Below are 288,358 nucleotides of genomic sequence, written 5' to 3'. Positions count from 1 at the left end.
GTCTTACGTAGGACTGCTATTTAAGCTCCCTTAGTCTGCCTGGAGCTGCTGCTCAAGTGCAAGCTGTTTTAGTACTCATCTACACCACAGCACTTCTTTTTTCATGCTGTTTCTTGACTCGATTGGTGTCACGTCTGTTCTAAACAAAAAACACAATTCTGCTTTACCTGCCACAAAATCTCCAAAGCCGATGGTGCTGAGGCTGATGAAGCAGTAGTAGATGGCCTCTGCATATGTCCAGCCCTCTTGCTGCTTGAACACAATCATGGGCATGATGAAGAAAAGAGCCACTCCGCAGACGTAACATACAAAGTGGATGAAAAAGCGGGTACATGTCTGCAGCAAGACATGGGAAAGAGAAGCAGTGTTAGTCATCCTCTAAAGAATCATCGCTCCTTTTGAAAAGGTTTATCTAAAATCAGGACATCCTTACTTTTCGACTACTCTTTTTCTCGAAGAAGTCTGAGATGTTCCTCACTATGACTAGGATGTACTTGCCCACTCTGTTGAGAACCACAATGTTGAGTGGTATACCGAAGAGCGCAAAGAACACGCAGAAGATCTGGCCACCTGTAGTGCTGGGAAACATGTTCCCATAACCTGAAAAACTTTAAACTGTTACTGTGGTGGAAGGAGAATGGTACTATGGAGGAGTGTACTGCATTGTTTAAAGCAAACCTTTAAAGTTATAGTGTTCAAAATATCACAATTAGATGTCAGTCAAATTCCTTTTTCTCCCTCTACCTGCAAGTGCATATCCGTAGCTACGGGGGCTGTTGTACCTCATAAAGGCATGTTTCTATGGCTATAAAAAACAACGACATTTTTGTGCACACTATATTTTAACATATTTAAATAATATCAACACTTACACAATAAATCAGGATAAAAAAAAACTAATACAGTCAAATATTTTAAATATTTTTTTTTGGTATTTTAAGTTTCATTGGTAGTGAGTGCATTTAGATAACAAAGTGACTCTAGACCAGATCTGCCTGGGAGTTTTCTCTAAGTTGTCGGGCTACTTTTTACCTCAGCTATCAATGCCGGGTGAGATGCTCAACTATTTACATGATAAGAGGCTATAAAACTTTGCGAAAGGACTCCAAAAATGAGTCAGTAAAGTTAACGTCTGCCCAATGAAAGCGATACTAAAATTGTAAATAAATGGCCTGTATTTGTATAGCGCTTTACTAGTCCCTAAGGACCCCAAAGCGCTTTACACATCCAGTCATCCACCCATTCACACACTGGTGATGGCAAGCTACATTGTAGCCACAGCCACCCTGGGGCGCACTGATGGAGGCGAGGCTGCTGGACACTGGCGCCACCAGGCCCTCTGACCACCACCAGTAGGCAACGGGTGAGGTGTCTTGCCCAAGGACACAATGACCGAGCCGGGGCTCGAACCAGCAACCTTCCGATTACAAGACGAGCTGCCAACTCTTGAGCCACGATCGCCCCGATCGTAATAGGTGAGTCATTACAGATATCCTGAACTTTTCTGTTGTTAAGCTGTTAGCTGCAGTGAAGCCGTCTTTGACATCGATCTTACATTGTTGTACTCTGACACTTACAGATTAAACTCTCATACAATGTGACAATGTAATCGATCTGTTTCTCAGAGAGAAAGTGCCTATAATATTAGCAGGAATAACATTAGCTTGCAACCAGTTGTTGTTATTGTTTAGTGGGCTTCTTGTCAGCTGTCTGGAAATCGGACAGTCACATGCTAAATCTGCTGTAACAGCGAGAATTTCAAGAATGAATGCGCACATGTAAGCAGGCTGTCATGTATTAGAGCCCTGGCTCTAATACATGATTATTGAACCTCCTGAACCTGATCTCCGGTTCAGGAGATCAGGCTTGAGGTGAGGAGGAAGAGGATGACATTTCATTGGTAGCACTGTCTCTTTCCTTCACATTTTTGCTTCTTTGGTGAAGATCACCCCTTCACTTTTCTTTATTTTTACTACTTTCTACACTGTAGATACATACTGAAGACATCGACTATATGAACCAAGATGGAATTATGTATTATGGCAACAGTGATAAAAACTGATAGATAGATTATATTAAAAACTCATGGCAGGAACCAATAAGCTAAGTAAAGAGGAACCACCGTCCATTATTACTTTAAGAACTGCAGTTGCAAAAACCATAAGCGCTACGATGAAACTGGCTCACATGAGGATGGCCCCAGGAAAGGAAGACCAAGAGTCACCTCTGAGGATAAATTCATCTGAGTCACCAGCCTCAGAAATCCCAAGTTAACAGCACCTCAGATCAGAGCCCAGATAAATGCCACATAGAGTTCCAGTAGCAGACACATCTCTACATCAACTGTTCAGAGAAGACTGTGCACAACAGGCCTCTATGGTCAAATAGCTGCAAACAAACCACTACTAAGGAAAAGTAAAGAGCAGAAGAGATTTGTCTGGGCCAAGAAACACAAGGAACGGACATGAGACCAGTGGACATCTGTGCTTTGGTGTGATGAGTCCAAATTTGAGATATTTGGTTCCACTCGCCGTGTCTTTGTGCGACACAGAAAAGGTGAAGCATGGAGGAGGGGTGATGGTGTTGGGGTGCTTTGCTGGTAACACTGTTGGGGATTTATTCAAAATGAAGGGCACACTGAACCAGCATGGCTACCACAGCATCCTGGAGCAACATGCCATCCGATATGGTTTGTGTTTAGTTGGACCATCACTCATTTTTAAACAGGACAATGACCCCAAAACATCTCTGGGCTGTTTAAGGGCTATTTGACTAAGGAGAGAGATGGAGTGCTGCACCAGATGGCCTGGCTTCCACAGTCACCTGACCTAAACCCAATTGAGATGGTTTGGGATGAGATTAACTGCAGAGTGAAGGCAAAAGGGCCAAGAAGTTCTCAGCATCTCTGGAAACTCTTTCAAGGCTGTTGGAAAAGCATTTCAGGCGACTACCTCACGAAACTCATTGAGAGAATGCCAAGAGTGAGCAAAGCAGTAACCAAAGTAAAGGGCAACCATTTTGAAGAATCTAAAATATCAAACATGTTTTGAATCTTTTCATACTTTTTTTGTTTACTACATAATTCCATATGTGTTCATTCATAGTTTTTAGCCTTCAGTGAGAATCTACAATGGAGATAGTCATGAAAATAAAGGAAAAACATTTAACATTTAAATGAGAATGGGAAGAAAATATATATATATATATATATATATATATATATGGTTGTTCACGTCCCTCATAGCTGACCTATAGTTGTGACCACAGTGGCAGCAAACACAGCTGAGCTGGTGAATTTCCAGAAGCCGTCTGCCGTGTCGTTGCTTTTCAAACTCAGGCCCACCTTTGATGCGTCTTTAACAACCTGGAAAACAAATTAACAATAATAGAAGTAATAACTATAATAAAAATAATAATGCCCACATTTTTATCTTGGTTTTCACTAGTTCTTGACCTGACAGGAACATTTCCCATAAGACCTTATGAGTCACAATTACATAACTGCTTTGCATAGTGATCCACCTTGTTAAAGAGGTATTAAAAACACAATGACCTTGATATCAGACAGAAAGCAGCAGAAGGTAAATCAATAAGAAAAAAAGTTAAAATTAAGATAAAGTAAAAAAAAGAAAAGAAAAAAGATATGAAATGCAATATATATATGTATGTATGGCAAGAAAGGAATAAAAACATTAGCAACTAAAAACAATCAACAAACCAACTTTACAAGCTGTCTGCATTTGCTTTGACACAATGCAAATCAAAGCAGCTTACATCACCAGGCGGAAAGTTTCAGCCATTTATTACAGTGTGATTACCATTTCTACTCCTACATGCAGTATAATATTCATTTTTGAGGACGACTTTCTACCTTTAAATGAAGTTTATGAGTTTCATGGAAAATTGAGTATAAAATGTAAAGCTTCATAAGTGAAGTCTGGTCACAAGTCACAGGCAAAGCAAGCGCAGCTGGGAATGTCTGAAGGAGCTGCTATTTGCATGTAAGCTTGTTTTCCTTGTCGCATGAAAACAAGTTTATAACTCAAGCTCATTTTCACCTGTTTTGACCCATTACTGTTGCCAGTCACTTAAATAATTTACTGAAGGTATAAAAGACTGAGCACATAAACACCCTGCACATCTATTTTGAATGTTCTTTTTCTAATTACCCTCTTCAAAATGTAGGTAATCAAACTTTCACCACCAGGGGGCAGCGTTTTACCAATGTGTGCTCAGTTTGATGGTACAAACGTTTTAGCGCTAATATTTTATCATACCTACACAATTTTCCTTACCCATGACAGCAATTGTAAAACATTGCAATTAACTATAGATAACAATGACTTTTATCCATACAGGAGTAAAATAAAAATCAAACAAACAAGCAAACATGAACAAAATATAATTATTACATATAGTTACAGTGTTTTGATTAGTGTAAAATTACCACAAATTACTGTCAAATTATTATAACAAAAAACATAAAAATTTGTTGAAGTAAATTAACAAATTTATGGTAGGAAACATTTTCAAAGTTCACAAACAACATATATCAATATATACTAAGCCACCTTAAGCATATATTTATATCTAATCACTGGATAGTTCCAAAAAGCAAACTGTAATAAATTAGTTCCTTCTGTCAATGTATAAATATATAAATGCATCTAGTAACACTTATTTCTCAACCCAATAAGCTCAACAGTGCCAGACTCCAGAATGCCCTACCTGTAAATTCATAGTGATCCAGACAGTTTAAAAACCCTTCATAACTTAAACATATGCTTTCAATGTTCCACAATGGTGGACTGTCTCCATAAAGGAATATAAAAATGCAAAATCATTATGGTTGTGGTTAAGATGTAAATACAGTGGTAGAGAAAGCTGCAGAAAAGGTCTATCAAAACACGCAATCATAAATTGCAGATATGTATAGAAACAGTTTGTTTCATTTCCACATTTTTGTTTCTCACCTGAGCTACGGCCTCCAGGCCAGCTTGGTTGAGACATGGGTATGTGCTAAGGAGCCTTTCTTTTTTTTCAAGCAAGTAGCTGACGTCCTTCATTCCGAGTTCTCCCTCCAACTTCCAGAAAACCACCCCACCGATCAGCACATATGCCACATAAACAAAGCCGAGCAGAAGAATGGAGGGGATCTGCATCAGACTTAACTTTTCCTTTACTCCCATCTTGGCAAATGTCTCAACCTATGCAGCTGGGGACAGACACTGCTCAGGCTTTACCTGCTTTTGGCTTCTCGTGCTGCATTGCAGGCAAATGAACCTCCATCTGTGCTACTGTTTAAATCACACCAGGCCTGCCATGCAAATCCAGAAGGACAAAATAAGAAAAGGCACATGACAAAATCTTAATCTTAGCATTTCAGACCAAGTATGTAGAATTTGCAGATTCATTCTTTTTACCTTAATATTACAGAGAATGGCACAAATATGATAGTTAAAGGTTGTGTGCTTGTATGGCTGTATTTCAACATGTATTTAATAAAACTATGGTAATTTTACGATTGGGGGGGGGGGGGATTTCCACACCATGCTTTTATTAGAATACATCAAATTTAGCAAAGATACAATAATGGATTTATTTAAATCTACTCAAGCTCTCACAGTGCATTAAAAATAGTTTAGAAATTGGACACTGAATTCTTTCCCCTTGAAAAGTGAAGACGTCATAAAACTGACAAAAACTGCAGTTCCTTTAATGGCCTCTTGAGGCTGTCTTCAATCCCCATAGACTCACATGCTAAATTCTCAGTTCAGTTCAATTCAGTTTTATTTATACAGTGCCACATAACAACAAAACAAACACCTCAAGGCACTTCAGATTGTAAGGTAGACCCTACAATACAGAGAAAACTCCAACAATCATTTGGCCCCCTATGAGCAAGCACATTGGCAAATGTGGGGAGGAAAATCTCCCTTTTTAACAGGAAGAAACCTCAGTCAGAACCAGACTCAGGGAGGGGCGGCCATCAGCCGCGACTGGTTGGCGTGAGAGTAGGAAGACTGGATAAAAGACATGCTGTGGAAGAGAGCCAGAGATTAATAACAAGTATAATTCAAGGCAGGCAGGTATGTTAACACATAGTGAGAAAGGTGGCTAAAGAAGAAATACTCAATGCATCATGGAAACCCCCCAGCAGCCTATGCCTATTGCAGCATAACCAAGGGAGGATTCAGGGTCAGCACCTAACTATATGCTTTAGCAAAAAGGAAAGTTTAAACTTAATCTTAAAAGTAGAGATAGTGTCTGGAGGCTGGCTCCATAGAAGAGGGGCCTGAAAACTTAAGGCTCTGCCTCCCATTCTACTTTTTATTACTCTAGGAACAACAGGTAAGCCTGCAGAACAAGAGCTAAGTGCTCTAATGGGGTGATATACTATAAGGTAATTAAGTTAAGATGGGGCCTCTATGTTTAAGACCTTTATGTGAGGAGCAGGACTTTGGATTCAGTCCTTCTTATGTCTTTAATATGTGCATTGAAGGACACATCCTGGTCAAATATGACTCAAAGGTTGCTCACAGTGATACTGGAGGCCACGGTAATGCCATCCAGTACACAATGCCATCTTTCTTAATTTAGAAGTAGAAAATTAGAGGTCATCCAGGTCTTTATGTCTTTAAGACATTCCTGCAGTTTAACTAATTGGTGTGTGTTCTCTGGCTTCATGGATAGATAAAGTTGGGTGTCATCTGCAAAGCAGTGAAAATATATGCTATGCCTTCTTCCCACTTTGGAAGAAAATTTACCACGGTTGCTGGTATCTCTAGCTTCACGTCTCAGAACACCAATTACGAAAGTTTGATCCCCGGCACATGTGGTGCTGAGTGAAAAACGCGGTTAGACACATAGACACCAAAAGGTTGGTGGTGTACCAGGGGTTTCTGTTTAGGACTAGGCTTCCTCCTTGCCGTCAGTCAGCCATCCTGCTTCCCCGGCTGCTCGGGACAGTCGGTCGGGGGTCAGCTAGCGGGGCCTACGCTACCTTCTGCCTTAACGGCTACAGGGGCCTGGCTAGCTACGAGTTTTTCAACGGTGCGAAGCCGAGTCTCCAATTCAGTAAACCTGGCCTCCAGAGCTGCAGATAGGCTACATTTATTACAAGTATCGAGGCCGAGGATTAACTAAACATCTGACACAATGAGCAGAAGAAGAGACGGGTGAAGAGGCCATGCTGCTAACGAGTCGGCTACGAGCTAAGGTAAGCTAGCGAAACGTTAAAGACCAGTGTGTGAATATTGTCAACATTATTTTGCGAGTGAATACACAGAGTGTGCTGCTAATTAAGCACGTGAAAATTACACCATGAAATAAGAAGTTATCTGTAAGTTTTTTAATTAAATTGCCAGGGTTTTAATAGTTTTGCAATTTTCATTAGTTTTTATTTTTATTTAGTTTTGACTTCAGATTTTCAATTTTATATCAGTTTTAATTAGTTTTTACCAATTGTTTGCTAGTTTAGTTATTTTTTTGAAAATCCTTAGTTTCAGTTTAGTTTTGATTAGCTTCAGTTATAGTTTTAGTTGTGTTTGCAATAATTAAGTGTAACAAAATCCCAGTTTCATCATATCAGTAATTCTTTTCTGCTTATCCTTGGGTATGTTGCTATTCCAGCTACCATACCCTGCACAGGTCGCCTGTCTGTCGCAGGGCTAACACGCAGAGATAGACAACTCACATTCCCACCTATGGGTTCTTTAAATAAATAAATAAAGGCAGATGAACAACCATTGATACCAGGCAACTATAAAATGTATATCTTGGCCCCAATGACACTATTAACTCTCGCAGCACCGGGTGTTCGTAATTGTGGTTCAAGTGAATTGATAAACTTTTTGAAGGCAATTGACTCACACAGTTGTGTAGATATCCCCGTCCTGTTGTCTCGGGATGCATCACGCTGCCTTGCCTGGGGTTAGCTTCTGTTTTCTGGGGATGAGGGTTGAGTGTGCTCCCTTACCTTCTCAAGGTAAGCTAGGTTAGCCTTCTTGTGTGAGCTTTTCAAGTGCACTTTAAGGTTTGTGGGATTTTTTTCCCTTTAGAAATGTCCCTCATAATTTGTCTCTTTCCACTACAAGACACTTGCTTTATCCAAAACACAATCATATTCAAAGTAATCCCAAATTGGACTCTGGCGCTTTCTTCCGACTTTTCCTGACACGATTCTGCGCGTGGACGGAGCAGCAACACAGACGACTCGACTAACGTACTTGCCACCTGCTGGCATAATTAGACACAGCATGAAAAAAACCTGGAAACTAAACTTCATTTTCACCCTTGACTATTGTATGACACGCACACATCAACGAAAACTAAAGACATTTTTGCTATAAATTCAGTTAATTTTAGTTAGTTTTGTGAACACTCATTCCAGTTTTAGTTAGTTTTCCTTTTTTTGTTTTTATTTTTATTTCCGTTAACGAAAATGTTTTTTCACTTCTAGTTTTCGTTATTTCGTTAGTTTTCGTTAACGATAATAACCTTGTAAATTGCTACACAAAAATACAACTATGTGCTGAAACAGGAAGTGATACTCTACCGCAGAGAGTGACCATGTCACAGTGCCACCGTGCGTGTGTGTGTGTGTGTGTGGGGGGGGGGTGATCATAGCTTATTTCTACGATCGATTCGATTCAGATTCACAAGGTCCCGGTTCAATTCCATTTGAATCGGGGAAATTTTGCCCCAGACAGTCAGAAATATTATAATTCTGATCATTTATCAGGACATATCCATATTTTTATATCTATAAAAAGAAAGCTGACGCTTGTAAGACTTTATCAAGGGTGTATGCATCACATCAGATGTCTTTGTGTCAAAGTAACTGAGCATAAAACACAGAAAAACATGGAGATTTTCCTGGCCTGGCTTTTTATAGCAGATAACCACCTTAACATTTTCTGCAGTCACATTACCTGATGCTGCTGAAGTAAAGCACAGCAACGTTACAGAGGTTTAATTAGAGACAAAACTATTCATTTTGCAATTTCATATAATTTTAAAAAGTTTGCATTTCTTCAGTATTAAACAGCAGAAATGAGACTTTTTTGTCAGAAGTAATTTTTAAAAAAGCGTCTGACAGCGCTGTACATAATGGTAGACTGGTGGATAATAAGCAAGCGAATAATGCAGAAAACAGAGATTTGACATGGGAAACGGTTCTTGAAGTACACTGAGAGGGAGAGAGAGAGCTGTGCATGAAGTGTGATTTTTTTTTTTTTTTTTTTTTTTTATCGTGGTGGAAGCAAAACATCAAAAGTAAGAGGGAATTCACGACGATGTGGGATGCAAAAGTTTGGGCAACCTTGTTAATAGTCATTATTTTCCTGTATAAATCGTTGGTTGTTACAATAAAAAATGTCAGTTAAATATGTCATATAGGAGACACACACAGTGATATTTGAGAAGTGAAATGAAGTTGATTGGATTTACGGAAAGTGTGCAATAATTGTTTAAACAAAATCTTGCAGGTGCATAAATTTGGAAAATAATGACTATTAACAAGGTTGCCCAAACTTATGTATCCCACTGTATGTGAAGCGAAATGTGAAGAGTAGTTTGGATCTTCTTTTGCTGCTGGTTCAATCACTTTTGGTTGGAGAGAGACAAAACCTACAGCTTCAGAATCTAGCGCAAAAAAAAGACGTAAACACAAACGGGACCCGCCGCCGCATCAGAATCAGTGAGCTGTTGGCTTTCAGCCCGTCGGCGTGTCCGCGTACGTGCCGTCGGGTGAGAAAGACGACATCTTACTGATTCTGATGCATCGTCGGTCCGCTTTGTGTTTACTCTTTGTGCAGAATCCAGGTACCTGCTCTCATTTACTGTCTTAGCTGTTTGGTGGTTGTCAAAATTTTGTGAGGTTTAACCTGAGATTCTGTTTCAGGCAAAATAAATTTGATTCAGGATTTTAATGAATCGATATTGTGTCATTCAAGCTAGAATCGATTTTAATCGGAAAATCGATAATTAAAACCCACCCCCAATGAGGATGGGTCTCCAAACTTAAATTTAAATTAAACATTATCTTTGGGTGGACTGGGTGACTATAGCCGCTATCTGTCTACAAGGCTTCAGCTCAGCTAATTGGAGTCTCTGAACTGGATCTCCAATCACTGTTTGTGCTGTTGGAGCCTTTTTTAAAACTAATTATCTCACAACCACTTACCACTTAACCATAAGCGCATACCCAAGAAGTCTATGCTCCAGTTGTGTTGAACAAAATTCCAGGATTTTATCAGTCCATTACCTGATACTTACTAATACTAATACTAAGCAGGTTTGTACAGCATGGATAAAAACACCTTATCTTTGTACTTTCAGATCCATGGCCGCAGGTACATAAAATCAAGCACCTAGCCGTCTGCCTTTAATTTCTTTGCTCTTTTCTTTTATAATCAACTGTAAATGGCATTATTGCAAACTGGAAATTTAGAGAAAATCAACAAAACAAAAAACAAAATAGAAACTCAGTCACATAGTTACAGACCAGACGTTAATTTACAGAGCAGATCAATACATAAATTGGGCACTGGGAGCATCATCTCATAGTCTTCATTGCCAAGCAGCTCCTGTAGCTGTAATGTGTAGGTGGCCAGGTAATTTTATTCATACATGTGATTGTTGGGGTTTTCTCTGTATTATTGTAGGGGTTTACCGTACAATATAAAGCGCCTTGAGGCTACAGTTGTTGTGATTTGGCGCTATATGAATTGAATTGAATTCAGTTGGGTTGAATAGTGTGTATGTGTTTGTACCCAGTCTATGGATGCAGCTTGCCAGCCAAATATTGGCAGATAAGTTAGCACCACCCTCTCATTTAGATAATCACACACCAGGGGTGTTGTGTGCTTCCGCTATTTATATGGAGTCTATGGTAGGGACATGTCTTTGCTAATATCTCATTTTCAGTAAAGGCTCAGCAGACTCTGTGCTGATAAGCTGTCATTTATTTCCATGTACCAAACCTAAAACTTACAGCTCTGAAAACATGCTTGTTTATGTAAACATTTAACATTGAAGTAGTTAAATAGTCATCCATTTTCTTATTTATTGCCCCCCCCCCCCAAAAAAAACCCCCAAACATGCTAAAATATTAGTTTTAATTCCTCAAATTCATGACAAATCTCACACAGCATCATGTTAAGACTGTGCTCATGACATTTAGAACTTCCTGGATGTGTTCAACCAGGATAAGAACTTATACAGAAGTTGCTCATCAGTATGAATCATTAATACTAATTAAACATAAAAAAAGTGAGCTTGAAAACACTGAAAAACTGTTAAATAAAACACAGGTAGTGTAGTCATACGCTTCACATACTCAGCTATATATATATATATTCAGTGTTGAATGGATTTAAAACAAACTAAAAAGTGAGACTGGTAAAAGCCATCCTCCTTTTTTTACAGCTCACTTCACCATTTTGATTAATGTGTTTGTCTAAGATAGCCCTCTGCATTCAATTCACCTGAATTTTCCATCACTACACAAATGCAGACGTGCTCTCAGAGAAACACACACACACACACACACACACACACACACACACACACACACACACACAAAAGAGTTAATAAAATACACAAACGTATAGCAGAAAACATGATTTCCGCCTGAGTAAACACATTCTCTACTAGATCATCTAAGAAAATGTTGAAATAATGTTTACAAAACAAGAAAGGCTCTAATGCTGAGAGGCAGCTCATTATGGCAGCGCCTTTAATTGTTTTATAACTAACACTAAAAAAGTTGATCTTCTTAACTTGTGTTTCTGAAGAATGGCTACTTTTTATTTTGCAAGTCACATACTTACATTTGTTTTATTTTTTTAATGGCAGTCAGTTCTTGGAGAACCATTACCAACCAATCACACTGGTGGTACTCCTGGAGATTTCAGAGCTGAAGCTAATAGGAGGGATGTTAACCTATACTGATACCAACACGGGGAATAACATGGGCAAAAATTTGAGCTGACCCAGTAGGGACTTGGGAGCTACCATGAGTGCAGTATGAAATATCATGGCATTGTTACCACATTCACACTGCCTCTAGTGTTTTACAGCATGAATGTTCCCCTCAGGTTGAACCCATCAGTGCAGAGTTCTGGAAGAACATCCCAAGTATTGTGAGGGAGGAAATGTGACAAAAACAACCTGAACTGTGTGCAAGAACACCTGCACAATCTTAAGATGCCAACTGACTCACTTGCCAGATTTTCCATTAAGTTAAATGATTTTGACAAACTGGAGGAGATCACAGAATAAAGGGGAAAAGGGAAATGAGAAGACTTCTGCAATGAGATCTAAAATCTGTCCAGAGGTGCATGAGAAAATAGTGCTGAATGGGAGATTGGCCACATTTAAATGAAGTCAGGCTTTTGATTTTTTCCCCCCTTCTGTCAACCTGTTCTCATAACTTTCTGAGCACACTTTGTATATAATATGTAAAACATTTTGCTCTCAGTGAGAATAATTAGAGTTAATTAGAACAGTGTTATTTGTGTGAACTGTTTGCATTTTATGACAGTTCAACGCAAATATTTAAAGCACCGATTGTGCGGCCTGAATGAGGTAGAAGTCATCCTGCTTCGTTTTAGCACAGTCTCGCTAAATATATTTTACGCACTGTATATGGTGCTATCTGCAGTCCATTTTCAGATCTTTGATGTGGCTTCTATTTCACTGGATGGCATGTTCTCTGCCTCCCTTTGTTTCCTGAGGCTCGGGTAAGTCTGGTCCAGCACATGCTCCATTATACTAGCTGCCATGTTGAAGATGAGAGCGAGCCAAGCGAGGCCAAAGATGACCCAAATGCCTGCAACACTGCGGTACAGAAAGATGTAGGTCTTTCCAGGGTTGGTACCTGCAAAGACAAACCCGAAAAGCTGTGCCCATGTTTTAGATTACATCCATATTCAGCCTCTGCACATACATTAAATCATATTGCAGATTACGTCCAAATGCCTTTTACAGTCCACTGGATAGAATCACAAAGGTTAGGTTGACTTCTGTGGTGTTTGTTTGCTCTCTCTACTCACCCACCACATAATCTCCAAAGCCAATGGTGCTGAGGGTAATGAAGGCGAAGTAGAAGCCCTCGCCATATGTCCAGCCTTCCACGTAACTGAACAGCAGAGGGGGGATGACCAGAAACAGGAAAGTGCCAGCGATAAAGAACAAACTCGCTGCAACAGCCTCAAATGCTTGCTGCAAAGGACAAAAGGTTTGATATTATACACAGAGATAAAGGCTATCAGCATGCTGTGGCCTACAGATCCAATCAATGCAACAAACGTTGATGTCTTTTTGGCAGCACTTTAGTATTTAATAAACAAATGAACAAGTAGTTGGGGTATGTCAATGGAAAATTGTACTTAGTAGTCAGTATAATCTTTTAATGATATAAGTTTGAATATGGTAGAATACTGCATGTAATCATTTGTGTTTAGAAGTATGTAGTTGGTCTCATCCTAGGAAATCTGTAACATTCCAGGGTGTTCTGGCTTTCACCCCCACATCCTAGGAGCATGGGAAAAGGTCGTACCTTGTTTTATTGTTTTACGGTAGGATTAACGTAGTCATATCTGTTTCCAGTCTAAGTGGTTTTGGTTTGATGAACTGCTGGACTTCCAGTCCAGCAGGTTTAGGGAAGTCATTTATGGGGTCACACTCTGACCACACACACACACACCACACACACACCACACAAGCACCCACTGAAGTGTATAAATAAAGGACCAGGGCAAGTCCTCAGGGCCACTCTCTGAGACTCGCTCTTGGGGTGGGAGTTCTGAGAGATGCCCTTGCTAGCAAGAAATTCTGTGTGTTTCTCCTCTCTTATTCTCTACTGAAGAAGTGTTTTAGAACATATCTCTTAACAGGGTATTTCTGTAATCTTTTGTTTAAGCCAGTATTTGCTTTCAGTATCTGAAGCAGGTCCAGAAATGTGATGATTGGCTTGTAATATCTGCCAATTCACAGGGGAGCTGTGTAAGATTAGGTTTTGTCAAAGCTGTTAAAAAAGGTATAGTTTCAGAAACTAAAAGAAACATTTTGGTGTTAGAGGTTTTAGCCAGGGTTTTTTTTTTTTTTTTAAAGCTTTTCCACTTTGATGTTCCAAAAGGCGCAAAATCTATAAAAAGATGTGATTGTTTACCAAACGTTAACCCTGTCCCTAGATTGGCCAGCAGTTACCTGGTGCAGGTTAGGAAAATAAGTGGTATGTGAAAGTGTGAGGGCACTTATCACCTGTATTGCTTGTTTACTTGGGCTCCCAGCTAGTTTACCAAAGAAACAAAAATTCTGGAAAGTTGGTGAAGTTTCTTTCTATACATGTCATTTTTATGTCGTGGTGACGACTGATGGTGCTGATAAGGTCATTCACATCAGAATCTCATCAACACTGGACATTTTAACACGTTATTTTTATTCTTTGGCTTTTTCACTAGACTGTACTAGATAATAGGCCAACCTATGTTAGCTTTAAATGTGCTTATAAATAATTTTGATTTGATGTGATCCCTAAAAAATATCACTCCATGCTGTAGCTAATGGACATGAAGCGGTACCTTGTGAGGAACAACTGAGACCAGTCCCTTCTCCAGCCTCCCCCGGTGGATAGTGAAACACTTCCCCAGCTGTTTGAAGAAGGCCAGGTTCAGGGGAATCCCACAGAAAGCATAAAACACACAAAACACCTGGCCAGACACAGTGCTTGGGGAGAGGTTTCCATAGCCTGTGAACCAGATAAGGAGCCGTTATTAAGCTGGGCAGGCATTTCCCACAAATGGGAAAACTGAAATGTGAAAGTGCTCACCGATAGTTGTGATGACTGTGCTTGCAAAGAAGAAGGAACTGCTGAAGTCCCAGTTACTGGGGTTTGTGGAGTTTCCTGAAGGATTTACTCCATTTTTCTTGGCATATAAAATGACCTGTGTGCACGCACACACACACACACAAATGCAAGCACAGAGATAGTAAAATCAGGATTAAATGTTCCTGAACATTTAATGACTCATGACACTAAAGGGAGCCAGTAATCATACTGACAGATATTTAGATCAGAACACACTAAATAACTGATTAGGTCAGGTTACAGTCAGCTATTACCATGTACAGTGGGGCAAAAAAGTATTTAGTCAGCCACCGATTGTGCAAGTTCCCCCACTTAAAATGATGACAGAGGTCAGTAATTTGCACCAGAGGTACACTTCAACTGTGAGAGACAGAATGTGAAAAAAAAAAATCCATGAATTCACATGGTAGGATTTGTAAAGAATTTATTCGTAAATCAGGGTGGAAAATAAGTATTTGGTCAATAACAAAAATACAACTCAATACTTTGTAACATAACCTTTGTTGGCAATAACAGAGGTCAAACGTTTACTATAGGTCTTTACCAGGTTTGCACACACAGTAGCTGGTATTTTGGCCCATTCCTCCATGCAGATCTTCTCAAGAGCAGAGATGTTTTGGGGCTGTCGCCGAGCAACACGGACTTTCAACTCCCGCCACAGATTTTCTATGGGGTTGAGGTCTGGAGACTGGCTAGGCCACTCCAGGACTTTCAAATGCTTCTTACGGAGCCACTCCTTTGTTGCCCGGGCGGTGTGTTTTGGATCATTGTCATGTTGGAAGACCCAGCCTCGTTTCATCTTCAAAGTTCTCACTGATGGAAGGAGGTTTTGGCTTAAAATCTCACGATACTTGGCCCCATTCATTCTGTCCTTAACACGGATCAGTCGTCCTGTCCCCTTGGCAGAAAAACAGCCCCATAGCATGATGTTTCCACCCCCATGCTTCACAGTAGGTATGGTGTTCTTGGAATGCAACTCAGTATTCTTCTTCCTCCAAACACGACGAGTTGAGTTTATACCAAAAAGTTCTACTTTGGTTTCATCTGACCACATGACATTCTCCCAATCCTCTGCTGTATCATCCATGTGCTCTCTGGCAAACTTCAGACGGGCCTGGACATGCACTGGCTTCAGCAGCGGAACACGTCTGGCACTGCGGGATTTGATTCCCTGTCGTTGTAGTGTGTTACTGATGGTGACCTTTGTTACTTTGGTCCCAGCTCTCTGCAGGTCATTCACCAGGTCCCCCCGTGTGGTTCTGGGATCTTTGCTCACCGTTCTCATGATCATTTTGACCCCACGGGATGAGATCTTGCGTGGAGCCCCAGATCGAGGGAGATTATCAGTGGTCTTGTATGTCTTCCATTTTCTGATGATTGCTCCCACAGTTGATTTTTTCACACCAAGCTGCTTGCCTATTGTAGATTCACTCTTCCCAGTCTGGTGCAGGTCTACAATTCTTTTCCTGGTGTCCTTCGAAAGCTCTTTGGTCTTGGCCATGGCGGAGTTTGGAGTCTGACTGGTTGAGGCTGTGGACAGGTGTCTTTTATACAGATGATGAGGTCAAACAGGTGCCATTCATACAGGTAACGAGTGGGGGACAGAAAAGCTTCTTACAGAAGACGTTACAGGTCTGTGAGAGCCAGGGATTTTCCTTGTTTGAGGTGACCAAATACTTATTTTCCACCCTGATTTACGAATAAATTCTTTACAAATCCTACCATGTGAATTCATGGATTTTTTTTTTCACATTCTGTCTCTCACAGTTGAAGTGTACCTCTGGTGCAAATTACTGACCTCTGTCATCATTTTAAGTGGGGGAACTTGCACAATCGGTGGCTGACTAAATACTTTTTTGCCCCACTGTATGTAGCGTTATTGTCATGATGTAAAAAAAGCTTGTAGTGTAATAATTGATTCTCGTGTAACATCACTAGACATGTAGTTCATTGCATTATTAACATTTATGGTGTTGATAGACATTTATCATGGCACTAGATCTGATGCTGAACACATTTTGGTAGAGTCTGATAATGTAAAGATGCAGCACAAACTTAAAATTGGTAGAAAAACTACTCACATATATTAATTAGCCAGGCAAGGAGGCCTGAATTTTTTAGAAACTGCTGACCTGCTGGGATTTCCCTCCCACTCTCCAATTCAGGATCACTGATTGGAGAGTGGTGAGAAACCATTCGTTATAACCAAGGTTCACTCTCCTCAAATGACCTCACCAGATCTCAATCCAATAAAACGTCTTTGGGATATAGTGGGCTGGAATCTGCATCAACTGTGTGATGCTATCATGTCAACATGTGCCAAAATCTCTCGTGACTGTTTCCAGCAACTTGTTGAGTCTATATCACAAACCAGGTGTATGTAATCTAATCTAAAGTCTCCTGCATGTATGTGTACGGCTCAAGAGCTTGGTCTTATTAGCTACACTGTGGATGTGAGGGGTATGGGTGAAGCAAGAAACTGCGTCCATAATCATACAATTGTTCATTCACTTTCTGTTTTTGGAAGCCCTACTGACCGCCCAGTACATTCTTAACCATCCAGACCCATCAGGTTGTCTGTGACAGTCTCCTAGGATAAGTAGCCAGGTAAGTAAATTACAGTTTTCTAATCTAAATGAGCACTCAAAGCTACTTACTGTCAAGCCTTCAACACACATACACACACTTTATTCTATACTTAAGTGCCTTATCTAATGATTTATTATTGCAATGGAAGGAACTCAGGGTTAAGTATCTTAATGACTTCCTGAGCCACAGCCACATATTTAAAACTATGGAGAAGAAGCATTCATTCATTTTTGGCTTTTTCTCTTTGCTTTTCATTTCAGATTATTTTATGTTAAATTACATATATTTCAGTCTATTTTCTATCTAGAAGCTGTTACATTTTTTTTAATATTGCTCATTTTACATGAATACCTTTTATCTTTTAATGTAAAGCACTTTGAATTGCCATGCTGTTGCCTTGCCATCACTGTGTTGGTAAAGTTGGGACTATCAAACACATGCTGACAGTGTAATAAATGCCAGACCTTAACAAAGTACTCCAAGGCGTCTCCATCCAAGCAGGTGTAATTTGCTAAGAAATTCAACTTCTCCATCAGAAAATGGTTTCGATTGTAGTTTTCGGCCTCTCGCTCCAGTATTCGGAAGATGGTGGCTCCAGCCAGCAGGTAGATGAAATGGGCCAGAGCCAAAAGAGCCGTCCAGCTCACTCTGACCCGCACCACGTGAAAGCTCGCCATTGACCTTCCGCCACCAACAGAAAGGATACGATACCAATCAACAAACTTGTTGGAGGAGTTGTTTTTTTTCTTAGTTCAGAAAGAATTGAAAGACAAACCCTCGTTCAGCGTGAGATATTCTTTTTGAAAACAGGCAACGAAATTGGTTTGCTTAAGGAGAAAGCATTTCTACATCACAGCAGGATGAGGGAAGGCTAATGTTTGGTGAAGCTCTGAGTCGATAGGTTATCAGGTCTCCTTCTGGTTGGTCAGAGTCCTGTAAATTTATGGGTTATCTGGGTAATGGCCAAACTTACTTCACCTCCATTAGTGACATCTGGGCACACGGATACACTTCCAACTGTTTCCACTAATAAGGGCATCTTGTCAGCATAACAGAAGTTAATGTTTGACCAGCAGCAGCACAGGCCATCTGATCCCAGCCTGTACACAAGCCCAGACCCCCCTGCATCTATAACTTTGGGTTTCCCCACATGCCTATTCCAAGTTTCGGCTCTGACTGTGCTCATTATGATTATTAACCCTTGTGATGTCCACGGGTCATTTTTGTCCTCTAAAGAAATCTTTTGCTATCAAAAATGTGTTTTTTATTCATTAAATGGTCTGAAAATAACAGAAGTTATTCATTACTATACTATGCGTGATTGGAATAAGTTTTAAGTAATTTGATTTATTTATGGGGTTTTTATTGGATTTTATAACAGCTGCTGTCCTCAGGGGTCAAAAATGACCCCAAAGTACAAAGTGTTGCAAAGAGCCGTATTTTCACAACATACTGCTTTCAAACATCTTTGATCTTGGATCACTGATGTGTGGGGTCAAGCACTGGTCATAACAACCAAAACAACAACAACAACAGGCAGCACAATGAGGAGGCAGGTGCTCTATATTCAATGAAAGTTTATTTACACAGCACCGAATCACAACAACAGTCGCATCAAAGTGCTTCGTATTGTAAGGTCGACCCTACAATAATACATACACAGAAAGTAGCTCACAAGCCTCCATTGCACTAGAGATTTGCATACTTTGATGAGCATACATTTTTTTACCATGTTGTGCAAAGCAATGACCAGCAGGACAAAGCACATATTGTCCTCTAGTATAATGAGGAGGGAGAATCAATGTTCAGGAAGATCCAGGGTTAGAAGATAATGAAAATATAGCCAATATTTAGAGCACATGTTAACCTTTCTCTGAAAAAGCACATCACCCACCTGCAGAAGTGGAAGAAGGCTATGAAGTGAAGGAAAGTGATGAAGAATCTGAACTATGTTCAAGTAGGTTCTCAGGCCTCCAGGGCTTGGTAGTCTGAGGAGCTTGGAAAGAAAGTGACTGGGCTTCTTGAAGTTTCTTGAATTTTCAGGATGTGAAACTGAAATAGAAGATGTGTCAGAGGACTGCACATCTTCTATTTTAATTATGATGAAGACAAAGAATCAAGCAGGAAAGAGGAGTCAGCTGAGACAGAGGAATATTTGCAGTAATGTGAGGAAACATTGATCTGGTCTTCTATCCTTCCCAGTGTCAGACGATGCATGACTCTCTCATGTGCCTCAGAGAAAGACGATCTACCACAGTCCAAGCACATGTGCCAGGTCCCATACTCCTTCAGTTACTTTTCTACTCGAGTACTGAAAGCATTACACACAGTGTATTCTGCTTGTATTCTGCCTTTGAACGTTTACATGCCAATGGATGCATCAGAGACCAAGTTGGGGTTCAGTAACTTGCCCAAGGACACCTTGGTAAGAACTCCAGACTAGAGCACACAGAGATTGAACCAACAACCATCCAATCAGCAGATGAGCTGCTCTACAGCCAACTCAATGACGAACAAGGAGGGACAACGAGAGAGGAAGAAAAATGGACCGAATGCAGCTGTAGGCGTATGTGGGTGTGTTGATTCTTACTGCCGAGCATCCAGTAGAGTCGCTACGGCCAGTTTATGACATCCTGAGTCTGGTAGAGTAGTTTTAAAGGTGACACAAGATTAATCATAGAAGCACAAAAAGGATATCATTTCTTGATAAAGACACAATAGATGATCATCGTTCATGACACAAACGTGCTCCCATTTGAGGTGTATGGAGCAAGTGGGCGTGTCTCCTGCTGTGATGTCAGACCCTGGTACTGATCTGACTGTATGAGCACCAAGTCCCCTTCAGAGGACTCTGTCCAACAGAACATCCAAGTAAACCAGGGATGAGATAAAAACATGGGCAGCATGTGATGCAGGTCCAGCTGTACATGGAACATGCTAGTGTACGATGGCAAACCGTCTCCTGCAGTCAGGACACGCCAGTTGTCCCTAACATTGCAGAAGGTTTCCAAAAGAAAACAATCACCTGTAACAACTTGTTTACTGTATATGACCCTTGGCCTGCAAGTGCAGAAAGAAAGCTGTCCATGATGGGACCAGTGCAGAGGAATAAACCTGAGCTTCCTCCTGATGGGACCAGTACAGAGGAATGAACCTGAGCTTCCTCCTGCACTTGGGTAAAACATGGACACGCCTTTGTTCTTGCTTCAGGCTCTCATGTGTTCACTCAGACTCATGCCCTGGTGTCCTATCATGCCAAAATATAGAAAACTGTCAGGTAATGAGTTGGAATAAAGTTGAATAAAACCTTGAAACACAGAGATGGATGATATTTTATACTTCTTGCTTTATAAACAGTCAAAGCAAACGGGGTCATTTTTGAGCCCAGAGGACAACAGATGTGATTATTTGCTGCCAGTAAAAAACTTTAAGTAGTTTAAAAACAGCTTTCTAAATTAACTTTGACATAAACCCGTCTGTGATCATCTGTTAAAGCAACCGACTCTGGTTGTGAAACGATAATCACGATAACTGATGATTTAATTTATTTTTTACCCAAAAACAAAGAAAAAAAAATCATTTTTATGAGGTTTTTATCAGACTTAAATTTGAAATGGAATAAAAAAAAATGTTTAAAAATGTTTGAATTAAGTTTTAATTAAAAGTGGGGGAAAAAATCGACTTCATATTAATTAAGTATCAATCAAACCAGATGGGGACATTTTTGACCCCTGAGGACCACAGGTGTGATTATGTGCTGCCATATAAAATTTATAAATGGTTCAAAAAAAACTTTCTCACTAAAGTTCAACATACAGCACTCTGTAGTTATTCAGATAGTCAAAATTATCTGAACATTTAAATATTTTATTTTCTCAATTTGTTTTTGCTCAAAAACACAGTGTACTTTATGTAAACAAGGTGTGGTGGCCCTAAAATGTAAAATGTTGGGTAAATTTTGTGTTAATGTGTTGGTCTTAAATAAAACTAAGGTGTAACACTGAATTGATTGACAATTTATAATTTATACTTGAAAAAACAGTCAAATGAAGTGGGGACATTTTTGACCCCTGAGGACCACAGGTGTTATTATGTGCTGCCATTTAAAATTTATAAACGCTTGAAAAAAAACTTTCTCACTAAAGTTCAACATACAGCACTCTTTAGTTAGACAAATAGTCAAAATTATCTAAACAATTAAATATTTTATTTTCTTGTTTTATTTACACTCGAAAACACAGTGTACTTTATGTAAACAAGGTGTGGTGGCCCTAAAATGTAAAATGTTGGGTAAATTTTGTGTTAATGTGTTGGTCTTAAGTAAAACTAAGATGTAACACTGAATTGATTGACAATTTATACTTTATACTTTAAAAAACAGTCAAATGAAGTGGGGACATTTTTGACCCCTGAGGACCACAGGTGTGATTATGTGCTGCCATTTAAAAAATTTAAATGGTTCAAAAAAAAAATTCTCACTAAAGTTCAACATACAGCACTCTGTAGTTAGTCAGATAGTCAAAATTATCTAAACAATTAAATATTTAATTTTCTTGTTTTATTTTCGCTTAAAAAACAGGGTGTATTTTTTGTAAACAAGGTGTGGTGGCCCTAAAATGTAAAATGTTGGGTAAATTTTGTGTTAATGTGTTGGTCTTAAGTAAAACTAAGATGTAACACTGAATTGATTGACAATTTATACTTTATACTTTAAAAAACACTCAAATGAAGCGGGGACAGTTTTGACCCCTGATCACCCCAGTTGTATGGAAATCGGGGGGACATTATGAGGGTTAAGGAGAAACTTAAACAGGATTTAGTTTTTCAGTCACGTAGGTTACAATAATTAAAAAAAATGTCAACACATCAAGAAAACAGCATCAACCATTAGGCATATATGGCTTACACAGCCAAAAGTTATCAATTATTTAGAGGCATCTGGAAAAAAATTAATCAAACAGATGTCAAATATTTACTCTGTTTTGGTTTCTGTCATATAAAAAACGGACTGGATGTTACCCAGTGTTTTGTGATTTCCTGTTTTAAAGCCAAGAGTTCAACATTTTTGTCGTCTTGAATTTTGAACTGATATTACATGGTTATGAAGGAGCACCACCCTTTTATCCTCTTTATACTTTACATAACAGTACCATCATTTACAAACTGAACATCATGTTGTATTTTATTGGAATAACACTAGTGACTAAGACCATAATCTCACTAGGAAAGTATACTGATCTCTTTCTCCAAAAATCAAAGCAGGAAAAAATGATGCTTCAGACCATTTTTCTGAGATTTCACTCCAGCAAGTTAAAGGGACTCAGTGGTTTGTATGGTCCTCATGTTCTTATATGCATGCTTGACAACATCAGGCCATGCTCATAATTAGATAGTATTCTGGGGGATCTCCTCCAAGATCTGGACCAGGGCATCTTTGAGCTCCTGGACAGTCTGTGGAGCAACTGGGCTCCACAGTGCAGGGAGCACAGGGCCCTTTAAAGGATATTGTGTCATCAGGCCACCTCATGAAGCCTTTTTTTGATTGTCTGGCCTGCTGGAGTTTATTTTGTAGGGTTCTGGCCTGTTTTTCCTTGCACAAAGGAGCAGATACCAGTCCTGCTGATAGGTTCAGGATCTTCTATACCCCCATCCAGCTCTCCAAGACTAACCTCCTGTCTACTGGAATCTCCTCCTTGTTTTGTGGGTTGTCTCATATAGTGCACCTGTGTTCTTAATTTAATTAAAACCAGATACTGAACAGATCAGTATCCCAAAGTTTTAACTGACTTGATGCTATACTAAAATTTAAAAGTGGTCCTTTTTTATGAGCAGTGTACGCAAAGTAAAACAGCTTCTAAGGAACTAGTGCATTCTGGGAAGTGCAGTAATCCTAGCACATCCCTTAAAGTGTTCGGTGGGGGGGTGTAAAAGAAGTAGAAAAAATGCATGGCATTGTTGGTCAGAAGATTTTTTTCCATGACCAACTTTAGATCAATCTTTAGATTATTGTATTTACACAGATTCACTGCAGATTTACAGTTTTCACAAAAAAACATGCTTCAGCTCTAATTAGACAGTTTTTCTTCCTGGGAACACCCTCTCTATTACAATTACTAGTGAACCCAGTGATGGGAAGTGATGTTCCCAAGGGAAATAACAGATGTAATGACGTGACCGAAAAAGGACCTTTCTCCAAAGTCACTCAGCCTCGATGCAAAGCGTGCATGTGTCAAACAAATTGATGCAAAGCCATGTAAACCTGTTGACAGATCGTCTCTGTTTGGACACATGGCTTTGAGGTAGCTAGGTAGGCAGACACAGCTTATTAGCTGATGCTGATGGAGATATTGATTTTTTTTTTCAAACCTGACAATCTCCCTGAGATAGCTGTAAACAAGCTTCAAGTTAAAACTTATATTATCGTTGCTTACTGTGGAAATAGGTGCAGTGATTTACTACCATGTAGAAACATGCATGTAATGACAGTATATAAGACAAAAACTGTCTAATGAGTCAGTATTTAGTAAGAAAACCTTAATTATTGAACACAGCCTGAACTCTCTATTTCAAACTTCCTTGTCATTTTTTTATGGAGTCTTCAGAAATAGTTCTACGGGTTACTTGAAAGACATCCAACGCTCTTTTTTGGATGGTGGTTGCTTTTTTTGTTCTGTCAGATGTAGATGATCCCACACTGCTTCAATAATGATGAGGTCTGGGTCACAGCAGGCTAATACATGACTGACTGTGTTTCACTGTATATTTTTACATGCATACTTTCACATTAGCGTTTGAAATTTGGGATCAGTGTCATGTTGAAAGAGGAAGCTGCTACCAATCAGCTCTGGATTTTTTTTCAAAGGACACGACTTTCAGATAGTGTTCACCTGCTATAGGTTTTAGGCCTGGCACTACTTCTTTTGTCCTTCGCTTGTCTAGTTTCCTCAAAATCTTTAAGGACACACTGCACACCATGCAAAGACATGGCAAACTTATACCTAACTAGGAATTACTTGAGTGAAAAAGTAGCCAATGGCCACAGGGGAACTTCAGAAAGAACTTCAGGAAGACTGGACAACAATTTCTCAATTCCTCCTTGAAAGTATAATATAAAGAAATGAAGGGTGTGTCAAGAGCTTTCACTGTTCTGTGTTCTGTGTCTAATAATAACTATTTAGTTCAGAATCCAACAAGAAGAGTTTGTAACACAATCTGAATAGAGCTTTTTACTAACTGGACACTTCTTCATGGGTGTTTCTTTACCTTTGGCACAGTGCATGCTGGGATCATTTCCCTGAACAGCAGCTCAGATCAGCTGCAGTTCCTGTAGCGTCCACTTGGTGCCGGCTCCAAAAGTAACTCCTATGTTAATGTCAAACTTCATAGCAGAAATAGATATGTTTACAGCCTGTTAACATGTTAAGGCTTAAAGTTTACATTAACTAGAGGTGTGGCTTCTTTAGTGACAGGTGAATACAGACACAGGTGGCTTTAGGTGCAAAGGGAAGGAGGGGCTCAGGAGTCAACCCATGTAGACAGCAGCCCAGTCCTGTTGCCAGTCTTCCAGCGCTGGACAGATCTGCCTGCCTAATTTGGATGGGAGTAATGGTTCAGAGGCATTGGGAGGGGGGTGAGTGTGTGTCTGTGTACATGAGAGATTTGAGTGTGTGTGTGTGTGTGTGTGTAACCTATGTTCAACTTGAAAGAGTGTCCTTTCACCCGGTTAAGCAAAAGTCAACAGTCCTCCAGGTGATGCAGGTGACCTTGAAGTATATGAGCAGATAGTCAAAACACAGTCCTGTTATCAGGGAAATTTGTTGTTTTGGGCAGTCTTGGCCTTGAGTAGCTGCATGAAGGAGATGGTTATTTGGGTTCAAATTAACAACTGCATTCCAATTTCGCATTTGGTCTAAATGTCCATCACTGGTCATCAGGTCTCTCAATTCCCGATGCAGAGCCGTGAGCTTCTCCAAGATCTTATCAATATTGCGTTCAGTAAACACAGTCTGAGTACTCACGGCTTGCCCATGGTCAATCGTGTTGGCCAACCTTGTGGGGTTTTGAACAGCTGTAACCGCTTTCTTTGTTCTTCGATAAGCCAGGTCCGCTCCAGCTCCAATCAGCCAGAATTCTGTTATCATGGTCCAGAATAGGTAGATCTCGTTCAATGCTGTCCAACGAGAGTGTCGCCAGGAAACGACGCAACTGGCCATCGCATATCCAGCAGCAAACATCTGTGCAGGAGAATCGGGCTCTCCTAAGCCCAGGCTTCTCATCAAGAATAGGGTGTCAATTTCGTTAAGGGATAAGTTGATCAAATCCATAAGTTTTTAAGTTTTAGAGAACAAGACTGAGAGATCTGAGGGTCAGAGTGAATGCCTGATGTAATTTTAAATCTGCTGCACAAAAACTGTTTTTGCTTATATGATCTCATACAGATCATCTTCAAATTTCAGGGAGACCTAAGAGATACTCTAATTTTTTCAGTATAGCTGTTAGAACTGTAGTTGACAGTGGTTTTCCACTTTTTAGGATGGAATTTTCCAGTTAAATTCCAAAGGGAAAAAACCCCACTGTTACACCTATTACATATTATCAAAGAGAAATAAGGAAGCACTCATGAAAAAAGATTTATTAAAAAGAAAAAGAAAAAGAGCTTTGTGCATCAACAGCTATGATCTGTGGATTTTAAATCACAAGGCAGGCAGAGTGGAGAGTTTAAACCTAATACACAAAACAAGAAACTCAGAAGTAAGAACAGCAGTAGTGTGTGTCGTAGTATCGCACAATTCTGCTTTTTGTACATTTTAAATAGGAAAATGTCCTGATATTATACATTTTTACACCCCTTTTGAATAAAGTAAAATTAGATGGAAATATGAAAATCATTTGTTTCTGCATCATTTACATAGTTATGATTCATTACTTCCACAAACTGGAGCAGCCGGCTTCTGACTGGCCGCTCCTTCTGATATCTTGAGACAACATTTGTCAAACAGTCGGAGCAGGCTGTGATTTCCACTCATGACCATTATATCACATCATTACCAGGAAGAAGCCAGTAACTGAGTGTGCGCACTTGACAGCAGGCATAATGTGTGTGTGTGTGTGTGTGTGTGTGTGTGTTGTATTTCTTGGAGAAGCCTAGTGCCCATGTACCGGGTCATGAGTAATTATTTCAACTGGTAGACGTGGAGGTCAAACTTGAAACACATCACTGCTGATGTTTGCCTGAAATTCAGAAAACAAAGAAAGAGTTACAATAAGCTATTGAGTGGTGATGTTCATTTGCCTTTGCTAGTGTTACTACACTTCCCAGAATGCACTAGTGTCTTTGAAGGTGTTTTGGGAAGATGTATACATAAATATAGAAAGAGTAAAAATTGACACTGGTAGTTCCCAAATAAAGTCGAGGAAAGAAAGAAAGAAAACAGGTAATGAACAAAGAAAGCAAAAAATAAAAGAGTAAAATGAAAAAGGAAACAAGTTAGTAAACATTTAGTGGCAAAAGCTATAATGATGGAAGAAAAGATGAAGAAAGTCAGCAGTTATTTTCTTGATAACTCTTGAGATTAAAAATCTTTTTTGCAACAGTGTCGTGACCAAGAGAGAGAGCAATACATTCAAGTAACACACATGAATCCATACAGCAAAAATACTGTATTCAATATTAATGTTCAATCAATTATTGAATTAATTCAACCTTAAATTCGCTCAGTAAGACTAACTTCCTAAGTTGTAGTGAATGTAAGCTGGTAAGTAAGGTTTGTAATAAACCTCAGGGCTTTGTGAAAGGGAGTGCCCACCATATATGTATGCTGTCTGTGACCATAATGCAACACTGTAACAGAGAAGTGGAAGCAACAAGTCTCTTTATTCCCTCAGTGGACAGAAAACGAGGATAAAGAAAGCTACGAAAAGTCCTGAAAGAAGCTAAACTTTATTGTCAGGCCAGCAGAGGGCGGTGTTGAATGCATAATGCATACTGTGCTTAAGGTGTGTTTTTTTGCATGTGTGTATCTGTGTGTGTGTTACCTGCCCTGCTGACGAGATTCTGCCTAGCCCTGATAAAAGCCAGGATGTCAGCATCAGTTTGCTGGTCTCCAGTCAGCGGAATAGAGGATGAGACGGTGGCAGAGGTGAGGGTCCTGAAATGTATGAATAGTTACTGTGACATGCAGCATTCATCATTCATTGCTTTAACAACCCAGCAGTCCTGTTATTCTTGACTATTCGTAATCCAGAGGTTTATAAGAAACAGGTAACAATGCAGTCTCTGTGCTGGTGGAACAAAAGCACGAGTGTTTAACTGTGATCGTAAAAAGGGAGCTCAGGCAGCAGTGAGGCCTGTTTGATTTGTTAGCACAGTTTGTAGACATTACTTCACAAAGATATAAAAAAAATCATAGCCGTGCTCATGACTGAAAAAAAAGCCCACTGCAAAGCTATAAAATCTACACGTCTATGTACAGATTTAAGTGCTGTCCGCACTTTAAAATGTCGACAATAAATCCAAAGAACTTTCAGTTTGTTTTAAAAATGTAAAAAATAAACAATAGACAAGGACTGTGATGTCTCTTATTTCTAAAGAGATGTGAGTGAAGTCAAGAGTTCCTCTGAACATGTTAAATGGCAGAACTCTGAGAATATACTGGAAATCAAGCTCTGTCACTTTATTCTTTACAAGAGAAACAATAGAATACATGCACCCCCATAATTATGTTCATTAATCTGTATTAAATCTCACAGGAAGTCCAGTGAGATTTAAGAAATGTAAGCATTTTATTTGTAAGTATTAGTTCAACGATGTCATCAAAACTAAAAACATAATAAAGATTAAAGTTAATAATAAAGATTCAAAGTTAAAGGGCACACGATAATAAGCATAAAAACCCCAATGTAGCTACATGTGACAAAAGAAAAGAAAATATTTTTAGTAACATGTAAAAATAAATAAATTTACACCAACTGGTAATGTTATTGTTAAGTTATACTTAACAAGGCTGTGTCACTGACACTGTAGGGCCTAAATATGTTGTTCCAAACGATTATTTTGGCCAGAAATAGTTTAAAATTCCTCTTTTGATTGTAATATTTGTCAACCTTTGTTCCAGGCCACTGATTCACATACTTCCACTCAGAAGAAGGGGTGAAGTCTGTCACCTTCCTGCTCACAGGCTTATTCTGCCACGCTGGCACATCTGGTACTGGAGGTTTGCTTTCAAGAGTAAAACTTCTGAAATTCAAAGAATCAGTGTATGTAAATATATAGTGTTACATATCGTATGGCTACATGCAGTATAACCCATCAGTTCCCAGAGCAAATAAATGAGAGGATCAGTGAAGCGTAGCTGACCTGAGCTCCTGAGCAGAGATAGAAGGATCTGGATTCAGGTGTCGGCCTGCTGGCGAGTCTCTCACAGTACTGCTGAGAGCAGGAGCCCTAATTAAAATTAGAAGAGTATTTCATGAAGACTGACAGCAAAATACCACAGAACATTATATCATCTGTAGGAAAGTTATAGTTTGCATGCATGTACATGAGCCAACCACCAGAGGGCGCTACAACACAAAAATAGTTTGTAGCAACATTTTGTTAATGGAGTTTCACTGAGCTAAAACTAAAGCTGCCATATTCTCAGCTCCATTTTTCTAGTTCTTGTACTATATTCCTTATAAAAAAAATGGTGGTTAATAATTTCTTTAATCATTTTCAACATTTGTGATGAAGTTTATGTCTTTTAGTATTGTTTGGATCTCTCACATAAAAACATTGTTTTATTGATTTAACATTGTTCCAGCAATTGTTTGCTATTTATTAAAGTAAAAAAAAAAGGGGTTTATAGAAACAAGCTGCAGGTTGCTGGCTAAAAATCAAGTGTTCAAGCAGGGAAATGAAAAGGAAACTATAATATTATTAATAAATCAGTAAAACGAGAGTGGTTCTCATTATAACTTCGCTAGTTTTTATACGTGTATGAGCTGAATGGAAGCTAAAAATGTCTATTTAATACACACTTATTAAGAGTGCATACCAGCCAACTGGCCAGACCTTTATTACATCTTTTGCAAGGCTGGGCAAAAAGCAATCTCACCCAAATCCCGGAGCTCGAGGTGTAGATGGCTGTATGGTCCTGTTCAGTGTCCCGGTGTGACTTTGGGCTGCAGCCTCTGACTCAGACTCCTGGTTACAAATAATGAAAAGTTAATTTACTGAAATATTTCTGTACCATTTCTCTACAAAAAACATCACGCCAGCCTGGTAACAGTTAAATGCAATGTGGCCATAGTTCTCTTTAAAAGGACCAGACAACCTTAGGTATTTTGTGTCTTCTGGCTTTGTCATAACACAAAGTTTAAGTGATCACATGTGTGCAGAACAAAAACAGAACAATAAACGTGTGAACAAAGCTGATGAATATATACAGGCACGAAAAAGGACGTCCTGCTTTGTGGACTCAAACTGCTTGTGTAAGGCCCGTCTGTCGGATTTCCTCTGCTTCCCATTCGTCACTCAGTGACACATTTCCAAACTTTTCTCAGATGTGAATGAGATATTCTTCTCCATTCATAAGATCAAAACCAAAGAGCGGCAGCCAGCGACGTCTGCTCATCACATGTTGGTGCCTAACATCTTCTATGCAGTTGGTTTCCGAAACCAACCACATGACAGCCATCAAGGCTGAGGAAAGCGTGCGAGTGGAGAGACAAGTCTAACTTGGTTTTAGACATGAAATTTTATCAGCTTTTCTCTCTTTAAACTTTTGCAAACATATTCTGTCATCATATGGTGAAGACTTATCTCTTATTACCCACAGAGATCACAAACAGATATAGCCATGTAGATACTGGTAAAGTACTTACACATCATACAGTAAAAGCTCAAAAGTTGGTTAAAGGTACATCATGAATGAATTATATTTGATTTTTTTCTAGTATCTATACTTTGGGAAATAATATTAATTCCTCGATCTTTTGCTTTCTTACACTATACTTTAAACTGTGAACTTTTTCACTGTGACTTTGGACCATCGCAACACCGCGATGCTTTTCTTTTTCAGCCGTTCTGTTGCAGATTTGCTGCTGTGCTTGGGATCGTTGTCCTGTTCTGTGACCCAGTTTGAACCAAGCAATAGCTGTGAGACAGATGGTCTCACATTTGACTGAGATGTAGCTCTTGGGTGTTTTTACAGTTTTGCTGAGCGCTGAGTGCTCCGGACCTGGGGTGAATTTCCTGGGATGTCCACTTCTGCGAACACTGCGAACATTGTCCTGACACACATCTGAATGCTCCACACCAGCAAAATGCCAAAGCTCCTGCTTTTATAAACATGCTCACACATCCTGATAATTAATTAGTGAATTGGATTATCAGCTATTTAGCCTCTGAATTCCTATGGAAGCAGTACATAGCTGTATGGAAACTTTATTCTTCACATGTCTGTTAAAGACTGTTCGCCAACAATTTCAATAGCTAAATCTTTAGCTACTAAAATTTATGCAATATTTATAGCGTTATGGCAACTGTTCTCCACTATGTTTAGCTGGCTGCCTCCACTGTGTGACATTTTGTTCCTGTTAATGCTATCTGCTGGGACTGTCCATCATCTGTTGCTGTTCCTCTAAGCTGCTTTCCAGGCTCTTGTTTGGGTCACAAAGAGTTCTATGAAAATGTCTTTGTGTGTATTTGCCTCCTACATATCTTCCCCCCAGGACCCACTGAGCATGATGTTGAACAGAGGCTGCAAGGGTCACACTGGTGCCATAAAGGTCCCACAAGTCAAAGACAGATGCATATCAACTTACACGACCACAGAGCCCTGCATTCAGAAAACAAACGAAAGAAGACCTCCATAAACAGAAAGACAAAAACCCAGAGACAAGGCTAATGTCAGACACGTCTTTAACACTCTTCCCTGGACTTTACATCAGGCTCCCAGATGCTTTATGTGGTGTTGTCACATGGATAGGTAGAGGAAGGTAAGTTCAGCCACCTGCAGACTGGAAGCTTCCTGGCTCCACCACTTATGGAAGTCCTTCTGGAGCTTGACCTTTGACCTCTCCAACAACAGCTGCAGATGCTCAATCTCGGTCCTCAGTGCTTTTAGACGGCCAACGATGCTCTTGTAACTGACAGGAGAAATTAACGGTACTGAATTCATCTTTTGTCCACGTTACGAAGGATCTGCTGTATCCAATCAATACAAGCAGGGTCTTGCCATAGTAATTCATTAAAAAGCACTACAAACTCACCCTTTTTTTCCTTCCTCAATGTGCTTGCAGAGGTTTTCTTCAGCTGGGTCAAACTCCTCCTCAGACCCTGTGTGACTTTCCATGACACCTGTGGTGTAAAATTGACAGGTTGCAGAGATGACAAAAGAGTTAAAAACAAAAAAGAAACACGGTCATGTTTTATATAAAATGACAAGTGCAAGATTAGAAGCTGAGAATTTGTGCGTGTCATGAGTCCATCGGCTTCAAAGAAAGCATTTAAACTTTTGGTCTCGGATAATGGAAACCAGGCTGCTGTGAAGGGCTCTCTGATGCGGAACTCCAAATAACAAGAAAAGCCTTTGGGTGGGAGGTGTTTGCATGCTTTGCAACCAGGTTTCCCCATCAAAGGTTTTATGTCACTGATCAAAACAGTCAGAATGGAGCAAATGAAGGCGTCTTAGAGCCTGAGCCGCCCAGTCTTTGGCCAGTAAGCTTTCATTCACTGAGGCTTGCTGCAAAAGCTTTGAAGTGGCCACCAGTAACAGTTGAAAAGGGGCCACAATGTGCTCAGCGTTTATCATCCTGTTTTGAGAAGAGTTCAATATCAAAAAGATGATAATAAAAAGACCTGATACTTCCTCAGGCTGCAATCCCAATGCAAAGGCAAGAAATGTGCAGAAATGTGGTGAATTATAATTGCTTCGCATGTTTGTTGTTTAGATGTTGGTGTGGGCAGAAGTTATAAATAATTTTTACCATAAGCGGCCCTCTGTCTCCTCCGCACATCCAGCTGCTTCTTCAGTTCAGCTGAGAGAAGGAGAACGACAACAACATTTTTAAATTTCCATCAAGAGACTCAAAGCACATCAATCTCCAAGGCCACTGGGCTTCATAACTTAAAAAAAGGTCGCCTGGCTCCACATGATTTCATAAAAGTCAAACGAGTAAATGCATGACACTGTTTATGAAGAAACATTTTGGATTGTCATTCACCTACTTAAAACCCCTGCAATGCAAAACAGTTAAAACCCATGTGCTGCCTAATACAGGGAGTCCTCATTATAACCCAGAAGAAAAAACATTATTTCAAACATTATTCTTGATGATCGGCATGTTAGATTTTGGTAAGATAAGCTCTCTCCCAATTTATCTAGGATTGAGAGTGGCACCAGCTAAACTTCTAACCATAACAGTTCTTTCAAATCTCACACTTCGTTTTTGTAATTCAACTGTAATCAACAATCTCACGCAAATCCTAAAGCTCCCTCTGGAGTTGGCCTGTCAAACTCTATTCTTCTTAGACATTTGAACCTATGATTTATTTCCAGATGATTAACCTTTTCTGCACATTTCTAACTTCTTATTTTTACTCTTGAACTCTACTAGACTGGCTTTGCATGACTTACAGTTCAGAATAATTCATATTTACCTTATTTATCTTATAAAGTGCGTGAGTACAGCCTCTCAGTTCATCCTCTGCCTAAGATCTATATGATGATGATCATCATCATATCGAGCCAAGAATAGAAAAAAACTGTGAAACAGTGTTTGGAGGAGTATGAGGCCTCACAGGGATTACTTCTATATACAATGACCTCATAAGTTGAATTTTTTCTCAAGTTTATTATGATTATCTACTATACAGTACTGCAGGAAATAAATCAAAACAGAACAATAGTCAAGATGGTGCTGATTTATAAACTTCCATAGTCAGTAAGCAAAGAAGCAACAAGAAGGAGGCATTCGGGTGAATGTTGATTCTCGTGGCTATAGTGCAGTCTTCACATATGGACAAGTCATTTACTGTTGCTGAACTGAAGTGTTTAATTACATTGTTGGAGAAATTGGTAATAAACCGCTTCGGTAGTAGAAGACAGTTGTAAGTAAAGGGACAAAAATGTCCAGGGATGCTTTTGCCATAAGACAAACACAAGATGCAATTTCATGTTTATTTCATGTTTAGATCAGAGCCAGACTACGAGATAAAAGCAGTGTTGAATGGCAGTATCTTCTGTGGTGTTTCCATTAAAGGCCCACAGGTGTCATTCACTTATAGACGCTGCTGTGCTGCAGCTCTTTGTATAATACAACCCTATCTCAAGTGGAAATCAGAAAATGGGAAATCCAGATGAAGTATGTGGGGAGAAAAAGGGGTGTGGGTTTCTGTAACACCTCACATGACGCCACAAAATGGTTGGATTAGAGCTCTTGCTCGGCTTTCTCCTGTGGAATACTTTAAATCTGTTTGCAAAGTGCCCGTGTAACCAGCTCGTCTTCCAGGACCACTTTTCTGAGGGTTTCAGTAGACAGCACATGAATGGATGATGTGAAACATTACAAATGAGCAGCCCTGACACAGTGTGCCCATGATGACAGTGTTTTTCCAAATGCCTATGGAGTATGAAGCTGGGTTGTGTGTGGGTAGCTGAAAATGTAGATGTACTGAGACGCCCTGTGGCTTCGCGTTGTGGTGAGGTGGGCAGCCTGAAACTTCACTAACAGACACAGCTCTCTCAAACATGACCCACAACCCCTTTCATAATAACATAAAAGGATTAAAAAATATTTATGCCATGACCACGCTATGATGACAGGGTACAAAATTGGGGCAGGGAGCACGTGAAGGCAACATAAAAAGCACATTTTTTTTTGGTTGGCTTTTGTCTTCACTCTGATCCGTACATGGTCATGGCCAAAGTATTCTTTAACAGATCTGTTATATTCGCTCGAAGCCCCTGCATGGCCCCACCCTTTTATTTAGCCATATATTTTCCAAATATCTTCTGTGTAAACTCGTCACACATCTCTCTTAAAGGCTCATAGACTGCACCCAAGCAACAATCTCTTTAAAATAGGTTTGAAAAATGAACTACAAAAACTGCAGTTCTTCTAATGTCCACTTGAGGTGGGCTACAAAAGTGAGTACTGTATAGACTCCTATGTTACAAATCAAACTTTAAAGCTGAACTAACCATCTTTGCAGCCTAGAACAAACTTTTTTTTTTAAAACTTACTTGTTTAAATTCTTTTAAGGAATAAAGTTTGTATTATTAGGGGCGTGGATTCTAACGCAGCCAGTGTTTTTGACACCTTTCTGAATACTTTTAATGCAGCTGTCCGACAAAAATATGGCTCATTTACAGACAATCCAAGAAATATGTTGAGTATGCTCCAGTTTTAGTTGGTGAAGTTACTGTCTATAGATCCATGTCTTTGTCTCCTGCCTTCCTCCGCTCACCCGGTCACGGCAGATGGCCGTCCCTCCCTGAGCCTGGTTCTGCTGGAGGCGTCTTCCTGTTAAAAGGGAGTTTTTCCTTCCCTTTGTCGCCAAAGCTCTTGCTCATTGGGTGTCATATGATTATTTGGGTTTTGTCTGTTTTCTCTGTATTATTATAGGGTCTTACCTTACTACATAAAACACCTTGAGGTGACTGTTGTTGTGATCTGGCGCTATATAAATAGAATTGAATGGAAATGAATTAAACTGAACTGCATGTAGCCATCCAAGCTAACCAGTGTCGCATTCAAACATGGTCACTTCTGGCTCAAACAAAAACCAAAAACAATCAAAAAACAAGAAAGCAACAGGTAAAAAGCTCCAAAACAACACAATAGGTGATAGCACCACTGCTACATCTAACTTTTATGTACAGTCTGTGTCTGACTCAGACAATCTGATTCAATGATTTGGACCAGGATTAGACTAATAACCTAAACAACTAAATACCATACCACACCTACCATTAATGCAGCCAAAGTTTGAGATAGAAAATGTTCAATAGTGACTGTGTGAACTGTGTTTACAGTAAAAGACTGAATACTGGCCAAGGGACAAATATCTCTTATTTCTTCAGGATCTGCAGGGTATCAGTGGGAGGGAGGAGACACCATATACCCAATATGACTCTGGTTTCAAAAGGGTTAATGTACAACAGATTAATTTTTTTACCTGTCCCACCAATGATCAGAGAAATAAAAAAGAATCAAAACTTTTTGGTCACAAAAGCCAGTTCAAGTCCCAAAACAGACCAAAACAACAACAACAAAAATCCAGGATATTTGTCAAGTATAGGTGGGGTGCAGACTTCAGTGCTTCTATTCTCCATCCAGGACAAGATTGTGAGCTCAACACCAAAAACTCTTCCAAACCACACAGGGTTTCCCCCCCACACCACCGTCAGTAGACGTGCTGTCGACTTTAAAGGCTGGTTTCAAGCTACAAGCCTCAATAAATATTTGGTGATTTTTGTGGCCGGGAGGTTGAATGTGATATGCCACATAAATACCAAAGTGAGGTGAGATTTGAGCACCATACTTGCAGCCCAGCTTTCCAGCATCTGACCTATGTGTAGATGAAGAATAATATCCACAAAGTAATCTGGTAAATGTTTAAAATTCACAAGACAAATAAAGAACCGCAAGAACACAGGAAGCAAGATTTGTTTCTATTAAACAGAGAGCTGCACTAAACATTCTCCATTTTTGTAGGGCAGCTGGGTTCATGCTGCTGTTGACTGAGGCTTTGACCTAAACTATGGACTTTTTATAAACCACTTTAATATACGGCTGATAGCACAGGAATTAATCACAGAAACAGTCAGCACAGTAAAATGCAGTTCATGTTAACAAAGACTACAATATTTCTCTTCTGGTATTTGTTCTAAAAAGTGTGGCACATCTCCAGCTGCATACTCACTTATCCTGCATCTGTGGGTCACTTCAGCGAAGGTGAAATCAAAGTGATACCAAAGACGGTGTCACATGCTTGGCCCAAATTCCTCAATAAAGTAAGAAACAACAGAACCGCCCCACCAAAGGATGTTAAAACTGGTGTAAAAACAGGAGGCGTGTGTTTCTAGGAACATTATATAAGAAATCTGGAATTTAGAAATTTTTCTCAGGAATAAATATATAACAGAACCACTTGAATATTCAGAAAGCGCTAATGATTTTGTTTTAGGACAACCTCCTGCCTCCACAAACGTGCATTTGGAACTGTAGCTGCCTTGTAAAAATACAGCAAAGTATTACTGTGCTGCAGAAAACAGAAACAGAAAACTGAGACATAAAATAAAACACAGGAAAACTGAAAGGCATCACCAGAATAACTATGAAGTAAAATAAAGAATGAAAAGACTCAAAGATGTCACAGAAAAGCTTGCAATCTGGTAGAATAAAAGAAATCAATACAGTAATCCAAGAAAAATCCAACAAAAACCAAAACCAACACTCCCAGACTATGACAGCTGGGGTTCTTCTACAGTAAATTAAAATAAATAAGAATGTTCAGAATCTATGTTCTTATACAGTGGTTTTACTGATCTAGGTCAAATCTGCACATACAGTATCTATAGCAGCGTAGCATTGGCAACAGACTAAACAGGATATTCCAGACGTCCATCTCCCTAACAAAATGTTCTGGTTCATCCAAGAATTTCCCAATCCAGATAACATATATAATTTCTCCCTTTCCAAATTGGGAATGCTCAAAAAACCTCCAAAGAAACAGAAGAGCAATGGCTTTATTCTGAGCTCCATCCTGATGTCCAAACTGTTCACCGTATGTGTAACCCTGCATTCATGAGCTCACTTTCCTGACTACTGCTCAGATCTCAAGTACCGATGATGACTGAAACATAGATTAACAGGTGGATCAAAAGCTTAGCCTTCTGGAACCATGAAACCACGGTCTCAGACTTTGAGGTACTGATTCTCATTCTCGCCACTTCACACAAATTGCTTTAGTGGGAGCTCAGAATCACATCAGTCTCATACTCCTGCTACAGAAGATGTGGATCTGTGACTTTCTAAATAGATATATCTTCTTTCGACCTATGGTTTCAGAATGCGTCTCTGCAGTAGGACTGATCTCTAGAGTCATAGTGAGGCCAAGAAATACAGCATAAACTAGAGACTGATGCTTCCTCTAACCCTCAAGTTGGGTGCTTTAGAAAAAAGCACCTCATATTATCCTAAAAGTTTCCATGTTCTCCTTTAACCATGAGACACAGGTGGTGTAAAGTTTCCGAGCAAACCCTCCAAGATGGCATTAAAACACAGCGAGCCACTTTCCAGCCGCTAAAAGCACCATCTCTCATCCAGGAAGAATGCAGCTCTGTGCACCTAAAAATGTAATAAGCTTTGACAGCATTGAGATGTTTGACTAAGATGAGGAATGTGGATAAATTAGTAAAAATCCAGTTTTTCCTCACTTCAGCCTCACTGTGTGGTCTGCAGAACACATTTAAAGAGCTAATAATCTGCATGCTGCCAGGGTTGATTTCTGCATAACATGTGACAGATTCGTCTATGTCAGCACCTCATGCAGTGAAGGCTAAAGACAAAAAAATTAATTCAGAGGGTGATAAGTGTGCACTGGCATGTGTGGTGCTAACGGGCAAATGCTACTAAACCACTGAGCGTGCTCAGAGGCAGCGCTGATGCCAGGCGTTGGTGTAAACCTATCCATTTCAACGGCATGTGAAATGAGCCACAGACAGAGAAGGGAAATTTATAAATGTAGCTTGCAGTAGTAAACGCAAACCAGATAAAAACACATTTTAACTGCTCTGAGTTTACTGGAAAGTTCAACCAAACATTAATATCATTTAAACCCACTGCCAGCGGCGACAGGACTCGGCTTTTAGTGTTTCTGTAAACAGCAGCAGGTTATGACACAATACTGAGCTTCTAACAAGGCATCTTTTATGATTTCTATATTAACCCTCTCGAGGCAGGCGTTACCGATTTGCAACAGTTAAAAACTAACAACCTGATTACCCCACATACATATTTTATGAGTTTTTTTTACTCAGAAGTACCACTGCAGGACTTGGTTGTGCATTAGCAACAAAAAGTTTAATTTGAGCCTGAGAGGGTTAAAGTGCACCTTCTCTGCTTTTCCTTTTTTTTCTGTATGGAACAGCTGTAGGAGTTTTTAAAATGAAGGTTTTTTTTTACCTGCACAAAACTGAAATGAAAAAAATAAAGAAACGCAAAAGTAACAAAAGAAAAAAACAAGAGAGATCAGTAATAACTAATAGTTAAATGCAGAGAGGTGTATAAACACATAGTGAGAGGAGAAGAAGAAGAAGAAGAAGACTCAGTGCATCTAGCCTACATCAAGAAAGTCATCACTGGAATGTTTTCAGATGTCTGTTGCTATTTAACGTAATTCTTTTAGCTCGGTTCCTCAAAAGGTTCTGCATTCTCAGAGCGTTGCTCTTAATGGAAGCCCCATCTTGTGTCAGAATGTCGTGTTACATGAAAGTATGACAGACTCCTAGTTCAGCTTGTTTCAGGCAGAGAATGAACTCATAAACCAAGTTTACAATACATAAGAATTATTTTGAATTATGACTCAATTAAAGTCCAGAAATAAAAATATTTACTTGGAAATAAGAAACAAAGTGCAAATGAGACAGTCTCTGTCTAATCTGCACTTTGGGTCACTTGTGGGCATTTAGAAGACACACATTGTGTAGTGAATATAGTCTCAGACTAACAACATAAGGCTTAGAACCACTCAGCTTTGGCCTAAGCCAATGCCAAGTTTACCCGTTATGGATATTACACAGAAGAGCACAAGAGTGACAGCCAAGTAAAAAGCACAGGTTGGAATCTTCAGTAACCGGAAATCCAAATGTGGAAATCTTCAGGCTGTTTCAAATGTATTAATATGAAACTTGTTAAAATAACTGACCAAAATAACTAAATTGGGAAATATTCAAAAGTAAAGACACAAGACAACAAATCCAAGAAAAATAAAACTGCATTATTGTCGCCTATTGTCAGACAGAAAAAGGTGAAGTAAAATATGAAACTAGTTAAATATTAAATATTAATCGAGCTGAGGACGTTATGTTGCCATAGTAACATCAGAAGCTTCCCAACATCAAATCGACGCCCTTTCAGCTTCTTCCTATACAGTGGTATAAAAAGTCTTTGTCCCGTTCCTTAATTCGTATTTTTTTATTTGTCACACTTAAATGTTTCAGATCATGAAACTAATTTCACTATTAGACAAAGATAACTTGAGTAAACACAAAATGCAGTTTCTAAATAAAGGTGTTTCTTATTAAGGGGGAAAAATCCAAACCTACATGTGAGGAGCAGGGGCAAACACTGTTTTTACACCACTGTATCTCCGAACACACAGAAAAAGAAAAAACCTTTTGAAACATATAGCGAAAGGCTGTTGTTATCGCAGCATGAACCTCCAAACTGCTCGCTCTTTGGTCTTAGCTTGCTTCATGCTATGTTAGCTCTTCTGCTGCTGATTTGTGGCGAATTAAACACAGAAGAACACACCACTGAACTAAATGGAGCGTCTTATCAACTGTATCTCAGTTTCCATTAGGATGATCAAGTCCTTTTGCACTGCTTCCCAGCAATTTGCTCTCCAATGTGTGCCTTTCTCTTGTTTTGTATATATCCCTCTCTTCTGTTTGCTATTAATTCCTGATGATGTCTTTACTATTTATGTCTTTCTTTTGAATAGAGGGCTCTATTCTATTCTATGACAGAAGACTGCACACCTGAACAATACGCAGCTCTTGAGTGTAATGTGTTTTTCAAAAAGAATGAGAAAACTTACTGATTTTGTTTCTGGCTTCATTCAGTTCCTCTCCAAGTTTCCGGGCCTCTGCTGATCTGTTCAAAAGAATCAAAGAATTAAAAGCAAAGTTCACCCCCAAAATCACATTTACATATGCTTCCTCTGGCCTGTTGTGCTGTTTATACATCTGGATTGTGGAAATGTCTGGCATCTCTTGAGGATAGAAAATCCACTGAAAAACAATAAAGCAATAATGTGTCTTTACTAGAGATGGACCGATCCGATATTACGTATCGGTATCGGTCTGATACTGAGGTAAATTACTGGATCGGATATCGGAGAGAAATAAAAAATGTAATCCGACCCGTTAAATATCAAAAAGCACCTCACAAAACTTGCAACACGGCGTAACTCGGCCCATAACCCTAGCACGTCGGAGCAGTATGCTCACGTGATAGAGCGGCTGTGTGTATTTGTAGCCTCGCTACCAAACTGGCATTTCATCTCCGAGGAAGTTATCCCAGAGAGAAGTAAAGCAAGTGTGTAAGTTCATCTCTGAATGTTTGTAAAGCATTCCCACGTTAAGCTTAACAACCAATATATGGAGCGACTGCCTCTTCTCTCTCCCTCCCTCTCCTATTGCTACTTCAATCATGAAAGAGTCCATCTCTTTTCTTTGGTTTTGGCCCACTTTGCACCAGAAAGAGGAAACCAGCGGCTGAACAACAGCAGCACGTTTAAGCTTGATAAGCTGTTGTTAGAATTTATTTAATATTACTCTAGACCAGGATCCTTTTCTACGTAGCTGACGGCTGGTAACTGTGCAGGGGCGAATCTAGCAAAGTTTAGCCAGGGGGGCCGATAGGGCATGAACAGGGAAAAGGGGGGCACAAAGACATACTTTTCTTTCTTATTCTCATTTAAAATGTCTAGCTTTTAATAAATAATTATCTGAATCTTACACCCAAAGTTTTGATCTCATGTAAAATGTATAGAAGTCCATTACTGTATATAGTAACTGTTAAGTCTAATATACCCTAGTAAGCTATACTACTTTTTCCTTTGGGAAGGTACCATCTGTGCAGTCTGCAATTCTGTTGAAGAAAGATGTTGAATCTATTTAATTATTCTTGAAAAATAATTTATTTCTGTGCAATTTTTTCCAACCTGCATCAAATTAATTACAAGTTAATTACGTCGATTAAGCATCATGACGTGGAGGGTGGTTATATCAATAGTGAATATATATCAAAGTGAAGTAGAGTCACATGCTCCTCCATTTCTGATTCTGAGAATTCTGGAAATGGAAAAAAAAAGTCGTGCCCACCTTGACTGATCCACCCAAAAATCTTTATGTCCACAATGCTAACTTTAAGTTTCTTTAAGTTCCACACATAAGTACAAAGTAAAATGTAAAATTTAATGGAACTCAAACAAAAGAAACTACCTTATTTGGATTACATATTTCCTTACTGATTAATTATCTGACTAAATAAACTTTTGATTTTATATATGTAAATTGAATTTTACTCAAAACTATTGCTCTGTGTTTATGAGGGCAAAGAATCATTTTCCTGAGTGAATGTGACTTTGCTAACCACATTCATGTGACCACTCAGACTGATTCCTGGTGTTAGAGAAAGAGGTGCCCGAGAAGAAAACGATATTCTTGAAATGCTGAACTTTGTGGTACTGCTTATACGTTGAAGTAGTCTGCCTTAATTTGGGCATTATCAGGATAATATTTTGTTCTACTAGTCATAAACCTCTGTTTCAGCAGACTCTTGTTGTCTTCAATGGTTAGGTGGTCTTCATGGTCTCTTATGAAGATCTCAAAGGCCTCTTGTTTTCCCATTGACAGCTTGGGGCCTGAAAGAGAGAGAATAAAAATCAGCACTGAGATGCACAGTGTGCTTTATTTTATGAATCATAGACACTGTGTATATCAGCAGCTCCACGGTAAAAAACATCATCTAACTTGAGCACACATGCCAGGTCCTGCTGTGCAAATAATAATGGATAATAATGGATTGGATTTATATAGCGCTTTTCAAGGCACCCAAAGCGCTTTACAATACCACTATTCATGAACATGTTCCCACATTCACCGGTACTCGACTCCAGTCTGGGAGTCAGATGTGCGCTACAGAGCTCTACTGATATGGCTGATTATCGTGGCATTTGATGATTAGCGAGAACATAAACACAAATATAAACAGCAGTTCTGAACATGTCAAGATTACATAGCGGATATACCCCACCCCTCGCTGCTCAACCTCAGCAGTGCATCGCACATCAGGAAACATGATGTTGAACTTCCTGCTCACTGCTCAAGTTTTTATTAAAGCTGTACACATCTGCTTTAAATACTGCACTTCCACCAAGGGGATAAAACGCAACACAGCAGAGAGCGTTGATTTGGTCTCCCTCTGAACATGCGATTAAATTAGAAAGGCTGGATTGTCAATTTTTTTCTCAGAAAGGTTCCTAAAGGAGTGAAATGACCCAGAAGCATCGGTGTGGTAACCATTATGCACCATCTCTGCGTCCAAATGCTCAATCACCTGGAGTCTAACTACAAAGCTATGATTAGATTAATATAAACACATTAGCAAAGGAAGGATGTTTATTTGTAGGTTAAATAGTTCTGAATAAAAGTTCTTGTTGAGATGGGCTGAGACAATTGTCATCATATGGCAGAAAGAAGACACCAAAATCTGACCAAACTCAACCTAAGAAAATCCTTGAGAAGAGCCCATCCACAAGATAACGTTAATGTCACTGCATGGTTTGGATTACTTGCTTGAAAAGTTCACATCCTGACCTTAAATACTGACACTGCAATCTGACCTTAAATACTGACACTGCAATCTTAGTCAGTCAACTGTGATTTTTTTCTGTTGCCTCCTCAAATAACACAATGAGATCAATACAGATTATATTGGTATTAGGGAAAAATCTTACAATTAGTGCACTATTACTAATGTAATAGCATTTTTCATGCTATTACATGATAATAAACCTGTTGTAAAACCTTTATTTCTCTTAGTTTAACACAAAAAGCTAAACTTGCATGTATGTAGAAATTATATGACTGGAAGCTATTTATTATTTATAAGTGCTGCATGTATCATGGTGACTGGAATTCACTCTATTTTTTTTTTCTGTTTTATTAAGAAGGCAGAAAAACAAGTTGTTGTTTTCCTCTCTGTTACCAACTGTTTTCCAACTGTTCCTTGGAAAATCCAAAATGCCACCATGATTTCCAATAAATCCCCGCATCCCCCGTTAAATCTGCGGACTTATCCGTTCTAACCAAAGACATTCGTACACAGGACACTAACTCATGAGATTAATCGTAGGACAGTTAGGAATGCTGTTTCTTTATTTTTGGAAAGTCCTGATTAAAACCAACTTAGACTTGCGCTACAAGAGCCAAACTCTACAAATCAGCATGAGGGGTTCTTGAGGGGAAATGCACTCCGGTCGACTCTTGTAAAAAAGCAGCATTCCAGGAATATCTAAGGGTGATATAACATCATATTATGTTGTGCTCACAGAATTTGTGGGGTAATGAGATCACACGGTCCTCAGGCCAACTTTCCTCATTTTTCTTTTCCGTGCTCCAAGTGCAGACAAACCACAGAGGTTTGAATGTGTTGTGACTGTTGTTGCTGCTTCAACAAATTTTAGAGGTGAAATGCCAGCAAAGAGAAGAAGCTAGGAGCTTTCACAATTATTTTTGGGTGAATTTTATGTTCCTACTGCACTTTCTCACTCACTGAGGTGTCTCCATTTGGTCCAGATCACAGAAACATGTGGATGGCCTGCTCGGCCTGCTAGAATCATCAGCGTCTCATTACAAGCTAGCCGGATTTACGTTAAGATCTAACTCTCGCTTAAGACTCGTCTCATTTCTGGTTAATTTAATTCTTTAACAGTCTGAGCCACAACAGGAACACCTTGTCTTTCTATCAGCACTCTGAAAAGAACAGGAAGGAGACACTGTACATCTGTACCTCCATAAGACTCTAAACACTCCTATTAGTCCTGTTTTCATTGTACAGCAAACGCAGCAGAAATCCAGTTCTATGACGTAATGTGCGCAGAGTGCTTCTACAGAGACAGTGGTAATCAGAAAACCCTTCCTAATGTCCAGGTTCTATTATGTGTTGGCTGAGCTAGGAGGCCAAGAACAGAAGGAAAGAACAGAGTCTGACAGTATGGCTTTCAATCATCACAAATAGTTTCCATGGAAAGTTCATCATCATTATATTTACAGTGCATCTTCAGGGGACAGTGGTTTTCATCCAGCGACTGCAGCAGCAGGACCCAAAGATTAGACCTAATTGAAATGTACATAAACAGTCAGCGACCCTCTGAGCATGCGGACATGATAAGTGCAGCGCATTTGTTTTAAATTAAGACAGAATAAAGAACAATGATCTAATGTGCATATAGTTTGAGTCTCCAAGTGGGTCATGGAAACCAGCCGCTGCAGATGAGAAACATATGATATCTGCTCTATTGTTAAAGAACTGCGTCAACTGTGTGTCCCTCTGGTATTCTGCTCATTCTGTGTATTTCATAAAAAATGTATTTAGAGCACACATAAGAAGACGCACAAGGACAGCTGTATTTTTCTTATCCTTTTTTCTCAATGCGTTACTTTATGGGTCTAAAAATTCAATAGTTAGGTACTGATTTACTACTGTGGCATATTAAATAAAGGTAACAACAGAAATAGTAAGGTTTTTGGAAAGAGTGCTAAAGTGCTTTGCAAAGAATAAGAACATATAATAAATAAATACAAAGGAAAAAAACAGATACTATAAATAAATAAAGCTATACAAAAAGTTAACTGTCAGCTAATAATAAAATTCAAAAATCCTAAAATATTCTAAAAATGGAAAATAAATAAATAAATAAACAAACTGGGGAAAGGAGGTTTCTACAAGATATATATTTAAAGGCACAGGCAAAAGTAGGAATAAATCCGACATTTTCTGATGTGAAAGTTGTAACTATTAGGAAGAAAACCTGTGAAATGAATAATAATAATGATAATAAAAAATACATTGATGAAGGGAGGCAATATGTAAGATTAGACTTCAATTTACGTGAAAAAAATGGACATTTAGAAAAATGAAAGCCAAAATAAATAAAGATAAAAAGCTGAAATTCTAATCCACCAGCCTCTGTAAAACTGCAGTTTTACTGCATGAAACTGCAGAAACAACAGATGTTGCGCACAAAGCCCGTCTAATTCAGCGTGTTATTATGTTCTGAATCCACCCATTTTATGACAGTGTCTCTTTAAAGCTTGAAATTAGAGTTAGAGCTACAGTTATTATTATTATTCCCTTAGTGAATTTGACTGCAACAAAATATTGTGCATTTTCCCTCAAAAATCTAATCTCAGAGTTTGAGAGTTTTTCTCAGAAATGGTCTCTTTTTAAACAGAGAATAAAGAATGGACCTCATAAATCTTTGTAGAAATGCAGCATGAACACCAAAGTCTAAAAAAACCAAATAAATAAATATTGACCCCACCTGTGCTCCACATAAAAAGCATTACAACTGTAGGAAATGTCTTCTCTGATTCTCCTATAAGTACTCAGTGTGGTCTTAAAACCTGCTTCCCAAAGTTACAGAGTCTCCCTGGACAGCATCAGGCTGAAAGAGTCAGGAATTTCTCATGAAGTGTGAGAAAATTGGTTGAACATTCCTGAGTGGACGTGTAACTACTGCAGGAGCTGGAGATTTCCGAAAGGGGATGTGCAACTTTCCCCACAACAGAGTGGACAGTACTAATACTGTTGGCAAAACTAAAAAATGTAGTCATTATATAGTCTGGTTTAAGAATGAAGTCATCTACAAACACCATCTCAGTCTGTGACTCCACAGCAATGCTAAATCAGTCTTGGTCAGCATGCCATCCACCATTGTTATAATCCTCCAGCCTGGAAAAGGGCACACATTTTATTTTCTTGAGGCAAGAATGCTGCAGTCTCCTTATTTCTGATGTAAACCAGAAGTGCCTCTTCCTTCTACAAAGAGTACAAAATGCTACAAAGTTGCTTAGGTCGTCACCAATGATGACTCAGACGTATGTAGCACCATACCTCTGAGTCTTTATGTAGCACCAAATCACAACAACAGTTGCCTCAAGGCACTTTATATAGTAACGTAAAGACCCTACAATAATACAAAGAAAACAGAGAAAACCCCAACAATCACATGCCCCCCTATGAGCAGGCTCTTTGGCGACAGTGGGAAGGAAAATCCTTCCTTTAAACAGAAAAAAAACCTCCAGCAAAACCAAGCTCAGGCAGGGACGGCCATGGGCTGCGACCGATTGGGGATGAGTGGATGAAGACAAAGACATGCTGTGGAAAAGAGCCAGAGATTATTAATAACTGCAACAACATAACCGCAAAAGGAACAAAAGAAAAAACAAGAGAGATTAATAATAACTAATAATTAAATGAAGAGTGGTGTATAAACACATAGTGACTGAAAAAGGTGACTGTAGAAAAAATACTCCATGCCACAGATTTTTACACCAGATGCCCTTACTGGCACAAGCATCCCTCCAACGTTGCTCTGTGGTGAAAAGAAGATACTTTGAGAAGGAAAGCCATTTCTGCAGCACTCCACCAATCAGGCTTGGATGGTAGAGTGACCAGATGGAAGCCACCCCCCACTAAAACTTTGTCACTGTGACAACTGTGACAACCCACATGGAGTTTGCCAAAAGGCACCTGAAAGACTCTCTACCTGGCCAATACTATCCCTACATTGAACATGGTGGTGGCACCATCAAGCTGTGGGGATGTTTTGTTTTGTTTTTTCGAGGGAAAGATGAATACAGAGTACAGAGACATCCCTAGCACACAGTCAAGATAACAAAGGAGTGGCTTTGGGACCCGTCTGTGAATGTTCTTGAGTGGCTCAGCCAGAGACCAGACTGAACAGCTCTGGAGAGATTTGAAAATATCTGTGCACCGATGGAGCCTGAGAGTCCCCAAAAAAAGGTGTGCCAAGCTTGTAGCATCATACTCAAAAAGACTTGAGGTCGTAATTGTTGCCAAAACTGCTTGAACAAAGTGTTGAGCAAAGGCTGTGAATACTTATGCACAATTAGTATGCGAACCTCAAGAAAACACTTTGTCACTGTGGGTATTGTTTGCAGAATTTTAATGTGAAAATTTGAATAGAACTGATTTTGGAGGCTTTAACATGACAGCTGTGGATCAGCTGTAGTTGCAATGATCTATGATCATCAAATATATTTTCACAGCTGTTAATATACCTGGATGGACTGCCCAAGTAAAACTAAGAGGAACCAGAATCCATGGAAGTTCGTGTCTCACAAGAGAGAAAGAAAGAAATAAAATGGCCTTTTGAGGCCGAATGAAAACAAATCTTCTGCTGTGACAGCCCATATAATAATGTTAACTGCATATCAGATGATCTAATACATATGGAACATCATTTATCAGTGATTTTAAAACCCCCTGTTCATGGTCTTTGTTCCTTCTATAGTCCTTTATGGAAAGACTTGAAGTGTGTATTTTGTTTTCAAACAGGCTCTTCTGGTCTTATTACTGCACCGGGCACCATGACACAAAAATGTCAGAGAGGATGAGAGAGCTGTGGTTAGCAGAGACAAGAGCGCAGGCTTGGTTGGATGAGTTTCTGGCTCATACCGAGCCTGATGGCTATGACCAAGCTTGTTACAAGGGCTCAAGTTCATCATCACACTCGAGGCTCCACTTAACCAAAATTAAGCAGGAAAAGCCAAATGAATGCCGCCTTTGGCTGGAGAGCTCATCCAAAAGCTTAACTTGCTTAACCTCAGCATTCCCCTTACATTTAAACCAAGTTTATGTCTAAAGAAGTTATAAGTGAACAGACTATCAAAGAGAAGCTGCAGCTGACGTTTCTACTTCTAAAGCTGCCACCTTTGGGTCATTGTTATCATGTATCTTTAAAGTTTTAGTTCATAAAGGCTGTCAACCACACTTAGGCTGCCAGTTAAGTAAAACAGTATGGTTCTTTATTATGTACACATTTGCCAAAACGAAAGAGTAAATATCCTCTGGCATATTTACTTATGTATTTATGCATACATTTTTGGATTTGAATTGAGAGCTACAAACAAATTACGTATTTGGCATTCATAGACAGGATCTCAGGGCACACTCAGAGTAAGGAGGGTGTTGGTTTTAAGAATCTAACGCAGTCCTTTTGCCTTTCTGAATATGACTGTTAGAACGCACAGTTGACAATGAGGTGACAGAACATAGTTAGCACCATCAATGGGAGACCATGATTCTCATCCAAAAACAGGAATGGACAGCTGCCTCTGCACTAGAGGAGAGTTGTTGCCAAAGAACTTGAGTATCGTGAGATAGTTACTGGTACATACAGGTTCATCTTATCAGGATATCTAGTCGTCTAACTTTGGATGGTCAGTTGGGAGGAGACCCAGACTAAAGAGATTATACAAGATGTGATCAAAAAATTCTGGGATAGATCTATTTACAAAAGAATCTAGTTTTCAAGATCATCTCTTTGTGCAATTCTGGACAGTATGGCTGCTCACTCTGCAAATGTTCACTCATACTTGTGCCTGTGCAGTGTGTGCTGGATCTCTTCTGGATCTACACAGAAGTATAGAAAGTTGTAGGGAGGCAAATTTGGCAAGTGGTTCAGTGGCGCCTGTGAAGATTGTGTTAGTGTAGTTAAAAAAAAGCCTTTCTCAATGTGTTTTGTACAAGCATTTGATGACAAGCAACACTCTTCGATGTCGGTTGACAACCTCACCCTGAAAGACAGTTTTATAGTGCACAATACGCATGCTTCTTTTCTCGCTGCTCAGCTGAGTCACTGGTTTCAGGATTGGAAACTGGTCTTGTCTACTGAAAACTGGTTGTTTGTAGCAAGAGCTCCTATCACAGTCATCCGTGGGTGATGTTTGTTAATGTGCGTACCATGCTTGACTTTGAGAACCGTGGGCGCAGAATACAAATATTCATATTGGGACTTCCTGGATGAGATCTGGGCAAGCAAGAGACAGCGATCTTGAAAAGGAGATTAAACATATTCAGGTAATCATGAAGCTCATCTGGCTTGGCAGCTTCTCGTGATACTGAGGATGAACTGGATGTAGAAAACTGCGAGCAGGACTTCTGGAATAACCTTTTTGGCCTGCTTCACAATGGACAGTATTTAGCAGTTCGTTTGCTAATAGCACAGACATTCTGTCTCTAAATTAAGTGGATGCTTACTCAAAAGTTGTCAGTCTAGGTTTAGTGTCCTGGTCACATCTGCGTAGCGTCTCTTATATTTACATTGCAGAAGTCTTGGCTCACAGCCTCGGCTTCACGTTCCAGTCAGTATTACAGGTTTTAAACCCATCAGCAACAAATTACAGGTTTAAAATACAGTACTGTCCTTTTAATACATACAGTGGGGCAAAAAAGTATTTAGTCAGCCACCGATTGTGCAAGTTCCCCCACTTAAAATGACGACAGAGGTCAGTAATTTGCACCAGAGGTACACTTCAACTGTGAGAGACAGAATGTGAAAAAAAAAATCCATGAATTCACATGGTAGGATTTGTAAAGAATTTATTCGTAAATCAGGGTGGAAAATAAGTATTTGGTCAATAACAAAAATACAACTCAATACTTTGTAACATAACCTTTGTTGGCAATAACAGAGGTCAAACGTTTACTATAGGTCTTTACCAGGTTTGCACACACAGTAGCTGGTATTTTGGCCCATTCCTCCATGCAGATCTTCTCAAGAGCAGTGATGTTTTGGGGCTGTCGCCGAGCAACACGGACTTTCAACTCCCGCCACAGATTTTCTATGGGGTTGAGGTCTGGAGACTGGCTAGGCCACTCCAGGACTTTCAAATGCTTCTTACGGAGCCACTCCTTTGTTGCCCGGGCGGTGTGTTTTGGATCATTGTCATGTTGGAAGACCCAGCCTCGTTTCATCTTCAAAGTTCTCACTGATGGAAGGAGGTTTTGGCTCAAAATCTCACGATACTTGGCCCCATTCATTCTGTCCTTAACACGGATCAGTTGTCCTGTCCCCTTGGCAGAAAAACAGCCCCATAGCATGATGTTTCCACCCCCATGCTTCACAGTAGGTATGGTGTTCTTGGGATGCAACTCAGTATTCTTCTTCCTCCAAACACGACGAGTTGAGTTTATACCAAAAAGTTCTACTTTGGTTTCATCTGACCACATGACATTCTCCCAATCCTCTGCTGTATCATCCATGTGCTCTCTGGCAAACTTCAGACGGGCCTGGACATGCACTGGCTTCAGCAGCGGAACACGTCTGGCACTGCGGGATTTGATTCCCTGCTGTTGTAGTGTGTTACTGATGGTGACCTTTGTTACTTTGGTCCCAGCTCTCTGCAGGTCATTCACCAGGTCCTCCCGTGTGGTTCTGGGATCTTTGCTCACCGTTCTCATGATCATTTTGACCCCACGGGATGAGATCTTGCGTGGAGCCCCAGATCGAGGGAGATTATCAGTGGTCTTGTATGTCTTCCATTTTCTGATGATTGCTCCCACAGTTGATTTTTTCACACCAAGCTGCTTGCCTATTGTAGATTCACTCTTCCCAGTCTGGTGCAGGTCTACAATTCTTTTCCTGGTGTCCTTCGAAAGCTCTTTGGTCTTGGAGTTTGGAGTCTGACTGGTTGAGGCTGTGGACAGGTGTCTTTTATACAGATGATGAGGTCAAACAGGTGCCATTCATACAGGTAACGAGTGGGGGACAGAAAAGCTTCTTACAGAAGACGTTACAGGTCTGTGAGAGCCAGGGATTTTCCTTGTTTGAGGTGACCAAATACTTATTTTCCACCCTGATTTACGAATAAATTCTTTACAAATCCTACCATGTGAATTCATGGATTTTTTTTTCACATTCTGTCTCTCACAGTTGAAGTGTACCTCTGGTGCAAATTACTGACCTCTGTCATCATTTTAAGTGGGGGAACTTGCACAATCGGTGGCTGACTAAATACTTTTTTGCCCCACTGTATAATCCTACTCATGGCATTGTGTAGAAATAAAGAAAAGGGTTCTGGTATGTCAGACCCTTACCATGCAGTAAAATCCACAAATCAGGAATTTGTTATGGCCCAGAGACACACACAAAAGGCACAGTGAAAATCTAAAAGACCACAAAAAACAGCCTACATTCCAATCGAGAGAGATCACCTGTCTGTAGACTCAGCACCTAATTTTTCAAAGCTTAAAAAGAGCGAGTGTGACGCTTAATGGAGTCAACATCTGTGAAAATTTGATTTAATTCATACAGTGCTTTATTAGTCCATGTGGGACAGGACCTGTTCTGAATATTTTGGTAAGCGTGAACAGCGTTAGTACTAGGTCAGCTCTATTTCTGAGGAATATTACCCAGCCAGTTTTCATTTCTTACTTTTAGTCTTGAGCACTGATAGCTCACATATACAGTATCAAATACCACACCAAATGCAAAAATGACATTGGTTTTACTCTCAACATGTGGACAAGTGGACACTTGTCTTTAGAAACACTGAAATGCTTTGGAAATGCATAATACTTTAACATACAGGATTAAACTCTTTTCATGTATTAAATGCTTTTTGAAGAGATTGTAACATAATTTAAAACAATGAAACCTTCTCTAACAGCCTGGACTAAAAATATTCCATTCTACAAACAGTTACATTACTAGTTAGTTGATGGATGTTTTTCCTTTTAATTTTGGTTTTTTTTTTTTTATAGTAGAAATACTATGCTAATTTTTAAAAAAGACATTTTCTATTGAAAGTAGAAAAATCTAGAGAACATTAGACAAGAAAGGAATTACATCAGAGAATGTTTGCCTATGTTATTTTTTTCCTTGAAAGTACAGACAGCTTTTATTGAAATAAGTCCCTCTTATAAGTCCCTCTTAAATACCACTAGTTGTACTACCTGGGTTTTTTTTGGGTTTTTTTTTTTGATAATTTGGCTCAATGAACTCCTTTTGAGTTGGTTGAACCAAGTTATATGGCCTTATTTTAAGGCCAGAAATTGCTATGTTTAGGAAAAAAACATCTGAAAGAAGCTGGACCTGATTCACACTTTGACTCTATATCACAACATATCAGCAGTCTTTCAAACACTATTTTTGCATATGCAACAAGTAACATGCCAAATCTTTCAATATTGCCTTTTAAGACAAGGAGAAAACCTTAAGGTTGACGTACCTCTTTTCATGTACTGTATAGCTCGTCCTCTGTGGTCTGATGAGATGGTCTCCATACTTCCTTCTTGTGACAGCTCCACCGTGGACACACTCGATGTACTCTGACTCTGGCTGTTGGTGATGTTTGCAAGCTGAGCAGCAGCATCCTGGGCTCTTTTTTTCTCCTTCTTCAACATCTTAACTAAGATGCCTGTCGCAAGGAATTAAAGAATGCTCTTGTCTTTGTTTTGGAGGTGAGATACTGCAAGAAAATCTCCCTCAATTCAATTAGACAGATCACAAATCAAAGAACTTATGTCAAGCATCTATGAGGACAGTTAGGTAGCTGCTCTAGAGTAAATTTTTTGACAAAATTGTTATAAAAGTATTCCCAAATGTTTCAATATTTGATAAAGGCTGTGCATCTGTAGAGATTTCCTAAATGACATCCGACCTGAGAGATACAGGAAGGTGCAATGTCTGGGATGAGCCAGTGGAGAGGAGCCAAAAGCCTGCAGAGATGACACTGCCAAGAATTTCTTGGGAGTCTTTTTCCACTGATGTGGTTGTCTGCTTAAGAGTGTAACTGAGAATAACTGAGTGACTGTACTGACTCTTCTTAGATCTTGTCCCAGGGCTGGTTCGAGCTGACTACTGTTGTTGTGACTACTAAAGGTCCAAAGGTATTTGGACAAGGCCTCTGGCCTATAATTTAGGAATTATAGCAGTTTTTACAATGCATCCCCTTTAATGGGCTCAAAACTAACTGGACACATACATTTCATGGCCTGTTAAACTAGGAATTAACTCTGAGGGGGAAAACAGCACAACACAGAGCTAAGAAACACACTACCATGTGAGATGAGGACATGACAAGGGACAAGGGAAGGCTGAGACAATAAATACACGGCAAGTAATTAGGAAGACTGAAAACACCAGGGACGACAGCTGCGGCATATCAGGGGAAGTAAAATTCAATATGAAGCACACAAGATATAAGACTATCATATTAAAACAGTAACTAGACGCACACACACACACACACACACACATACAGACTGAGACCCAGACTAAAATGTGAATCTGACAAAAGATAAATACAGAGATAAGATGGGAACACAATGAGAATACACAAGGGGAAATGGGAATGGAAAGACCTAAGAAGAGGAAGGCCAGTTTAGAGTTTAGCAGAAAACAAAGAAAAGAGTCTGCACAGTTTTACAAAAAAGCACTAATGAAACCAAGATTTACTTGTATGATAGGAAGAAAATAAGACAGAAAGAGCTCGCGATCTTAGGCATACCACATTATCAATCAAACATGGTGGAAGCAACATTACAGTATGGGCATGTATGACTGCCAGTGGAAATGGGCCACTAGTGTTTATTGATGATGTGACTGCTGATTTAAGCAGCAACACAGACTCTTAAGCGCACAGGCCTACAGCCTTTGCTCAGATTCAGCCAAATGCTGCAAAACTAATTAGACAACGCTTTACAGTGCAAATATGATTTGCACTGTAATGACCCAAAGCATACTGCAAAAGCAACCAAAGAGTTTTCAATCCAAAGAAATTAGATATTATACACTGGCCAAGTCAGTCATCTGATTTCAACCATAAGGAGCATTTTTTTTAAGTTATTAAATGCAAACTTGAATACTCAAAGACTCACAAGAAAGAAACAATCAAAGGTTGCTGCAGTGAAGGCCTGGCAGAACATTTCAAGGGGGAAAACAGCATTAGTGATGTGCATGGGTTCTTCCTGCAGTCACTGACCACAAAAGAAAAGTGTAGAAAGTTATCCTTATAGTTAAAATCGTTTTAAAGGGATTTTATTTTATATTAGTAATATTTTCATTTCAACGTGTAACCATATTTTGATTTATTTATCCTGTGAATGGCCCTTCCCCTAATTTATTAGTCAGCATGAAATAAGAGTTGCCTACCCCTAATTTGGAGTCACACAACTAACAATGAGATCTGCAGACATCTCACTACAGTCAGACTATAACCGCGGGGGGATTTTTAAAGACAAAAACGGCATAACTTAACTTTTATTCCCTTCAGCCATGACAAAAGGGGATGTCAGTGGAAACAATAATATGAAGAAGTAGTCTCTAATTACAATTTCCATTGAAATAAAACATACAGTGTTTTCAAAACTGCCAAAATCTAAACCTAACACACTTCCAAATGACCTACTGTAGCCAACATTTACAGAAAAAGAGCCTGTTTCTGTGGGTCCTGTGTCATTGATTCAAACAAGTCATTACTTCAAACCGCTGTTCATCAGGTTTTTCCATTATTGGCATCTGATATCTTCATTTATGCACAAAGCTACCACAGAAGTCTAGTGGAGATAAAAACTTCTATAGGAGTAAGAACGTGAGATCTGTGGGCTGTTTCGCATGCCATGTGGTGAAAATGCTGCGGTTAGATTCAGCTCGTGATGTTCTTCTCCTCCTCGGCTTTTTAGTCATTCTCTAATATACTTTCCAACAAGCCAGACATTACAGGAAATACACAAAATGCCTTTAAAATTGCCACACATGGCAGATGTTTGATTTCATTCTCAATGGTGCCACAAACTACTCCAGTTTCAATGTACCACACAATGTATGCAATAAAAATTATAAGGAACAATTTGTTTCCCTACTCTTTACATTAACAAATACAATGACAGTATTCAAGGAAAGGAAATTAGTGCAAGCAAGTTGAACTCGTATCTTTTGGCCAGCTTTGCCCCCAAACGGGTCAAATATTTCTGTTTCTTGCCAAAATGAAGTGTTAGTTTCTTCAAAGCACGGTCATGACCATTCTTTAAAATATTTGGAGCCATGATATTTTCCTGACCAAGCAACCGAGTCCTCTCTGGGCTCAAAACCAACCAAGCTTTAATGGCCCTAGCCCAAAGATATTTTTCACATTTTCACCTAAGTAAAAGGAGACCCAAACAGCTCCAATGACAACATCTTGGATGAATTGAACAGTGTAAAACGAATCCAAGTACAATAAATGATCAAAAGCTGATGTTCTCCACTGAATGTGTAATAAGTGACAACCTATGGTACTGCTTTAACAAAGACAGGGCATCAGCACAGGCCTGTCAATTTAAGTTGTTATCACAGATATACAGTGAGAGACTATAGTTACTATCAGGAATGAAATGAATGTACAATACTAACATGAGAGGTTTTTTTTTGGTTGTTTCCACGTAGTAATACATGATGCTTTGAGGGCTTAGTATTTACACCAGTGAAGCCTTGAGTGATAGCCATGTTGCTTCTGGATAGATAAGTCATGAGATCTCAACACGATACACCACCCAGGTCTAATGTTCAGTGGTGGCTGAGTATAGTGTTACACAAGTTTTGAGCACCTTTGATCTATATCACCACCCACCACAGTATTTGAGTCACAAATGAGACTGTCAGTGATGTTGTCGCTCATACAGCTCACAATTCATCACAGTTCACAGGTTATTTTTTACACTGCAGCCATGTAGTGCACAAAATTACAGGTGGGTCTAAGTATTTTTGAGCTGGATGCTGCAATTTGGGAGGTCAAGGACACAAAATTTCTTATTACCAAAGAAAAGGTGAGAGTTAATTGGCTAAAGCCACCCAGTTGTCACTTATTATTGTAGAACATGTATTGGATAGGTCATGTGACTTAAATCCAGACTTTCTGATGTCAGTTTAGATGACCGACCACCGAGAAGCTGCTGTAGAGATGGAAAAACTGGCACAATGCATGACAGAGACGTGTGTCAGCATGCATTGATATAAACTACAATATATACACTTTGAGTTTAATTAGCATAAACTTTGCTTAAAAAAAGTGTATAAATAAATAAATAAATAAATAAATAAAAATAACCTGAAAACATGAGTTGCTCTGGAGTGACAGTCACAAACAAAAACACTTTCCTGTTAGGAAAACTCGGGATATTCAAGCTCCACAGAAATCAGGTCAATATTTTCTCTATAGGATCATTAGCATGAAATTTGGATTCTATTGTTTTATATCCAGTGTTGGGACTAACGCGTTATTAAGTAACGCGTTACAGTAACTACGTTATTATTGTGGTAACGAGCACGGTAACTAGTTATTATGCCAAAATCAGGAACGCGTTAGTCGTTACTGGGATTTAGATACGGTCGTTACTCGTTACTTTGTGTGGTGGCTATCGCGGAGCTTCCACAGATTCTGTAACATTAGCAAGTGGTGGAGGCAGCAGGTGGATGAGGGAAAGGGGACGCAGAAGGAAAAGAGACCCGAGGCGGCCGCCGGTCCAAGTGTGAACTGAACTTCAGGTAAGAAGTTATGACCTGCAGTCTATCTGGGTCAGATATAAACTAAGTTTAGGTGGAGTTTATTTTCGTTATTCTGACTTTTTCCGTACTGTGTACTAGCTAGCATGACGGAGTTTCTATACAGCTGGGTGGGTGCTATGAAGTTAATGATGTTGAACTTTATTTTGTTCATAAGTTATTAGAGTTGCCAACCGTCCCGTCTGGTATTCAGAGAAAATATTACGCGTTTCTTATTGAGGTGAAAAGGAACAATTTGTCCCGTAATTCAGCTACAATGAAAAAGACACAAAGCTGGAGTTATTCTGTGTCTTTGCTGCACAGCTGCCTCTTCTTCTTTCATTCCCCTCCCTCTCCTGTTTCTACTTCAATCATGAAAACTGATCAATGATCAGCTGATCGGCTCTCTTGTTTGTTTATCGCCCACTTTGCGCCAGAAAGAGGAAACCAGCCGATGTCGCGCTAAACAACAGCAGCACGTTTAAGCTTGAGCAGCCGTTGTTAGAATTTATTTAATATTAATTTCTAGTATCAGCTGATGTTTGCTGGAGCCACAGCTGCAAAAAAGCTGCTGGTCATAATATCGGTTTGGTTATCTGGTGAGAGGGAAACATGAAGATGAAACCAGGAGATGTCCTTACTGAATCAGAGCTGAACAGGTGATGGAGAAACAGGTTTACCTTTTAGGTGACATGAATGAGTTGAAGGGAAGTTATGAACTGATTCTGAGAAACAGATAACACCAGGATCCCTTTTCTAAGTAGCTGACAGCTGGTAACTGTGCAGGGGCGGGTCTAGCAAAGTTTTGCCAGGGGGGCCAGGTAGGGCATTAACAGGGAGAGGGGGGCACAAGGAAATACTTTTCTTTCTTATTCTCATTTAAAATGTCTGGCTTTTAAAAAATAATTATCTGAATCTTACAACAAACGATTGATAGATTGGTGCATATATACCATCAAAACAGTGAACATCACTGTCACAACAGCATTTGTTTTCATTCAAAGGCTTTATGATTTTTCCTATAATGGCGGGCCAGTCTCAAGTCAAAATGCCCGGGCCAATTTTCTGTCCCAGTCCAGCTCTGTATGCAGCTCATCTGCAGTCTGGTGTTACCTACATCTTCCTATTCAGAAGGCAGAATTTCCGATTTCTGAGTACAATCAAAGCACCACGACTGCAGTTTTTGTGTTGGATGTAAAAGGCGCACATGACGCTGTGACGTAGGCTAGAATCATGGCAGCAGTCAATGACGGTCCAGGCGTGGGATTTCTCTCGTGGAAATATGCACATTATCTTTTCCTTTCTATTGGTAGGTGGCACAGTGCACTTGTGGCAAGTAAGCAAGCTAGAAGACTGGCAAAGTTATGGAAGCAACACATTAACAAGAGAATTCTGAGTAAAACCAAAGTTACTTTCCCTAGTAACTAGTTACTTTGAAAGTAACGAGTAACTTGAAGTAACTGAGTTACTTTTGATAGAAGTAACTAGTAATGTAACTAAGTTACTATTTTAAAGTAACTTACCCAACACTGTTTATATCTCATAAATTCAGATTTCTCTGAAATTTGCCAATCCTTTGTAGTCATCGTTTTTAAGGTGCAATGTGACCACATGAGCTGTCCTCAGAAAACCTTGTCATTTTGACATCGGCTTGTTTTATTTGTCACCCTAACCACTGTGCTTTCTTCGTTTGTTTAAAATCCGCTATGTTTGTTGCTTCTCTGTCATCATGTTACTGGTGGATGTCTATTCACTCTTGCAGAGTCAACTAAGCAAAACCAGGTGCCCTAACTCCCATGCAGATAGGATGCCCCCCCCCCCCCCCTTTGTTTTACTGGGAACTTTCCCATAATGAACCCTGTGAGGAGGACTCAGTGTCGCTGTAGAGCCAAGGGCGTAGGACATTCATACAGACATGGGCAGCACAGTAATTAGCTAGCGGATACAGGTTTGAAATCTAGATAGTTATTAGCGATCTGTTTGGAAATAATGTCACTCTTACAGACTATAGTGTTACAAAGTGCAGACAGACCACCCTGACTGAAGGATTGACAGTTTAGGCTACTGCAACCTTATATACAAACTTCACAATGAAAGAAGGCAACATGGTCAGGAGAGCATGTACATTAGTACCTGTAATATGCGCCTTTAGACACGTACAGGGGCACTTTTGGCAATTACACGTGCATCATGTGAAAACCAGTATGTGACAATTTGAGGGGGAAAAAATCAAAGAAGAAAGGAATTTACATTCCAAAAAACAGGCCCAAGAAATACTACGGTAAAATATCTATATGATAATATTCGATTTGTTTAGGAGACCTGCAGATTTTCTGGCTAAATAATCAAGCAGACGTCTCAATTTTCCAGCTAATGTGCAGTGATCTAACGGCAAGCCACAGCAAAAGGGGCTGAGGGTGGAATAATCCCATAAAGCCATTAGAAATATCGTATTCACACACCAATACCATTATTATGATTAATAGTAATTATGATTAACAGCAGTCATTAGAATCTGTGTTTTTGTGGTGTGCTAGTGATGAATGTTAACCTACTTATATTTCACAGAAGTGCAGTAACCCAACCGTGCAATAACACAGACACATTTCCTATAAAGACCTTTCTCCTAATGAAGGCTTTACTATCAGCAGTAAGTGTGATTAAATGCTGAGGTGGGATGCAGAAAGACTCATTTAAATTGAAATCCACTCTGCTCAATTTATTTTCCACTCATTATCACCCAATTTAAAAAAGCCATTTCCTTAAACACTGTAACTCTTGTTTCAGCTAAGCGTGAACAGCGGAAGCCGTATATTAGAGGAATGAGATGCTGTACATCTGGATCTGAAACTCTGTGGTTTGAAATTGCACCAAATGTGCACGCAGTCCTATTAGGTCAATACAGCTCACCAGTCAAGGTGATTTTTGCCTCATTTCCCTACTGATGCATTAAATAAATATCATTACATGTAGCATCTTGACATATAACTGTCACTTCCAAAAAAAGATGAGTCTGGGCATGTGTGGGTGTGCTAACATGAGTTATCTCCTGAATGAGTTAGTAAAACTGTAAGGTAAAGACGTAAGAAGCCAGCAAATGTTATGACTTAATATTGTTTTAGATGTTCAGCATCTTCTACCAGTTAGAAGGTTGACAGTTTGCTCCCTGGCTCCTCAAGTTTGCATGCCAAAGTATCCTTGGGCAAAATACTGAACCCACAGTTAATGCCAATGCATCCATCGGAGTGAGTGTGTGCCGGACTGTTAGACAAAGTATAGCAAAAAAGAGCTTGTATGAATCTGTGTTTGACTGGATGAATGAGGCTTATGGTAAAAAGTGCTTTCAGTGTTTGAGTATAAAAGTGCTATATAGGTACCGGTGCATTTACTGTATTTAATGAAGCCATGCAAAATTTTACCTTTCGAAGTTACAGGTCCTCAAAGTAATTAAAAATGGGTCAAAATTTCAGTTTTTAAGTTGTTTTAATGGTACTTTTTCCTGCATTTTTGATTCTCATAATAGATGAAAGAGCTCAATTAAAAACTGAAACCAAATCAATTTTAGACACGCTCCAAGTGTCACAACCTAAAGCCAAAATCTTGATTTTATTCAGCTTGATTTCTCCTATAACAACTTGGAGCTTCAGTATCATGGGATACATCATAGCTTCAACATCAAAACTGCATCAATTTAATGTCTAAGAGGTAGAGTAGCAGAAACAAGCAATGGTACCCTGGATGATGGTTCTCTTTCCTGATAATTCACAGGAGAGATCTTTGAAAAGTACATTTTGGGTAAAAATTCAACAGTCATTTCACCATATGGGATAGGTAGTTAGTCAAAATAAGTTAAAACACATAAGAGGTTTGATGTTTACATACCAAGGTCCCTAATTATTTTTCCCTTTGTTTGTAAAACAATTTTTTAGTTTCATTTTTATTGCTTCTTATTGACGCTCAGTCCAGGAACCTGGCAACTATTCTAATGACTAAGCTTGTGGATGCAAAAGCCAATTTTGCCAAGTTTTCTTGTGCAGCCAGAATATCAAAATAACAGAGAACAGAAATGTAGGCCAAGACGTTGTGTTCTGTGTGCCTCGCTGATTGTTAAAAGAAAAATAAGTCAGACGGTAGCTGATGGTTTAGAAATTGTACTTCAGAACATTCAATCCCTTATTGCCTCTCCACACAGGCTTTGATCTATGTGCAACTAATGCTCAAACATGATGGATCAATAAAACACAGACTAGAAACAGAAAGAAAAAAGTCTTCCAGTATGAAATATCAGATATTTCTTTATAGAAATTAACTGGAGCTGAAGTAAGCTAGCTGCAGCAAGCCAAAGGATACTAATCTCGTTATCACGTTGCCCGAGCATCTCTTTTAATTTGGCCACCTCTCCTGCACTTTGGTGGCTGTGTTGAATTTCTTCTTCCCTCCCTGTTGCTGCTGGTGTTGCTTTGTCATCACTGGATCTGTTTTTTCCTCCCTTTTTGTCCCAAATAATTACCTGTACACACACACACACAGACACACACACAAAGAAAGATTTCGTGATTTTTTTTTTTTTAACACAGGTGCTCAGACAGGGTCTTTAAATCTGAAACATATTAGGGGAAATGTAATTTTCCCAAATGCAGAAGGCACAGATGAGGAGTGAAGCTTGACCCTGAACATTTTGCGTTAGGATGATGCTCCCCAGGCTTGTAAAATAACTTTTCAGTTTCATGTCATCGCTGTGGCACAGAAACACAAAAGATAAACTGTTGAACAAAAGCCTGAAATGGTGACAATCAGCGCTGGGAACAAAGAGAAATGAAATGAAATTCAAACCGGACGAACTCTTACACTGGAGTGCGACTCGGGTGATGCTCGGAGGAATGTAAACTGAACGGGAGATAGAGTTTGCGGATCATAACAAACTGAAGGAGAGATAAACAGACATTGAAGTGGGGTCTGGAACAGCTTCTGGTGGCTGCTCAAACTTCAACCAAACCAAAGCCCAGGGACGGCGTGAGTACTGCAGCATTTTCCCATTGCTCAGCAGCAGCAGCAGCACGTCATTGCCTAAGACTTTCTCCATAAATTAGAACTTTTCTACAAACATTTTATGCACAACATGCAAACTGAGTAGATAGCCAAAACAAAAAGAACTGTAAAAACACAAATTTTCTAACAACAACTTACCCAAGTGTTTAGTTCAGTCTGAGCACCAGCTGCCAGATATTAAATACAACAATACTTCTCTGCACAAGTCCAAACCATCTCCGCCTTGCCTCTCTAACTTTGTCTCCAAGTAACTCAACCTGTGCTGTCCCTTTGATATAATTATTTCAACAAATGTCTCAGGAACCCCTCCCTTAAATGGGATTGAAGGCTCAATCGAAAATCTTCACCACCTGGCAGCACCAACCACCTTCACTATTGTGTATGTTTTTGGTATTTCTTTTTAGCTACCGGCATTTCAGCAAAAGGCTTTTTTTTGCCTGTTTTCACTGAAAATCAATGTTTCTTGAATAAAGGTTGTATTAATACAATGTAGCATCTTGTGATACAAATTGGTATTGCACTTAAGTACAACCCAACCCTATTTAAACTTCAGTTAATATCACTTCAACACCATATATAGATAATTTGGACATAAGGTCATGACAGGTGTTCCTTCAAAAGTTTTAAATCATTTTTAAACACATGAATTTATACTTTTTAGAACATTTAAGTCAACTTTTTTAAAAGGTTTAAAAGGAACTGGAGTTCACAGCTAGAGATATGTGACTCTGTAGGGTACAACATAACCAGTGCCAGGCTGATAGCCACCTTACTGACACAGCAGGAAGCCAACACTGAGTGTAGATGAATGCCGACTATCAAGTATATTTAGCACATGTATGATTAAAAAGGCTTAAAGGATGCAGCCCAGTAAGCATCTACAGGGAAAACCACCAGCAGTTAAAATTACATTGTCATAGTTGGAGCTCTATGAAATACCACAAGCATCAAACAGGTGGCGCTGCTACAGCAACGGCGAAAGAGGATATTTTTTTCTAGAGTTGACAGCAACAGTGTCATTACTATAATCGCAATCAAAACCTCCACAGGTAAAGAGCCCTTTATCAGATCAATTCAACTAACACGGCACTCTTCAAGCTTCATGTTCAACAAGCTCGAACATGAATAGATGAAATCTTTTCAGCTACTCCCACTATTTTAAAATAATGACAGACAATCTGAATTAAGAACAAGTTAAAACCAGAAGCTTTCTCTATGGAAACTACTTGTTTATTTGACACAATCTCTGACCAACAAGATTGCCTCTCTCTCTTTCTATCTGACATACCTGTAGCATGCAGGATGTCCAGTATTTACTACATTTATTTTAAAGCTTACGTTAACGATTATTTTGCAGATTTAGACTGTAAATATAAAGGGCTACCGAAAACTCATTTTTACAGGTTAGTTCTTCCTTAATCATTAACCCCTTGTTTCACACCAAATGTTTGTAGGTAAGCGTAAATGCATGTAGGAACACATCCTCGACTGTATGCTTAAATGTACTGTATAGTTGTTATGTACGCTTCTCAAATGTATGGTTTTAATCCAAACTGTAAAGCACTCTGTAACTGTGTGTTTTAAACAGTTTTGTTTAAAGTTATAATTATTATCCTTATCCTCGTAAATTTCTATTGCAAATCTACTGCTAATATAAATTGAATACATTTTGCAGTATTATTATTGATGAACTTCCATAGAAAACAATGAAGATGACCTTTTTTACAGGACAGTAAATATACAAAAGTAGCCAGGATGTACTCTGCTCTTAATGTTATGTTGGTCACTGCTGTACGGTGGCCCTGAGAGGCCAAACGGACTGCAACTTAAGAAAATACCAGCAATAAGAAAAATGCTGTAAAAGCATACAAAACATAACGGAAATAGGAAAAACAAAAACAAAAAAACAAAAACGGAAATAGGAAAAAGCAGATTTTTCAAAAGCACAAGGGAAGTGTTTCTGGAGAGAAAAACAGCGTTTTTCTTATTGCTGGTGTTTTCTTACGTTGCAGTCCGTTTGGCCTCTCAGGGCCACCGTACTGCTGTGATATTTCCACTCTGTGACACAATACGTAGCCAAGAATTTAAAAAAACAAAACAAAACAAAAAAAATAACTGTGTAAAACTGAGCATTTAGAGCAGTTATTATGTGAAACTTTGACAATGTTGGAAAAGAGCATCTACTATTGGAACAGGATTATCAAGGGAAATAAAGAAAAAGCCGAAGAGATCAACTTTAATATTTCATGTAAATATGTTTGATCTCAGTTAAATGTTTCCTTAACTGCTTATCTAATTCACTGTTGAAAGTAATCAAGACCTCCTGAAAAGTTTCCCAGGTTGTCACAGGGCCATCACTTTCATGTAGCTAGAAAATTTCATTAAACTGTGAAAAATACACAACACATCTTCAAATGGCAGTGCCGCTGCCTTCTAGTGACTCGGGTTAGGTGAGTGGGAAAGAAAATGGCATGGATGAGTTTTCAGATGGGTTGTTTGCTACGATTAGGTGGAAATTCTTGGAAAGTTTTAACTTAAAGACGTGCATTAAGGGCGGCGGGTCAACATTACACCTAGGATCTAATTAAATGGCAAATAACTGCAAAACTCTGTCTTCAGACTTTAGCCAGGCTGTGGGAAAATCAGCCTTCAGCCATCAAAATCAACAACTCTGAGTAAAATCTGACATCACTAAGAAGTAAAACATTTTCAGAGTGAGATTTAGCAGCCACACACAATACCAAAAAGATTTTTCCCGTGACTGCGTACGCATACAATACATTTCTAGTTAATGATTTTAATATTGGCTATTTCAGTGAAATTACAGTGATAAAATTCTGATTAGTCAGTAACCTTCCACAGAGCCTTTAATTGCTTGAAAGCAGGAAATTCATTTAAATAAGTTTCAACCATAACTCAGGGGGTGAGAGCTGGGTGAGCAGTTCAGAAGATGTGGGTCACCTGGTCCAAGCTGAGGTGATGAATGGTGGGAAGTAAACATTTTGGTGGTTTCATTAATTCAGTAACTGAACTGTAAAAATAGACATTAAAAAGATTTAGAGTTCATTAATAAATGTGTGATCAAATTAGTAAAATAATTGCCTATTTTAACAGACATGACAAAAAATAAATGATTAAATTTATGATGAATTCACTGAAAATATGTTGCTCAAATCAAAAGAACCTAATTTAAAAAAGACAATAACACCAGATTATAGGGCTGTTCGATATAACAATATATATCGGATGATGATATAAAAACGTCTATTGTTTAATTTTACGCTATCGTTTGTTTCGCGGAATGTCGCAAAATAAACTGTTTACGGAAATATTTTTTCATCGTTTTGATGGTCACTGTAGTGGCTATATTAATTTCTTAAAGCTCTCTCTTTCTCTTATATTTAATATAACCACACGACAGACGGACAAGCACCCGTTTTTATGCGTTGTCGTTAGCAACAACAACGGTAAAACCATTGCATGTCCGCTTGTTTATATTCCACATAAACCTTTCACAATAAAGTTTAAGATCCTGTTGAAACTTTTCAAAATAAACTGAATCACGTGACAGAGTATGCAGAGTATTTATGGAAGAGAAGCAAAATAAACCTTAGACTCAGATGTTAGAACAGGCTTTTCCCCACAGCACGCCGTGTAATAAATCCTCACAAAGAAAACGGCGACCGTTACAACTTATGTCTAAAAATGTATAGTTTCATGCATCAGTTAAAACACTCGACTCCAGGTACACGACGCCCAGCTGGAAACACACAAATCGAGCTGCCCGAGATTCACAGAATTTACAGAAAATGTAAAATTTTTGTGATTTATATCGTTATTGGGACAATAGATGTCTTAAATCGAGATATGAGATTTCGGTCATATCGCACAGCCCTACCCGATTAATGAAAATTGAAAAAAACAGTGTCTAACTGTCCCGTCCACCAGCTGAGGCGACTTAGCAGGTCTGTGTAGGTTCTCAGTCATCCAAGTAATGGTAGTCTCACAGTGATTTTACCGAATAATACGGGTAATGACCAATGCCTTGTTTCACACCTTGGGTCATGTGACGAGGCACATGATCAATAATGGGTCAACAACACTCTTAAGGGACAATTCCCACTAGAGTTTAAAACTCTCCACCATTTGGTTTTAGCCTCTTGGATGAGAGGTGAGTGTCTTCACAAAACTTAAGTCCAGTCACTTTCTTTCCAAGCTCCTTAGACTGTACACAGAGGTTACTGTGAATACATTACCTTTAGCAGGGAGAAGCAGTACTGGATCTTTCTCATGTCTGGTCCCAGTGACAGTGTCACATCTGGATCGGGATCATCCAGATAAGCCTTGACGAGCTCCTCCAATCTAAACACGTGCACATAAACACACAGAGACCATCTAAGCAGTGCCACACTCCCTCTTATATTCTTCCTCACTCAGCACTGAAACAGTTAAGATGTACATTTGAGTAGTTTAAAATGTGGGTCTGGTCAAAGAAAACTATTTACTTAAACTTGTGTTTCAGCTCCACTGGGTCGGACTGTTGATAAACTATCATTAAACGATAGTCCAAACATTAGTTCTTCAAGATCTGGAAGCGGCCACAGGAAAAGAGCAGGAGGCAAGTGTCCAAACCCATCCAATGTAGACACGACAGTGTGCGGTTTTTATTTTTTGTTCAACATAAGAACATGCAAGGTTTACATGATGAAGGACTTAAAACAAACGCAGCGGTCCTGTTTCAGGGTCCTGCAAGACATCAGTGGTTTCATGAACCTTAAGAATGCCCTTGGATGCAATGTTCAATACTTTGCAAGAGGAAAGAAAAAACACTGGAATTGGAAACTTTCCAAGAAGTGGCTCAACTGTGTGTGATGTGAGCCGTTATTAAGCAAGTGTAGCAAACTAACACTGCTTGTTAAAACATTTACTTTGACTTTAGCTTGTATAGAAGTGGACTGACACAGAAGTGTCTTTTGGAAACATAAAAGGCCAGCAGTCCCGAGGATGTGTGTGCGTTTGGAACTGTGACAGTAAATAACCCAGGATATGCGCAATCGATCACCGCAGGAGATGAGTGGGGACCTCAAATAGAGAGGAAACGACAACAAAAAAACTCCAGCAAATGTGGTCATAATATATACTATTAAAGATTCCCAGTGTGAGTTTGGCACAAACAGAGGCAAATCAAGGATAATCACCTGGGTAGAGAGGAAATAATAAAACGAGTGAACTGTGGGGGCGAAGGCATGGGAAATGCATCAGCATTTGAGGAGCAATCTGCCAAATCCTCCATGAAACCTCTGGTCTGAACCCTGGCCCTGCCCGACTGCCTGGGTCAGTCTGCCACTTGAGTACAGCAGCAGAAATAAAGCAGCGCTGGGAAACGCCATGAGATCTGGTTAAGCCGCACTGAGCAAGACTTCAACTCAGCACCAATGTGAAGCCAGCACCATAAGTTATATAGGCACATTAGGCAGTCCCCAAATACTTATAAATCACCAGACATTTTTCCTTAAGAATCTGTGGGTTTGAGCTTTGCAAATACAAATTACAGTCCATAAAGTATACTCTGCACTTTTCTGTGGGTCTGAGGAGCACCAAAGGATCAACACAGCACTCTCTAGGGCTGAAAATGAAGGAAAGGCTTCAGTGAAATGCAAAACGACTATCCCAACAGACTTCAATGTTAAAGATTCAGCTTTACATTAGAAATAGACATGTTCACAGTTAGCTACAGAAAATAGTTTGGTCTCCATTCCAATTATCAAATTAATAATTATAATAATAATTTGATTATAATATTAGGGGCTGATGCTAGCTGTCCATTAGGCTTCATCTGAAACAGGCCGTGTTTGTGGTGTTGGTGCCTTTTGGAGATTTTCTAAAGCAATTACATGAAAATTAATGTCTTTCTGTGTGGTTCACTGTCCTAAGATTTAAGAAGTCTGTGAAGTCTGCAATTCTAGGAAATTGTTTGTTACTTAGCATTAATTAGCAGGTACCTGTACATCTGTGTAGCACCTATACATACATGCCAACCCTCCCGATTTTTCCGTGAGAATCCCGAATTTCAGTGCCCCTCCCGAAAATCTCCCAGCACCACAATTCTCCCAAATTTCTCCCAAATTTCTCCCGATTTTCTCCCGATTTTCCACCCGGACAACAAAATTGAAAAACTATATCCCAGATTGGCCCAGCCAATTCCAGTTTCCAACAATGGCTACTACTACTGCAGCTACTTAGTTCAATATTACTCTTTACTCTTTCTGGTTGGCAAAATAAACTTTTAGCGTATTTTCAGGCGAGAATGTAGCTGTGTAAACTTCAAATATCTGAGCCAACGAGAACAGCAAACTCCCAGCACATTGTTTTCAAATCCGGTCTTTCGCTACTCTGGTTAAACATGATATATAAGTCACTTAAATAACTTAAACATGTTATTGTTTGGCCCTTTTCAGTGTTTTTTCAGTAAATCGGTTTGGCTAAGATTAAAGTTATTAGATTAGATAAAATAAAACTTTATTAATCCCTCGGGTGGGTTCCTCCAGGGTTTTCACACAGCTGAATAAACGTCAAACAGAAAACTGATTAAACAGAAGTGTGAGATGGTCGAAAATTTACGCCAGTGTCTGGTTATATTTTAGACAGCAGGGAGCAGACCGCAGAGTTTCACTCCATCGAGAGAGCTTGTGATGTAATTCTGAAGGCTAGACCATCCAATTTCACATTACTCATTTCCAGTCTACCCAGCTTTCGGAGGACCTGGCCCACTTAGACTGGAAGGCCGGGTCCTCAGGTGGATGCAGCCTCTGAATTTGGCTGCATCCACCTGTAAATTTGGATTTCCACCATTGTAAATTTGGATACCCCTGCTGTTTCCGGCTGGACAATAATAACGGTGACATTTAACTTATTTTATCCGATAAATAAACATTGTAAAATTCAAGTTTTTTGTATATATATGTATATGTATACCACCCCACCAACCGCCCTTTTGAATGTCTCCCTAATTCTGAGGTCTCAAGGTTGGCAAGAATGCAGCTATAAGTTTGTTGATGTGGCTTGCAAACAAAACCCCTTGGTGTTTGCACTTAACCTTCCACCCTCTAATCCAAATATGGTCATGTCTGACTCAGTGAAACTAAATGGCACGAAAATTTTAACTAAGCACTAATTAGCAATATCTGTGTCTGTGTGATCTTCATCTGATCATCTTCTGGCACAAAAAACAACATGATGATGGTGATAACACTAATGCAGAACCCACATATCATTATGTGACGTCACATCTTTTACATACAGTCTGTGGAGCTTGGATACACGTTTGAGCTGCTCTACATTCTTAGTTAACTCGAGAACAACATCTGACGATGCAACGATTAAAAAGATGAGGACTTTAAAAAGTAGAGGTGACGTACTTCTGGATCTCCTCTGGAGTTAGTCGGTCGTCTCTCTGCTCTCCAGTCACCATGGCCAGCTCCTCCTTAAGTGACAGGATCTCTCTTTTCAAACTTGCTATCAGCTGAAATACACACCATATACACAGAAAGTGGGGATTAATGCACACATTTGCAAGTACAGTACTCCACACAGACAGACGCTCATACACAAGCACGTGCAGACAGAAACTATCCAGCTGCTGCCAACTGATGAGACAATCCTGCTGAAAATAATCTTGCGGCTTATGTTGCTGATGCTTTCTGAGGTCAAACTTAAGTGATTCCAGACAAGTGGATACTCGAAGAAGAAAAATGCAGAAAGCAAAACACAAAATAGCATTAAACCTCAACGGTGGCTGTCTCTCCACACGTGTTTGGTAAGGACTCAGCAAGCCAACAGGCTGCTGGCTGTCCGGGTCTGGTTACTCTATATATACGTATAAAAAGCAAAGTATGACACCAAGCCCAGACACGGATTCTTAAATAAGTACTTAGACAGCCAGGTTTTGGAAAAAAAAGTTACAAGAAGAATTTATATTAATGTTTAAAAAATCATAAGCCTGAGAAACACTACTGATCAAGAAAGGTGTTTTTATTTAGAGCAAGAAGCCTCGTTCGAGTGATTTACACTGACAGCAGTATGCTTGTTTATCACTGAGAACCAAGGCTCCTAGAGAGATTTTTTGATTAAAGAGGCTCAATAACAAAAGATAAAAGAGAATTCACCACCACAACCTTTACTCTCTGGAGATAAGTCTCCCTCTTTTGAAAGGCTCTATGCCTAAAGAGGTCAGTCTAAGCAGCCTCATGTCAGTCTAGCAGAGGATTAACTGCCATCTGGCTGCCTAACACGTAAAGGATTAGTCAGTCAGTGATCACAGATTTGGACACTGCTCATCTCATGGGACAGTGTCAGTTCAGCTTGGTTTCATGAATGTGTTAATGCTCTATTACATCTGCTTAATTCACTAAAACGCGAGATACCAGTGACTCTGGTGATACTGGGGATAATGGTATGATGAGACATGATTTGGTTAATCGTTTAAGGTCCTCTGAACTAACACTGCCAATCACCCACAAAAACATTTTAAACAGGAAATGTGCTTCTTATCCTTAAAGTGTCAGACTGATCAGGGAATTGGCTCCACATGAGGAAAGGATTTGTGTGCAGAAAGTGAACAAATTGTTACAACTTACAAAAGATTTTACTGCATGCTTGCATCATCGTAACACCAAAAGATAGATAAACATTTGACTCTGTGATACTTTGATCAGCAGCAAATTCATTTTTTATCCATGACCATGTTTCTCTATAAAAGTAAAAAGAAGAACCTCTACTTTGCAGATGTGTAATATTGCAATGATGTGGGGCCAATTCACCACAACAGTTACATTGTGCATAGGCAGTACAATATTAAACAGAGAGAAGAACACTAATCAGGTGATTTCCTATGAGCAGCACTTGGGGACAGTGGGAAGGAAAAACTCATTTTAACAGGAAGAGCTCTCCAAAATAACCAGGTTGAAGGATGATGAGCAAGAGGTCAGAGGTGAGTCCAATTCTCATGTGTCACGACCTAACGTAAAGTGCTATGGTAAAATGAAAATGTAGATCCAGACAGCAAAAACATTGTGAATGACTGGCTCAATAACTTGGTATTTACACACTAGAAATCTGTTCAAAAAGAGGAAACAGTCCCAAAAGAGAAAAACAGAGACATGCAATTACATGTTAATGGTGGGGAAAATAGTCAAAGTCAATGGATCATGAAATTACTGAAATGAAGCCAAACCCACTGTAATAAAATTTTTACATAAATCCCCAAATGAAACAACACACTAAACCCTCTAAAAACACAAGTGGCCATTGTTCTTTTTGCTAAAACCCCCTTACTTAAGGGTAAATCCTACTTAAATATCTCAACAGCAAACAGCAAAGGCAATAGAAATTAGCGACTGTGTGCAAGTGTTAGTCAGAGCCACTCCTGACACAGAACTGCTAAAGAGTTAAAGGTCAGTGAGAATTAAATCAAGGACAAAGGTCAGACTGAGTGTCAACCTCAAACTGAAAAGCCAAAGCAGCCAGACACTCGAACACAACTTGAGACGCTTCTGAAAAGAATCAGATCTGTTGTGTGTTTTTGGAAAGGCGTGACTTTGCTGTTTCAACCTCGATCACCCCACATCATCCCGTCCCTGTATTTATTGTATGCTTTAACACCAAACACCACATCTGACCACTCTTCACCAGAGCCGCTCCCTGTATCTCCTTTTTGGAGCTCGTGGTCTGATGTAATTCTTCCAGCTGCATCCCCAAAAGCTGCCCACCAGTTGTTGGTCAGCAGAATTGTGCAGTCTATTTCAGAGCGCCAAGCCCACACTGGCACCACAGTTTCAGGGCAGGCTCTGAATAAAAACGGACTCAAACCATGTGACTGATGATGTCAGCAAACCCTATGGAAACCCAACAACACAAATCTGATGATAGAAGAAACATCCAGATGTTCATTTTCCCTCTCTCTCTCTATACATTTATGTCTGTCACAGTCTATGTACTGACAAACACAATTAACTTTGAAACATTGAACAGGCCTAACTTTAAATTATACCTCCTCTTCTTGAAAACATACCCTCCATCCTGTGCACATAACCACCCACACTAAAGTGTAAGCACTGCAGTATAACCCGCAATATAACCACAGGTTACACCTTAAAGATGTATATGTGCAGCGTTACGCAGTATGCCACTCACAAACATGCTGCTATTATGGGGCCTCTTTTATAAAGGAAGATTAGGCAAAATTTCCCATTACAACTAACTGTGTGCTAGGCCTTTATCCTCCACAACAAAATGCCAACACATGGGCTGAATTTCTTGTGTCATATGGCACTACTTTGGTATTACAGACTAAAACAAGAAGCACTACACTGAACCAGTGATTCCCAAGCAGGAGTACAAGTAACCCAAGGGGTATACTACTAAAGCACCAACTTGGGGTACAAAGACATAGCTTTAGTGACATTTAATTAAAGAATGAAATGTAATGGGGCCGTTTTAAGAGACATTAATTCTAGTTTTAATCATCTTATTTTTTTATCCAAAATAACAGCATGAAAACTAGTGAAACAGCTTGAAAAAACTATGAATGAGCAGTTTCAATTGATAATGTCTCATTACACTACATTCTAAAGATGCTCTATTGGATCTTAAGATGTTAGAGACCCTTTCAGTACAGTGAACTTAATGCAAAATTCCCAAAAATGGTCAGCTGACCATATCCGGGGATGTGCATGGTCTCCAACCAATAGTCTTTAAATGCCGTGACATTTAAACAACGTATTAAGAGGCCCAAGGTGTCCCAGTAAAATATCCCATACACCATTGCATCACCACCTGTCTCAACGGTTGATAAAAGGACAGATTAATGACCCAGGATTAAAAACCCCATGCAAGGATTTTCACACTAGGTTCCTGAACATGTCTCTCCGGATGGTGATAAGCAGGCGTCTGTTGGATTCACAGGTATGCGCTAATCAGAGCTGTCTTTTAAAGCTGGATGTTGTTTGTGTTTTTGTGAATACTGGCTTTAAGTTTAAGAGGGTCCCTAAGTTAACCTCTGCACAAATGCATAACCTCAAGCCAACATTTTTAACCCTTTTAAGAATTAAAGAAATATAAATAATGGGAGTATTAACACATAAATGCATCAGTGAGATGCGACTGTTACAATAGCTGCTGACAATCTCCACTGATGAATGCAGATTGGGATCAGCCGGGTCTAAATGAAGGATTAACGCCAACATCAGTGCTCTTAGAGGAACTAACCGATGCAGCCTTATATGGTGCGGCCACTGTGGCTGACTTAATCATCACAGGTCACTTTCAACACCTCATTCTTTGCCTGTCAGTGAGAGACGTGTTCAGTGTTTTGTCTGGTCTGGCTGGTTTCCTGCTCCTCAGGATTTGAAGCCTGCAGGCTACAGTATAGGACCAGGACCAGACAAATCATTGTGAAAAGCAAACTTCAGGTTTTAAATCACCAAAGCCAGCGACTCCAAGACACAGTGCGCCTTCAGACGGGGCAGGCCAAAAATTGGAGTCAGTGTGTCCCCCCCAAACCACAATAAATGACATCACTCTATTCTGCGTGCTGCGCTGCTGCTTGCTTTGCATTTTCCTCAGTAAACTGGGCCGAGAGATAGATGAGACAGAAGCAATGAACATAAAATGAGAAATACACTAAAAATCCATAAACAGAGACAAGAGGTTTGCCCACGGAGGTTGGGTTTGCCTGGAGCTGTAACTGTGCCGGACCCGACTGGGAGCAGCCAGACACTGTCACAATTACTGAGCCGGCCGCAGACTCTCTTAAAAATACCTCTGTGGGGTTTGCAAGTGGCCAGCCAAGTCTTAGCAGCAGCAGTAATACAGTAGCGGTTGATAGGTTGGGAGCAGAGGAAGTATATACAGCAGTGATGACTCGCTACCATATATCTGCCCATTAGGCCTTTTTAACAACTACCAGGTCTGCAAACTGCAACAGTGGAAGGTGTGACAGGTATTCCAAAGTATCTAGTTTAACTAGAATTACTATTTTGTTACTGTTTTTGAGAATTTAAATTAATTATTTATGTGAGGCAAATAGTAGCTTTGTTAAGAACAGTGTTCCTATTATTAGTGAATGAAATAATATGTAACAAAAAAGCCCCCAAGAGCTCAAAGCAGTCTCTAGGCTGCATTACCTTTTAAGCTAATAGTTGTTATGATCCTGGGTCGGTGATCCAGCGTTTTGGTTTTTTGTGTTATCATTGAGCTTTGTTTTCTTCTAGGTTTTAACTGATAGGTTGATAGTTTGTTTTGTATTTCTAGTTCTCAGGTCCCTGTTTTCTGTCCCCTCTGTGTAGTTTCAAGTCTGTGCCCTTGAGCCAGGTGTATTTCCTGTTTTATTTTGAAGGTCTGTGTCTTATGTCAGTGTGTTGAGTTTGCGTTTCCTCGTGTCTCGTTAGGTCTAATTTCTTCCGTCTGTGTTCCCACCTGTTCCTCGTACCCTCATGTTCTTGCCTGTGTATTTATAGCAGGGGTCCCCAATCCCAGTCCACGAGGGCAGGTGTCCCTGCAGGTTTTACATTTCACCCTGGGTCAACACACCTGAATCATATGATTAGTTCATTACCAGGCCTCTGGAGAATTACAAGACATGTTGAGAAGGTAATTTATCCATTTAAATCAGCTGTGATGCATCAAGGACACATCTAAAATCTGCAGGGACACCGGCCCTCGTGGACTGGGATTGGGGACCCCTGATTTATAGTGTGTCTCCTTGTGTGCTCGTTGCTGATTTGTCTGTGTTTTTTCCTGCATCATTCTGTGTCATCTCCCCGCGTCTCCCTGCATTTCTGTTCAGGTTTCAGTTCTGCGTTTTGTTAGTTTTTTCCAGTTTAGGCTTTTGCTTAGTTTCCGTCCACACCTTCGCTGTTTCTGTTTGTATCACCACCTTATGATTAAACTCAAATGCATCTCAGCTGCCTTGGGTCCTTTAAGACGTTTGTACTGATAATGACATGACTATTAACCGCACTGTTAACTGCAAGCTTTTTATACAATATTATGCGACAATGTATTTCTAACTAAGTAGGCAGCTCAATCGTTTTCACTTGACTTCTTTCTTCAAAGATATTTTGGGATCAATTTAAAAGACATTTTAAGAAAGTTTGACCTTATTTGACCTTGAAGAGGTCAGTGATCCAAAGTAATGTGATATTTTGAATTGTCATATGTCTTTACCTTTCCATATGTTGTCAATACAAAAAATGACAGTAAGAAAATAGCTCTATACAGCATACTCATCATTTTGACCTTGGGATCATCTAGTGACCTTGAAAGAGAGGTCAGGGGTCAAATATGAAATGTGTCTAACTTATTATGCTTTTTGTCAGTTTTAAACCAATAAATCATTAAGTTGACCTTGAAGACCTCAGTGGATGAAAGGCAAATTTCAATGGATTGTTAACATGACCCCACTCTCAACACGTTCTCACTCCCAAAGCGTAACATTTTACAAGGGTGACAAATCGTCAATATATTACGCTTCCGAGCACCCAACACGTCCCTACATTACGAGATCGGAAAAATGAGAACCGTTTGGAATGAATCTACGCATGTACGTTCATTTTACTTAAATTGCTTTGGAAAACACTATCTAACGTCATTAAAGCGCTGGTTAAGAAGTGAACTCTGAGCCTGTCTCCAGCCAGAGACAGGAAGGGCACTGTCCATCTCCCCGGAAAAAGCTGGGAATTGCTCTTCCCTCGGCGGAGCATGTATTTTAGGAATAAGGTTAGGGTTAGGGCTGAAATACATGGCTGGATTGTGTATTACCGCGGGACTGTCATTCTACTGGATTTCATCCATAAACCGGCGCGTAGCATAAGACCGCAGACGGTCACCTTTTGCGTTCCTCAGGAACGCCGCGGGACTTGACAAATCGTCAGTATATAATGCCTCGGGAGTGAGAACGGGCTGCCACTCTACACCCCTACAAGTTTTAACCAGAATTTATTCAAAACTTCCCGAGGTATTGGTTATTCCTTGCTAAAATAATAATTAGTATTATTAGTAAATCCCAAATATATAGATACCAAATAAAAATAATGATGTTCAGCCGACTACCCACTCTTGGTTTTAAGAAAAATGTCTCCTCATAACTACATCTGGGGAAACACTACTCAGTCAGCAGTGCAATGTGTAATTTCTGCTTCCTTGTATGACTGTGTGCAAGGACATATGTATACACCAGCTGAATATTTTCTCAAGAGGCTGGGAATTATTGGGAGAGAATATGCCATAACAGAATTGGAGGCATGTAAACAAGACAGAGAGAGATTGCAAACAGGACGTGTGAGCAGTCTAAATATCACAAGATGGACGGGCGTCCACGTGTTGAGGGTGGAAAACGGCTTCTTTCAGACCGACTGTGTCACAATGGAAAAACTAACTTGGTGCTGGAAACCCAAAAAGGACACTTAAGCACATGGTGGGTTACACTTAGTTTAGAAACTGGATTCTCACTGCCGTTCATTTGCCGATCAATTTAAGGTCTGGAAGCTTAAGGGAGGGTCTGGCCAAAATAAAACGGCACATTAAATCATGGATCTGTGGTGTGATTGTGCAGCTCAGCGTCAGAATTCCGAGGGCCTGGCGAAGCAGCGCGAGCGTCTGATTGTCTCACCAGCGCAGGATCCAGTTCTTCGTTCAGTATCGCCTCGTTCTTGATGACAGCCACACGCTGTGCGAAGCGACACGTCGAGATGGACTCCTGAGGAAAATAGTTTGAAAAATCTGTCAGTGATCTGATCTGTCAGTAGGAGTGAAAGAAAATTAATACCCCTGATTACACCATAATTTAGTAATCATGTGATACTGTACATTTCCTCAAAGTAATGCATGCACAGACTCAAAAAAGGTAACAACACTTTCTCTACAAAGCCCACCGACAAAAGTAGTGTCCTAAAACTACAACAAAGTATTGTTTTTTGAGGGAATCTAAGAGACTTGTGTCTGAACATGTCCTCATGCTAACCATGCTTACCTCGAGGTTCCTTCTCTCAACTGCCATAGTGGCAATCATGGTGGTCATGCAGTTGCCCCCAAGACTGTCCCTCAGAACAGACGTTAACATGGAGTTTCTGTAGGGAATATGGGAACGATTCTTCTCTGACAGTGCTATGATGACCTGAGGAAGAGAAAAGTGTTGACATGACTGAGAAATACCACGAAAAGTCGGCACACGGCTCATGATTCTAAAGGCTGCCATTATTTTTGCATTATTTCTACAGTGTTAATCACATCTTCACTACATAAGACCTTTCTATCTGTACGCTGCTAACAGAATTCTACTGGCCAATCAGATATGCCTCTGTATGAAGAGCCGACGAGGGACTGAACTGCAAAACAAAAATCTTGAAAACAAAAATCGGGCATTCTCAGCCAACAGTTTAGCTTTTTAATATGTAGACTGGAAATGTCCACGCCCAAATCCTACAAATTTGGGCCATTACCACCCCCCCGACAGAGACTAAAAGACTACATACACAGAAAAAGGGTAAAAGTTATGTGTTGAGCAGCATTGTTGGGTTTATTACCAATGGGCTTAAAAAGCTTAAAAATTAAGCCACTGATGAAGTGGCAAAAATTGCAATTTTTCTAATGGCCACTTGAAGCTGACTCCAAAAGACTTTCATGTTAAGATTTCCAACTTTACAGCATTAAAGAGCCTATTTAAAGCCTGGCCTCTTTTTTGACCTCTATGGATAGGTTTTAACACTTGCAAGTGAATATTATTTATAACTGCTTAACATCAATAACTGAGATAGGTGTGCTGACACAGTCTGCCAGCCTTCATCCATTAGTTTGGCCATTAAACTACATCTTTTCACAGTGTGTGCGCGTGCGTGTGCGTGCGTGCATGTGCGTGTGCGTGCGTGCAGTTGATGCCATTTGGAGCATTTTCAATGGCTTATCTGTGGTATAGAGCATCCAAGCAGTCTATGCTTCAGTTTAGTGATTTTATTAGTCCTTTATTTGTTACCTGTAACTCAATATGTGTGTCTGTGCATTGCATCTGTTCAGTTTATGAATGCAGTTTGCTAACCAAACTGCTACTAGTTTTGCAGTACTCTGCAAAATCCCCAGGGATAAACTGTCAACCTGGCGGAGTGTGCACGATATCATAGGAAACAAACTGCAGCCACTCTCAGTATATGAGTGCACAGTGTCTTTGAGTCAGCCCAGGGCTTCAAAACGGGCCTTCACAAATCAGTGGGAGATTTCACAGTGGCTATTTCCATCTTTTTTTAATCCAGTCAATGTTATTAACACACAGGGAGTAGTACAAATGAAGCAACTGAAGTCCTTGGGGGAAAGAGCTAAATTTCTGTTTGGTATCAGTAACAAGAAAGCAAACATTAAACCAACTGGTAGATTATATCTTTACACTAAACATGTTTTGTTTTGTTTTTTAAATTCTAATCTGTATTACTATATAACAAAGAAAAAAAAGCCTACCTGTTCCAGGTAATGGAGAGAGAGGTTGATATACTTTGCATCGGTGAGCAGCTGCCCATTTAAACCAGTCTTGCTAACTCGGTCCGATCCTGCCAGATCCACCAGGTGGAGCTTGGATCGCCGCAGGGTGGCTGAACCAGGTTCACGCCTGCATAGGTGCACAGTGAATATACAGTGGGAACGAGTGGACGCCTGGTTCATGGGAGTCTGAGGATGACAAAAGTGGTCAAGTGATAAGAACAGATTTTAAAATAATGTTGCAGTTGCAGGTTTGTGTGAGAGTAATAATCCTGAATCCTGATAAACTGGCACACATGGTGAAACCAAAAAAACAAAGGGGGGAATTCATTCTTCATTTCTGGTATTTTCCAATTCAAACAACAACAAAAAAACACGTTCCCTTTGATTCTTATTTTTTTCTTTTTCCCACTCATTTATAGATCAAAGTCACAGCATGTGTAACCAATGCGCGGTGAACACATGGTAGCGGCTTGACAAAAGCTGAGGCTGATTTTCAGAAGGCCACTGGAACAGCAGAAAGCAGGTTGAGACCAGAAGGAGACAGAAATAGAGCATGAGTCACTCTGCACAAACACGTTTTATTAACTAGAGGAGGATGAGGACATTGCTGACAGAATAAACAGAGGAAATGGACATTCACTGACATAGCGCTGAGCATGCACTTCTTGCAGTTTGAACATGTGATGCAGGTTCTATTAAGCAGCTTTTAATTAGAAAGGAGGTGTAATCTCATCTTGTAACTCTCAGTCATCTAAGATATTGACATGAGCCACTTTTTCTCTCTGCTAAAAAAGATCACCATTGACAGTCTAAAAAAGCTGCTCTGACTCTGACTTACTCTCGGCATAAAAGTGCCAACACCTGACTGTTAGGGTCATGACAGGTAGTGACAGATCTTTCACTATCTTAACCCTCTGCTGTCATCCCTTTCCTCAGTGCAAATTCCCTTCACTCTACACGTCTATCTTTTCTCCATATTGTATCCCTAAAGTAATGTGAGGCAGCTCTTATATGTTGAGCTGGGATCACATTTCTAATAGTTTTGCATAACGGGTCAAGGTTGGAGATAGTGTGTCCATGCTAAATTAGAGAATTTACTTCAGGAACCCTTTTCCATTATTTCCCTCTGTAGTCTTGTGGATATGGATATATGTTGTGGGACCTACCATGTAGACAGATGGAAAACTTGAGGTGGAAAACAGAGCAGTGATGTAAATAAGTAAGGATGATTATTAAATCAATGTTTAAATATAGAAAGCATAAATGCTCAGGTTATATCCTGTCGTTTGCCCTGTGGCATCTGGAATGGGCTTCAGCCCCCCTTCCCGACAGGAGGAAAATGGATTGATGATAGGATGGATGGATGAACAGATGGATCATAGTTCCTGAAGTCATAGAGTAACTTAGCATATAAGCATGCAGGCACACTGGGGACACAATGGATATTAATAGTTCTAAACAATGTGTCCACAGGGGAAATTATCCCAATTCAAAACATATAAACTATGGAGTAACATCAGTAAAGTACAAGTTGTCCTCAATGGAGTCATGTCCTTTATTCTCCTGTGTTCTACATTGACCACATGCAGACCTTATGATAACCTCACACTAACCACACACAGTGTCGCAGGGAATCAACAGAAAGTGGTGCTACAACCTGCTAAATATATAGAGATTGCTGATCCAAAATACTGAGAGGGAAGCTGAAATTTGAAAGTGTACAAACGTGTAATTTTGATTCTGATTGGATTCTATTCTGGTTCTATGCACCCAGCTTACCCCCATAAGTTGGAGGGGAAATCTGAGAGAAGAGGAGAGGTCTAAGTCCGACATCGATGTGAAGCCGAAACAGAAAAGAGCAAATGAGAGGAAACCTTTCCTTGTGAAGCTAAGGTGCGTTTTTTTTTTTAAGTCCTGTTCAATAAAGTTGTGGAGGGGATTGTAAAGTCTCAAACCGAGTGAGCTCACTGCCTGCGGAGTACGATGTGATCCGATGTGTCATCTATTAGCCACATGGCTGGGAGTAACAGAAGAAAGAAAGCATTGCTTTTAACTTTATTGGAGGGTCTGCATGGAGCAAGTACTTGAGTGCTGATTCTGGCAGAGACCATTTGACCATGTGGAGGGTTCTTTGTTTGCTTCAGGCTCAAGAGTAACCTTCCTGTGATGAAGTCCCAAAGAGGACGAGTCAACAAAAGTCTGAATGTGGGTGGACAGCAGTGGGGTCTCCCCTGCTGCACATCGCAACCCTTTAAAAGTTTTATAATGAAACTTCTGAGAATGTGTTTGCACTGAAATATCCCTGAAGGTTTCACAGCAATCGACATAGGAAGCGTGTCAACCAAACACATGCAAAACAAATGTAATATTGTTCAGGGTCCGGGATCTGACACTGAGGGGGTCATGGAAAGATATCATCACATACAGAGTTATTTTCCACTCTTTGTGATTGTCCCACCGCCATTAATATAACCTCTGCTGAATTAGTCTCACCTGTGACCAAGTATTCTGTCCATCTCATTACTAGACTCTTATGTTTAACCTCGTCTGTTGCCAAACGGACTTGTTCTTGTCATAATCGAGCAGGTGCTGTATTGAATTGCATTTTTATTGTTTCTAGTTTTTTTTCTTCCCTCATATTTTTAATTCCGCTGAATCCTTAATGTCCCTATTGCAGAACCTTTTGCTTGTTTCGTGGTTTTTAAATGCCTTTGGTGCTGCTCTCTCTGTCTCACATGTTTGTGTTACAATTCCTGTCTAGCCCATGTGACCTAGACCATATGTTCTTTCTGTGCCCAAGACTCCATGGCTTCTGGAGTCAGTATTCAGTTATTCTTTCCAAGGCTCTTGGGACCTAAATCTGCATGGACCCTTTTCTAGCTGTTTTTGGGCTTCCAGTCAACACTGGTCTAACCAACCCTACACACTTCAAAATATTAGCCTTTACATCACTTTTGGCTAGACGTTGCATCTTACTCCTTTGGAAATCTTCAAAGCCACCTTCAGTTTCTTTTTGGTTTAGAGATGGGATGTCATTTCTTAAATTGCAAAAGATAGGCCTTGTGGCGAAGGGCAAATACAGAGAATTTTATTGTATCTGGGGCCCCGTAAACTATTGCAAGTCATTAAACGCTCTACCAGCTGATTAATATCATATCCACCCCCCCCCCCCTTTTTTTGTGTGTGTGTGTTTTGGGGTTTGTTTGTTTGTTTTTTCAATTTTATTTAAGTGTGTGTGTGGGTGTGCCTGTGCCTGTGTGTGTGTGTGTGTGTGTATTATCATATCTGTTCATGTAAGAAAAACTAAAAAATAAGTGAGGGGAACAGATTGTATTGTCATTGTAAACTAAAGTACACTTGTCTCTCAATAAAAATATATATTAAAAAAAAGATATAAGTCAACTAGCAACAGTGTGTTTGTGTCCAGACAAGCTCTCCTTTTATTTTTTATCTCAGCAAAAGAATTGAGAATAAGCAAACTGGAAACAACAGAAAAACATATTGTGTATTGATTCTGTTCAATTAATAAAGACATTATATATTAATAGATTTTCTTGTGTTGTACATCATGTAAAATGGTGCTGTATCATTTAAACTTCAGTTTTATATTGATTAAAATAAAACATGTCCAATATTTCATATTTTCCCACATTTTGTGATACTCATATGAAACACTACCTACTAAACATATTAAAAAGTTCCAGAAACTCAATCTTAGATCCTGAAACATCCACTATTTTTTTTTTACTTGTTTCATGATAGCATCACAGCCGCACACAAAAAAAAAGACTTCAACATTCTCATTAAGACTAAAGAGCCTGCCTGTTTGAAACCTGATTATCCTGTTCACTTTTACTGTCTGCTATTTACTTACAAACTACCGACACGAGCAAACGAGGTGAGATCAGCCTTTTGCTCCGAAGCTCAGGTTGCAAAGCAAAAGCTGACCCACCGCATGTCTCATCAGCGTGGGGAGTCTGGGCGTCTGAGTGTGGAAAAAAACAACACCACAACATAAACATAAATTACAGAGAGAATGCTTGGTTTTACTGGGAAAAAACACGGTAAAAAGGACCACGTGGGACCAAAATAATATTTTAGATGGGTCTTAAGGTACCTTTTAGAAGGCATATTGCATTTGTGGACAAAAAATGCCTTTTATGCTGCTTACCCCGGTAGTGGTTAGCGATATTTTTGTATGCTGCCTACAATCCTAATTCTTAACACTGCTTTCATAGCATGTAAATTAAAAAGCAGAAGCCTTTATTTCCCTTTTTGCTCTTACTTCAGCGATCATACGATTGGTGTCACCAAGGAAGAGTAGATTTAGAGCCTCCTCCTCATTCACTGACTGCTGCAGGGACAGGTTCCTCAGATGGATGTTTTGGTCTTGATCCTCCATAATCATTACTTTTCTGAAAAAACAGAAAAAGAATCTTTATTGGGGGGAATTATCAAAGACAAATGACCAGAAATCAGACAAAACCCCAATCATTCCAAGCAAAGCAATTACAAAAAAAGAATTATCCGAGTTATGTCATCCATTTCCCTCTCTTTACCAGGCGTCGCTCAGCTCCGAATCCAAACAAACCACACATGCATGTCAGTGTGGGCTGCGACCCACTTTGTGCTTTATCTATCTGGGAGTTCATGATTTGATAACAGACAGGGCTTGCTTTTAAAAACAAACAGGTGATTCGTTCTTGCCCACATCAGGCACCCTTTGAAATACGGTGCACTTAAGGAACCCCTGTGATCTCACCACATTATTTCCATCCCACCACAGGGGCTGTGACAGTATGGCTACTAGAGTGACATGTCAAAGAGGGTGGAATGATACGCGAACACATGCAGACAATTATACTAACATGTGTAGGCAATTGAGATGGTTTGATAAAACAGAATTAATCTTAATGTGATTAAAAGCTGTGGCCTGGCAGGGTTGTTTTCCTAAACAGCCACGCCAACCCGAAATATAAATGTTTATTGTATTTTTACAAAAACCGAGAATGGATTAAGGTAATTTGCAGACTTCTGGCATCGAGAGGGCGGAAAACTGAGTATGTGATGAAAATAATAAATAAAGAAGAGAATGGGGTACTGTAGGCAGTGAAAGAGAGACATCAGTCAGTGCCACAGCTTCTCCTTGAATCAGCAAGTGTGGCCAGAGCACAGTTAACGACGGGCACTGTCTATTTCCAGAAGACTGTGATTTGTGGGTATCTAAACCTTGAGCTGGATTCTATGTGAATGGAGAGGAGAAACCTAAATCGAGCAAGTACATGAAAATACTGGATAACACTCTCAGAAACAGAGGTGACAGTAAAAGTCTATTTTTGCCTCTACATGGGTATAACCTAATTACTTTTCTGAGAAAAAGGGAACATGTAGGAACACATTTGCCTTGATTCTTCTAGATTTTAAGTTGCAAAAGCACAAGACCGACTGTTTTAAGTCTAAGGTAGCAAAAAATAACAGTTTTGCCGTAAGTTGCATTAAATGTAATTTAAAGTAAAATGTAAGTTACATACATAAACCCTGTAAAATCAGCTGCTCTGCTGAACCTTTACTGCAGCCATCCTCAGTAACCTGTTGTATGTGCATCTTTCTGCATTCGGGTTTTAAACGAATAACTGAAAAGCATGCTCTACTGGGTTAACACCTGTAGCTCAGGTGGCAGAGCAGGTCAGCCACTAATCAGAAGGTCGGTTGCCTCCTGGCTGCATGCCAAATATCCTTGGGCAAGATACTAACCCCATGTTTGCCTACTGGTGGTGGTCAGAGGGCCCGGTGGCGCCTGTGTCCTGCAGCCTCGCCTCTGTCAGTGCGCCCCAGGGCAGCTGTGGCTACAATGTAGCTTGCCATCGCCAGTGTGTGAATGTGAGTGTGAATGGGTGAATGACTGAATGTAGTGTAAAGCGCTTTGGGGTCCTTAAGGACTAGAAAAGTGCTATACAAATGCAGGCCATTTACCATTTTTGTCTTGGCCTTTGAATAGCATCACATTTCTTTGCCTTGAGAAATTCTTGGGTAGCTTCTCTACTTTGCTTTGGACCATTATCCATTTTCACTATCCAATCAGATTGCAACATTTGGCTAAATCTGAGAAGAGCATAGACCTGTACACTTCAGAATCCATCCTGCTACTTCTATCAGCAATCACATCATCAATAAACACTCCGCTGCATTGGCATGCCAGTGCCATAATATTGCCTCCACCATGTGTGGTAGATGATATGGAATGCTTTGGATCACGAGTTGTTTCTTTCCGTCTCCGTACTTTGATTGTACCGTCATTCCCATTTAAATTCCCATTTTAGTTTCTTCAGTAAAAACATAGAAAGCACCCAAGGTACCAATGCCCACTTTTGTAACTGTCATGGACACTTAATTGGTACAATTTTCTACTGAATCTAGGATATATCCCATCATACCAAATGTCATAGAAAGACTGTTATAAACAGCTATGACAACGAGAACATGAAACTGAACAGGAACATGTGAAATGTGGACGTGAAGTAAACTAAACCTGACATGAACATGAACATGAACAGTAGAAAGTAAGACTCTGTAAACTGACAAGAATTGACATGAAGTAAACAGACGACCCAACAATGAACAGAGGAAGACAGAGGACTTAGATACACAGAAGGATAATGAGGGAAGTGGACACACCTGGGGAGACAACTCTGACACAAATGAACAAGATGCCAGAGGGGAAGCAAAACTAAACACACTGAACATGGAAACAGAAGACTTTCAAAATAAAAGAGGAAACATGGAGAGACATGAACTGGGACATGCAAGCTTGACACAAGAGACAGAGAGAGGGAGCGAGAGGGGGACACAGAGGAGAGAAGATACAAACTAAAGCGAGAATACTGGGTCGCAGACCTAGTCCCCTGACTATGTGCTTCAATTTACATGGAATGAGCCAGGTACAATATTGTCACAACTACTGATAAGTCCTATCATGGGTTCAATGGCAATACCTCAGAAGGTCCCACTAAAGGTAAAATAAAGTGAATGAATATAAATATTGTGTGTGACACAAACACAATAGGCAAAAAATTAAATGCACAGACCAGCGTCTAGACAGATGGAAATTATGATTGCAAAGAAAGATGGAGGAAAAGTAAAAAAGAGGATCACGATGGAAAGGAACGAGCAAACAAGAAAAAGGTTCTGAGTAAAGCAACAAAAGAGCCCATAAAATACTGCAAACAAGTGGCAGATGGACAAAAAAAGACCGGCTGCAATGACCAGCTTTGAAAAACTATTTATCCACATGACTCTTTTGCTCTCCTGCAGTCTGCCACCAGGTTGACCACATCCATTGCGGTCCCACAGCCTCATTATGTCAGCTGGCAGTTCATAGTGGGCTGCTAAACACTAGAGTCTCCATATTTCACCACACAATAACTGTGAGCCAGGCTGAGGTGGCTAAATTAAAGTTAAAATATACACCATATGACCCTAGTTGTTGACATGTGCAACCGCTTAAAAATAAGAAAATGGGCACTGACGGTAGGTCTTCCAGTCGAGATGCTTCATGTCGGGAATCCAGAAGGTCGTATCCCAACTCATTGTAGATCTCCAGATAAGAGATATGTGTGGTATAAACCATGCTGCTGTCCTGTGGAGCACCAATAAATCACATAAAAGATTTACATATTTTTGACATTTTTCTGAAGCTAATAATAATAATAATGGGTAAAAAGATGATTGTTATGTTCTGTACATAATCAACTGAAAAACAGGCAAATGAACAACAGTTTGCTGACCTGGCTGAACCGTTCATATAGGTAGGAAAGGGTGCGAGGAATAATCCCACGATCACTGTAACGCTCAGCCCCTCCTGTGATGGTAAAGGTCTTCCCGCTTCCCGTCTGGCCGTATGCAAAGATGGTGCCATTATAGCCAGCCAACACACTGCAAAGACACCCACATTATTAGCACAGTTTTCGCAAATAATTCAAGCTAAAGTCACAAAATAAAAGTACGACCATGTAAATGAGCCATTAAATATCTATTACTAATGCCATGTTTATACTTTTCAAGTTGTGCTTGACTCCTTTCTCTAAAAGTTGAAGGCACACAAATACATAAACACAGGTGACAAATTAAAGTAAAAGAAAGCTCCTTGGCATTGAATATATTCTTTCAAAACACATGATAGTGGTGGACAGTGCGCAATAATATCTCCAAATAGTTTCTTCATCTGATCAATATGAAGGCCATCATTCACATAAAGCTAAAACAGCTTTATCGAGTGAACTGAAGGGCCAAGTATAAGATAAATTACAGCTGTATCTTGAACTGTAAATCATGCAAAGTTGCTCTAGTAGAGTCTAGCCATAAAAATATATTTCTGAATGACCAAAATAGGTCCACTTTGAAGTCTAGAAACAAGTGGCACAAACCTGTGAACAATACTTTTTCATTTTTAAAGAAAACTGTAACTTAGCCCAGCCTGTCCTGTCCCACTGACGTGCTCTCACTTTTCCTTTATAAGGAGCTCTGGAAGGAACAAGATCACACTTCTATCTGCACTTGGGGCTTGGTACCCAGTGCAGAACAGCAAAGTGAACTGGAACTTTTTAAATTTTAGTAAACTGAGGTTATTGTGTTCACTTCCAGATGTGGTTGTGTTGCGCCTCTCTTGGACCTGGGCCCTTTGCAGCTGCATATAATATCAGCAGTAACGAACCTCAGTAATGCTCACAGTTATGCTCATCTTTTAACAGGTACACACAAACATGAGCACATTTACTCCATCGTGGCTTCCTGCCACTGGTTTCCCATTAATTTTAGGGCCCATTTTAAGTTTTATTATTTGTTTTTAAAACTTTTAATAGATCAGCACCAACTTACATATGTAAGCTGCTGCAAAAGTCCCCATTGAGGTCGGTGAGGTCAGTGGACCAGCTGCTCCTTGCAGTCCCTGAAGCTTCACTCAAAACAAAAGGTAATGGAGTTTTTTCAGCCACAGATGATCCCCTCATTTTTTGCTCCTTGCCTTTTAACTCAGAATGAGAGTGGTGTCTTCTTGGCTTTTGTTTCTTGTCATTTTCATTGCTTTGCTGTGCTGTTTTGGTCCTATAAATAAAACTGGATTTGGTTGGACTTCCCTAAATGTCACCAGTTCTTGCTCATACGCCTCCAATGACATCAGCATTTTAAATCTGAAAAAGACCATTGACTGTACTCTTCAGCAGACACCAGAGGCCTTTGTTAATTGAATGTGACACTTCAAATCCACAGGAACGGATGGCGACGGCGAGCAGAGAACTGCGATGGCGACAGATATCTGCCGGTGAAGGAGGAATGTGTTGGAGTGACAGAAAGAGCCCAAAACCACTCAGCTGTAGCAGGTCCGGTAAATTTTGGTTTGGCACAGAAATGTCCTTCTGCACGTGCTCAGGGCCATGGAAACCAATGGTATTTAGATCTGTCTGAATGTAATGAACATCTAAAAATGATAGAGCTCACATGAATCAAAATTTATAGGCAAAACAAATTTTGTGTCTTCTTGGAAAGAAACCAGCTAGTAATGGTAAAATGACAGAGGGGCCTCTGACACGCGAGCTTGGATCAAAGGTGTGGGTATCCTGTGTGCTCCTGACTCTGCCAATAGCAAGGAAAAAGGATATCTTTACACTATATTTTTCGAGATGAATTATAAACGAACTTAAGCCTCGCACTTATTCTAATGGTGTAGGCGAGCCAAGGTTTGAGCAACGTGTGGGTTTCCTTCCCTGTGTTCCACACCCTGTACGAAAAGGGCGAGGGAAAAAACTGCATCTCAGTTAAAATAAAACACTGGGTCCACTTATGAGAACGGCGGTTGGTTGGTCAGCCAACGGGCGTCCATTTAATCTACTGTGAGTCATGGAAGTGATTGGCAGGCGTGGGGAAAAGACACAGGCTCAGTGTTTAGCTTAATGTCAGTACTAATGATGCGGCCTGGGCCCTGCCACTGAGGCTTGGGTGTTTCCCAATGCTTGTTCCTGTTTACACCTCAACTTTCCTAGAGATTGGAGAGTGATCGCTCAAAAGATCCTTGTTCTTTCTGTTGTTTAAATGCGAAGCTGTGTGTCCAACCTCTTCAGGTGCAAAGATAAAACTGGACAGACCCTAACTGAACTTCAGCAGCAGGTTTCACAGCCTTGTGAAATAGATTACTGTCCTGATAGAGGGTTTGACGTGCCAGCCCGACATCATTTCACTGGCTCGTCCCCTTGTGGAGCTATTAATGCTGGTTTGTTTTTAAACTACTGTGCTGGAGATGAAATAACTGGTTCCAGTTACACCACAGCACAGACACAGACTTTAGTGCAGGTAAACGAGTTAGAGCTTTTGGCTAAACTTAAAGTGTGCCAAGTATGACAGAGCACCAACCAAAACAGCAACCTGACAGTTACTGCTAGCCGAGACGATAGGCAGCCGAGTTTTAGTGCAACAACAGTGAAACTGCTGCAAATTCCTGAATGAAACAGAATAAGTTCAGTAGATATGTAGTGCTTTTGCAGATCTAACTTATGTTCGTCACCACAACAGGTCACAAAGAGGGTCAGATCCCAACTCAATTCAGCCCAACTCCTTTTAAACAAACGATCACCGTTTCTTAAATACCATTCATCGTTATAACCATGACTGTCAGCTTAATACCTTCATGTACGTTAACTTCCTTTTCACTAGCATTTCACCTGTTTATCTCTTATATTTAGCTAAATATTTTGTTTGTGTCAATGTCTGTGCTCTGTCAAGACCATGTGAAGTTTGAAGTGTGGACCCAAAAGCAGACACGCAAGAACAAAACTTGATTTCCACAAAGAGTGAGCTGTTTATTAGAAACTGGGAAGCAAAAAACAAAAATAAAAACGAAAGGCAGGAGAAAACAAACACAAAACTAACATGGGGGGACCTGAGCTTGACACATGACAAACAGACGACCAAACAAAGGGAAACTAACACAATATATACACAGAAGGTAATGAGGGAATGTGCAACAGGAGGGAAACACAGCTGGAACTAATCTGATTAACGAGACAGGGAGGAAGCAAAACTAAATACCCTAAACACAGAACATGGGACTATCAAAATAAAACATCAACCACAACAAATATGGAGACGAGGACTCGACACTTAGGCCGGGGGAGAAACAGCCATGGGGACACGGCTGACTGGGGACACAGAGAGGAAACAGTTTCTACTACTACAGTCACTAAAGCAGGGCGATATGACCAAAAATATTTATCACGATATACATTTGAAAATTTGCGATAACGATATAACTGACGATATAATTGACACTAGACAAAATACTTTACAATTCCACAACTTTATTAGTGCAAAAAAAAAATCAATGCATTTTCACTTAAACAAGCAGCTGTTTTTTATGTGCATTTAAGTTATATAAAAAATGAACAGTGCAAATGCAAATTCCTTGCTGACAGTTAAACCAAAAGTAATTTCCAGTGGAAATTGGCTGACATATCCTCAGCATAACCATGTATAATATCCACAAAACTTAAAAAGAGGTTATACACTCACAATACTGTAATATTATGTTGAAGCACAGTACATATCACTCCGCGAGGCTACTTCTTACGATAGCCGTAATGCTCCGACAATCCATCAAGCGGTGCGGGTTCGTAGCTTAGCAAAGTCGTACTAAAACATTTGACAGCTTTTCGAGCGCCGTGTACCACAGAAAATTGTTTCGAGGTCAGTAAACACAACCAGAATTCATACATAAGGCACACAGGATTATAAGGGGCACTCTTGATTTTCAGAAAAATCAAAGGATTGATTTTAAGTGTATTTTCCAAAAAACACGGTAATAACGACGGCCCGCTAGCACGCTCTACCAAAAATAGTGCTTTGTTGTGTATCTGACGGACGAAAGCTAAACCAGTTCCACACCACTGAAGTTGCAGCATTTTTACAAACCAATTCTGGTTCATCCGTTTCATTCAATGATCCGCTTTCACCCTTCTCATTCTCCGCCATGCTTTTTCCGCCATGTGCGTATGAAAACAAAGGCACTGCGCATGCACTTTTTACCCACACTCTATCACGATATTTCATTTTCTTATTGTTGCCCAACATTATACCGGTATTACCGTGAACGGCATAATATGGCCCAGTCCTAACAGTCACAGTAAAAAAAAAAGTACCTTTTTCAATTCTAAGATATTTTCAGGTCTGTTCAGATGGAACTTTGCGAACCTAAACCTGCCATGTTCTTTTTAGAGAAAAGACGCTTTCTCCCTTCCAAACAACACATGCTTGTTCAGTGTTGTTCAGTGTGCTTCCATGAACTTTAACATTCAACTAACTGATACCTGTACAGTCTGAGTCAGCTTTATGCAGTTTCTCTAAGCAAAACAAGAAGCTGAGCCTGGGGTTGTCCAGTGTCTTGAATGTTTTCCACTTGTGAATAATCTTTCTCACTGTAGAATGATAGACTTTAGAAATGGCATTATAACCTTTCCGAGACTGATGTGCAGCAGCATTTTTCTGAAGGGTGCATTAGTCATTATGTTTACTGGACACCTGTTTTTACTCACATGCAATGTGTTTGTAATGTGCTTGTGCACTAGATGCTCACATGCTGCTCAGACATACTTTTATGTACGTCTCAGTTGATGTTAGATGATTTATATTAGCAACCACTGCTCGGCCTTCATGCATTCATCATGCTGCTGTTTATGTTATGTTTTCAAGAAGTTGAAGTTAGTTGTGTTCCTTTGGAAATCAGACAGAACTTTACAGCACTCGGCCTATGTTGTGTTCTTGATTTCCAATTAACAGACCTTGATGTGTTTTCAGGGACAACCTCATCGCCTGCTGGCTTGCTAGACATTTGACTTTTCTTTTGATGGTCTGTTATCTGTTGTATTAAGCATAGTGTTACTCTTCCAGATCCAGAAAATGTCAAGCTTCACAGGGAAGAGCTGTGACTGAGATAGACAGGCACGTTGTCAGGCGGTAATTGGGGGAGCACTTAATTCGTTTTTGGTTTGAATTTTATTGGCGAGACACACATTTTGAGTATTTTTTAATCATTTAATTGTGGTAGATTAAAATTGTAATTGAATTTTAATAATTGTGCAAACTTATTTTGCACTGTTGTCTGAACTGATTAATGACATTGACTTTACTTTCTGTCGTCGTTGGTTATCACATCATTGCTAGCTTCCTGGGTAGATGGCCTTTTTCTATTAACATTACCATTTAGCTCAGTGGGTGAGCAGACGACCACGTGCTGAATGGCTAAAAAGCAGCCACCTAGGTTCAAGTCCGACAGCTAAGCAATAACTAGTTGGAATAAAGCCATGTCTTCACATTAAGTTACTAATGTAAAGATACTGCATTTCCCTGATAGTTTTTAAACAAAGCCCTTACTGTCTTGCTTTTTTAATATACATCTGTATGTTTACATATATGGAAAGAATACTGACTGATAGATTGAGATGAGTCTTTGTGTTTTTTTGCATACTTGTAAAAGCCAGCAAGTCACATTAGCTGGGAAAAAAGTTTTTAAATCTCTTTTTGATGTTATTGATACAATTGTATGTCTCAGCAATCACTTAAATTACCAACTGGTTCTCCACCTGGAGGGCAGTCAACTTAACCCAAAATAACTGCCGAGGGGTGTTGCCAACATGAAGACACTTACAAATGGACTTCCTTGATATCAGATTAAAGACTAAACAACTAAAAGATGCTAACTTGAAACTGATAAAGCAACACAATGCCAGGCTGTGACTGCAACTTTTTAACTAGATTTTTACCATATGCAAGAACACAGAGGAAACTGTCGAAAGGTTGCGTGGGGAGAGCAACCTAATAACCTGCGTGAGTCAGGTCAAATGCATCCACATCCTTAGTCAACCAATCCAGACATCTGACTGTGCTGTTTATATGTCTGCTAATGGCAAAGATAATTCAAAGCACTTGTGGGAGTCCATAAATAGCTTCTATTGTGATTAAGACCAGTGATGGTAGGAACGAAACTGAGACAGGACAGGGTTTGACAAGGAGAGGAAGAATCTTGTTCACATAACAATAACAACAGCATAACTTGCATTTGATGACAGGAAATTCCAAGTAAATTCCATCTTGTGTGCTGTTTTTCTGTGTTGAATGTCAGAGCGGGCAGGGGGTAAAGCTCCGTAAGACACAGTGTGTATTTAGAGGAGTCTTAGAGGAGCAAGAAACTGCAGTTTATCACTGAAGTACCATTCTGCACTGTGGGAGATGACAAAATGGTCTATAAAGTCAGCAAATAGGGTTATTTCATGAATGCATGATGATTTTTTAAATTAAAGCCCGATATGAGATAATCCTATTTTTTCCAGTTATATCATTTTCACTGACTTCTATTCTATTTAGCTGTTTTTCTTCTTTCTTTATCGTAGTTACTTTATCTAAGCCTTAATACTTACTACTACTATCCATTAACAAATGGTATCAAAGTACATTTTTAAATACATGTTTTATTTTTTTTTACAAAAACACTTAATAACATTCATATAGTCAGTGTCTCTTATTGTACACGTACATTGTCTGTAACAACACAATAACAACACATAAAAAATATTCTGTCAAAATCAGACATGGGTTTATGTGTGTGTCTGAAAAAAAAAATCAGCTGATAGTCTTAAAAAGCCTACACTGGTTGGGCTCTACTCTGTTCTGCTACTTCAGCTTTATTTTTAAGAGGTTATTGGAATGTATATTAGCTTACTGGATTAGCATTTGACCTCCACTTAAGGTAACCTTACTCTAGGTTGTTACAGGCTACACGATTTCAGTTTCCTTGGCTTCTAAAATACCTGAGCCGGAAAAGGTAATTGCTAATTAATCCAAGGGAATTGAATAGTGCAGGTAAAATAATTAGCTCTGCTGATAAATGCCTTGTTCTATAAATGCTGTCTTCAACACTGGAGTCAAAATAAAAATGAATCAGCTACAGTTTACAGTAAAGCTCTGTACTGTGGCTTGAAAATGCTCTCACATTCATGATGGCACAGTGTGCCATCTTGCCTGCCAGTTCCATCCACTTAGTGGTTTAAGTATGCAAAGCATGCCAAAAATCACAGACACCCTTCATTTACATCTTAAGCCCTATTCACTTCCTGTCAACAAGGCCCTCTGAAGCATGTGTGGTCTCAGTGTGCAGAGAGGAACACTGCACAGGACAGGTGGACAGCGATGGCTGCGGTTTCGAAGTTAGCTGTATGCTATATACTGCATACTTGTACATCAGCGCAATGGTAAAACGACAACAAAGTTTACTTGGACACGATGAAGTTATGAATACCAGATAGATGCCAAGTTACAACTATCTAACTGCCCCCTTGTTGACCGCCATTGCAATATAAATGCTATGTAGCTTTGCTTTGTACCATTAAGTGATTAACACCTAGTTCATACTCACTACTGTCATTTTCACAAACAGCAGCATGCACCAAATGTGACATCAAACGAAGAATAAGAAGACGGGCATAATGAAGAAGGGTATGATCGTGTCAGGTTTTTACCAGCGTTACAATGATTTCTCAGCACAGAGACACAGAAATTCTTGAGTAGAGCGACAGTGGCGCTACAACAGCTTGAAAAGATGACAATTAAAAAACTGATTCTTGCTGGCAATCAGCATTTTCATATGATTTTATAGCAATAGATAAGCAAGTTGTTGTAACGTAGCTACACTACATTAACCTGATGGTTTAGTTATTTCACAATATTAGCAGATAAAATCATTTGAAAATGGTCAATTCAGCCAACTTTATCCATTCAAGGAAGTGTTTTGCTTTGTGAGATAACTTGAAATTTGTGTGTGTTAGCAGGCGAGCTACTGTTGGTTAAGATTTGGTAAAAGAAAAACAGTGTGGGATTGGATTTGTTCAAAAACAAACAAACAATCCCTCCATGAAGTGAATATCCTGCTGATGTCTTCTCACTTAGAGTGCCATTTTTTATTTTACGATCTGTAAATAACATAGCAAAATTATACATTAAAATAATTACCTAATGGACCCTTAACAGCTTTCTTTAGAGTGCCACGTCCACTTAAAGTTTACCTGTCTGCAACTGGTTTGGCGATGTTTTCAAATATCTCTTCTTGTTTGGCGACCTGATCGAACACTTTCTGGAACCTGGAAAAAAGTGAGAGGTAAAAAAGGTGTTACGGCCATGATAAACTTGGCATAACAGATATTTAATCCACTGTTTAACCCCGAGTCTAATATAGGCAGAGTTGTGAAAAAACTATTTGTCTTCCTGAGTTCTAAGTAAGGGGTAGACAATTATCCAAACCTTTGTTAGATCATGAATAAACTCTGATTAATCACAGTTTTTGGGAAAGTTGAATTCAATTTCATTAACCACTCACAGGCCTGATTACTGCCCGACTTGTTGAATTAAGAAATCACTTAAATAGAAGTTGTCTGACAAAGTGAAGTAGACTATCTATAAGCCGGAAGAAAACTTAAAACAGAGATGGTCAAAGGAGCTTGCAAAGAAAAGCATCTGGACTTCTTTAAGTTGCTTGAAGACGTTTCACCTCTCATCCGAGAGGCTTCTTCAGTTCTAAGGTCAAATGGTGGAGAGTCCCAGATATAAACCTGGTGGAAGTATCCCCCCACAGAGGGACAAAGGACCCCCTGATGATCCTCTAATCGCCTGAGCCAAGGTGTGAAACTGGGTGTGGGTCCCAATCAGCCAGAGTTTCGGGTGAGTTCATTGTGAAACCTGGCCCCACCTTATCATGCGAATTCCTGAGGTCAGATGGCCCAGGATGTGAGTGGGCGTTAAGGCGGCTGGGGAGGGAACTCAAGACGCCTTAACGCCCACTCACATCCTGGGCCATCCTGGGCCAGGTTTCACAATGAACTCACCCGAACCTCTGGCTGATTGGGACCCACACCCAGTTTCACACCTTGGCTCAGGCGATTAGAGGATCATCAGGGGGTCCTTTTGTCCCTCTGTGGGGGGACACTCCCACTAGGTTTATATCTGGGACTCTCCACCATTTGACCTTAGAACTGAAGAAGCTTCTCGGATGAGAGGTGAAACGTCTTCAAGCAACTTAAAGAAGTCCAGACGCTTTTCTTTGCAAGCTCCTTTGACTACAATGACCTGGATGACTGAGAACCTTCACAGACTTAAAACAGAGATGAACCTTCCCAGGATTGGCCATCCTACCAAAATTACTCAAAATCGATGACTCACCCAGGTGGTCACAAAAGAACCCAGATCATTATTATAAGAACTGCAGGCCTTACTTGCCTGAGTTAAGGTCATGATTCAACAATACGAAAGAGACTGTGCAAAAATGGCCTCCATGGAAAAGGCGAAAACTACTGCTGACCACAAAGGACACAAAGACTCGTCTCACATTTGCCAAAGCACATCCTGATGATCCCCGAGACTTTTGGAAAAACATTTTGTGGACTGACGAGACAAATGCCAAACCTTTTGTGCTGTTACTTCTGATGTAAAACGAACACACAATTTTATAAAAAGAACTGCTGCTTTGTTGCTTCTCAACAACTTGCCATAATTGGTGAAACCTTGAATTCCGTGCCCTGAAGCAAACAGGCACAGGTACATTCGGATAGCTTTTTCTCTCTTAATAAATGAAACCAGCATTTTGTATATATACTGTTGACTAATATATAAAAAAATAATCTAAAATATGTAAATGTGACAACAGAAAAACAAACACAAGAAAGCAGGAACTTGTGCTGTATATGTTGCTGGTATATCTGGGGTCATGTACCCACAGCAGAACTGAATAAGCACAAAAAGCAGCAAGAATTTAGTTTCCTGAGTGGAAGAGGAGGAGTTTGGTCATTCTGTTTTCTAAAGTAGTCACAGCCCGTCATGTTTTATCCCACAGTAAGATGAGAGAGATGAAGCGAGGAATCCGCCCAGGAAGGTTGTTAAATGTGGAAATTTTATTTCTATAAGGGCACAAGGGAACCTCCACAGGCTATTATAAGACTGTGTGGTTTTCAAGGCTTCTGAGTGTCCAGTGCTGTCTGACTCCCTAACTGTGAATTTAGGGCTTGAAAGCGTGGCATGAGCCCTGCCCAGAGGGTATATAAGGCTGCAGCTTTCACTACCAGCATTAAACAGATGTTCTGGCTCTTCACTGACAGGACTGGGGGATGAATTATTCACGGGAAAGTTCTTGTGCAACATTAAGAGCTTGAATTCAGTGTGTTGTCTTTATTCACACGATCTATTTCAATTTTTTTTTATTCTTGGACATTTTTAATGTCATGCCCTTATTTCAGACTGTAGCTAATTTGACTTTTATTACTGACACAACCAAGCAGTAACGTCCACGTTTAAAAATGAAGCCACTGTGGAAATGACAAACTCTCCAGGTCTTCTAATATCCCCTTGAGGCTGAACCCCATAGACTCCAATGTTAATTGCCAGCGTTATAGCAGCAATAAACTCTCTATGTCAAAGCTTTAATGTTTTTTTTTTAGAAGTAGATATGTACTTTTGCCTCTACTGTTATTTTCCATTGGGCTGCCTCTACCAATGGATCTGCATATTTGATTTGGTACAGATTTTATGGTATTGAAAACGGGGGTCTTTACGGTAATGGGTTAACAACTGTAACATGCAGCCACTAGTTCTTTTTAAAAAAATTATATAACTCTTAAAGCCCAAATTTGCAGTATTAGGAGCTAAAAAGTCAATATGACCATAGACTGCATATGAAAGAGTCATGTATGACTGACAAGTCGCTATTCTATGAGCACAAAGTGCCTATTTTTGCAAAGGGTGAGCAGATTCGCCCCTCCTTTGTCACATCCAGTTTCAAAGCACAAAGATAGGTGATGCCAGGGTGGCTACATTCATTTATTTTTTAGCTCGCTAAGCTTCAGTGAACTGACCTCTCAATTTGTGCTATTTGTGCTGGTTGTACCTTTTAATGCAATTTCATGACAAATAACATCGGTTGCATTTGTTAGTTGTACTTAGAGTCACCCAGGGCACACTTGGATTTTACTTATCACTAAGTAGCAGGATTCTGTGCAGCTAAACAAGCTATCTAGCTTTTGTTTGATAACTTAGCACTTCACTGATTCTTGTTCAAAGAAAGACCCTACAACAATACCATTTGATCTCTAGCTGTCACATACCTGAAGTTGTAGCACTCTCTCTTGTTGTTAACAAAGCCATCAGCCAGGTCCTTGGGCACAAAAAACTCCAGAGAGGAACCTGTCTGGTTCTCATTGTCCACAGAGTACACCTGAGGGAGCCAAAGACAACAGCAGAGTCAGTTTTATATAGCAGAGGAAGGCCTAAAGACCTCTATATCATACCACAGGACAATGCAGATGGATTATAAGCACAGGCAGCTATGTTCCAGCTCAGTAGCCACACAGGAATTCGTAGTCTTCTATATGTTTCAGTGTGCATGCTGTTACGGTATGTGGAGCCACACATGCGGCCCAAGTTAAACACAAAGACAATATATCATGTTAGGTCTAAAATATACGTTTAGACGTTTTGTGGCTTGGGTACTGCGAGCCCTGAAAATAAAAGGGTGGAGTTTATGGCGCTCATATCCTGTGGAAACAAATAGAACTGAACAAGCAATCACGATCAGCGTATAGTGTTGGCAAGCCCTGCAAAATCACCTCTACTAACCGAAGCTGAAGCCAAAGCCGTGCCTCCGGGGAGACGAGGAAAAACGGCACAACATTAAACCAATATAGAGTATTGAAAGTGAGGTCAGTCAGGTCAGCCTAAACACTCCTACCATTCGCTTTTCAGCTTCAAGCTTCAACATATGTTCTGGCATATGTTTCCAATGGACACTGATGCAATTACAAGTCCCTGAGGTTGCAGGAATAAAAGATAAGACCTAAATAACTGGATTGTTTTTCACTGTCACTCCGCCTGCAGTACTGCCTCTTCCATGTGCCAAACCTCAAAAAGCCCCCAGGAGGTAGCTGTTCTCATTTCACTGTGGGTGCCACAGAAAACCTTAAAGAAATAGGCTTATTTGTTTCCACCAGCTGCTGTGTTCACACAATAAAACAAGGAGAAGAAAATGATTTTCCCAGGAGTGCAATGACTATCATTTCCTATTTTTTTTAATTAGTTAAACATTTCCTGTTTAGTTTTCTCCATCTATTTATCTATCTATCCATCTATCTATCTATCTATCTATCTATCTATCTATCTATCTATCTATCTATCTATCTATCTATCTATCTATCTATCTATCTATCTATCTATCTATCTATCTGTGTGTGTGTCTGTGGCATTCATCTCACAGCAGGTGTGTACTTCATTGCAAAATAACTCCAAGTGAGTTGGCTGATTATACCTTTTGGCTCATAATTTCATGTTTCATCATGCTGAGTCTGAAGCTCTCTGCAAAAAGATTATAAAGATATTACATCATTACTTAGAATGATTGTAATAATGAGTTTTTACACCCATAGGTTTGAAAAAGCCACCCTCGTTGGAAATTGCTTCTAAAAACTAGTGAGTTTTGTGGACTTGGAGAGGGCTTTCGAGGGTATCGTGCAGAGGGTATCGGTCTCTGTAATCTCAGGATCAACGACCTCCAGTTTGCACTGGGGCAGTTTGTTGTTTCAGTTATTTCTGTGCATTATGTTCACATCCATATTGTTATATAGAGCTGAACTAATCTAAACCACAAACTTTAGACATACTGTTTCATTAGTTCCAAATATTAAACATACAATATTTGGATATTCTGTTTCACAGCTAGAACTCCGATCACTGAATTATCTTCTATTTGTTGTTTTTATTTAGTTGTTTATGCTGCAAGTCTAGTGTACGTGTTGTAGACTTTTATTGTGAAAGGCAAGACCAGGAAGAAGCCCTCTTGCACATGTATAGAACAAATAGGATTTCCGGTAGGAATAGGGCTGCAACAGGCCCACAAGCTTCAGGTGTTTCTGCAACCTTTGCTATGAGGCCTCATATGCTCAGGGACTTCCATCAGGGCACCACCTGGTACTGTTCACCACCTGGTACAGGGATGCTGAGGCCCTAGAGAGGCTGGTGTGGATGGCACAGCACAGCAGTGAGCGCACGCTGCCTGGCCTGCACCCAGCTGAGCCTCAGGAAGTCACTGAGAGGCACAAAGGACTCAACTCATCCAAACAGCAGCCTGTTGTCCTCCCAGTGCCCTCCGGCAGGGGATTCAAGATCCATAAGTCACATGGGAACAGAGTGATGATCGGTTTTATCCCCACCCCACAAGACTAGTCAATAAAACACAAACACAAACATACACACAGACAAGTACAACCTAACTTCTGGGTACTAATTCCTTTTATAAAGCATAATCATTATTATATATTCATCTATTTTGTGAGAAAATCAAAAAAACTTGTGTTTTCTTTATTAGATTTGACTAGTGGGTCCATGCAATTCAAGGTTATTATGGTGAACTAAAACAAAAAATACTTTCTGGTTCACTGCACCAGGAATACAAAAGTATTATCTTGAATAATTCATGATTTCACTGCTACTTTTACACTTCCAGAGCCATCCAGAGAGCCGAACTGGATCCTTTGGGCCTGTTGCGGTGCCAGCTAGAAAGTTAAAACCAGTTCTAGTATTAAACAAGTTGTTTGAAACATAAAGATGTAAAAATCATATTACTGTTGAAGTTTAGCGTCTTTCCTGCTGCGTTATCTAAATTGTAATGTGCATCTAATGTCAGCAGACTTAATGAATTCAAGAAACTGAAATATACTCTTGAAATTTAATTCACTGTTTTAAAAAGGGGTTTTGTGTGACTACACGTGGAAGCTTGATCAGTCTCCATACAGTAACAAAATCTTGTTTATGTTTTTTTAAACATTTTTTAAAAATAATAAATAAGGCCTTTTCCAGATTTCATTATGTATGTGGTTGATTTGTCCGCGGTGCACAGTCTCATGTCTGTAACAGTTTTTCTACTATCTTGCATCCAAAATTTTGAATTTCTTAACACTCAGCAGCTTCATAGATCTATATGTATGTAATTACACACACACAGTCCCTTTTGCTTTACATAGAGAAGATTAGACCTAAAGATAAAATACTATCTATTTTTACACCTGACAGAGGTGAACTGTTACACAGAGAGTTTGAGTCATATCACTGGATTAAGGATTAAACTACTTCCCAAATATGTTACTAAACTTACCCAGCGAGTTTTTTCTTCTTTCTTTGTATCTATCCACCTTAGTGGAGTCTCTGATTTCCTTTAGTTTGCCTGCTGTGTGCAGTAACAACACTGTCGCTCAGTTGTTCTCCAGGTCTCTCAGACTGTTTTGTTTCTTTTCTGGTTCATTTATTGGACTCTACTCCACTAATATAAAAAATAATATATAGATTTAGGTTAGTGCAAAACAAGTGTAGTAGATAAGACTTGATAATCTAATGTAAGGCCTTGTTTAAGCAAAAGAATCTGGCACAGATATATTTATTGTTTATATCCAGAGTAGTGTTGGACTAAATGTTACTGTGAGGCACTTACCGCCACATTTTTCTTGGTGGGTTTAATGCGAGCGAATATCTGAATCGTCTGTTTCACCATTTTCCCCCCCGGTAAAATGAAACTAAACCGGTTTGTTTTTCTTACAAGCAGGTAGCTATCTGGCTAACGTTAGCATCACGGTCCTGCTGGCAGGAGTTTGTTGTATCTGGTTGCTAGGCAACTGTGTTCCGCCAACAAAGATCGTTTGTAGATGTCAAGATGCCCCCTTGAAGTAAATTTTGCAGACTGGCAGTTTTAATTAATTTCACTTTGAAATAGTTTACATTTTTGAATCAGTAACACAATATATAATTCTTGGTCTTTTCAGATAGTTATATAGGAATTGTAACCACAAAACAAAGAGTCAGGCGGCTAAGAATAGGTGTTATTGTAGCGCACAGTGTGGTGGATGAATATATTAGGTGGCACAGTCACAGGTAAAAACAAACAGGGATTCACAGCTGTGCCATTTTGCTCTGATGCTTCTTATTCTCCTCTAAGAATGCATTTTGTATATACAAGACAAAAGGTCAGCGCAGGTTCAATGACTCATTCAGTGGGCATACTGACAGAAGTGTATTCAGCACTGTTGGCACTCCCCACACATAAGGCCGGCGGCTCTTAGTCACAATGCAAATAGGTGTGACCACAGTTGCCCAGTCTGGCAGTTATAGATTTATAAAGAGGAAATAGGAAGTAATCAAAAAGCTGCATTGCATTTTTTTTTACTTTACACATAAACAAAACATGACCAGAAGTAGCAGCAAATCATAGCATTTCACTAACTTTTCTTTGATCCACCACAGACCAGATTCTTTCGGAAATGAGAGATCAGAGAAACCAGAGTGTGTTAAAATGAGAAATGTGAACAACCACACTGCTGCAGTTTTCCCACTGTGTGTTTTCTGCTACAAAGAAGTCAAATACAGTTGCTATACCTGGTGTGTATAGCAGTCTATTCAGGCACAGATATTATACTGCATCTCTTTATGTAAGCTTTGCAGGTTAACTTTTATTGCTGTGGTTGGAATTTTTTGCTTGATGTATTGTTAGTGACTGTGAATAAGTACGAGATCTTCTCTCTAATGGAAACACAGATTTGCTTATCAGCTGGTTTTCACTGTGCTGCGGGTCTCTCTGTTTGAGAAAATGGGTATGAGATGGGTTGATGGTAGCTGAGCAGCTGTCTCAGGTACCAGTCTATATGTGTCCTTCTGTGTGTGGTATTTCACCCAAAAGCTGCACACCAGGCGGGCTATCAGAGACTTGTGGTAAAGCAGGATTAAATGAAATCATTTCAGATTTTTTAGTGTTAAAAAAGTGGTATTCATTTATCAGGTTAGAGATCAACAAAATCACCGCCTACAGATCAGTCAGATCTCTGGAAATAGTGAAACTCCTGTACATGAATCATATGAGGGTCTAAAGTATTTGTCTTTTATCCCTGCCGACTGCAAACTAAAAAACTGTGTTGCTCTATAAGCATTAATATATAATCCTAATCAATGGTACCGATTTATACTTGCACACCTTATATCCAGTTTGCACAGAGTATTTATTTAGACTTGAATTTTTATTATTCTTTTTACTGTCTTTTAGAAAAAAAAAGAAAAGAAATAAAACAACAACAACAAAGCTGGAGCTGAAAGAATAAAAACATGCCTATTTATCTCTAAATATTGATTTAAGCAATTTGTCAAATTCTCTGATGATAGGGCTGTTCACTTGTAAAGTACAGCTGGTATTTCCTACCTCACTTCAAATAGGCTAAACTTTATTAATATGGTAGGGCTTACTGATATAGTAGAACCTTTCCAGCTTTACTGGAAATGCACACACATACTGTATTCATGAAGGGCTTTTAATGCCTTTCCCTTCACACACTCACACTCTGCTGCTTTGTCTCCAGCGTTTGAATTCCTTTCAGACTGTATTGTGTGTTTAACCTGTTCCTACTTTTCTGAGATCTTCCTTTGTAAAAACTGCTGCTCTGCTGCCAGTAGACCTGTCCGTGCTTATGATTGGTTACATACTTCTGACTCTGCCTCTTTCACGTGGGAAACTATGGATTGACTTGTTGAGTTGATAGACACCTTCACATGACCTCTTAACCTGATTTCTTATTTGTAAAGCCAAATATGGAAAAAAGAAAAAAAAAGTTTGCTGAACTTGTTTCATAGTACAAAGTCCGGGTAATTCAGTGAGATCTGATGGATATCCTAGTGAGGGTATACACTATACTCCCAAAAGTATTCACTCACCCATCCAAATCATTGAATTCAGGTGTTCCAATCACTTGGTTGCAGGTGTGTAAAATCACGCACAGACTGCTTCTACAAATATTTGCGAAAGAATTCTAGTGTGGTAATGACCACGTCTCAGCTGTGAAGTGATTGAGCATGTAAAATCACAGAGTGGGGTCAGCGGATGCGCATGTTGTGCAGAGGTTGACAACTTTCTGCAGAGTCAATCGCTATAGACCTCCAAACTTCACATGGCCTTCAAATAAGCTCAAGAACAGTGTGCAGAGAGCTTCATGGATTGGTTTCCATGGCCAAACATTTGCATCCAAGCTTTACAGCACCAAGCACAACAGAAAGTGTCAGATGCAGTGGGGTAAAGCATGCCAGGACTGCACTCCAGAGCAGTGGAGATGTGTCCTCTGCACTGATGAATCACGCTTCTTTCTCTGGAAATCTGATGGACGAGTCTGGGTTTGGTGGTTTCCAGGTAGACGGTACTTATTAGTCCGAATTCTGGCATGTTGTGGGGTTGTTTTTCAGGAGTTGGACTTGGCCCCTTTGTTTCAGTGAAAGAAACTCTCAATGCTTTAGCATACCAAAACAATTTGAACAACTTCATGCCCCCAACTTTGTGGGAAATGTTTGTGGATGTCCCCTTCCTTTTCCAACATGACTGCGCATCAGTACACAAAGCAAAGTTCATAAAGACACGAATGAGCAAGTTTGATGTGGAAGAATTTGACTGGCCGGCACAGAGTCCTGACCTCGACCTGACAGAACACTTTTAGGATAAATTAGAGTAGAGAATGCGAGCCAAGACTTCTTGTCCAACATCAGTATCTGACCTCACAAATGCACTTCTGGAAAAATGGTCAAAAATTCAAACACACTCCTGAAGCTGGTGGAAAGCTCTACCATAATATTAAACTCTATCAGTTAAGCATAGGATGTAATTTAAGTTCATATGTGTGTGAAGGCAGACAAGCAAATACTTTTGGAAGTATACCTTTAAATGAGCTTTGCTCAGAGAATGTAGTGGCATTTCTGGGTCTCATTTCCTGCTCATCTTATTTTTGTGGTAGATTTTGAACTTATGGATGCAGCAACGAACTGTGTTCACTAATGATGGTTTTTAGACCTGTTCCTAAGCCAGGTACTTTCATCTGCTCCATTATTTCCTGAGGGGTTGCCTCAACAGATGGATCCACATGTTTAATTTGGCACAGATTTTATGCCAGATGCCTTTTTTGATGTTACCCTACCATTTACACTTAATTTAGGACCGGCACCAGGGATACACAAGCTTGTGACCTCCTGAGGGTGGATTTAGCATGTAAGGCAAATCTTTCAACCAGTGATTTCCACAACAATCACATCTTCTTCTTTTTTTTTAATTCAGCAGCTTGTCCCAATTGTGTGCAGAGATTTCTCCTGATTCTCTGAAACCTTTCACAAGATTATGAACCCTAAATGTTGGAATCCACAAATTTTTGGAAATATTACATAACCTGATAATATCATTCCTGAATGTTCAACTAACTTGATAGTTACTTCTGAAAGACTCAGCCTACATGAGGTGCTGCATTATTCAAAGCCTAATCCACAACTCTTTTAGTACTACGTAGCATTTCCAGTCTTTTATTTACACCTCTCCTTTTTCCTTTTCAAAAGCAATAATATTTTTTCATTTCAGCGTGTTTTTAAATGTAAATCATTGCATTTAGCTCTTATTAGAATCTCACCCAGCAATTTATTTGGAAGCTGGGTCATAAGTATACATATACTCCAGGCTATTTTACTTCTAAGATCGTACTGAAATTAAGTATTCAGGTAGGATAAAGTGATATTCAAAAGGTCAAAGGTGAACTTCATGGTGTCATAAATTTTAGCAAAAACATTTTTTTTTTTTACCATTTTAGTCGCAGTAATTCAGGAACAGAAAGAGAGACTCTGGACTCTGGAGAGAGCTGGATTTCAGCTTTGGTATGTTCCTGAAGTCAGATCTTTAATGCCCCCCTATTAAATTCCTTTAAAGTCTTCACTGCACATAGTATGAGTCAGCAAGATGGGAAGGAGACAGGCAATTCTAGTTTCTCAGACAGCTCCTGAAATCTGATTGTGGCCCTTGTTTCACCACTGAGGTGTTTTTATCATGGTGTGTGACACATTGCAAACGACAACTCATTACTGAAATCCTGTTGTCCCACTTGCTAATCTCTTGTGTTTTCAATGCAGTAAAAAAAAAGATAAGGAAGTTGGATTCTTTCATGTGAAAGCAGTGACAATTCACACCAGCTGAACTCTTTCACAAATATGTCAACAGTATCTTATGATTCCAGGTCTGATTCTTTGCATGCAAAATGCAACCTTTTTTCATTTCCAAGAAAGAAGCAGCCACGTCCACTTTCTGCACAGCAGTCATACAGTGTAGTTAAATGTTCTTCCTGGACAGAAAAGTACATGCCGTAAACACCAACCAAAGGCTGGACTGGGCTTGTTTGGGAGCTGTGAACTCTTTTTTTTTTTAATATCCTGTTTTGGTCCCTGTGTTGTCTTTAGCTTCAGCTGACATAGCTGTGGTTTCTCCCCAATGGAGCAGCCACTGCACGAGACTGACGCACGGAAGCGGACTTCAGGTCCGGATCAAGCACATTTTTGCTCTCAAGAAATGATGGACACTCTTTAAACAGTTTGCAGTTTTACATACATGCAAAATGAATTTTTTCTAATGAATGATTTCCAGTAACTCAGCTTCAGTGTTTTTCACTTTCATATTTTTAATTTCCTGTATGGAGTTCACAGGCAGATCAAGTGACAATAAAAATGTACACAGGTTTCACAGTGGATTCAGTGATGATTACACAAGTTGACATGTGCAAGCATGCGTGCGCACGCATACACGCACACAGACTTGCATGCGTCATCGCCTCTGAAAAGACTAAGGTACAGACTGTTGTTTTGCTACAGACACAGGCTCAGGCTACATGCTTCAATCAAGCACATTTCAAAGCTCATAGGTCCTTAAAGGCAAAGAAGGAAACCAGTTTTTTCAGTCATCTTTGCCAGCATTGAACACCTTTGTCTCTCTAGTGCTTTTCTCTGGCTCTTGATCAAAAAGGTGTGCTCCAAGTCAGAGAATTTTAGCTGACAAATTCTGTGGTTTGTGGCTTTGACCTGCCATCACATCACCCAGTCTCCCTTGAGTTACATCCAGCTCACATTTTTTGCTTCTCCTTTTAAAAACTGTAGCTGGGTGGCTGTAGCTCAGGTGGTAGAGCAGGTCATCTACTGATCGGAAGGTTGGTGGTTCGATTCCTGGCTTCCCCTAGTCTGCATGCCAAATATCCTTGGGCAAGATACTAACCCCAAATTGCTCTCCGATGCATCCATCGGAGTATGAATGTGTGTGAATGTTATCTAGAAAGCACCTAGAGAAATGTGCTTGGGTGAATGCACAAGTTGTGTAAAGCGCTTTGAGTGCTCAGAAGAGTAGAAAAGCGCTATATAAGAACCAGTCCATTTACCATTTAAAAACCCATCCTCCTAACTACATGAAAAACAGTGAATACGACTTTTTTTTCTCTTTTGCCTCACAGCTTCGGTACCTGATCCAAATCCAACCCCTTTAGTAGACTGCACAGAAGTAGATGATACATTAACTCTACTTGCCACTGCATGCTTACAGGACTTACAGTAGCCTGAGAACCAAACACAGACATGTTTGAATATTTCTGTTTCTATGCATCTTTGTCTACATTTATGTTTATACTTAAAGATAGTGAACATGACCTAATTCACTGTTATTTTACTATACTGATGTTAACTGGTATATATATATACATTGGTAGATTTATACCAGTACACAGTGATGATATGTTGTATAAGACTACTAAAATAATAATAACAAACATTATATATTATCCTTCCATCCATCCGTTTCCTGCCTCTTATCTGAATCCATGTCACAGGGATAGTAGTCTAAGCAGAGATACCCACATTTCCCTCTCCCTGACCATCTCACAGCAAAAGCAGTTAAACTGCATTCGATCCACGCCGACAGCCTCTGAGCTTTCATCACAGGCCTGATTTTAGCAAAGTGTCTCTTCTGCAGTGTTGACTTTTGATTATAAATGTTAGACGAGATAGACAAGATTAAAAATGAGTATATCAGCTCAGGTCAGGCTGAGTTGGTTTGGACATGTGCAGATGACATTTGATATACTTTACAAATGATGTTGAAGATGGAGCTGTAGGGTAGGAAGAAAAGAGAAAGACCTCAGGGGAGATTCATGAATGTACTGTAGGTGTCAGAGTTCTGGGTTGTTCTGGCCCAGCATTTTGTGATATTTCTGTATTTTGGGTAGTTATGTTCCCTCGTTAGGCCCATGATTATTTTGCATTTCCCCCTGTGTCTTTGCACTCTGTGTCTCCCTCTGTGTGTCTGTGGTTTTTGTGGTGTGAGTTCTTGTACAGTGTTTCCCTTAGTCTGTTATGTTTTCTGTCTTATTTTCCCAGCCCGTCATGTCTGCCTCTCTCCCTCGTGCTCATCTGTGTTCTCTCTCCAGTCTACGTCTTTGTACTTCCTGTTTTACTTTGATAGTCTCCGTCAGTGTCCGTCATGTTGTGTTTGCTCTTCCCCTGTCTCGTTATAGTTATCCGTGTCAGCAATACTCCTGTGTGCTCCTGTGTTCCTCTTTAGCTCTCTGTGTATTTATGTCAGAGTCTCCCTCAGTTCTGTGTCGCGTCGTCCCTCGTGGCTGTGTCTCCCTGTGTGTCTCGTGTTTTAGTTTAGCATTTCCCAGTGTAGTTTATTCTTTGGATATCTTCCACACATGCAATAAAGAAGTGTTTTGAGTTCATGTTTTGGTTTCCACGTATGAGTCTGCATCTGGGTCCTCTCCTGCCTGCACACAGCCGCTTCATGACTGTAGGAGAACCTGCACAGGGTTGGTGTGACACGATGCTAGGAAAGGGAGAAATGCAGGCAGACCATAGTTGCACAATGGAGCCATTGCATAGTTGCACATAAAATGGGACACTTGGTCACTTTGCTAAGGAAGCATCTCACTTCAACTGGCTCTTTTTCATTTGGAGGTGTAGAACAGTAGAACTGAATGACTGAGCTCCAATTTCTAATTTCTAATCTGATTCTCTGCTGTCAACGGACACCTTGTGCATAATTTGGAAATGCCTGCAGCAGAACAGGGTGAACGCTCTAGTGCAAAATCAAGTGATTCTGAATCTCTATTGCATCTTTACTCCACTGTCAGTATAAAAGTGTGTATTGATTTGGCTTTAATAACATAAGATGAATGTCTGTGCTGTTTTGAATTTCCCCATCTTGACATCTTTTTACCAGCTGCTTTTGAAGGATGTACATTTGGATGGATCCTTGTTACTAAAAAAAAAAAAATTATATATAGTTCAAATGCTTTCAATATCACTTTCAGTGCATCATAAAAATATATTTAAAAGTACTTTATGGCCAGATGGAGCATAAACCAAAGTGTTGAGTGTCGTTTGCAGCAGTGGAGTTTTTGCTATTTCAGTCTGGGGTTTCAGCAGCTCTCCTGCCTTCCTTTCCAGTGCACCGTTTTCTGGTCAGTCGCTGCATCCAAGGGAATTCTTTAGGGCTTTTCGCTATGTGTTATTCTCTGAGGCTTCTGCCCTCTGTTATGCTTGCTCGGTCCCGGCATATCAGACTTCAGTCTGCATTCCTGAAATACTGTATATGAACCTCCAAGACAAAAAGACCTGCAATATTGTGGGTCGGATTTGGGGATGAGCCAGGAGTCATGCAGTGACATTTAGCATTTTCTGGATCCATCAGCATGTTTTTTTTTCTGTCAGTTTGAGGAGGAAATAAATTACTCTTCAGTGATTTCTTTGGGAATGCCTTGCTCTAAATGAGATGTGTTTCACAGCAGTGAAATGCAACTAGCTGACATGTAGTCTGTCCACAAGGCAAAATGAATGTAGAATTCCTTCACTAAGCAACTATTTTCCATCTCTTACTTATTTATACAATAAAAGGCAATCAAAGTTACCTGCCACAACAATTCCCAGATGATTATCTTAAAAAGCATTTAGTTCTGTTAGTAGATATGACACTGTCGCACAACTCTTTCTGATCACAGCTTTTTAAAAACTGGTCAAAATGGTAAAACAATTACTGACGTGTAGAACGGACACATTTGACTGGAAAATCTGAGGCAGACTTTTTCCTTTTAAAGCAACTCTCGTGCTTGGGATTTTTAGCATGGGGGAATTTTTAGATTGTTGTTGCATAATGAACATTATGTCAAGCATTTTCATTGACTGCAGCCCAGCAAACCTTGCTTTCCTCTCACTTCAGGCCACTGTAATTCATTTTTAACCATCTGTGTAAATAACAGCTTAGTCACCTCAACTTCCTCGTTGTTTGGAAAAGATGTTTCTGCTCATGGAAAAGGCTGCACTTCACTCGCAAGTGACCAAACACTAGAGCAGATTCTTGTCAAGCAACTCCTTTTTGGCCATTCCTTCCTCCTGCTCCAACTCTCCACCCCAAATTCATGCGGTCAGGAGTTTGGACAGTGGAACTGGGCGGTCCTGCTGGTCCGGCAATGCTTGGCAGCGGGTAAAGAGGGTGGATTTAATCCCTCCCTCCAAGGCCTGGAGCTCTGAATTCAGAGCTAACCGCTCTAACTGCACCGTATAAATAGAACAAACTTGGTTTTGAGCGAGCCCACATCTTCACTTCACTGTCAAGCAAAAAGGAGAGGCAAGAGGTCAGAGAGCAGTGAGGAGAATGTGTGTACAATAAAACATACTGATTTTATTGAGAAGTGGAATTTCCTTCTAACCTTTGGTCAGCAGTGAAAGAAGAAGGATAGGGAGTGCAGGAATGGAGGGAAAATAAATGGATTTGAAACGAGAGACAGGGTGAAAAGAGCAGCAGAAGAACATCTGCAGCTGGAATGAGAAACTCTGAAAGAACTGCAAGAGTTGGAAACACTGGGCAGGATTTCTACAGTAAATCCACATTCTCCACCTTTTTTTATGTGATGATGGGCAAGAGCCAGCAGCTCTCTGTCCAAGTCCACTTCCCAGCACAAACCAAGTCCAGGTGATGGTCCAGCACATGTGCAGTGTTATGTAAGAACTGTGGAAATGCTTGCTGGCTGATTCTAATGAGTTGAGTGGGAATTTGTCATGAGAGTTCCCGCAGGTCCAAAGAATTCCTGCTGGCAAGGATATTCCAGGATCCAAATTAATCTCCTTATGCGGGAGACTTACAATTCACTAACCTGCACTGCTGAACTCAACGACCTTTAAAGTCATGTTTAAAGAAAAACTAAAAATGAAACAGCTGCCATAAACTGCAGTTCCTCCAATGGCCACTTGAGACTGCCTCCAAAATCCTCATAGACCCCATGTTAAACTGTTAAACTGTGGGGTCAAACAAAAATGTTAGCTGTATAAACACAAAGTATGTAAAAGGTGGTGGGTAATCAGTAAATCACGCTCCATCCACCACAGCACAGCAATGTATATGTAGCCTGTGTGTAGTGTGTGCGTGGTGGTAGCACTTACAAATTGGAGTTGTGAGTTTGTTTCTTCATTGCTTTAGTGCTGCTTTGCCAAAGTGTTACCTCTCCCTTAAAGACTCACAAAGAGAGGGATTGGGTTGTGCTTATGGAGGATGCTCATTAGCCAGATGTCAGGGTAATGTTGATTACCTCTCCTTCACAGATGCTTTTTTTTCTCATTCTATGCGACCTGGCATTGGGTAGCCTGGAGTCGTGGCATGTAAATAATGTAACAATAATGTAATGTGGGTTCGAATCCTGACCAAGGCATACATTCATATTTTAATAAATATGTCTGCTGAATAGCTAAATCTTCTCCAAAGGTAAGGCAGCCTCCACAAACTCCCATGTTACAATGTCTAACTTTATAACAGAAATATACAGTGGCCCCAGAGACAAAGCAGGTACAAACTCCGAAGCACACATAAACTGTAAAGCACGTACAAACTGCAAAGCATGTACAAACTCCAAAACACGTACAAACGCTAAAAAGCACGTACAAACTCCAAAACACATGCAAACTTCAAAACACAACAGAAGTGCTCCAGGACGCTAGGGGCAGTGTTGAACTTGATTTGCAAAATAAACAGCAAGTTTGTTGCAAACACATAGAGTTGGGTAAACACCTGCAAGGATAGAACAACCACACTAATATCTATTCAAATAATTAAAAAAAAAGATGTAAAAAAAAAAACCCAACAACAACAACAAAAAACTACCACACACCAAATCCGGTCGTTGGTACTTCCTGGCTTGTGTAGCCACTAGGTAACAAAAGCTCAACACTGCCCCTAGCATCTTGGAGCACTTCCGGTGTGTTTTGGAGTTTGCATGTGTTTTGGAGTTTGTACAAATAAATTCTGTAGCTGTGTCCAAATTCATGGGCTGCATCCTACTGAGGACCCGGACTTCGCGGTCTACGTGGGCCGGGTCCTCAGGAGGTCGGGTAGGCCGGAAGTAAACGGCTGTGAAATTGGACGGTCTAGCATTCAGATTAGCGTCACCGCTGTCTCGGTGGAGTTTAATAAACTTGGCCGTCTGCTCCTTGCTATCTAAAATATGACAGGACACTGGCGTAAATTCTCAACCATCTCACACTTCTGTTTAATCAGTTTTCTGTTTGACGTTCATTCAGCTGTGTGAAAACCAAGGAGGAACCCACCTGGGGGATTAATAAAGTTTTATTTTATCTAATCTAATGTAATTACTTTAATCTCAGCCAAACCGATTTACTCACGAACAAATAAAACAGTGAAAAAAGCCCAACAATAACATTTTTAGGTTGTCTAAGTGACTTATATATTACGTTTAACCTGAGTAGCGAAAGTCCGCGGTGATCTGAAAATGATGTGCCGGGAGTTGTGCCATTCTCTAAGGCTCTAGTGACCCTCGAGCTCTTGGCTAGCTATCGAGCTGGTGGGTAAGCGTCTCTTGCTAAACAAGCTAGCTAGCTTTAGCTAAAAACATAGCACTTCACCATCTCATCCAAATATGGTCACTTCTGATTTCAGAGCAAAAACAACAACAATAACAATAAACCAAACAAACAAAAAACAAAACAGCGCTAACATTTACAGTAAACACAGTGCTTAATAAACCACTTATTCAGTTCTTACAGACTACTTTTATCTTTTATTTATAGTCAGAGCTTTGGGGCTGCTGTTGTTGCGTGCCACTCCTCACACAATAACCTGTGGGCTGTCACTGTTACCCCTGGCAAACCATGTCATGTCATGTCAGAGAGTCCATGGTGATATTGTAGCTGCCAAACAAATTCTGCTTTTTTTTCTTTCTTTTTTTTTAAACCCCAAAACAAAACAAGACAACAGAATAAATAGTTGGACCACACTGAAAACCATAAAGGGTTTTAAAACGTTTTACCATGCAAATAAAATTATATTTGCTTTGTGTCATTTGACCATTTGGTTACATAATGCTTTAAAATCCACAAGCAGGACTGGGGACAGTTGGTTGCAGCAATGGATTTGTGCATTGATTGGCAGCAATGTGTCACCATTAATCAGACCAAAGTAAAGAGATTAGAGAGTGTGGAGTGGGATGCTGCTTTACAGCAAGACAAACTCAGTTTCTTCTCTAGTTGTCATCAGGAATCATTATTTTGCCCAAATCAGTGTTCATGTAATGGCACTGCAGTGATATTTTTTTCTTGAAACCCACACATTAAAGCATGCACACAATGTTCCACCATAAACAGGAGAAAATAATAGCTCTACGGCTCTGCAGCCAAGACAGAGAAACGCAAAGAGGCTTTGATGACAGTCAGGAAATGAAAGGGAATGTATCACACGAGGCAAAAATAGAACAGAGTGCTATCTTATTGATTCTCAGACTCTGTAGTCATCACAATAAATGAAGCAAGAGAAAGAAGAGAGGATCATCTAAAAGAGAGAGTGATGGAAAGCACATCCAGATGACTTTGCATCCTTCCACGTTGAAAGCTAATACGAGAGGTTGGTTGGAGAGCTAATTGAGCTGCACTTTTTGCTTCTGTCTTTCACCCTTCATCAGAGATGGAAAAACAGATACTCTGCATGTCTGTGCCTACAGTCTACGTCATATCAGCAGTCAGAATCTATCAGAGCATGCAGTTCAGTCAAAGAGAGCCGGGCCTCTGTTTTAATGAGTGACTCATCTGAGTCATGTCAGGTGAGGAGTAACAGGAAGGCGTGAGAAGGTGTCCTTCAGGTGTAAGCCGCATGCTTTCTCTTTTTTCTCCTTTTTGACCTTTTATTTAACATACACTTAATCACCAGTGACCCATTTAGGATTAGAGTTTGCTTAGTAGACAATATAATAACAGTAGATAATATAATAACAACAACAATAATAATAATAATAATTTAAGAATATTAAGGAGCATTTACTTTAAACTCAGAGTACTGTGTTATGATGCATAGATCTTATAGTTTTTTTTTTCTTTTTCATCTCATTATTGTGCTATCAGCACTGGTGATAGATAACTTTTATGTGGCATTGATGTTTTTAAATCTGACATAACTGTTTTTATTCTGAAAAGTAGAAAACAGATGTATTTCTGTTAAAATGTGGGGAGTAAAAGCAAAATGTTTGCAAAAAGCAAACTCTCAAAGTTCTCAAAAATTCTACTCAAGTACAGTAATGAAGTATTTGTACATGGCGGTGGATAAATGTTATTGTTGAGGCTTTAAAGTGTCCAAAACCAGGCAGCCAGCAAGCAAGGAAAGAAAATGCAGACAGTGTCTTTTTATGAACTCATCAGCATCACAGTCTGTCTTTAAGTTCTGTTGGTTTTTTTATTTCATTTGTTTAATTTGTTGTGTTCTTATGGTGTGTAAGGCAGTTATGATGATCCCTGGTTTTTGTCCTTGGTTTACATGTTTTTTTTTTAGGTTTGAATTCTTTGTTAATATTTTTATATCTTGGTTTATGTTTGATGTTTGGCAAATTTTCTAATTCTTCTTTTGATGTCTTTAATCTTTTAGTTTAATGTGACCCTTAGTTCTTATAATCTTGAGTCATTTGATTCCTACTTCCTACTTTATGGTTTGTTTGTTTTTTACTTTATGGTAATGAGTTTCATTTTTGCAATCCTGTGTTTTGTTTGAAGTCTTGATTTAATTTAGAGGTAATCACAGTTTTCTCAGCGTTTCCCGGACGTTTCGTTTCTCTGGAACTGATCGGGAAGCGCTGGTCTCATCTGTTCCAGACTCTTTGTTTTTATTGGGTCTGATGTGAGTCTTTTTGTATTTTACTTTGACATTTAGATTTTGTTTGTATTCTTTGTTAGTTTTAATTGCTGGGTGTGTTTTCCCATCACATGCTGATTTTTCTGATTCCTCACTAAACCTGCAGGGTATAAATTGTCCCCGATTTTCCTCTTTGGATTTAAACATAAAAATCCCTCACACTTCTGTGTAAGTTAAGTTTTTCTGAAGTTTTTAAGAGCATCTAAAGTGTTTGTGTTTCCCAGATGAGCATCAGTAATAAAAAAAGATTCTCTCACAGAACATCCTTCTTTCATTTTTCCCTCCTGTTATCTGCAAACAAATTTTTACAGAAATGTAATTGTTCTTTAAGCGTTAATATATGATTGTAAAACATGTCACTTATTTGTGCTTTTTACTGTTCTATATATAGACTTTATTGCACATTTGCTATGATAAAAAAGATATTCTCTTCTGTTCCATGTTGAGCTTGCTTATAGTAGAGGCACCTGCTCTGAAAGCCAGGTGTGCTTCATTGACTGTAAGAAGGGAACCACATTCAAAACACTGTAACAAGTTATCCCTGATTAAGTCTGAAGTGAGCCTGTAATCCTGCTTTGTAGTACAGACCTCAGGAAAAAAACACACACACAGATGTTGTTAAATTTCAACATGTCAGCAAGTAAAATGAAACAGCCAGTTTGGTCTGGACTGACTTTTTCAGAACAGAACAAGCTGCTGGTTTTGATAAAAAGTCAGAACTGACTCATACCTTTAAAATTAGCTCTTTGCTAAGATCTCATACCTAAATACTTACTCTGGCAAACAAAAGGTCGCAACTTGGTTGTATATTTGTTGGCCAGTGAATCATAACATGTGGCATTTTAACATATTTCATCCCTGAGTCTGGCAATGTGCGCCACAAGTTTATCTTTGAACGCTTTGAATCTTTTGAATCCTGGAGGCAGGTCTCCTTGGAAAACTGACGTTAGCAGAAATACTGAGATTTAGATGCTAATGTGTCATTTGGGATGCATGAAGTCATTCTCCTCGTAGCGGCTCCCTTTTATTTTCCATCATCACTCACTCAGCTGAGTAGTGGAGTCATTTTACCACTTAAACTGAACGTTTCCATCATTTATTCAGCTGGTTTGTTATTGAGGCAGTTTGAGGTAAGTGCCCCTGTTCATTTTTATACCAGGAGGTATAAGTGAAAAGAATGTATCCGTCTTTATGCAAATAGTATTTGACTGGTATTTGGTTTTTGATTTTGTAAGTTTGTGACATCAGCTGCAGGTGGGACAGCTCACACACCAAAGGAACCAAACACAGTTTTCCAGGAACAAGCAAAAGCCTAGAATCTGAATCTTTTTTTGCCAGGCTTGAGGACACAACACAAGTAACAAACAAGATGTGGAACAGACAAAGACAAGCAAACACTGGAAAGACTAACAAAAAGGATTTTAGCAAAGGTTGTGGGAAAATTCAAGTTAATTGCCTATTAGTCTTAGGCTAATGTTATGTGTGATAACAAACAACTCTTTAATATTAAGTGTTGCTCATATTTTGTTTACATAAATTATTGGTGCATTCTGAACAGGTATCGCAACAGTTATAGTTTAGCATTTTCTTTATGAAGTTGACTGACATTAAGACAACAGTAACAGAAGCAAAAAAAAAGAAAAGAAAAATACAGCAACAAAAAAGATCCATATTCTGGTAATTCTGCAACATATGTTAAAATTAAATAAAAACTTGCAAAACTCAGCCTGCGAAGAGTCCACAGTTTTTAAGCACTGATGACAGTCAGTTTCTAAAACAATAGTCTAGAAACATAAAGATGAAGGATCCCTTTTTATTTATATCCATTTCTGAAGAATTGATGAGATGTTCTCGTTCAATGGGGAACAATCTTTAAAAAAATTGCTGGTCTCAGGTTCGAATCAACAGGTCAATCACTTCCAACAGGCTCAGTTTTGCATTAGTCCTAGGCAGTCCTATGCCTGGTGTCACTGACATCAGGCTACATGCAGTTTTGGATTTTTATTTATTTATTTATTTTTTAACCTCTGCTAACATTTAATAGAAGTCTGGCCCTGTCTTTTAGATTCCTGCTAAGAAACACACAATTTAAAGCAACGTATCAACCTCCTTTGGGGAGGTGATCTCAATCAGCAAAACTGATTTTAATGAATAAAATCTATGGTTCTTAAAGGTTTTTAAATTAATAATCTGTGTGTGTTTACTTACTAAATCGACATGTGTTTATTCAGTTAGCGCTATTCCTTCCCAGACACCCTTGAGACCTCGACGTGTTGACTGGACCTGTTGACATCTGCAGCCCTGTCAAACTACAAGCAGCCTGGCTCCCGTCTGACGGACAATCAGAATATCGTCCTGTAACTAAATCTGTTTCTCTTGGCTTTCTGCATCAGACTTCAGAGTTTCTTCTTATTTAAATGGTTTGACTTGTGCTTGGGTTGTCTGCCTGGACACTCGGGATTATGAAGTCCAGCGGTCGTCATGCCTTCCAAATTTATACTTAGGAGTATTTCAGCTCCACTTCAGCAGCGACTGAGTCTGGATCAGTTCTCCACTCTGTTCTCCAGCTCTGAGCCTTGGACAGGTTTACTGGAAAAATACTTAATTTGTGGTGGCGTCACTTAAGATACTGTTTACTATGACATGGCGGGTTTATTATATTATATTAAATGTTGTACATTTATATTCCAAACAATAGGATTGTTAAGATAAGTATGACCCACCACTAAACTTAGAAGCCAAACTCTACATGTCGCCAAATCCAGTTCACTAACTTTGGGGAGGTGGGGGATTGGGTTAAAAAGCTATGGTTAAAGTTACTGACTGAGTATCATTATCTGCCATTAATCTCACTCTTCTATGATACTCTATCCTCAGTGGATTATAGATTTGACCACCTCCTCCCGTTTTGCCAAATTGAGGAGATTAATCAAAGCATTTTGCTTGCTTTTCTCCCACGGCCTGAATCACTCGCTCTCACTGGATAATGTCAACCCAGCTTTGACAGGCCAAGCCACTGAGCTACTGGGCAGCTCCACTCTGGCTTCCTCCTCCTGAAACACATACAGTATACCCTTGTTTCAGCAATAGCTGACACATTTTGCTCTAGACAGAAAGTGATGATACATAGAGACAAGTGCAAGCTATTTTAAAAATTTTAAGTCACACAGTAAGAGAAAGAATCTGTCTCTTAATGTGTAACAAATGTTTAAGGGGATTTGGTTTTTCAATTAAGGCACAATACCTCCATAGCAACAACTCAAAGCACTCAGTTGTTCCGTAACTCAATGTAAAATAGCATTGAGAGCTTAGGAAACTGGTTATAGTCTAATAGCATGACAGTATTTAAAGAATGCTAAATAATGCAGGTACCAGCTAAGTGTCTGCTTTCAGTTTGACACCTTATTTCCACAATGGTTCTGGCTACAGGCTGATATATTTAGAAAATAAGTTCCTGGGAACTGTTTTTATTCTTTCAGTTATTTAAATTTTATTATCACATAAAGCATGAGAAGAACCATTCCCCACCTGCCCCCGTGTTAATTTTGCGATTAGACTGGCATCAGTGTAGTACATCAGCATGAAATAGCATGTCTATCCTGATGATTGCTAGGGTATCTCTTACTCCTGTGCCACTGTGAAAACCTGAAAAAAAAAAAATGCAGTACCTCAACTGACCACTTGAGGGTGGCTCCAGAAGTGAGTCAATCCCCATAGACATGTCAAAATGTCCAAATTCATCCTCTTATGTGAGATAGTTACAATTCAGTGATCCGCAGTGCCGGACTAACTAACAAACTAGTAACTTGGGGCTGAAAAATGAAGCCATTAGCGTATACTTTTTCTCTGAACTGTTTACAGCTTGGTACTAAAAAAAAGTTGTTTTTTTCCCAAAAGAGCCCCACCTCTTTAAGTTTTGATTAGGAATTTAACTTTCACATTATTAGGTGCATTGCTTCTTCTTCGACGTGTGGATGCTGACCAAGAAGTAACCTACATAATCCTTCATAACAACTGGGCTCTGGAGTTTGGTTTGAGTTATGGGTGAGGTTACTTTGACTGATGGACTTTCTAAAATAGACAGCTCTAGCTGTTTGCACTTACATGGTGGTTGCCAAGGGGCAGAGTCAGTAAGGAAAACAAGAACAGGTAAACTTTAAAGCTTCCATCTATTATACAACCATGAATTCTAACACTCCATATTGCATGTGGAGGAATTATCTCACATGCTGACACCACAGCAGGACTCGTTCTCACCCTCAAACATATAAATTAGTGCTGATGTCCACGTTTGAGCCCAGGTCAAAGTGTATGCCCAGAATTTGCAATTAATGAAGGATTACAGGCTGTGAGGAGATCAAAACACAGCCAGTCATACTGTTTCTTCATATTTCAGAGGATTAAGTGCTTAGCAGCTGCTCCGGCAAGACCTTTGCTTTGTATTTGTGGAATTTTATTAGGCTTTAATTCACAGGAAAACAAGAAATTTGCAGTAAGTTTGAAGAACTTATCTTCTACAATAAATTTTAGGATTTGTGGAACATGAATGTTCTCTTCCTGCAGAGAGATATATTGGCTGTTTAGATGTTTATTGAGATCAATGACAGTGTGCAAATAATTATTCACTATTAACGAGTTAATGTGTTGGCTTTACTTTAAAAAAAAAAAAAGCAAACTTGCTGTCTAAATTTTGTGACAACAAAGTTACAGTTTTAGTGCTCCAGGAATACTACTTTTAATAATGTATGAATGACAACCGTGAACACAAACACTGACTGCGAGTCATTAATCGCTACAGAAGTCTTAGTCATGGTGGACTGTTAAAAGGTAAACCATTGCGCTATTCTTGGCCACACAAACATATTACACAGCCCCAAGAAGCAAAGTCTAAACACAACATAACTGATCGAAACGCTGCGAGAATAAGGATTTCACGTTAAACATTAGCAGGTCCACGACTCCTTGCGCTTGCATACAGAAGTGTTCTGTACTACCTGTTCTTCATTATTCTGCTTCATATACTTTATACAGCCTTAATTTTGTTGTGTTCCATGACAAGAACGCTGGTTTTAATAATGTAAGGACAACAACCCTGAACATGAACACCAACACTGAGTGATTCATTGATAGTCGTATCAATTATTAAATAAGGATTTGGAGACAAACAATAAGAGTCCAGTGTCAGCATTGTGGACAGGGGTCCCAGACATCTGAGCATGCTGAAAAATGTCACTGTACCCTCTCAACTGAACTCTGCTGACATAGTTTTATAAATATGAATAAAATTAATTTGTATGATAGGATTATAAACAGTTAAATGCCAACATCAATAAAAATCAAGCCCATGCTAATTAGAGCATCTGATCCAATCGTAGCAGCATGACTGAGGACAATCCTGGATTTTGGAGCGCATGGCCTAGACATGTCAGACCTTGGAAAGCTGGCTACCTCTTACGTCTCTGTTCGGAACTAATGAGAGGCAATTATCGGCTCTGTCAGTTGAAACTCACAAAACAAATTGGCAATGAGTGCACTGTGCATTTATGGTTATTATGTGTACTAGTTCATGATGTTGTTTCAGCTATGTTGCTTGAATTTGTTGTGCAGGCAGCATTTTTTAAAAACCGAAGTATCAAAGTCAGTTGAGCCTAATGCCCTCTCTCTGCCTGCCCTGTTCATCTGCTCTGTCACTGAGCCTGTAACAGTCCCATGAGTCTTTTCCCTTCTACCATGGCAGAAGTGTTCTTTGTGATTACTCGATACAGTGTTATTTAGTGTAACAAGTATGCATCACTATACTTCTCAGTATGACAGTATAAAGGACAGAGTGGTACTCCATGGAGTAACCAATGGTGGATTGCAACTAAATACTGTATATTTACTCAAGTACTATTATAATTTACTGGTACTTCAAGTATTTCTTGTGTTAAATTCTACTTTTACTCCACTGGATATCACACTTGATATTCCTTGCTATTTATTGCAATGCGTTAGTTACTTCTTACTTTGCAGATTTGAAATGCAAAACCATGGCACAGTGGTACACTATTTGGCTCTGCTGCAACACAGCAAGAAGGTTGTGGTTTTGACTCCAGCTGCAGATCCTTTTTTGTAGTCTTTGCGAGTTCTCTCTGAGAACTCTGGCTTCTCTAAAAAGATGCGTGTTTTCGGTAAATTGGTGATTCTAATGGGTGTTTTTCTCTCTGTGTTAGCCCTTCAGTTGGCTGGGTCTTGCCCTATGACAACCCCCGACCCTGAATTAGGCTAGCAGTTAAAATGAATGATAATCTAATCTATATTCTATTGTAAATCTACTCGGCAGTCTCCAGCTGAAACATTAAAATGAGATGCATAACGTCTACTTTTACGTTAAGGGCCTAAAGTATATCATCAGAGGCTTTTGTAGAGGAAAAGACTCCAATACACAACCTTTTCCAGGCTCTTGCACAGCCTGTGTTAGTGTGCTTTATGAAGAGCTTCACAGGAGCATAGAAATGTTGTCCAGTTAGTATATATGGAGTAAAAAAAAAGAATTATACGATGCTGTTGCATTTGTATTATTTTCCTGTAATGAGCAAGCTATGATTTCATGCGGTCGTGTTCACCTCTCACACACGCACACACCCACACGGATAGGCAGGCAGACAGGCAGGCAGAGTGCGGTGACTTTAAGACAGGAGGCGTGGTGCTGCTGTTTTGACCGACTTGTCAGTGCCTTCACTCTCCACTATCATTCAGCTGAATGAACCTCCTCGTACAGTCAGCACAGCTCAGCGGCTCTCTGTTTACCCAGCCCGCTGCGATTTCTCTCCCATATTCCCGCTGACAGCCACACGGGATTATTATTTCCGAGCAGCGACTGATTCTCCGCAACGCGTCTGCAAGGTAAGTTTACGTTTCCTCTGCCAGGCAGCCTGGGCTGAGCTGGAGGCTGGGATGGTTCTGCCTTCAGCTGCCGTAGAGGCAATCGGGGCCATCGGTTTGGATATATATTTGAACACCTGGATGTGGGAAAGTGTCATTTTGATGCTACAGTCTCTGCTAATTAGGACAGATTAGAGTTTAATTTTAAATGTGATCAAATAACCTTTGCTGTGGCTTTACCTGACTGCCCTTTTTTTCCTGCTCAACATGCCAATTAGGATCCAGCACCTGATCTGAAGCCTGCTAGTTCGCCTGCATTAATATTAAAGGGAGAAAATGATTAATGGCTTCAGTTATAACACATCATTGGTGCCATTGGGTGTATATCAGTGCATTTATATGCAGTTTTGCGCATGACAGCCAGCCCCCACCGATTATCTTTGATCTGTTTGACGGTTTTCTCACAGTGATGTGATAATTTTGAGATAATAATGTCGCTCTGTGTTATAATGATGGACTGCAGTGAGTTTTGCACGATGCTCAATGCATTTGACCTCGATATTATCCACCTATGCGTTCACTGGGCCACACGAGCGCTGATGTTAGTTCCTGTCTCCGCCTATAGAGGGCGCTGCGCCACCTCCACTGCTGTGTCATCACCCACACTGCAAAGAAATAGCTTCTCATAAGAAGATCGGTTCAAATCGAGTAATTTAAAAAAAAAAAAAAAAGGAAAGGCATTTAGACTTGGGGCACAATTAAGGCCTCTAATTTTTCTTCCACTTTATTATTATAATTAAATGAAATGGAAAATATTTTCTGCTTGTTGCACCAGATTCAGACTCTCAAACATATTGGGGGACTCTTGTTGATCCATACTTCTTTGAGTGGATAGGAGTTCCCTTTCTGGCTACACCAGCTGTTCAAGTTCATTAATTTATTCTCTGTTAAATGTATTTATTTTTAATTTTGTAACATTTCGCCCTGTTTATCACCCTAAACCTATTTATTTCTATATTTCTTTTAACATTTCTTTTCTCATTCAGAGTTAAATACCATTCAAAATATCATGTGATGGCCTCTTCACTTACTTCTTCATTGATATGATAGTGCAGAGATCGATATGCCTTTTATTTTTGGTCCATTTAATGGGATTTGTGAAGTAATGTGTTTAGTCTTGATTGCAGTTTTTTTTTATATATATATATCTTCCATACTGTTTTACATCCAGATGTGAAAAAACTTGACAACCTCTCCGTCTCTAACCGAAATCAGGCCATTCAAATGACAGAAATTAATGTTAAGGATCATGTATAAAAGGGAAGCTTTTGTGAATCTTGCATTGCTATTGGAAAAAGAAAACTGCACTTTAATAATCAGAAGATACAGGCATCCCTACTTAATGGCCACACTGCTTGTCAGAGGCATCAGGAGCTGTTTAATCCGTCTGAACATCTGGCAGTGATGCAGCGTCGGCTGCTCTTGGCCAGCGGTTGAGGCTTTACAAGCACAGCACCATGCTAAGCACAAAATGATCCCCTCCTTCTCGTCCTCCTCTGCCTCCTCTTTCTCCTCCTTACCCACATGGCTTAGCGTCATTCCTTCTTCCGGATCAAGATTGTGCTGCATCAAATAAAGCCACAGTGATCCCCAACTTTTTGGCCATGGTTCTCTCTCTCTCTCTCTCTCTCTCTCTCTGTGTGTATAAAAAGGCCATTATTGGTGAAAGGATTGGAGTGGATTATGGCATAGAAATTACATTTTAATCATTGGTTAAGTAAGTGGCTTGGAGGATTTGTGCATGTAAAGCTGCTGAAGGATTTTTTTTAAAACAATGTGTAATGCACATACGTCACAGGAAGCAATAGGTTGCCCGCTGAACCAACAGACTTGTGTTAAAGGATGTCAGCGATGGATGGATTTATTCAAATGTCCTGTTGCATATCTCTGAGCAGAGCTGAGCTTTTAATACATTATAAGCTCTTTCACAGGCATGCAAAAATCCACATATAAAGCAGGAATATTTGTCCCGTTTAACCTTAAATCAGACTAAGGAAGCAATTTTCCTGGAGTATTTTTGAGTCCACTGTTTTGACTGTAGTGCACAATCCTTGTCCAGCTACCTGTGTGTTTTTAGAGGAGGTAGGGAAGAAAAACACATGTGCAATCCAAGAGAAACAGGCCCGGTGGGCTGAGGTGCTCGGCTTCTGGCTGTGCCCCTGCTGACTGAGCAGAAGCTGGACTACTTTTGGATGTGTATGTTTGTTTCTGTGGCCAGAAGCATGAGTTGCAGCCTTGCTTAGCTTTGGGTGGTTGTGTGTGTTTTTACCTGGTATCTGAGCGGCCACAAAGCTGTGGACTGTGCCTGGTCTAAACTAGGACTGTTTGCCAGCTGGGGAAAGACAGGACCATTGTTTCCGATGAGCAGTTGAGGGAGAAGTGTAGCCTCTTCTAACAGAGCCAGATGTTTTGGCTGGCTGCTGCTGCTCGTCCAGACTGTGAGGTGAGACTGTGGCAGTGAGGAGGGGGCAGGAGTGAGCCTGTACTTGGTCATGGGAGAGCATGTCGCTTCTCCTTTCTGCAGCCTGCTGACTGATGATGTGCTTTATCAGATGTTCAGAGTCGATCCAAACTTTAAATAAATCACTGTGCAACAAGTGCTGATCATCTCATCATCTAGAAAGCAGCGACACCCCCTTGTGCACCCTTACAGTTCATCAACAAGTGTTCCAAGTCGATATATTTGTCCCTGTCTCCCCTCATAAAACTTTTCATTTTCCTTCTTTACTCGTCCCTCATCAATTACACACTGAGTGGCTGCAGTAGACCTTCTGCCAGTCTCTCTCTTTGTTTGGTGGAGAGGCAGCGTGCTGACTTACTGTATCTGTGCAGAGTTTCTGGCGCAGAGCTAAGGAGTCTGGGAGTAATTAGCTGTGAGGTTATAATCCAATACCAGACACAGTTTTGGGTCTGCTGGATGCCCACCCGCCCCCTTCCTCTCCTTCCAATCCTCAGGCACAAGTGGTTATGAGACCCCTCTTCACTCCTCATCCTCCCATTTCCTACTTTACTAGACCTTCATTTATGAGTACATGTGAAAAAAGTGGAAGTGGTTTGATTCTATGATTTGTTTTTACAGCAGGAGGTAACCAAATTTAATGCCATGAATACAGTACAGCCAAGGGTTTCTTCTTCTTTTCTTTTTTAAAGGTTAGAGCTGTACATATGTTCAGAAACACTTTGAAATCCATGCAAGGACACATAAAATGTCCTCTTAGTAGAAAGTTGCACAGTATCTATCCTTTCTGGAGTCAAAGGAGCTTGCAAAGAAAAGCGTCTGGACTTCTTTAAGTTACTTGAAGACGTTTCACCTCTCATCCGAGAAGCTTCTTCAGTTCTAAGGTCAAATGGTGGAGAGTCCCAGATATAAACCTAGTGGGAGTGTCCCCCCACAGAGGGACAAAAGGACCCCCTGATGATCCTCTAATCGCCTGAGCCAAGGTGTGGAACTGGGTGTGGGTCCCAATCAGCCAGAGTTTCGGGTGAGTTCATTGTGAAACCTGGCCCCACCTTATCATGCGAATTCCTGAGGTCAGATGGCCCAGGGTGTGAGTGGGCGTTAAGGCGTCTGGGAAGGGATCTCAAAACTGGATTATAGATGGCAGAGAGTTGGTGTCGTAAACCACCGCCTCTGTTCAAAGATGGTCGCTCACAGTGGACATAGATGGCTTCTTTCACTCCTCTTTCAAACCATCTGTCCTCTCTGTCCAAAATGTGAACATTGGCATCCTCGAAAGAGTGTCCTTTATCCTTAAGATGCAGATGGACAGCTGAATCTTGTCCTGTGGAGGTGGCTCTTCTGTGTTGTGCCATGCGCTTGTGAAGTGGCTGTTTGGTCTCTCCAATGTAGAGGTCTGGGCATTCCTCGCTGCACTGTACAGCATACACCACATTGTTAAGTCTGTGTTTTGCCGTTTTGTCTTTCGGGTGAACCAGTTTTTGTCTGAGTGTGTTGCTGGGTCTGAAGTACACCGGGATGTCATGCTTGGAGAAAACCCTCCTGAGTTTCTCTGATACACCGGCTACATAGGGGATGACAATGTTGTTGCGTCTGTCCTTCTTATCCTCCCTCGCTGGTGTCTGATCTTCTTTTCTGTGCCTCTTTGCTGACTTTAAGAACGCCCATTTAGGATAGCCGCACGTTTTGAGTGCTTCATTTACATGTGTGTGTTCCTTCTTTTTCCCTTCAGGCTTAGAGGGAACATGTTCTGCCCGGTGGTGTAGGGTCCTAATTACTCCAAGTTTGTGTTCCAGAGGGTGATGGGAGTCAAACAGGAGGTACTGGTCCGTGTGTGTGGGCTTCCGGTAAACTTCGATGTTGAGGTTGCCATTCTCTTCAATGTGCACAGCGCAGTCCAGGAAAGGCAAACAGTCGTCCTTTGTGTCTTCCCTGGTGAACTTGATGTTTTTATCCACAGCGTTGATGTGCGCAGTGAAGGATTCCACTTCTTGTGTCTTGATTTTGACCCAGGTGTCGTCTACATATCTGTACCAGTGGCTGGGTACTCTTCCTTTGAAAGAGCCAAGAGCCTTCCTTTCCACTTCCTCCATGTAAAGGTTGGCTACAATAGGTGACACGGGGGAGCCCATGGCACAGCCATGTTTTTGTCTGTAATAGCCTTCGTTGTATTTGAAATATGTAGTGGTGAGGCAGAGGTCTAACAGTGTGCAAATCTGATCGGGTGTGAAGTTGGTCCTGTCCTCCAAGGAGTTGTCTTCTTGTAGTCGTTTTCTGACAGTCTCCACTGCCTCCGTGGTGGGTATGCAAGTGAAGAGAGAGACTACATCAAAGGACACCATGGTTTCATCTGGATCCAGGGTAAGTTTCTGGACCTTGTCAGTGAAGTCGGTGGAGTTCTTGATGGAAGTTCCACTTGGAGTGGAGTGGAGTTCCACTTCACTATTGGGTTATGAAGCCATCACTACCTGAGGCTCTGCCTATGGTTCCTCTTGGGTTGTCCATATTGTAATCTAGATTAATGTTAGGGGTGCAATCTAACCACATTCACTGCAGATGTGTAGATGTCAGAAAAAGACGCCACACTCTGATGTCTTCTTATTTTCAGACTAGTTGATTAGCCTAAATTGAATTTACTGGGACATGCATGCCTTTTTCCATAGTTTTTTTTTTTTCCGCGAGGGACTTGATGACGGTGACACATGAGTGTGCTGATGATGTGCTAATATTGATGGCAAACTTGCACTTTGGAGTGTTTTCCTTCTTAGCCAAACCCTTTTAGGTGCAAACAGTGCACACAGGTTTATACATGTTGTGTGGTCACCTTCACCAACAAAACGAAACCCATGTTACACCCCAAAACTGTAGTCCTTCACTTGTGCCACAGTTTGAAATAAATCAGTGTGCTGATTAAGTTACTCAAATAGTTTAGAGCTCATCCAAATGACTGTGGTAAATGGTTATGGATAGTTAATGGATCCTGACCACCCTGTGAATCTTTCACTGGACAAGCAACATCTACATCATCACCACAGAGATGTAGAGATGCAGAGTCTTTTCCATATCATACCACAGTAACTGCATTCATTTTACATTTAAATTATTACCTATATTATTTTACAGATGCTTTTTGGGGGATTTTTGCCTTGTTGATAGTAGTGTAGTGAAGACAGACAGGAAAGTGGGGAGAACGAGTGAAAGGGAAGATGCCCAGCAAAGGGCCACTGGTCAGACTCAAACCGATGCTGCTGCATTCTAGTGGCATATGGTCTTCTGCTCACCCACTGAGCTAAACCTGCTCCACTATTTTGCATTATCTGTTTAAGTAAGCACATTCTTCAGTGCAATTCTTTACTTTTCTGTCCTAAGTTGTTTTTATATATTTTGCTCATGTAACACAGTTTTTATTTTAATCCCAGTCATTTTTATTTAACAGCTCACTGAGCTCAGCAGAAAACAAATGAGTGCATGAAAGGTGTCAGAATAAACTCAACTGGTGCATCATAACAAGATTCAGTACTTGACCAAGCATGCACATTATTACTCTGAAAGAACTTAAATAAGCATTGAAGAGAATAAGTAGATAAATGCATACGGATCTCTTGCACCATTTGAGATTCATTCTGTTTGAGAGACTCTTTAAGAGTACATGCCTCGTTGACTTCAGTCAAAAACCTGATTTCAGCTTTTCTAGTGTAGCTCCTGGCCACAGAGGCCCAGTGTGCAGGACTTGTTGATGAGCGGTTGCAACAGGCTCTGGTCTGCTTCACCTATACAGTAGTGAGGTTGTTCTCTGCTGTTAAAAACCTAAGTTTAAAAGGAACTCCAGCATAGCAGGAATGCTCCCACTGTGCCAGAAACCATTGACGTTCGACCAACATTGGTATAACCCAACTGTAAAGGAGTGCTATGATATGATCTTAATACACGTCAGTAATTTACTTTCTCTTTCTCTTCTGTGGATCCTTCTTTTGTTCTCATTTAATTATTGTGGTTTGTATGTAAACCACTTGTATTTATAAGAGTTTACACACATACAAAAAACCTCAGCTTTGGAGGAGTCTTCACTGTCCAGTGGAATCAAACAGTGCAGGACACGTTACTGCCTTCTGCTGTTCTTCTTCCTACTTTTATGTCCTCCCCCTCAAGCTGCCACTAAAGTCTTAATTTCCTGTCATTCTCACTAGCAACAGTCACAAGGTAGAAATGTGGAGTTACACAATCATGTATTTATTAAATATGGAGGAGACGCTTCGCTTTCTTGACTGTTTTTTGTTTTCTTTTTGCACATTGTGCCATTGCAAACTTGTTTTTGTGCACTAGTGCTGCTATAGTGTTTGTAGTGGAAACAGTAGCCTGCTGCCTTGACTACCTGATCAGACTTGCATGTTTCCACTACTGGTGTAAATTGAAGGCAATTTAAGTTTTGGTTTCACCATGTGTTGTTGAACCTCTACAGAGGGGAGTTTGTCACCACAATAAAGATGGTATTTTGGGTGATTACCTATTCCATCATATCAGGACAAAATTCAAAAGGAGCAGGTGCGCAGCGAAGATTGCCTCTTTAATGCTCTGAGGAATTATTTTGCCATGGGTGGGAGTGATTTAGCACTAGGGGTAATAGAGGTTGAGAATATCCCAATATTTCTTAACTTACTGACAGTTCCCTCCCCCAAATACCTCTCTCTCCTTGGTCCCAATCTCTGTCCACTTTACCCTGCCCCCCCCACACACACACACCCTTCTGCCATCTAACTCAATGCTGTGGTTGTTTTTGGTCCACTGTCTCCATGTAGTCACAGGCAATTAGATCCCGTCAAAATAGGCTGCAAGAAGGCGGACTGAGACTCGGGCACCCAGACCTTTTGCTCCTGCCACTTACACTTGGCTAATATTACCCTGACCTGCCGGGAAAAGGCCAAATAGGTTTTGTCAGTAGATGGAACAGAAATAAGGGGAGGGGTATGCACTTGGGACCTGTGCACGTGCTACCTCAGTGAACACAAAGCAGCTCTTTCACTAGGGATCTGGAGCACATATGGAATCATTTATCAAACCTCCAGTGCGTCAGCCCCACCATATTCTCTTGGCTGCAGGTCTCCCCTCACCTCTGCATCTCAGGTTCACTTTGCCTCTGAAATTATGTTGAAAAGTGGCGCCTGGAGATGTTCCTCCTTCGCTCTCCTTGGTAGTCCTTGGTAAACCATAAATACACTTTGATTTGCAGTGGCTTGCCATGTAAAGTCCTAAAAAGGTTGGCAAGCTAGTCTTGGCTTTCAAAGGCCAGAAAGAAAGCAAAATGCTTAAAAAAATGACACATGTGGAGTTTAATGTGGCGTTTGTGTTGAAATATTGCTGGACATTTTTCAAGATTGACTGGTGAACTCCAGTTTTAAGTTAACACTGGAAAGTTGCTGTTGGTGCTGTAGGAGAGTTGAATGAGACATTGTGACAAGGATCTCAGGAGCGAGCACACCGTATTTGTGGAAAATTCACACAGAAATAATTCCAGAAAGAACAGAACTTTAGTTTCAGTCTCATGATGACTGTAGACTTGGATCTGTCATCTGCACATCCATGACCCGAATCGCCACATCCCAAAATTGCTCTATTGGATTGCAATCTGAGGATTTTCAAGGCCACTTGAGTACAGTGAGCTCATTGTCATGTCAAAGAAACTGGTTTAAGATGATTTGAGATTTGTGACATGGCATGTAACAGTGCTGGATGCAGAAGATGAGTATATTGTAGTCATAAAGGGATGGATGTAGTTGGCAACAATACTCGCATGGTATGTGGTGTTTAAACAATGCTCAACTTGAACTAAAGGGCCCAAGGTGTGCTGAAAATAGATCTCCCACACCATAAAATCACCACCAACAGCCTGAAGTGTTAATTCCATGCACGATAGATGGGGTCAACTTAACGATATCTGCATGCCTGAATGCATGTGATTAGCTGATTAGATATTTGCAGTTGAGCCAATGTATCTAATAAAGTGGCTGCCGAGTGTATATAGATCTCTTTTAAAGTGATGCATTTGTTCATGCCAATCTTAACTGATAGTGATAATTTTATCTTTGGGTGTTTTTCATTCGGGTTAAGGTTGTATGAACTCAGTTCAAGGTCTGTGCTAACCTTGAGTTAGGTTCACACACAGGGTTTGTTGGCTACTACTTGAATGAATTAGTATCCACTCTAAATTATAAGGACAGTATTTTATCAGTAACCCAATGCCAAAGTGACATCATCTCCAAGGATTGGGCTCTAAACTGCACAGCTGGGTGTAGATAACGGAGCAGCTTGGATGTTTATTTTTTTCCCTTTCTGCATTCCAGCTTCTTATTTATAATGGCTTTGATATCCAGCTCTGGGGGCTACTTCTATAAAAGGAAGTTTGAAGACTTTTACCGACCCACTCGAAAGGAGGCTTGCATGCCACATTTTCGCAAGATGTAACCTTTAGATTTTCATTAGAAAGTAGACATGAATCACACAGGAAAAGAATGTCGTGTTTGGCTTTGGACAAAGCCAGAAACCTAAAGTTATCAGCTCCCTGAGACGGTTTCTGCGTTTGTGTCATCCAAGAGTGTCTTCTAAGTATTTAAAGTTGTGAATGTTTGAAATTCGTGATTGTGATTGCGTCACCTCTTCATATCACAGGTCAAACTTATGGCTTTGTTGAAAATATGCTCCGCAGAGTTTGATGATAGGTGACCTTTGACCTGTGACCTCATCCCAGTGCTTTGCTTGCCCTTCAGGAAATTGATTTTGTTTACAAAGGCCTAGCCGTTATGTGCTTTAGATTGAATTTTCCTGTTGCATTGGGTAGCTGAAGTTATCAATATCCAAGTCTTTAGCTTTGTTTTGACTGAGCTGTAATGACAAAGTTCAACCCGTTCCTGTTTAAAATGGGAATATCCTCTGTTTGCAAGCTGAGCACATTTGATCTCAGTGGCCAAAATCATGCTAAATCTCTTGGTCTAGATTGTCAGTCTTGAGTTTTTATCTTCATGTTGTCTCAAGTTCAGATGGTGCCTAAATTAGCCTAAACTTTTCAACGATAGCAATCCAGATGTCCTCTGTGGCTTGACACCCTGTTTAATGCGTAGCAGATGGTATTTGTAGTGGTGGATTGTGCTGAAAACAGATTACCTTAATGAGGTCATTTACCAGTGAACTGTGCAGAGGGGTATCCAAGCCCTCTGGGTTTCTGAAATTTACTGAAGGTTACCTACAGGTTACACATCCTTGGAATACTGTTGAGACCTCACTTGGATCACTGAATATTCTTTACAAAGCAGTGCATTCTCTTTGAGGGGCCTCTTTACAAGAGATATGGCCTAGCATGTACTTCTATGGGTTGTGTTATTGTAACCGTCAGCTCATTCCCTCCCTCCCTCTGTCTCCTTGGTGGACAGGGGTCCCTCACGCTGCCCTGTGCGGCTCTGTTTGTGTTTGATTGTGGGAAAATTTCTCAACTGTCCGTGAGAGTCCCCCGCTCTCTGGACCGGCTTTTCCCTTGGGGAGGTGAGGGGGGTGTCCTCTGTGCTCGGAGATGCTGAGCCCCACTACTCCTCCAGGACCGTTCTTGCCTCAGCAGATCCTAGTGGTAGAAGTGGTGGCAGAATTCCTTTGCCCAGTTTTTAGATTCCCAAACTTGAGTTATTTGCATTATCGTCAGGCTCAGCAGTAGGATTCATCTTATCAGGTTGGTGGATCCTTCAAGCTCTTCAGCACAGTGATGAAGAAGCCTGGTAAAAGAACTCACAGGCAATAAATCACTTCAGATGGAGGCCTGAGATTGCGATGTGGGTCTTGATGTGACACAGAGTTTTGAGAATGGGCCAGACTGTGGCGGGTTTACTTTGGCTACCCATGCAAAATATGTTCTAGCTCCAAGGTTGGATATTGAACCTGAAATATGTAAGGTTTATAGCTTGGAGGTTGCTGGGTTTTATTTTATTTTATTTTTTTTAAAAGAGACTTTTCCTGGTTTGTGTACTGAATGTGTTATTTGGCTGGAGGAATTACGTCATTACACAGAGTTTGTGGCTTTTTATATTTAGATTTTGAATTTCAGTTTTCATTTAATGCATTCAATTGTCATTGGCAGTGATTTGTTTCCACTTTTGCATATGGATCGTGATGCAGTTTTATTTTCACATTTGCTTTACGGGAAATCCCTGAAACACAGGTTTTGTGTATTTAGTGTCATGGTGACATACTTGTTATGTGTTTCGCTTGTGTGTGTGGCACTTTATATTGACCAACAACAACAAGATATGACAGGCTGTCAGATAGCCAAGCCTCCTACCCTAATCCTCAATTCAATTTAGTCTACTGTAATTCACTTTGCTAGTGTGACAAATGAGCTTTATTGAAGTAATCTAAGGCTGGAGCATCTTAACAAGATTTAAGAAGTAGCTGAATCACATTTACCCCTCTTGTTTTCCCCCTCTGATCCATCTGAATAATTCTTATCCTATCCTCACCTGCAGCGTTTGGAAGCCATAAGCCTATAAATAGTCTGACCTGAGGAAAAAATATGGTTCAGAGATACAGTATCAGACCAAACCTCCCCTGTGATGTCACTTTGTTTAAAACTAAAGGCCATTACTAAACAGTAAAACGTTTTATAAGCTCAACGCCATCATAAATCTCGGGGAGAGTCTTGGATTACTAAATTTGGCTTCTGTATTTTCCCATGCATTTCTTTCTAATCATGTAACGACTTTATGGTGCACTTCAAAGCTCCTAAGCAGAATAGAAAGCTGTGACAGGCACTTTTACTGTGCTCAACAGCCTCTCTCCCAGGCCCTAATGCATCATCCAAGCTAACTGCCATCTTATTGTGTTTGAGCTCTGAGATAGATGAGCAGATGCAGTCGAGGATCCAAGAACGGTTCTGTCCCTTTGCTACTGAGTAACTAAACAGACAAACAGAATCCGAACAGTGGACCTGAGCCATAGATCCTTCATCCCTGGCGAGTTCTTTTCAAAAACTCTTTTTCGCCAAGTGACAAACCGCGTGGTTGGCAACAACTAAAGCATTCAGAGGAGGAATGAATGGGGTTCTGTCTCTGGAGAGGCCTGTTGAAATGGGGTCTTTTGGTTTTATCCCTCCGGAGAGCAGATTGATCTCGCGCAGGTTTGCGCTGGCACTGCACTTCAAATGGACTGTTGAAAGGCAGGAAGGCAAGACGTTTATTTGTGCTGCGTTATAAACTGTGTCCTTTTTCCAGATTTTAAGATTTTGTGGGTGTTCTCCATCGTCTGAAAACACTACCAGGCCATCGCTCGCTCCCCGCACTTGTGTTATTCTTAACTTCACCTGTAACTCTAACCCAGACTTTCCCTCTCAACCTGCTCTGTGGTGTTTTCCATGTGTGCTTGCCATAAGTGACAACAGCATCCTCTTCTCATCTACTCTGCTTCGTCCACACTGATGAAAAACACAGGTACTCGTGTAGACTCTGGGTCCTGTTTTATAGTTGTGCAGATGGAGAGGAAGCTTCTTAAAACAGATGTCATCCTCCTCTGATATACGCTCCATCACTCCCCCTGTGGTAAAGATCACATGTGGACATCAGGTGACCCTCTTTGTGCGGTGAGTAAGATACTCCCTTCCTCTTCATGCACCTCCTCGTCTTCCTCCTTTGCAGAGGGTGTGCTGGTTTTCTTCTCCTTCTACTTATGTAAACTAGGAGATTGTCTGCCATCAGCATTCAGGAAGTGTGGGGCTAAACAAACGACAGAAGCCAGAAGGAAAATCTCAGATGACCCAAGAATGTCTTAGCAACTCTGAAGAGGAGGTTATTTTTGGTTAGTGACTGATTCAGCAACAACATTAAAACCACTGTTAGGGGAAGTGAATAATATCAGTCATCCCATTATGATGAAACGTTCTGCTGGGAAACCTACAGTCCCAGCACTCATGTGGTTACTACTTTGCCATGTACTAACCACCTGAATGTTGTGACAGACCAAGCCAACTTGTTTGTGCACTTGTGAGATTGCATGGGTTGGAAAAATGACACTGTGATGTCCTGACATTAAACAATTAGTCATTATAACTATGTTCACTCCCATGTTTGAAGTTCTTTAGTCGTGTGGTTTTGTAGCTCTGTGTGGTGTTTTTGCTTTGCACACATCTGCTCCTACTGGTGGCCATTAGGGTTGAGAGACTTTTAGTATTATTTTCCTGTTCTTTCCCCCCCACAGGTTATTTTGAATGTTTCTTTTGGCTTTTTTAGTGGTTTGCCTCTTTGACAATTAAACTCTTCAGATGAATCCATTATAAAGGACAGTCACTGAAAAAAATATTCTGCTGAGCTACAGTAAAGCTAAACAGATATTAATGAAAATTTTCATCATGTATGTCTAGTGAATGTAGTGCTGTGGAGACCTGCCATTGTATATTAAGTACATTAAAGAGTGGCAATGTGGAAGTCCCCATTTCCTTGTCTTACAAACTAAGTATCAACACTAAGTAACGTTAAGCATATGTTTGCTAGGTAAGCTAGCTGTATTTTTAGGTTTTTGACCAATGTAAGCACACATTACAGGCATATTTCTTTTTCTGAATTTTGGTCCATCAGCTTGCTAATGTAGGTTTGCCCGATTTTATGGTGTTTTCTCACAGCTGTGTTCATTTAAATTAAAAGTTAACTTTGCTACTTGGTGAAATTTGTTTGTGCACGTGTGAACATGATAATCGCATTCAGGTGTGGAACCAACCAGACAGAGACTCGCTAGTTTGTTTATGGTGAGATCTGACCTCATACTGACCAGGTGATGCTGCAAGTTTGAGCTGAGTGCCTTCCTGTAGCCAGGTATGCTTTGCATTCTGGGATGCAGCAGAGTACCATAGACTAGCCCATGCAGTTTTGGCTGATGTATTGCCCAGATAAATGCAAATGTTAGGGATATATCAATTAGGTCCTATATTTGCTTTTGTCGCTCCAATCACAGACTACACAAAACAGTTTTTTCTTGGACACTTTAACATGGGAGTCATGGAGCGCCACTCGGTTTTGGAGCCAGCTTCAAGTGGCCATTAGAGGAACTGCACTGTATCATGACATTTTAATTCAGCCCTGGATATTTCAACAGCCTTCTGCCTTTATATTAGCAAGTGCTGATTATTAAATGTTTGTAAAATTTGAATTTTGTCCAACCATTGTGTCCGTAATGGTGCTTTTTAAAAGCAGTTTTGAAAACAAAAGAATTTATGTGAGAGAGACGCAGACCCAGGATGCTAAAAGCTCTTGCAAATGTACGCGTGTGTGTGTGCACACATGTGTTGAAGGGTCCAGGCTGTCAGCAGTGGAGTGATGGAGAGATAACCCATAAGCCAGTGCTCTGTGTGCCAAGCCATCTGACTCAGTGCAGGAGTTGGCCTGCATTAAAGCTACTGGAGGCTGATATATTTTCTCTCTGTCGCTCTCTCTTCCTGCAGAAGCTTAGATGGGCTGCCCATTTTCAAAGTCTTACAGCCTGTATTATTTCTTCAGGCAGTGATCCATCTAGCAAACGGCTTCTTAAAGTCCAGTCAGCTTCATCCTCTTCTTTACCTCCTCACTGGTCACATGGTCCAGGAGCCACAGGGATTAACTGTGCCCTGTAAAGAGGAGACTCATATTGTCATTATCAGAAGGAGAGAGGGAGCTGAAAAAGGGGAATAGAGATGCTACTGGACTGTAACCATGCCCTTGACTCTATCTTTTGGGGCTGATACTAGTAGCAGGGGGTGGATTAAAGGTATTACTCTGACAACCTGGACCACTGGAACAGACATAAATGCTGCCATATCAACCCATGCACACATCACTGCCTTCATAACCCCCAGCACCCACCCTCCTGTGCTGACAGACAAAATCCCCAAAGTGCACAACTAACTGCGAGTGACCGTGACTATTTCAGCAGTACGGAGATTAGCTTTAAAGAATAAAGATGCAACATTTGTAAGGTGATTTTTAGTGGCCAACTTGCACTGCGTTTGTTGAAGTATTTCCAGAATAATGATTCACATTCAATTAGTGAGAATTAAATGGGATTTTCCAGTTGACCTGAGGGAGGTGGGTTTTGAACCTCCTAATTGGAAAAAAAAATAGGTGATATTCCTGTAATTGTGAATAATCTGTAGTGCAGGAAAAGTGCGCTGTCTCAACTTCATGCTCAAAGATGAAACCATCGGAATAATAAATATATTTTATGTTGATACTTTTGTTATTTTTCACCTAATTTTCTCCCTCGCTCACTTTTTCCAGTCTTTGGATGCCTGCCTCTCTTGTGCTCTGCCCTCATTTGCTGCCAGGTTTCCTTGACAACAAGCTGCAATACATAAACTGGGCTGCGTTCAGGGAACGTAGCACTGCAAAACAGAAAGCCGTTCTCGTTATCTCTCATCCCTTGCATGGTGCTCCCATGGTCCTCGGCTAGGAGCAGGAATCTCACAAGCAAATGGATTGTTTTTCAGTGTTCATCATTTTAAATCAGAGATGAACAAAATCTTCATTCACTGATTTTTTTCTTTCAGTAGGATGATGCACTTGAACATAGTTTCAGCACAGAGCATTAAACTGATGGGCTGCATACAGAGTTTAATTCTATTGCTAATTTTCAATCCTTATCCCCAGTTGGGCATTATATCCACATTTTATGGTCTTCAAACTCATAAAAAGAACACACTCTGGATAGAAAACTTCTATAAATGCAAAACAACAAAATTACAATGAATAATGTCTGAACAACAATTTCTGCAAATGCTGAGGAGAGGATGTAAGGTAAAAAATAAGGGAGGGAAAAAACAGTAGTGTATTACATATTAATTTTTAATTTAAACAAAAGAACTAATACATCACTAACGTTACTTAATTACTCACTAGAGTAACTTGCTACATTATATTTGCATTACTCCACAACATAATATAACACTATAAAACTTAGGATACAGTCTAACACATGAAGACATGCTCAAGATTTTTTTCTTCACACTTCACACCTGATGGCTCATCACTTCCTTTGTTACCTGTTGAAGGCCCTGGCTCTTAGCTGGGGTGAGCATACGCTCAGCTTCAACATCAATCTGGGTTCTTCAGTAGCCCTATGTTTGCATGATGTCTTTGCACATGAGTTCTGGCTGGGCACGGTTTGCACTTTGTCATCACTTTCTTTCCTGCAATAAAAATGACAGCAATATTTATATCTCCACTCTGCAAGAGTTGTGCAGCAGACTGCTCGAATACTCTCCTCCTTCCTGCACACGAACTGAATCAGGTGATTGTAGTGCAAGCTTGCAGGAAAAAAAGGTGTGTTTGAATTTTTCCTTCTATTTACCCATATTGATGCAAGTAACAGCATAACTGCTTACTGTAATATGATTACTAAACTTTATACAGCAATGTGTTAAACTGCAAACTCTTTTGCAACTTGCAAAAGAAAGCTTTAGTGTAAAGTAGAGCTTGAAAGTTTTGGACACTTAGAAATGCCCCTGTCAGATTTCTGGTAATTCATAAGAGAAAGAGTTCTTTTATGTTTCAGTAGAATTTTGTTTGTAGCCCTCTGACTTCTTAATCAGCACAACAGTTTTTAATTGTTCCAATATAATTTTCCTGCTGATAAATTCACATTAGTAAACACAACATGCTACTGAAAAATATGATTTATACTTGTTGAAAATGCTAATGGAACTGCATTAAAAGCATAAAGTGACCCAAACGGCTGAGCGGTGGTGTTCATGAATGAACACACACACACATACACCCACCCTACCTGACGTGACCTTGCTTTCCTGACATTCCTTCCAAGATCTGCGGAAGAGGAAAGGTATCTGCTGATTGGAGGTTTGGCCCATGAAACAGAATGGATGGAAGAAGCCCTGCTGTGATTCATTTGCACACACAAACTGTCTTAGAGCGCCACTGACAAAGTATTAAAACAGGCGGTGAACATAAATCTGTCTGAATTCGTTTGGCTACTGGTCAGTGCTGTGCAGTACATTTCCCAGACTTGCCTTCTCTTCCTTTTAATCTTCATTAGAAGCAAACCTTCAGACACGATGGTGCATCGGTTATTTTTTACTGTAGTGCATTTCTAGCTGTGGTACTCGACATTGCAAACACCTCTCTGGCTTGGGTTCCCTTTTTCACAATTGTCAAAACTTTTTAAGATCCCCTGCAGAAAAGGCCTTCAAACAGGAAGCTGTTGACAGGTGAGGTCCTTTAAATCACCCCCCCCCCCTTTTTTTTTTTTTCATTGATCTACTGCATCCTTCCTTTCATTACATTCACAACAATCAATGCTCATAATTATTGAAATGGCTCCTTTGGACTGTGTTTTAAAAGGTTACTGAGTTCTCTTATATCACACCCTGCATCGCAACTTGAGGTCTCAGTGCTCCACAGTGACCACCGTAATAATGCCAGTTCTCACTGCACGTCCTGCTGCCGTGGAAAGAAAAAGAAAACTCAGACTCATTGTTCTGTGAAGGAAACTCAGATGCAAGAAGAGGAAAGGCTGCAGGGGAAGAAGTACTGACCCACATTTTTGCTACAGCGTGCAATGGGATTCGAGGCCCAACCTGACCATTTAACTTTAATAGCATGTAATCGGAACAATGTGTGTTGATTGTATGCCGCCGGAGCAGATTAACCCAGATTTGTAGTGCAGGGGTCAAGGGTTTAGTGTTTTTTTTTTTTTTTTTTTCCCAGTAGGTTTTCATCCCATGGGTGCCTGTGAGTCAGACACCTGTATATTGTGTGAGAGCTTCTCTTTACTTATAACTTGAACCCATATATCTACAGTGATATACACTAAGGCATGATTAAAGAAACATCTGCTTTGAATTTAAATAAATACAGCGACTTGGTGATGACTATAGTTTTTCAGTGTTGGTGGATGCTACATATGACTAAAGTGAGGATGGGCCTGACGCTCAGGGAGCTTACATCTGCTGAACACTTCTGATTGTGTTAAACATTTCTGTAACTGAATTGGAACTGTATTTTACGTAACAGTGAAGGAAAAATACCCAAAAGAACGTATCAAAACTGGAATAGTGCTTGCAGCATTGGTGGTGTATTGGAGAATCTGCCATCAATATCTGGGAGTGCATGTGTGTCCACTGCAAGGTCAGAGGTGCAGAGAGACCTTGGACTGCATGATTTCCTTTTGGTGTCTCAGCATTAAGACCTGTCGTAGGTGACACCCCGGCACCAGTTGCTAGGGATTGTTGGGAAAAACTGTATTTCCACACTGGTTGGTAAGTAGCTGTTGGGTGATGTTGGCAGTTGCTAGGAGAAACTGGACACAAAGAAGTATCTGGTACTGCTCAGCAAACCTTGTAATTGGGTGACCTCAGAAATCTAAAAACCATTGTTTGCATGGAAGATGATGACTTGTGTGCAAGCACTCATTAAGTACTAAAGTAAAAGTTGTGCCCTTTGAAACATGTTGGTTGCACCAGTGAGGCCACTTGGAAAGTTTTTGAAGTTATTAACATTTTGAAACGAATTATAAATTGTGAAAAGCTTGAATCAATTTTAACACTTGCCAAATGCAGTGCAGAGAATTTGGAGATTCAAGTTGTCCTTGATGCAGCATATGGCTTCAAAGAGCTGGTAAGATAGTGTAACTTTGAGTTAGAGCGTTCATGTTTCAATGTTTACACTATCTCAACCAACTTTAACATGAAAATAGCTGGTTGTAGGCTTGTAATTCCAACACGGATTAAAAGGGTTTGCGAGGTGATCCATCAAGCATGTATTTAGAATCATCCTGATCCCTTTATCTGGGATTTACACCAAATAAAAGTCCCTGGTGACGATTTGCTGTTGAACATACAGGTGAAACAATATAGTTTTTAAAAACAATTAAACGCTAAAGCCATCATATATTTGTTCTGTCGAACATGGAGCCTGTTAGAATAGAAGAACTGCCTCTATTGAAATGTATGAAAGGACTGCATATTCTTCAGAGTGAACGTGGCCTCATTTTTTTTCAAGCAAAAGGAATGAATTTAATCACTGGAAAGTCCTAATCAGCGTCTATGTGTAGAGTGGGCAGATTACAGCTGATGAGCATTGTAGAGAAAGACTTGTTTGTTAGCTTGATTTCATAAGCATGGCGGGTGTTTGGGTGTGTGTTTGTGTACACTTTTAGCTGCAGAGCATAAAGCACGCAGCGCTCGATGGTAAGCATGTGTTACTGAGTGACCAGATGGATTTCATGGGCACGTGGGGCTGTGCGTGTGTCTTCTGCTACAGGAGCTACCCCGGGCTCAGCTGGCTTTAATCAACACAATCATTTAGCCCTCGTGCGGGCAGTCGGTGCATACTGGAGCCCCTCAGCAACACTCCCTTTCACCACTGCTCTCTCAACATCCCTCTGCACCACATGGTGTGATAGCATATATATTTACGTTGTCTCTCTTGTGCACACAGCAGTAACAAGATACACATGCGCGATTCTACACTCATTCTCACTCTGTTCATTCACTCAATCCAAACACCTACACGGCTTGTAGACTATACTCAGCTCCAGGGATAATCAGAGGTTATTATAACTTTAAGAAATCACTTATAATTTCTTCATGTTATAACCATTTAGGAAAAAATGCTGAAATATTATGAAATTATTATGAAGTTAGAGTAAAAGTGAGTGCATCCTTAAGACAAGTAAAGCCATAATATTATTGCTATTATACTCCTAAAGCTTGCACACATACCACATTATGTGACCGCACAGTATTAAGATGTATCCATAATTTAGTTATTATGCTGCTACGCCTTATTAACTCCTGACCATAAGTTATTGATCCTGTAATTTTTTTCCACCCACCAGATGATAGCCATGACGCACCAAGATCAAATGTCGGTGTCTCAGGATAACTAATAATAATTAATATTGATGTGTAGTAAACAATTTGGGATTGCTGTTTCCTATTTAATGGGCTATTTGGGATTTTTGTGGTTGATCACTGATTTGGATGTTGAATACTGGCTGGAGTTTTGAAGCTTCAGTATGTTGCTCAATCAGGCTTAATAGTAGACTCAGTGATTCATTACTACAGAAACAAATGACTAATTCAACTGTTTATAGGTTTCAGCTTGTACCAGATTTAATTTGAATGTTTTAGGCTGCTTTAGGCTGTTTTAGGCTGCATTTGAATGTTTTAGGCTGTAGTGAGAGGGTATGTAGGGTGAGAAGTTTATTCTGCAGCCACAATATGTCTTTGTCCGCTGTGACATAGATGGGAAATAGAATGTAGTGAGAAATTAAGATTGGGTTGCTATCATTTTAGCCTGGGTGTAATCTCCTCTCACTTGTTTGTATATGTCTCATAGCTTCCTGCGGACAGGGCTGAGTGTTGCTTATCAGCCGAAGCACCAGGACAGTCCCGACCCAGCCCTGATTGTATGCATCTTAAGGACCCTTTGCCTCAGTATCTAAACCGCTAAAGGCTGTAACCCACTGGACAACAGTGTAATCCATGTGACCGTACGCTGCAGGATAACTTTTACGGCACCCCCTCTCAGCTGGGGGACAGGATGTTGCAAAGGAAGAGCTGCTTGATTTAGCGGGGGAAGTAAATCAGTGTTACAACATGTCCGACCCTTCCCACCATATAAGAGGCAGCTGGACAGGGAGAGTCACTGTGTGGTTGGATGGAGCATGAGGCACGTGTGGTTCACTGACGCTATATAGTTCTCCACATAGACCTGTTGGATGCTTGTGAAGAAAAATCCTTAAAATCTGGCCCGTGCTTGCTACCTTTTATCCTCACCTGCCCATGAATGTGTTGACAGGTGTTCTGCTGCCTCTTAAATTTGCTGTTGCTTCTTGTTTTCTAAAACATTAAGACGTGATAACCACTGTTATTTGTGTTGGAATGAACAGTGGCTCAGAACAGACTGTTCTAACTTACTGTAGTGATAAACAGGAAGTGTTTGTTATTACTCTCTTATCCCGGGAGAGCTCGGAAGATGGTTTCACTGTGGTATAGTGCAACACCCAGCTGGGGCGTCGTTCCAAGCATTACATTAAGCAAGACTGAGAGAAAAAGTTATAAAAATGTCATTTATTCTCAGCTGCGGATCTCGGCGTAAACTGTAGCTTTGTTGGAGCCGTCGTGGCGAGCCCAGACCAAAGGCTTTGAGAGTAAAATTGGTGGGCTATTTTTAGGCAACCCACTTCCTCTGGTTTGTGATTAAAATCTTTAGAGAGAGGATGCTTGCTTGGTCACTTTGGCTTCAAAGTTTTGGTCAGTTGTTGCTTTTGCTGTCACAGCATGATGCAAGTACATAATTACAGCGGTATTTGATTTATGTGTGCACCAATCATTGCAGCTCCTTGTGCACAACCTATCATTGGCTAATTAAAACATGGGAGCATGCTTTCTGTTTGTTTGAAGCGCTAACGTGATCACTACACTGTCCAATGCAACGTGACCTTGGCTGATCAGACAGCACTGTCTGTGACCAGTGCTGCCAGTGGGTTCAAAGAGTTTCCCAGCCTTAACTAGAGGTGAAGGGTCAAGGAAAAAGGGTATGAGGCCTTGGATGCAGACGCGCACCTGTTCACAGGGGGCCTCTGTTAGCGGAACAGATGACTCCCAGATGTTTTTATCTAGACACTATGACAGTCGTGACCATGTATGTCTGTGGGGTCAACCCCTTAAACTGCACTGTTTAGAATTGGACTTATGGTTTCATTCACATAACTCTGACATTCACCGCCATACATGGGCCTGTGTTTGAAGGGTGTAAAAGCCTTGATTTATGTTGCTTTAAATGGATACTAAAAAGTGACATTAAGGCACCTGGAACAGCTCAGGTGAAGGTATTAGTTTTGGGTTCAGTGAGTGGTCAGATTTGTGCTTTTTTTTGTTTTTATTTTTTATGAATGGCAGGATAAGGAATTTTGATAAATTGTAATGTCATACAGCCACAGGAGGAGAGCCCCATGTTGCCAATATAACAGCAAGAGGAATATATAAAATTCGATTTTAAATGGAAGCATCTGGAAAAAGAGCAAAGGCCTTTCTTGTCTTCTTTTGTCATTATTTTTTACTGACAGCCTCTATTCTCACTTTTACAGTTCACACACCTGGACTCATTTTGGCAAAAAAGAGCTGTGAGAAGTGAAGCCGCCTTAAAAGCATGACCTTTTATACATCTTTGTATTTTCCATCTCATATTTCTAAAATTGAAGAGATTTGCTTGTACTGCTATAGACTCTTATAAGCTGATGTTTGGCACCAAATACTTTAAAAAAGATTTTAAAAGAAGCAGAAGAAGATAGCAAAAAAATCCGTAATACTATAACCAAGTTGCTTAGATGGACTGTACATCTTTCCAGGTAAGAGAGGGAGTAGAAGTCTTTTCTGATTTCTGCTAACACATACTTGAAATATAGTCACATAAAAGCACATTAGGGTTAGCAGATGTGTTTTTAAACTAAATCTTTCCGTAGTGAAAGATTTAGTTTATCTCAGGGACTTCCAATGTTAACCTGGAAACTTTGCAAGCTTGTTATATAAAGATGTCATAAGATGTGCGACTTATTGCAATATCTGATACATGCCTTCAGCAGTCTTCAGGCTATTGATTGCAGCGTGAAACCAATCATTTGCTTTTGGGGGGACAAAGTGTTGCTTGCACACTGACGTCAGTGTGAGAGTGGCTATTGCCAGAAATTCACAAATGGTTTGCAAATAGATGTCTCCCATGTTGTCTACCCAAACTTCAATATCTAAAGTCTTGGTCACACCTAGAAACTAGTTTTCAACACCAGATGGTAAGGGGGGGAAAGTGCATTTGCAGAGAGGTTGGTAAGTGATTGCTGGAAGTTGCAAAAATTATAGACTGCCAGGGGGTAACTGGTTGGTCTCAATCTGTGAGACTGGGGCTTAACATCCTGCCCATCTTAGGAATTGGATAAAGTAGAAATACCAAGGCTAATGATCTCACTACTCAAAAAGTACATCCATCTGGTAATCAGCATGAATTCTACTTCTCCTCTGGTCCAGTTAGCAGTGTCTATCCTTGGTTAGTTTGATTTAAATTTGAGACAACACAAATAGAATTATACAAAACAAACTAAATAATAATTAAAAAGGAAAAAAGGAAAAGGAAAAAAACATTAAATGCAAAAAGTGAATTAACCTACCGGCTTAAATTCTCATATTTCCAGAGTAAACAGCTGAAATTGGTAACCAGTCAAGAAGAAGAAACGCGCCATTGGCGCATTTCATTATGGTTACACTATGACATAATTTATAAGTTATTCAAAGTCCAATAGTGACGGCCTTCATGCCCAGAGATCAAGGTATTACATCATTGGTTAACATGATGAAGCTGTCATGAGTCAGTCAGTGGAAAGCTAGACCATTGTCTAAACATGACAGCATGTAGCTGGCACATATCCAAGCAGACACTAGAGCCACTGTGGAAGCAGGCAGTTGGTTGACCTTTGACCCTGCCCAGTCTGCCTTTTAAACAAAAGAGCCATTCAGATACAGACTGCTTTTGCAGAACACAGAGGGGGGAAAAAAGCACTTGGTACAAATGAGAGGTAATTGTGTTGAAAAGCGTGTTTACTCTCATTTGAAGTTGGTAAAAGCAGGTGGATTGTCAAACATTTGTGATGGAAAGCCACAAAGAGTCGAGCTAGAAGAAGAAAGCATGAATTCATGCAACAGGGATATAAATAATGAGAGCAGGAAAAAATGTCACCATAAAAACAAAGTGACTTAAATTAGATTTATGGTTGACTGCTTTGCTGTGATTAGGTTGCTTTTGTGCAGAGGCTTTTGAAAGATGGATAGTATACCGTTCCCCTGCATCATGATTTATAGCTAACATACAATTACACCATGTATAAAAATGTGCACTCATATTTATGCTGTCAAGAGTTCAGGGTTTTGAACAGCAGAAGTATTTTCTCAGGGGCAATTTACTTCTGCGTGGGTGTGAAAGAAAGTGCAAAGTGCTGTCACAAGGAATTCCTCGCCTAAACAAAATACAGTTAAATGAGAGCTGCCTGGTCAAAAGAAGCCCTAAATAATACATTAAGGAACAACACATCGTAAAGCATGACCGTTTGCCATGTTAGCTCTGGCAGCTGCTGGCTTGGAGCGCTGCACCAGCCACTTCTCTTCAGTGACAACCCTGGAAAGAGTCCTCCTGATGCCAATATCTGTAATTTCAAATGCCTCTTTACAGGCTTTTCTCTGGCTGTTATCAGGTTTGACTGCTGCTGCGCGTTAGAGGGGTCTGCAGGAGAAAGTGTGGTTTATGAGCCTGGAGGAGACCACCTTGGGTGACCCACTTCTTCTCGTCCAATATTCCATTCACCTTTCGTCCAGCGTAACACCAAGTGCCAAGTTCCCTTTTTTCTCTCTGACTAAATTTAGCACTTGTTAGCCAGGCTGTGACTGTTTCTGTGATATGATGGTGAATTCTTTCTTAAAATATTACTTCATGAATGCTCCATATAGCGGGCACAGAAGGGTTTAGACCACCGTCTTATGATTTTAATTGTTTGACAGACTTTTGACAAATGATTTCAACTACTCTGTTCCTTTTTTGAATCAACATTCACTCATTTCAATCTCTATAAATTCCTGAGTATGCAAATTTCTTCATTTCCTTTAGTTATAATTATCTTGAATGAGCTAAACTCTCATTTTTAATTCAGTTGATTTCCTTCAATACTTGAGATAATTTGTCCATTAGCTCCCGGTCATGCATTACCACTCCCTGGGGTACTCCTAGCTGGGAATCACTGATTTGGAAAGCAGCTCAGTAAGTTTCGCCCAACTGACTGTCAAGTGACAGGCAGATTTTGGGGGTAGCTGTGTGTCTTTTGGCAGCACGCAACGCAGCGGAGGAGAAAGCTCCCCGCCTCTCTCTTTGCAGCTGGTTTATCAGTCATGACATTTGCCATTCACTGTGGGTAAAGCCTAACCCTGCTTGAGTTGATATGAATATCCCAGGGTGAGGTTTACTGAAGCCAAGTCAGTAGAAGCTATGATCTGCAGTCATTTGTAAACGTGGAGGTACACATGAGTGTCTAAGCTCCTCTTTTCTTTCTTCCTGTAACATGCGTGCTATTCAGAGGTAGTGAAAATCAGCAAACCCTCAAAAAGAAAAGGAGAACAGATGGAATAGAGAGCTTGTTGGATCTTTCACCCTCTCTCTTTTTTTTAGAGACCATGATTTTTATCACATGCATGCCAGGCCCATTCCATTTGCGTCAATTATCAGGCTGTGATGGATGATACAGGCGTTACCGGTACACTCAGCAATACTGGAGCCTGTGCTTAGCCTATTCCTCCGGGGTTATTTGGGGTATCTTCCCTCATTTTGGTGATGGAGAAGTTACCCTCTAGAGAGAGAGAGAGTGAAACAGAGAGACGGAATGGAGAAGTGATGCAAACTAATGTCACTTTGACACTAGTGAACATCATGGAAACAAGCTGGTTCTGGCGCTCAGCTGGGTTAATGGATGTGTCCCCAGGGCTTCCTCAGGAATGCACCCAAGCATTACCGCCAGCAATTTGGTGTCATCTGTCTTCTGTCCCTAGAGAAAGATGATAAATGTTATTGTGACTGCCCCTTTCTCCACTCTTTAGCATATCAGTGGCTCCAGTTTGAGTGTGTGAATGTCTAAACAATAGTTTCAGTGGGTGGTGGTTCTGTCACAGAGAGCATAATAAACATAATAAATGAATATAAATAAATATAAAAGTATAATACCAAAAGTATAAAAAGCAAATGTGCTGCATTTTAAATGTGCTGATTGCCAAAAATGTATCTAAGGGTTCAGTCCTGTAGGCCTAGAGACAGGATGGCGAACCCTTTGCAACCACAGGTCGCAAGGGAATAGACAAATGGTTGCTGACTATACAAAAGAATTCCTTTTGATTGCTTTGGTCCCTAGATACAACCGACATATTTCAAACTATGTTTGACTACAGCAATCTGCTAGTGACCAAAGCAATGACAAGGAGGTTTTAGTGCAGCACTATATACCTCTTTTCAACCATTTTCACACAGTAATTGCCAGCAACCACTAGGCAACTGGTTGGAGACCATACATTACACCTCTCCTGATTGACCTGTGGTTGCCGGGGGTTGCTGACTGGTCTCTAGGCCAGCCCTTTATCACTAAATCTAAATATGTGATTTTTTTTCTAAATCAAACAATGAAAAAATAGATTGGGGGGAAAAAGTATTTGGTATACTCTAATGGCCCCCAAGTAACAGTCCTTGTTTAGAATGTGGTCAGTTGCTCTCATTTACAGTATATGCATGCATTTATACTGAAGTCAATATTAGAGACAAGCCAATACTCTTTCCAACTTGGTCAGCAGACAGGCAGTCCCATGAAAGATAAGATGACGTCATATGACCTCAGTCTGCATGACCCATGCCTTTAAAGTTACATCAATAGTACTGATCAGTCAGTTGTGGTCAGGAAGCTGTCGATGTCTAAAGATCACGATTGACATGTCAATGTTTTTTCAGACGTATTGATCACTTTAGAATGCTCATAGACTATTTAGTATACAAGAAAAAGTCTTTAGTAAGACTTGTCAGTGATGATGAAGCATACCATACTTTATCATATAATTATCTCTACAAGCGATGATAGTTTACTAAATGGATATCATGCTGCATACAATACAGATGTTTTGTTGAGGTAAATTTTCCAGTTAGCTTCCGTTCTTCTAAATGTAATGTTAGATGTAATATTATTTTATTTATTGATTTATTTTTTGCAATTAGAAGAGTGGCCCCCTGCTGATAAATTAATGAAACTTGGTCATCGACTTTATTTTCTGGTGTTAACCTGTTGCTAGAAGCATTGGAAGCACAGTTGGTGATGGGAAAGGGCGGGGCGGGGGGGCCATAAACTCTGATAAACTGCTGCATAGGTGTTTTATTTTGTCTGGCTGAAGGTTTGGGTGTAAGGAGGGGTGGAGATGAAGAGATGATGGTTTCTGTCTTTCACAGGAAGTCTCCGGTGTCTTGAAGTTTTTGTTCGCACTCTCTTGGCACTCATGTTATCACAAGTAACATACTTGAACTCCAATTCTGTGGCCCTCCAGCTGATTTCCTCCCCACCCCTCAGCTCCTCTCCACCCTTCCACACATTACATTTGGCTGAGCTTATACTGCGAACTTGACCAAGCCAAGAGATCTTTGTGTATCAAGGTTTCTGACTCACCTTTTTCTCAATGAACACTGACGACTAAATCACAGGGAAATCCTTTTCCTGTCTGTGTCAAAGGGGTAAGTCCTAATGGACAACGCCATATTTGGCACATCAGTGTATGGGCGTGTGTGCTTTTATGCATGTGTTAAAGATGAGAGGACGGGGCAGGAAAGAGGTTTCCTTTGGGTACTGTGTGTGATATCCCTACATCGACTGCTCATTTAGACCTGAATGTGTTGGGTGGAGTTGGAATTGCAGGCAGGCATAGGAAGCACAGGCCGTTGAGGGTCATTTCCTTTTAGCTTGCCCTCTCCCATGGCCTCTCATAACAGGCACGCACAGATACTATACTATAAGGTAAATGCATTTATGGTATATTCACTGAAAATCCATAACATTTTAGCTGACATCCACATGGATGCTGTCATATGCTGGAGCTGCAATCCAGAAGGGGAGGGAAGGTAGATTAGTAATCCAAGGACAGAGACAGTGAGAGAGAGACAGAGCAGGAGAGGGAGGGGAAAGAGAGAGAGAGAGAGAGAGAGAGAGAGCAGGGACAATGTCAACAGCTCAGCTCCCAGCACAGTCAGCTGAAATCTAGAGCTCAGCTCAGAAGCTCGGAGAGGTGAAGCAGACGAAACTAAACGGCGTCTGTCAAACTCTGCAAACCCATGGAATTTGGTCATGAAGCTCCAAAAAGCAAAAACGGTTGCGTAGAAGCAGAAGATGCGGGATTGCTTTAAATTTTTCTTCTAACTTTTTTTTTTTCTTTTGTGGAGTGCTTTTTTTTCATTTGCTAGTGAGGCAACACAGAGACGGTTCATCTCTTAGTGCAACCGGTCTGAAGTGGGTAAGTAGGCGATACTTGATCTGGATACTGATACTCTTAACCCTTCCCGGTCATTGTGAGTATTAGCTATTCGGTAGTCTTGTTCACCCATGACAGGCTACAGATGCTCATGCTGCTTAGTCCAGGCAGGAAAATTGAAGATTTCTGCAGGCAATAAAATAAACATCAGGTAGGAGTGCTCATAGAGAGGAAGGGGGGAAAAAAAAGACCTGGTGGGCAACAAGGGCTGCTGTTCCCCTGTGATAAAATTTCCACATTTTGTGCTGTTGTGATTGGAGGGAAGGGCAGTATTTTACAATCGTTTTTCACTACAGTGGCTTTATAGCTCATAAACGGGAGCAAAAGTTGGGTTGTGAAATGAATGTGGTCTTGATGTTTGGGCTCGTTCTCCAACGGTGCTGACAGGACATCTTGCTGTACCCACATGTGTGCTGTTGCACTGTGTAAGGAACAGTTTTGGCTTAATGGTGATGCTTTTGGGTTCAGTTTGACATGAGATTCTAGAAGTTTTGGGAGTTTCATGATTTCATGGATGATCGGAGGCTCAGTGTTATTGCTGCTGCTGCAGATGTGAGTTGGATCAACATTTAGTTTCAACCAAATCACATTACAAGATGTCTAATGCACATTTCAGGGGAATTGTTCACATTTAAAAGACTGAAGGGTGATGGGATAGTATCATATGTAAAATGGATGCTATTTTGGGACCTAGATGATGAGTGATCACACATCTTCATCAATCACACAGTCATCTTCCATTCCATATTCCTCCCATGCAACCCATAATAGACACTGGGGGCTGAGTATATATGGAAGACGGTTCTTTTTAACTGACAGTCCTTTCAAAGCTTCCTTAAGGGATTACATGGCCCCTCAGAGCGGTGAAAACACACAACTTTACTCTTTTGGCTTCCAGAAGCTTCTATTTCTCAGTGGAAGTGCTGCCTGTGTTAGTTTAAAGTCTGTCAGCTGTAAATCCTTTGCATGCTTTGAAAGCATGGTGATGTGAGTTCATTCACCAGCCGTCCAAATTTCCAACTAAGAAATTGATTAGGGATCCCTTCTTAGTCTCTTAACATCCCTCAAGGTTAAGGTTAGGACTAGGCATAGGTGTGGGATTTGGTGAAGGTTTACCCCTTTTTTAAAAAGAAATTTCATAGAAAACTCAAAATGAAAACCTTGCAAAAAAAAACCTTGTCCCAGAACGTGTAAGATGTCATTTCAAACCGGCTGTTTGGCATGTGGCTAAAACAAACTTGACCCTAACCTTAGATGGATTCTTGGTGACATGATGGATGTAAAGAGGGTTATGGTTTACTGAGGCATATGTTTTATTTATGGAAAATCTTCCAACTAGATGATATAACATTTTAGAGTGATGTTTTCTTTTCTGGAGACTTGGCTTTTATACAGCTAATGCAGCAGTAAAAGCGATATGAAAAAACACGAGACACATGTTATTCCTGTAACACTCATGTAATTCATCCCTTTCGGTGTTTTGCATTTTAAGGTCACTGAACCAGAGGCAAAACTCATTTATATAGTCAAAGGGCCGTGTGTGTTTTTCTTTGATGTCTTTTTGCAATGTGAACAAGATAGTATTTATTTCCACCACATTAAAAGCTTACTCTGCAGTCTGCTGGAAGACCTACATCCACGTGCGCTGGGGGGCAAACAGAGCGACAGTACTAAAAGATTCAGCGTGCCGGGAGAGCATTAACGAAAGTGTACATACACACCCTCTGCTGCCGTCAGCGCTCTCGGGGCTTTTCATATTTTATCGACTATTACGGATGCATGAACTGCTCTCTCAGGCTTAGAGGGAGTGTGAGGGGGAATTATTAAGCAGGGGTTGGCCTTTTATCGCTTCAGCCCTGCTGCTGACTGGCAGCTCAATGGCCTGCTCATTAGGATAGGGACAGAGAGAAAAAAGAGATGAGCTCTGTAAAGTTGCTTGGACGTCAACTATCTGATCTTTTGGCCAGGATCATCTTCATGTTGCGTTCACATTAGAGTAGTTACAGTGTCTGGGGGGCAGAACCCTGGAAGATTTTAGGAAAAATGCTGCTGGTCCTCTCTCCCCTTCACTGGAAGTCCCCACACAGTGTGTGTCAAATGCTGCTATTGTATTTGTGCCAGTGACACACTTTCTGGGGCTTATGATGTGTAAGCATATCTCCTCTTTACAGTGCTTCAGTTCAGTACAGTATTACCGCAGGCTATTTTAAAAAGTGCTCGTCACTTTGGAGAGCTGTTCCTGTCTTCTTTGCTATAACTGTCCCGGCGGAGCATTCCAGACATTACCCAGAAGCCCTATGTCCTCTATGCTGCAGCTGTTGACCTTTCACCCGGGCAAGATTAGTAGCCATTCACATTGTAGTGCAAAGCATGAGAAGTCAGATAATGGCAAGGTGACAAAGGCACATCTACTTAATCAGAGAGCGCAATTGTGAACTGTAACATGTATGAAAACAAACTGGTTCAAGAGAACAATCTCTCTCAGTTTTACTGATGGAGATCGCTCATCCTCTCAAGAAGACAAGACTGCAGGGTGTTTGAGGAGCACAGTCTGTGAGAATTTCTGCATCTTTTCCCTCTTGAGAGTCATGGTAACTAGCTCTAAGATTTTAGTGCCAACTTTGTTCCCACTTATAATAACACGTCTTTAGCTAGACTGGGAGCTCGTGACTCTGGAACGTTCCTCCCAGATGAAATAAGAAAGCGATTTGACACGGCAGGATGGCATTTTGGAGTTTGAAGGGAAGGGATGCCAAGTATTGGATTTCATTTTGAGCCCTGTTAATATGTGGGAATGTCGAGGCCTTTGGAATGTGGCGTGGCTGACTTTCTTCTCATTCCCAGTATTAATAGCATAGATATCCCAGTGATCCGGTCTATTTGACGAGCAGAGATGTGCCCATTGGCTTTTTGTAGAAATGGGTCAACAGCATGGCTGTATTTTCTATTGCTGGCCTCTGTGCTTGATAGAACCTTCACCCGGAGCCAACATTAACATCTGCATTGTTTGAGTCCCACAAAACAACTGGCAGACTGATTTTTCCTTGTGCAACGTGGATGTCTTGCAGAATACAGTTACTAATCAGGGTTGAGCGACTGGATAAATGTATCTATGAATGTGTCAGTGCATTGCTGTTTTTATTTTTTTTCCTTGATATTTTTCCATAAATTTTTTATCATTTTTTGGTTTGTCTTCCTGAGGGTGGGAAAAAGCAAACTGGAAAAATGTCTTTGAAAAGGATGCACTCTTCCAGTGTATACATTTGTGGTGCTAAACTGAAGTGTTGCAATTCTAGTACAGAACACCCAACAGTAAAAAAAGACAGGACTTTTGGGTTACCTGATGTACTTGATGTAGTTTAGCATCTTTGCTGAAAATGGTTGATCATTTTGTAAGTGCACTGAGGGGAAAAAGTCTTTTACTCTACCAAATCTCCAAAACGTGCAGACAGGCTTTCAAAGTCGTGTTAATCCCTTGTTAACGTGGCCCAAGATGTCTGTTGCTGGATGGCTTCTTATTTCAGCTTTTTTTCCCCTTCTTTCTTTTTCATGTAACCCGTGTCTGTGGTTCGTGGCTTCTGTGAAGGGGTTTACCATGTTTCTAATAATTTGCTTCAAACTGTAACTGTACATGGTTGGGTGCTTAAAGGGCGCCCTGCACTGCTCTACAGAGCTGCTAGATTTGTTTTGGTTAAAGCAACAATTTAAAAGCACACTTGTAACAACCCCCTGGCAATTTATGTGGCCTGCACTGTTATAAATGTCCCTTGCATCAGGAAATTGCCTTTTTTTTAATGAATCAGACTAAATGAAATGGCTATTAATGACATCCCTGGAGGATTGGAAAAATCTCCTACCCCCTCCCCTTTTTCCAGTGGTTGAGTCGAGGCATTTCCGCTTAATGGGTGAGATGGGTTACTGTGCCTCATGGCCTTGTTAAAACCAACTATGCTTATATGTTTGTTTTCAATGAGGCTAGAAGCTAATAGGACCTCTGAGAGAAAGAGATTAAAATTTACAATGTGATGGACTGATTGATCGGTAAAATGGCACAATGAGGACACCATGGGAAAGTCTGACGATTCTATTGTCTAGAATAACCAATTAACAGCATCCGAGTCCTCAGTTGACATATAGATGTAAAACGTAGGCTGCTCTAAGATGGTCTGTCGGGTTTATATACATAACCAGTAAAGACTCTATAACCATGGGCCAAATCCATATAATTACCCCATCCTTGCATTGGCTGTCTGACAGAGCTGTTTGTAAACAAAATAAAATGAAAAATGCCTCTGTCTAAATTTGATTGCATTTGCCTTGGAGACAGTCTGGAAATATTTAAGCAACACTATTAACCACAAACTATTAAAGTAATTAATAATAATTGTGGTTGTGGGCAGTTTAAGTGGAGGTACTTTGTTTTCTTGGGGGGGGGGGTTACTGTATGGAAGCTACTTAAAAATGCCTGCTTTGTGTTATTCTGTGTTGTTCCGTCTTTGTTAGTTTGTTGCGTCCATTGTGAGAAATGTGAGGGCGGCCATGAAATTCTTTGTACTTGTGGGTCATGTGTTTCAGAAGTGTTAATTCACTACAAATTTTCCCAGTGAGTCAGTCTTGAGCCACACTACAGTCATGTGAAAAACGTCTTTTGAGGCAGTGGGCCAAAAATGACCAAAGTGGAGATGTTTGGTCATAATACAAACATCACAACACAGCACATCATACTAGCTGTCAAGCACATTGGTGGAAGGTTGACAGCTTGGGCTTGTTGTGCAGACACAGGACATGTTCATCTTGCATTCATTGACTTGATCGTGCATTCTACTGAATACCAAAGTATTCTAGAGTCAAAGTTGAGGCAATCTGTTTGACAGCTAAAGCTTTGTTGAAATTGGGTCATGCAAAAAGACAGTGATCCCAAACACAAATACAGCAGAAAAGAAATAATAAAGCAGAGTAATTTATAAATAAATGAATCAAGGTCTTGCAGTAGATTCCAGAAATTCCAGATCTGTCCAGTTCAAATGCTGTGGCAGGACGTTAAGAGAGCTATGCATAAACAAATGTGTGCAAACATCAGTGATTGCTGCTTAAGGTGGGTCTACGTTGAATCATGGGGTGTTGTTCACTTTTTACATAACTGCTTAGAGTCCTTTCTTTTTCACACGACTGTATGTCCTGGCTGAAGACATAACATCTTTGAATCGGTCATCAGCTGTCTTGCAGCTTCTCTTATCTGATCGCAGGACAGAAAGGAAGTGACTAAAGGGAGGACTTAGCAAAGAAATCAAGAAGGTTGTGAAGGAATTAGTTAAATTAGTAGGGGGTGAAGGGGAGGGTGGGTTTCCCATCTTCCGATTCTGAAGTCCTTTCCTGAAAGATGCACGTAGGGATACCAGCACAGACAACCCTAATCTGTAATGACCTTAAACTCTTGATGGCCATGTGTAGATCAAGGCTTGACTGTAACATTGTAGAGTCCATGAATCTAGCTTCAGTATTGTGTGAGTGAAAATATAGGAAGACTGTGTTGTCATCAAAAGTCACTCTTTATTTCCCTGTGCCCTGTGATAGTCAGATTGGACTTCACTTTTATACAAAGCCAGAATTTTTTTCAAAGAAAGGGAAAACGTGGCCAAAAGGTGACCAAAATCATGGACTTCCTGCTAAGTTCTGAAAACATCCAACTGTGAATTAAATCAGCTAGTGCAGGGGTGTCAAACTCAAATACACAGTGGGCCAAAATTCAAAACTGGAACAAACGTTAATATTTATTGAAAAAAAAAATCTTCCTCTAGATATAAGAATGAATCTTTTCTTATGGACTCATATAAGTTTTGCTGGAAAACTGAATATGGAACAAGCAAAGCTTAATACTAAACAATATATATATTAGCTGTATAATACCAGTAGGCCAGCTCTGATAGTAATTTGGTATGGCTTCGTGGGCCAAATGTAATTAGGCTGCGGGCCAAATTTGGCCCGCGGGCCAGAGTTTGACACCTATGAGCTAGTGGGTGTACTCTGTTGTTGGATGCAGAATAAACTAGTCATTCTGTTGCTTCTAGCTTTCTCTCTGAGTGAATATTTTCTGTAGCCAAAAATACAGCACAGTCTCCATCTTTAAATTCCATGGTGGTATGTCTTTGGTTATCTCTGTCAGGTGACTTCTTCAGAGCCCAAAACATGCTAATTAAGGACAACTGTCCTAATAGAAAAGGCCATTAATACTGGACAGGGAGAGCATGGTGTCATAGCTAAAAATAACTGTCCCCTTAAAGATCAGATGCACGTTCACTTGCAGTGTTCTGACGGAGACTGCGCTAACCTACCCCATTGGGCCCCAGCAGAATTGTTCCAACCAAATCTGACCCATTGTCCAGGTCCACATGAGAAAGCCACTCGGTGTACAGACTCTCATGAAAGCGCTGTTGGCCTTCCAACATGAAATCCCTCGCAGAATGTGTGCTTTCAGAACAAGCACAGGAATGCAGCGCATGCAAATGTGCCGTGAAATAATGGCAGCTCCTCCGCTGTCAGCTCTGGTCATTTGTCAACTGAGGCTCTGCTAACCATGGAGCTCTAAACTGGATTTAGATGGGTGATGTCATGCTTCGGGAATGCATGTCACAGTGTGTGTGGTGTACTGTGTATTTCTAATTTACAGTTTACGTTATTTAGATCACCAGTGGATCCTGTCTGTTATTCAAGCCAGTTGTTTCAGATTAATCATTATTTATTTCTATAATCTGACCACCCATGGTGCTAAACTGCCTGTAATTGAGGAAGTGATGCATTAATAAGAAGACTTTAATCTCTGTTGGCAGAAAGAACAAACTTACATTTACGTGTTTGCATGTATGTCTCTTGTAATGGGGGCGGGGGGAGTTCTTGCTTATATGTCACTGTTAAGTAAATGATTACAGCATAACCCCTCACTCTAACAGAATAAGATGTATGTGGTGTACATGCCCTCCCCGGGGCAGGAGCATGGGCCGTGGGTGGGCCACATCCTTGAGAAAGTGAATTTTCAGTGTCCCAGGTGATTTGGTTTGCAGCCAGTGGTTTTAGTGTGGGGAGAAAGGAATCAAAGGGTCGGCCCATTAGTCATAGGACAAACAGGCAGACGGTAAAAGGGGTTAGCAGGGCATGCTGCAGAGGGCATGTCTGGGGCAACAACAGCCAAGGCTTAATTGTCTTCAGCGGCTTGGGTGAATCGCTACTCCCTGTTAAATTAATCAACATGAATAGTTCACATCCATATACAAGGACAGATGCAAGTTTTACGTATGAAAATATGACTACCAACAAATATGGAGACATGCAGCCAGGACAAGATTTCTGTTGCATTATCACACTTTGTGTTTGCATGTCCAGTTGACTTTTGTCAAACATTTGCTCTTCATTGTCATGAAATCCAGTGTAAGGATTTCGTAATTTCTGCTTATCTAGCCAAGTCTTTTCTTTTTTTTAGAAAGATGGAATTTTAGGATTTTCTATGTTTAGCCGTCCCATTTGGTGATTGTTCTTGGAGCTAACCTCAAGTGGTTTCTTTCTTTACTATGATAAGTAATCAAGATGAGGTTGATTGAGCCATGTTTACTACCTCCCAGTAGATGATGCATGTCATTTCCAACACCAATTGGGAAACTCTATTATTAAAATTGTAATTAGAGTGCCACTGGAATTGACGTCTTGATGCATTTTCAATCATCCAGGGAAAATAAATCTCCAAAAGTTGATTCTGTTCATCTGTACGTAGCGTTTTCTGGGAGAAACGTTTCGTCACTCATCCAAGTGACTTCTTCAGTCTCAGCTGACTGCAGGTTTTTCCAATCTTATAAACAGTACATTTGCATAATTACTGAAACCAGCCCACTGAAGGAACAATGGGCTGTGAGGTCAGTTCCTTAATCATAATTATGCAAATTCTCATGACCATTGATCAACAACCACTGACCAAAACCCAAACTACTGGAATTGAATTGAATCATGGCTGTTCCTCAGCATTTATTGGTGTCACTACATCAAGTAGGACATAAAGTGAAAAAAAACAACAACCTAATCCCACCTTTGCCATCTCTGTCCCTGCAGCTTGCTTCAACAATGCCACTTTTTTCAGTCATTTTGTTCCTGTCTGTGCCAGCGTGGCACTGCTCTCCCATCCCTGGTACTGGCTTACATAAGCCCGCCTCCTGCATGGCCCAGCACCCCAAAGGAATGGTCCTCATTTGTGGGACCCAGAAACAATATGTGTGCAGCATAAATGTGCACCACATGCTTCCCTCTGATCTTTTATTCATTGCCTCTGTAAAACATAGTCAATGGCCTATCCTGCTTGTTATTTGTCTCGACTAGTTTTATTGTCGCTTTTTTCTCCTTCACCAAAATGCATTTGACTTCCATTCTTTCTCTCTAAGTATCTCAACTAGAATCCATGCATCCAATGCATCCATCAATGTGTTCGCAAGCAAATGACAAAGATACTTGCAGATGTAAAGGTGGATAGAGAAAAAAAAGAATGACAGGGGAATGAAAGAGTTGCAGGAACTCACTGCAGCATCTTTAAGGAGCGTGTATTGTGCAGAGTAAAAATGACCTCTCGGAGTAAGTGGATAATTCAGCTTTTTATATGGAAGAGGAATAGGTGAAAAACAGATCTTGATTTCGATCTCATTTTGCATTTGGTTCGGACAGCTTTGTGTTGTTTGGCAGATGTTGTGGAGAGGGTTGAAATTATGCAGGCACAGATGTTTGATCTCTGCACAGATAGCCAGTGCTTCTCTTCTTCGGTCTTCTGCACACACACAAAATCCTGCAGCAGCAACAGCAGCAGCATGTCTCTCCTTACTGCATTCCCCTCCTCCTCGTCCTCCTCTTCCACTGACCTACTTCCGAACACTGTGGATGAAGGATGAGGTAGCAGGCTCAATGAGAAGTGGCAGCAATAGTATCTCCGTTCTTCCTCCCTTCTTCCTGTCTTTCCTTCCCTTGTCTCCTTCCCAGCTCTCTCTTTCTGCTCAGACCCTTCAGAGATACGGGAGCAGGTTTCTCTCTCTCCTTGACATCTCTTGGTTTAAAGTGTCTGCTTATATTTGAATCTTATATTTGATTTTATTACATGAGTGTCTGGCTATATAAATGGCATACAGCAGAATATGTCTGTGTTCATGACTTTTACAGACATGGCTGTGTTCGTACAGAAATTCTCTATCTTGACAAGCAGTGACAAATCTCTGCGCAACTATTCCCATTTCGACACAGATGTTTTGAGTCCGTAGAGGTCCGCAAACCATTTGCTCTTCAGTGAAAGCTTCCTTTTCCATACATGCGTCTGTTTCCCAGAGATGAGCAAAGGCGTGTTCGGAAGTGAACACGCCTTTGTGATTTAGGGTCGGCATTTTTGGTACAGCTTCACCTGTTTCCAAGAGAAGAATATGGACTCTCAAAATCTTCTTAATAGTAAAAGTTTATCATTAAAGTATTTCAAGTTTTTGGTTATTCTCAGTTTATTTTTATCCATTCTTTTATCATTTTAACCTGCATGTCTCCAGTTTATGCATATTTTTCCGCTCAGGTTTCTATTGTTCAGTTCTAATTGCAGGGACAACGATGTGGCTTTAAGCGACATGCCCATAAGTCCAGGGCATCCATGTTGGTACTTCACTGGTAGGTGTTTATGTGGATGTATAGGAGCTGCTATAAAAATAAGGAGCACAGCAAAAGAAAATAAATGTTAGATGATAATGTTTCTTTTTAGCCAACCATGCATTTAAATAGATAATTCACTCCAAAAAGTTCATATTTTTCTGTTTCACATATTCCTTTCTTCCCAGTTGTGCTACATATTGGCTGCCTTCTCCTACCAAGCTACTCAAAGCAAAACCAACAAACAGACTGAGAGCAAGAGAGAAGCAGCCTCATTCTTACCAGCTCCTCTAAAACTGTGTTGTTTGCGTTTCCTTTCAGCTATACATTAATAAGCTAAGCAATAAGCTAAACATTTCCCGACTGTTGCCCAGAAAGAAAGCAAAGTGTACATATTGAGATATGCTCCCAGGCAGAAGTAACAGCTTGTCAAGGATGGAAAGCATTTAAATGGAAGGAACAGAACAGCAGAAAATGGGGATTAAAGATGGACGGAGTAGATGGTAAGCAGTGGCAAGCACAAATGACAGATGTTACTGTGAGAGGGGGGTTGATGAAGGGACTCCGTTCACCCTGAAAGAGAGGAATAATGGGAGATGACAGGGAGTGAAGAAATGAAAAGCTGGGGGATGAAGAGGGGCTCTCAGGTCACATATGGCAGTGGACACGGTCAATTTGGATTGTGCTTGCCTGGTGACTCCTTCATACAAAGCATAGTAAAGGTTACACAAATAGTCATGGGTATAGTCTTGGTTCTTTGTATTTGCCATACAGTATATACAATATTTTTTCTGTGTATATAATGTTTGGATTCCTTGGCCCACTTTCCCGGGGCACAGGCTGGAAGCAGGCCAGCAGACCTGGTGCTGAGTGAAGACTGGCTGCACGTGGGGCTCAGTGGGAGAGTGAAGATAGAAACACACACAGAGACACTGGACAGTGCATTTTGCTGAATGGCTTTAAAACCCCTGTAGAGCGGCCTCTTTTCCATTAGGCTCGGCCAGCTGTCGGCAGCAGCTATAACTAACTCCATACAATAAAGCTTTGCCACTGTGCTTATATCTTATACTAATAAAATGATAACAAGCTGTCACTGTTATAGTCTGAGCTAAACCAATCTCCTTGATTTATCTCCCTGATGGGGCCTTTATTCAAATTTTGCCACCTTGCCTTTTTAAAGTGCTGTTCTCTCTCATTTTTCCTCCTAACTCGCCACTATGAATTCTCATCTAAGTCCATATAAGGCGTGATCAAAAAGTGCTTGTAAAGATCATCATCTTGTGCAGCTCTGGACCATTTTCTGTACAGCTACTATTCTTCTAGCCTTTACATGTCCAGTTGTGTTTGGGCTTCTCCGATATGTCAAAACGTGATCATTCAATTTTATTTTCATTTTCAGGAAGTTGCGGGGGAGGAAAATATGGCTAATAGGGCAGGTGGTGAACAAAGATTGTGTTGATGTGGGTAGAAAATAGTTTTCAGTGCACTCACAGCTGGCACCACCACATTTCAGGACATTTTCTGTGAATGCTCCCCCTCAGACGTTGCAGTAGAACTCCACATTGATGGTTTCTCCCTTTACAGTACACAATGCTGTGATGAGCATGCTCCTGGCTCACATCATGTGTTGCCTTCAGGCTTAAAAAACTCTGGACTCTTCAGGTTGAAACAGAAGTTGCTTTTTCCTCTCAGTGAACTTGCAGAGTGCTCAGTGTAAGTGGTTTGAACAGGGCTTCCAAGGAGCAATCTAAAAAAAAATGGCAGTGGAGCTGAAAGCTGTACAGACATGACACAAATTGCACAACAAAGGGAAATATTTTGAGGATATTCCTGTTCCAGTGTGTGGTGACTAAAACATCTCTTCTGTTTTGTACACTTTACTGGCAGAGTATTACAGGTATTGTTTGTATGTTTAGAACTGTGGCTTTCTTTGTAATTATACATATTATTCCATGATGTCCTTCAAAGTAGGTTGTTTATCCTTGAATTATGTGTTGTGTAGCCTGTTGAAGTATCCCTCGTATATATTTTAAATATTTTTCCTATTGTGCATCTTAGTTATGTTATGGTGTAAGTGCAAGTGGAATTTCATGCATAATAACTGGAGAAAGCTTGAAAAAGTGCATTTTGGGTAAACCTTAAATTTGAAACACTGTAATTGGACTGCTTCTTAATTGGGCTTTCCTACTCTACTGGAGCATGCAAAGCATTTTATACATCACCCATTCTCACCCATTTATACAAGCACTTTTTTCTGTTTTTTGTCCAACATTCATTCTCTGATAAGCGTAAAGCAACTTGGGGTTCAGGATCTTGCCCAAGAATACTTTGACATTCAGACTGGAGCAGCCAGGGACTGAACCAGCAACCTTTGAAATGAATGGATGGACTTTTTTTTTAATGTAGTTATATTTTACCATTCTTCAATTTGGTATATAATGTACATAATATGTATAGATTGGATATATCACATCACTAAGGGGATTTTGGCTTGGATTGTGACTCTTAGAGTGGGTGTAAAAAGGATTTGGTTGTTATAAAGGATGATCCAAACTGATCTAGAATAATGAATGGGAGATATCAGAGGTGAATAGGTGCACATAGCTCATTTTTAACCTTGAGCCAAGTTCAGTCCCCGCCTGATTTGAGCGGCGGCGGACTCTGGGATTGTCACCTCGGCTATCATAACACACATGCCGCGGTAGAGTTAAATATACTGCACACACAGGCACAAGATGCCACACATGCTGGAATTCACATTTGAAGCGCTGATGCAATGACTACCAAACAGTCCAAGTACTGGAAGGCGAATTACATGGAATAATTCCAAAAATAAGCCCACTGTTGGACACACAAGCATTTCCATGTTCAACAAACCGAAGAAAACTTTAAGTTGCTTTTTATTCATTCGTAGGTCTGCTCCTTCTGCCCTGAGAAGGATCACAGGTTCAAGGAGGCGGAAAAAACAAATGAGCAAAAAAGACGAAAAGGGCAAAATGGAAATGTAGTGTTTTCTCTGTTCATTTTTTCCCCTTTAAGCGCTTGTCATGGGTCCAGGGCATTCATAAAGAATTTACCATGTGGCTAATTTTAGACCGTGCGGTGAGAACTCCTTCACTGAGCAAATCTGCATGTGAGAGAGTCATGATGTAGTAGATTGTGGCTTGTTCTGGAAACTGAGGTCATGAAGTTTCACTGCCATGTTGAACAGATGGGTGCAGAGCTCCAGATATTATTTAATGCTTGTCAGGATATGTGAGAATATCAATAGAAGCATAACACATGGGAGTAGTTGCTTAAAAAAAATCTGGTCCTGCTTCTGCTTTCCAAACATCTTGGACACTTTTTGTAGTTCCCATAAATGGCTCCCAAATTGATTTCTTGGTCAAATGTTTCTGCTAGATTTGCATGCCTAAGGGCTTTGCACAACAGGCCTGAGGTCCTTTCATTCACAAATGCAGTTAACTGTTACATAAAGAAGCGCTCTGCCAACTGTGTGTGCATCTGATAGGACATAATACAGTGTAAAGAGTGTGTTATTCACGCAGTGAAGACCACCCAGATTCTTTTCGTAGCATCAAGGAAATCCTCCAGGATGTTTTACACCATTCGATCCTCGCTCATGTTGGTAGAGGGTGTCACTCACTGTTGTCTAAGGGGGGGAGGCACTGCCAGGGCACAAAGACACACATGCACACAGGCAACAAATACTGCACAGTCGCTATTGTACTCATGGACAAGAGCTTTCTTTGTTGTGGTATAAGAGCAACTAACGTCAAGACTCCTGTTGCCACACAGCGAGAATATCTCTACAGTCCTTGGGACATGTTTTTAAGGACACAGTAAAGGCAATCTGGATAAAGAATAGGCTTGGATAAACTGTAAGTTAATGTGCATTTCCAGTCATTCTAGCAGTTTCTGTACATGGAACTGTATTGTTTATTTATGTGGTGGCTGTTGCTGCTCATATCTTCCTGTATTTATGCCAAACAAACAGGGCTCCGGGAAACGTAAATGGCTTAACTTCCTGTACACTACAAATAATTTCTTTGCAAGGAAACATCGACAGGAGACACAGGGCGTGTAGGCCATCATAAGGCATTAAAGATCTGGGAACATCATGAATCCTGTGCTGTATTTGACTGAGAATCAAATCAATAATTTATTGTGCGGGGAAAATGTCATGCTCACTTGTCTTAGCGTGTTATAAATCTGAGACTGTAGGAGAGCAGCTTTACATGATTCACAGCACAGAATAACGTTTTTTGTTTTTTGTCTTATAAGATTTAGCATCTTGGTTCCTTCTTTGACTTAGACAAGCTGCTTTAGCTCCCTCAGCCCTCACCTGTAGTTTGAGCCAACTTTATTCTGATTGGCTGCATCTTTAAAACAGAAGGTTTGAACAACTGTTTGGTGGGGTTGTTGTGGTCACATTTGAGGACTGAGATGGAAGAAAGTGCAATCACTGTGTTGCAGATGTTGTAGGGGTACCAGAGAGTTAGGAGATTTTTGGGGTTAGGGGGATTAGGATTAGGGATTGATTTAAAATTTTTATTTTTCCCTGTTTCAATCCAAAAGTCGAATAGTTTGGAATAAATTATTATAGATTAAAGGCACTGCACAGGCCAGTGCACATCACTTATAACTTCCCAGATGCTGTGTTGCTCACCAGAGGTCACATGCTGTCCATCATTAAACTCTTGAAATGTGTTGGTTAAAGATCCAGGAAACTTTAAATCCACTTTAAAGTAACTGAGAGTCATTTGCTTGGTCTTCTCTCTCTCTTTTCCAGATGATGCCCCCTAGATAGCAGCCTCGTCCTCCGCTCCACTCCCCCTCCCTGCCCCTTGGCCCCTTCCTCTATCTTCCTGGACCTGCACCACCACTGCCACCTGTGTTACCACAGCCATCATGCCCCCCAGGAAGAGGACACGACAGGGCCTGGGCTTCCTGTGCTGCTTCGGCAGCAGCGAGCCCCCGGAGATCAACCTGAAGGACACCGTGCCACTGCAGCTGCTGGAGTTCAGTGCGCCCATGCCGCCTGCTGAGGAGCTGCATGCGCGTTTCTCCGAACTGGTGGTGAGTAAAGATAGATTCAACTTGATGAATGATTAAGTAAGCTGTTTTAGCAGTGGAGCAGATGTTTTCACACTCACACAGGGCTGCCCTGAACTTTTCTAGGGCTTCGTTTTGGACGTTAGTTTTTGTGATGGTGAATTGTGTTGATTTGTGAAGCAAGTAGGCATCACGTGCAGCGCTCCCCGCAGGCTCTATCAAGCCAGCATCCTTATCTAAACCAATATATAGAGTTGCAGGAGTACATCCTGATGATCAAGTGCAATCAAGGAGGGTTTTTCCTCTGGATGCTGCAATGCATTAGTCTTGCAAGCATTAAACGTCCAGGGGCTTCAGCAGGGGAGGAAAATTTATGAAAGTTTTTCACCTCTAAGCAGTTTGGAACTGAAGAAGCTTTTTGGATGGGAAATGAAACATCTTTAGAAAACTTAACAAAGTCTATTGTCCTTTTTATCAAGCTCTTAAGACTACCATAACCTGGATGACTGAGAACCTACACAGACAACATTTATCCTGCTTTCAGACTGCTGTGCTTCCCATGTTTGTTTTTTGGTGGAGTTGAATTGGCTTTTAAAACCATGTAAAAACTGGAAAAACAGAGTGAAACACAGCTGCAGACGGTTCATGCACCAAATAGTAACATAAACTTATATATTAGTCTCCATGAAAGAGATTTGTGTGCTATTTAGTGGTTTCTCAGTCTCATGGCTGTTGAACAGAAGCCTTGCCCTTCTCCAAACATTTTACAAACTGGATAGTTTAAAGTGAAATCACATCTGTCATAAGAATTAATCCAGGATTTGTCCAGCCCAGTTCGTTTTCTTGCTGCTCATTATGCCAAACAATACGAGATCAGTGTCTCGAATTAGAAGGGGATTTCTTACAGAGGATGCCTTGATGGTTGGGTGAGGCCATGTCTCAATCGCCACTACAAATTCAGAAGCTCATCCTCTCCAGTATGCAGCCCACCCTTGCACTACAGTCCCTATCGCTGTTGGCAGAGGTCGAAGGTCTGGTCTCTGTGCCAGACTAGGATAACTGTACTTGCATGTGCCCATGGTGTGGACATGGATCAGGTCACAACTGCGTCAATGGAGAAGGCTGCTGTTCGTTTCAGCTGCCCTGCAAACAGGTCATGGCTTTACAGCTTTGCTGTTTCTGTCTCTCCATTTGCTCACTTCCAGTCTCTTGGTTGGTTTTGTTCCTGTCTGTCTCCATCACTCTCCTCAGATTTCCTGCTTCTCTCTGTCTCCCAACAATGTGTTGACTGGTGTGGCCACAGGACTGCTTCTGGCACTGCTGAGTGTTAAACTTTACTGCCTGCAGGATATATCACTCCACTGTTAAATTCAATTCAGGGGATCAATGGAACTTCCGTTTATGATAAGAAAATTATTCAAGCTTATCAAAGCAGATGTTTCCCCAGTAGTGATTTTTTTTCAAGCTGACTCACAGAATTATACCCTGAATGTGTTCTTTAATAATGCATGAGCCATTAAAGCTTAGCTGCCTGTAGCTGCAGCATATTTATTGGCTTGATTGACGAAAATTCAAGCTTAAAAGCAATCAAGACACTGATTATCTCAATCAGGAGAGAGGAAAGCCTTTCATATTATACAGCTGCGAGGTCAACACAGTAATTTCTGAGGGATTAACAGGTTGCCCTTTGATATGTTGTACATGGCCGTACAAAAAAGTACTTACACAAATTAGGCTTTGACATTAACGAAACCTCTTTAATGCCAGCAGGGACCAGTATTTCTGGGGTAAATTAAAAACATGCTGTCATATGGGAGCACTTAGCCAAATCATGGCAGTTTTTATGGTTGATAGGACTAAGTGACCCACAGCTTATTGTGCGGTAAATATTTCAGCTAAAAATGAAACTTACAGATTGATGTGCTGAATGAGAAGTAGGGAGGAAAGTTTAAAACCACTTGACTAGTTCAGAAAGATGATGCAGGGCTCGTCCACTTTTGAAAAAACTGTAGTTCAGATAGTTGTTAGAGGGCTACTTTTGATGGCCTGTTTGCTGAGAACTTGGGTTTGTGCCTCACTGTAGGTTTCCATAACTAGATGCAACACTTAAAAATGCTTTGTGCAACAATGCAAATTACATTTTTTATGTTAGACACTTTTAAATTGGCAACATTGGCACATTACTTGGGGCTACAACCCTAATTTGAGGCAAGTGAAGTTATAGCATTTTTGAACAAAAGGCTGTTATATGTTAATAAAATAAAAATGTATTTAACCAACTAGCATTTCTGATACCTCCTATAAAGAGCAGCAATATTTGACTACTGTGCAGATCTCTAATTGAGAAAAGGTGCTGGATGATGAACAGAAACTAGCCTATAAACATCTAGCCTATAAAAGTGTCCGCAGGAAATTCTTGGGCAGACAGTCGGGGAACACTTTTTTTTTTTTTAAAGTTACTCTTCACATATTAGCAGTAAAGAAGCAATTTACACATGAAACTTGTGTTGTAGTTGTGCACACAGTAGCTTTAATATTTAGAATGTCTTAAAATTCAAAAAGGAAAAATGATGCTCCAAAATAATGATCCCTCAGCCTGTAATAGCTGGATTCGTGTCTAGTCTGACCAATGTACGGACTGATTCTACCTAATAATGTTCATCTGGGTGAGCTATTGGTTCTGCACATCTGTTTTACTGATCCAGGAACCGACATGCTGACACAGATTTAACTGGGCATCCAAAAGTCTGTAGTACCAGACCTCTTGGAGTCAGCCAGCCAGGACACACTGATTGTTACTCAGGCAGAGAACTGATGTGGAGAGAGGTGAACCTATGTTGCATGGGAGGAAATAAAGAAAAATTAAGAAAAACATAACATAGTATGTTTCTGTGGCAACGGGCAATGGGGATTATTGTTAAATGAAAGCCTTTCCTGAGAAGGAGAATGAGACTCAATGGAGCCTCTGGAGTGGGAGCGACAGATCTGGGCCAAACGGAGGAGTAAACCACCTCCATGTGTCCTCACATTCATAATGGAGTCTTCTGCTGTGTCGAGAGACACGCGGTGCACACTCGGCTTACTCTGTGTGTGTGGAAGGAAAAACTTCAGCTGACGTTTGGACTGCTGTCCAGTTTTGGATGACAGTGGACTAGAATAGATATAACAGACGTATAACTGTGGTGATGAACCCTATTACCTCTTATGACATGTACAGTATTTTGGCCACTGTTGAAAGAAACAATATGAATTTGTGGCATTTCAAACCTACAGTATCCATGCCTACTTTCAGCAGCAGAATGATATAAAAATATAGCAAATTATACACAGTTTAATACTGTCATGCTGATGCCTCTAAGGAAATATAATGAGAAAATATTACTAAAAGGCAACTGTACTTATTTTTGCAATATGAGACTGCATTTTTCCTTTGAGTGCAGAGACTTGTGATAATAAAATACAGTAAATTTTTCAAGTTGTTATTATTATTATTTTTTCTCATGTACAATATTTAACTGTTTACAAAAAATATACAAGAAGCTTCTCTACAGTTTTTTATAAACACATGAGAATAACAACTCATGCAAGTAGAGTTTAGTTTTTGTAAATCCAACAATGTGCTTGGTCCATAGTGAAATGATAACATCACATAGTTGCTGCAGGATTGTCGGCTGCGCATCCATGATAAAAATGTCCTCTTTCACCACATCCTATAGGTGCTCTAGTGGACTGTGGGGGCCATATAAGCACAAAGTCTTTGTCATTGTCAGTAAACCAGCTGATATGATATGACCTTTGTGACATGGTGTGTTATTCTGCTAGAAACGGCCATCAGAAGATCTCATGAGATGAGCATTGTTGTTGACCACATCCATCCCTTTATCACCTCAGTATACCCAAGTACAGTAAGAAGTGATGCTGTGATGCAGGCAAGGGCTCATAAACTCTCTCATGCTAAAGTTTAAACTTTAGCAAGTGATCTTGACCATGTCTATATGACTGAATTCACTGTGTTGCTCACATGTGTTTGGCTGGTTAGATATTTACATTAACCAGCAGTTGAACAGGTGAGTATGGCATGTATTCGATGATTATGTCACTTGTTTTGTGTTAAGACTTTGATGTTGTGTTTGTGGGACTGCCTGCCAAACAACAAATGATCAAGTGAGACAAGGGTTCATAAACCCTGGCAAATCTGACTGGGACGTCTCTTACAGTCTTTTTTTTTTTAACTTTATTAGAAGCCTCTGCCAACATTCCTGCTGTTTCATGATAAATGCAGGTGCTTGGTAATGTAGAAAAACAGAGAAGACATATTGTCTCCAGTTTATAGCTCACTAAGCTAATTTTTGCAGAATAAGCACATGTGGGATCCATCCTTGGTTACCTTGAGTAAACACGGACTCTCCTTTTTGAAATGTGGAACATCTCAACCCGAAGAAAGCCTGTAGGAAAAAACTGTTTCCAAGTCTCTCATGGAGCCTCCTGTTCATGATGAAAAACTCAGCAAACCCATGCAAATGAACCTGGAAGCAATCCCCATGGATTCTGACACAATAAGTAAAGACCACATCTGAAGGAACTAATGGATCGCATCAGTTAAAGTACACATTTGCAGCTGGCTGCACAGTTTCCTGATAGCAAATGCGCTGCAGTTCTGGGTTCTGTTTTTTGGATCTGGGTGCATTTTAAATAGTTTTTTTCCACCAGTGCTTCAGGACTCTCACGCATAGTTGATATGTAGGCCATGTGGGATGTCTGGCTGCGCACCAAAAACATTGACAGCTTTATTTTTGTTTATCGGGGCAATTCTCCGCTAATAACTTTTTATCAGCAAACTTGAAATTCCTCTCGTATTTGGGTAATTGAAAATGAGCTCTCCCTAATCACGTTGGGCACATTTCTCAGTGGTGGCAGTTCACTAAATCAAAATGAAAGTTTGGTTTCTACAAAGAGAAACCAAGTGTGAGGTTGTATGGGGACAGCTAGACTTGGATTTACAAGTGTCAGCTAATAACAACAAACATTTGCCGTGGAAAGGTCGGCATATGGTGACAATGTGTGGACACATATGCAGCTACAGAGCTCTACTGAACCACGCCAAAGAAAAAAAAATGGGAAAATTGAGAAAATACCACTTCATCATCGACATAGTACTATTTATTTTTGCATACAAGTTGCAAAAAACTTGCATGCACCTCAGTGTGCTGTTATCCATGTGTTTTGAGTTGAGATGAGAGAGGATATATATACAAATTGGTGCAACTGGATCAGGTCTACTAGTCGAACATCTGGCGAGTGCAGTTCTGGCAGGGTCAGATTAGTGTGCGTCTCTCTGCCCTCTTTTTGTCTGCTTTGTGTTTGTCTCTCTGTGTGTGGGAGCCTCGTTCCTTCTTCCTCTGTCCTGAGATTTGGGGCAGTTTTAATCCAAACCGCACTGATCAGTCGTCCAGCTGTCCGCTGTCAGTCAATACATCTGGATGAACCAGCCTCTATTATCATCCTCTCCATGTGACTCTCAGTTGCTGATTTTAGAAGCAAGTAAATTTTGCAATGGCAAATTTGTGTTTCCAGGAATAGCAAACTCGATAAAACATAAATGCTCTCTCCAGTGTGGCTTTTGAGCCCGGACACAGATCAGAAATGGATTGCGTAACAGGAGGGAATGGAAATGTTCTTGTCCCTCTGGGCCACTGGGAGTGTGTTTCCTTCCCAGTGCATGCCCTGGATGCACCCTCTTTCCTCTCCTTCCTCCCTTCCTTCTTCCTATGCATTTCTCTGTGGAGCGATCTACCCATTTCTGATGCTCTCTGTTGTGAAGCCAGTGCTCACTGTCCTGTGCCAGTCTCATTATAAAAGTGGTCAAGCCCTGTTTGTTCGAGGGGAGAAGCTGTAGGCTACTAACAGCTACTGACTGACTCATCAAAGCAAGGATACTCTGACTCATCTCAATGCTGCTAAGTGGAGCGAGCCCAATATGTGATGGTTTGTAGAGATGAATGATGTGACCAAATTAATTTCTCACCACGTCTTAAGACTAAAAAAAGTCAATCTTTGATCTTTTCTTTGTTGTTGTTAATAACAGAGGCTAATCAAGAGGCTGCGTCTGGTATATGAGGCTGACATACACACACAGTCAAACTCACTGAATCTTGTTTGGTCAATAATGGCAGCTATAGCTTCCTGTGGGTCCCCTTGAGGCCTCATATGACTTCCTGCCATCTTGCACGTCTTTCTTCTACCTTCCTGTCTCGCCCAGAGATTGCTGGAGGATATATACGCACTGTACGCGTGTGCGTGTGTGTGTTACACCAGACTAATCCTCTGAGCCAGCACTGTAAGACTTCACATGAGGTAAAGACATTCATATCCACTCTGGAAATGCCACCTCATAGACGCACATGCATTGGAGAGGATGTCATTATTGGATTCCACATTTCCCATTTAGGTGGAACCCCACACACTTTCAGTCACAAAGACACACCCACTCCCACTCCAGTGCCAGTGATTCACACATTGTAACTCACTGACCTCCCATTCTTCCTGCACATTTTGCTTCCCTCCGGTTTCAGTGTCACGCCTATACTCCACGTACACTGGTCATTTTTTTTTAAAGCAGAACAGGTCTCCTTTAATTTTTTTTTATCTCTTATTTGCTATTCATGTTAAATAGACCAAAGTTTCTAATAATGAGGTGAGCGTATGTATAGTACAAGTAATGAGCCAAAAGCTCAGACTTCAGATTGCAGGGGTGGGGAAATCCAAGCCTCAAGGGCGGGTGTCCTGCAGGTTTTAGATATCACCCTTACCAAGCCTCTGGAGAACTTTAAGACATGTTGAGGAGGTAATTTAGCCATTTAAATCAGCTGTGTTGGATCAAGGACACATCCAAAACTTGCAGCAGTTCTAACCCCTCCTTTTTTCTGTATCATGGGGCTCCACCCACCTGCTCTCCAAGCATTCTGTTTGGCAGGTAAAGCAGAAGATGGTTGGCTTAAAGTGGGAGAAGCTACAATGTCTTGGATCCACTGAGGGGCTTCACCAATTTTGACCTCTGAATAATGCCACGGTACTCTAGAGTTCAAGAATAAAAATATGTAGCTGGAAATGAGCGGACTGGGTCCACTTCAAAGTAGGCATTTCCTCCTCTGTTCTTTGTCCACACGGCACCATGTCGACATGTATACTCAAGCATTAAGAACGTGCCAAACCAACAGGCTTTGATGTAGCCCTAACCCCAAAACCATGCCGGCCTATTAGTTAAAGCACTGACACTATGACTACACAAGGAATATTTTTAAAAGGTCAGTTGTTAGTTAAAAAATGTCTTTCCTTACCTTTTTCGCTCCCATTCTCTGGTCTGTACCCTCTGCCTCCACTCCCACACTTAATTTCTCTTCACTTAACGTTCTCCTGCAGCGGTACGGCTTTTATAGTTTCATACACAGCTTAGACTTCAATCGCGTGACTCATCCCTCTGTCCTATTTTACATTCTTCCCATATGGTGGAAATAAATAATTCAAAGTCCCTGCAGACGTGTTTGAATCATCTGACGTGTGTTATTTCATGCAAATTAATTTTATGTTGCTGTAGAAGCCTCAATATGTGCCAAATGTTTAAAGATGTCTTCGTTACGATTGCTGGCAGAATTGGAAAACCTTCTGCATCTATTTGCTTTAGGCTCACTTAAGTTTGTGCATCAATCTTAATCTGTTTTTTTTTTTTTTTTTTAAAGGAATAGTTGTGTTGTTGTCAGTTTAAAGTTAGGACAATTTAAATAATACCTTTAATTAAGTTAATTTGTTCCATTACATGACTGGCATGGAAACTGAGTAGACAGGAAGTTTTGGTGTTTGCAATCCCCATAAAACACTGAAATCTACTTTACATCCATTTTACACATTACATTTTACATATTTTCTGGAGACTCTCTCCTCTCATACTGATGTCATAAAATAAAATACTGCTATATTCATATTCATATCTGGATGTTTAAATAATGCTGCCACTGGGGAAATGAAATGATTATTAAAGCAAAGGTCATTGCCTTCATTAGCTATGATTAGTTAGCTAAAAGCTAATGCACACCTTGCATAAAAAGACCAGGCTACTTTTATATTTACAGAGTAGATCACTGCAACATGGTTCAGGCGCTCTTTCCAGGCCTGAAAAGTGTGGAAGTGCCTGAAAATCTGCACTCTTGCATTTTGTCCCATGGTCACCTTTAAAGGATGAAGGAGGCTACACAGGGTGAACATTCAGTGTCCCTCGATAACACAGTCAGTTCTGCCCTGCTGTCATGGTATCTGGATTCAAAGCACCATGATGATGATAGCAAAAACTGTTAGTTTGAGGCTTCGCTAACTTATGGGTCACAGCAGCTGTGATCCAGATGTCATGTCACCTGACATCTATGATGAAGGAACTGTTCGTTCATTGCACCTTACTCTGTCCTTTTGATGCCTTGTTTCTATATTTGTTCTCATTGTGCAGCTCTTAAAAATCCAGTTTTCTTCATTTGTATGCTGAATATGGAAATAGTTTGGCTTTGAATAACTGTCTGGGAACTTCCACTCCTTTCCATTTTATCTCAGGACATTTGAGAAGCCCACCATCTTTAGAAGCAGGAAATTGAGTGACAGAGCTATCTGTCTGCATGCCTGCATGACACTCGGAGATTGCAACTGTAGCACTTCTTAAAAAATAAATAAATTTGTCATATTATTAGATGGGGAGCTCGGGGTGAAATATGAAAGAAGGGCTTGGGAGGCCTTAGGTATGTATTTTCCCCTCTCAGACAGCAGGTGTAACAATATTAGCTTTGCTTTTATTGAATTTCCAACTGAAGCTTGCTGGAGTGAGAAGACTGGGGTAGTTCATGAAGTGGAAAGTAGTTTGGTTTTGTTTTGGAAAAATGAGAAAGGGACCGCATGCTCTTTGGGTGTTGTACTGGTCATGAGGAGATGCCATGTGATGTGGATGTGGTACTGGAGCACATTTTAAAGGTGATGGGAGGGGGGGGGGGGGATGGGAAGTTGCATAACTGGAAAGTGAAAAGTCCTCCTTACAGCTGGCATGACATGAACATTCCTACACCCAGTCGATGTCCTCATTTTCAACTTCATCTCTTTTTCTCTTTTCCTTGATTCTGACGCAGAACAGCACAGGCAGAGCCTGAGACCGTCAACATTATCCTGTTCATAAAGTCTTATGTAATCAATGAAATATATTTAAATGGAATACTATTGTAATCTATGCTCTTCTCACATAATTTCTTTCCATATAAGACCTTTAACTGAGAGGCCTGAGGAGTCTATACGGAGAACACAAAATAGCACAGAGATCAGCTATGAACTGAGACAGGCTCAACTGCCATCTGGTTCAAATCCATGGGTCTCATTCTCATGATTTCCCCACCGGCTCTCTGTATTAGCTCCTCCAAAGACCAACAGCTTGGACAGCAGGGCTTTGACCCGGCGAGCAGGCAGCAGGCCAGAATGAGCTGCTTTCTTGTAGCCCATGGTTTCTAAGCCCAAAGATCTTGAGAGTGGACTGTGGTCCAAGCCATAGCCAAAATCTGTAAAGATTAAAGGACAAAGAGTCATAGGTTAGCCACCACAAGGTCGCTAGTTTTCTAACAGCAGATTACATTAAAGGGATTTGTTTAAAATGCAAACTTCTTTTTCACACTTGTTTTTGTGTCTGCTTAACGAATAAAGACCCAAATGGTAACAGAAATATCAATTTATGTCCCATTTTACAAATGAAAAAATATTTTTTCTTTTTAATGTATGTAATTGCAAATGAAGTCATTTATTTAAATGTGAGTTATGTTTTTTGATTTTAGCTGGGACTCTTTCTGTTTAGAGTTTGTAGTCTCCCCGTACCTGCACGGCACAAGGACGTGCATTTTGGTGATTCAAAATTGCTTGTAAGTGTGAATGTGACTGTCAGGTCTCCACACTTGTCACTCTGTGACATTGTTCACAAGGTAGGTGCAATTAATCACCAAATAAATAAATAAAATAAATATGTATGTATAAATATGTAAATTAGATTTTGGGGTGAGCTTCCCCCTTGATACAGCCGGCCTTGTAGACCCACGATGATGAGCTCTGGGTGTGAATCATGCTGCTGAGATGAAAGCCACTTGAACTAAAGATTCTAAGGCTTCATTGTGGTTTCTACTTGTAATAGACCCTCTTGAAATTCACACCCATCGGATTTTCCCTTTTTTTCCCCCTCTCAAACCCACAATAATGCTACTGCTGGTTAGCCCATTGAAAGGACGAGAGATGATGTCATCCTTCATAGTGTCCGATTCTTGGAATGCGGGCCACCTCACCCCGTCCTGCTGAAAAGCAATGAAAAGCAAACCCTGCGAATCTGCCGGTCGGCTTTAAAGGGGCCCCACCTCTGCCACTGGTGGTCATCTTCATTCCAGGGGGCCCCAGGAGGCTCGCCCTCTTCTCGTTTACGTCATCGTAGCAAAACTATTATGGTGAGATTAGCCTGAGCCGGAGCACAAAGCCCTGGTGATGTAGCCTCTAGTTGTCTCTTCTGTGCCAGCCCATTTCCAGAGCCACATAGCCTCCGGGTCTCTAACCCGAATGCATTTCTCTTTCTGCGTCCTTCCTTCATCTGACTCCCCTTCCTTTAAACTTTTCCTCCCCTGGCACACAGAGACTCATTTCCTGGGCTCATATGCATTTCAAAAGGTGCAGGAGGCTCCTTGTACTGAGCTGAAGAATTGAGTAGAGCAGCAGGGTGAATATTAACTTGTCTGTGAGAAGGAGATTTAAATGTGGCTGTGTAAACTCGACTCATTGCTTAAATGTCTGTATTGTTATAGGGATAAGGAAACAACATGGCTTCTAGGAATGTGTCCTGAGGGACGGGTTGATTATATTATGTCAGTCTTTAAATGCTACTGGGCTGTTATGTTTGTTTATTCTTAATCACTGTTTTTCTGCACATTTATTCTCGATGAGCTGCAATAAAAACACGAGCCTGTTTTGAAATTTTGGGATGTGTGCTGTGGTAAATGTTAAAAAAAAAAAAGAACGCAATAGTTTGCAAATCATTTCAAAGTTCTTGTTTTTTTTTTTCTTAAAGAACATCAAATGTTGACACTGAAAAAAAAATTGCTGCCATATTTTGGAAAGTATTTTCTCGTTTTAAATGTGATACCAGAACAAAACAACAAGGCAATAAAGGCTGGAAATGTCTGTATTGCAAACCATCACATTTTATCACTACATCATCAACATGTCAACCTCCAGCATGGAAGCTCATTTGAGGCTCGTTTTGGGCCTGAGCTCATTTGAGGTGGAGGTCAAGTGGAAAACTGTCCTCTAGTCTGACCAACCAGAATCTTAAATTCTATTTGACAGATGCTGAAGAGAAGCAGAGCCTTGTTATTAGCTTACAATTCAAAGTGTACATTATGATGGTATGGGGTCGGTGTTTATGCACATTGAATGAGTAACTTGTAAATGTGCGAAGGCACCATTAATGCTATATGGCAATATAGGCTGCCATCCAGGTGATGTGTTTTTCAGGGATGACATCGTGTATTTGTGACATTTGTGTATTTGTGACCATTGTATATAGAATAATATATACAATAGAATAAGGTTCTATTGTATACAGTGGGGCAAAAAAGTATTTAGTCAGCCACCGATTGTGCAAGTTCCCCCACTTAAAATGATGACAGAGGTCAGTAATTTGCACCAGAGGTACACTTCAACTGTGAGAGACAGAATGTGAAAAAAAAATCCATGAATTCACATGGTAGGATTTGTAAAGAATTTATTCGTAAATCAGGGTGGAAAATAAGTATTTGGTCAATAACAAAAATACAACTCAATACTTTGTAACATAACCTTTGTTGGCAATAACAGAGGTCAAACGTTTACTATAGGTCTTTACCAGGTTTGCACACACAGTAGCTGGTATTTTGGCCCATTCCTCCATGCAGATCTTCTCAAGAGCAGTGATGTTTTGGGGCTGTCGCCGAGCAACACGGACTTTCAACTCCCGCCACAGATTTTCTATGGGGTTGAGGTCTGGAGACTGGCTAGGCCACTCCAGGACTTTCAAATGCTTCTTACGGAGCCACTCCTTTGTTGCCCGGGCGGTGTGTTTTGGATCATTGTCATGTTGGAAGACCCAGCCTCGTTTCATCTTCAAAGTTCTCACTGATGGAAGGAGGTTTTGGCTCAAAATCTCACGATACTTGGCCCCATTCATTCTGTCCTTAACACGGATCAGTCGTCCTGTCCCCTTGGCAGAAAAACAGCCCCATAGCATGATGTTTCCACCCCCATGCTTCACAGTAGGTATGGTGTTCTTGGGATGCAACTCAGTATTCTTCTTCCTCCAAACACGACGAGTTGAGTTTATACCAAAAAGTTCTACTTTGGTTTCATCTGACCACATGACATTCTCCCAATCCTCTGCTGTATCATCCATGTGCTCTCTGGCAAACTTCAGATGGGCCTGGACATGCACTGGCTTCAGCAGCGGAACACGTCTGGCACTGCGGGATTTGATTCCCTGCCGTTGTAGTGTGTTACTGATGGTGACCTTTGTTACTTTGGTCCCAGCTCTCTGCAGGTCATTCACCAGGTCCCCCCGTGTGGTTCTGGGATCTTTGCTCACCGTTCTCATGATCATTTTGACCCCACGGGATGAGATCTTGCGTGGAGCCCCAGATCGAGGGAGATTATCAGTGGTCTTGTATGTCTTCCATTTTCTGATGATTGCTCCCACAGTTGATTTTTTCACACCAAGCTGCTTGCCTATTGTAGATTCACTCTTCCCAGTCTGGTGCAGGTCTACAATTCTTTTCCTGGTGTCCTTCGAAAGCTCTTTGGTCTTGGCCATGGCGGAGTTTGGAGTCTGACTGGTTGAGGCTGTGGACAGGTGTCTTTTATACAGATGATGAGGTCAAACAGGTGCCATTCATACAGGTAACGAGTGGGGGACAGAAAAGCTTCTTACAGAAGACGTTACAGGTCTGTGAGAGCCAACAAAGGTTATGTTACAAAGTATTGAGTTGTATTTTTGTTATTGACCAAATACTTATTTTCCACCCTGATTTACGAATAAATTCTTTACAAATCCTACCATGTGAATTCATGGATTTTTTTTTCACATTCTGTCTCTCACAGTTGAAGTGTACCTCTGGTGCAAATTACTGACCTCTGTCATCATTTTAAGTGGGGGAACTTGCACAATCGGTGGCTGACTAAATACTTTTTTGCCCCACTGTATATTATTGTATTCTATTCTATTTTATTCTATTGTATATAGTATTTTATTTTATTTTATTGGATTTCAGTGTTTTCTAATTTCTGCTACATAACTTTGCACTTTTGCTGTAACAAAACAAATTTCCCACCTGTGGGACTAATAAAGGTCATCTTATCTCATCTTATTCTGTATTTCAGCGAGACAATACAAAACCTTCTGCTTGTATTCCAACATGCATGGCTCTTCATTAAAGGAGTTCAAGTTCTAAACTACTTGCAATCCATACTTGCTTGTAAAAAGTCTGGCTAAAAAACTGTGATAAAAAGAAGCAGCTGAAATACTACGTCAAATAGAATTGGGGGGGGAGGGGGGGAATTTGGCTAAAGAACTTCAGCAAATAGTCTCCTCAGTTCCCACTCATAGGGTATTATTATAAGAAGATGTGATGACATGTAGTGGGAAGCATGCCACTGTTCCTGTTATTGAAATATATCAGTAGCATCAAATTCAAAACAAAAACAAACTTTTTTTCCTTCTTTTTTTTGTTGTTGTTTTTTGCAGGATGAGCTGGATTTGACAGACAAGAACCGGGAGGCCATGTTTGCTCTGCCCGATGAGAAGAAATGGCAGATCTACTGCAGCAAGAAGAAGGTGAGTTGGCCTCTGCCGTCCTTTTTCGTACATGGGCTCTGATCTTTGGCTGGCCCCATATTGACTGGCTGCCTGAACCCACAGTTTAGGGCTAAACTGTCAGCAGTGAATGTTATTGAAGGCAGCCTTTTAAGAATTTTCAATCAGCTCAGCCACACAGCCCACCTCTTTTCCAGCTTCTCATTTCTGCATTGACGTAAACATATGGACATATTATGCCAGCTATAGATTGCACAATATTTTCTGTAGGTTGTGGTTACATGCCACAACCTTTTTAAGGCCCTAATTCTCTATACGCAAGCAAGCAATTTCCTCATGCTGCCTATGAATTGTTCTCATACCGTAGAGCACAAGAAAAAAATGGTTAGTCCTCTCTTTCACCCCTTTCCCCTCGCCAAAACAACGCTCGTTTTCTTCATACCCTTCAGCGTGTCTCTCCACAACAACTCTGGTCTCACTTTGTGGTCAAACATCCACCAGGAAATTACATTGTGCTTTAGGAGAATTCAGACCCATCTCTATCCCTCAATTGCAAATTGAATAAATAGTTGTAAACCCTCTCCTGTGTTTTTTTTTTTCTTTGCTGATTTGTTTTGTTGGCTGAGCGTTTGGTGTTGGAAGCAGAACTAGACCACTCCTTCCACTTTCCTGGGCATGCAAGCTTGACTTCGCTGATGTGATATGCTCTGACAACCCTTTTTAAAAGGGGTAAACACACTGCTTTGTGCGTGTACGTGTGTGTGTCTGTGCGCACCTGCATGTGTAAAAGTCTCTGCTTGTATTGAGTTACTAGGAAAAAGAAGAGTAGTGGAACTGTGGCGTGTTCAGAGGGAGGATGACAAGGCGAGGATGGAAACTGGAGCACCGCAACAGTTTACAATGAAATGAAATGCCGGTTAAATTAATAGCAGAAGAAGTTGTAATCTTTTTATTTTTGTTATTATTGTTAAACCCTTATAAAACGATATTAAAGTCTTTATTTATTCATCTATCTATAGATGGAAGAGGCATATACAATACATGTGTATGTGTTATCATTAGGTTTATTTTTGTGCTCACATTAGTAAGGGCCAGTCATGAACTAGATCTGTGGCATCTGTCGCTTCGGTCCTGAAGGGTGATAATTGGGAAATATCCTGGTTTGCCCACATCATCAGTGTAATTCCTCCTTCTTATTTCATCCAGTTGAAGGACCGATGAGCTGATGCCATGGCAAAGCATCTGTCATCTGTCCGTTCTGTCGCAGTTCACAATAAAACTTGCACACACTGATCCCCTAATGGGTCTTCATCCAAACTGTGCTCTTGGTCAAGGTTACATCTCTCTTTTTATGGGGACATTTCCATTTTTATCACAAGAATCAACACTCCTCCTACAGTATTGGTCAGATTTTACTGAAACGTCCACATAATTATCATCGGAAGAATAAAATCATGCTCCTAAGTGTGTTCACTAAGCTGGGAAAGTATTAGATAAGAACATTTGAAAAAGTGATACAGAAAATGAGATGTACATATGATTCCTGTGTAAAATTCAGAGTTGAGGGCCATCAAGAAGCCATTCTTAAGGAAAGGAAGCCAAATTACACAAGAACAAAATGAAAGCAGCAGGTTTGACGGAGTACGGAAGATGTAAGGAGAGAGGTACCACAGTGAGTGTGTACAGCCATCTGTAAAACATGGTGGAGTCTGTGTCGTGGTTTGGGGCTGCATTTAAGTTGGTGGCATTTTAAATTTTCTCAAAACTGATGGAATTATGACAATCAGATTTTAAGCTTCATTTTTCAGCATGACGACGATTCCAAACACACTGCCAATGCAGTAAAAAGCATATCTGAATAGAAAAAACAAAGGATTAACACTATTGTTGCTCAACCGGGCTCCCCAGAGCTCAGATCTCAAAGGTATTGGAACACTGTGGGATCATCTTGACAGAGAACAGAACAAAAGGCAGCGGACATTCAATAAGCTTTGACTGTTCTTCAAGAACCCTGAAGAACTAGGAAAGGAAAGGAAACACCCAGTGACATATATTTAAAATGCCATCTGAGTAAAACTGTAAAGATATGGGTGGTAGAGATAGTACATGCAGATCTGAGACCTGACTGTATTCTTATTAGGTAGATCTACAGCAGTTGCTGTGCTATGATATCATATAAGATCTCTGATATAGCCTTAGTATGCTTTGCACTTTAAATACCCTGCGTAGTAAGGAAAGATTTGAATTTCTGGCAGAATGTGAACCCACATAAAAGTTTTGTAATCCTCCGTATCAGTTATTGAAGATCTCACAGAATAGCCACAGACATTTATAAGGATTCACTGTACAGTTGTAGAAGGCAGTGGAAACAAAGTGTTGGCAGCAGCCTGGGCATATTGGAACTCAAATGGTTTGCACTGTGCGGGTTCAGATGTAGGTTATATTAGTTTGTCATTCCTCCCCCATCTCTGCTAGTCAGAAATAATTTACTTTGTGAAGCTAAGGTAAAAAAAAGAAAGAAAGAAAAAGAAATCAGCTGTGTATCCAGGCCAGGAAACCGAGAGCAAAACCAGGGTAACACTGAACAGCGGAAAGCCGGAGGAAAATCCAAACAAACCCTTTATTCATGGATGGAGGCGGCATAATGGAGAATGAGGGGGGAAAAACAACTGGTGTGCAATATCAGAATAATGAAGTGTGTGTGTGTGTGTGTGTGCTGCCCTCACATACACGCAACCGCACAAACATGAACCACCCTATAGGAAGGAAAAATTGCATGTTATTCAAACACAAGTACAACATACAGCGTTGCCCTCTGTTGCAGAGAATTACAGCATGACAGTGATTTAAACAGAGAGCAGAATTTCCCCTCAGTCTCCCCTCTGAGGACAAACACTACTCCCCTTGTTTCCTCCGGCCAACTGTCGGATCCAGTTGTTGTGGTTAGATAACACTTGGAGGCAGCCACCGAGGGCACAACAGACTAACTTTGTTCACCTGCAAAACAAACCGGTTAACACATTTGCAGCAAACTGTAATTAACAGTTCCATTTTGGCGCAGTCTTTTACTTCAGCTGAAGAACTAAAAGCTTCTTTGTGGGACAACAAATACGACTACGGGTCTAATAACAACAGCAGATAGCCATGGATCACTTTACTGGGATCTCCTGTACTACAGCTTTCTCATGCAGTTATCTAATTGGGCAATCATGCGGCAGCAGGGCAATGCCTGTAATCATGGAGATGCAAGTCAGGAGCTTCAGATAATTACTGTTATTGCCAAATATCAGAATGAGGAAAAACATAGTGTTGTGGATAAATTTGACCTTTCCTGATGGCAGAAGCTCAGCCTGGTATCAACCTATTGGCCTGTAGTTCATCTAATGGCCACTCAAGGCTAGCTCCAAAAGATAGTCACTCCTAGGCTGTAGTATGGGTGGTGTGGCACTCGGTGCTATTTTGACATGAGAAAACACATTTTCTCAGCAGCAGTGTTGGAATTGATGGCCTTAACGTGACCCTGTGAAATAACATCATTGTTTGTTGGTAAATTAAGGGCTATTCATTTAAAGATAAACTCAGTTTGTTATCATAAATGCTCCTGCTGTGTAAACAGAGAGCTGAACGAGATCATAAAACAGACAGCGCCAAACTTTTTATGGACTTGAACACTTGCGGTGAAATAATGAGATATATAAATAATGGAATTCAAAACATTATAGCACAAAACTTTAGATTAATGCAACCTTAATGTTAGGTGGTTAGACACTTCTCCTGTAACAGGAACGTGCAAACTTTCATGAGCAGTGATCTAAGAGAATTGGACGTAATTATGGTCTAGTGAAGAATTCATCAGGCTTTACACCGATATCTCTGCTTCTGATCTCAGCCACCCAGTTGGCCACAGCTGGAGGTGCTGGGCGTTTATCGGTGTGTTTATCTGCAAAACATGGAGAGAGGGATTTGTTTTTGGTGCTGAGTACAAGTGAAACAGAAATGGCATGTGTAAATCCTTGAATAAGAGTACTACATTCCTTGCTTGTAGTCGGGTTTGTGTGTGTGTATGCTTGTTTTTGCAAGCCTGACTTGTGTCCTGCAGCCCTCAGGTACAGAACACGATGTAATATCCAATAGCTCCTGATAAGTGTTCAGTGCTGGGAGCCAAACAGGGTCTCCTGACTCCTATTAGTTGCGCTGCACTGACACACAAACACACACGCACTCACTCATGCTGTGTTTTCAGCTCATGATCACACAACGTCCCTTTATCCGGGGGAAAACTAACAAAAGTAGTTACAAAACTGCTTTTGTTAACAAAACTGCCCTAAATTTCCATTAAAATAGGCTTTTCTGTGGGTTCCCCCAAATCACCCAGCTGGATGGTGTGCTATGATCTCCTGAAATGGCTTTCCCGTCTGTCTCCAATTATTAGCCACATGTGTTGTATCCCCATCACTTAATGCAGTGGTTCCCAAACTTTTTTTGTTGGGCCCCCCTTGTTTTACAAGAAAAATGTTCGCGCCCCCCCTCGCGCGCGCGCGCATGAACACATCCTCCAACCACACACGCCCATATTTTGCTCCATTGCGGTTTATTTCACACCTCAAACATTTAGTAAACAATTAAGCAAATACAAGTAATCTGCAATAAATGACAGGTAGTAAGGAAATAAACTACTAAGTCTTTTACGCTACATCCACACCTACACGGGTATTTTTGAAAACGCAGCTGTTTCGTCCACACGTAAACGGCGTTTCGAATCACCGAGAACAGAGATTTTTTAAAACTCCTTTTTTGCGTTTACGTGTGGACGAGGAATACAGAGTTCGTCACGCAATGTCAAAGGTATGTGCCTTTTTTCACCTCACGCTGTGTGCACGTTATTGTTTACATGAGATGAATTGCAGAATGGCAGACAGAGACGAAATACTGTTAATCTGACTATCTGCAGGTTTTACACGCTTACATATACACGCAGTTACTGTCCCTCCATTTAGAAAGGCAGAGGTGTCACGGTGTAATTATTTTACGTGTAGTTGTTTTTTTCCTGTGTAATAATATTCAACATTGCTATCAATACATTTTTCAAAAAATCCCTCTGCAAATTGGGTTCAAAAACATAAACAACTGTTGGATGCTGTTTGCCCGTGATTTGAACCGGGGAACAAATTGTGGCAGGATGAGCCTGATGTTATTTGTATCCCACTGTAACTTTACTGTATAAAGAGCTAACATCTCCAAAATGTCAGGAGTAGTTAGTCATTACAACAAGTGTTTGTGAACTACAAATCAAGAATGTGGGATACTGTTTGTCCGTGATTTAAACAGCCCAGCGCTGCTCCCAACGAAGGGAAAACCAATCCTGCAGGGAGACCTACCTCGGCACTTGTGCAGGTGAAACCAAAGGGAAGATATGCTTCACCATAGAATGAAGTTGGTTTGGAAACATATTCAGCTATGCTTCATCTCCTGCTTTGCGTTCGTGTGGGCGCCCGTGCTAGCAGTGTCCAAGCGTTGTTTTTTTGTTTTTTTTCCCTTTTCATGCCGCGCCCCCCCTGCAATGGCTCTGCGCCCCCCCTAGGGGGCGGGCCCCACACTTTGGGAACGTCTGACTTAATGTGACTCCAGGCAAAGAATTCTGCTTACTCTTAACATTTGCTACCTGCAGAAGTGTTACATAATCTTTCAGAATTCAATATCCTGTCCATTTCCTGCCTCCTTAGGTGAGACTTTATATTGCGGCTTCCTCAGATAAATATTCGCCTCGGACCTACCGGTTCACTGGAATGTCGAATGATCCTCTCTCATTCCACGGGCGGTAACATATTGTCGTGACAGCTGGAGGAGAAAATATGGAGAAAATATTGACTCAAATAATTGCTGTGGATAGACATGTAGGCATAAAGAAACTGCCATTGTAGTTACTGGGCAGCCCATCGTTTATGTCCTCTACTGTACATTACAGAAGCTACATGGAAAAATTCAGTGCATGCACTTATTTAATAACACTTCCTGCACAACTTCTGGGAGTGAAACGGTGAAGTTGACATCCATGTCCAAATGTCAGCTTTTACTGTCTGCATTATTTTGACTGACCTGCTTCTTCTATGCTTTATCTCAGCTAGTTGGAGTCACTGAACTGGACCTCTCGGCTGTGTTGGTGCCGTTATTATGACTTAAGATTCAAGAGCTTTATTTTCAGTTGCTGTGCAGTTGGTGAAATTCCGGCATTTTATTGTACGTCCTTATAATCCATTGATGTAGTTTGTTAACTTGACACGTCACCTTCTCCTCTAAATGTAGTCGCATCTGGTTCCAACCCCTGCCTCCAAAATGATGATGCACTAGATGAAATGGTGAAATAGAGATATAAATGTATATTTGATTCAGTGGATATGTCTTCGAAGCTTGGATTATTAAGTTACAACCCCCCCCACCACCACCACCACCCCGCAAAAAACCCAAAACGTTGCAAAGAAAAATGAATATGAGATGGTGGAAGCAGTTTGACATACTACTGAACACTTGAATCGACTGAGCTCAGCGAATTAATGGTTTTGCTGATGTTTTGTTGCAAAAAACACATTTTGAAATCGGTCTTCTGCAGTGTGCTCCTTTTTGCTTATAAAGTTGTCTTTGAAAAAAGGGTATTTCACTCAGCACAGAGCTGCCTGCTGGTGCGTCGGGATTTTGGATGGCTCATGAGAGTCCCCACATTACAGCCAGGGTCCCCCAGGGCCTCTCTGAGCAAATGGGAACAGAGTGTGAGGCGCCTCACAAGCAGGCCAATCGCCAGAGAAACTAGAGACCGCGTGGAAACATGTTAACGTGTCTCTGTGAGCCAATCTATAGATTCTGGCCCTGTCTCAGAACCAGAACAGTTGGACTGCATTTAAGTGAGTGACTGTGCCAAGATAGTTGCCAAAGCCAGGAGAAAATAGTTGGAAAATGTGAACATGCAAATGTGCTGTTGTCAGATGTGTGTTGGGCAAAACATGCGAACACGAGTGATGTTATCAGTTTGTCTTAGTTTGTAGCATGGTGTTATTTCTTTGTGCCTTCCTCCCACACTCCTGCTTATCTTTAAAATTAAGAGCATTTGGTATAAGGTTGCCATTACACTACAAAGTGCTTTGTTTTTAACTGTGGCCAATTGAGTATTTTGAATTCCACCCCCTGTTGTACATGAAGTTCTGACTTGAAAGGTATATGTGCATATAAATCAGTGAGCTCAATTATCATTGTCAGTGAAACTTTTTTAAGAGGTTTGAAATCTTAAAGACGGCTCGCTGCATGACAGCAGGGAGGCTGAAATATGTAATTTCATCCTCTCTTTCAACAGGTGCCTCTGCAAACAGTACAGCCTGCCAAACAGACAGGGAAATAATCCTGAACGCTGGTTTTAGGCGGGTATTAGGGCCTTCAGAGAAACGATATATACCTCAACAGATGGTTGTAACAAGAGGAAAGGTTTACAGATACATACCTGATACACTGTTGGGGATTCCTGTCCTCCTATGCTTCAACCTGGAGTGTAAATCATAGTTAGTGTCACCAGACGTGGGTAATGTGTAGTATCAGTGTGTAACTGCTGCAGCAGAGTGATGGAGTTGACCTTGAACTGCTGCAATTGAGTACACGGCTGGAATGTTTTTACCAAGGAGGGGACCAGAAGATCACTTGCATACAAAGATGTGCACTTACTCTCAGGGATTTGGGGTCACTTAGGAATGTTGTTGTTGAAAGAAAAACATCAAACTTGCATGTTTTTTGGCTGGGGAGACCTAAATGAAACCACTGCCGTCACAGGGAGAACATCTGGTTCAAATGCAGAACGTTCTCAATATAAGGGAACAGTGCTAATAAATCATTTTAATGACATATGTAGGTAGATGTAAATATAAAAAGTCCAGATGCATTTTAGGCTCCCTTACATCATTAGAAAAGCTGAATTCTTTGCTTATCATCTCAAATTATATTACCTTAAAAGTCACGAGACTGTTCTTTTTCTAAGAAATGAAACTATTCATTTGCTTTGTTAACACAATGTGCACTACTCACTTTACAGAACAGCATAAACTGGCCCTTACTGATACAACAAAAAAGGCTAAGTGAACATTAGGAAAACCTAAAACTGCTTATCTAGAGTGGTGGCCCCATGATTGGAAGGTCGGGGGTTCGATTCCCCTGAACAGCTACCCTGAGGTACCCCTGAGCAAGGTACCGTCCCTACACACTGCTCCCCGGGCACCCAATGGCTGCCCACTGCTTCACTGAGTGAATGGGTTAAATGCAGAGAGGAATTTCCCCACGGGGATCAATAAAGTACACTTTCTTTTCTTCTATTTTTCTCCACACAATCATCTCTGGACTTTACAGAGGATGGTCCAAAGCAAAGTGAGTGACAGTCCTCGGGTCCTACTAACTGTATCAATGTGGGTATTGTTAATAATCATGCCCATCCCTTTATGACCACGCCATGCCCATCTTCTGATGGCTGCTTCCAGCAGGATAACAAGTCACAATGCTCACGTCATTTCAAACGGCTCAGTAGACTGCAATTCAGTAGAGCACCGTTGGGATGTGGGGAAACAGGAAATTTTTATCATGTTTGTGCGGCCAATGGAAAAAATCTTGGGGGAACGTTTTCAGTATCTTGTTGATTCGATATCATTAAGAATTACTGCAGTTCCGAAAGCAAAAAGGGAGTTTGACTTGGTACTAGTGTGATGTACCTAATATAGTGACCTGTGGGTGTATTTGACTGGTTAAATGCGTCTGTGAAATCAGTCAACTTTACTTCAAGAATATTTAAGTTGGGCTGGTCTATAGCTGAACCCTCAAAGATGCTCTATATGCCCAACAGTTTCCAGCTTTTTTAAAACAAAGCATAATTAAAGAGTAATTTTAACGTGTATTAAGCAAACTTGCATTAGTAAAGACAGCATGTCACTGGCGCCCATTAGTAAAGCATCCTAAAATTGGGCTTATGGGAGTTTTACATAAACGATTTATGATGAATGACTTTATTAAACATTAACAACAGGTTTGATGATTTCTTGCTGTATTTGTTTCAAAGCAAAGACATTTAAAAGTGACCCCAGACATTTGAGTAGTAGTGTAATGCAATAAGCACATTCATGCAAATGTTTACTCATGAAGACAAACACAATCTTCTCTTTCATATCCAGAGCCTGCTGTTCGCACCATTCAATTGTAATGAGCGCTAATCTAGGAAGTCTGGCTTCTTATCACAAGGTTTTAAACAGTCATCAAGTGTGATTAACTTCCAGAACGATTTGATCAAGCAAGCAGAGCACAAGAACAAACTTACCATCACTTCACGTCTTAGAAATGTCGTGAAAGGGGCAGAAAATTGAGGAAGTGTGTGCACTGATATGACTAGACTGGCCGAAACAAACCTCATGCTGACACTATTTTTCATTTGTCCAAAAACACGACGCAAATTATAGTACTTTACTTCAAGCTCATGAAACTGCCAAAGTAAATGTTACATTGGACTGTTTTTGAGGGTGTGTCGACGACTGTTACTCGGCTCGAGGGTCAGAAGGAGGCAGTTAAGTTGTTAATCTCAGCGTCAGGATCTGTCTGGCATCGCGTCCTGAATGTGTCAGCAGAACACTGGGAAACACAGTCTGAGTAGCACACTGAGTGCTATTGTTTTTGTTTTAGCCTTGCTTTAAATCCATGTTGGCAAAGAATGCTGGGGATCAGAAACAATGGTTATTATGAGGCCTGAAATCCACTTTAACCAAACTTAGACATAAGTATAGCTGCTAGAGCGTATGCAATTCATAAATAAGTGGAAATGCTGATTCTGCAGCTCTTTTTTATGCCCACATTTGAGCTTCAATTAGTTTCTGTAGATAATAAGAGGATTTTATATCTGGTGCTGGTCCCAGAAAAGAGTTTTTGTGGCTTAATCAACAGAAATGGGGCCACCCTGCAAATATTGAAGCAGCATTTTAAATTATGGAGGGAAATGGGTACTATAAAATATTGATTTTTTTTTTTTCACATCAGGAAGGAACACAGAGACAACTGACTGCTTTCTCCTGCAAGAATGCCTTTGAAGTTAATAAAGTTAGAGCAAAAACAGACAAAGCATTAACTTTTTTAAAAAATTTGGATTTATGTCTTAAACTGATTTACAGCCTTGTAAAGTTTTATTCTTTTGTATTGGATATTTGCAGGTTTAATACCTCCATGTGCAGAAAATCTGCCTCTCTAATGCAGTATTTGACCCTGCATAAAAAAATCATTAAAAACCTTTTTTCCTGAAATTTGCAGAAGAAGAAAAATTCTAATATGTATGTAGATAATTAAAATATACTTTAACCTTTGGCAAAAACGTTATCATGCAAAGCTGTTCAAATTTGAGTTAATTTGGCACACTTTAACTTTCCAACTATTGTTGGCATACACACAGTAACAAAAACAACAATAATGCTCCACCAGTACACTAAGCTTAGGCTAAATAAGACCAGATGTGAATGAGGAACGTGGTCTCTGTACTCCCCCTTGTTTTGTTTGTTTGTGGCATCATGCATCCTCGAATCGGCCAGGACAAATTGATCTCAGGCAGAGCTATTTGAAAACGATTGTGCTGCACACTTCATTCCTCTGGGCAGTTCTTCTTTTGAATGAAGAATCTGAAATGTTGTGACCTAATTATTATAGACTGGCATGCCTGATCTATTTAGTCTTCATGTGGATGTTGACGTGTGGGGCCGAGGTAGAAACAAAAGGGAGGGGCGGGCACAAACAGGAAACATATGGTCCAAAATAGAAAAGTCTGGTCCCCAGTGTGATGATGTCTTCTGTGGAAAGAGCACATGATTGACAGAAGCAAAAATATTCACTCAGATTATTACTATTATTTTTTTTTATATTTTCAAAAACTCATAATCTCATATCTCATACCCTATCCAAGAGGCTTTAGCTTGCCCACAGTTGCTGGGGATATGCAAGCCACTTTACGACCCACCTCCACTCCAGCAGTTTCTCTCTTAATTAATGCCATGTCTGTTGTGTTTAATGTCAGCTTTAGCTGCTCAGTTGGCAGCATTAATCAGTGGAAATAATATCTCACTACACAGAGTATCTGTCCTACTGATAATAACTTCCTTTCCTGACAGATGGAAAATGATATTGATATAATAGATGTGTTTCTTCATAATGCTTGGCTTAATAATCCAAATGTGGATCTAATAAATAAACTGAACTTTAAAACCAGCTGACTCTGGTTAAGTTTACTTCTGCACCCTAACTACCAGTATCAAGCTTTACTCATAGCTGTTTAGACTTGTTGCTGAATATGAGGCGTTTTCAGACGTTTTGTACTACTTTAGCAGAGCCAACATGCTTAAATGAAATGCATTTGATTAGAGATTGTAACATGTCTGTTCAGAAAATGATGGTTTGTGTTGGTAATTGTCATAACCAGTCATTACCATTAGTGAGTTGGCTGCTGCATTTGTAAACACCAGCTGCAGTTGTCAAAGTAACAAAGGGTCTGTCTCCTATGGTAACTGGAAAGAAGATTTCAATTCAATTCAGATTTATTTATACGGCCTAAATCACAACATTTGCCTCAAGATGCTTTATATTGTAAAGTAAATAATAAATAAACAATAAATGGAAAAGTGCTTTTACATCGGAATATGATGCAAAGTGGATGAATAAAATGCATAAAATATATTACCAAGCAACTACCATTAACATACCGTCAATGCTTTGATAACCCAGGGTCTACTGCAGGTGCTCAGGCCAGCTGACTGACATCTGAAATCTTGATAAAAGGAGCAACATGCTTAATTTCTGCTTCATAAAAAGAATTTCTAACTGTGATCAGCATTTTAGCTTCGTGGAAAAGCGAATATTTTTGACTTGGTATTAAAGCACTTTCTTTGTGTCCATGTGCAGGAGCAAGAGGACCCCAACAAGCTGGCCACCAGCTGGCCCGACTACTACATCGACCGCATTAACTCCATGGCGGCTGTAAGTTAAACTGATTCTCCACTATTTTTAAAAAAGATAAGAGAAGATATATTCTACTTTTGCTTAGTTTGCATCTTATATGTACCATGTACTCTCTTTAAACATCTGTCATAAAATGCCATAGAAATGGTTGTATGATGGCCGTCTCAGGAATGCATTTTACCCTAATAACTACCATTCAAGCATTGTGTTTCTGAGGGGCCAAATCTGCTTGTTTCCGACCACGCATGAAAAATATCAAGGGCCTATTAAGGGAACATAATAAGTCCCCTTTACAACAGCTTTAGGAGCATTGATGTTACTGAACTCTAGTTAATGCCGACCCCACAGAGGTCACTGTTCGCTCAGCTGTTCTCTCTTAGATATCTTGGCTGGCGTTTTATCATCTCCCTGCTGACTGCTTGTTATATTCACATGAGCACATTCCTTCGTTGTGACCCCAGCATTCACACACACTGCGATGACAAACAGGCCATTTCGGCGCTCAGCAGTTCAGTCAGTGGGAAATACTGTCAGACACATGGAGCAAAGCCAGGATGACAATATTCGTTAGTTCTAGACAGTGTGTTTGCCAATAAAAACGGTGTGATACCATCGCAGAGTTCGCTTCTGCTGTGATCCCCGTGTCGCTTTAGACAGAAGTGTTGTTATATGATGTTGTATTATATCATGCCAGCAGCCTCTCACCCCGAGTCCTTCTGTGAACGACAAGCTGCCTCCCAAATGTTTTGAGATCTTAAAACATGACATTTTAAGCGAGTCTCTTAAAAGGTGACACATAAGCACAAATTGTAGAGACTAGCCAAACCGTCCAACATGTTTGCATTCATAAATCTTTCCAGTGTGAGGTAGAACAAACGGTTGAACCTTAACATACCATAAACACCGAGCCGAAACGTAACGCCATTTAATATCTGTTTATTGCCCTGCAATTTGTCGAGCGTAGCTGTCGTCGGTTGCAATTTTTGCAGCTGTTTTTGTTTACTGCCTCCACTCCAGAGACGAGAACTGCTTCTGAACAGCACACTGCTACCTGAGCTGAGCGTAGAGGTCTGGAGAAACGATTTTTCAGTCTCTTGAAGGCTCAGACGTTTGACAGCATGCACACACACTCACACAAACCGTATTTTAAGTAGAGCAGGGAGAAAGTGCTGATTTGTGAGTTGCCAAGAATTTGAAATCCACCAGGGCTGTAGTGGAGCCGCTATGCTATTAGGTGTCAGACACTCTGTCAGAGTTATGTTTCAGATGTTCTTTTCCTGTTTTTCCTGCAAAACACGGTGATTTTAAAAAGTCTACTGTGCAGTACCAGAAGTTTTAAAAAGTTGACATCTATTGAAAATGCGGCCGCCCTTGCTCGAGACTTTTACAAAAAATGTGTCTGGAATAATATCAGGGAGAAACCTGGTTTCAAGCACCGTAGCATCAGTTAATATTACATCAGTGGGTGACATGCATGAAAAAGATTTTACAACTTGTAGCAGTCTCCTTTTTGCACAAGCAGACCTACTTTAAGCTCCATTATTCACCGTTCCTCAGACTGATTTCCTCCCCTTCCTCTCCGACTGCATTTGGTCCACCACGGAGCTCCAAACGATCTTCAACATCATTTTAAAATTTGGAGGCGCTCCACTCCTACCCCGTGACTTCATGTCTTGGCTCCGGAGCGATCTCACCGGGGTCGGCCCCTACACAGTAGCTGAGTTATTGGATGATCTCATTTTGCCGCCCGGAGAGATTGCTGTACAACCGGCATCTTGATGTTCATTCATAAAATTGTGTCAGAGCCCTGAGGTTGTTCGTGGGCCACCGCGTGATAACTCAAACGCCCTTGTGACTCTGACAGGAGTTTCTGTAGCCCCGCTGTGCCCGAGTTGTGTGCAGAGCTTCAGATCTCCCAGCTGGATCGTTTTTTCTGCAGAAATAAAGAAAAAGGAAAATGCATGAAGGTCTCAAACTTCTGGAAGTAATCACAAGACTGATTAATGGGATGAGATGAACCTTGATATGAACTGAGGTTCTGTGCTTTTTAGCAGGTTGATTAGGTGACACATTTTACAATGTTGTATTGCAAATAAACTGCATCGTGTTTTCACAATGTTTCGATTGGAAGCTGTATATCTTTGGAGCCATTCAGAAGGATCTGTTAGCTAAATCTCTTTTATTACATTTATTTCTGGATATGATTTCATTTAATTATTATATGGACACTTCATCTCACCATTAAATATACACGTGTTTCCTCTGGCCTGTAGTGCTATTTTCCAAATACTGTGTTAATGTGAGTTGCTCAGTTTTAGAGATCGTTTTTTACAAAACAGTCTAGTTCTGAAGAGCGGAGCCAAAGCAGAAGTATTTTAAACTTGCATGCTTTCTAGTGACCAGCAGGGGGGGGGCTATCCTAGTCCGCTTTCAAAGAAGCGTATGAGAAAATGACCCTACTGCTCGCATTGCCGGTGACTACGGCAAATGCTTACACAATGAGTTTATGGTCTCAGTTGCAAGTGCCAAGTCTGAATATGTTTATTTTATGAATTATGGTTCTGTTTACATCAAATACGATGATAAAGATGTGATTTAGGGTCGGCCTCTTTCGTGACTGACAAGTCGCTACCATATGAGCGTGCAGTGTCCCTGACATCTGATGTTAGATATTAAAAGAAAAACAGTCACTTCACTGCTTAAATACAGGCTATGATAAATTACAAGAAATTTTTTTTTAGTCTAACGAGATATGAAACATAAACATATAAGTTTACTAACTTTTAATGCAACTTGACGTAAGCCTTCCAAATATCTTCTGATGGTGGAAGATACGATGGCAGCTGGATTTCACTAAATTATTTTGTTTTAGTTAACAAAATTTAGTTTGTCTTGGTTTAGATTAAACTCATCCCTTCTTTTTTTTCTTTTCTTTTTTTTTTTCTTGGTTGATGCGTCAATGATCCACATGGCCCACATTAAGACTTCGATTAGTAGCATTCATCTTTGTTAACGATGCTCTTATGACTAGCTTAAAGGCATAGTTCTGGCTGAGAGGGGGGGGGGGCATTTCCCATCATAAGGATTTAGGGAAGTACCGTCTGCTGGTTTACCAACTGGCTCTAATGATATCCTTATGTGCATCTTGGCCACAGGTACGGGTGAGCTTACTAATAGCAGATGTAGGAAGGAGCCATTTGGCTAGACTTACTGACACGGTGAACTGGCTCACAGCACGACCCAATCATTCACTCAGCCCAACACTTGTTGTGTCCAACTTCCCATTGACTATGAACACGCTCATTTAGAGCAACAGGAGCCAGAGCGTTTGGCACAGGGCTCCTGAACCATCTGTACTTGAGGCTAAGTCGACACGATGGATGTTTTGAGTGTACCGTTTCTATATTAAACACTCTCGTACACTGGACAGATCTGAGCTCTTGTTGGAAAATCAAACATTGGATCAGGATTCAGTTAGATATGTCATGGTAGCTAGTTGGCAGTCTATAAAATAATTCTACAAACGGCGGGTGGGGGGTTGTGTGTTACTTTTTAAAGGGACAGTGCACCCTCAAATCAAATTTACATGTTCTTCCTCCGGTCTTTTATTTTTGCATAGGTCCAAGTTGTCCAATGGCATTTGTCTATGACTCCTCAAAGCAACAAAAAGCTGCATTAGTAGAACCAAACAGCAGTGTCTCTTTCCAAGGTCCACAAACCTTGTTATTCTGCGCTTTTAAACGCTTTCACACACATTCATACATCTGGGACAATTTGAGGTTAAGCACTTGTGCAAGCACGATTTGCAGACTGGAGGGGCTGGGTATTGAACCATCAACCTAACTTTTAGGTTGATGGTTTTATTTGTTTTGGTTTTTTTTGTAGTGGCTTGATCATCACAAGACAAGACTTATTTAGAAAAGAATGAGCGAGCTGCACCAAAATCTTAAGGGTTGAAAGCAATCGCAAAGAAGTATCTTTTGAGGGAAATGAATGGGCAGCACTGTGACTGGCTGAAACGTGCACTGTTAGGCCTCGGTGCTTGGTAGTGAGCTACCATGGAAAAAGCCTGGAGATGCTAAGCAGAAGGCCCGTTGCACTGACTAATGAGAGCATGACTGCTCTCTGATACGGCAGACAAAAAAGTGATGCAGAAATGCATTATCACTATTACTATTCTTTTTAGGTTGATTAGAGCTGATTGTCTGCATAACTTATTTTGGTATGTTGTGTAGCTTCAAACACAATCTATTTGAGTTGTGGTGCCAGAAGCATAAGCCTGCTAATGAGTCTCTGATTGTTCCAATTAGTCCTAGTATCATATATACTCACACTAAAGACACTAAATGTGTGGTTGCAGTCATATTGCTGCCAAATTAAAATGAATATTCTTGTGTTAAAGATAAGCTCCGAAAAGATCTGACACGGTGTCTGTGGGTAACGCGAACCCTTAAAGTCTTTAAATATCTTAAATCAATCTGATCTTAAAATTTTAACAAACATAAAAAATTAACATTGCACAGAGCGAGAGGCAAAACACACTCTGATCATAAAATGGAACGTTTTGTAAATATTGGAAACATACATTTAAAAAAAAGAACCTTTGTTTTTTGTATTATCAAGATCAGGAAAGCAGCCTGACTGAAACTGGTCCTTTTAGGAATCATTTCGTCTCACGGGAGCCGTCTTCATAATGTCTCCAGTCAGATTTTAAATAGCTTTCATCTAAATATCTACATTAAAAGGGAAAAAATAAAGAACCATACATATACAGTAATCACTGCATGTACAATAAAACTGCATGTAATTTCGCACAGCACTGACACTATATAGAAAATGTTTGCAATAAACAGAGCTGCAGTGTGATAGCAAATACATCTACTCATTAATCTAGTTCAGATGTTGGATTAATTTAGTTCTTTTAGTTTTTCTTAGCACTGTCCCTGAGAAGAGACAGAGGCGTTGAATATTTTTGATCAAGTCTAGTAGAAATCTAAATTGCAGTGGGGGAAAAAAAATAAACATACTTTTAGAGGGAAAACATTTTAAAAATTGCATTCATCTCCCACAATGCCTCAGAGCTGTTTCCTGTCATAAGATTTTCTGCCCAGATACAGAGATGTGATTGGATGACGGAGAGTGTTGTACATTTTGCTTAACGTGTATTTCTCGCCTTGCAAATTGTGTTTGTAAATGTGTTGATGTTACTGTGATTCTATTGGCTCAAATGATTCAAAAGAAGGGTCAGTCATGCAAAATGGCCAATAGAAGCCAAAGTTATTGGCCATCAAAAAGTCCCAAAGACTATTTTCGCTGTGCAAATAACGTTCACGGGGGGGGGGGGGGGGGGGGGAATTCTTCCAAAAATATTCAAAAACAAGCATTTTTTTTAGGCTTGTAAATAAAGCTGAGTCATTTCTGCTCTTCAATACTTAAGAAAATTCAACTCTCACAGACTGTGGCAAAATGTAACAAATTGCAAAATGCTTGGCTATGCCTTCATTAAAATCTCTGTAACTTTGCTGTGTTTCACTTCAGCAGCATCAGTCTTTGTACAGATAATGTCAATATGTTGATTCATGATGTTGTGAAGTTTATTGTGTACCACAGCATATGTCCAAAGGATTTATGTGCTATAAAATACAGGGGAAAGAACAGAATTTAGGCAAGGAAAAAAAATCTTATTTTTCTATTTTCCGTCCTCAGCTGCTTTGACAAACTAGCATCTGCTGTAATATTTACAACGCTGATGAAGTCTCACAAGTGTTAGCTTTATTTTGATAGCAGGATTGTTTATACAGAGTTTGTAATTGCAGAGAAATACTTAATTCATTTTGGGCATGTCGTTTTCGAGCAGGAACCTCAGAATAGGTGTTTGAGTTCAAGGCAACTAGACTTCTTTTTTTAGGTTCTTGAAGAAGCCCTACATATTTAACCTCTCATGGGGTTGTCACCTTAGACCAACTTCATCATCCACATCATCTTTTAGAACCAAAGAAGACTTTTGCATGAGAAGTAAAATGTCTTAAAAACCCCAGAAAGAAATGCAGCTGCCTTCAGCTCAAGGACATAAGATCAGTCATTTGTTTTGCTGATTGGCTCTTTGCATTCAAGGTTGGGAGAACGACATCCTTACAGAATTTGAGTTGTTTAAGTCCATATTTCTCTGTTGTAATGTCTCATGTCAGGTAACATACAAGTCATGGTGTATTATTGCAGAAAACATATGCACAATGGTAATTGAGAGTGAAATCTCGTGCAGCGTTCCCAAAATTGCCATGTGGTTGCGTGCATTTGGTCTGTATCAACAGCCTACATAAATTAGCTTGTTGGACGAGAGATTCGACTGAACCACAAAAACCAAACAACCCCAATCAGTTGATGTTGTTTGTCTTCAGTTTTTGGTTTGTGTGAAATTGATTTTAAATTTTATTCTGAGCGGCATCCTCATTTCCTGGGGCTGTAGGAACCCTGCTGTAATTAAAAATGGAAAGTACCAAATTAATACCAGCAGGTAACATTCTCACTTGATGTAGAGTTGGAATTGAACTCTATGAATCTGTTATTTTTCCAGTGAAATCTCCATTTCTCTTCTTATCTGCAGATGCAGACTTTGTTTGCCTTTGACGAGGAGGAAATGGAAATGAGGAACAAGGTGGTGGAAGATCTGAAGACGGCACTTCGGACTCAGCCGATGAGGTGAGTGAAACTTAACTCTTCCATGTGACCTTCCCTTGGGCTGCACACAGCGCTGAGCTCTTTGCTCCATCCCTACAATTTAACTTGTTGAGGTTATACCACACACCGTAATCTGATTTAATAATGGATCTCATGCTGTAGCGCAGTCTGTCTCTTGTCATGCTAAATGAGCCTATTCTTTACTTCAAACTGAATGGTAAAAATGGTAAATGGCCTGTATTTATATAGCGCTTTACTAGTCCCTAAGGACCCCAAAGCGCTTTACATATCCAGTCCACCCTGGGGCGCACTGAAAAGCGATTAATTAAAGAAATTTTCAGCCGTCCACATTTACGCTGTGGTCATTAGCGGCTTTTGGCCTCACTCGTCACCACAAAGAAATATTCAAGGACGCTGGGCATCCCCCCAACACAAACCGCCTACGTCTCCCAGTCAGCACCTCCTTTGGAGCTGTCCATCAGCCCGTGCCAGTCTTTTGAAGCAGTGGTCTGCCCCAAAATGGAGGGTGTTGAGTGTTCTCAAGGACGGCTATAAAATGACAGGCCTCATGTGCAGAGTGACAAAAACTCAGGGCAGCTCTCACGTCTGGGTCGCGTCTGGGTTGTGTGGGTGTATTTGTAGGCCAAGTGTGTGTGGTTGTGTTTGCTCCATGTGCAGACGTGGGGATCCAAAACAGAACAAAGCTGGTGAGAAGCAGACTCAGAGGTCTAGACAAAAGACAGGAAATCGCTTGAAACTTTCTGCTTTAGACTTTCTGGCCTTGAATGTGAATCTTTATTGGAATATTATGAGGATACCAGAAATTATTGTCAGTTCCAATAGCAGTGAAATCCCAATACTGATGATATCATGTCTCAATAAAACAAGTCAGTCCAATTTAACTTTAACAGATCTAGACCTCTGACTTTGAGCTGCTTGGATAAGTCTAATGTCTATTTTTTGTCTGATATAATCCTAATTATGAGGCACAGATGGAACAGTGGAGCTATGCTGGTAAGCTGGCACCAAATCAAGATAAACGGGGTTTACAAAGAATGATTTAATCTATGGTATTTCCTTATTAGTTAATGTAAGTTGACAGATAGCAGCTGAACAGGTAAAACTTTACAACTGACTGTTTTATCATTTGCAGTTTTAATTTTGTATTTAAAAGAAATCTTCTGCTTAAGTCAGATGGGTCCTAAACATTTTTTTCTTGTTTATCGTCATTAACATATAGCCTAATCAGTATTTATGTGCAAACAAACAAACTAAATGCAAGTCTCAAAAAGTCACTGTAGATGAATATGGTGTTTTTAACATAATGTAAAAACAAAAAAAACAGTAACATCCATCCATCCATCCATCTTCATCCGCTTTATCCGAGGCCGGGTCGCGGGGGCAGCAGCCTAAGCAAAGAGGCCCAGACCTCCCTCTCCCCAGCCACCTCCTCCAGCTTATCTGGGGGAACACCAAGGCGTTCCCAGGCCAGCCGAGAGATATAATCTCTCCAGCGTGTCCTGGGTCTGCCCCGGGGCCTCCTCCCGGTGGGACATGCCTGGAACACCTCACCCAGGAGGCGCCCAGGGGGCATCCTTGTCAGATGCCCGAACCACCTCAGCTGGCTCCTTTCGATGTGGAGCAGCAGCGGCTCTACTCTGAGCAGTACCATTACCAAACAGTAACATTAAAAATATATTTATAAAATGGACAACAACATGCTATATTTAAGTAATTAGTGGAATTTGCAGGTACTGGCAAAATTCTGGTAATAAAAATCACTGAGGTTTGAACGTGTGATATGATGATTGAAATAATTTGTTGGCAACTAAACAGGACAAATATATTTGTTGTGCTGCTGAATGAACAAATACAGATATATAGTAAACACTCTGTGACTTCTAACTCTTACTTACTGACCACACAAAAAAGAAAGTAATATGAATACAAAGGTGCCCACGAAGGTTCTGGATAAGTAAGGATTTATAATATATTTAAGGTCAGAGTTACACTTTTTTTTCAAAGCTAATTAAATAAGATCAGCCCTGTTCATGTGGTAGACCTCCTAAGCTGTATGTAGCTGACAGGGATGGGCTTTGAGTGTGCTCATTAAAGCTGATTTACAGCCTAAACCTGCTCTGATGATCTCACACTCATCCCACATGGGGACTACCGATGCTCTCTGTGTGCTCAGTGAAACTGAACTTTGAACACAGTTTCAGACACTGATAACCAGGAAAGAAAATCCTAATTAGTGGAAAAACTTCTTGCTGAGCTATATGTACTTTATGCCATTACCTGCTGTTGTGGCAAACAACATATCTGAATATATCGTCACAGTTTTCCTCCTTTGACATATTCAGGGAAGCAGGGTTACTTATCCGAGTCTGAGGTAACAGGATTTGCACATTTGGGAAAATGCCATTTTAGTGCCTTGGGCTAATTTAATGAAGAAATTTTAAAGGGTTAGATGATGCAGTGCATTATGAAAGGAGTAGGTTTTCAGGAGGGGTTTGCACAGTTCAAACTTTTCAAAAATTTTGGTGAGATGACTATCTAGTCTCACAAACACTTAATAACGTTTACCCAGTGTTTATTTGGGAAGTGCAGTTAAACTTCTGCAATTTTACTACTATAGTTTCTCTAAAGGCCAAATCCCAAAGTATTTGGCACTTGCAGAGCAACTCAATCCTTGAGAGGCCAAGTTAGGTTGTGATCTCTCTGCCATCATTACCACACTGTTGGTGCTGACTTATTCCAGGTCTAAACTGACCCCCTGCTGGGCCTAAGCATCAGGGAGGTTTTTTTTTTTGTACTGTTACAATGTTTTTAGAAACGAGCTACAACTAGCTAATGAATGTAATTATCTTGGTGTTACCGTAAACTGTTTTTTACGCGCATAAAGCAGCCTGAAAGTATTAGAACAACAAAGTAGAAAAAAGAAGACCAGGTAAATGTTATGACTTAACACTTTAATTTGCTCAGTCCACTTTTCCATGATAGCGGTAGGCTAAATGATTCCCTGCTTGCTCCCTTTCTCCTATGCTAGGCAACTGTTGTGACTTTGCCACATAGTATGTTACATAAAAGAAATGTAGATTTTTTTTTAAAATACATATATTCAAGTGACACCCCACCTGATACCCCAGCGCAGTTCCACATTCTCCTGTTTTTATTGTACCTAATTTATAGTTTAAGGCTTTTTTTTATATATGTCTCTTTTTCTTTATTCATTTCCTCGTAGTGTTGTATTCACTTATTTTACCTCATCAAAGGTGACTTTGCCAACACTATTCAGAGTCCACCTGCTCCCATGCTGTTCACAGAGTGAGTTATTGCTCATTAGCACGCAGATGTTTTAAAGTAGTGGAACAGCGATGCGGGCAGCAGGTGTGTCGCACAGAATATGGGTGTTCAGGGAAATGTCCAGCCAAGCGCGGGCTTTGTGATGAACGGGCAGTTAAAGCGAAATGATGACTTTGTGCTTTGCTGTCTGGGATACATAAAGCAGAGCCTCACCTGCGTTACGTGTTATTCCCTTGTCCCGTCGTGAATGTATAGAGTTTTTACGGCCTCATCTTGTGAGACACGGCGGTGTCTGTGCGTATACGGCTTTGACTCATGCCCAGCTTTGGACGCCTGCCTGAAACTGCCTTGCTCCCTCCCTCCTTCACTTTGGAGAGGCAGCTGGGCCTGGTTGTGAAGAGGTGCCCTTGTTGCTACTCATGCTGCTCTGCAGGGCCTCGGGACCCAAACACATGGTAGACATGCAGGGTGCCAGGCAGAGCACATCATCAGTAGGCCACCCACTTTCACTCACAGGCTGTTTTGCTGGTGACATGTTTCAATCAAGTGTTTGTTTGTGTGTGTGAACGTTATTTTAAGATTTGCACATTCTTTCTTCCTGACATTGCTACTTCAAGAGGACAGAATAATCTGGAAGGATCTTTTTGATCCTGGTTGATTTGGCTGTAGTTTCAGTTCCTGGAACAACAAACATGGATTTAATACTACAGGCCACAGAATTTGAGAGCAACAAAACAAACTGTTGTCATTTTAATAATGAACTCAACCTAACCGCAGCCGTAATCTGATTTCACAGTCTGGAAATACATCAGCTCGTCTGCTCACTTAAGGCTCTTGGGGCACCAGACAATTTTTCGGGGTCTCTGTTGCAGCCAGCAGGTATCCATGCCAGCATGTCTGGCTTTTGCACCAGTCATTGTTTACCATGACAGATAATTTGAAAATGCCAGTAATCACTTAACTCATCATTAGAGAATAGTTGATCACTATCCAGTGCATTTCAGAAAATGCCATCCCTGCTTTGCTCTTCATGCAAACTGATTTTCTACAAGAAAATGCAATGCAGAAATCTTCTGCTGCTTAAAATCTTTGATCTCACGCCTACAGACTTCACGTAAAATACACAAAATATGTTTAGATCACAGAGTTCAGTGGATGGAGTTTGTTGGTGTAGACTCTATCTCTTGTTTGTCTCTTGTTCCTGAAAGAGCTCAAAGTGATCTGCTGTCTGTAAATTTTATAGATGATCAATAATGACCAATAGTGGTAAACTCATTAACCAATATGTTGTGTAGCTACAGAAGAAGGAAGTATATTTTTTGGACGAAAGCTGCTAGAGACACACTAGCTGATTATAATATACGAATATATGTAAATAACCCAAGGTTTCTGGGATGAAAGTGCTGGAAATAGAGGAAGTATGAGATGATGGTCTAGTAGTTGTGGTTGCTAGAGGTTGGTGGAGGTTTGTGGCTTTTGGTAGACGTCGTTCTAGATCTCATTAAGCACCAATTTCCGTTGGACAACATGCACTTAAATAAATTCCTAAATGTGAATTTTGGACTTGTTTAATTCCACAAAACCTAACTAGTGGAAAGATGAGACCCAAAATCTAAAAGAAAAAACGACCCATGCATAAGTTTGTCCATGCCTTAAAATGTCAGAGGCTTAGTGTTTATTAAACTGAAGTTGGTAGGCTGGTGCAAGAAAAATGAAATCACTGAATAACAGAACAATTGGACTGTATCGATGCCTCCCTGTAAGAGGAGACCACAGGCGAAATATTCTTTCCCCTGTGAGTGATGCTGCACTTAATTTGCAATTTACCAGAAACCTTTTTTTGATGGTTGGAAACTAATTTAATGGCCCAGATGTCTTCGTTCAAATATAAATGTGATTATTTCTAAGCAGCCATAAAAAAGGAGGCATTTTGAAAATGATTTCTTCCCCTCGAGTTAGCAGCTTATCACGCGTCCATGCCGGTAGTTATTGTTTTGTTTACCAGCTGTCAAATGGAGCTTGAAGCATCACACTGCGGTTGTGTATTTGCTCACGTAAAGCTGAATCTCAACTCAAGTGGGCATGTGAGGGTAGATAGGCAAACACAAACTGCTGCAGCTATGTAGTTAAATGAAATATACACATTCTGGTGTACATTTCCAGTTAGCGTCCAAATATTTGAATGTTTACTTGTGGTATTTTAACTATGCAGTTGGATATACTTTCATAATCACTGTTGATTTGTTGAATCATCTGCACATCTGCACTGATGTTTATGTTCATGTTGATGAGCGTGCTTTGCGCTTCTAAGACGTGACCCTCCTCCATCATTGCCATTTCCGTTGCGACATAACTGCACGAGGACAGGAAACTGAGCTATCGTGGAGGTCACTGAGGCCATTCTGGCCCACAATGCACTGCACTCCCAGGCTCATGTCAGCAGAGCATTGTAGTGCTTCCCAAGGCGGCTCTCTGTGGACATTGTTTCTGCAAATCTGTTCCAGCAAGAATATTTACTCGAGTCGACTGCAGCCTTTCACCCTGCTCTTGTGTCAACAGCTCTTTGGATGTTTCGCTGCCATCACATACAAATATTATCCTTCAAAACATTTTGTCGACAGATCTCTCAAAGGTTCCGCTCAACAGAGGGTGAACTTTATATCTGTTTTCACATATTACCAAATACATTAGTGGGGGAGTAGAGTCTCACACCTTCAAAGAGTCTCAGAGGGAGTGTTTGCTTCTCTTAGAGCGCTGATTTCTCTCCCTTTGGTACTTAGTAGTTCAACAGGAAATGGAAAGAAACGAGTGATGGCCAGGTGGACCATGCAGGCAGGTTTGAACAGATGGAGAGTGGGGAAAAAGTGGAGTTGAGCGCAGGGGTTATACTTCACTTTCACTTTAATTCTAAACGGCAACCTCATGGGTTAAAGCCAAAATGAAAAGACAAGAACTGAACATGTTTCTGCTCTTAGTGCCTATTTTTAATATAGTTATGGTTTGCTGTCCAGTTATATGTACAAGCAAACCATGCAAGAAGTCTGTACTCTAGTTTCGGTAAGTGAAATTTCAGTATTTTATATCCATAAAAAAGAAAAAGTCGTTGAGATCATCTTTTTTGCAAGCAGAAACCACAATTAGATTTGACAGCATTTTTTTGTAAGATAATAGCAGATGGAATCAGCATGGATATGAGGGTAGGGTCTGGGAAATGCCTCAGTGAGGACTGGTGGCAGCTCTTGGGCTGGGCCGATCCCCATGTACTAAAAAGGGGCATGAGGGAGGGTGAGTCACAAAAATGAGAACAAGTCTTCCACAGTGCAGGAAAGCATACATAGCTGGAGAACAGGAAGAGGAGTGTATGATGTATGGTCCCAGTCCTGAAATTGAGATAAATTATCTTCAATACTTATACTTTATAGTTAATTCCCATTAGGTTTCCATTGAATTAACCTCTTTTGACCTACAAATACAGAGCTTATGTCTGTTAAAGAGAAACACAACTAATTTTACTTTTAGAAACCTGTTTGTAAGTATTGTATAAAACCTTTCTTTCCCCTGGGCAATGCTGGGTCTAGTCCATTAAATTACCCCACATGATGCCATTTGAGACATCATCATTAGTTGGGAAATAAAGGCTTCAACTCTCTGGGTGAATTAGAAAAAAAGTGATCTTATCTGATCGCCCAAGAACACTCCTGTGGTGTGGTCACATGATTTGTACTTGACTCTAATGACTACAGCCATTGCTTCATATGAATTGAGTGTAAGGAGAATCATTTTTGACAGTTGCCTTTTCTCACACGTGGCATAAAGCAGGAGATAGTCATAAAGCAGGTACATTTTCACAACTGGAAATACTCCTGCTTCATGTAGGCTGGCTGTGGTGCCCTGGTAGATTTAGCAGGAGGTGAGACACATGACGCCAACTCAGTCATACACTAAAAATCTTCGAACGCATCAGAAACATCACACTGACTTTGCACAAGGAATCTTTGATCTGTATAATTTGTAGAGATGTTTGTGTGTGGAAAAAGTCACACACATATACACATGCACGCACAACCAGTAAACCATTCAGTCATGATATACTATATATGTACAAATCACAGGTGTGCACCTCAGATAGGGTTTGTATTGTAACTTCTATCTACACATGTGACAGTTTTATGCTCAACCCTTCATTTACCACATCGAGTAAAATGAGAGTAATGTTGATTATCGTATGACTTCTCCTAAAAGCCCTGCAGACACCTTGGTCACGGTTTAATCAGCACCTCTGGAGAACCTCCTGGGCTCTCGTTGGCTTTGGAGACCTTTTATAGTCGAACATGACGTGTGAAAATGCGTCTGGATATAGATGAGTGGGTGTCTGAAGGAGATGGTGAGTGTGCGTGTGATTAAGTGAGGGGTAAACGAGAGTTAGAAAGGCACATGATCACTTGAGTTTGTGTGTGTGGAAGTGTTGGCCTTTGATAAGTTTGTGTGGTTAGGCTTTGAGGCGAGAGCGAACTGTCGGCCAACTGTCTGCCACACACGGGTCATCCACAGTTCAAAAAGGCAGAATGTCTTGCAGCGAAAAATACGTTTGGTTGGAATGAAATTTAAATTTGAGCATCTGGATTAGCTTCCCACACCGTCCTCTGCCTCTGGCTGAGGGGTTTTTATGCTTTTTAGATCAATACAGATACAAATTACAATGTTGTTTTAAAGATAGCAGCACTGAAACTCATTTAATAATGTAAGATAAAGCAAATATCTTAGGGCTTTTTTCACATTTAAATCCGAGACTTTACCTTTGACCATCGCAGGCCTTGACTTTTTCCTGCTCCTCAGTCGCTTTTGTTTAGCCTCATTCTGTTCCAAGTTTTTTATTTCTTGCTTCTTTCTTTCTTTCATCTGTGTGAAGACCTATTTGTGTGTGTATGTGTGTGTTTGGCTCAGCGTCAGTATTGTTCGGCAGCTCTGCCTGTGCTCATATTGTATGCAGTTGTTGAGCTTTCACTGCGGGTTTTGAAGTATGCAGCGGTTGTTCCAAGAGCAAAGGGGGGAGGACAGAAACCCGTGCGCGCCAGTCGGCTGAGCGTGAATGTCAGTGGAGAGGAGAAGACAAGAGGGGACTACAAAGTCAGAGGATATGGGATCCATTGATTCAAGTGCTCACTGGAGAGAAAATAAAGTGAGGAGGAGGAGAGAATTGTTGAATGTCAGCTTACTAGGTTTAGTAACGGTCCAGAGGATTAGTCACTGTTGAATGTTTTAAAGAGACATGCATGTATATTTTTACATGTATCTGCTTAAGCGCCCGCACGGGCATCGGGTTATGCTGCAAAGGTTATGTCGGTGCATACTGGGGAGCGAAGTGAAGCTGGCAGTGAGCGAAGTCTTGAATCTCGTCCACTCTTTTGAACCCAAACTCCAAGAACAACATCTGTCACCCTCAGCTTTCCATACATTAATCACAGCGATGTTCAGCTTAATTTCTCTTCCACTATGAAAGCTCTTTCTCTGAGGTGGGCTCTCGGTTCGTGGACAGGCGCGTGGCCGGCCAAAGGCTTGTCACTGATATAATGTGGAACTTAAAACAGTTGGCTTTGTTCTGACTTCTCTGCTTCCGCTGTCTGTGCTACATCTGACTCCATTCATATCTCATACGTTGGATTTCTTTTTCGTCACCGTGGTGCTGAGTGGAGACTGCGGCGTCTTTGCTCAAACAGGAAAGTCTGCTGAAAGGTTGCATGCGGGTTCTGAATGCATTGCCAAGAAAGGCTGACTGTATGCATGCGTGCATACTGTATGAGCCTGCTGGAGATCAGAGGATGATATCTCTTTAAGAGATTTACTGGACGTGCCAGGTTGAGTTTCTGTGAGTGCATCTGCTGGAAATCTGGGATTAATCATGTGTGAGCAGAGGAAGAGCTCTGGCCTCATCATAAAGGATAATAAATAGATGTTTCTGCATTATATTTTTTCACATTTCTTTGTGCCAAGACAGCAGTGGGAGGGGAATGGTCTGCATACTTCTAAAAGCGTCAAAACAATGTATTTGCTACAATGAATGGTAATAAATCTCAGCTCTCAGCACCCTCTTGTCAGACTCTCGCTCTCTTTCCTCTCTGTCCCTTTGTCTTCTTGACTCCATGCTTCTTTCCTCTTCCTCTCCCCTTTCTTTTCTCCTTACAATCCCTTGTTTGTTTGAAGTAATTTATGAGGCCTATCAGGAATCTTAGCGAGTGGGAAGGTCATTTACAGTCCAGCCCCCACTGTGCTCGCTGGATGTGACATCCCTCACTGTTTACATGTCCTGCCTGCCACTCAACCAGTCTGCTTCTCATCCACAGAGGTCAATAGCTCACTGCTCTCTAATTAGTTCAACTACTTGATGGTCAGCAGGAGAGAAGTGTTGAAATTGAGGATTTTTTTTCTCTTCAAATGAGATAAATGGAAAAGTGAAGTCCAAAAAGATGATTGTCCATAGTGAATCCCCAACTTTTTTCATCCATCTGTGAGCACAGAGGCACAAACACTTTCCCTTTCATTATATTTGTCCAGTGCCAGTTCATCACTACTGGCCTCTAACAGAGTTTTATATTCTATGGCTACACTAGAGGGAGAAGAAAAACAAAAGATATGATCCCCTGTGAGCAACACTTGAGAGTTTGCTGTGAAAAAGAAGAGCGAAAAGAGGAGCACAGGAAAACTGTGATTAACAAACAGAAGGCAAAAACACAAACTGCAGGAGAGAAGACATGGGAAGGGGTCTGGAGGAGAAAGGCCCAGTGTATCACCGGGAACTATGGAAGCAGGAATTTCACTGTGTTGTTAAAATATGGGTTAGGCTACAGTTTTAGTATGAACCTTTGTCTTTATATTGTGCGTTGGTTGTAAACTAGCACACTGGCTCAGTCTTTACCCTGCGCTTTTCCTCCTTTCATCCATTAGGTTTGTTACGCGTTTCATCGAGTTGGACGGCCTCACCTGCCTCCTCAACTTCCTGCGCAGCATGGACTACGAGACGTCGGAGAGCCGCGTCCACACCTCCGTCATCGGGTGCATCAAGGCACTGATGAACAACTCGCAGGGCCGTGCGCATGTCCTGGCCCACCCGCAGAGCATCAATACCATCTCACAGAGCCTCCGGACAGAGAACTTCAAGACCAAAGTGGCAGTACTGGAGATTCTTGGGGCGGTGTGCCTGGTGCCAGATGGCCACAAGAAGGTGCTTCAAGCCATGGCACATTACCAGAAATATGCTGCTGAGAGGACTCGCTTCCAGGTAAGAGAAGCTTTTTTTTGTTAGTATCTGAGGTTAACGCAGGGGCATGTCACGTGGCACATTCAGGCTTGAGGAGCCTTTGCTGACAGTGTGAGGCAGACATAGATTATGGGTAAAGGCAGACAAATATTTCTGGGTAATGCTAAAATAAATCAAGCTGCGGTCATTTTGATAAGTTGGAGAATTGTGCTTCAGTGCCTCAGACGGCTGGCCTTGGGTTACGTCAACACACATGCGTTATTAAAGGCAGGTGAGGACATCTTAAGTTATGGAGGTCACAGTATGTGTAGTGCTTTAGTGACTAGCAGGACTGAATCAACAAACCACATCTCATACATCCCCTGGGGTGTGCGGTAAATCATGCCACCTTGGCTAAGCTAACACCACAGGAGCTGAGTGATTCAAGCTTACGAGGGCTTTTAATGTTTCTTTGAATTACGATTAAGATACTAAAGAGTGCCAAAGGTCAGTTTAAGAGGCAAAGAAGGGGGCAAGAACTGAGAACAGCAGCCCTGTGCTGCTTGCCTGTTAAATTAAATACAGATTGAAATTACTATCCAATTAATTTCTTTTTTTTTTTCTTCGACCAAATGCACTTGCTGACTAACTTTGCCGTCTCCTCTGATCTTCCAGACGCTGCTGAATGAGCTGGACAAAAGTACAGGACGCTACAGAGACGAGGTCAACTTAAAGACCGCCATCATGTCTTTCATTAATGCCGTGCTCAACGCTGGGGCTGGAGAGGTCTGCATTCACAGCCTCATGCCTGTTAAACACACTCTAAATACCTGTATACAAAACTTAATGAGTGTAACTCTCATGGAAAGAGATTTCTTAAATACTTGTAAGAATAGTCAGTCACTAAAGCATCAGGAGAGGTTTTGTTTTTTATGGTTCACAAATAATAAAGTTTGTTTCATTCTGAGCTTAAAGGTAAATTGAGTGAAATATATGATAACGTGCAGCCATGATTTGACTATAGAGGGAGTGGCATGGCTTTTATTTGTGGATCATCATGAACAACATAGATGGTGTTTTCCTCTAAGAACTGTTGACTTTTTAGTTAAAGATTTTGTACCGAGTAAACAAAAATAAAAGACAGAACCTGTTAGAGAATTTTAGAGATAGCAGTGGGTTTTGGAATCAAAGTCTTCTTTTTGTAATTATGCTAAAAGCTGCTTAAAGATGATACATACCAAGATACATTCAATACTTTTTAGATTCTGAGGTATCTGATGTCCCATTAAATATGACATACCGATTTATTACAGCTTCGTGTTCTCTCTTATTGTTTGATCCTTTCAGGACAACCTGGAGTTTCGCCTCCATCTAAGGTACGAGTTCCTGATGTTGGGCATACAGCCGGTCATCGAAAAGCTCAGAGAGCACGAAAACGCCACTTTGGATAGGTGAGTCACTGATGAAGAAATGGAAACTTAAATCTTTGATGTGTTTTTAAAAATAATAAAACATCCCACCCTTTTCATTTAATTTTCTTAAAATGGAGTATCACTGCGGTACTGTTGTCTCAAACAGGGTTTATATGTTTATATGCTTGATTAAGATAATAGACGGGAGATCCAATCAAGACCAAATCAGATATAGTGAATCATGCTATGCTAGTACAGTCTAGGAATAAAAATAAGGAGCTGGAAATGAGGAGAGTAAGCCCTCTTGTTTACAAGCAGCTATTATTAACAAGTAATAAAATTCTAAAGGTAATTAAATAAATACAGAAGTTTGGGATCAAATGAAGGAACATTTTTTTTATCTCTCTGTTTAGGCATTTGGATTTCTTTGAGATGGTGCGAAACGAGGACGACTCTGAGCTGGCCAAAAGATTTGATATGGTGAGTTTTCCCTGGTTTGACATTAGTGTGTTCCTTTTAGATTGTAGGTAATTAAACAGCTGCTTTTGTTTACTCAACAGACCCATGTAGATACTAAAAGTGCTGGTGCCATGTTTGAGCTGATCAAGAAGAAGCTGAGCCACACAGATTCCTACCCACACCTCCTCTCCATCCTGCAACACTGCCTGCAGATGCCCTGTGAGTACTCACGTTTACCTGGGGAGAAAAAACCTCAAGTATTTCTAGGCTATACTTTGCTTCAGTGTTCATCTTTTTATATTGAGCTTTTTATTCATGAAAAAACCCCTAAAAAACAGATAAGCGTAGTGGTGGCACCCTGCAGCACTGGCAGCTCTTAGACCGGATCCTCCAGCAGATCGTCATGCAGGACGACAAGGGAGAGGACCCTGATATCTCCCCTCTGGACAACTTCAATGTAAAGAACATCATTCGCATGTGAGTGAAATCTCTCATTGATCAACAGTGGACACATGATCGCTAATGAAGCTTTTTACTATAGTAATGTGTTTATATGACAGGATCTTGATTGATACCCTGCCAGGGCTGCTTGTACCTCATGCCCACTGGGAAAAAGTTGACAATGATTGCTGCAAGTGATGATTCAAGTCAATCAACCACTCAATGCCTCTTTCAAAAGCTTCTCCTCATCCCCCAGTACTGTAAACACGCCAACTTTCTGAGAAAATCTTGTAGTTAATGCATTTAATCAGCATCACTAGCAACAGAGATCAAAGACCTGATATCATGTGTTTCTTCTTCTTTTCTTTTTTTTTTTTTTTTTTTTTTTTTCGCCTGTCCCATTTGGTTCTTTAGCCGTCAGAATTGTTGTCTGAAGACCAACAAGGATACCCAATGGATTTATTTTGCCAAATGGATCATCATGGCATTGCCGTATTGGTCCATTTGATCGACCTTTGTTTTTATTATTTATTTTATTTTCAGTTGTTACAGACGGGACAGACATGAGTGAGGGATAGGAAAGGGAGAAAGAAAGAGGAAGGAAAAGAAAAACAGAAGGGGAGAGGGACAGTGAGAAAGGGGGGAAGAAAAAATATCTCCGGAATCACCTGTTGAGAGAAAAAGAATAGAAAACAAAAAAAAAACAAAAAACAATGCAACATACTATACACAACACCATCGCATTAATCTAGCTAAGTGTAAACAGCAGTAAATACTAAATATTGAATGTTGTTGTGCAGCACGCAGGACAGACAGCGCACAATGTGCTTTGAAGTAGCAGCCAAGAAAGGTGTGATTTAAGTCTACGAATAGTGAACACCCATGTGCACACCTGTGTGGATCGGCACGCTTGTATTCAAATGGTTTCCCCATGTAATGGTCTGCTAGAGGATGTAGAGAGCCATAGCCCCGTCCCCCAGGGCATGAAGCAGGCATGGAGGAGATCCAGGCCTCATGTGTTTCTTCTATATCCAAGATTGGGAGAGATAAACACTGGAATATGGTGTTTTAGTACAGAGGAGCATATACATATACAATAAACTACAGGGTTTTGCAGGCTATTGCAGAGGAGCACGTGGTAAAAGGGAGCATGGAATGTAATTTTACAGGAAGCTGAGGTGATGTGAAGGTGGCAGCAGGGGGTCTCGGACTGAATCGGAGGAAACCTTGCTATGTGGGTGAACTGGCATGGAAGTGGAAGCCAGAGATCAAAAGGAAATTGTTCTAATCGCATTAGGAGGGCTGTTGGGCCAAGTCAGCCATGTTCAGGTGCAGCGAGGCAGACAAGAGGGGAAGCATTATGGCTTGGAAGGAGAAGGTTTGCACAGCCAAATGATCATTGCTAAGTCAGGGTCTTGGTACATGACAAGTGCACACAGACTGAATTTAGAGCTCTGTCTTTGCCGTAGCTTGGTGCTGTCATTCTTCTCTTCAGTTCTCCTCAATTTTGTTATTTTTAAAAGCAAGCTTACCATAACAGATGACTGTGTTTAGTCTTTGTGGTGAAAGCACCATAAAACATGTAGCTTGGTGAAGTATTCACCCACTGTTGTTAGTGCAATCAGCACGCTTGAGCAGAATTCTTTCCAGTAGCGATCAGAATGCAAACTTGGATGCTGCATCTGAGCCTGGATGCCCATTGCTATCAACTGAAGATGCATCAGAGTGGTGGAAACCTTCCCCTCACTTTACATTTGCTGCCAGCCTCTTCTTGTGTTTCCATAAACTCTCTTAGAATAAATGTTGCCTGGAAAAAGCGTGTATAAGCTGCGATTTCCTTACCGGATCGGCTGCACGCAGGAGGTCCTGACGGTTAACGGGTAAAAAACGTACGACTAGTGCCGTGTTAGCTCAGATGGTGGAGCGCATGTTAAAACAACTGTTAAAACAGCCGGGAGACAAAGTCATTCATCATCTGTGGTCACTATGACGACGGCTCTGAATACTCACACGTGTGCCCGACCCCAGAATTAACACTCTTGTACAAATCACATTTTTCCACAGTCATGCAAAAATGTTTATTTGACCAGTCAACAAAAACTGATTGTGTCTTTTTGTTTTAATCAGTTGGATCCTTTTAACATTGCTTCAACTATAAATAGAGCAGCATTGACTCTGTAATCAACTTCTTAAACACGACCACTTTAAAGGCCCCGAAACTGACTAATGCCCAGTTTGCTTTCCTGGTGTGAACTGATGCCTTTAAGTGTGAACCATCATCACAGTGGGTATTATTGTCCTCTGTGGCAGCCAGTCTATGGAGGACCAAAAGTGCCAAAACTATCCAAAACTTCCAAAACTATGAAAACCAAATAAATAAATATATGAATAAATTACAATTTATATTTACAATCTAAATCTTTACCTGTTGTTTTTTGGTTTTTGGTTTTTGGTTTAAATTGTTGAATAGATTAGAAAAAATAATGAAAAATAAATGAAAGCAATATTTTATTTATTGTAACTATTGTATTTTAATATAATCATAGTTACATCTATTTTCTTAATGTATTATTTAACAAATTAAGTTTAAAAAAAAACAAAAAACAAAATTTAAGTGGGTAAATTGATAAATTCACGCAAATAAATCAAAACACAGCAATTAATGAAAAAATAAATTTCTTCTTTTAAAAAATAATTGGTTTTTTTAATATATTTTTAAATTATATTTTTATAATTAAAAATATAATTTTTAATTATAAAATTAATTTTTTTTAATTATATTATTTATTATTACAATCCTATTTTTGGTGCATTGATTGTCTAATATTTTATGTATTTAGGCTCCTTGTTAAGCACAGCTTTTCTGTGAGTAGTGATGATGCAACATGTTTTTCTCTCAACTCTAGCCAAAGCTACCAGTGGAGCTCAAGGTTTCACTTTCCACTATTTCTCCTACAATTAAAAAAAAAAATCCCACTAAATACAATGTATTTATTAACTTACACTTATATCTCATATTTGTGTTTTTTGTTTACATGTACAATAATCGGCAATGCGCATTCCTTACCTCCTTTAACCTTAATTTTAAAACTAAACATAACTTTAACCTCAATCTGAGCCAAGAACCAGGAGTTAGAACTCATAACAGATAACTGACAGGTTTTATTTGAGCACTAATGCTGTATAATGATGCTTAAAAGAGGAAACTGCAAGAAACCGGTCAATGCAGGAAATAAATCTCAATCCCTCTCGCAAAGATGAAGTTATAGCAGAAGTAACCCTGATCAATGGGTTTCTCAAATGTCCTGTATTGACATGTTTGGACTGAAGTTTCCTCTTACATGCAAGAATTCTTTGCAGACCAGTGTCCACTTTCTCTGTGCTTATTTTTGTCTGTCTGCCTCACAGGTTGGTCAATGAAAATGAGGTGAAACAATGGCGAGAACAAGCAGAGAAATTCAGAAAAGGTAAAGCTAAAGTTCACCAGAACCCATCATGGTTTTATCTTTCTTCTTGCCTGTATTCACTGTTATCCAAATCTGCTAACACCGTGCCAACCCATTGCTCCACCACTGTTTGATTTTAGAGCATGCAGAGCTGCTAGCTAAACTGGAGCGGAAAGAGCGGGAGTGTGAGACCAAAACGCAGGAAAAAGAGGACATGATGAAGACTTTGAACAAGATGAAGGATAAACTACAGCGTGAAGGTGTGGAGCTGCGCTCGGCCCGGGAACAAGTGCTGGACCTGTCGTCGCGCATCAATGACATCTCTGTGAGCTGCTAATGTTTATGTTTAATTTATTCATCAATTTAAAGTAATTTGTAATCACTTTTTTACGGTTTATTTAGTAACTGATCTTTCATTTGACCTCCAGCAGGGCGGAAATGTATCCTTCCCACCTCCCCCTCCTCCTCCTGGCGGCCCTATGCCTCCGCCTCCACTACCTATGACATGCGGCTTTCCTCCACCCCCACCTCCTCTACCATTCAGTTGCCCGCCACCCCCACCTCCACCTCCTCCACCTGGGGCACCACCTCCTCCACCAGGAGCCCCACCTATTTTTGGAGCTCCGCCTCCTCCCATTCCCTCATCGTTTAACTCGATGAGCAGCATGCACTCCAAGTCCATCCCTCAGCCTTCACATCCTTTGAAGTCCTTCAACTGGGCCAAACTAGGAGAGGTGAGTGAACATGGAAAACTGCATTGTTAAACTAATGGGTGGGGGTCATTCAAGCCATGGTTTTCCCAAAACGTAAGCGCATTATCATAAAAGGGTTGAACTATCGTTTGTGTATAAAAGGTGAACATGCCCGGCCATTAATTTGTGACATATATATGTCTGTATATTGTTGTCAAAATTAGAAGATTTTCTAATTTCTAGTATTACTCTTCTGGGCATAGACTGTATATAAAAGATGGAAAGATGGAGTCTCATTTTGAAGCCTCAACTTTGGCGTTCTGGTAACCGGCACATCTACTTTGTGGAAATGTATTTTTTGGAACTTCTACATTTGCTTTTTCAGCCTCAGAGGTTTTCTTTTGTCATTTTTTATGTAACACTGCATCTTCAGTTCAGTTCACCTTCAGTTCATCATATTCTAAGTCCCATCTACCACTTCACTCAGCTTCTGTGCTCATAGCCAAAGCTGCCTGCCTCAGCAACCATGTAAGGATGTCCCCACTCTGTGACATCCCACAGAGGAGAGGATGAAAAAAACATCCTGAAGTGGAGTGTTTAGAGCAGTCTGAAGCCTGAAAATTCTGGCGCGCAGTGATTGTTTGTACATATGCTGACCTCATATTTTGAACTGTAACAGTTTTAAAATGAGCAATTGTGAATGAATCGGTGTATACGCATGAACCTCTTATGTCACTCCACCCTGTTTTTAGAACATGATCAATGGCACCATCTGGAGCGACATCGATGATCTGAGAGCTTTCAAGATCCTCGACCTGAAAGACATAGAGAAGATGTTTTCAGCATATCAGAGACAACAGGTTTGGATTTGTTTGGAAGTGGCTTGTAGTTTTATGACTTGGAAGTGAGTGTGAGAGTGTGTGCGTATAAGCAATTGTTTTGTGTGTGTGGAGTACCATATTGGCCTAGATTCTTGAAATGTGTGTATTAGTGAAGGTGTGTGTGACAGGCTAAAGGGTGGGTTGTGTAAAGAGGAACTCTTGAGAGCGCCACGGTCCAGCTCCGGGCTAACATGAGCAGCTGTTCACTGCTGAATGCCTTATTGTAGAGATGCCACAGAGCTGCTGCTTTGCACTAGTGTCTGCAGAGCATTTGTGTGAGACCTTGACTGGTTCTTCATGGGCTCATGAATCAGGGCAACATGTAGGAAACCGCTGAAGTCACGAGGAGTCACGATACAGGAAACTTTTTACCAAAGCGAAAATAAAGAGGCCATCCACTAATAGGATAATTGTCTTGGTGGCAACACCATACAGTGCGACGCAATTACACCCCTCTGTGCCACAAACTAATTGCACACCACTTGTCATGTGGTAATATTGGGTGGAATTACACAAACTGATATATTACGCAGATTTAAATATGTTTAAGTGGAATGTTAATTTGCTGTAATTAGTTGGCTCAATGCAAAGTCTCTTTTGAAGCATTAACATTGTTGAATTCCTTTGTAATGTATTTTACAGTGTCGCTTAAAAGCCTTCTGACAGCCTTAAGCCCATCCTCTCTTTGCAGGCTTTTATTAAAGAGGAATGGGTCACTTGAGGTTGTTTCTGACAGTGATTTACTGTGGGTATTTATTTATACAGAGCAGGTTTTTATTGGCGCAGGCCAACGGTTAAATTCAGATCTCTATGGACGTAGCCACATAAAACCCAACATCTTCCTGGCTTTGACAACTCGATTCCATTTGGCTAGATTTGATTCAGCTGGACGGTATTGCAGTGTTTATTCATGGCATAATTACTTATTTTAAGCTTGTCACTGGTCCTTCTACTTTAAAATGGGCTTTTGTTTACATTTGCCCTCGGTAGGATTAGTTACCGCAGTCATTTTTCATGGTTGTGTTTTTCCACGTCAAGGCAGATGTAGATGCAATCAAAAGAATTCATTATAACAATCACGACCTCTTTGAGAAGACAGAAACCAAATTTATGCAGTACAGAGAGGTTTAGATTCATGAGCCCCTGATGACTCGGACGGTAGATGATTTTTCTCACAGAGGGCTTCCCGGCTTCAGCTTGTAGTGTGCGTAGTTATATTTCTTTGCTCTAGCCACCACCTTTTTTCTGCTTGATGTGCTAATCTTTGCATGTGTTTTCAATTTTTTTTGTGTCTCTCTGCACTCTTCGACTGCCTGGGCAGGACCTGCTCACTAACCAATCCTTCAAACAGGTGAGTTTAAATCCTCTAGCTTCTCAACCATCTTTATTTCTCTGTTATCTTCTCTTCTGCAACAAAGAAGCAGCCAGCCAGCCAGCCAGCTAGAATAGTGTAATGAATGGGTTTGAATGTATGAACTTTGATCGGCATACCTTAGCATCAAGATTTTGAATATTAATAATAAGTCATACAGTGTAAAAGTTATGACATAAAATGATCCTGTGCAGTTTCCTAATGCCAAAGCATTCTCATAGCTTAACGACAGAACACATGCACTGCAGCCCTGAACGTTTCTCAACATTATTATACCTAAATATGTTAGAACAAAAACATCAGTCAAATCAAATATCTCTCTAGCATTGTGTGGAGTTGATATGCAAAAACCATGGACTGTATATCAAAGATGGATGTGGCCATAGTGATATCACCTTTTGGCTTTGGGGACATTGTAAAGCTGTAAGATTAGCATTACCATTACTACCATGCTGGCTTTTTGGAGCCAGAAGTTACTATATTTAGATGACAGTGGACTAATATGTTAGCAGCAAATGCAACCTAGCTTGTTCGCAATAGACGGACCCACATATCTGCTAATTTTGCTAACAGACTAAGGAAACATTAAAACCAACCAGAACTGCTGTATGGTCCATACAACTGCACATCCAACAACTCATATTAATTCCTAGATATTTGTATTAGTAATTATCCAGAAGGCACCAACTTCACAAACATAGTGTAGCAAGACAGCTACAAGCATCCATTACCTATGTGGGCATATACCTCTCTAACAAAGCCGCCAATATCCAGGTGGAGAAGTTATTAAAAAAAGAAAAGAAATTAGGCACTGTAAAATTTTTATGAACCATTTTTTTTACCAAGCTGTACGCATGTTTATGTTTGCTGTAAACTTATATGGTTTAACATGCAAGTTTTTGCGGGTTGACAAACTGTGGGAGCTAGCGGCCACTAGTGGCCACTAGAGGAACTGCAGTTTTTGTGTTGGCTTTGTTTTCAGCTTAATTCTAGGCTCTAGCACTACAAAGGCAGTAAAGAGAGGCAGAGGGCATGGTGTTGGTCCAAATCAGATAAATGACTTTTAACCAGGAAACACAAGTTTGTGTGCCATTTGAGATCTTATCTTAATTGCTTTTTTTTCCATTCTCTGTTTGGTCAGTTTAAGCACCAAAATTGTCACCTAGTATAAAAACCTATTGTTTTTGTGTTTTGTTTTGTTTTGTTTTCGCTGAAACAGGCTTACCGTTTCTTTAAGATAATTGTTTTGGTTTTATGGCCCATGGTTTTGCAGTTTCCGTTCAATCTCACTGCCCTCGTTAGCACCATTTTCAGCCAAAGCTTTCTTCACCAAAAGAGTCTCGATGAGTGGAGTAAAACCAAATTTAGCAACAACATTAACCAGTGAGTACAGTGGAGAATTTGGGGAAAAAAATCCTCAGAAAAATTAGCAAAATTAGCAACAGTGCCAGTTGGTCTCAGGTTTCTCCTGGCATCTCTCTAGAAGTGCAGAAAACTTCCAGCAAACTATCTTATGTCATACACGCTTCATAAATCAGATTTTTTTCCACTGCTTTAAACTAAGGTTAATAATTCTCCAGTGTTAAAGATTTGATTTTCATCACTGGATAATATAATGGTGCCAATACAAATGAGTAGAGGGTCCACATTAATCCCAATCATCACTGCCTTATTACTCCTTATCTTGCCTGTTGTTATTGTGTTGATTACCATAATTACAATAATCATCTTTAATTTCTTTAATTATTCATTATAATCTCAGCTGGAAAAAGCCTGAATATGCAATTGTAAACGCCACATTTCCATCATTGTTACTTCATAGCTGTTAGAAAAGATAAAGCCTCCAGTTACACTTGGTTAAGTTGGCACAATAGCTTTCACCGCTTGTGCAGAGAGGGCTTTGGCAGTTTTCAGTGAATGGGAGTTGTCCCCCTAACCCGGTGCCAACCTCAGTTGGCTGCCAGGCACCTTGGGTCAGCACGGGCATGGAAAAACGACACTTTCTTTACAAGCCACATCTGTTTTACAAATGTCATACTCAACGACCTCAGGAAGAACGTTTTCTGGCAGGGAGGAAAGCAGATCGGACCATAAATAGAATGCGTTTAACATGCAGTCCTCTCAGACATGTGTTCTTTCCCCTGGTGCATTTTAATACTACATTTGTGCAGAGCTTACAGAAATATCTGACTGGCTTGCATCAAGCTATCAGCCATGTTTCCTGTTGCTCTGCAAAGTTTATAGGTTTGCCTGCATTGGATTTGCAATGGTGACTCACCAAAAAAATGTCCTCGCCCAAGACCTGCTGTAGAGTTATTATTATTTTTTTCCACAGCTTGTGTCACATGTTTTCATGCCCCTTCCCATCCTGAGTCAAGGAGTTTATAATGTTTAATGAGATGTGCGTTATGGCCTCAGAAAACTGCAAAAACAGGTCGGGGGAATGACTAAAGTGTTTGGCCAGAGTGCAGCCTTTTAGTCTGAGTTTGATAAATGATTAAACAACTGCAACAAACTGTCTTTGGTAGTTTAAAGCAGAGTTTCGTGAATCTGTTCTAAATTATCACATTGTTAAACGCTCAGAAGGGGTCGTCTCTCAACCAGCTAAAGATGTCATGCAGATGCGAGGAAAAGACGTTACAGTGTGCACGCTTTGCATTTTATGCGAGCAAAACGTAATCTGTTTTTCTGTCTTTCTGCAGAAAGAGACTGGCTCGATGGATGACATATACGTCAGCACGCGGAAGGTCAAAGAGCTGTCAGTCATTGATGGCAGACGTGCACAGAATTGTGTCATCCTGCTTTCAAAGTAAGGGGCTTCGGCTTGAATGATTAATCATAGTGTATCGCATCAACAGTAAACAGCTGATTAGCATCTGCTGTGAGATCTTGATGCGCTGCAACTTGCAAGGCTGCCTTTTGAGTTACTCTTACGCCGATTACACTAACGTATGACATACATGTGAGTCTTTTGTAAATGCTGTAACAAATTGTAACTGTTATGCTAAAAAAGTCCGGCTTTATTTTTTAATTTTTCTCTTGAATTAGACTTATAGATCAGGTTATTTCAAAGCTAAAGGTTTTTCCTTCCCTTCTATATACCATGTATGATGAGTTTGTCCTCCCACGTATACATGTATCGCTGACACCGGACTCTTCTCAGCATGCAAATCTCAGACAAGAATGTTGGCTTCAAATTTGATTATTCTCTTCAATAAGCCGGCTTTTATTTCTTTATTTATTTTAACGAGCTTGAGAAGGTCTTTCATGCTTTTATTACATCCAGTCTCCACTACAGTCTGAAGAGATTATTGGTTTTATTTTGAAGTGTGCAGGCTTATTTCCTGATAGTTGAGAAGTAAATGTAGGAATATTTTTGCCTATGGTTACAGTGTTATATTGGATACCTCCTCATTAAATTAAGCAATAATTTTATAAAAAATATTTAAAATATTATAAACAAGTGAAACGTTTAGCCTCAGGTTATTTGTCAGACCTGGAACACTCTTAAGCCTGGTTCGCTTGGGTCATTAAACCAGTAGCTTTTAAGTCCTGATTTCTAGATTCATGCCTAGTGTAACTCTAACCGGACCTTTTCACTTAAACCTTTTTAATCTTTTCTTTTTAATCATATTCAGATCTTCTCTGGAAACCTATCTTTTCCAGCTAATTCCTTCGGCTTAGGTCCAACATGACTGTTTCCAAGAGTTTCCCAGGTTTTTTTTTTTCTGGACTACTTGCAGCATGTTTTTTGTTTTTATTTTATTTTATTTTTTTGCTTTGTTGTATTTGCAGTGGTTGGAGCTCACTCAGCCACAGTAATTATCTGCTAATTAGTTTTATAGTGCTGAAGAAATGGCCTCAGCGCAGGCCACTGATAAATAAGTAACATTAGGTCAGGGGTTAGAGCACTAACTCTGTGTGGGAGCTGCTTGGGATGATGGCCTCATGCATCTAGAGCCAGAAATGTGTTTTTAATAGACACCTAGGCCATCTGTGAGTGTAACTCAATCCATACATCTTTATCAGAAAGCATTATATAGCTAAAGCAACATCTTGGAAAGTAATGTTCTGATTTCTACTGTGAAAATTCGGTCTATCATTACACATTCAGCTACAAGCAGACTCTACATTGAGTCGCTTACATTATATTAACTTGCATTTATTCAACCCTAGTCCCCCACCCAAGGGCTTTTGAATCCCTCTGCATCTGAACCTGAATCAATTGTCATCATTTAAGATCCACTTGGCAATATGGCTCCTATTTGTCTGTCTCCTAATAGCGCTGGTCCGAAGCCCTTTTGAGAATTTAAGCTCTACCCCCCTCTACAGATCAATACATATGCTTTCTGAGCTCTTTGTGTGTCTGACAAAACATCAGCGTGGTCCCTGAACTCCTTTTCGTGTCAATAGCAAATGACCCTGGGCTACAGACTAGACCCAAATGGGGTTGGCAGTTGGTCAATAAGGGTTTGCTGCACAGAGTAACAATGCTGTTATTGATTGCAACCCGGCTCAGTGATCAGATGCACTGAAAACAGCTGGCAGTGTTCCCGGGGTTTGTCACTGGTCCAGGCTGGTATTATGAGCAATGAGCTAGTCCACTAGTAGTTCTTTTACTGTAATGAAGTTGTTGTTTTTTACTCTTTAGATTAAAAATGAGCAATGAAGAAATCAAGAGGGCAATCCTGGAGATGGATGAGAGAGAAGAGCTTGCTAAAGATATGCTGGAGCAGGTATGGTCCAGTGAAAATAAGCTTTTCAGGGTTTTTGCGACTGGTTGGGTCAAAACAATGTCCCTATACTTGCTTTATTATGGAAAGAAAATGTAATTATTGATGATAATCAAGCTTCAAAGGAGTCTGAGGCAATGTAAAAAAAAAAAAAAAGTGAATAAAAGCAGAATGCAATAGTTAGTAAATCTTAATGATATATTTATTTGGGATTGGTGCATTACTGTAAAGTAAAATAACAAGGTGAAACATTTCGCAAAGAGTAGAAGTAAAAAAAAAGAGATGTTGTTCACTGCATGGAGTTTAACAATAATGTGTCTAAATGTAAAATAAAGAAGAATTTGCAGATTATCTACAGTTGCTAATTTCATGATTAGATTAAGAGCAGCCTGTGAAATCTCTGTACACAAGGCACAAAGCTACAATCTATTGTTAAATATTGTTGCTCCACGGCATTAAAACAGACCCGATTCTGTCGTTTAAAATGCTGCCAACAGTCTTCTGCGTGAACTTTTGGATTCTTGTTGTCTTTCTAGCTTTTGAAGTTTGTCCCAGAGAAAAGTGATATCGACCTGTTGGAGGAGCACAAACATGAGCTGGAGAGGATGGCCCGGGCTGATCGCTTCCTCTTTGAGATGAGCAGGTAAGCATAGTGTGATACTCGGCTTCAGGTAACAACATCCATGCTAGGTTAGGCGTATAATTCATATGTTTCACTGCAGTTTTAATTTACTAATTTTAAAGGAACTTAATTTCTAACAAGCTGCAACAGATTTAATGCAAAATGAAAAGATCATCCAGTCAGGGAATGGGTGCTAAATTGATAGCTTTCAATGCACGGAGACAAGGGTGGAATCCCAAACAAGCCTCAAGCTTGGGTGTGATTCTTTTTTTTTAGCTGAAGAAACTAGTCTTGTTTTGACAACTGTAGTAACACCAATGCCTAAATCAATGCCTTTTTCCTAGATGCTGTTCTTGTTTTCAGAACTCTTTTTTTCCTGACAGATAAATCTGTTTGTTTCCTTTTAATGAAATATCACCTTTCCACTTTGTTTCCTCTGCTACTACCCTTTTGACCACATATCCGCTGGTCTGAGGAACGCATCTGGGAATTAGTTAGTTCCTTTTTTTGCAATTTAATATCCTGAGTCCCTCTTTGAAATCCCCCCCACCCCCTCCTTTGGTGAACTTTTGAGCAAGTCTAACAAATCCATTTGTCAACTCTCCATTTTGATAGGCGCTTATTGGATGATAATGCAGTGAAAACTGAGAGAGGGAGTTTTGCACAGTTGAGTGACTTCTAGCTTTGAACTTGGACTCCCTTGGAGACAGATGTAACTCACCTCCCCCCTTTTCCCCCCTCTTTCACTCTTTTCTCCTCAACAGAATTGACCATTACCAGCAGAGACTGCAGGCTCTGTTCTTTAAGAAGAAGTTTGCAGAGCGTCTTGCTGAAACAAAGCCTAAGGTTGAAGGTAAGAACAAACACCTCAGAGGCCACTGTAAGGTTATGTAAACATGAACTTTGTTTCTTGGATCCCCATTTTTGTATAAAACACATCAGTGACAGTTTCACTCGTGCAAACGGGAATTCACCTCCATTTGTGTTGCCCTGCTCAAACTTGTGCCAATGCCCCATCATTGCATTGGCTTTCTATGTGCATGAAAATTTTGCTTCATGTTTTCATCTAGGCTTTTCTTGCTACTTCTCTCTGCACCATAGCTGCACATGTGCGCTGATGCGAGGAAACCAAATCCAGCAGGGATTTAAATTTTGTGGCAGCTAAAGGAAAAGAGAAATATGGTTAAAAAAATGTTTAATTATATAAACAGTGAAAAGCAAACAGTGAAAAATTAACTAGATTATTTGGCTTTTAAAACAGAACTGTAATCCCAGTGCCCCTCAGTGCTGCTGCTGAGTAATGAGAGGAAAAACAAAAACACACACACACACAGTTGCCATAAAATGGAGCTATGTATTTGTGACCTATTTTTACAGATTATGTTGAGCAAGAACGGAGCTTGCAGCTGATTGCTTCAGATGGGGTGGAGACAGTCATAAAATATTGCATAATGGCAGCTTTTCCTTAGAAAGCCAGAAATATTAGTTGACCTTAGATTCGATTCATGCATCAGAACTGTCGTCAAACAGTCTTTTGACGCAGTTTGACAGAAAAATGGAAAAGAAGATTACATTTTCGAGCACTTATTTTCTTTTTAGGGCACACAGTTACACACCCAGAAACAAAACAACGTTTCCCACACTAGAAATGTCATCAGCCGCGAACACCAAGACCAAAGCTTTTTCACAATTCTACCTTTGTGTTAAATTTGTGTGTGCGTGTGCATGATGCGAGAGGGCGGTCAACTATGTATGGGTTTTTTTCCCCCATCAAGCCAGCTTTCAGGTTACCAGGGAGGCTGTTTTGGAAAGCTGGCCCATGTTAAGAGCGGAGAGCGTCTCTTGTAAATGCTGCAGCTAACTTCAAAGAGTGAGGGAAAAGGCTTCCAGTGAGGTTCATAGCCATGTGTGCATGCACGTGCATGCACAGGGTGTGTCGTGACTGAGTCTCTTTGAGCCAGATCTACTTTAAAGACACTGCTCTGCTGGCCTGAATGTTTTTTTCTGGCCTTTGATGAGCATCACATCGCTTATGAGAGCAACGTTTTATTTGCTGACTGGTAGTTCAGCTTGTGTGTGCTGTGGGACATTTGTCAGATCGTCTGAGAACAAGTAAAAATGTTGCAGCTAATCACCAGTGATTGAAACAGGAGCCAAGAAGCACAAAAAATAAATGAATAATTTCTTTCAGTGTAGGTCTGGACCAATAGTCAAACTGCTGAACTTAAACCGTCAATTGAGTTAGCGTTTTCTTTTTGCAATTATTTTTTAAAAAGAAATAATTTTTTAAATGGCCCCGTTTTTTGGTTTTGTTTTTTTACTATTTCCTCATAGTCGTGAAAAATACATTAAATAAGTCAATTTGACTCCTGTCTTTAATGTCTTGCACAGCTTGCAGAGATTGTGTTTTATGTAGCATTAACACACATAATGAATACTGGCAAAATGCTTTTATTAACCACACATACAGTGCATGTGTAACACTGTTACTGTTACTTAAGTGACATTTTGCATGTCGTGTCCACAGTATTTATTCACTTTGGTCACATTTTAAAAATGTCACCGGTGTAGTAAAACATGCTTTTTAGTCATAAACAGCAGCTTCACTTCCGGTCCAGATCTCTCTGGATACAGACTTTATTTGTTTGCTTTTTTTGGATCCCCTCTTCTAAAATGAATTCGGCGCCTCTGCTTCTGATCCCTCGATGGACTGGAAATAAAGTACAGGCATCCTGTGAGTTGGTGGATCCGCTCAGACCTCCAGAATCCCAAAATATTTGCAGACCACAGTCTTTGTGGATGACCGTAATAAAGTGTTCATCCCCTATTATTATTCATGTTGCTTTGTCATATACTCTGCATGGGTCTATATTTCCCTGGACCACCCAGCATGTTCAATAGAAGCCTTTCAGAAGACAGCGCGGTGTTCAGCCAGCAGAACCCTGACAGCAGAGCCAGAAGACTGATTCCCATGCTGCATCACAGCACAAAGAACTGTAACAATAACAAGATGAAACTTGTTAATGATTTTCACATTCACACTGAGGTTTCCTCTGTGGAGACAGGGAACCACCTGCACTTTGCCAGACCTTGCAGCTCTCTGGAGGAAAAAGGCTGACACTACAGAGTTATGTTTGGAATATTCACTCCCCCTGCTGTTTTATGGATGGATGGAAGGACTCGATGGGTTTCCCCACCGAGCTGCCCAGTTGTTTTGGGAAATATTGATCACTCATCATGAAGGATGTTAGAAATGAAGGAAAGGATGGTGATTTTTAGGTTGTATGCGTGCCTGTGGGTTTGAGTAGAGTAACAGAATGGAAGGAGATGGTGAAAGCCCAGAGTGTTATGTAATATGAAAAGCTGAGAGTGCACACATATCAGTCACCAGCTAAATGATGTCTCCAGCTGCAACCCTCACTCTCTCTCTCTCTCTCTCTCTCTCCCTCTTCATTTTCCTACAGCCATCCTGAACGCGTCCAAGGAGGTGGTCCGGAGCAAACGTTTGACTCAGGTCCTGGAGGTGGTGCTGGCCTTCGGCAACTTCATGAACAAAGGCCAGAGAGGCAACGCCTTCGGGTTTAAGATCTCCAGCCTCAACAAGATCGCTGACACCAAGTCCAGCATAGACAGGTGGGCTGTCTTCAGTTAACCCACTTTGTTACAAGTGTTGACTTACGCTGCGGGCCTTCTTGTTTATTGGAGTGACTATATTTGGATAAGTGCTTTAGTTTATTTGGATAGGTTAGTTTACAGTTTTAGCAATCTCGGTTAGCAAGTTGCATTTATAGGACTTATGGGTGCATAAAATGCTGAATAAAATCCAAGAATTTCACTTACCAAAAAGCTGACAACAGACTTCTTAGATGGTCTGTCAGTACAATTACCCACACAGCAAGCATTAAAAGTTGTAGGTGCATTAAAAATTATCTAAAGAACACCAGCAGCACAAACATGCTCCCGAGATCTAGTTCAATGATCTAACAGGCTGAGCTAAATCCTAGCCGGCAGCTAGCAACCACAGCTGGCTGTGTTTCCATCTACCTGTCAGTCAAAGAGCCCACGGCCCTAATAATTCAAACCTTAAGCCCTAATACAACTGAAACAAGTACATTTGTTTCCTTTTGTTAGTTTACTTTACACCTTTGCCTTAGGATTAAGTATCTCAGCTCTGCGTCATGTTCATGTTACAATTGCTCATCTTTAAATGGTAAAAAAAAACCCCTCAGATACGGATGTTGATTGTGCAAAGTTATACTAAATCCTAACTCAAGAGAGCCAATGCTTGCATCAGTTGCATGCACAGAACCGTGCCATGCTCAGCGGGTGCACTCACTGAGTACATCTATCAGTAAATATCATGTACTGCAACTCTTGTGCCAGTGCAATTTCTGTATATGTTGATGTATCTTATAGTTAGTATGGAATTAATAGCAAAGACCTGTGTTCTAAATAAAGTGAGGAAAAATAAAGATAAAGGAGGCTATTCCTTATCCTTCCATGAATTACTTTGGTTAATTCTGTTTTGCTTGATTCTATTTTCCTTTTTATTTATTATTCGACAGGAACATAACCATGTTGCACTACTTGATCATGATCTTTGAGAAGAACTACCCGGACACGCTTCACATCCAGCAGGACCTCGGCAGCGTACCAGAAGCTGCCAAAGTCAAGTAAGTGTGCAATATTTCACTTGAGGGAAAAGAGCATTTCTCCCTCTGACTGCATGTGGTTACAGTAGGACCGTGTCAGCTGTAACTTGAGTAAAATTGTTTATGATTTTTAATATGTTGAGGAAATTCTTGATAAAAAGCAACAGACAATGTGAGTTGTGACACACATAAATAAACAGCTAACAAAATTTGTCTTCATATTTGTCTTTCCTTCTTCTGCAGTTTGTCAGAGTTGGAAAAAGAAGTGCATAGTATCAGAAGTGGACTGAAGGCACTGGAGGCGGTAAGTTGTTGTGCGTTTGTGTCACGCTCCCTCCCATCGGTTCTTCTCCTGTCTGTAATTATGTTTTCGAGCAGTGCGGAGATGGGCAGCAGGGCGAGGTGTTTAAATGCTGGTAATGTTCCACGCTCTGCGACACAGAAAGCGACATGTCATGTTTTCTGCCACACGCGAACACGAGCGCTACAGCACAAATATGCACACCCGAGTTCCAAGAAAGCTCAAGTGAAACTAATTGTAATGAAGCATGCTTCAGCCTCAGAGACCGACCAATCACACGCCTCTCGTCTCGTTTTACCCGCATTAGGAGCTGCACTACCAGCAGAGCAGGACGAGGGAACGAGGGGATAAGTTTGTGGCCGTGATTGGTGACTTCATCACGGTGGCTGGCTTCAGCTTCTCTGAACTGGAGGACCAGCTGAGTGAAGCCAAGGACAAGGTAACCAAATATTTAACCGCTCATATTTGGGTCGTACTGTAAGTGTAAGTTCATATGAGCGTGTGGGTGGCGAGGCAACTTGCCAAGCTTTCATGTCAGAAAGACACAATAGCAGGAAAGATGAAAATTACAGAAACTGATGGGGGGAAAAAGAAACTTCTGAGCATCCCTCTTTGTCCAGCGGGATGACTTTAGGCAGGTCGGGGAAACCCAGCATTGAAAGATTACCCCGTACTCCCCTCACGTCTTCTCTTTTTGTCTGTCTCTGAATGATAGTGTTTTAAATCCACACACTTTTCTTTTTTACCACTGGGACAAATGCCCTTTGAACCATGCTGTCTCATGTATTGATGTATAGCAGGAGGTATGTAAGTTGAAGATATCAGTGGGACTTTGAGAATCCCAAAGTGTTGAAAAGATTTATGTGAACCCATTATTTAATTTCCAGGCCTTCGGGGATCTGCTGCACATTTAGCATGTCGATTCTGGCACGCTGAAACCTTATGAATCTTAGTATTAGCACATTTTATCATCAGAATTGTCTTCAAAAAGCCAACAAGTGGCATCACATTGTCCATTTGCATATTTTATATACAGTCTATGCCATGAACCAATTGAAAGGAGGACGTGTATTTCAGGTTGAGCCTCGTCTTTGCTTAATTATTTGTTGGAGGAGGAGGTCAGTAAAAAAAAAAAAAAAAAAAAAAAATGGAGGGAAAATGTTCTAGTTGGAACGTCACTGGAAGAGAAGGGGAGGATTTGGCTACCGCTGTAAAACAAAAAGACCTGTGTTCACCAGCCCAGACTGTGTCTGTGTGGTTGTTAAGTGGGGAGTCTGACACACTGATTCAGTGCTTGTCGAGGCCCTCTGACGCTCTGTTAAGTTTCCAGAGGAATAAAAAGATGGAAGTGTGGGCGTACGCTTCATCCTCAACAAGGTAGAAAACGACTAAATGGAGCAGGCAGCCTGCTGAGGCTCACACAGCACCCATGGCAACAAGCATGTCTGCATGCATGTCAGCGATGGAGATGCACACAGTGGAAAAATCACTAGAAAGGATTACGGTTGTTCTTGTGAGTTATAGAGAGAGACGTTTCATGAGGAGGGAAGGGAATTATTTCAAAAAAGCCAGGATTGGTTTATATTAACAGTCAAAGATTTTATATAAAGATAAGCATATTTACCCCGTTGCACCCTTCTTTCTAATATGGTCATTAATTTACAAAATGAGCATCGTGTTGTGTTTAGTAAGACTTGAAACTAGCAGTGGAGACCTTTTTAGCTGTTAAATGATCTTACAGAACAAGGTACATTTTCCTAAAGGCTTCTACACAATCACATTTTTACAACCAGACGAGACACCCCCTGCTGGCTGTTAGAAAGAATGCTTGTTTAAAAAACTCAGCACTGGCTTACATTTTCAGACCCATAAGTTAAGAATCAAAGCTTCATGTTTTGTCAAAAAAAAGTCAGAAAGGAAGCCAAGTGGACTGAATGAGAAATCAAAAGATTAAAAGAATTATGAGCAACAGTGGTAAAGGTGGCCTGTTGAAAAAGTTCAAGAACTAATGTGAATTTGGCCACCAAAAAGAACATTACAGACTGTTCCTGTGTCATCAATCTGCCTTGATAACAGAGCTTTTCAAGTCACACTTTCGTTGTTCATACAACCAAACCAGAGTCCCTGGATGTCTGGGTCCATTTGTTTTCAATGACGTTTTTTCTTTATACTGCTGCTAAACCTTCTCCAAAGCTTTCTGAACTGTAGTTTTAATACAGTGCCTGTTTTGCCACCTTACAGGTACTTATTAACTCTGTCTATTAAGTCTTTAAAGATCAACATAATGACCACCCTGTAGAGACATGATTAAATTAATCCATCACAGCATTTTTCACATTTGCCTGTTGTTGTCATTATTATTATTATTATTATTATTTTTATTATTATTCATCCATCAATCCTCTATCACGTATCCTTTTCAGGGTCGCGGGGGGGCTGTAACCTATCCCACCTGTCTTAGGGCGAGAGGCAGGGGTACACCCTGGACAGGTCGCCAGTCTGTCGCAGGGCTAACTACATCTACATAGACACGGACAAATTATTCGCACTCACATTCACACCCACAGGCAATTCAGAGTTTCAAATTAACATATCCCCACTAACTGCATGTCTTTAGACTGTGGGAGCAAGCCGGAGTACCCAGAGACATATACAAACTCCACACAGAAAGACCCCGACCTGATGATGGAATTGAACTCAGGACCTTTATGCTGTGAGGCAACAGTGTTAACCACCGTTATTGTTGTTGTCGTTGTTATTGTTAAAGTTAAAGGGTCTGCTTAAGCTTAACTTACCAGCTAGTAGACAGATTTTGCTCTATGCAGATTTTAAGAAGTAAACAATTGCTAAATTATTTTGAGACTGACTGGTTGCAGATATGGTAGACTCAAAATCAGAAGCATTGCTCAGATTGTAAGCATATATACCCAAATGACTGAAAGTTGTCTAGAACCTTTACTCATCTGGAAATACACCAGAAGATGTAACACTGATCGTCTTGCTACAAGTTTAAACTGGGAAACTTTAGGTTTCATTGAGCACTTTTGGTGCCTACATGATCTTAGGCCAGCAGGTTGTTGTGGCTGATCAGTACTTGGGTTTTGGAGTATCTGATGTTTAAGCATTGGAGGATGCTTGAGTCAGAGCCAGCACTCTTTTTGAGTAGCCAGGGTTTTTCTCAGAAGTGATGTTTACTTTCTAAGTGCCTCTTTAGCTTGCTTGGCAGCATGTTCGTATTAGCCAATGCCTCCAGACAAATGACTTGGTGAGGCTGACTGTGCATGTGCATCCTCCCCTCTGTCAGTTGGGGCCTTTTAGTGTGTCATGCTGTAATAAATGCCTCCATTCAGCAACTGTACTTAACCTTGGATTTCCTTTGACTATTTTTGTAATTAATTTATTTATTTTAAGGTGCATAAATTGCCTCTAAAAGCTGAGTACTGAGAGCATTTATCACTTTTTGTGAAGCTGTATCATCTGCTTCTTTCAACTGCTACCTTTAGGGTTTGCCGTAGAGGACCATTTGCCTCCATCTCAACCTATCCCTAGCATCCTCTTCTGTCACACCCATCCTCAGAAATGTCCTTTTCACTACATCCATGAATCTTCTCTGTGGTCTTCCTCTTTTCTTTCTACCTGGCAGCTCAATATACAACACCCTTTTTGCACTATATCCACTGTCCTTTCTCTGCACACAGCCTTTTCTCTCTAACTTTGTCTTCAAACTGAGCGGTCTCTCTGATGTGCTCATTTCTAATGTTGTCCAATCTGGTCTCCAGACTCTCCTCCCTACTCTCACTAGAGATCATAATGTCATCTGCAAACATCAGAGTCTACAGAGACTTCTGCCCGACATCATCTGTCAACCTGTCCATCACTGTTGCAAACAAGAAGGAGCTTAGATCCCCAATGTAATCACATTCCCACTTTGAACCCATCTGTCACTCCTAATATACACTTGTCCTTATACATGTCATACCCCAGTCTCACCTAACTTTCTCATAGAGCACAACGATTTCTCCCCTGGTACCCTAGCTCTAGATCCACAAAGACACAAAGCAACTGTTTCTGTTCTTCTCCATCAACATCTCATCTTCCAAAGCAAAAATTACATCTACGGTGCTCTTTCTAAGCATGAAAGCACACCGCTGCTCACCGATGATCACAGGAGGACCGATCATCTCGTACAGGGTTTTCATGTTGGATAAAATATGATTTATCTAATGTGTAAACAGATTCATTGAGTGTTTTTGAACTACAAACAGAGTTTTATTTATTTATTTTTTTTAAAGAAAAAGTCATAATTTAAAATCTATTATTAATAAAAATAAAGCACAATAAATAATCAGAGAATACAAAGAGATAATTGGCTCTCTCACAGAGCTCGCCTGTGTTTATTTTAGTGGTTGTGTGAAATGAGCTTCACAGTGTTGTAACTTCACATTCTTCATTTTATTGTGTGTGCAGGAGTACGTGTGTGTGTGCATGCGCGCGCGTGTGTTTACTCGTTTAGCTCAGACCCAAGGGGATGAGAGGAAACAGATTTGACCAGACACATAATTACTAGGAGAGAGAGAGTGATGACGGTGGGGTTGCCATGGAGACTAGTACCATAATGACAGGATGGTTTTATCACAACACGAGGACCATTTACAGTATGATGCTAACCTCACATAAACTAGAGTCATGTTTACTGTCACTGAACTCTCCCTGAAGATGAGACAGAGGATATAAGCACAGTGCAGAAGAGAACAACAGAGGCTGTTTTTACCTAAAGGGTTTAACATGTACCATTTGTTGTTTATTGTATTGAAATAAATCAACCAAAAAAGTAAATATATGAAGAGTCTTTGTCAGTGATCTGAGATGAGATATATTTTATTTATCCTAAAAGCTGGGAATTTTCACTTTAAAGGTGACTCTGTGAGAATAGGAAGGAGTGAGACAAAAATGAATATGAAAGCAGTGAAGAGGATGAAACTTTAATTTAGTGATGAAACTTTTATTAGAAGCTGGATCAGATGACCCTGAACCATCCCTAAGTTATGCTGCTATAGGCTCAGACTATTGGATGCTCCTCTTGATGCACACTCTTCTCTTTTCACTCTCTTTGTCTTCAACATGGCATATATTTTCAACATTTGCCTGCTCCCATAGTTTGATTGTATTCTTTGTTGTTTTTGTTTTCTCTTCTCTTTTTCCCTGCATTTCCCAACCAGTCGGGACAGATGACTACTCCTCCCTGAGTCTTGGTCTTCTTCCCCACCATTCAAGTACTTACAATAAAAAGCACCATGAGATGGCTTGGTGCTGTATAAATAAAATAGTTCAACTGAAATTTAATTAACGAATGAGTGAGAACTCTAATAACTAAGCTGAACTGGATTTTAGGGAAATCACATGCATTTTCTTCAGCTGAGATTTCCATGGTGCCTTTAGCGATATCTAGGAAGTCAGAGTATGGATAAATACTCATGGTTTGGGTTTGGAGTTTTTCCAGGAGATCTTGTTTTTCTCCGATGTTAAAAATGCATTTAGTTCATTTCCCCGTGCACTTGACCTGGGCACAGGAGAATGAACCCTCAAAAGCCCCCATGTGGCTTTTGAGGACTTGCTTCTCCTAATACTTGGGATGTTTTACATTTTCCCAATGGAGATAAATAAAGAATAACTACCCAGCTTGTTCTGTTCCATCCAAATGGCCAAATAAAAAGCCCAGCTTCAAATGCGCTTTGCAGATTGTGCTTGAATGTAGCCTCACCCTGAGTGTATTTTGAAACTTTATTTTTGCAAAATTTATAAAAGTTTGGGGTTTTTTTTTTCTTCAAATGATAGAATGAACAGCTGCTACCCTTTTAAAGAATACTGACTCTCACTTTCACTCTTTCAGTGTGGCCTGTTTATTGTCTTAAACCAAATGCATGTGTGACAGTTATGCTTTATGAAATCCAAATTTTTCCACAAATAATCTATCGCACATTATTTTGCAAAACTGGTCAGATGTGTTGCTAGTATCTGCCTCAAACCATGGCCTCTGCGCAGTACGGATTGTATCTTGTGGTGTTTTAGGACTGTGACTGGGCCTGTGTGTATGTGTGTGCGTGTAGTGGTCTGTAGTACTGCAGCACAAAGCTCAGTGTGGGAATGTAGAGCGTGTTTGGCCGCAGGCCTTGTCCTGGCGCAGAGCACCGAACAGCTTGAGCAGAACTGGGTGGACATACGGTGGTCAAATCATGCAGTCATTTCTTACTCGTGTATGTGTGTGTGTGTTAATTTCCAGCATGAATGGCAGTAGAGGAATTTTAAGAGCAGGCTCATAAGCTCATGTCCAGCCTGTATAATGACGCATTTGGTTTCAATGTGTTTAAAATTGTTTATTAATGACGGTATATGTGCTTTGTGCAGTTTGCCAAATCTCTGAAGCACTTTGGGGAGGAAGAAGGGAGAATGCAGCCGGATGAGTTTTTTGGGATCTTCGACACCTTCTTGCAGTCGTTCACCGAAGCACGACAGGACCTCGAGAACATGCAGCGACGCAAGGATGAGGAGGAGCGGAGGGCCCGGATGGAGGCGATGGTGAGACACACAAGCAGAGAATACACCTGAGGCAGTGATGACAGTTAATATTTTTTTCCCAATAACTCTGTATTCTATTCCTAACCAGCTTAAGGATCAACGGGAGCGGGAACGACGGGCCAAAAAGAGCGGCACCACGGAAGAAGTCGGCGGGGAGTTTGACGACCTGGTTTCAGCTTTGCGCTCCGGCGAGGTCTTTGACAAAGACCTGAACAAGTTCAAGCGAAATCGCAAACGCTCTGTCAATCAGCTGGCGGAGGGTGGCGGCCGGGAAAGAACCGTCACCAAGGTTAACTACTAGGTCAGGGAACAGGAAGAAAAAAAACCCACCTTAAATCTGCCATTGCGTTGAGCTTTTAACACCTTTAGTCCAGGTTGTGGGACAGTGACCGCTGACATTGGAGAGGATGTAAATAACGGCTGGATTGGACTTGCAAGAACGGCCGAGCCGTGTTGAAGGATGCAGCGCTCTCCTCTGATTGGTCTTGTAAAGCTATTTCCACTCCGTCTGTTCTGGATGTTACCAGGATGGACAAGTGGACACACCACTGTGACACATTAGCCCATGTCATTTGACCATATCCTTTAACACTGTGCTCAAGGCTCTCACTGTCTATCACCCCAGTCTTTTTCACTTTTCTCCCCCATTCACACATCCTCTGCAAGCTCTCCGGTGCTGCAAAAGCCCTGTCATTTAACTACTGGGCTTTAAAGCACACAGGACATTGGGATCAGACAGTCACATTGTATATAGTCACGAGGCAAAGACAAAGGATTGGTAAAAGGACTATGAAGCGTCTCCAGGCAGATTTGGGGAAAAAAGAAGCTGAAGGGAACTAAACAATAACCTCGACCATCAGGTGTTCCCCAGAAAAGAGACTTCTCAACCACAGAAAGTCAAGGACTCGACACGTCCCAGAATGATTTGTAGGCTTCTGAAGGAGTGAAGAAGGATCCAGATTCATACCAACATTCTCCGGGAAGGACGTGTCTATCCCGATGTGCTCAGCTCTTCTCAAGGAAACTTCTCAGCCTGATCCACCTGATTTAAAACATGACTGTGCCACATGGGTCAGGCCTCCCCTTCACTCTGACCAACATCGTTCTGGCATTAACAGTGCCAAAGGAAAGAGAAAACTAATGTAAATGTATTAATACAAAACATACTGCAATTAGGCATTGATATATATTTATATTTAGATGCAGACAAGCTAATTGCAAAGAGGTCTTTTTTTATGTTTTGGGATTTTTGTACACGCAATGCATTATTTGTTGGTGTTGCAAGTTGGCGTTGAAGTGAATTTCTATACATTTTGCGCTTTATGTAAAAAAAAAAAGAAAAAAAAAGAGGTAATCGCTCACACTTTTCACATCTGTACGTCTTGTTTGCACTGCAGCTTTTTTTGTAAACTTTACACTCAGAAGTCCACAAGCCAATGACAGCGTCCTGTATGTTGTCAGATTATCTGTAACTAACATAATGAAGGAATGCCATGAAATTAATTTAAAGGCACAAGCTGCAGTTTCTTTACTGCAGTAAGGTTAAATTCTCATTCTATTCAGTATCTCTCTCTGCTTTCTTTTTTAATTTTCAGCTTTTTCCGTGGTAGAGTCACACCGCACCATGTGATGAGTCTCTCATTGTCATGTCAGGGTACAACAAAACACTTAAAGAGGGTAGGTGGGACACACACAGGAAAAAAACATCAGAGCACATCATAGAAAAGAATTTGTACTTTCATCTTTTTCTCCAGCTTGTCAATCAAGTCAGTCAAATCAAGCCCACAAAGGGAAGCCAACCTCCTTTTTATAAGGTATTTGAAGTATTCAGAGCAGTAGGAGTGAGGCTGTAGTGTAATCAGTATTAACATCTGATTCTTTTTGAAAACAAAAATATATATAGCAGTGCACATAGACTGTATTAAAAGATGGATGTAGCATCTATGATGTCACTCATTGGTTTTTGAAGTCCCATTATAAAGACATCTTGTTCTTTTGCTTGTTTTTTGTTTTTCATTTTGTTTTGTTCTTTTAGGGTTTTTTTTGTTTTGTTTTTTACTTTTTGGACCAGAAGTGACCATATTTGGATGAGAAGGTGGAGTGCTAATTTTTTTAGCTAACATTTGCTTTAATTAGCAGTTATCTGTGTCTGCTAAGTAACATTCAGAGGAAGTACTAGAATTTAACTAGTTGTGAAAACTGGAGCACAGATAGTCTGAATGCATTTAACCAGACACCAATCAATGTCTCCAGTTTCTGGAGACGAAGCCTGCCAGATATCTGTCAGTAAAAGAGGCCACAGACCTGATAGTAATTATATGTTTAACTTTAATAATGTTTAAATGGGGGAGTTACACAAACAAAATTGTTATAAAGTAGGAAAGTGGCTAAAAAGACCAAAATTATGTTTATTTTTGCTTTAAGCTGGTCATTTTAACATGGGAGTCTTATGGAGATTGACTCACTTTTGGAGCTAGCCTCCAGTGGCCATAAAAAGAATTGCAGTTTTGGGCACTGCATTGGTTTGGTTTTGGCTTCAGCTTCGCTGCAGAATGTGTTCACACAGAGACGGCTCTAATCGTGGGGTGTAAAGTCAACATCAAGCATACATTTACTTGTTAACCATCACATTCATTCAGAGTCAGAAGAGAGGTCTCGACCCACCATGTTTGTATTTCTAACAGCGACTTCCCCAGTTTGTCCTTTCTGGAGTTTTTCTGTTCTTCGTGGTGTAAACGTTCAGTTTTAAGTGCCTCTCATCCTGTTTTCACGTTTATATTTGTGGCTTCCAAAGCAAACTTACAGAATTTGGTAGGGATATGGCGCCATCTTGTGGCCGATTATAGTGCACTTCACTGACCTCACAACCTGTCAAAAACAGCTCTACCCAGTATCTCCCAAATAACTTCAGCAGGTGCACTTAAATGTCTCCTCAGAAAGGTTTGGGGTTATGTGTTATCTGTGCACAGCTAAACTCACTCACTTCCTTTTATATGAGTTCTTCCACACTTTTAGTTCATTTTCTTCATTACCCCTCTGAAGCAGAGAGAAGCTGCCGTGAGGTTAAAAAAACATAACGTGAGACAGAAATTGTATCCCAGAGATTAACCAGTGAACCAAAATCACTTAAAACTTTCAGACACTTTTAAAATTTAAAAAGAGGAAGATTTTCTCTCAATAAACCAGCATTTTGTGTATATTTTAGTCCTTTTGTTTTCTAGCCTCTGATCCTTTTTGAGTTATACTTCATCAGATTCTTTAAACCCTTCATTCAGAACTTTAACCCGTGTTGTAATGCAGACTATTTCCTGAGGGGTATTGTCAGTATTAAAACTTTTGTGTTGCTACATGGTTGGATGTCTATTTGGCCATTGACTGGCTGATGAATTTTTTTTGTTTTGTTTTGAGTGTAAAGATGGAAATAAGTAGCTTGTTTCAATGCACTTTGATGATGGGACATTTCCATTTGCAGCGAGGGCTGAGGTCCCTCAAGAAACTAGAAGGGTGCAACAAAAGTGTGGTGCAAAATAAAAATAAAAAAATTTAAAAGAAGAAGAAATTAAAGATGGTGTTTATAGGAAAGGGAGGAAAGTGAAGCTGAGTACTCCGGCTGGGCCGCTTGGAACACTTTAAGAGTCTGTTGAATGGCAGAGATGGGATTTGTGGGGAAACTAAGAGGCGACTGTGGTACAGAGCAGGTCCTGTCTCCTGGTTTGGTGAGTCTGGAGGAAAAACATTTAAAAAGAGGGATTGGGGGGGCGGTTGTGGGTGGGGTATTTTATGTCAATACCACATGTCTGTCATTACATGGCGTTGAGCTGCATGCCTAAAGATGGGTGCACAAAGTGTGAATTGTTTCTCCTTTCGTAGAAAACTGCTTGCAAACTGAAACACACCTGTTAAACCACAGCCTGTACTGCCTGAGAAAAGTTGCACCCGTTCTTCGAGCTTGTATAATTGTGAGGAGTCAGTATTTTCATGTTTGGAAGAAAAAGAAAAACGTATCCTCCACCTGAAAGATATACAGTTGGAGAAATAAAAAAAAAAAAAGCATTTTGTACACGTTTGTTGATGTTTGAGTTAAGATTTAAAAAAAGATGAAAACATGAGGAATGTTCCATTTTCCTGTAAATTGTACCTCTATTTATTTGCCTTATTTAGTTTGCTATATTTTGTATGTACACAACGCATTACGACAAATGTTATATTAAAAATCAGAATCATTAAACTGTGGTCCGTGTATGATGGATAGTTCTGACACTTGTATGAGAACGAGAAGCTTTTCTTTTGGTTTGTTTTTCATTTATTTTGTTTCGGGTTTTTTTGTTTTTTTTCTCTCACCCTGTGTCTTTTGTAGGGTTACAATAAACTTTTGTCCCTTCAACAGATTGTTTTTTCTTTCCTTCACTCTCATTGGTTATGTCAAGCGTTTGGATCATGAAGAGGATGAGGAGATGCTTGTATTCATTTTGAGTTTAGTGGCAGCCATTCAAATCAAATTTCTGAAAAATGTCAGTGGTTTTCAAATTAACTTGTTCCAATGAGCTTAATTTCCTGATGGGATGTAGGAATGAAGTGGCCAAGTGTCTTAAGAAGATGGATGATTTAAATCTTAAATTGTGAGCTTTATGAATACTCTCTGTGCATCTACATCATCCTGAGGAAAGTATTTGGCTCCAGTGATGAAGAAATAAAGTGGCTCCATCCAGGAAATGGTTATTTGTATGTTACTTTATTTATGCACAGGTCACAGCCTGCCTAAATCTTCCTTAACTGGAGCCAGGTTACGAGAGGCTGTTGGACTGCAACTAAACTACAACCAAAACATTTTCCAAAGCACTCTGCAAACCCCAGTTTGTGCCTCTCATTATGAAAAAGTGAAATTATTCAAGGTAACAAATGGTCCATGTTTAACCGCTGATGCTGATGAATGTTTGGTTTTTACCCTGATTGATCTTCGTTCGTAGTTTCAGCTTTGGTTACTGGTGCTGGATTTAAATTGTAAAAACATTCTGCATAAACTGCGTGTTTGAACCAATATTCAACCCATTTCTCGAATTATTTCAGAGCAGAGCAGAACGTGTTGTATAAAATGACAGCATGGTGAATTACATTTCAGAAAGACTGATGATCACCTCTCACTGAAACAGATGACAGGTACAAATTTTGGGGGGCAAAGTGTGAGGTTTGCTCTTATATTAATGATTCTGATATGGTTGTTTTTGATGAGTTATTTAATGTTAAAGAAAGGGCATGTGTTACCAAGACTTACAGAAATATAAAGTCATCTGGAGTCCTTATTGCATGCACACACTTATGGATGAAAATTCCATCATCCTATTCATGTAGCAGCTCGCTATTTTCGTCTCTGGTTCCTCAACACCTGACGTGGACCTTGTTAGAGTTTTCTCTCTGCGTTAAGCTTGGTTAGCGATGACCTATACTGGATACAAACACCGCAGGTGAGAATCAAACCTGCAACTCCTATTTCAAAGGCATGTAGTCTTATCACTACACTATCCAGCTGCTTTAATTTCTGTGTTTATTTCTGTTTATTCATATATACATATATATATATATATATATATATATATATATTGTAACAGGGAGAGTGTATGAAATAAGACCTGCCTAAATAAAATGGCATATGTTACATTAAAAATAGAAAAGATGTGTGATAAAGGTACACCTAGCCTGCCTCCAAACAGCTGAGAAAGAGGGAAGGCAAAATTGACACAACACACAGACTAGAGAGTGTAGTAGTGTAGAGTAGTGGTTAGACTACACGTCTTTGGAGCAGAGGATCGCAAGTTTGATTCCCACCCGGTGTGTCTGTATCCAGTAAGGGTCCTTAGGCTAGAGTAGACTAGAACTCCCCCCTGCTAAGTGATCAACAGGGTCCTGGTCAGGTGTTGAGGAACCAGGTCACCCTGACAAGAAGGAAGGTAAAATTAAATGCTACAGCAAGGGGGAGCCAGGATGCCAGGTCAGGGGGAGTTATCATCACCCCCACCCCCGTATTAGGTCTGCTAGATACAGCACTGTGTACAGTATCTATTGAGACTAACTAGATCACTACAATAGGGCAGCAGTAATCAGTGAGATGCTTGGCTACAAGGGCTAGAGGCTAAGCTGTTCTCCAAGGCTGGAGATGGAACACTATGATGATAGTGTGCCCTGGGAAAAGAAGGCCAGACCACTGATGGTCTTGGTTCGGTGGTCCAGGGCAAAAAAAAAAAAAAGTCTTTTTTTTAGGGTTAGGATTCCATCTCCAGCCTTGGTGGTACTGACACTTTCTGTGGAGAACAGCTGGTTTATTCTGGTGTAGTTGTCATGGTCTCAGAGTCCAGTGGATTTGATCTCTCTGGTGTAGTTGTTGCTTGGCATATCTCAGGTATGGTTCCTGTACTTCTGCAACCTCGCTCCGTGCTACCTTGATCTTAGCCTCTAGCCAAGCATCTCACTGATTACTGCTGCCCTATTGTAGTGATCTAGTTAGTCTCAATAGATATTGTACACAGTGCTGCATTAACATCAACATCTAGCAGACCTAATATGGGGGTGGGGGTGATGATAACTGCCCCTGACCTAGCATTTAATTTGTACCTCCCTTCTTGTCAGGGTCCCCTGGTTCCTCAACACCTGACGCGGACCCTCGCTTAGCAGGGGGGAGTTCTAGTCTACTCTAGCCTAAGGACCCTTACTGGACACAGACACTCCGGGTGGGAATCAAACTTGCGATCCTCTGCTCCAAAGACGTGTAGTCTAACCACTACTCTACACTACTACACTCGCTAGTCTGTGTGTTGTGTCAATTTTGCCTTCCCTCTTTCTCAGCTGTTTGGAGGCAGGCTAGGTGTACCTTTATCACACATCTTTTCTATTTTTAATGTAACATATGCCATTTTATTTAGGCAGATCTTATTTCATACACTCTCCCTGTTACAATGTATATATGTATATATGAATAAACAGAAATAAAAGCAGAAATAAAAGCAGCTGGATAGTGTAGCGGTAAGACTCCATGCCTTTGAAATAGGAGTTGCAGGTTTGATTCTCACCTGCGGTGTTTGTATCCAGTAAATGTCCTCGCTAACCAAGCCTAACGCAGAGAGAGAACTCTAACAAGGTCCACGTCAGGTGTTGAGGAACCAGAGACTCGGGGGGGCAAGAGACGAAAATAGTGAGCTGCTACATGAATAGGATGATGGAATTTTCATCCACATTGACGGCAAAACAGTTAATTGTAGCTGCAGCGTTCCAACATTGGGAAGAAGGGAATGAGCTAGAGACTAGCTACAGATTGGGTACCAAGCCATGTACAAGATGAGCTTTGATATCTATGCAGTCAGAAAACCAAGACTCCTTCATTTCAGTTTGTCCTTCTAAACCTGCTATAATAAGTAGTAAGGCATTCATTTTACAAGCTGTGAAACATAAGACTTCAAGGCCAAAAATACCAGGACCATCCCTTTTAGTGTTTCTTTAATAACCTGAAAAACATAATGGAACGAGCTGTGTGTTGTAACCAGAGTGGAACCACCCTGTGAAGTCACACATTAGTCACTGTTATATCCAGTGCACGAACGTTATGATATAACCGGAGAATACTGCCATTCTCTGAGGGGGAAATGAACACAAAACATGCCATACTTCATTTTTAAAAAAAGAGATGTGTGATGATGTGAAGTGAATGCACAGTTAATGCAACCAATGAAAATCATAATAATCTTCAAAAACAAAAGAAAACGGCTGGTACAGACAGCACACAAGTGGAGGGAAGTTATAGGAACACAGACTTTAACAACATATTGAGCAATAATGGGTTAACGTACTGTGTAACGGGTTATTTGTGTTATCAGTCATTTGATACGTTTATTTTACTACCATCCTCTACTTTCATGTAGTACAAATCTAGTTTGTAGTGTACTACAGAGGTAGGTAGAAAAACATCAAAACTAAAATTTCATATCCTAATTATCTAAAAAAAAAAGAGAAAAAAGTGCAAGGTTAAAACAATCATAGTGGTCGTGTTAGTCACTGCAATAAAATGCAAGTTAAGAAAAAGAGCAAGCGAGTATGGGACTGACTGGAATATGCACTGAAATGTTCAGTTTTTAAGTTTCATAAATTTAATTCTTTCAAATTTAAAAGCACATCATCAGTGCCATCTGCAATCAGTTTCTTCTTCACCTCAAAAACCTCCAGGGAGGACTATAAATGTAATACTTGTGCACCCTCTGGAGGGAAAAGCAGGAATTATGACACTGAAAATATTGATAAAACTTCAGTAAATTACATATTAGACAAAATGATTCAGACTAGGAGAGATAACTGCCCAACGGGATGTGTTTTTCATTGATGGCACAAAGTTTAATTTGTGGAAAACCATAGTGCAGTCTTTGATCTCATTCTTCCTGTTTTGAATGACGATGAAAGTCCTTTTTCCCGCCTGTCTTGCTAATCAGTTTTATATCCGTGATGATGATGTCATGGCTCACCGCCTTGCACATATCGTAGACGGTGAGCGCTGTTACAGAAGCAGCGGTCAGAGCCTCCATCTCCACTCCCGTCCTGCCCATGGTGCGACATGTCGCTGTGATGACGACGGCATTAAGAAGCTCATCGAGGTGAAATGTGACAGAGGTGTGGTCTAAGGGTAAAGGGTGGCAGAGGGGGATGAGGGTGGAGGTCTGCTTCGAAGCCATGATGCCAGCCAACTGCGCCACAGTCAAGGCGTCGCCCTTGGCCAGCTGGTTATCTCGAAGCAGGCGGAAGGCGGTGGGGCCTAAGCTAACGGTGGCGCAGGCTATGGCTGTTCGACATGTGGGAAGTTTCCCCCCAACATCCACCATGGTGGCTCGGCCCTGGGCGTCTGTATGTGTCAGCTGAGCTTTGAGATCTGTTGTCTGGTTGCTCTCAGACTGTTTACAACTGGCAACCTTGTTGGAATTTTGACTGTGGCAGAATCTAACAGGGTGGTTTCTCTGATTTATTTTGGCATCTATCAGCAGTGTGCAAAAAACAGCTGCTCCTGGGGTCCTGGGCACGTGGCTCGTCAGAACATTAGGACTCAGGGCTTGTGCGTTCCTGAGACAGACTTCATTAACATAGCTTGTGACATTTGTGCGCGTTCTGAAACATTCAGTCTTAGTGTGACAACTAATGTGATCATTATCAATCTCTGCAGAGGGAAGGGATGCTACTTCATTGTGATTAGGTTTTTCTGTGTTGATATGCATCTTAACATGGGTACCCCCACTCATTACGGTTCCAGAGCAGCAAACACTGGCTTCCTGTGTTAAGTTAGTGGAGTCTGAAAGGCACAAACAATCCTCTCTATTCAAGACTTCCCTGCTGCCTAAATGATGAGTTGTTGCTGGAGAGAGGAACGTGTCATTTTTAAGCTGGGAACTAATGGGGAAAGCCCTCTTGCTGTCTTGTAGCTTTGGGAGGAACGTCTGAGATGTGGCACCTGCTGGAAAACATTTGGAAAAAATAAAAATAAATGAGTCAAGAATACTGACATAACTACTTTGCTGGGCTGCCTACTAGTGTTTTAGAAGTGGTTGCAGCTAGTGTGACGTTCAGCCATAGTTGAACTTTTTGATTCAACATTCCCTGATCTTTAAGAAGGAAAGTGCATGGATGTGGATTTGCTCCAATCCTAATGCAAAACATTAAAGAAACACAAATGAGGTCTTTGTACGTACAGCTGTGTCACCCACCAATGAGGATCATAGGCCTGTTCTTCATCTGAGAAATACTGAACATGCCTGAGGAGGGAAAGAGGAATAAATTACAAATATTACAACAATCTGTGCGCATAATCCTAAAATTGTATGATGTATTGATTTCTACCTGCATGCTGTTTCTTCTTCCGGCCCACAGCGGCACCAATAATTTGCAGCAGCTCTTCATCGGACGTGCCAGAGCGTAAGACATCTCTGAGGGAGACCTCTGAGTTACCAAACAAACACACCTGAGAGAGGAGACGGACGGGAAAGAGTGAAAAGCGGTTTTCACAAATGCAATGCAGTCCAAATCCAAGAATAGACATTAAACAGATATTAACTAAATGGCTCCCTGGAGTCTGTGTAAAAAGTTCACTTTAATATCAAAAATTGCTTAAGAATTTAATAGATCTGTAGAGATAGTGGGAGAATAACAGCTACAACGGGAGGGGAGTAACATACACAAGCCCCCACACGAAAACTGAGTAAAATGAAAGGTTTTATTGCAAACTTTACACAGAAAAGGGACAGGGCTGTTCGACAGACCATTGCGCAACCAATTAATACATAAAGAAAAAAAAAGACAAGAGTAAAAGCTAAGGGTTAACCAAGGCAAGCTAGCGTCACAAAACTATAATAAAACTAAGTTCAGCTTAGGGCTGGGCGATATATCGAGTTTTTAAAAAATATCGATATATTTTCATACGAGATATAAGATGTGACAATATCCTTTATATCGATATAGTCCATGTTACGTTATAATTATACTTGTGGAGCCACAAGTTTGCCTCTCTTTCATCCACTTTTGTCTCTGCGCAACGTTACTCGGCCTCGCCTCTCCTTCACTGAACACAACTCCCCCTCCTCCCCCATAGCTTCACCTGCAGGCAGCGACAAGATGGACACGGCAAATCTCCGTTAGCGAGTTGTGGGGCTGGACGGCGTCAACGTGTTAGCGAGCTAACCGCGCTAACGAGCTAACCACGCTAACGACATGCAGCCCACAGGGGCTGCACGGCCTAAAATCCTTTCATTTTCTCAAAAGTTGACAGCGCGCCTTATGTATGAATTCTGGTTGTGCTTACTGACCGCGAACCGATTTTAGGTGGTACAAGGCGCTCAGCAATCTGTCAAAAAATGTTTTAGTACGACTTTGGTAAGCTACGGAGCTGCAGCGCATGATGGATTGTCGGAGCATTACGGCTACCGTAGTCTGGAGCCTCGCGGAGTGATACGTACTGCGCTTCAACGTAATATTACCGTATTGTATGTGTATAAGGGCCATAAAGAGGATTTCAAACTCAAGGCTGTTAGTCACGCAGTAGAAGTCGGGAACAGAGCAGCTGGGAAATCTGTCTTTGTTATTATGCTCAGCATCTGTTAGTTTACATTTTGACTGCACAATTATGAGCTTTTTGTTATGCACAAAAACAACATTGTTTTCTTTTATTTATGGAGCATCTTTTATTTATGGAACATGATACATGCTGATAATTTATTTTTGAGTAATTTCTTCATGTAAATTATGCTGTATGTAAATAAAAATGCCTGTGTGACATCTGGGACACAGTGTGACTAAGAACTCTCTTTTTGTTCTTAACTTGCGGCTTTAAAACAATATTGAGATATATATCTTATATCGCCACCCAGCTAAAAAATATCGAGATATGAATTTTAGGTCATATCGCCCAGCCCTAGTTCAGCTGTATACCAGGTTTAGCAAACAAAGCTGAAAAGACAAGCAGACAAGGGGGACAATGTATGTTAACTTCTGAGCAGCAGTGTCCATAGTGTAAAGGTTCTTCAGCCTTTTATACCCGCAGTGCACACAATCAGCCAGTCATTTCCTCTTGGAGTGTCATGGGATCCCTACGCAGCCAATCATCTGCGTGGACTAGCACACTTCAATCTGCATAGAAGAGGGCTGGCACAGGTCTCCGAGTAACCAATCATCCACAAGTCCTAGCACGCTTGGATTTGCATAAATATAAAAAGGCATTCTCACTCTTAAGGCTCAGGGCCCCAACCATAACCCACTAAAATTCTATTCAATCCAGGTTTATTTATATTAAGCTACCAGCAGCAATAGTGTGCTTTATTCTGTAAGGTAAAGACTCGACAGGATTCTTAGAGAAAATCCCAACAATCAAGTGATCTGTTATGAACAAGCACTTTTGAGATGACGGGAAGGTAAAACTTCCTTTTAAACAGGGAGAGGCAGCCATCTGCAGCTGTGACGGGTTCTGGGGTAAGGGGAAAGAGAGAAGAAGAAAGAGAAGATAAAGCAGTAAGAGAGTAGAAATAAAGCAGGACAAAACAGACTAAGGGAGAGATTAGACAAAATTCAATGACATGCTGTAGTGGTATGTAACACGTGGGGATATAAAAGAGGTGAGAGGTGAAGAAATACTCAGTCTATCACATTTGTCTCAATACAAACCCGAACAAATGTTGTATAATTTAATGAATTCAAATGCATCATAATAAACATTTCCTCTATTGCAGCTCACTGTGGCCAATAGAAGATACCACCTTCTGCCATATTCAGCTGAAGGCAGAGATAGCCTGTAGCTGACCTTACCAGTAGAAAGAGATGCCATCTTCCTATTGGGTAGACAGGCAGTCGTTATAGTTCACAGTGGTCAAAGTTACATTCTGTTTAACTTTGACCGTAGCGCCTGCAACAGCTCTGTAGTTGTGCTTGTAACCTGTTGCTTGGCGCATACCACTGAAATCAGTGTTTCAGAGTGAAGTGTATGCAGCCTCCTCTACACCTTCAGTGTATGTTGATGCTAATTAGTTAAAGGTTTTGTCTCAAAAACAAAGGGAAAGACCAGAAGGAGAATCAAAGGACCTTAATGGTGAAGAAAAAGGGACACTGATACATGAAGGTGAAGAAAAATGTATAAAAACAATATGATTCTCATCAAAATTATGAAAAACTCAAGCAACAGCAAAAGATTCTGTCACTTATTAACAAATCACAAACCACCCTTTTTGCTCCACAACCTGCCTCCCACAAGCTCCGCCCATCTATAAGTGCACACATGCATACATTGTCATTTGTGCCATAGGACAATAGCAGACCTCATGCACATCTTTAAAGCTTTATCGGCTTTACCTTTAGGTTGCCGTCTGCAGTGATGCGTAAACGATTGCAGGAGCCACAGAAATGGTCAGACATGGAGGTGATGAAGCCCAGCTGACCTTTGAAGCCTGGCACTTTAAATGTCTGTTTCAAAACAGGGAAAAAAGTGTGAAATAGACTTTCAAATGTTACAACCAGTGACAAAAAGTTCTTGATTGGACTCCGACACCTGAAACTTTGTTCACTGTGATGTTTTAGTTTAACGTGTTTAATTGGGTTGTCTTCATTTTTGCTTTTTAGGACTTGTGTTATAATCTGATTATGTTTTAAGCAGAAATACAGAAAAATCCTGCAAGTCTATTTGATCAGAGGGACTCGGATGTGTCGGAGAAAATGCACAGAGGAACACAAGAAACGCGACTTTTTATTTTTCAGTATAAATATAATAATTAATCAACCATCTTTGTCAGTGTTTCATCTCCAAAGTAATTTAGTACAGTTGGAGACACTGACCTTGGCTGTGTCTGTCTCTCCAGCTTGAAGCTTCTCCAGGTTGGGCCACTTCTGCCTGATGCGGTCCAGCATCTCCTGGTAGCTCACCATCTTCTTAAAGTTCCACTTGTTGCCTGCAGAGAGGAGATGAACCAGGCAGTGTGGCTTTAAACAATGGATGTTTAAAACGTTTGCAAGAGCATTTGAAACTCTTCAGGGGACGTGAGTACTTACCATCGAAGGGCATGTACTCTATAAAGCGCACCTCCAGAGGCTTCTTCTCTGTCAGTGCTGCAAAATCAAGCAGCTCTTCCTCATTGAGGCCTCGCATGACCACGCAGTTGATCTACAGAGAGAAGTGAACAACAATAGGCCTCTGATTACTGAGCCATTATTTTCCTAACAAGCTGGTTATGTAACAACCGACAGAAAATGACTTACTGAAGATGTGTGGGCCAATATTTAATTATGTAACACAATAATAACAGCCTTATAAGACTGATGAAAGATACATGACAATTCATCCAGTGATGTTAATGACTGGATGAATTCACCACATTTTTGAAAATTTATGAAAGCAGAAAAAAATAAAGACAAGTTGAATAAAGCACAGCGAAAGTAATTTAGGGGAAACATTAACATGACAGAACAGCTGCAGAAGTGGCAGAAACCGAACCATGTGAGGGACTGCACTGAAAATAAGCTGAGTATTTGTCTGTGTTCTAAAGAAGAAAAAGATGCAATGCATTATGCACTAATCGCATGGTTTATGTGAGTTTTTTGCAGCAGTTTGCTACTTCCGTTATGTATTGTTTTAACTTCTGTTGCGTTTTCTTCTACTTTCTTATGCTTTGTGTGTTTTTGCAACATTTCTGTTGGCTTAGGTTGCCGTGCGTTTGACTTCTCAGGGCCACCGTAGGATTGATCTTAGATCAGTAAAAATGCTGGTCCCCAAGGATCCATCCTCGGCCCCTTGTTACTCTCCAGTTCCAGGCTTTCACTCTGACACATTATCCAAAAACACCATATGAAAGTCATCACAGGGAATTCACCTTTCCTAACCATGATTTTATTGTTTTCTCTCACTGATATTAGCTGATTATCTCCGAGTTTTTGGGCACTCTGCATTTTAATTTGCTACATTTCTGCAACTGTGAAACACTTGTGCAATTAAATCTTACCCATTTTAATACTTCTATATAAACGGCAAAAATGTTAAACAGTAACAAAAAGGAAGACATTGAATCGTAGTGGGGATATTTTCCATAACAGAGACTTAATATGAACAAATACCTTCACAGGACTGTAGCCCAATTCAATGGCCTTTTCAATGCCCTCCATTACTTTGTGAAACCCTGGAAAAGGCAAGTAGAAAATTAAATGTGACTAAGATTAACATTTTACATTAGGTGCATTAGTAATGCTACTAATAAATAATAATAGTAAAGTTTCTTTAAATTGTATGTTATTAAACTACGACTAAAGTTGAGAATGGTGTGTGATTGGAGGCAGGTTTTGAGAAATAAAAATGCACTGAATCATACAACAAAAACAAAGATCAGAACTAAGCTTTGTGGTTTCTGAAATGAGTGGTGCTTCCACACGAAAAGCTCGGCCTTGTCTGTTCTCCTCCACCCTTTAATGTCCATAATTCACCACAAACCACTTATATACAAACATGTAATCCCTCCACAGCAGCTCAAGCTTTTGAAAAGCAGACTGTCAAGGTCAGAGTCATTATTTGTTTTCACTTGCTCAAAACAATTAAATCAAAGCAGGATCTTTATGTAGGATGAGGCTTATGTTTTATTTACAGTTTGCATAGCTGCAATTTGTCCTGAATAAAGAAAAGAAACAAGATTTCAACAGTAACTTCTATTACAAACACAAGAAGGCAGGTGCTGTAAAGCCAGTTTTCTTTTCTTCGCTCTTCTTCATGTCCCAATCTCAGTTAGTCCATCTGTGTCTGCCTTTCACGAGCCAACCACCCATAGCTCTGCCCTGCTGTCACCTGCAGTGTTTACAGCTTACAGCCTTCTTCCCTAAGCTTGTGGGATGGACCCACAACCAAACTACACTGATTTATGCCTATCATACACTAGAAGAAAAAGCTGAACTAGGGAAACACTAAAAAAAGGAACAGTTTCATACATAAAGACAGTGAGAGCTTTTAGCCACAAATGAAGAATATTAAATATGTTTAATTTCATCTGAAGTCAGTCAATCAGCCAATTATCTGGGCACACTTTGGGCCAGTTAGCACCAAATGAGCATTATTTAAACACTACAGCCTGTCCGAGTACAGTTGCTCAGTACCCATCACTTTATCACCACAGTGACAGTGATATCTCCAGTCTTCTGACCGCTGCTTCCAGCAGGATAACACACCACGTCACAAAGCTCAAATCATGTAAAACTGGCATCTTAAACATCACAATGAGTTCATTATACTCAAATGGCCTCCACCATCACCAGATCACAATCTCCTTCATATTTTCTAAAGACGTAGGGATTTAGAAAATATCTCACTGACCATCTGACACTTTTGTGGTTATACACTCCTAAACTACAGCGTCAATCAGCTAAAGCCTCGTGATGTTGCTTTTTTCCCCTCCTCAGTCTACGCACGCTATTGGTGTTTTGATCATGTCTCAGACAGCTGACACTGATACACTGACGACGCTTCCATACCTTTCCGTCTGACAATAAACTCAAATTTGGCAGGAACTAATGAATCCAGGCTGATGTTGATCAGGTCCAATCCGGCGTCTTTAAGGTTTGGCAAAAGCCGAGCCAAGTTCATGCCATTGGTTGTCATGGCAATAGTCTTGAGGCCCTCCAACTTTCTGAGCTCAGCTGTAGAGTAGAAATGGAAAGCAAGACAGAATGAGTGAAAACTGATGAATGCAATGAGTGAACTTTTACCTTTAGGTTGAAATATTATAAAACAGATGGGTTTATCCATACATAAATCAATCATTATTCGGGGCAATCGTGGCTCAATTATTCGGGGCGATCGTGGCTCAAAGAGTTGACAGTCTCAGTCTCGGTCGTTGTGTCCTTGGGCAAGACACTTCACCTACCGCCTACTGGTGATGGCCAGAGGGGCCGATGGCGCGATATGGCAGCCTCACTTCTGTCAGTCTGCCCCCGGGCAGCTGTGGCTACAACTGTAGCTGCCTCCACCAGTGAGTGAATGAATAGTGGAATTGTAAAGCGCTTTGAGGGCCCCGAAAAGCGCTATATAAATGCAATCCATTATTATTATTATAGCATGATAACAGAACGAAATCTTTAGCCATGTAAAGTGGATATCTTTATCTGTTACTATGCACCATATTATGTCACTGTGAAATTATGTTTCCTTGCTTGAACGCCTGTCAGTAAAAAAGGCTTCTTTGAATAAATTTATGGGTTATTAAAGTCTTTATTATCCATAACTAGTACAGTTACTCCGGTCATTTTGACATTAGGCAAAGATAATGCAGAATGAACTCACAAACACACACAGCACCACAATGCAACTAAATCCATTCAGTAAACCTAGCCAACTACCATTACTTGTAACCAGTAGATCCTGTTTATAACTGTACACGCCACATCAGCGGTTCTGTGAGCCAACAAAAACAACACAACCAGCTTCACTGCAGCTTTTTCACCCTCCTCCTGTGAGCCATTCAGCCTCTGTTCCTTGAGCTTTAAATCTCAGTGCAGTCGTTTCAGACTCTCATTCATGTGCTCTGCCTCCTCCTCATCTCCATCTTTATTCTGGATGCTCAATGTGCCTCATCAGAGTCTCCAACTCTAATCTCCATCAGCAATACTGTTGTGTATTTCTTCCTACCAATGTCGGCAAATCATTTATTAGTCAAACTCAGCACTTCAATAAATTATATTCCGTTATTTCAAGTGATCCTCTTGCTTCCTGAAATAACTAGTGCAACCAAATCCAAGTTATGCATGAAGTCTCATGAGCCCCACACACAGCTAGTGGCAATCAATGGTCCTCTTTCCAAAAAGACCTGACCCACTAGTCCTGCCACACACCCTAATTCATTCACGACAGGCTTTTTCTTGCTGCAGAGGCTTCACTTACAAAGTTTAATTTAAAATCAGGCTGTAAAATTCAAATGATGCAATAATACATCATTAGTCCAAAAACACAACTGCGGTGTAACAAATCATTTTCCCTTCCACAGAAACCCTTAAACTGAAGCCATGCTTGCAAAATTGCTTCTCTTCACTTCAGCTGCAGTCAAGTCAGCAGAGTTAGCACATGAATCATCGGTCGCCTGGTTGCCAAAGCTGACTTGCTCCTCTGAAAACAGTGTCACTACATCATTTTAGTCATACCGTAAACTGAAGAAAGCAAGTTTATGTTTGCTACAAGCTGATCCAAAGTGTTAAAAAAGTGTGAAATGACTCAAAACAGCTTCCAAGTTGTTTTATTATTGAAAAAAAAAAAAAAAAAGCCTGCACAAACTATTTTCTCCTTGTTTCTTACTGATAATATGGAGCACATCAGGTCTGATGAGCGGCTCCCCTCCAGTGAGGCGGATCTTGTCCACCCCCTCTTGGACGAAGAGGCGAGCCAGGGTCAGCACCTCAGAGGTGGATAGCAGCTGGCCCCGTGGTGTGAGCTTCACCCCCTCCTCTGGCATGCAGTACTGACCTAGAAATGAGAAAGATGAAAGATGTATTTTATCCTACCTTAGCGAGAATTCCTTCTTTTACTACGATAAATACTGAAGTAACACAACGAAATAAAAGGGAACAAGGGGACAAACCAAAAACTCTTCTGTGCAGGAAAGAAAAACCTTTTCTTTCTCCAGTAGGTCAGCAGAATTTGGGCATTTTAGTGCACTTCTGTGAAAGGTTTACTAATTACAATGGTTAACTTGGTCTAATAATGTTGCTCCACTAGTGGGCTGGGAATGTAACAATGGTTTATTGATAAGATCCACAGAAAATAAACATTTACTCACAGCGGAAGTTGCATTTCTCTGTGAGGGAGATTCGTAGGTAGTTGTGCCTGCGGCCAAAGTTGTCAGTCAAGAACGCTGAAAAGGGGTGTATGCTGTCGTCCCTGAGCCTCTTCTGGGGAGGAAAAGAACCGGGAAAAGACACCGATCAAACTATATACCCTGGCATCACTGCAGTCTTATTTTGAATCAAACACAACAGCCCCTCTGAGTCCCATCATGCCAGAGACACAATAATGTCAGCTGAAGCCAAATCTGTGTCCCAGCTCCTGACCTTTGCCCATCACGCATGAGCACCTGCGGTTATGTCAAAAGTTACCAGTATAAAAGCAAACCAGTGACTCAGCAGTTGCTCGGAGACACTCTGTTAATCAACAGGCTGATCATTTAACTGCACTGATCTTTTTAGACCTTCCCAAGTCCTTTCATTGTTTCTTAAGGTAAAAAGCTTCATATAAAAGCCACTTATGCACACTTTAGTCAATTTTTCCCTATTATTGCCCTATCATAATTCTTATAGTCACTGATGTAATATGCACCTGCAACCCAGAGAGACACAGCAAGAAGATGAACAATGAATGCTACTCTGTTATTTGACTACTGGACATTCAGGAGCATGCTTGCTCTGTTAATAATCTCTGATTATCAAGCACATGGATAGAGTATGTATGTATGTATGTATGTATGTATGTATGTATGAGGTAGAAACAATATTTTAAAGAAGTAGACTATCTCAATAACACCCTCTTAAACTGTTTATACTTTGGGCCTCCAAACGGTCCAAAAGATCTCCAAAAGATTCAAAATCTGTATCATCTAAAGCACAACTTCAATCCAAATAGAAAAAATTACTTTTAATCTCAACCAACTTTATTAGTTTATAACAATTCTTTTCCTACTTGCAACACGCTGGCTATCACATCTATCTTATCACATGATATCAAGTATGTAAAACTACAAAGCAGTGACAAACGTAAGGAAGGTGAGGTGTTGTTTCCCCCCTCTGATTGGTTCTCACAATCACGCCAAAAATACACCCCATGACACCCTTTTATATCACAGCCACGCTGTCATAATGGATAACCATTTGGTTTAATATTTATTCCTTAGTTTAGTGTTTCCTGGGCCCAGTTTATAACCTGTTCAGGTTATAAGCTTCTCACCTTTACTCCTTAAAGGTTTCACTCAGCCTGCGACTCAACACAGACAAGACAATCTTAGCTGCAGGCCCGGCTTGTGTTACTGTTTTGGAGGTTGACTTACCTGTGCTGCCCTGGTTTTGAAGTTGGAACCAGCTATAGTCGAGTGTGTGAGTTCAAGTTCATTTTCCTCGTGCGTAACACCGGAACAACTCCGCGCGATGCTTCTGTTCACGCGCCGTGCAAACAGTTTCCTAACACGTGTCAAAGCGCCGTTTCTGTCAAACAGACGGCAGCACATGCTAACAGGAGCAGCCATAGTTCAACCATTTGACAACTCCGAGGTCCTCTGTTTGCTCTTTCTCTCCGACCTGCAGTTCAACAACGTCTCTAACCAACCTGGACCAATCACAGTAACGGACGCATACCATGGTGCACTATGGGTAGTGTAGTCAAGGGTAACCAAAGATTTTTTTTTACATAGAAACCGCCAATGGAGGGTAGCACTGAGACAGGTTATTTCAGGGAACTAAAAGCAAATTAAAACTAGGAGTGAAAATAAAATAAAAAATAAAAAGACGATTTTAGACAAATATGAAACCTAGCTTAAAAGTGCTGTGAGTTAACACAGCAAAGTTGGATTACCTTTTATGAACTTCTTAAATCAGCCACCCTGCTATTATATTAAAAAAACAACAACAACAACAACAACAACATTTTACTAAATTTTACATTTAACTAAAAAAAGAAAAACTAAAAACTAAAAATATTGTGTACTTGGACACAACTCGGATCTTGGAGCATACTGACAGATTATGTTCCCAAACAAAATAAGCAAAAGCAGCCCTCATGGGTGCTGGTGTTCAGTGATCCAAACGGAATAACTCTTAAGGTGACAGTTCCCATGCTTGATCCTCTGAACCACACAAAACTTTAATTTAACATGAGTGTCATCTAACTTATAAATAAGCTTTCTCCTTTAGGAAGGAAAAGAGTCTTGAAGGAAGTCAGGCTCAGGGCATGGTCCCTCCAAATCAGGTCTGGAAGAACCTCAGAGCTCTACAGTAATGATCTAAACTCAAAATAATCCCTATTACTTAAAGTTCTTAGTCTGACCATGGTTTGTGACTTAGTATTTCTTAGTATTTCTAGTTCCCAGACCTTTGATGGATTCTCAGATATACTTTACATCTCAGGGTACTTGAATTTTATTATTCCTATTTTTTCCCCATCCTACATGCATATATTTTATTTGTTTGTTTTAAATAAAGCTTAAGTTGCACATAGATGAAAATAAAATAAGCAACGTCTTTATGTGTGTTGACTTGGCAATTACATTATTTAGCAAGAAATATTGAGAGTAATTAGTTGAAAGCAAATTATAATACTTAATAGCTGCAGATGATGTGCTGAACTCTTGCTTGGTGCATAGTTTTGGTGTTTTTCATAACATCCTGTAGCAATGTGCATAGGCATTTGGCTTTTTCACCAGCAAAATTCACCCAAAAAATTAATTTAGTGCATAAAAATTACCAGAACCCTCAGCTCAGTGCATGAAAATGATGTGCTGGAATAGTCCAAACTCGACTAAACTAAAAGTAATATTTAACTGAATATGCAACAAACTGAAATAAATATTGAAAGTACTGTTTTGCATTTTTTATGTTTTGTTTGTTTGTTTTTTTAACTACTGCAAAGTAAGAAAAAAATGGGAAGCATCCTGCGGGAGTCTTCACTACTGGAATCAGTCAGCAGTTCACACCTTGCCCACTAGATGGAGATGCAATCACATGCGGAGCATTTAGGTGTTCAAACGTGAACCTGTTGGCTTAATCAGATGAATTAAATAGAAAAGGGAACATTTTGTGATTGGATTCATCTTTCAGACCTGCTCTCAGTATAATCTGCACAACTCATACACATCATGACACAAAATAACAGACTGTGACTAGTAAATATTTAGTGTAGCAGGGGATATCAAGGTGACTTTTCTGGCTCTGAATACCTGTAAATCAACACCTTTTAGCAAATACAACTGCAAAACATTTATGTGAATTTTAAGCTCTCAGGCAATCTACATCATAACTTATAAAATAATAACTCCCTCCCAGAGCTATAAATAGTAAGGCCAGCTGTTGGATCTGCAGACTTTCTGTTTCCCTGATGAGGGCTATTGTATTGCAATCAAGACACCTCGTTTGGACTAAACAGCTCTTTGTCTGTGGAGTATATTTCCCAGCACCCCTGCTGAGTTCAACCCTGCCAGTAAATATGTATTTCCACAATACAAGTATATCTTGAAATAGGTGCGAACATACTGCGTGTTTAACGCTCTGTTCCTATAAAACACAGTTATACACCATGCAGTGCAATACAAGGAGAACCTGCAATAACAAATACACACACACACATATGTGTGTATATATATATATATATATATATATATATATATATATATATATATATATATATACATACACACACACACACCAAAACCGAGCTCTGCAGAGTCTCATTTTGTTTAAATCACGTCAGTGAGATGACACAAAATCAAACTTACCTGTCTAGTGTTCAAAATGTCAACCCCTTAGATTTCCTTCTCAACAAATTTTCACTAGCTCAGTGCACACAGTGACAGTGAATCCATGCAGGTCATCAAGGGGTGATTTCAGGTATTAGTGTTTTGGGTCAGTGCACACAATTTTGCCTTTAATAGATTCACATTTTCATCAAAGCTTCATTTCATTTGACTTCGAAATGCTACAGGAATATAGTAACTTGCAACTCAAGCACATATACTTTCCACCACCCTGAAGATGCAGACTGCCGCCTGGGATCTATTTGAGCTCTGCAGTGAGCAGATCCTCAACCAATCTAAAGGTTGTGAATTTCTTTTGTGTTTGTTGTTCTGATAGAGGCATAAAAAACCCTTACCTGTTCGATTCAGATCTTTATGGTCCAAGGTGGGAAAGTATTCTTGCACTAAGCATGAAAACATGTTTTAGCTTCTCTCTCTGAACCTAAATGTTTTGCAGATTTAATTATCTCTGTTTTATCGATTAACGATTCCTGATTATGATTTGACTTGCCTTGATAGTATTTCTCATCTGATTCTCCCATGTTTTAACATTTCCCAGTGGTGAAAATTAACTCAGTTAGTCAATAACTGTGTTTCAGTACAGTTTTGAGGTATTTAAATTAAAATTCTGCACAACTTTATCCTTCTGTCCTTTTATTTTTATTTAACAGCTCTATTACTATTCACTATATTATTCAGTCCAAGATTTTGCACCACAAACTATATTTGGTTTATAATATTTTTAATAGTACAGTCCCATGAAAAAGTATTTGAGCCCCTGCTAATTTAATTTCCCCGCCCCCCTTTTGCTTATTTGTAAATTTGTCACAGTTAAATGTATCAGATCAACAGATCAAAATGTATCTGAATGAACTTACTCTGAGGAAATATAGCAGGAATAATTCCTGGAATTAAAGATTGTAACTCCTTATACACTATATGGAAAAGAAATACTAGGCCATGAACACATTCCACCTACAGGAGCTGCTCAGCTATGGAAACCCATGCCGTGAACCTCCAGCACACAGTTTTTGTGCTGATGTTAATGCCAGAGCTCTTAGAGCTCTGCAGTCATCGAGTCAGCAGAGGTTGGCGACTTTTACACACTAAGCACCTCAGCAAACCCCACGCTGTAGTGGTCTACCTCCTTGTGGCTGAGCTGCTGTGGTTCCTAAGCACTTCCACTTTGTAATACCACTTATAGGTGATCGTGGAATATTTAAGAGGGAATACATTTCACAAGGTGACTCGTTGCAACTGTGGCATCATGTTACAGTGCCATGCTCAGTTTCAATGAGCTCTTTAGAGTTGTTTTACAAATGCTTGTAAAGGCAGTCTGCATGGCTAGGTGTTTGATTTTATACACCCGTGGCAATGGGACAGAAAACACCTGAATTCAAAGAGTTAAAAGTTGTGGCTTAATAATTTTGTTCATATAATATATAATAGAAACAGACCAAGAGCAAATTTTAACTAAAAACATGAAAAAAATTAGTATAGAGACAGGATGGCCATCTATGTCAAGAATTGGTAGTCAGATGTTTCATCTGTTTAATATCTATCCAGTGCATGTAAATGTTGTGGGAATGGAAGCACACTTAACATCACAATAATGAAAGTGGATTATAAGGAAATAGACCTGAAACCAGCTAACAGGGGTTCATTGTAAAGTTCTGATAATCATTGCAGTCTTGGTTTACCACTGTTGATGACTATTTACCTTTGCATAAAAATAGGCAGACCTTACACTGAAAATTCAGTGTTATGAAAGGTTTTTATCTCCATTTATCTCCTTATTTTAGTGATCAGCACATTTCTACATTGGCTATTACACAGGTTTCTCGTCTCTCTTAGCACCTGAAATGCATCCAGTTTCACAGACCTCTTCAGCTGGGCAGAAATCGCAGCCAACCAACAATCCTGTGAAACACGCTGATTTCTTCAGTACTCAAGAATATCACTAAAATGTACCTCTCTTTTTTTCCAAACTCCTTCTTTTTCTTTTCTTTTTTAGCTCTTTCTTTACCCAACAGGTGACCATGCATGATTTTATGTTTTTTGTGTCTCTGGATTTTTAGTTTTTGGAAACATCAGTCGAAGCTCAAGGTTGGAAGAATTTGACAGGATCTGTATTTAAAATGCAGGTTTTGCACACTGCATTCATAATGTGAGCAAAAATGTGCAACAAAACCCATGATAAGTGCATCAGTGTATTTATTAAACACAGCTAAAGGCTGAATGACTCAAGACAAATAATTATTCATCGAATTTCAAATGATGGCCATTTGCATCACAGAAAAGCTGTGAAATGCTGCTTTTTAGCAGATGCACAGATACTTGTCAGAACCCTTAAACATCTGACACATGGCTTGTGTTACTGCTGTGGTCTGGCTAGGTGTGAGGAGTGCATTAGCACTCAACCAAAGCTGGAAGGGATGCACGTTGAAGCAATACCTTTCCCTCTCTTTCAATGTCTATGCCACTATTCTATCTTTTTAGTTAATGTTCATATTATTTTCATCGCTATTTTTCCACCAAACAGCAACCACAATTCCCAACAGAATCGTGGCAACACACCGAATAGTGTTGTGCGGTCTGCAGGCCTGTTGATGCCCTTGATTAGTTGGTAATTATCCTGTCATGACACAGCAATTAAACGGTGGTATTTAAAGCCAGTGTACAATGTGAAAGAGTTTCCTCAAATAATAGGCTCACTTCCCACTCCCGTCCAGCAGCAATTCTCCTGCTCCGTGTGGGTGTGAGTTACTATTGAAATAAAGGGAACATGAATTTGCATATGGCTAACACCAAGTGGTTTAATAGCTAATCTCAGGAGTTGTTTTTCCTGAGCGCTGTGTAAGAGTTTAATGTACTCGCCTTTTCGTTTAATTTATTTATGAACTGAAAGAAATAAAACCTACCTACTACACCAACTATTTGTGTGTAGTGGAATAAATATATATTTGCTTTAAATATAAATATATTATAAAATATTAACTGACATATCTCTTTATAATGTGAATACAGTGTAGACGATAGTCAAGCCATAATTTCTTTCTAGCAAGTTTTTAAACAGAACTGAAAGATGGATAAATGCAGCCAAATAAACAATCCCTCAGCATGATGATATCACTGCCATGCATCATGTTGTGTGTTTGACTGTGTTAATTGTCTTTGCTTCATTTATTATAATTTGGTGCCCTCTTGGTCACATTAGGTATTCTGGGAGGTTTGTAATACCCAGCTAAGGCTAACAGCTAGCTAATACAATTGCATAGAGGTACAGTTTTAACCAAGTGAAATCTTGGCCCAGGTAAGCCTCTGCTATCACCTTGCTATTTGACTCAGTATGATTTGAGTGTATTAAGTTAAGTTACTCAGTTAATAAGCTGTGTAGCTATGAATTATTTGTATGTTTAATACTAGCAAGTATAAATTAGCATGTGTATGCTAATGCGTTATCAGGCATAATGCTACTTCACTGAATGTTATTTTGAATTTATTTAGGCTACTTTGGGATTTATATTATTGCTATTTATGACAATGACACTCAGTCTCAGCGATAATGTTTATGCATGCTCAGTCAATGAAAAAAAACAAACGTTCCCCTCACTCCCAAGGCGTAATATACCGATGATTTGTCAAGTCCCCAGGCGTTCCTGAGGAACACGAAAGGTGACCTTCCGCGTTCTTATGCTACATGCCAGGTTATGGATGAAATCGAGTAGAATGATGCTACATGTTCAATTCAATTCAATTCAATTTTATTTATATAGCGCCAAATCACAACAAAAGTCGCCTCAAGGTGCTTCATAGATACAGAGAAAAACCCAACAATCATATGACCCCCTATGAGCAGCACTTTGGCGACAGTGGGAAGGAAAAACTCCCTTTTAACAGGAAGAAACCTCCGGCAGAACCAGGCTCAGGGAGGGGCGGCCATCTGCTGCGACCGGTTGGGGTGAGAGAAGGAAGACAGGATAAAAGACATGCTGTGGAAGAGAGACAGAGGTTAATAACAGATATGATTCAATACAGAGAGGTCTGTTAATACATAGTGAGCGAGAAAGGTGACTGGAAAGGAAAAACTCAATGCATCATGGGAATCCCCCGGCAGCCTACATCTATTGCAGCATAACTAAGGGAGGATTCAGGGTCACCTGGTCCAGCCCTAACTATATGCTTTAGCAAAAAGGAAAGTTTTAAGCCTAATCTTAAAAGTAGAGATAGTGTCTGTCTCCCGAATCCAAATTGGAAGCTGGTTCCACAGAAGAGGGGCCTGAAAACTGAAGGCTCTCCCTCCCATTCTACTTTTAAATACTCTAGGAACAACAAGTAGGCCTGCAGAGCGGGAGCGAAGTGCTCTAATAGGGTGATATGGTACTACAAGGTCATTAAGATAAGATGGAGCCTGATTATTTAAGACCTTGTATGTGAGGAGCAGGATTTTGAATTCAATTCTGGATTTAACAGTAAGCCAATGAAGGGAAGCCAAAACAGGAGAAATATGCTCTCTCTTTCTAGTCCCTGTCAGTACTCTTGCTGCAGCATTTTGGATTAACTGAAGGCTTTTCAGTGAGTTTTTTTGGACATCCTGATAATAATGAATTGCAGTAGTCCAGCCTGGAAGTAATAAATGCATGAACTAGTTTTTCAGCGTCACTCTGAGACAGGATATTTCTAATTTTAGAGATGTTGCGCAAATGGAAGAACGCAGTCTTACATATTTGTTTAATATGTGCGTTGAAGGACATATCCTGGTCAAAAATGACTCCAAGGTTCCTCACAGTGTTACTGGAGGCCAAGGTAATGCCATCCAGAGTAAGAATCTGGTTAGATACCATATTTCTAAGCTTTTTCAGCACCGAGTACAATGACCTCAGTTTTATCTGAGTTAAGAAGCAGAAAGTTAGTGGCCATCCAAGTCTTTATGTCTTTAAGACATTCCTGCAGTTTAACTAATTGGTGTGTGTTATCTGGCTTCATGGACAGATAGAGCTGGGTGTCATCTGCATAGCAGTGAAAATGTATGCTATGTCTTCTAATGATGCTGCCTAGGGGAAGCATGTATAATGTAAACAGAATTGGTCCTAGCACTGAACCCTGTGGAACTCCATAATTAACCTCAGTGTGTGAAGAGGACTCTCCATTTACATGCACAAATTGGAGTCTATTAGATAGATATGATACAAACCACTGCAGTGCAATACCTGTAATACCTACAGCATGTTCTAATCGCTCTAATAGGATATTATGGTCAACAGTATCGAATGCTGCACTAAGGTCAAGAAGGACAAGCACAGAGATGGGTCCACTGTCAGAGGCCATAAGAAGATCATTTGTAACCTTCACTAAAGCTGTTTCTGTGCTGTGATGAGATCTGAAACCTGACTGAAACTCTTCAAATAAACCATTCCTCTGCAGATGATCTGTTAGCTGTTTGACAACTACTCTTTCAAGGATTTTTGATATGAAAGGAAGGTTGGAGATTGGCCTATAATTAGCTAAGACTGCTGGGTCTAGAGATGGCTTTTTGAGTAAAGGTTTAACTGCAGCCACCTTGAAGGCCTGTGGTACATAGCCGATTATTAGAGATAGGTTGATCATATATAAGATCGAAGAATTAATCAATGGCAGGACTTCTTTGAGCAGTTTTGTAGGAATGGGGTCTAAAAGACACGTTGATGGTTTGGAGGAAGTAATTATTGAAGTTAACTCAGAAAGATCGATTGGAGAAAAAGAGTCTAACTTAACATCAATGGTACTAAGAGTAGCTGTAGATAATATTACATCTGTGGGATGATTATTGGTAATTTTTTCTCTAATGATAAAAATTTTATTTGTGAAGAAGTTCATGAAGTCATCACTAGTTAACGTTAAAGGGATGGTTGGCTCAAAAGAGCTCTGACTTTTTGTCAGCCTGGCTACAGTGCTGAAGAGAAACCTGGGGTTGTTCTTATTTTCTTCAATCAGTGATGAGTAGTAAGCTGTTCTGGCTTTGCGGAGGGCTTTCTTATAAAGCAACAAACTATTTCTCCAGGCTAAATGATGATCCTCTAAATTTGTGACACGCCATTTCCTCTCCAGATTACGAGTCATCTGCTTTAGGGTACGTGTTTGAGAATTATACCACGGGGTCAGGTACTTCTGATTAGAGACCTTAGTTTTCACTGGAGCTACAGTATCCAGAGTCGTACGTAGTGAGGAGGTGAAATTATTAACAAGATAATCGACCTCTGTTGGAGTAGCGTTCAGATAGCTGCTCTGCTCTATGTTGGTACAGGGCATTGAAGATGATAACAGTGGCTGGATTATATTCTTGAACTTAGTTACAGCGCTTTCAGAAAGACATCTACTTTGATAAAGTCCACTCTCCACTGCTGCGTAATCAATTATTGTAAATGTAAATGTTATCAAGAAATGATCAGACAGGAGAGGGTTTTCAGGAAACACTGTTAAATGTTCAGTTTCTATGCCATATGTTAAAACAAGATCTAGAGTGTGATTAAAGTGGTGGGTGGGTTCTTTTACATTTTGAGAGAAACCAATTGAGTCTAACAACAGATTAAATGCCATGTTGAGGCTGTCATTTTTAGCATCAACATGGATGTTAAAATCACCCACAATAATTATTTTATCTGAGCTCAGAACTAAATTAGATATAAAGTCTGAGAAATCAGACAGAAACTCTGTGTAAGGCCCAGGTGGACGATAGATGGTAACAAGTAAGACTGGTTTCTGAGTTTCACAGCTGGGGTGGACAATGTTAAGCATCAGGCTTTCAAATGAATTAAAAGTCTGTCTTGGTCTTTCATTAATTAATAGACTGGTGTGAAAAATTGCTGCCACACCGCCCAGCCATGTATTCCAGCCCTAACCATAACCTTATCCTTAACCAGCACTTTAATGATGTTAGTGTTTTCCAAAGCGATTTAAGTTAAAATAAACATAAATGTGTAGATTCATTCAAAATGGTTCTCACGTTTCCTCATTTTTCCGATGTCGTAATATAGGGACGTGTTAGGTGCCCGCAAGCACAATATATCAATGATTTGTCACCTAGCTTAAAATGTTACGCTTTAGGAGTGAAAATGTGTTGGAAAAAACATTGATCTGTATTGTTGTTTTGTGTTTATTTAGTTTTACAAAAAATATTATCCTGTGCTTCCTAATGTTATATATGTGTAACACAAATATGACTTTTATTATTAATTAATAATCTTTAGTAATAAACTGTATTATGGCTCTGGTTTGACAACACTGGAACACTGTGTCTAAATTATAGTTTAAACTATTGCACCCATACAAACAGGAGGGGGGATGGGATCACTTTTGGATATGAAAACATTTTTAGTTGTAAATCTGTGTTGTTTAACAATGATCTCATTTTTGAATAAATAATGAATTACAATCCACCCCCGCCTATTCACGGCTCAGTGTTTGATTCACTTTTTCTTTGATTTTTCTGTGGAGCTCCAAATTATTCACAGAAAATTGTGTTGTATATCTTTATGTCAAGTTATTTGTAATTCCTCAGTGTTTAACCCTTTGTTCTTGTTATCCTTTGTTTTCGCTTTCTGGTTAGTGTTTCTAGTTTCAAGTATTCTTAGTTTTTCCTTCTAGTTCTGCTCATTTTAGTTATCATGCTTCCTCTGTGATTGCCAAGCTTTCATTTGCAATCCTGTGTTTAGTAATTATAGTTTTATTTTATTAGCCCTTTGTTCCATGTGCACTGTGTCTAGTTTAACTTTCCTTGTCTCATTATTGCTGATTGTTCCTGCTGTGTGTCCCACCTGTTTTTCCCCTCGCCTCATTACCTTCTGCATGTCTGCATCCTCTCCTCATCCTTTGTCGCATACTCCCTCCTTACCGTGTGTTCCCTTGGTTCATGTTTCCCAAAGTTATGTGTTCTGTTGCTCAGTGGTTTCCTCAGGTATCAGCTGAGATTAAAGCGAGACAGTTATTAGAAAAAATACTGATATTATCTAACTTTTAAAAAAAAAAAAAAAAAAAGTATAAGCTGTGCAGAAAACCACAAAACTCATGTTTTCTTTTATTTCTTTATTTTTTTCAGTAATGGAAGCAAACTGCTTTGATTTGCCAGGTTGCAATCACCTCACAGACACAAGTGATAGACAGAATTTGAGATTTTAGCTCACGATCAACAAACATCTAACATATAACGAGGCATTTCTGTGAATTTGTACCATATCACATAAAATCAACATTCAGCTTTTGAGAAGGTGAGAGATTCTGCTTTATCAGCTACTATGACACAAGGACAGATGTGAGGATATTGCTCGAAAAATCGTGATACTTAAGGTGGCATCTGTGGTGTGATGGTTAATCCAGCCTTGCAAATTAAAGCAAAAGGGTGGCATGACAAAATGAACACATTATTCCTTCATAACTGCTCCACTTCAAGAAAATATCTATATTTTCCTTGTGGAAGGTTTTTCTTAGAATAGAGCCTCAAGTATATATTTTTTCTGTCCACATTCAATTTGAGTGTAGTCAGTGAGTCCAGTAGCCATCAGGACTCATCAGAAAAAAAAACCCTGAAACTCAAATTTTGAAAGTATTAGGAAATGAGTTATTTTTATATGGTGATGAATGACTGGTGAGTGGCTGAAATGCAGAGGCAGAGTATAGACCAGCAGCAACCACAGCAAGGAAACAGGCAGCCTTTTTAGGAAAGGTTAATCTCACCTTGCTTGTGTCTTAACGGGGATGCTTGCATATTCACCAAAAGGTGACTAAGCCATGTATACATTTGCATATAATATGTATACCATAAAAAGCTACACAAAAACCAGTCAAATATCTAAAATCCACAAGCAACTTGGTGAGACTCCGTTTCTCAAGGAACCTTCAAAGGCTGTTCAAAGCTCTGTAGTCAAAGGACCAAACAAGTGAAGAAGCACTCCACCCAATTCAGTCAACACTGCACTTAAACCAACAGCCCTACACACAATAAGTTGAACCACACGATCTGTTTCATTCCCTAAGGTTAATATAGTCGCTTACAGGATCTGTCAACCATACAAGTGCGTGGAAGACAGAAGCATACACAAATCATTAGAATGTTTAATAGATAACCAATAAATATTTCAGAGTTCTCGTGTGCAAGTTGATGCATTTTAATGTGCAAGTCTTTTTTCTTACAGTGCAGAGTGTTCGCTGAAGTGCAAATGTGCCTAATGTTCTCTAAGAGAGAATAGATTTTATTCAGGATCAGTAACAAAATACTTCTTCACCACACACATGAAACTTCTTTTTCGAGGTTTTGTTTTTGGCACCGCTCTGCTGAAACTCACGTCTCCTACAGAACAGGTGGATTTCCAACAACTTGCTGCAGGGTGGCAGTTAAAATCATTCTGCCCTCAAGCAAGATCTCTTTGTGTTTCTGGCACCAGTGATTAGTAAGCAGGTGGTGCAGGTCTATGAGGCTATTTAATCATTAGTCATCAGCATTTGTCATGCCATTTGGGATGCATGGAGCCTCCACAATTTTTGCTTTTATGGTGCAGGAAGTTGGGCATCCGCCTGTTCCCCACTGATTGGAACCTGCCAGGTTTGGAGCTTTGATGCATACATCTCACTGAATGCCAGCCCAAAAGGAAAATGAGATTTTTAATGGTGTAAAATAATGATAATAAGAATAAATCTGTTCTTTCTAAAGCATAATGACTCCAGGCGTAGTTTTGGTTTTGGTCCTTTAAAGAAGCTCTTTCACCCAGCCACATTGAATCACCTTCATCCATTTGTGTGTAATTACCTGCTTTTAGCCTCTCAAAGTAAAACCATATAATATATCATTCTCCTTGGCCTGGAGTTTAAATGCATGTCAGAAATGGCAGAAAAAGGAGCTGTGTCTTTCTACAAGCTGCTCACGCATGGCAAATTACTTACTGAAATATTTCAGGCCCTTTAATGAGGAAAGGATTTTGTAGGCGATTGTAGGAGGCCAGTTATTAACATGTCACAGTTCAGGCTTTTTTGTCATCTGCCAAGAACACCAGGACAAAAACATGACAGCTGAGATGTTATGATGGAAGATGACTAGAGACAATCTGATGTTTTTCAGACTCCATCAATCTAGCTGAGTAATGGCACATGGCATTGTCAACTCATCACCCATTACATGCCCACAAAGTACCTTAAATTATTGAGCGTGTTGCTTTTTAACGCTGGCGATGGCAGCGATGACAATCAATCTGCAAGTCAGGTAACGAGACATATGCACTTCAATTTTGGGGAGGCCGACAGTGCTTTCCCCCTATATAAAAAGGAGGGAGGACAGATTAAGATGACCATTTCCAAAGCTGTATCACCAATGAAGCATCCACCAGTAGATGCTAAGGTCACTGGGACAACCACTGGAGACATATAAATAGCTTCTGAAATATTGTGGCCTATGGCGAGATGCTATCATGCATTTTATAATACTATATGAATTCCATATAACAGTTTATCACTACAGAATGGCAGGAAGGTGACTTTCTCGTTTATGCTCCTAACAGCACCATCAGTCTGGTCTCAGAAGGAAAGACTGCTGAGATAAAAGTGCAGTAAACTGTTTTTTTTTTTTGCCCTGCCAGAAAACACCACAGCTTTTTAAATATTCTCCCTTTTTTACAGTTTCATAAAATTGGGAAAACGGTTAATTACAAAAATACAACATACATAATAAATAAGTATATATAAATAAGTAATAAATATATCAGATGATGATCATCCATTGTCCATTGTTTCCTATTATACTCTAGCATATATTCCTTGCTGTCCCAAAATTGTTTGCTGCAGGGGTCTCAAACTCCAGTCCTCGAGGGCCGGTGTCCTGAAACTTTTCCATGTGTCCCTGTTGCAACACACCTGAAGACAAATTAGTAGGTCATTAGCAAGAGTATAGAACTTGACTGCATGCTCAAGTGGCAACCCATAACCATACTCAAGTAAATTTAAGTAAATGTTTGGAAAAATGTACTTCTAAAAGTATTTTTATTGCACCATGTTCACTCATGAGCTGCTGTAGCATGAATCAAATGGCTGAATTGCCATCTCAGCATGCAGTCAAGTTCTATAGAGACATAGGGAGAGAGTAGCAGAACACAGACACATGACAGGGACCACAGATGAACATAACCAAACATACCAACAGAGAGATATGACAGAATACAAACAGACCCACAGACTAAACCTGACATGGGACTGTAAACCACACTCGGCCCAAAGGTAAACAAGCACTGAGACCTGACAGGCGCAGAAACACAGACTGACACAGAGACGGAAAAGTAATCAAACATGGACACATGACTGATTTCTACAGAGGGTGCATGGAGGTGAGACTAGGACAGAAGACATGGGGACACAGCTGGAGGGACAGGCAAGAATACAATGCAAGCAAAACTACGGACTATGTAGTAAAACTTCACAGCATCCACCAATAGATATTAAACCCTCTGTGCATTAATATACTATATTATTATTATTATTATTATTATTATTATTATTATTATTATTATTATTATTATTATTATTATTATTATATTATTTTGTAAATTTTAGTTGTCACATGTGAAAAGGACAGACCATGTGCACATATTTTTGATGAGTTGTAGGATGACATATGCAAAGATATACTTACATATGGACATGTGCTGTTTCCTTGTAAAAGAGCTTAACTGACAGCCACCTACATTTTCTTGTAAGGGTACAGTTTAATTTTTTTTACAAAACAGAATATTTTTTCCCCTTTCTCGGCTCAGTTTAAAAAATATATCTAACATAGTCATACTGTATCCTTCACAGAAAATTTCCCCATTAAAAAAAAGAGAGAATACAAGCTCTTACCGGAGTTTTAATCTGCCAAACGCAGCTTTTTGTTTTTCCCCATTTTGGCTACTAATAGTCTGTCTCTGCACCATCGACCTTGACACAACTGAGCTGGAAAATGAGTCTTTCTTTATAATTAATAGCTTTGTAGGTCGGGGGAAGATATCTCTATTGACAAGGGATAAACACACCAATCAATATCATCCAGAGCCGCTGTTCTTTTGACTCAGGGACACCCCATTGTTTTGTTTTTTTACTTAAAGCTCTAGCTGTGGGACGCGAATCCTCCTGGCACATGCGGTGTGTCTCTGAAGTTAATCCCCAAGCTGTTTATCGGTTCTCAGCCAGAGTGGGTGTTAGCCACAAGAGACCCATTTGGAAAATACTGGGACATAAAGATGTTCAGAGGCAGGCAGCAGGACAGCTGTAAAATCATAATTTGTCAGACATTAGATGATAAGACCGGTTTGGGATGGAGGATTTGCCTTATGATGCAGTGCTGCAAATGCACATTGATTACAGATACTGATTCTGTAATCACATGGTTCCCACTCCCAGGCAGTGGAGAGGTTAAGACGATCATGCTGACTGAGCATTACAGTCATTAAACTTTTATATTGTTTTCCGTTGTATTCAGCATGAATTGTAAATTTAATTTCCCGAGATACTGCATAAGAAAATGTCTTGTACAACACTGTAGACATATTCTTATGAAATATAGTTAAATGGCTAGTACTGCTTTTACGGTACTGATTGACTGATTGATTGAAATGTGTGGACAGATGCGAAACATTAAACAAGACCTATGATCATTTTCCTTATTCGCTCATATACAATATGTTCGATATATTAATATATATTCTTTTGGTAGTGAATACTCATATTAAACACATAATGAGGTCAGATTACCTACAAGAAATGCCAATCAGGAAGGTGTTTCAGAAACTAAGTGAGGGGATATCACCTATATGGTCATTTTAAAAAACTGTCATGGTTGTGCCGGTCCATTTGGATGACCATGCAGAGTTTTGCAGACCATTGTCTATATGTTATAGGTTATCACTCGGGTGGAGTGATAAAATATGTAGAAAAAAATAGTAACGTGGGCTTTTGCTTAGCCATTAAGCTTCAAGGTTAAGGGTATACTCACTGACTTATGGCCCACTGATCCTCAGCATGCTGCTTCGTCCCTTTCCCATCTTTTTGCATCTTTACAGGAGCTATTATTAACTTCTGCAGAGGTGAAGCACTTTCTAGTTCTCAGAGATTAATGAAAAGGTAGTCAGCATGTGAATAATTTAGGTTTGCCCTCTTCATTCATTGCTGAACTCAGGTTTTGACATATTTAACCCCAGAGTTCCTCCTCCTTTGATCTGAGAGCACTACAGGAATTTTTTTAATTTTAATTTTAGTGCTCAATTTTAGAATCAGAAGCTGTAAACAAATGAATAAATTATGAGTAAAAACAGAAAAATATGGTAATCGGAGAGAAATGTAATTTCTATGAATGACTGAACTTTAAAACTGCCAAGCCTCAGCAGCTAAGCTCCGCTAAAAGCTGCAGTGGAAACCATTATTTGACAGTTGACTGTCAAATTTCTGCTTCAAAACATCACTAAATATAATTTTTGGAAATGCAATTATGGAAATATTTGCAAGCAGTTCAAACATCATGCTTTAACTTCAGCACTGAGAATATTCTTTGCCAGCGAAAATGCTGGAGTTTACTCAATGCTGGAGTTTTACTCAAAGTGAACTTTCTCACAGTCTTACCTATTAGAAACTTTAGTGTACAGCCGTCATATACACATCATCTCAAGTGACAGGAAACATCATGGTTTTGGATTTTGATGTAGTTTTGCTTTTTTTTTTTTTTTTTTTTTTTTTTTTTTAAATTGTGGCTAACCAGTCAGTTTTTCGGATACTAAATGAGGGAAATGACTCTGCATGGCAACCATAATGAGGTGTTTCCTTTACTACACATGTAAACAGAGAATGCTTCTGGAAGAAGATAATGCTGCCCCATTATTCATAGTAACGCACCATTTGCACAAACAAATGCTCAAAATATCTTTTATGTGATGCTTAAAATGTAAAGATTAATTTGTAACCTGCATATATATTCTGAGCCTTCAGCTACAGGCTGTTAAGCTCACCGCCAAACTCTGAACACTATGCTGCTGTGATAAAAATCTGCTTCTTATGAAGTTGCATAACATACAACATGTGATGCCAATTCATCTGAGTTGACAAATTTTCTGTCTCTGTGAGCACCTGTGAAGTGGGCTGGAAATGTTTAGCCAAGGGTGAAGAAAATGCTTTTGGGGTCATGGTGTCAAAGGAAACGTTTTCTTTTAGATTTAACATTTACTTATAATCAGACTTTAACACTATTAAGATATTGTAATGGAAAGAGTGCAAACTGTGTTTGAAGCCCACACAGAATTTTCTCCTGTACAGCCTGTTTCTAAACACAACTAGCAGCTGTTTCCCACAAATAAGCCGCAAAATCAGTTTACAGCTTGATATTAATACTTAATGCATTGGGCGAGTGTGTGTTTAAACGTAGTGTATTAGAATGTGGATGTGTTTAACCCAGTGCGTGATGCAAAATGTGCAGGGAACAGCAGGAAAGCTGCAATGTAGATTAGAGAAGAGATTTTGACTTGCTATACAAAGAAAAGAACAAGAGTACTAACGACTGAAGAGTGTGTACTGAGAAGGTGGAAGGAGTTCTTTGAGGATCTCATGAATTTAAAACAATGAGAGCAAGGAAAACAGATAGAGGAAGGTTAGTGAATCAGGAAGTGAAAAGAAGGAAATGAGGGCAGCTATGAAGAGGATGAAGAGCGGAAAGACTGTGGGTCCAGATGACATACCTGTGTAGGTATCTGTAGGAGAGAGGGCACTGGACATTTTAACCAGATCATTTAACACTATCCTGGAGTGTGAAAGGATGATTTTCACTTCACAAATAGGGGTGATGCGCAGAGCTGTTGAGTACAGAGGGATAAAGCTGATGAACCATACCATGGAGATATGGGCAAAAAGTATTAAAACGAGCTTAAGAAGAGAGGAAATGATCAGTGAGCAGCAGTATGGCTTCCTGCTGAGAAAAGCACTACAGATGTAATTTTTATCTTTGAGAGCGTTGATGGAGAAAGATAGAAGACGTCAGGAGGAGTTGCACTGTGTCATTGTAGATCTAAATAAACAATATGATAGGCTGCCAAGAGAGGAACTGTGGTACTGCTTGAGGATGGCGCAGGAGATGTATTAGGACTGTGTGACAGTAGTGTGGTGTGCAGCAGGAGTAAAAGGTGGGTTCACGTTGGGGGTGGAATTACATCAAGAATCAGCTCTGAGCCCCTGCTTGCAAGACTTCTTCTTCCATGATGGATGAATAGCCACTAAATCTTGATAAAAATTGAACTCTGTCATTACCATTCTCCAACAAGGTGGAAGTTAAGGTGGATATTTAGAAATGGTTTGATTAAAATGTAAAGATTTGCAAACATGGTGGAACTCCCCAACCCTGTGCATTACATCAGTTACCCATGAAGTGTAGAAAAGGCACTGAGGCAAATCACGTTTAAGGAAACATGTCTTTGTGACCAGTTATCATAGAGAATATTGGCATTTTACTGGTGATTAAAAAACAGATTTTTTTCAGCTTTTTAAAAGTTTAATTTTATTATTCGGTGACGAAGGCGTTCTGATAGTTTGCTCATCATGTTGTTCGGTGTCTTTGTTTTTACACTTTGCCGTTCCTTAAAGAAATGTGGCTTCTAGGTTCAGAAACAAACCACTTGTTTTAAAAGCCATGTAATAAATCTTTGCAAATGAGAATGCCCCTCTAGTTTATATTGGTGCTTTTTTCTACTATAGCATGTGAAAATGTTATACAAATGTGCAGCATGCAGGCTCCGGCTCTGAGGTTGCCTGGGCAACTTTTGCACCTCATGTGAAATGCACTCATTTCACAATAATAAAATATGAGAATATATAAACGAACCAGAAGGATGTGGGGACTTTCTGCACACTCTTTTTTTCTGTTTCAGGATTTAGTAAAGCTGGAAGGAGGATATGTTAATGTAAAATGTGAAAATAGAGGTGGTATCTCAGCAGGAGAAAGCTTCATCTGCCCTCAAGGAAAGAACAAGCTCTATCTCAAACTGTCCCCTTTTAGTTGTTTGTCCCCTGGTGTTCAGAGCGCTGGAAATGCATCGATGTACATACAGCCCAAAGTACAGCATGGAATAAAATATTCCCATCCTTCCCTAAAGGAAACATTTTGCATGGTCACAGCAGCTCTGCAGCTTTGACATTTTAAAGAGCAATTTGCAAGAAACGGATGTGAATAAGAAGTGAGCTCAACCATGTGATTGAGTTTCCCTCCTGTCCCCAATGATATTTAGAAAAGCTCAGCGCCCAGAACAGTAGAGCTCAGAACACATTATCCTCAGTTGGGTTTTCTCAAGAATCACAAAGTTGTGTGTTTGCCATGGCTGAGGGAGTGCTAATTTCTTATAGGACGATTAACAAACGTACAAACAGATGATAGCTCCTTAACAGCTTTACTTAACTTAACTTAGCTTTACAGGGTGGCTGTAGCTCAGGTGGCAGAGCAGGTCAGCCACTAATCAGAAGGTCGGTGGTTCGATCCCAGGCTGCCTCCTGGCTGCATGCCAAACATCCTTGGGCAAGATACTAACCCCATGTTTGCCTACTGGTGGTGGTCAGAGGGCCCGGTGGCGCCTGTGTCCGGCAGCCTCGCCTCTGTCAGTGCGCCCCAGGGCAGCTGTGGCTACAATGTAGCTTGCCATCGCCAGTGTGTGAATGTGTGTGTGAATGGGTGAATGACTGAATGTAGTGTAAAGCGCTTTGGGGTCCTTAAGGACTAGAAATAGCGCTATACAAATGCAGGCCATTTACCATTTAACTGAGGATCACCAGCCAAAAGAATTGTCATCGTATGAGAACAAAAGGCAGGGGGAACCTTTATGATGTTATATCTCCTTCTTGGGAGGAACACAAAGGAGCAATGACAACTAAAACAGCTTTCAGTGCAACTTTTTAAAGTGTGGCTTTGTCCTAATGGCAGAAAACCTTTTTCTATCACTTACTTCTTTTTGTATCATGCATCAGCTTCTAATTTGTCCACATTTTGAGAATAGCACATCTTCTGTTTACAGCGTTATTTTTATTTTTTGCATTTTCAAGTTCTTCTAGTTCCTCTTCTTCTCATTTTAGGCGTCACCTCAGCATCATCTGCCTCCCGAACATCCACTGCATGTTTTCCCTCACTATATCCTTCTCTGAAAGTCTTGAGCCTTGCGTCTCAAAACACGATCCCTCTAATATTTTCATTTCGAATCTAGTCTTTCTCGGCCACTGCCATTGAAAACCTTAACCTTTCCAGCTCTGCTACCTCCAGCTCACCTCCTGTCTTTATGGTAGTCCCACCGTTTCCAAACCATAAATGTAAACTCTTGTTGCTAACCTTCTGTCACAAGTCACCCCAACATTCGTCTCCACCCACTCCATCTCTCTTCTTCGTCTCTCTTTAATGCCAGGAATGACACAATGACACAACCAGCACAAAAGCAGCTAAAACTGGTCAACTGAAACAGCACAGAAATTTAGACTCTATGAGAATAAAAATACCTTAAACAACATATTGACTCATCTCTGTGAGATAGAGACGCTTGTGAGTAAATCTTTTGTGCCGTGCTTGTTGCCTCTGCGTTTATAGTTGAACACCTGCATGCTCTGACAGTGACAGCGGTCTATTTCTCCCGACCTCTGTGTGTTGTTACGTCTGATCAGGATGACAGGGTGAGCAGCGGGAGGATTTGGAGATACTTGTTCTGTTTTTTGCACTAAAATGACTTTTCTTTACTGTGATTTTGGTGGGCAAGACAACCTGCTTTAAGCTGAACCTAATTAAGTAGTATTTAGTGCATAACCTAAGGAGTGATTCAAAATAAAAGTAACAAGCAAAAACACAAAATATCTTCTGAGAGCAAAGAGCAAACACAAAGGAAAATAAAGAGCAAACCACATATGTCCCAAAGGGATTCATTCCATAAACACCCCTTTGGTTTCCGAAAGCTTGAGTTTTATTGCTCTTTAAAGTTGGATACTTATCTCACGGTATCTGACAGAATAGCAGCATTTAACACCTTGGCATGAAAGCGTTTTGAGAGGTTATCTGATTATACCAGCTGCCACTTTATGCACACTTCTCGTCTTGCTCACCTGGCAAAAACTTATTTTACAGAATCCTCTATTTCAGAAAATGACAACAAAGCCTTGGTGCATGAAAATGTGATGCAAAGGGGCCCTGACTCATGTGACAGGTTGACAGTAAGAATAAGTTGGACAAGTAGTTTTAAGGGTTTGTCAGGGTGTGCCGAATATTAGAACATTACACATGTCAGTCCACAGCCACACAGCACAGCGGACAACCTCTCAACCCCTACCAGCAGTGGCATTTCCAGAGAGAACATGCATTATTGACCAAGGAGTGCTTTGCAAAACTAAAAAAGAGAGGCACAGAGAGTCTCCAGCGTCGGCACTTGAAAACATTCTCTGAAAGAGGCGAGCTGCCCTAAAAAGTAGACGGGGTCACCAGCTGTGAGCAAGTGGGGTCCAACGAAGAGTACAAAGCAGTTATCGAGTGGGTAAGGCTGAGTGCTCTCAATCTGTCTGAAAGGTCACCATCCTGCCGCTTTCACCGATTAAAATTCTAAAGATCAATAATTTAGCTGTCAGAAGGAGTTTTGAATCAAAGCAGTCTCCTCAAAGTTACATTTTCCCCTTTAGACTGAAGCAATTGTTGAGAACGCCAAAGTCGAGTTCACCCTGAAAGATTCTGAAACTGAATAAAAGAAACACATGCAATTCTGTTTCAGTATGCCGGTAATAAGCACACACACACACACACACACACACACACACACACACACACACACACACACACACACACACACACAGCAGCAGCAGCAGCAGTAAAAACTCAAATGAAACTCACAAAAATAACACACTTGCACAATTTGTGTTTCCCTGAAAGACACCGCCAGAAATACATTAACAGCTTGAGTCACTCCACAAGTAATCCAACACTGGTGAGTCTCCCTCTGTCGCCTCGAAGCACATCTAACGTCTAGCAGTACTCCCCAGTGACACCAGCGTGCTACCTGTTGTTTGTTAAGGTTGACTGACACAATTAAAACCTAAGTGATTAGTGTTAATCTTTAAAATGATCAAAACTACAACAGGCGCCTTAAATCTTTCATCAGATCAAATGCCACTGGGCTGTAATATTATTATTCTTATAGCACCAGTGGATGAGTAGGACCCCTTGCAGAATATAACTTAATACATATATTAAAAAAAACCATCTCCATAGAGACTGTGTCTGCTTCCAAAAAGACAAAAAACAAACTAAAAACCAGCAACAAACAACTTAAACAATCACAAAGAAAGAACAATACAGTATCCACATCTGAACCAAAGAGTAAAACAGTGAAATGTGGATTATTAAATATTAGGTCTCTCTCCTCCAAGTCTCTGTTAGTACATGACTTAATAATTGATCAACAAATTGATTTACTCTGCCTTACAGAAACCTGGTTGCAGCAGGATGATTATGTTAGTTTAAATGAATCAACACCCCCGAGTCATTCTAACTACCAGAAATCTCGAAGCACAGGTCGAGGGGGCGGTGTGGCAGCAATTTTTCACACCAGTCTATTAATTAATGAAAGACCAAGACAGACTTTTAATTCATTTGAAAGCCTGATGCTTAACATTGTCCACCCCAGCTGTGAAACTCAGAAACCAGTCTTACTTGTTATCATCTATCGTCCACCTGGGCCTTACACAGAGTTTCTGTCTGATTTCTCAGACTTTATATCTAATTTAGTTCTGAGCTCAGATAAAATAATTATTGTGGGTGATTTTAACATCCATGTAGATGCTAAAAATGACAGCCTCAACATGGCATTTAATCTGTTGTTAGACTCAATTGGTTTCTCTCAAAATGTAAAAGAACCCACCCACCACTTTAATCACACTCTAGATCTTGTTTTAACATATGGCATAGAAACTGAACATTTAACAGTGTTTCCTGAAAACCCTCTCCTGTCTGATCATTTCTTGATAACATTTACATTTACAATAATTGATTACACAGCAGTGGAGAGTAGACTTTATCAAAGTAGATGTCTTTCTGAAAGCGCTGTAACTAAGTTTAAGAATATAATCCAGCCACTGTTATCATCGTCAATGCCCTGTACCAACACAGAGCAGAGCAGCTATCTGAACGCTACCCCAACAGAGGTCGATTATCTTGTTAATAATTTCACCTCCTCACTACGTACGACTCTGGATACTGTAGCTCCAGTGAAAACTAAGGTCTCTAATCAGAAGTACCTGACCCCGTGGTATAATTCTCAAACACGTACCCTAAAGCAGATGACTCGTAATCTGGAGAGGAAATGGCGTGCCACAAATTTAGAGGATCATCATTTAGCCTGGAGAAATAGTTTGTTGCTTTATAAGAAAGCCCTCCGCAAAGCCAGAACAGCTTACTACTCATCACTGATTGAAGAAAATAAGAACAACCCCAGGTTTCTCTTCAGCACTGTAGCCAGGCTGACAAAAAGTCAGAGCTCTTTTGAGCCAACCATCCCTTTAACGTTAACTAGTGATGACTTCATGAACTTCTTCACAAATAAAATTTTTATCATTAGAGAAAAAATTACCAATAATCATCCCACAGATGTAATATTATCTACAGCTACTCTTAGTTCCATTGATGTTAAGTTAGACTCTTTTTTTCCAATCGATCTTTCTGAGTTAACTTCAATAATTACTTCCTCCAAACCATCAACGTGTCTTTTAGACCCCATTCCTACAAAATTGCTCAAAGAAGTCCTGCCATTGGTTAATTCTTCGATCTTATATATGATCAACCTATCTCTAATAATCGGCTATGTACCACAGGCCTTCAAGGTGGCTGCAGTTAAACCTTTACTCAAAAAGCCATCTCTAGACCCAGCAGTCTTAGCTAATTATAGGCCAATCTCCAACCTTCCTTTCATATCAAAAATCCTTGAAAGAGTAGTTGTCAAACAGCTAACAGATCATCTGCAGAGGAATGGTTTATTTGAAGAGTTTCAGTCAGGTTTCAGAGTTCATCACAGCACAGAAACAGCTTTAGTGAAGGTTACAAATGATCTTCTTATGGCCTCTGACAGTGGACTCATCTCTGTGCTTGTCCTTCTTGACCTTAGTGCAGCATTCGATACTGTTGACCATAATATCCTATTAGAGCGATTAGAACATGCTGTAGGTATTACAGGTATTGCACTGCAGTGGTTTGTATCATATCTATCTAATAGACTCCAATTTGTGCATGTAAATGGAGAGTCCTCTTCACACACTGAGGTTAATTATGGAGTTCCACAGGGTTCGGTGCTAGGACCAATTCTGTTTACATTATACATGCTTCCCCTAGGCAGCATCATTAGAAGACATAGCATACATTTTCACTGCTATGCAGATGACACCCAGCTCTATCTGTCCATGAAGCCAGATAACACACACCAATTAGTTAAACTGCAGGAATGTCTTAAAGACATAAAGACTTGGATGGCCACTAACTTTCTGCTTCTTAACTCAGATAAAACTGAGGTCATTGTACTCGGCGCTGAAAAGCTTAGAAATATGGTATCTAACCAGATTCTTACTCTGGATGGCATTACCTTGGCCTCCAGTAACACTGTGAGGAACCTTGGAGTCATTTTTGACCAGGATATGTCCTTCAACGCACATATTAAACAAATATGTAAGACTGCGTTCTTCCATTTGCGCAACATCTCTAAAATTAGAAATATCCTGTCTCAGAGTGACGCTGAAAAACTAGTTCATGCATTTATTACTTCCAGGCTAGACTACTGCAATTCATTATTATCAGGATGTCCAAAAAACTCACTGAAAAGCCTTCAGTTAATCCAAAATGCTGCAGCAAGAGTACTGACAGGGACTAGAAGGAGAGAGCATATTTCTCCTGTTTTGGCTTCCCTTCATTGGCTTCCTGTTAAATCCAGAATTGAATTCAAAATCCTGCTCCTCACATACAAGGTCTTAAATAATCAGGCCCCATCTTATCTTAATGACCTTGTAGTACCATATCACCCTATTAGAGCACTTCGCTCTCGCTCTGCAGGCCTACTTGTTGTTCCTAGAGTATTTAAAAGTAGAATGGGAGGGAGAGCCTTCAGTTTTCAGGCCCCTCTTCTGTGGAACCAGCTTCCAGTTTGGATTCAGGAGACAGACACTATCTCTACTTTTAAGATTAGGCTTAAAACCTTCCTTTTTGCTAAAGCATATAGTTAGGGCTGGACCAGGTGACCCTGAATCCTCCCTTAGTTATGCTGCAATAGATGTAGGCTGCCGGGGGATTCCCATGATGCATTGAGTTTTTCCTTTCCAGTCACCTTTCTCACTCACTATGTATTAACTGACCTCTCTGTATTGAATCGTATCTGTTATTAATCTCTGTCTCTCTTCCACAGCATGTCTTTATCCTGTCTTCCTTCTCTCACCCCAACCGGTCGCAGCAGATGGCCGCCCCTCCCTGAGCCTGGTTCTGCCGGAGGTTTCTTCCTGTTAAAAGGGAGTTTTTCCTTTCCACTGTCGCCAAAGTGCTTGCTCATAGGGGGTCATATGATTGTTGGGCTTTTCTCTGTATCTATGAAGCGCCTTGAGGCAACATTTGTTGTGATTTGGCGCTATATAAATAAAATTGAATTGAATTGAATTGAATTGAATTAAGGTACTTTACAGAAGAACAGACTGAGTGCAATTGTACGTTATTCATAATTTATATTTATTTAAGTATTTATATGTTAAGCTGCTACTTTCTGCTTCGACTCTGCTATTTTGAGGCGAATTTGTTTAATTTTTAAAAAGGATTTTTGCATATTTTTTTAATATAAATGTATTAATATTTTTAAAGCTACTAATAATTATATTGATGTTATCAGAAAGAATTTAAGAGAGACATTAGGGCACACATAGAATCCTAAAAATATAACTTCCTAATAGGAAAAAAAAACCTTTAAAAAATCCTGTTTTGAGTAAAAGTGAAAGTTTTTAAACTTTTTTGTGACCATGGAAATTTAATTTAACATAAAAATAAAATGCTGCCTAGATACGTGTTGTACGAGTTGTGAGACTTACTTCTAGTAGGACCTTGATATTACACTGTGATATTATGAAAAACTCTACTCAGCAGTATGCAAGTAACTACAGTCATCTTCAGTAAATTCACTCCAAGGTCAGACTGTGCAGTAAAAAGTCTGACATCTCATCCAGAGAATTTGCAAACAAATTCAAGAGCTACATTTCAGACTCTATAGGCCTCAGTTAATATGTTTAATGTTAAAATTTAAAACAGTACAGTTAGGATGTTTGACCACAATGCACAGCGCCATGTTTGGAGAACTCACAGCACAAACTCCTCATACCAGCTGTCAAGCACCGTGATGGAGAGGTGATGATTGATGAGAGGAGGTAAGAGGAGTAAAAACTGACTGCTGGTACACGGGCATCCAGACAGGTGAGTTGGACACAACAGGGCAGGCAGGTGAAGTTAACTGGAGATTTCAGCAGAGCCCCTCTGAAATGCAAACAAGTGAGAAACCAGAACTGCAGGAAGGACATGGACAGGTAACTAAGAGGCAGATGGAGAAATGATGTTAATGAATGTATGTAAATGGAATATTAGGTTAACAAAGACAGAGCATATTACCACCATGGTTAGCATAATGATCAGGTAGAGATCATCAGCTGTGGTAAAGATCATAGCTGATGAAGAGGCTTGGAACAGACGTAAAAGGACATCTGAAAGAGATTAAACTGAGAATGGACTTGAAAAATGAGTGAGAGAGAGAAATAGAGAAACTAAAACTCCCAGCCAGCCTTGAACTGTATATCTGTATTCTAGAGTCACATGTCCGACCATCTGTTCAACTTCAGCTAAAACTTTCCACAGCATGTCTTTCATCCTGTTTTCTTTCTCTCACCCCAACCGGTCGCAGCAGATGGCCCCGCCCCTCCCTTAGCCTGGTTCTGCCGGAGGTTTCTTCCTGTTAAAAGGGAGTTTTTCCTTCCCACTGTCGCCAAAGTGCTTGCTCATAGGGGGTCATATGATTGTTGGGTTTTTCTCTGTACCTATGAAGCGCCTTGAGGCGACTTTTGTTGTGATTTGGTGCTATATAAATAAAATTGGATTGAATTGAGTTAGCTGAATTGAGTCATGCAATGGAACAACGACCCCATGCTCATGAGGAACTCTGCAACAGCAAAGACTGAAGGTGTTGCAACGGCCCAGTCAAAGTCCAGACCTCAGCTGTGCTGGGACCTTAGAAGAGCTGTGCATAAACAATGGCCCACAAATCTCAATGAATTGAAGAGAAGTTGTAACAGTGCAACAGATTAGGTAAAATTGTTCAAGATGTGAAAAAAACATATATTTCAAGTATTTAAATATTATTGTGTTAATTTTTTAAGCAGTCAAAACCTCATATAGCATCACTAATAGCACACCAGTTTCCCACACTGTCATGGTCCTGAGTCTGCCGACTCAGTGTTTTGTGTTTCTTTGTGCTTTTGTTATTCTGAGTATGTATTCTGTTATTATTTGCCATTTGTTAGGGTTCTGTTCTGTGCCTGCCCTGGTCCCACTTCTGTGTTCTGTCTGTCTATGGTGTCACACTGTCTGCGTGTGAATCTGTCTAAGTTCAGTGTCTCGTTTAGTTCTCTGTGTCTGTGAGTTTCCTGTCTTATTCTGAAGGTCCCCTCTCATGTGAGTGTGTTCAGTTTACGTTTCCCCTGTCCCGTCGTCTCTGATTTCTCCCAGGTGTGTTGCCCTACTGTCTCTCATCTCGTAATTACCTGGTGTGTATTGATACTGCGTGTCTGCCTGTGCTCCGGGTCGCGTCGTCTGTGTTTCTCTGTGAATCTTCTGTGTACTCAGCATTATTCCGTGTTTCACCGTGTCTCTCTGCTCCTCGCCCCGTGTCCTCCTTTTGTGTTAGTTTTCCCAGTTTAGGTTTATGTTTCGGTTCTGCCCGCTTCTTGGTTATTACTCACTGTAAATAAATCTCACTTGCACCTCCACCACTGGCTGCTATTTGGATCCTCCTTCTCACCTCCACACGACTGCCGCCCCAGCCGTGACACACCCTGGTCAAAATCAGCATTTTTGGCAGTAATTTTGAAATCAACACAACACAATCAACAGTGCTCAGACTGCAGTTTGTTGGTTTTATATATTATGTATAAAATGTTTGTAATGTGAGGAATAGTGCATTGTTTATACTGTGTAGGTGAGAAAAGGAACCTTTGTCGAGTGCAGTTAATCTTTTAACATTCACCAAATCACTGGTGCAGCTGTGTTTTAGCTTTCAGCCCCTAGTTTTCAGATTTTACCTTTTCAAATACCCTCTAAGATGAACCTAAACCACAGATCCAGATCATGCTATGCATTTACTGCTTGTGCACTTAAAAACCCTGATGGGAATTTGAATAAAAGTGTGAAATAAGCATTGCTCTTCAGATGGTAACCTGTCTCCCAGTGCAGTGCTGATATCTGATCAAGTGGAAGGAATCTTATTACACAGAGACTTGCTTAGATTTCAAGTAATACGACCCTGTTTCCTATTTTCATCTCCAGCTTAGTAACACCTTAAAAATATCTGTAATGATTCATTCCTCTGACGTGCATTAGATGGGGGAAAAAACCCACCTTGTTGCTCTATTAAATCTATTACAATAAACTGCGGAGTGCATTCAATGTGGGAGTCCAGTCTGAAAGCAAAAAGCTTTGATGAGGCAGAATAATAAGAGCAAGACTGTTATTTAAAGACTGGAGCCATGACAACAGAAGACCACTGCTGGCGAAGGAAATTAGTTGTCCTTTTTTGAGAGTGAATTAAGAGCAGATGGGTACGTGATGCTCTAATGTTATGCATGATATTCACTAAAGGACATAAGGTTTACTTTTAAATTGAGTACAATGAACTCGACTGACACCAACACTTATTGTTCTCTGTTTTGTCTCACTAGACAGCAAAATCAAAGAGCTGCATGTTTAAATCGAACAACCCTTTAAATCTGACACATCACAGTCATATTTGCAGGAACAAACCCTGAGGCAGAAGTGTTGCTGCAGACTGGTGAGAGGGTCTAGGATCTAAGATGCAAGAGTTGGCTTTGTTGAGCCGATGTGCTATTATTATAATGTCAAACCCAGAAAAAGACATGCACACTGCAGAGCCTAACAGGAAAATCTAAGATTTGCATAGTTGGGATTGATTGTTTTCCTTGCAGTTTTTGTTTTCCCACACACAGAAAGGAAAAGAGAATAATTTCTTTTGTTGGATCAGTGTGTGATGATGTTGAAAATACACATCTTTTCTTAGTCAAAGGAGCTTGCAAAGAAAAGCGTCTGGACTTCTTTAAGTTACTTGAAGACGTTTCACCTCTCATCCGAGAGGCTTCTTCAGTTCTGAGGTCAAATGGTGGAGAGTCCCAGATATAACCCTAGTGGGAGTGTCCCCCCACAGAGGGACAAAAGGACCCCCTGATGATCCTCTAATCGCCTGAGCCAAGGTGTGGAACTGGGTGTGGGTCCCAATCAGCCAGAGTTTCGGGTGATTTCATTGTGAAACCTGGCCCCACCTTATCATGCGAATTCCTGAGGTCAGATGGCCCAGGGTGTGAGTGGGCCTTAAGGCGTCTGGGAAGGGATCTCAAAACTGGATTATAGATGGCAGAGAGTTGGTGTCGTAAACCACCGCCTCTGTTCAAAGATGGTCGCTCACAGTGGACATAGATGGCTTCTTTCACTCCTCTTTCAAACCATCTGTCCTCTCTGTCCAAAATGTGAACATTGGCATCCTCGAAAGAGTGTCCTTTATCCTTAAGATGCAGATGGACAGCTGAATCTTGTCCTGTGGAGGTGGCTCTTCTGTGTTGTGCCATGCGCTTGTGAAGTGGCTGTTTGGTCTCTCCAATGTAGAGGTCTGGGCATTCCTCGCTGCACTGTACGGCATACACCACATTGTTAAGTCTGTGTTTTGGCGTTTTGTCTTTCGGGTGAACCAGTTTTTGTCTGAGTGTGTTGCTGGGTCTGAAGTACACCGGGATGTCATGCTTGGAGAAAACCCTCCTGAGTTTCTCTGATACACCGGCTACATAGGGGATGACAATGTTGTTGCGCCTGTCCTTCTTATCCTCCCTCGCTGGTGTCTGATCTTCTTTTCTGTGCCTCTTTGCTGACTTTAAGAACGCCCATTTAGGATAGCCGCACGTTTTGAGTGCTTCCTTTACATGTGTGTGTTCCTTCTTTTTCCCTTCAGGCTTAGAGGGAACATGTTCTGCCCGGTGGTGTAGGGTCCTAATTACTCCAAGTTTGTGTTCCAGAGGGTGATGGGAGTCAAACAGGAGGTACTGGTCTGTGTGTGTGGGCTTCCGGTAAACTTCGATGTTGAGGTTGCCATTCTCTTCAATGTGCACAGCGCAGTCCAGGAAAGGCAAACAGTCATCCTTCGTGTCTTCCCTGGTGAACTTGATGTTTTTATCCACAGCGTTGATGTGCGCAGTGAAGGATTCCACTTCTTGTGTCTTGATTTTGACCCAGGTGTCGTCTACATATCTGTACCAGTGGCTGGGTACTCTTCCTTTGAAAGAGCCAAGAGCCTTCCTTTCCACTTCCTCCATGTAAAGGTTGGCTACAATAGGTGACACGGGGGAGCCCATAGCACAGCCATGTTTTTGTCTGTAATAGCCTTCGTTGTATTTGAAATATGTAGTGGTGAGGCAGAGGTCTAACAGTGTGCAAATCTGATCGGGTGTGAAGTTGGTCCTGTCCTCCAAGGAGCTGTCTTCTTGTAGTCGTTTTCTGACAGTCTCCACTGCCTCCGTGGTGGGTATGCAAGTGAAGAGAGAGACTACATCAAAGGACACTATGGTTTCATCTGGATCCAGGGTAAGTTTCTGGACCTTGTCAGTGAAGTCGGTGGAGTTCTTGATGTGGTGTGGGGTGTTCCCCACGAGAGGAGCAAGGATGGTAGCAAGGTGTTTTGCAATGTTATAAGTGGCTGAGTTTATGCTACTGACTATGGGTCTGAGTGGGACAGCTTCCTTGTGGATTTTTGGAAGTCCGTAAATGCAGGGTATGGCATCCCCTGGGTAAAGGCGGTGATAAGTAAGGCGGTCAATGATTTTGTCCTTTTCCAAGTCTTGAAGGCAAGCTATAACTTTCTTTTTGTAGCTGCTTGTGGGGTCTCGCTTTAAGGCTTCGTAGGTATTGTTGTCACTGAGGAGAGTAGTGATCTTTGTATGGTAATCTGTAGTGTTTAGGACCACGGTGCATCTTCCCTTATCCGCTGGTAAAACAGTGATGTTGTGGTCTTTGCTCAGGGAAGCGACGGCCTTCTTTTCCTGTATTGTGAGGTTGGACGGAGGGACTTTGGCACTGGAGAGGGTGGCTGAGACTTTCATCCTGATTTGCTCTGCTTCTGTCTGTGATAATTTATTAATCCGAATGGCAGATTCTGTGGCTGTGATGAGGTCCACTATGGGCAACTGTTGTGGAGAAATGGCAAAATTGAGACCTTTGGCTAATACTCTCTTTTCAGGTTCAGTGAGATTCCTGTCTGAAAAGTTCTTAACCCATTTCTCCTGACTGTCTTCAGGTGTGTTTTCTTCTATGGGTTGTGTAGGTTCAGATTCAGAATGAGGAGTGTGTGTTTTTGAATGCAAGGTGTGAAATTTCCTGCGTTGTCTTTCTTTTCCTTTCGAGTGTTGGGCCCGCTGAGCCTTGTCCACAAACTTGTAAACCTCTTCTAAGATTGGAGAGGGTAGAAGTGTTTCCAGTTCCTGCAGAGTCTGGCTGATCTTGATTTGGAGGGCATCTATAGTGAAATGGACCTGTCTTATCCTTTCACTTAAAAGGTGATTTTGTGCTCTCTGTAGAATCAAGTCTGCTCTGTATCCCCTGACAGTGGATCCAAGGCGCAGGCTCTTGGGAACAACTCTGGTTTGTCTGCATCTTAGGTTGAAACGGAGATGGTTCCTATAATCCGCTAGTTTCCTTGATTCCCTTTCATACTCCCGCACCAGTTGAAGGGTGTTCCTCCCAAAATGTACGGCAATATGTCTGTGAAGGTTCTCAGTCATCCAGGTCATCGTAGTCAAAGGAGCTTGCAAAGAAAAGCGTCTGGACTTCTTTAAGTTACTTGAAGACGTTTCACCTCTCATCCGAGAGGCTTCTTCAGTTCTGAGGTCAAATGGTGGAGAGTCCCAGATATAACCCTAATGGGAGTGTCCCCCCACAGAGGGACAAAAGGACCCCCTTGCATTCAAAAACACACACTCCTCATTCTGAATCTGAACCTACACAACCCATAGAAGAAAACACACCTGAAGACAGTCAGGAGAAATGGGTTAAGAACTTTTCAGACAGGAATCTCACTGAACCTGAAAAGAGAGTATTAGCCAAAGGTCTCAATTTTGCCATTTCTCCACAACAGTTGCCCATAGTGGACCTCATCACAGCCACAGAATCTGCCATTCGGATTAATAAATTATCACAGACAGAAGCAGAGCAAATCAGGATGAAAGTCTCAGCCACCCTCTCCAGTGCCAAAGTCCCTCCGTCCAACCTCACAATACAGGAAAAGAAGGCCGTCGCTTCCCTGAGCAAAGACCACAACATCACTGTTTTACCAGCGGATAAGGGAAGATGCACCGTGGTCCTAAACACTACAGATTACCATACAAAGATCACTACTCTCCTCAGTGACAACAATACCTACGAAGCCTTAAAGCGAGACCCCACAAGCAGCTACAAAAAGAAAGTTATAGCTTGCCTTCAAGACTTGGAAAAGGACAAAATCATTGACCGCCTTACTTATCACCGCCTTTACCCAGGGGATGCCATACCCTGCATTTACGGACTTCCAAAAATCCACAAGGAAGCTGTCCCACTCAGACCCATAGTCAGTAGCATAAACTCAGCCACTTATAACATTGCAAAACACCTTGCTACCATCCTTGCTCCTCTCGTGGGGAACACCCCACACCACATCAAGAACTCCACCGACTTCACTGACAAGGTCCAGAAACTTACCCTGGATCCAGATGAAACCATAGTGTCCTTTGATGTAGTCTCTCTCTTCACTTGCATACCCACCACGGAGGCAGTGGAGACTGTCAGAAAACGACTACAAGAAGACAGCTCCTTGGAGGACAGGACCAACTTCACACCCGATCAGATTTGCACACTGTTAGACCTCTGCCTCACCACTACATATTTCAAATACAACGAAGGCTATTACAGACAAAAACATGGCTGTGCTATGGGCTCCCCCGTGTCACCTATTGTAGCCAACCTTTACATGGAGGAAGTGGAAAGGAAGGCTCTTGGCTCTTTCAAAGGAAGAGTACCCAGCCACTGGTACAGATATGTAGACGACACCTGGGTCAAAATCAAGACACAAGAAGTGGAATCCTTCACTGCGCACATCAACGCTGTGGATAAAAACATCAAGTTCACCAGGGAAGACACGAAGGATGACTGTTTGCCTTTCCTGGACTGCGCTGTGCACATTGAAGAGAATGGCAACCTCAACATCGAAGTTTACCGGAAGCCCACACACACAGACCAGTACCTCCTGTTTGACTCCCATCACCCTCTGGAACACAAACTTGGAGTAATTAGGACCCTACACCACCGTGCAGAACATGTTCCCTCTAAGCCTGAAGGGAAAAAGAAGGAACACACACATGTAAAGGAAGCACTCAAAACGTGCGGCTATCCTAAATGGGCGTTCTTAAAGTCAGCAAAGAGGCACAGAAAAGAAGATCAGACACCAGCGAGGGAGGATAAGAAGGACAGGCGCAACAACATTGTCATCCCCTATGTAGCCGGTGTATCAGAGAAACTCAGGAGGGTTTTCTCCAAGCATGACATCCCGGTGTACTTCAGACCCAGCAACACACTCAGACAAAAACTGGTTCACCCGAAAGACAAAACGCCAAAACACAGACTTAACAATGTGGTGTATGCCGTACAGTGCAGCGAGGAATGCCCAGACCTCTACATTGGAGAGACCAAACAGCCACTTCACAAGCGCATGGCACAACACAGAAGAGCCACCTCCACAGGACAAGATTCAGCTGTCCATCTGCATCTTAAGGATAAAGGACACTCTTTCGAGGATGCCAATGTTCACATTTTGGACAGAGAGGACAGATGGTTTGAAAGAGGAGTGAAAGAAGCCATCTATGTCCACTGTGAGCGACCATCTTTGAACAGAGGCGGTGGTTTACGACACCAACTCTCTGCCATCTATAATCCAGTTTTGAGATCCCTTCCCAGACGCCTTAAGGCCCACTCACACCCTGGGCCATCTGACCTCAGGAATTCGCATGATAAGGTGGGGCCAGGTTTCACAATGAAATCACCCGAAACTCTGGCTGATTGGGACCCACACCCAGTTCCACACCTTGGCTCAGGCGATTAGAGGATCATCAGGGGGTCCTTTTGTCCCTCTGTGGGGGGACACTCCCACTAGGGTTATATCTGGGACTCTCCACCATTTGACCTCAGAACTGAAGAAGCCTCTCGGATGAGAGGTGAAACGTCTTCAAGTAACTTAAAGAAGTCCAGACGCTTTTCTTTGCAAGCTCCTTTGACTACGATGACCTGGATGACTGAGAACCTTCACAGACACATCTTTTCTTAATACTATAGTTTCAGGTAGTTTCCACACACCCCTAAAAATGAACTGTTCAAAGTTGTAATACAGATGTTATAGCAGTTGTTTTAAGTAGTGGTATACTTCCAAGAGTTCAGGCTTGATTAACAGAAGACAGGCTCAATCATCTGGATTTTAAGAGAATGTAGGAAGAAAGAAAAATGTCTGGAATACCGAATAGAATAGAATAGAATAGAATAGTCAGAAAAACACTGGAATAGGATAAGATGATAAGAATAAAAATAAGATACTACCCAAATTGATCTCGTTTTTATAGGTGTGTTTTCACTAAATATTAAAAAAGCCAAACAACAAACTCCATAGCTGAAAAATGAAGCCCACGCTGAAGTGACAAAGACTGCAGTTCTTCTAATGTCCACTTGAGGCAGAAGTCAGTCACCACGGACTTTTCTCTTAAAATCCCGACTTTACAGCAATAATAATATGTTTACAGCCTGATACTGTTGACCATAATATTCTATTAGAGCGATTAGAACATGCTGTAGGTATTACAGGTATTGCACTGCAGTGGTTTGTATCATATCTATCTAATAGACTCCAATTTGTGCATGTAAATGGAGAGTCCTCTTCACACACTGAGGTTAATTATGGAGTTCCACAGGGTTCGGTGCTAGGACCAATTCTGTTTACATTATACATGCTTCCCCTAGGCAGCATCATTAGAAGACATAGCATACATTTTCACTGCTATGCAGATGACACCCAGCTCTATCTGTCCATGAAGCCAGATAACACACACCAATTAGTTAAACTGCAGGAATGTCTTAAAGACATAAAGACTTGGATGGCCACTAACTTTCTGCTTCTTAACTCAGATAAAACTGAGGTCATTGTACTCGGCGCTGAAAAGCTTAGCAATATGGTATCTAACCAGATTCTTACTCTGGATGGCATTACCTTGGCCTCCAGTAACACTGTGAGGAACCTTGGAGTCATTTTTGACCAGGATATGTCCTTCAACGCACATATTAAACAAATATGTAAGACTGCGTTCTTCCATTTGCGCAACATCTCTAAAATTAGAAATATCCTGTCTCAGAGTGACGCTGAAAAACTAGTTCATGCATTTATTACTTCCAGGCTAGACTACTGCAATTCATTATTATCAGGATGTCCAAAAAACTCACTGAAAAGCCTTCAGTTAATCCAAAATGCTGCAGCAAGAGTACTGACAGGGACTAGAAGGAGAGAGCATATTTCTCCTGTTTTGGCTTCCCTTCATTGGCTTCCTGTTAAATCCAGAATTGAATTCAAAATCCTGCTCCTCACATACAAGGTCTTAAATAATCAGGCCCCATCTTATCTTAATGACCTTGTAGTACCATATCACCCTATTAGAGCACTTCGCTCCCGCTCTGCAGGCCTACTTGTTGTTCCTAGAGTATTTAAAAGTAGAATGGGAGGGAGAGCCTTCAGTTTTCAGGCCCCTCTTCTGTGGAACCAGCTTCCAGTTTGGATTCAGGAGACAGACACTATCTCTACTTTTAAGATTAGGCTTAAAACTTTCCTTTTTGCTAAAGCATATAGTTAGGGCTGGACCAGGTGACCCTGAATCCTCCCTTAGTTATGCTGCAATAGATGTAGGCTGCCGGGGGATTCCCATGATGCATTGAGTTTTTCCTTTCCAGTCACCTTTCTCACTCACTATGTATTAACAGACCTCTCTGTATTGAATCGTATCTGTTATTAATCTCTGTCTCTCTTCCACAGCATGTCTTTATCCTGTCTTCCTTCTCTCACCCCAACCGGTCGCAGCAGATGGCCGCCCCTCCCTGAGCCTGGTTCTGCCGGAGGTTTCTTCCTGTTAAAAGGGAGTTTTTCCTTCCCACTGTCGCCAAAGTGCTTGCTCATAGGGGGTCATATGATTGTTGGGCTTTTCTCTGTATCTATGAAGCGCCTTGAGGCGACATTTGTTGTGATTTGGCGCTATATAAATAAAATTGAATTGAATTGAATTGAATTGTTAAGGGGCGGGGATTTCTGACTTCATATACACACAAAGTTTGCGCTATTACAAAGAACATTATGTTTTTGGTAGGGTTTGCGTTTATGTGATTCTTCCTAAAATCAAAATGCTCAAGAGGCAACAAGATAGAAGTATTAAATTAGGTAGATTTTTTTTAGGTTCTGGTGAGTTTAGTGTAAGATTGGAAAGGACTCCTTCAGTTGTTTTTCTAGGCTAACAATATATTGTGTTCGGAGAAATCAACAGATGATAGTCTTGTGCACAGATGTGAACTCAAGCAAAGGAAACTCCAGTGCACACCAGGGATGTCTAGATCATCTCCATTTAT

The 288,358-nt window shown here is 40.4% G+C and overlaps 6 protein-coding genes across 22 annotated transcripts in view; 2 read left to right on the top strand and 4 right to left on the bottom strand.

Annotated features, from left to right (window-relative positions):
• LOC146495897 (potassium channel subfamily K member 17-like) overlaps window positions 1-8,516 on the bottom strand; it is a 12,785-nt gene extending 4,269 nt beyond the window's left edge. The window contains exons 1-5 of one of the 2 annotated variants that reach the window (XM_085143209.1): window positions 5,244-8,516; window positions 4,974-5,084; window positions 3,250-3,364; window positions 434-600; window positions 168-336 (exon numbers count right to left, since the gene is read on the bottom strand). In XM_085143209.1, coding sequence (XP_084999335.1) covers window positions 168-336; window positions 434-600; window positions 3,250-3,364; window positions 4,974-5,066 — 544 coding nt within the window. In that variant the 5' untranslated portion in view covers window positions 5,067-5,084; window positions 5,244-8,516. Of the gene's footprint in view, window positions 1-167; window positions 337-433; window positions 601-3,249; window positions 3,365-4,973 lie in introns of both variants that reach the window. The other variant, XM_085143208.1, reaches the window with a different exon arrangement.
• Window positions 8,517-10,296: 1,780 nt separating this feature from the next.
• Window positions 10,297-18,656, bottom strand: LOC146495896 (potassium channel, subfamily K, member 16-like). The gene is made up of 5 exons (XM_085143210.1): window positions 17,929-18,656; window positions 14,837-14,951; window positions 14,589-14,755; window positions 13,059-13,227; window positions 10,297-12,883 (listed from the first exon to the last, which is right to left on the bottom strand). The coding sequence occupies exons 1-5, from the start codon at window positions 18,139-18,141 to the stop codon at window positions 12,675-12,677; spliced, it is 873 nt and encodes a 290-aa protein (XP_084999336.1). The 5' UTR covers window positions 18,142-18,656; the 3' UTR covers window positions 10,297-12,674.
• On the bottom strand, window positions 18,577-105,333 carry kif6 (kinesin family member 6). 5 transcript variants are annotated; one of them, XR_014871159.1, is made up of 24 exons: window positions 100,921-101,557; window positions 97,550-97,659; window positions 94,466-94,540; window positions 86,153-86,300; window positions 85,895-86,004; window positions 82,654-82,783; window positions 78,348-78,554; window positions 76,873-77,016; window positions 76,513-76,599; window positions 69,263-69,366; window positions 66,101-66,206; window positions 61,146-61,305; window positions 52,504-52,692; window positions 42,002-42,104; window positions 40,275-40,330; window positions 32,435-32,485; window positions 31,718-31,805; window positions 31,459-31,594; window positions 29,560-29,648; window positions 28,821-28,907; window positions 28,596-28,700; window positions 27,500-27,612; window positions 19,575-26,695; window positions 18,577-19,435 (listed from the first exon to the last, which is right to left on the bottom strand). XR_014871159.1 is itself a non-coding variant. In XM_085143205.1 (23 exons), exons 1-23 carry the CDS (start codon window positions 100,978-100,980, stop codon window positions 26,679-26,681), a joined length of 2,475 nt encoding a protein of 824 aa, XP_084999331.1. In that variant the 5' UTR covers window positions 100,981-101,557; the 3' UTR covers window positions 18,577-26,678. The 5 variants fall into 5 exon arrangements, 4 of the variants coding, with proteins under 4 accessions (XP_084999331.1, XP_084999332.1, XP_084999330.1 ...); XM_085143205.1 differs by having other exon boundaries at window positions 18,577-26,695; XM_085143206.1 differs by lacking the exons at window positions 18,577-19,435; window positions 19,575-26,695; window positions 100,921-101,557 and adding an exon at window positions 105,075-105,333 and having other exon boundaries at window positions 26,704-27,612.
• Window positions 105,334-121,155: 15,822 nt separating this feature from the next.
• Window positions 121,156-236,582, top strand: daam2 (dishevelled associated activator of morphogenesis 2). Of its 9 annotated transcripts, none has more exons than XM_085142555.1 (27): window positions 121,156-121,365; window positions 163,396-163,682; window positions 177,478-177,567; window positions 189,493-189,567; window positions 196,154-196,248; window positions 206,476-206,809; window positions 207,443-207,553; window positions 208,115-208,218; window positions 208,593-208,659; window positions 208,740-208,857; window positions 208,977-209,115; window positions 211,986-212,009; window positions 212,488-212,546; window positions 212,666-212,850; window positions 212,957-213,259; window positions 213,970-214,077; window positions 215,420-215,449; window positions 218,173-218,279; window positions 220,122-220,206; window positions 220,740-220,846; window positions 221,590-221,678; window positions 224,290-224,458; window positions 225,391-225,498; window positions 225,721-225,781; window positions 226,086-226,217; window positions 232,184-232,354; window positions 232,443-236,582. In XM_085142555.1, exons 2-27 carry the CDS (start codon window positions 163,515-163,517, stop codon window positions 232,653-232,655), a joined length of 3,252 nt encoding a protein of 1,083 aa, XP_084998681.1. In that variant the 5' UTR covers window positions 121,156-121,365; window positions 163,396-163,514; the 3' UTR covers window positions 232,656-236,582. The 9 variants fall into 9 exon arrangements, with proteins under 9 accessions (XP_084998681.1, XP_084998677.1, XP_084998683.1 ...); XM_085142551.1 differs by having other exon boundaries at window positions 121,157-121,365; window positions 212,954-213,259; XM_085142553.1 differs by lacking the exon at window positions 121,156-121,365 and adding an exon at window positions 126,259-148,937 and having other exon boundaries at window positions 212,954-213,259.
• On the bottom strand, window positions 233,662-252,328 carry mocs1 (molybdenum cofactor synthesis 1). Of its 4 annotated transcripts, none has more exons than XM_085142561.1 (11): window positions 251,914-252,328; window positions 250,654-250,765; window positions 250,173-250,340; window positions 248,360-248,524; window positions 246,962-247,023; window positions 245,903-246,014; window positions 245,690-245,802; window positions 245,210-245,320; window positions 242,216-242,336; window positions 242,083-242,130; window positions 233,662-241,832 (listed from the first exon to the last, which is right to left on the bottom strand). In XM_085142561.1, exons 1-11 carry the CDS (start codon window positions 252,106-252,108, stop codon window positions 240,763-240,765), a joined length of 2,277 nt encoding a protein of 758 aa, XP_084998687.1. In that variant the 5' UTR covers window positions 252,109-252,328; the 3' UTR covers window positions 233,662-240,762. The 4 variants fall into 4 exon arrangements, with proteins under 4 accessions (XP_084998687.1, XP_084998688.1, XP_084998691.1 ...); XM_085142562.1 differs by having other exon boundaries at window positions 233,662-241,829; XM_085142565.1 differs by having other exon boundaries at window positions 241,692-241,829; window positions 242,068-242,130; window positions 251,914-252,319.
• A 31,460-nt stretch (window positions 252,329-283,788) lies between these two features.
• Window positions 283,789-288,358, top strand: part of LOC146495880 (uncharacterized) — a 188,366-nt gene continuing 183,796 nt past the window's right edge. The window contains exon 1 of the mRNA XM_085144120.1: window positions 283,789-285,722. Within this exon, the coding sequence (XP_085000246.1) occupies window positions 283,899-285,722 (1,824 nt within the window). The 5' untranslated portion in view covers window positions 283,789-283,898. The remainder of the gene's footprint in view (window positions 285,723-288,358) is intronic.

The sequence above is a fragment of the Neolamprologus multifasciatus genome, chromosome 19 (genome assembly GCF_963576455.1).
Source record: "Neolamprologus multifasciatus chromosome 19, fNeoMul1.2, whole genome shotgun sequence".
NCBI lineage: Eukaryota > Metazoa > Chordata > Actinopteri > Cichliformes > Cichlidae > Neolamprologus > Neolamprologus multifasciatus.
Note: the sequence above shows the minus strand (reverse complement) of the source record. Positions and strands in the feature narration are given on the sequence as shown.

Coding starts and splice junctions, on each gene's coding strand:
- kif6 (XM_085143204.1), bottom strand. CDS start 100,980: ATGGTGAAACAGACGATTCAGATATTCGCTCGCATTAAACCCACCAAG. Junction 61,306..66,100: donor ACTGCTTCTCCCTGCTAAAG/GTAATGTATTCA, acceptor GTGTGTGTACAG/GTAATTATTTGGGACAAAAA. Junction 28,908..29,559: donor CCTCGAGCTCCGGGATTTGG/GTGAGATTGCTT, acceptor AATTTTAATTAG/GGCTCCTGCTCTCAGCAGTA.
- daam2 (XM_085142551.1), top strand. CDS start 163,515: ATGCCCCCCAGGAAGAGGACACGACAGGGCCTGGGCTTCCTGTGCTGC. Junction 208,858..208,976: donor ACACTGCCTGCAGATGCCCT/GTGAGTACTCAC, acceptor CCTAAAAAACAG/ATAAGCGTAGTGGTGGCACC. Junction 226,218..232,183: donor TGAGTGAAGCCAAGGACAAG/GTAACCAAATAT, acceptor TGCTTTGTGCAG/TTTGCCAAATCTCTGAAGCA.
- mocs1 (XM_085142561.1), bottom strand. CDS start 252,108: ATGGCTGCTCCTGTTAGCATGTGCTGCCGTCTGTTTGACAGAAACGGC. Junction 246,015..246,961: donor TGGGCTACAGTCCTGTGAAG/GTATTTGTTCAT, acceptor TTCTCTCTGTAG/ATCAACTGCGTGGTCATGCG. Junction 242,337..245,209: donor CTGCAGACGGCAACCTAAAG/GTAAAGCCGATA, acceptor CTCCTCTCTCAG/GTGTGTTTGTTTGGTAACTC.
- LOC146495896 (XM_085143210.1), bottom strand. CDS start 18,141: ATGGCGAGCTTTCACGTGGTGCGGGTCAGAGTGAGCTGGACGGCTCTT. Junction 14,756..14,836: donor CACAGTCATCACAACTATCG/GTGAGCACTTTC, acceptor TCTGGTTCACAG/GCTATGGAAACCTCTCCCCA. Junction 13,228..14,588: donor TCTCAGTTGTTCCTCACAAG/GTACCGCTTCAT, acceptor TGTCCTTTGCAG/CAAGCATTTGAGGCTGTTGC.